Source organism: Acipenser ruthenus, chromosome 5 (genome assembly GCF_902713425.1).
Source record: "Acipenser ruthenus chromosome 5, fAciRut3.2 maternal haplotype, whole genome shotgun sequence".
Classification (NCBI taxonomy): domain Eukaryota; kingdom Metazoa; phylum Chordata; class Actinopteri; order Acipenseriformes; family Acipenseridae; genus Acipenser; species Acipenser ruthenus.
The window spans coordinates 71,277,236-71,522,667 of NC_081193.1; the positions used below are offsets into that span (position 1 = coordinate 71,277,236).

The window sequence follows — 245,432 nt, forward strand, 5'->3', positions numbered from 1 at the left end:
TAATTGGAAGAAGAGAGAAATAATATACCGTGCTGTTGGGAGACATGAGCACGCGTTTAAAGAATAGCAGGTATAAAAAATGAAAACTGGACAAAAAGACTATGATAAGAAGCACAATGGCATTTTAAAACTGCATTCTTATTAAGTTTATCTTTCACGTGCTTGTTCATGTTTAAGAAAAGTAATGCTGTTGCATATCCGTTAGGTGTCGCCCAATGACAACCCGTTTTAGCGAATGACCACATTTTCTGCTCCAGTTCAATATGCTTGACTGTAGATATCTTTTTTACGTTTTTCAAAGAGACGGTGATGAGGGTGCAAATGAGCTTTAACCTTCTCATTACCACAACAGTGTGTGATAGTTGCATGCCATAGATACATGTAACTTATGCTTGGTTAGCCAAAGTGCCTTTGTACAAAAGAGCCAGCACCATGACTTAGGATCATTTTTTATTTTTTTCTATGGCTAGCAATAGGTGTCTGTGCGCGATGGGTATTTTTGTACAGGTACAGTGCATGGTTTTGTTTAGCTGTGGTTTCAACGACCTGTGAGGTGGAGACACACACACACACACACACACACACACACACACACACACACACACACACACACACACACACACACACACACACACACACACACACACACACACACACACACACACACACACACACACACACACACACACACACACGAGAAAATAACACTCCATATATATGAGGCTGTGTGGTCCAGTGGTTAAAGAAACAGGCTTATAACCAGGAGGTCCCCAGTTCAAATCCCACCTCAGCCACTGACTCATTGTGTGACCTTGAGCAAGTCACTTAATCTCCTTGTGCTCTGTCTTTCAGGTGAGATGTAGTTGTACGTGACTCTGTAGCTGATGCATAGTTCACACACCCTAGTCTCTGTAAGTCGCCTTGGATAAAGGCGTCTGCTAAATAAACTAATAATAAAAATTGCATAGCACTTTTCACCCATTCCTAGCAACAATTACATGTGTTGAACTAATTCAGTTATCAGCAAGAAATAGTTAGTCAATTAAATTATTATTAAAAGTATATTACAAATACAAACATTGTTAAAAGTACCAGATGTTACAGACCATATTGTGGTTTATGACTGATGAAAAAGGTGCTTCAGATTGGAAGTGATCCATCCTTTTACTTTTTTTAAGTACAGTGTTTTATTCTTGCACTTTTATTTATTGTGGACAGCTGCTTAAATGTGGATAAATATTTTAAAGGTTATCAGTGATATTTGTCTTGTATGGATTAATGGCTCCTTGTGCTGTGCAGTCTGTATTGATTTGTCAAAGGTGTTTAGCATGGTCAATTACAGTCTTCCTTTTGGTCAAGTGGCTAATACAGGTCTGACGATAATGTGTTTAAAAGGTTGGTCTCCTATCTCCTCAGCCACATGCAATTTGCTGTTACAGGCTTCCTGACCTCTATTCATCCTGGTGACAGCAGACTGTGGGATTGCTGACTTAGCTTTTTTTCTTTTTTTTTCTCTTATTGAAACAAATACCATGTTATCCTTGTATAAACCTAACCCAAAGAAACTGTATTAAAATTAATTGTGATTTGTGTAATGTGCACCACCATCTGCTTGCTGCAAAACCCCTGAGGAGGTTTCCAGTACCCAATGTTACCAGTCTCAGATTACTTAAATCTACAAAACATCAATAACATACATGAAATCACTTAACCTGCCCCAAGAATGCTTTACTAACCATTCTCGCTGAGATGTAGGAGAGGGCCATCATTGGAAGAGTGTGCTCATTGAGAATAGGGTTCAGAACAGAGTTTGTAGAAGTGGTGTGTGTTTCATCCTATATTGACAAATGCTGTTTAAATGTTTAGAAAATTAAAATGTGTTACATGGTGTTATGTTTCTATTTTATATGATTGCTGTCCGTTGTCTGTGTTTTTTCTTTAACTCATTGCAAAGGCAAGCTTGTGGAAAGTTACTTATTTGGGTGTGATATGTGGAAGTTGTCGGTGTCATGTACTCTTCTGTACCAATATCTGTGTCTTTTGTAGCAATATATCTTATTAGCAGGGTGTGTGTGTCAATTGCAATTATGGTTAAAGTATGTAATATATCTTATTAGCAGGGTGTGTGTGTGTGTGTGGGAGGGTAGTGGGTGGAGCTTTAGGGAAGTACCAGAAATGACAGCACACAGGAGCCGGAAGTGTCGTTTAGTCCTTGGAGCCCTGTACCATCAATGGTAACAGGCAGGATTTTATTTTAACAAACAAAAAATAGAACAGTCCAGCATTGCAGAAAAGAAACAAGAAAACCACCTGGAATACCAGCAATGGTAAACTCAGGTTTCAAATAAAAAGAATAAACAAAAACGTCCCGTTACAAAACAATAAAGGAAGCACTGGGTTTCTCCGTGCTACTGCAGTGGGTTTCCTCTCACCGCCTCTTGGCTCCCTTCCACGGATTACTGGCTTGTCCTGGGTTTCCTCCACTGCGGCAATCCACCAAAGTTTCAAGCTTCTGCGAATTACAGCAGTTTGATAAAAACAAAACAACAACAAAGCACAGCGTGTGTTTTCAGTTCAGGACAGGGGACCCAAATGGCAAAACCATACTGCTTAAATACTGCCAAGTCCCACCCCTGCAATCAGCACGCTGCCTCACGTCAGCCAATCGATGAGAACAGCACAGCTGATTGCAATGATGGGACCTGACGGCCACATGGTTCCACCTTGGTCCAAGATGGCCACCTGACCCGGAACTTCCTGTATGGTCAGAGTTCAGCCTCCTGACCCAATCACGGTCAACCCTACACAGCGCTGCCGGTGGTCGGGAGGGCAAATTACAACAGGGACTCCTTTCAATCCTGTCACAGTGTGTCAATTGCAATTATGGTTAAAGTATGTTTACCTTGTGTGATGAATTGAAAGTGCTGACAGCATTTGGCGGATATGTTTTATGTTTTAGTTGGCAACGTTCCTGGCGTGGGCTTGAGAGTTAATACTGAAACACATGGGCCCAGATATCTGAAGCGATGCGCAATCCCTTCGCAAAATTTGTGCCTCGCAAAAGTTTGTGCTTTTGCACAAAAATTGATATTTTCCAACACGGCACAAAACAGTTAGAAAATAGCAGTTTTTTGCTCATGTGTTTGTGCCTTGCAAAACCACCTGCGCATTCATTACCAATCTAGCAGACATGCACAAGAGCTACATGTGAATGCGCAGAATTGGAATACTACACAACAATGGACTGTTAGCTGGCATTTTGAGTAGCTCCGACCTGTGCTCCTTACACTATACATAAACATATTTACAGAAGTGTGGACTGTAAAACAAACCCACAATGCTGAAAACACTACTCTGTTCGGAAGCCCCGAAGATGGAAATCTCAGCATGCCATATCCATCTCCTGTATCCATTGAGACACAGTGGCCTACCCCACACTAAAAGTGTCCTTATCGGTAGGACCGATAAAACATCACCTGGTAGTAGGGGTGGCGGAAAAGTTACCACACCCAGTTATTCTAGGCCGAGACTGGCCAAAATTGAAAGAATTAATGCAAATAATGGCAGTCTCAGCCACACACATAAAAGTGGCAGAAAAAAGGAACAAATTGGTGATGTGTTCCCTTTTCAAGCTGAAATGTTTTCTCCTGTCTTCCATCCTAGAAAAACCTCGGAGCTGACAAGACAAGGGACACCCTGGACCCCTGCCTCTCTTATTCCCAGCACATCTCCACTCTGGCACGCACTTGCCGATTCTTCCTGAGCAACATCCGAAGAATCCGACCCTTCCTCACCAACTATGCTACCCAGCTCCTGGTCCAGGCCCTGGTACTCTCCCGCCTAGACTACTGCAACTCCCTCCTGGCTGGCCTCCCTGCGTCCGCCACCCGTCTGCTCCAGCTCATCCAGAACTCTGCTGCCCGCCTGGTGTTCTCTCTGCCTTGCTTCGCCCACGCTACTCCACTACTCTGCTCGCTCCACTGGCTCCCGATCACCGCTCGCATCCAGTTCAAGACTCTTGTACTAGCCTACAGATGCCTTGACCAGACTGCACCCAGCTACCTCCAGACCCTCATCTCTCCCTACATCCCCACTCGACCTCTCCGCTCCGCCTGCACTAGAAGACTAGCTCTACCTCCGCTACGCTCCCCTGCCTCCAGAGCCCGCTCCTTCTCCACCCTTGCTCCGCAGTGGTGGAATGACCTTCCTACAGATGTCAGGACTGCCCAGTCCCTGACCACATTCCGGCGCCTCCTTAAGACTCACCTCTTCAAACAGCACCTGTAGAACTCCTCTGTTTGTATCCTGGGACACTATCACCCTTCATGTAAATGTGCTTTATTTTGCTCTTATCTGCCCCCTATTTTACTGCATTTAATCCTGTACTTCAGAATACTGTAATCTGCCAAGTGTTTAACCTGTAGTACTTTGTATTTAATCATATCCTGATGTAACTATCACTATTTAATCATATCCTGATGTAACTATCACTATTATCTGCTGTATTATTGAATTGTGGTTTGTCACACTTGTACTTTGCTTGAACAAAAGTTATTGTATTTCTTGCTCTTATTGTATTACTTGTATTGTAACACTTGAAATGTATTTGCTTACGATTGTAAGTCGCCCTGGATAAGGGCGTCTGCTAAGAAATAAATAATAATAATAATAATAATAAGTTGCCCTGGATAAGGGCGTCTGCTAAGAAAAAAAAATATATATTTATATAACTTTTGAATACTAATAAATTATGTTCCTGTGGTTAAAACAGATGTTGGTCCTTGTTTGAAAGCAGGTGATTGAGGTAATGTTAAGTTCAAGAAATGAAAAACTCATTGATATTGTTTATTTTTTCACATACATACATAAATACAAATGTCCTAATATGTCTACGTTAATTTCAGTGGAGCCTACTTAGAGGAGACAAGGGAGGCAGAAATAATAATAATATATATATATATATATATATATCATTCGTCGTGTTTCTGCCCGTCACATATCCGCCCTAACCGTTTATCCACCATGGTCAAGCGCTTCAGCAAAGTCATCCACGCGTACAGCGCTAATGCAAAATAGCTACAGGAAAGCGATAGTGAGTTGTGCTTACAATTTAATTTATTTTTTCTTTCTAAACCTACGCATTTTGCTACTGTGTAAATGACCCGATACTAATGTAAGTGTATACAGCACTGTGGCAGGGAAAGAGCCTTGTGCATGAAAAGGGGTTTTTGTGTAAATGTGTACTGTAAATAGTGTGTATTTATTGTAATTAATGAAGGACCTGACACTCCTGGGAGAGCCGGCCTGCTGTGTGTGACCAGGTGTGGAATCTAATCAGCAGGTAGGTGTGTTCCAGCGGGGCGTCATTGTATTCACCTCCACTGCTACAAAACCAAAGCCACCTGGGCAAAACAAGCTGAAATTTGCCTGTGTGTGTGTGTGTGTGTGTGTGTGTGTGTGCCACAGCTACGGTTCCATAGCAAACAGTGAGTAAGCAAGTCCAAACTGCTGACATCCGGGCGAGTAGCCAGAGTTTGTTTATTACTGAACAGAGAACTTAAGTTCACAAACCGTAGATCCCACCAAATTTTTCTGTGTTGTATATACTCTGTATATACATTGCTGGTAGTGTCACGTCAGCTTTTCACTGTGTTCACATATAAATAAAACCTGTCACTCAGCAGCCAATGCCCACACCCACACGGCATACGGCTAACCTGACACAAGCATTAATACTCTCTATCTTTCTAAACAAGGGATTTAGGGGAGCTCCCTAATAAAAGCTGAATCTCCAAACAATAATAGTGTGATTATAGTAATTGTTAGATGGTGTATTATTCTATTTAAAACAAGATTAATTTATCCCACTTTCTACATATCCTCCCTTTGGTTCCATCGCAGTCGGATACTGTGACGGACTAATGTGTGTGTGTGTGTGTGTGTGTGTGTGTGTGTGTGTGTGTGTGTGTGTGTATATATATATAAATATATATTAGGTTCTGTCAAGCGATTAAAAAAATTAATCGTGATAAAAAAAAAAGTTAGTTAATCTCGTTTTAATCGCATATTAAATTGATACAATTATTACAGCCATCAAATTTAAATTTGTTTTATTACTGATGCTATTATTATTATTATCCTTAACTGTAAATAAAATTCACCAACATTTACTGGGGGCAATAATAGAAATTACAAATACAACCAACACAATAAAACGTGCGGTTCAAGCATGATCAGCAGCACACAGAGATCAGAAAACAGATTAAATAGGATATCTATTTTTAAATGTGAAATAAATTCGTTTTTTTTTTTAATAAAATGATAAATATGTAGTTACAGTATACTTCTAGGAAATGAACTGTTAATTGTGAAGAGAACATTAAAAAAAACAAAACAAAAAAAAACTTTTGTCATCATATCCAAAAACTGCAAACTAGCAAGACAAATTGGTAGGCTTTACATACTATGCAGGAAAAAAAGCAGCAACGTAGCCTACTCTTTAAAAAAAAAAAAGTCTTATGTTATTGAACTTAGCTTGATTCGTGGGCTGCAGTGATCCTGAATTTCTGTCGAAACTGGTGGGTTTAATTTGTTGTTGTAGTGTTATTGTCTGTAGCAGAAGAGCTGCTAGTGTATTTGAGAAGTGAAGACGTGACTAGATCATAATTTAGGGTGGTCACATGGATTTTTAGATTTCAACAACAAACAAAAAAATAGGTTATTATTAACAGTTTTTACTTAAACATATCTAAAATTAAAATAGAAAATGTTTTTATAAAACGTGTAAAAATGCTTTTTTACGCACCTGTCCAGTGAGCCATCAGAACATAAAAAATAAAATAAAAATAAACTCACATTTATTTTTAGTGCGTTGCTCCATTATGCAGTTCAATGACTAACTTTCTATTTAAACAATAACTGCACTCAGACACTCAATACATTGTTGCAGCGGCTGGGATTGAAGTACGGTGTGCCGAAAGGATCAAGACACAGCAATTTGATTAACGTGTGAAAAAAATGAATTTCCAACAAAATTAACACGTTAATCGCAGAAGTTAACTTAATTGACGTCCCTAATATATATATATATATATATATATATATATATATATATATATATATATATATATATATATATGTATGAGAGTCAGTGCTCGCGAAAAACTATTGCCCTAACATCCTTACACCACCGGGCAATAGTCTCCCTATAGACATATGATTGGTTCACATCATTGTCAGTCCTCCCCCTTTTCAAAGGAACACCCTCCACCTCCACTCCTAAAAACAAGAGAAAATGGCTGAATGAAAAAAACAGTGATTCTGTGACTTAACAGAAAACGAATTACAAGGTGTTTAAACTTTATCAGACAAACCAGTTGCATTCCTGCAGGCAGATGTCAGACTGCTTAACAACTCTGCTGCTGATGCTGGCTCACACTTTAATGTTATCTGTGTAACCTGACATGTGGCCTGCGTGAATGAGAAAACACAACAGACAGTACAACAAATATGATAAACTGATCATAAATGTTTGTGTTTTTTAAGTTCTGGTCTATCATTATGCTTTTCAGATAATGTCTTACTTAAAAAAAAAAAACTGTATTTTTACGGTAAATTGACCTTAATATTGACATGGTTTTTTCAGGTTTTTTTTTAAATTACAGTAAAAGTTGTTCAATATAAGTGTAAAATACAAAAAATTACACTAGAATTAATCTAAAAATGCAGTTTTATTAAGTCAATAAAGGTGCATTTACTGTAGAAATACGGCATTCCCCACCACAGCTGTAAATACAGAATTAAGAGCAATTAGAATCATGAAAAAGTTCACCATATGTCCACGTAAAACGTAACTGTGACATACATACGTGCCGACAGGTTTTGCCATATATATAGCCTGTACACTGTATTTATTGGCACTAATCCAGTTCTGATATCAATCTTTGTTTTCTTCCATTTCATTTAGCTGTTCCTCATCTACTGTTATGTGTCTCTATTTTATTTATTTTTTTCAGGTGGGCTGCTGTCTTCACTCAGAAAGTTGGTGTTGCACCAGTTATGTGGAGTTTCATCTCCAAATATATTAAAGGAAATAGGTGAACTGTCACTCATTTTTGGCTGTGGTTTTGTAACTAATAACAAATAAAATGGCAGTTTGTCATGGAATTTAGAATGTAGTGGTGCGTAGTGATTTATTCAGTGAGAAGCGGCTCATTAGTATGCAAGCCGTGCTATACGCTCTATATACGCATGGGCATGTGATGCTGTTTAACCAATCAGAGGTTGTTATTTTTCCAAGCCGTGTTATAACCTTAGTTAAAGAATGTCCTAACCAAGTGTATAAACAAGTATAATTATTTTAATTTTATGAACTTGTAAGAGAACATTTAAAACAATCATTTGAGATTGTTGAAATTAGTTTTTAAAACCCCATGTTTTAACCCCATTTCTGATGTTGCTCCCTGCCAGTGTTAATTTTCCAGTTATACTAATAAAGTATATGAGCCACTAACTCACTTTCTTCCCCAGTATTAAATCAGACATAAAAAGGACAGCTGCTCCAGACTGTCTCAAGCAGCACAGATAAATTGCTGGAGCCCTGCCATCAAGTTTTATGAATAAATGGCCAGAGATAACAAAAATGGATTACACTGCATGCACTACTTATATTACATTTGCAACTCTAGCGTGCCCGCAATTAGGCATTTAAGACATGACTGTAAATTCACGGCTATGATTTTTTCAAGTAAAGGCAAGAAATTACCTATTACCATAGATACTGGGAATTGAGGTTTCATAATTCCTACAAAGACATTTCTTAGGAGAAACGTTTACATATGCATGCAGTAACTGAGGCTGTGTTCACACTGAGGGCATTTAGAGAGTTTGGTCCGGTACATTGGTGTGAAGTGTGAACAACAAAGTCCGCTTGGGAAACTAACTGTACCGAGACCACCTCTTTAGGTGCAGTAGCGCAGTGCAGCGAGTGCATGTGTGAATATGTGATTACCCTGTGACTTGTGTAAATTGCCGTGGTTTCTCAGGCTGCTCTTGCAAAGGGAGTTGGCATGTCTACATCGCAGGTGCCTCGCCTTGTGATAAGATGTGATTTCATTCTTTTTTATTACATGTAGAAATAAAAAAAACAATTGACTCATTTTAAATTATGTATTTATCATTTAATCATAATGTGATGTGATTTCATTTTCTTTTAGAAACAAAAAAGCATGACTAAGGTAGTCTCAAATGGCTCTAGTTTTTCAGGATTTTTTCACTTCTCCCAAGGTGTACCAATAAAGCGTCGCTGACTGTACAGTGGTTATAGAGAAGAGTTTATAATGGAGGCTTCTCTCCTCTGATGAAAAACAAAACAAAAACTCCTTCAATTAAAACCTATACGCAGATTGCTAGTACTCTGGTTAACAGGAGATAGAAGTTTATAAATGGAGACTTGCCTCCTCTGAGCCAGTACTGCTGTTAATATAGGAATGTTGAATCTAGGGGTTTTTCAATGGCAATGTCTTTTCTTTTTCTTTTTTTTTTTAAAGCATACAAGGTCGATTTCACCCATTCTCTGCTTAAATTGAATAAAGATTGAAAAAAAAAAACAAAACAGTAAATTCTTTGTAAAATAAATGTCACTATTAATTGTCGATTTGGCAAAAATCGAATAGTAGCAAGCACATTTGGGGTGAACATCCTCTTCTTACTGCAGGAAATATTAATGACCGAATGTATCAACATAACTCTAGACACCCTCCACCACCTTGTTGAATTTATGCCATGTTGTGTCAAGGCAAATAGAGGACCAACCCTATATTAGTTACAAGTCCTAAAAAAGTGGCCATTTTAAAACAGCAATAAAGAAATACTCAAATCAGAGAACAAAACTTTTAAATTCACTTTATTAAGAGATACTTTATTCCAATGATCAATACCCAAACTAAAAAACTCTTTGTGCATCAGTTACACATATAAGAGTATGACATTAGGACATTCAGCTTGTTTGTGACAGAACAGATTGCTCTTAAGAACCAATTACTCCCCATGATATGCTCAGTATAGTCCAGATTATTTGTGGACAGAACGCTTTTGTAAAATACATACAGGTTCCTGGGGAATATGGAATAGACAGAGGGGGAAATACAGTACATATTGACAATATCGTACAGTGTGCTTTATGATACAGGTGACAAAGCCACCCATGTACGTTATTATAATACAGTTAAAATAAGCAAAAGTACAGATACTATTGTTACACTAAAATAAATGGCTGCAAACTAGGTTTTCAACATACTTTTTAAAATGGTCCCTTGTGGCATGTGTCAGCTCTGTTATCCTTAAACATAATAAATAGGCTGCCACTTAAAATACCACATGTTTGGAGAACCTTTACTTTTAGTCTTCAAACATCAACACCTTATCTAAATCATGTTGTACACAAAGACATCTTACACTGAACATGGGCATTTCTCTATGACTATTTTCCTGATGCTGGCAAGCACAGCAACTGGTAAACAAGTAGTAACCTTAAAAAAAAAAAAAACACACACACACCACACACTGCCTGGAAACAAGCACTATGGAGTTCCAACTTTTTAGCTTAAGCATTTGGTTGAGTTTTAGGTTGCTTAATACTTTATCTGCCGATTAACACAAAGGGGCACACAGTACAACTACAGAATTTACACTTTAAAGACCAAAAGTAGTCTACTGTATATTTTGACCATAGCTTTGTTTAAGAAGTGAGCAAAGCAGCCGGAAGTACAGACGTTTTAGATTACACAGCATTCCTTAATTGAGACAAATAACTTTCTTCTTTTATAATTACAGTAATCCGTCACATATCTGCCATGATCAACCTCTTCAGCAACGTTAGTTTATTATTGAACACAGAAAATTAGTTCAGTATTGTAGATGCTACCAAAGTTTTCATACACTGTGTTGTATGTGCTCCGTGCGCTGCCATTGCTAGTAGTGTCATGTGAGCTGTTCAGTGTGTTGACTTGATATGTAAATAAGTCCTGTCCGCCTGTGGGGCGTATCAACTTCAACCTCCGTCTCGATCTCGATCAGTGAATGCATTCACCCACGTGGCAGAATTGTCATTACATAGTAATTGTTACAGCTGTGTATAATGGTATTTAAAACAGGACTATTACATATTTGCCCTTACTCTAGCCCTACCGCAGTTGGAGATGTGACAGAGTAATGTATATATTTTTAACCATTCTGCTCTTGCAGGTTCATCAGAATGGTAAAAAAACTGTAAAACCTGTCAATTTGTCACTTGCCTCTGCTTCATACAGTACCAACACAAGTCATACGCAGCTTTCCAATGACATAGGCAACGTCATTATCATACAAGTGTTTACATGATTTTTTTGGTACAACGGTAAAGCATAAAAGACACCTAAGACAGTGATAATGAATGCAAATAATGCTCTTCATACTGTGTTACACACTAGTTGGAATTGCTGTGATGTGGTCTCCACAGATATTTAGCATATATTAACTGATGTTTTAATTAATTAAACGTTTATTTTCCTCCAAACTTTGACTGGCAATTTTATCCATTTGGAACGGTACAATTTAAAATACAAAATCCTTTAGTAAATACCGGTAATAAGAAAAGTTGTGTGTTTATGAAACTGGGGACATCTGCTTTATTTGGGAAAAAAAAACAACAAAAAAACCAACAGCACCACACACAAAAAAAGGAAAATGTATTCTAAAATATTAGGACCCTTCATATCTTCTTTCAGACTCTTCAAGACTGCTTTTGGATCACAGTAAATCATGACTTTGCATTGCAATTACAAAGAAAACCTTGGTCAACAGGGACCAGGATATCAATACAATACTTCGCCACACCACAGGTATTTAAATTAAGGCCCAAACTGAAGTGCAAAATGAGCTGCCTACTTTTTTTCAAACACATAAACCTTAGCCCTGGTTAAGACCTTACTGACAGGTCACCTCTGGATTATTCAACCAGGACCATATTTTGATCATCTCTTGTGGAGTTCTGCTATGTACCAGTATTAGGCTTTTGTAAGCACAGGGATTGCTTCTATATTTTTCTTCAATATCAAAAGTCCTGAATCCTTTGTGCTTTTCAGGAACAAGGCCAAGCTTTTTAAGGCACATACCTGTGTAGACATCGTCGATTGGATACAGCGATACTTGATGAGATACATTGTATAGTCTTAACGCCAGGTTTCCCGAGTAAAGAAAGCCACCTCCACCTGCATAAGGAGGGTACTGCCCTATGAATATGCTCTCTGGAATAAAGTACTTCAACTTTTTGTCTCTGTGAGGTCCCGCATTTGTGATGACGTCCCCAATAAACAAATCTTTGGCTTTAGCTTCACCTAAGCTCGTCAAGTATTCCAGGATCCTATATGTATTGACAAAAACATCATCGTCTCCTTTAAAAATGAATTTCACGTCAGAGCAGGACTTGGTGACCCACTCCAGGAACAGCACTTCTTTTATCGTCAAGTTGAAAAAGGAGTCTCTATAGTCCCAGAGCAGGATGTCATTATGCATGTTGCTCTCGTATCGCAGCATTTCAGAAAGGTCAGGAAAATTATCCATGCCGGTCGCATTTCCCAACAAAAACACAGTGACCACCGTATAGTTGCCTATCTTAGTCTTCTTTCCCCAAGACTCGCGTATGGCTTGCCTCCTATCAAAGTGCGGGGTGAGTGACTTTATAGCGAGCAAAAGGAAAGGCTGGTCAATGCATTTGCCTGGCTGGTTGACTACCAGGGGATAAGTCCTACACTTCATATACAAGAGAAAATCCTTGAAGCGTTCTGGTAGGGAGTTATAGTCCTTCACCAGGGTCTTGACTCCAAGGTCAGGATCACAAGGATTCAGTTGACTAACATTCAGACTTGCCTCCACAGTACTGCTAGTGCTGTTTAATGTAGTTAGAATAGGGTTGTACAAGAGGTCCAACTCATGCTGTTCTTTGTTCCAGTAAGCTTCACTTGGAACAATTTTTTTCCAAAACTTCTTGTCTGGGACTCTGACTTTACTGTTTTTGTCCTGGTTACCACTCCTGGAGACTTCCACCGCTATGTAAATGAAGAAATTGAACATCATCAAGATACCCAGGATCTTCACTTTTCTGCTCCCAGCACTCATTTTTCATACCTGTCAACACAAGAACAACAATTTTGTCTCCATTCTAAAGAATCCATATAATTAAAGATTAGGATTGCATTTGTAAATACATAGAAATACACATATATATATTATATATATATATATATATATATATATATATATATACATATATATATACACACACACACACACACACACACACACACAGAGTGCCTTGCAAAAGTATTCAGACCCCTGACCAATTCTCTCATATTACTGAATTACAAATGGTACATTGAAATTTCATTCTGTTTGATATTTTATTTTAAAACACTGAAACTCAAAATCAATTATTGTAAGGTGACATTGGTTTTATGTTGGGAAATATTTTTAAGAAATAAAAAACTGAAATATCTTGCTTGCATAAGTATTCAACCCCTGTGTTGTGGAAGCTCCCAGTTTACACTGATGAAAGAAATTGCCCTAACGAGGACACAATTACCTTACCATTGGCCTCCACCTGTGAACCATTAAAGTTGCTGTCACATTTTCTGGATTAAAACCCCACTGTTGAAGGATCATTGGTCAGGCTGTGAATCTGAAGGAAAATGAAGACCAAAGAGCATTCTACAGAAGTTAAAGATAAAGTAATACAAATGCATAGATTAGGGAAAGGGTACAAAATAATATCCAATTGTTTGGATATGCCAGTGAGCACAGTTAGATCAATAAATCGGGAAGTGGAAGCTGCATCACACCACCCAGGCACTGGCAACAAAAGGCTGTCCCTCAAAACTCAGCGCTCAAACAAGGAGACTTGTGAGAGAAGCCACAGAGATGCCAATAATCACTTTGAAGGAGCTACAGAGTTCAGTGGCTGGGAGTGCAGTAATGGTGCACCAGTCAACCATATCAAGAGCTCTGCATAACACTGGCCTGTAAGGGAGGGTGGCAAGAAAGAAGCCGTTACTCAAAAAGTACCATCTGAAAGCACGGCTGGAGTTTGCCAGAAAGCATGAGAGTGACCCAGCTGCGATTTGGGAAAAGGTTTTGTGGTCAGATGAGACCAAGATAGAGCTTTTTGGCCAAAACTCAAAGTGCTATGTGTGGCGCAAACCTAACACTGCCCATGCCTCAAGACACACCATCCCTACAATGAAGTATGGTGTGGGGATGCTTCTCATCAGCAGGGACTGGGTATCTTGTTAAAATTGAAGGAAGAATGGAAAGAGCAAAATACAGGGAAATACTGCAAGAGAACCTGCTTCAGTCCGCTAAAAAACTGAAGCTTGGGAGGAAATTCACCTTTCAGCAGGACAATGATCCCAAGCACAAGGCCAAAGCAACATTGGAGTGGCTCAAGAACAAAAAGGTGAATGTCCTACAGTGGCCCAGTCAAAGTCTTGATCTCAATCCCATTGAGAATCTGTGGCACTATTTGAAAATTGCGGTCCACAAGCGTCGTCCAACCAACCTGAACAACCTGGAGCAAATCTGCCAAGAAGAATGGGCCAAAATCACTTCGACACTGTGTGCAAAGCTGGTACATACTTACCCCAAAAGACTTAAAGCTGTTACTGCAGTGAAAGGTGGCTCTACCAAATATTAATGTGTGGGAGTTGAATACTTATGCAAGCAAGATATTTCAGTTTTTTATTTTTCTTAAAAATATTTCCCAACATAAAACCAATGTCACCTTACAGTAATTGATTTTGAGTTTCAGCGTTTTAAAATAAAATATCAAAACAGAACGAAATTTCAATGTATCATTTGTAATTCAGTAATATGAGAGAATTGGTCAGGGGTCTGAATACTTTTGCAAGGCACTGTATATATATATATATATATATATATATATATATATATATATATATATATATATATATATATACACACAGACACACACTTTTTTGGGTGGGGGATTGATAGTAGTGAACAGCAGCGTTTGGGGAAAAAAATGAATATGCCTGTTATTCAAGTCAAAAGTACTTGTGTTAGTTAATGTGCATCATGTGCATCATTCAGCTTTCTAAAGACACCAAATTATTGGTCAAAAGCGGACTACTAATTATATCTTACTCTTGACACAATCTGTCTTCAGGCAAAAAAGGATAGAAAGTAAAAAGTAAGAGGAATACATTCTCTGGGAGTCACAGAAAGAACATATTTAATAATTTAAAACGTTTTTCCTCATCACAGCTGTTTGGTCTGAATTGCTTAATGACTCAAAAGGGGTAAACAAACAGCCCATATATTGTGGCAGGATTGGAACACCTCTTATAGGTGGTTTCTGTTCACATTCTAAAGACAGCACAAGGATAAGGTATACCCAAGATTCACATCAAATCAACCAAAGGGCTCATGAGCAGTTGTTGTTTAACCCTTTGCAGTCCATTTATTAAGTGCGTGTCAGGCGCATCAGGTCCAATTTATTTTCACACGCACAGTTAATTTTAGACGTGTTGTTTAAAAGTATTTTTTTTCCCCACAGTCAAACGGGTTTAAAAGGCCCTGCATATTAACAAAGCACTCACTAGGCCTCTCCAGCCCCGCCCCACCCTTTTGTTCGCTATCGCTTTCACATATGCTAAGAAATAAATAATAATAATAATAATAATAATAATAATAATAAATAATAATAATAGTCGTACATACCGATCAATCAATCAATCATCTCCTGATCACTCATTTTATCACCAAACTACTCAATAATGCGATCCAAGTCATTATTTTATTACTATTACATCTAAAAAAAGCTCTGCAAATGTCCGTGATATTCTCTGTGTGATGATTCAGTAACAGCAATTTTCAGAATTCTGCATTAAGCGGTTTCCGATACATAGGCGTTTTAACAAATTCCGCAAAATTCAATATGGCTGCCGAACCATGTGACTTGCGCAATAGGATTCTTACAATAGGATCTCGGTTTTACGTCTCATCCAAAGGACGTAATACATATGCTTAAATATGTTACAGAATCTATCAAATGCAGATTCCAATACATTGTTATATTAACTGTACTTTTTAGGGATCGGTGCTACAAACAGGAAATCAATTTTTAAAAATAAAACAAACATTCTCCCCTTCCGTTGATAAAATTACATAAAGGAAATGTTTTATTATTTTTAAACAAATGATTTGTGTAAAAGTGTAGTGTACTGGTAAATTAAAGCCTATACATAATTTATTTACAAATCCTGTTATACGTATTCACAGGGATGCAAGTGTCAGTCAGCATCTAGAGCTTTCTGTTTATTAATTACGTACTTTGTCGTAATAGGATGACCAATTCAAATGGTTAAAGTAACGTGGGATGACTGCAAACTACTCACACTCCCCTTGTACGAAAAACTTTGCTTGCAAATGACAGAACCCCCTTTCTTTTCCAATGACTTTTCCTTCGAGTCTAATTTATACCTAAAACTAGATTAGTTTTCTCTTTTTACAGTTCGTAACCCTCCATTTTCTGTTCTCTCCAACTATCTCCACATGATATCGTTTGTGACGACTTGCGTAATTTCCCACGTGTTAGTAACTTTGGATTTTAACCATATAATGGCCAGATAGGAGAAAAAAAAAAAGAGTCTGATTCCGCACGATTAAATTGTAAAAAAAATAATTAATTAATCTACGATCAACTGTTTAGTCAATTAATCTGTTAGTCGGAACGCGCCTATTAAAAATACATAAAAACAAGGGCAGCTCACGCAGAGGTCCATAACACTACAGTCTAACATAATTGTACTGACCATATATAAGCAAATGCGCTTAGAACTTGAAAGTGCCCGCCCCTGTGTGTATTTTGTGTGTTATGTGTTGTATGTATGGTGCGTATGTTAATGTTGGTGTATAGATTGGTACACGGGATATAAACGGGTCTGTGTTTCACGTGTATTTAAAAAGTGTAGATTTGTATTTAGGCACGAGGAGGGCACAAATCACTTCACGTGCTGGTTAAATGTAATATGTGAGCACGGGGTTGCACGTAATGAATTCACGTGCTGGGATTCAAGTGAATAATTAATTAGTAATTGAATCCCAGCACAAACAGTATAAATAGGCAAATTTTTAGTCACTCGGGGGTTAGGTGTTCGGAAGAGAACAGGTGAGAGAGAGAGGAGAGTTAAAATCATTAAAAGTAAAGTGTTTTGTTTGTACTCACCGTGTTTGTTCGTCTGTCCTGCACCGTCTGTTTAGTGTTTAGTCGTTTTGTATGTCTGTTTATTTTGGCGCAAGTGCCGTGTCCTGTTTTGTTTCAAACCTTTTATTTTCTGTTCTGTTTATTAAATGCTGAGCGCAATCACGCGCTCAGCCTCACCAAAACCCCAAGTCTCTGTTGTTTATTTCCTGGCCCCGGTCTGACGCCACCCACTCTGGCCGTCTTTGTGACAGAACTACACACATACTGGTACAACTACATGCAGGCGAGATGGCTTGTGTTATGGTTAGCTGTTTTGAGTTGACTTACATCTGGGGCAGACACTGTTTAAGTTTGTTATGTTTATAGCAGCCATAATGTGCTGTGTACTTAGTTACTAGGATACAGACTGCTAGAAGATAAGGCAGGCTGTATCAGAGAGAGAGCAAAATAAAGCTGTGTTGATTTTTAAGTTAACTCTTTGTGTTGTAACGTTTTCAGCACATATCATACGCGTGTCACAGTGCAGTTACACAGACCTTGGACACTGAGAAAGATGGCTCGCAGAGGAGGGAAAGGTTGAGAACCACTGCTATAGAGCATTCATTCAGCATTGTGTCACTGTGATGTTAACATTCAATGACAATTAACCATGTCATATCAGTTTTTTTAAACTGCATAACTGTGTTCCCCATGGCTTGTTCTTTGCCAGTACCCTACATCAATGCCAGCCCTGTACACTACAGAACAACTGAACACAGGACAAATGTTATATTTGCATATTCAGGCAGCAGAGCCCTTTATACTCTCATCATTATTTAACAAAAGGACAATTTATAGGTCAGTCAAGTAACTTTTCTACTGAACAGATTTATCTTTCGTAAACCGGAGATTCTGTGTAACCTATAAAATACCTTGTGCATAAATTGCTGAATTTACTGAAATGTAACCAAATTTCCATCTACTCAATATATGGACAGATTGCTCTAAACACTGTATCCAAGATCCAAATTCGGAGAAAAGTCTTAAGAAAGCCTAAATGACATGCACACAAGTAGATAAAAATTCTGATTCAAGACTTGCTCGTTACTTGATTGATGAAGCATGTATATAATAAAAGACTGTACAGGATAACGTTTCCAACTGTTTCCGTTCACAAACTGCTACAGCACAAAAAACACCAGATGCAGCCGACAGTCCTAGCAGCAGTTTTTTTAAAGCCACCTGTAAACATCAAAGCGAGTAAAACCACACATCCTTATCATATCAAGGCGTTTACTTAAATACCAAGTGGTGTATCTTTTGCTGCTAGATAAGTACTTCAGCAGGAAAATTACTAAAACTGAAAAAGCAGTGGCATTCCAAGGGAAAACCCAGAGCATGCATTTTACTGCACAGCCACACTTCTGTCTCTGCATGCTCCATTATTGATATTTGCTGTAAAAGAAATTCTATACCATTTGTTTTAAACTGAACACTAAGGGCCATATTTTGAAAGTGTTAACGTCAGTCTTTAATTGGCTCCTATTTTTAAATAGATGAAAATTCAACAGCAATGTACACAACCAAGAAACAAACAACTTTAAAAGGCTGAAGAAACCTCCAAATACATTACTTTGTTTCATACTAGTTTAAAAAAATAAAAAAAAGAATTAAGAGTGAAAATATGCCCCTAAATATCTTAATCAGCTTGATAATATGACTCCAATCATTTTATGTTCTTAAAAGTAGAAAAAAAAAAAAAAGAAAATGGTTTTGGGATTAATGTTATGTATTCAGGAAGTGGTCTCTGCTCTGCATTACAAAGTGTAATTAGGGGTTGCCACCAACCACATAGTTCCAAATTAAGGCTGTAAATCTAAAGTAAAATTAAGTGTTTGAACCTTTAAGGCAAAGCTATATAAACACTGCAACAAATACACAACTGCAATATTAATACTATCTCATGAAAACTAAATCATAAAAAGGTTCTGTGTCTTTTGTTGTTGGTTTTTTTTTTTGTTTCTTTTTTTTGTAAGATCAGTGAATAAATCGTCAGTGTCAAACTACAAATTTTATCCTGTGTCCAGAGCCAACCTTAGGCTGTGCGGGGGCCTAGGTGGTGATGATTAAGTGTGGGTCCAGAACAAATTAATGCTACAGTAGCAGCCGTATCTTAAAGTTAGTACAGTAATCTGTTGCATATGCGCCCGTCGCATAACAGCCCTAGCCGTTTATCCACCATGATCAACCTCTTCAGCAACATTAGTTTATTATTGAACAGCGAAGATTAGTTCAGATATTGTAGATCCTACCAAAGTTTTCGTACATTGTTGTATGTGCTCCGTGCATTGCCATTGCTGGTAGTTCACGTGAGCTTTTCAGTGTGTTGATATGTAAATAAATCCTGTTCATCTGCGGAGCGTATCAGCTTCAGCCTCCGTCTCAATCTCCAGTTTGTCACTCAGCAGCGAATGCATGCACCCACACGGCAGACGGCTACTCTGTCACAAGCATTAATACACTGCATCTTTCTAAACATGGGATTTAGGGGAGCTCCCTAATAAAAGCTGAATCTCAAAACAATAATTGTGAATATAGTAATTGTTACAGCTATGTATAATGGTATTTAAAACAGGATTAATTTATCTGCTTTTCTACATATCCGCCCTTACTTTGGTCCTACCGCAGTCAGATATGCGATGGATTACTGTATATAGGTGCATCATGTAATCATATGCACCTACATAAACTAACGTTAAGATACAGTAAACAATAATATTAAAATGTTAATCAATACTCGTTTCAGTTTGTTTGTTACACTATCATTTTATATAGGCTAATTCACAGCTTAAAGCATTCCAGCCTACTTAAATATCACGTATTAACTTTTTCTAAAATGACCATGCCCCAGTAGGCGTATAGAAAAATACGGTAATGCCTGACTAAGTGAGTTCTGACAGGCAGGCGGTGAGAATAACCAGGCAGAAATAAATAAAATAAATTAATTAATTAAATAAATAAATCAACAAAAATATCTCTGACACGACACTGTGTGCAATGGCACTTTTTTACAAATTAACCCCTGGGCATTATCAAATACTTTTTTTCATTTTACGTTCCAAATGCAATAACATAAATTACACGCTTTAGTGGCAGCAAAGTGCTTATCAAATCTGAGCATTCTAAATTCTTGCCAACTTTCACTCTCATTTAACAGTATGGCCAAATTTGACAATCTTTTTTGAGCCATTGTTGAGCGCAAATACGTCTGGATCAATTTCAGGCTGGAAATGCTGCGCTCGCCAGAAGCAGCCGTCACTGGAATGATCTGTCGGCTCATCTGTTTTCATGCATGTACTGCAGCATTTTCATAGGACTCATTTTAGAATGATTTTTAGATTTAAGTAAACAGTTAGCCATTCGGGTCAATCCAACAGGTTACACCCTACCATCCTCGATTTATACCAAATTTGGTTCTTGGGGTTGTTTCAGGCAAACAAGCTCAAATTTAAATTTTTTGACTGATCAGGTAAAGAGGTCAAAAGTTAGAGGTCAAAATTGGTTGATGGGTATCCCCCTTTAAGGTAAACCAACATTTTACTCAAACATACATATAGCTGAGTGACACATGCTATATTAGTAGAGAAGTTATCAGTTTTACCTTTGTGAAGCTAGTCCCAAATCCAGCTTGGGTCACAAAGCTGGAAGCAGGAACACAAATGAACTGATTCTGAGAGAATGCAATGGGGAAAAGTTGAAGTAATCTGGAGTCTTGATACCTGGAGAAAAAGGGGGTTTAGGCAGACCTTAGTTACTGCTGTACTGCTCTCCAACCGTCTTAATCGTGGTCCCTGATTTATAATGTCAATGACACATACTACAGAAAACAGATTGACACGGAGACCCTTTCATATGCATAGTCAGGCTCTACAACAAGGTTAATGATTACATTTGTAACTACTCCCAACAGTTTTGATCCCAAGGCTTATGGTCTGCTGATCTTACACACAAGACTAAAACCTGTAAAACCGATAACTGTTTAGGTAAATACTTAGGTACCATTTAAACCAACACTGCCTGTACTGTATCACCGTTTATGCATACATTAATAATAAACAGCGTAACAAATGAAACCAGCAAATTTATCAAAAGACGCTATGCAGCTCATGAACACTATTCCAGCAACACAGGCATTGCAGTATGTTGCTTAACTCATATTATTATTTGTTTATTTAGCAGACGCCTTTATCCAAGGCGACTTACAGAGACTAGGGTGTGTGAACTATGCATCAGCTGCAGAGTCACTTACAACTACGTCTCACCCGAAAGACGGAGCACAAGGAGGTTAAGTGACCTGCTCAGGGTCACACAATGAGTCAGTGGCTGAGGTGGGATTTGAACCGGGGACCTTCTGTTGTGCAGAGGTCAGACAGACTCATTTAGATCACAAAATTTTTGATTTGTTACTATCAGCCAGAATGCGCAAATTCTTTTATGACTTAGTTTAAACAAATCTATTTTTAGGCTAATTTTTTCCTATGCTCATGGGGCAATGAATAAATAACTGTAAAAATAAATACAACTTTTTTTTTTTTTTTTTTTTTTTTTTTAAAACAAATATGTGAGTAACACACAAATGTCATACTGACCTACATCAAAAATTTTAATTTTAAGTCAAGAGGTTGGGGTCTCCCGAGTGGCAAATCCGGTAAAGGCGCTCCGCGTGGAGTGCAGGATGCGCCCTATAGCCTGGAGGTAACCGGTTCAGGTCCAGGCTATTACACTGCCGACTGTGGACGAGAGTTCCCAAAGGGTGTCGCACAACTGGACGAGCGTCCCCCAGGTGGGGAGGGCTTAGGTCAGCCAGGGTGTCCTCGGCTCACCGTGCACCAGCGACCCCTGTAGACTGGGGGCTTGCCTGTAAGCTGCCCAGAGCTGTGTTGTCCTCCGACACTGTATGTAGCTGCATGGCCGGCCTGCAGAGTGAAAAGAAGCAGTCGGCTGACGGCACACGCTCCGGAGGACAGTGTGTGTTCGTATTCGCCGCTCCCGAGTCAGTGCGGGGGTGGTAGCAGTGAGCTGAGCCTAAAATAATACAATTGGCTATTTCAAATTGGGAGAAAAATAAATTTAAAATAAATAAATAAATAAAAGTCAAGGCCTCATTGGTCAGTTGTCTGTACTACGAAACAGGCTACAGTATATTAGTCACCATACCCTGAATCCCTTCTTTTATTCAAATTTCTTTCCCAAACTTTATCCATGCATTGGTTGGTTCAATGCCATTTTAAAGTTGCAAAAATCTACACAAACATTTTTTGTGGCATAACATTTTCAAGGGATTCCTGATATACTTGAAAGCATTTATACCCATGATCACTGTTTTAATAAAATTATTTTTAAAGAATTAGACAACCTGTACAGAAGGTAACATTTGGTGTCTCTGAAAAAGTTACTTCGGTTTATAATATAATCTCCAATTTAGACACCATGTGAGAAATGTTTTTTGGGGCAAGTAAAAGGCAGCATTACCTTGTAGTCATGAGTGCTTAATAAAAATACATATGGCTTCCTTATTTTCCACATGAAAAAAAATCAAATCTTTTTCACAGCCATTCCTTAATAATAATAATAATAATAATAATAATAATAATAATAATAATAATAATAATAATGTCTATGAAATTGCTACTCTCTATGTAGTTATCTACCTCATTCACAGCGTCTCAAGAGTTTTTAGTTATTTTCCGTAAATTCTCCTTACTTTGCTCTTCCTTTCCAAGTTGACAGACATGCACCCAAAAAAAATGTAAAAACCGAAAAAGAAAATGTCTGAAAATATTTTTAAAACACTGTATTGATACTGCACAAATGTAAACAAAGAAATTATAACATTGTATTCCTTACTGAATAAAAAGCATCCAGATTCTCTCCAAGCATATAATATTGTATTTATTATATAGATTTACCTTCCAAAAATGTGGGTGACAGAAGTAAATTGGTAGGTTAGATTGAGGGGGATTAAGGCACCACCGAGAAATCCTATGGCTGAAGAAACCAATTGCTTGTTCACCAGTCACAAATAAGCATTGCAAGAGAGTGAATTCAACCATACATTAAAAAAAATAATAATAATGTTTTATTGAAAACCTAGTGAATTTTTATAACCCTGGTTCTGGGGAGCATCCCTCTGAAAAACGCTTAAAGAGTTAAACGGGCTCCTCCTCATAGAAGCTCAGGGGTTAAACGGGCGTCCCCTTACAAAAACCCAGGGGTCACAAGAGGGTTAAACAGGCGCCCCTTTCAGAAAACCCAGGACCACCTCAGCCGAAAGAAAGGCTAGGGGACCATTGTTTAATATTTGCTGCTTACTTTACTTTTGTCAAGTCTAAACTGACAATTTGGCTGTAGGAATAAATTACAGGTAGACATGACCAGTCGTGAAAAACTACAGGCCCTAACTAGAACACAGTGCCACACATTAAGAGATCATACCACAGAAAAACAAGAAAAAATGTAAACTGTCACATGCAGCCATATAAAGTCAGATGTCAATGTCAAGGTCACTATCACATTTAGAATGGAGTGGTTTTACAACCATGCAAATACCACCACAAAAGTAAACCGCAAGTCACCACCACAAAAGGCTTTAACAATGTGGCAACTCCAGATTTGTAAACATTTTATGTATGTTGATAGTTACTGCAACAGATTGTAATATCCACATGCCAAACTACGGAAAGCAAACACCCCAAATGATCTAACTGCATCAACAAATATATCTCAGGTAATCTTAAACCCCTTTCACACTGGCATGCCTGCCCGGGTCTGGACCCGGGTTCTGGCTATCCTGGTCACAATCCCACGTAGTGTGAAACCATATACCTGGGTCGTACCCGGGCTGAGCGAGACCAAATGCCGTTCGTGAGCCAACGCAATAACAAACAGCCACGCCTGTGTGAAGGTTTCACTTCCGCAAGGAACATTTCTCATTATTCTATTTAGCCATAGTTTTGTTGGTTGAGACACAGCTTGAGCCAGACTGCAGCAGGGATGTAGAAACATTTAATCTAATGAACATTTGGCCCAATGGTTCAATCCAGAGAAACCTGGATGGAAGCGTCAGTAACAAGCTGCTTTGATACATGTATTGTGCACTTGCGTCTGTCACCCAGGTCAACCCTGCTTTATCAAATTACACCACATTACACTGGGTCCTGACCCGGGTAGGTTCTGACCTGGGTATAGTATGCCAATGTGAAAGGGGCTATAGTGGCTCCTAAAGACTAGCTTTACTATGCCAACACTGTTTCATCATGGCATTTCTCTCAAAGCCTTGCTGTAATGGTACAGCGTTTTGAAAAAGGCATACAAATAACAAGCCTATGTTGAGTTTTGTCTTTTTAAACACTTATAATGTCCCTGTGAGAAACACTGTATTTATTTTATATCATGAAGGGGCTATCACACACTCTTACTACCATTTTGATGGTAAGAGAGTAAGATGATACTGTAGCCTATTTGTGCCTTTTACCGCCATGAGGCAATACACTTCCATACAACCAGGACCATAAAACAAGTAAGAGTCCAGCATCTGGAAATTACAATTAAGAAGGGAGTTGGAGACCAGCTAGCCTCATCTCTATGACAACAAGAGAGAAAGAAGCGGTTGGCTGAAGTCACACGCTTTGGAGGACAATGTGTGTTCGTCTTCACCGCTCCCAAGGGGTGGTAGCAGTGAGCTGAGCCCAAAAATAACTGGCTATTCTAAATTGGGAGAAAATGATAAAACAAATAATTGGCGACTACTATGGATCTAAACATCCATGCAGAACTTGTGCGTCTATATAGTGTATTTCTGCCTATACCAGCGAAGGCCCTATTTTACTTAATTTATTTAACCAACAGGCCATTAGATCTGTTCAACCATTTTTATGTTGACGGCAATATTTACGTTAAATAATTGTTTCCAGTACCACTTCACAGGTACAGCAGAATTAGGGCTGTTTTTTTGTTTTGTTTTTGTACATCAGGCAACTTAATTAAAAAATAAGGCCCATTTTGTAACCTACTTGTAGTGTAGACAAAAGTAGTTTTTTTGTCTACAAAGACAAGATTATGTGAACCCTTTGACTACACTAATAGATAATATTCAACTATTGCTGTTGATGCCTTTATTCTTGCTGGGTTACCATAACACACCTGTTCTTACCGACTTCTTATTTACCTATTGCTGCGGACATCTGGGACTGGTAAAAATAAACCGGTAGGTCTTTCACCTACGCCTTACACAATAATTGCTGCGTATGGACCTGACAACTGGATTATCCTGTGCCAGCGCAAATTGGAAACATGCAACCACAGTTGTAGGCAGACTGTTCCACAGGCAAACAAAATCAAGCAGAAATCTACTTTTTTCTAATAAAAAAAAGGCCTATATAGGAAAATTTCACCCAACCCTGGTCCGTGTCCTGTTTACTTTGAGTACTGAAGTACTGTAACAGACAATGTGGCTTATTTTATTTATTTATAAGTGTGTTACATCGAAGGTAAGTCTTTATATAACGTTGAATGGCTGTACACATGTCGTTTTTATCAACACTGGTCTAACATGTGGTTTATTTAAAGTTAGAAAATAAACAATTATTGACATATAACTGATAATTGTATTTCTTTATGGTTTATTGCATGACTAATAATTAAAAACGTAACGCTTTAAAGGTGTGTTGTACTTTGTACAGTGTATGGACACACTGCAGCCACCTACCACAAGCGAATTGTAACATTAGACCATATAAACTTCGAGAAGCAATTTTACTTTGTACAATAAAATACAGGGGGATACCAAAATGCTGATAGAATGTAACAAAATATACTAATAAATAAATAAACAAATAGTTTACATTTTGTGGAACGTGTGTTCCAACAGGCCCCTAGTGTGCGGGGTATTTATGTGGAGACAGTGTTCACTCACCTGGCTGTTCTTCAGATTCTACCAAACGCGTTAATGTAATTCACTTGCCTCACAAAGACAAAATAAATAAATAAAATAAAACCATCCACGAGGGTGAACGCAACAGGTCCTCAATTGAAACCTTTGGAATTCTCCGTCATTGTCTTCATACCAAATAAAAACGTTAGCATAAAGCAATCAGCTCGTGCGGACTATAACCGGTGTGTGAAAATGTTTCTAAACTGGCCTCTCTATATTCTGCTTTTCTTTTAAGATTACATTCCCGCTTCCAATGTAGCGAAGAAGTTAATTGAACCTTTCGTTTCGACCGTTCTGTAATTTCGGACGCGTCACCTTTCTCCTTATCAGATCACAATCCCACGAAGCAGCACACGCAAGAAGTCTATCTTGTTCACTTCTCCGCCAGGAACTGCTAGTAGTATTTATTAACAAAATGCCAGTTCAAAGAAAACATTTTCAAGATCTGATGTTGTGTGGTAACCCACTGTCTCCATAGACCCACGTATCAACAGCCAACCAAGGCTCACTCTTCCCTGGTTTTTAAAAAAAAAGGTTAGAAAAAGAATCCCCTCCTGCCTCTCTGGCCAAATTTACAGCACCTACATACTCTTATGGTGACTGGCTCTTTGTAATACTAATTGAAGACTCACCCTTACTTCTGTCAGTTTGTGACGCGCTGAAAGGGCGGAGATCTCGGTTAAAAAAAATAAACCGGTTTTCTTTCTGAGTATATTCTGAAGGGGGTGGAATGATGGAGAAGAATGACTGCTTCTCACGAGTTTCACTGGTCGAGATAAAGCACTGAAATGTAACCACGTCATTACAGTAGGTAGCCAAAAAGAAAGTAATCGACTAAAGGTACACAGTAGGAAGCTACATAGAATCGTACCTCAGAAGTCAATCGATCATCAATAAAATGCTACCATATGTGAACAGTTCACTTTTATTAGACAAATTACTAAAAACACAAACAAGAGCTTCTTTATAGATAAACATGACACACAAAGAACCATAGCTTACATTTACAATACTTATATACATATCGAAGTGTTGTACGACTTCCTACAAAATATATATTAAACACTGTATATTATCAGTCATGGTCAAAGATGCCAACTCAGCAGCACAAGAAAAAAACAACAACTTTACAGTAAAACAAAAAAAAATGTTATTACAAAGCAAACAGGGTTTTCAAGATGCATATCAATTTGACTTCCGATAATAGTTAACATTGCACCTTGGTTTCAGTAATGTGTGCATAAATTGTAGTTCCAAAAAACCCCAACACGATTCAGCTCAGTTCTGACATCAATATTTGCTTCTTAAAATAATCATAGGATAGACCGGCGACCACACACTTACAAACAAACACGAGGAAACGCAGATATATCATATAGCCCTGGGCCTGACAATTTAATGAGTATTGACAAAAATAATGCCGTTGTTCTCAGGATAATCCAATCATAACGATTGCTCATGAAGTGGCTTCCAGCTTACATAAAGTACTATAATAGCTTTATATAATTGAATTGGTTTTTGTTTTTGTTGTTGTTGATGGAGTTGGCAGGAGTTCAAACAAACTTGACAGAACTGAGTAGACTGGATTTATAGCCCATAATACAACACAGATCACAGGATACAGCTAAAGAATTGCCAGTAAGCAGAAGTTACACAAAGACTCCAGTGGGAACTTACAGCTAGCGTGTCTAGAACACGATTCATAGTACCAGGATTGATAGGAACAGCTAGGACCTTTTGTTGGACAGATGGTCTGAAGGTCTGAATGATCTAGAACTGAAAACTCACCTAAAATCCTGATAACCTTTGCTGATGGTGTGCAGAGGCAAAATGACCTATTTGTTTTCTGGAATAATAATACTTGGTGTTTATTCCACACATAAAAGTTTATTTTAAATAAAATCAATTTGTGATTCTGTTCATTGGTCATTCTGGCTGTGTGACCGTTTGCACTGCACTGCAGGTGCTAGGCTGGTTTCAACAGTGAGGTGGATGCTTCGCCTTTCATTCACATACCCCATCTCAGTTTTCACAGACCCTTGTCCTATTCCAGTTTGTTTACAATCCTTAAAACGTAGATAGGGGCTTATTTTGAAAACGTACAGTAAAACGTATAAGCACTACAAATGTGCTTTGCTGTAGTATTTTCACCTCTGATTGTTTTGCTCAGTTAGACACTGTTTAAGTAAATACACATAAACCTTGTATTGTTTTTTTATTTTATTTTATTTTTTAGTTCCAGAAATGTATTAACAGATATTTACTCAACACAAGATTTTAACATAATGACCATAACTTTATAAGAGTTTACCAAAGTATTTTTGCCCATCGACCATGCTTTCCCCATGGTTATCCTATGCATTTATCATAGTTTACCCTGGTTTGCCATGCTTTTTAAAATGCTTTACCATATCTCTCTGTGCTTTACAATGTTTACCTATGGTTTACCATGCTTTCACTGTGCTTTCTTACACTTTGCTATGCTTTTAATATGGTACACTTTTATAAGGGTAGGCTTCTTGACTGTGAGCTACATGCTCCTGCAACGACCACCAGCAGCAAGATGTAAATGTAACTCGCCAACTCCACTGTAGCTTGTAAAAGTCAACCGAAACAGCTCAGTTATAACGTCGCCAAGCTAAATTTGTGAAATAGAAAAAAATATATATCTTATTTTAAAACTCAGTCATATTTAATGCAAGTGCTGACACAGAGCTGTTACAATGTCAAATGAAGGTTCTTCTTCAGTACTGGCCTGGTTACAACAACAACAACAACAAGGCATGTGTTTTTTTATCTGGGTAGTTAATCCCTGTAGACTTTGCCCCCAGTGCCACATTATCTTCAGCAATCTCTACATAATAATGATGCCACCTGGGGACTGGATCAAGGTGTGGATTTGTTTTTCACTGGTTTCACTTGAAGGACAGTTTATGTTGTGCTAAAAAGAGGAAGGAAATTGACTTTAAAGCCTTGATTAATAAACTGGGTACAGTACTTGCAAGGCCACACTCACTTCAGCTTCTCTACAATGCTGTTAAATAAAGCAACAACAATCTAGCACATCTTTTATGACTAGTATACCAAATGTAAATGAATTACTGAACTGTACTAATTGCAAATTCAATCTTAAAACGGCTTGCCATAAAAACAAGGCTTAAATCTGTGATGGAAACAATTGCATAAGCATTTTCGATTTCTAGACCAGCAAGTCATTGCTTGATGTTTACTTGTAAACTGACTCCACACATCATTTAGGTCAAGACAGTTACAATGATAACGCTGTTAAAAGAACACTGGGTCAGATTCACCAAGGTCTTCACATCAAAATCAAATTTAAACATTTTAGTAAAAGGAAAATCTAAATGTCAGTGCTCCATAACTAGGAACTAATAACATAGGCACACCTTTGAGTGCTTAAATCAGTCATGGTTGTTTGTTTCTTGTTTTATAAAATTGTGTTTTATTTTACTTTCGTAAAAAAAAAAAAAAAAAAAAAACAGTGCAAAATGTACTTTGGTTTGAAGACTACTGTGTCTGCTGTGTTCTCCCAAGATGTAGAACACAAATGCTATCTCATGGCCATTAGTTCCTTTTTCTATTTTTAGCTTAAAAAGGCCACCCAGCCAACCAACATTTTCCAACGCACTTGATGAAGCAATACAGCAAACTGTAACCCTCAATAGCATGTCCATTTTAAAACTAAAAGCATGACAAAAAAGAAAAAAAAGTACTGTAAAGTTTGTTGCAATCACCTAAAATAGTCTATTGAATGGCTGTGAAGTTCTTAATTATAATTATGTTCTTAATATTTTAATTAATGAGAATATGACGTACAGTAAAATGCCAAAAATATAAGTTATCTTTATCACAGTTGTGACAGTTGTAAAGTCTTTGGCTTCCTAACGACATATATTAACCGCGGCCAAGCTATCAGCCAGTTTTGAAAGCCATAAGCCAGTTTTGAAATGCCGGTCAAGTTATTAGACACTTCTCTCGCAATCAGACGCTTATCTTGTATAGATAGTTTCCCTGTTTCAAGCAGTGAAATTCTTCACTCCGAGAGATTTAGAACTGCACTGGAATAAAACGAGCGATGAAATACACTTTCACACATTTTTAAAAAGAATGAAAAACATAATAATTTAATAATAATTTGCAACACAAAGGATGATTCTATATTGTTTAAATGATTGAGAGCATACATTTTTGCTGCTTACTGTTAAAATGTATTTGACCAAATATATATATATAAATAACCTTCCATTGGACCTCACTCATTTCACTGCATTTGTGTTGTAGCCTCTCTCATATATCAATGTATGATATCATTTTACTGTAGCTTTTTTTTTTACTTACAGTAAGCCCGATATCAGCCTGTGACAAAAAGACAAGGATTCTTGGTGGTAAATCTCCCTCTCGCCCTGTGAGGGTGCTAAGTAACGGGAACAGAGTATTCTGGACTACGTGGCCTGACACTTCGTTCCGAGGGTTAAAAGGAAGTCGGTCACGTAGAAAAGAGACGGAGCTTCGGTACACTAACTCATTGACCCAGAGGGGAAATGATGAGGCAGCTGCAGATCATAAAAAGCAGCTGCAATCGTTTACCAAGGGGTCATGAGTGACGGTATAAATAAGGGTTGAAGCAACGTTATCTGTTCCTTCGTTTTGGTTATTTAATAAGTGACCCGGAAGGACTTGTGTTTGGTGAAATAATCATGAGTGTTTGTTTTGTTCTGTCAATTTGTTTGTTTGTATTCACTAGACAGCTAACACGTTCCAGAGCTGTCGCCAGAGGCCAGAAAACACCCGGAACAGCACTGCACTCGTATCACAAACTGTATTTGCACCACTAGCACTAATTCACACACTAATGGACTTATGTATGTGTTTTGTGTTTTGTGTGGGTGTACAATAAAAACAGGACTATTATTTGCGGGGCAAACCCGGGAATTATAAATGAAGTAATACACGCTGCTGTATTACTTACCTTCATTATTGTTTACTGTTTGTTTCGCCGTCAGGCACTGGACAAAAACAAATAAAACAAACCTTTTCACCTGGGATTACAATTGTCTGTCTGTTCTTTAATCACCAGCACCTGCACACTATTAACAACTTTGCCACACAGCCCTATAGTCATTATATACTATTTATGCAGATTGGCACCTACAGTATTAAAAAAAAACTTCCATTGGACCTCACTAATTTCACTGCAGATGTGTTGTACACATGCCCCTCTCTACCTCATATAAATAATTTAAATACACAATTAAAAAAAGCATACTACCTTATCATGAATTTCAGACTTAACAAATAATTTACAAATATTTACAATTATTATTTAATTTGTTTACAGATATTTAGAATTATTTAAGAATTGTATTGTTGTTATTCATTCATTTAATCTATTAAACCCTTTTGCTAAAAAATTGTATTCATGGGATTTGTATAAATCATATACAGTCATGACCGAAACTGACTTCTTTCCCTTTTCTTTGTCTTGCACACTGAATTTCAATGTTCAACAAAGTTACTAATTTGTATTTAATATGTAGTCAGGCAAGTTCCAAGAAAATATAAACACATTTTCTCCTGAAATAATATTTTTAAACAAACATTTTAATTGCTCACTTTTCTGTTTTTGCCTGAAGAGCTTAACTGTCCAGCACATCTGGCAAATAATATTTGTTTAAAAAGTTAAAAACAAATACATAAATAAATAAATGCATAAATAAATAAAAAGGAGAAAAGGTGTTATTTTTTTCTTTATCATCTGCTTGAATATATAGTAAATACAAATGACTGCTTTTTCTTGGCAACATTTAGATTCAATATGAAAGATTACAAAAAACTGCCTGAATAATTGTTGTAGACACTGTTCAAAGGAAGCACCCCAATGCCAGTTAATGAAAATACTTTTAAAAATAACCTTTCTGCAGCTTTAAAAGTTATACTAAAGATGACAACATTAAAGGAACTGACTAAGTGCTTTAACTGCCCCCATGTACTGTACGTTTCTGTGTCCCAATTAAGGGAAGTAATGGTATCCAAGTTGTGTATGTATAAGCTAAATAATATTATAGACTTGTGGCAACATTGAGGTCCTTGCCTGAGTCAGGTCTTGTAAAAAGTGGTTAATCCCCATGTTAGAATGAGGCCATTCCCTAAATTGGACAATTGTATTCTAGTTAGAGAGCGGCCACGTGTATAATGAGGAAGCCAGACCCTGTGTGTGTGGGGGAGAGGTGAGGGGGGAGGGTGAGGGGGGAGGGTGAGGGTGAGGGGGGAGGGGGGAGGGGTGAGGGGGTGGGGGGGGTTGGGGGTGTTGGAGGTAATCGGTGTGTCGTTTTGTTGTTATTTTTGTTTGTTACTAGTACATAAATGTGCGCTTTCAGCTGGCCGGGTAGTGAGTCATTCACAAGAATAGAATGTGTTTTGTGATTGTTTATTTCCTTACCTCTTGGATCTAATCAGTGACTCATAGACACATAACATATTCAGCCCTTTTACAAAAGGTTTCAAATCGTGTTCCTCCAAGGACCACTCCAAATTCATACATTACCTATAATAATAACAGAAAAACACATGCGTAAATAAAAGGTTGTAAAAAAACAATAAAAATTAAAAAAAAAAAAAAATCCAAAGCAGAGATGGTGAAAAAACAAACTAGAATTTATAAACCCAGAACCTATGCTGATAGATAACACAGTTAAAAAAAAATACATTTGATTTACAATAAATATTTACTTAAGTAAAATAAATAAATGTCACAAAATTAGCTTTTGTATATAAATCATCAAAATACCTGTACTTGAATTGGATTAAAGCAAATCACAAAATCACAATTTACAATCCCCTACCACGAGACATTCACAACCACAAATGTAATTTTTATTTAATTTTAGTCATCAGTAATATTGACTGTTTGATGAAACTGACGAAGGAAACAAATCAGAAGAATGCATCACACTCCCAAATGATAAGTACTACATTTTAGAAAAATAAATACAAAACAACATTTAAGAAACAATGCAGTTAGTGATCCCTGGAGCCAGCATTACACTTCAGCCATTAACACCAGACAGAAGGATATCTACATCATCATATGGAAGGAAACGTAAATGGATGGAGACGCATATGGATCACATTAGTTTACTGTAAAGCTACGTCTTAGTTGGTGCTTATCTTGGCGAGAGCCGAGTTCAAATCAGCATGAAGTTTTAACATCTACTCTCGTGTAATGGAAATCAGTGAACTGTATAAAATCTATCACTGCAAGTGAATTGTACTATGCCCTCTATAACTTTACAATATGCGAGTAAATAAACAAATACTTACACAGTTTCCCCATTCAAAGCAAGGGTAAAGTTCAACAACTGGTTTAATTCTTCTGGCTGGAAGAGTCGTCAGCCACAATCAATTACTACAAAATGTTTCTTTTAGACAAATTTCAATCTAGGGTATTGATTCCTCAATACAGTGTGATGTGTATAAATCACTTGCTCCATTAATGCAACAGTCATTTTATCTGCACAAGGACTTATACATAGCAGTTACTTGTAGTAAACGCAGAAAGTTTAGGCATTTCTGGTTGCCATTGTCAATATGAGGCCCAATAATAAATGGCATTATCAAGCAAAGTGTCAGTGTAGAAGCTTCAGTCTGATGCAATGGACTTTCTCTTAAAATATGGCTCTTTTCCAAAGGCTGTGGCTTGGTTTTAGATACGAGTATGCAAATGATACAATGTCAGAGTTAAGAGAATTCAAAGTTATTATCCCCTCAACATACATGAACTCAAACAGCATAAGCTGGAGTTCATATGGCAGTAATCCTTCAAGTAGCACATGCATTGGGTCCTGTACAAGACTTTGACAGTGAGGGAAATTTAAAATGTCCAATAAGCAACTCTCTGTCTTTATTCCCCAGTTTGCTCTAATAAGTGTAACTCTGCTTGGTTAAAACAATTGTAATTGTGTGTTAATCTGATTATTTTTATTGATAATAATAATTTCTTGTAAGCAGTAATGTTATTGCCTTTCCAATTTGTAATCTGATCTTTAATTACAAATAATTATAGCTCATTTGTATTTAGTTTATATGGAAAAGCCCTAGAGCAATGTGAGAAGAAACTCACCTGTAAAGCTCAAACTAAGTCGAAATTTCAAACTTTTAATTTTTTCTCACATGGGCCTAGGGCGCTTCTGTAAGTTTACTAAATGTTGTACAAAATAAGAATTTAACAAGAAAGAAAAATATCTATAGTGAAATGATAGTAATTATTACCTTAAGATCTTTGCTGCTTCCACAAACCACTCCTGATGCAAAGTGGGAACTAAGGAAACAATATTATAAAATATTACACAATATAGTGAATGGAAATGTTATAGGTTTCAGAGAAGGTTGAACTGCAGTGTACAAAAATAAAGTTTGATAAGATTAATATAGACACATAGAAATGTAATTTTTTTTTTTTTTGGTAATGGGTTTTTTTGTAACATGATAAAAATATCGTAATTACCTTAACGTGGGAACTACCCTTACAAAAAAGCACCATGAAAAAAGTGGTACGTCTCGTTCCCATGACAACACGGCTTCTGCTTCTAAACAAAGCCAATTCTAACCTACCTACCGTATCTATTGATCTCTGCTTAAAATTACATTCAGCTGCTATTTATAAATTAGATTGAATATTCACGATGGTAGTGTTTTGCCCCAGACTGCAACTGCAACTTGTGAATTATTTTGTTTCCCGAAGGATTATTATGAGATTATGGTGGTATAATTGTGTATTTTCACTTTCACATCATTATTATTTATTTATTTCTTAGCAGACGCCTCATATTATTATGTACATCTATACACATTTTAATTTGTTGTTGGAGTACAAACTTTAATAACGTTAGATCAGTTAACAATTTAAAAGCACGGAATATGGTCGGGCATTATGGCAGCATTCAGCACATTTATATGTTCTGATTTTTTTGTTTTGTTTTGTTTTAAGAACATAAGAAGAACATAAGAAAGTTTACAAACGAGAGGAGGCCATTCGGCCCATCTTGCTCGTTTGGTTGTTAGTAGCTTATTGATCCCAGAATCTCATCAAGCAGCTTCTTGAAGGATCCCAGGATGTCAGCTTCAACAACATTACTGGGGAGCTGGTTCCAGACCCTCACAATTCTCTGTGTAAAAACGTGCCTCCTATTTTCTGTTCTGAATGCCCCTTTATCTAATCTCCATTTCTGACCCCTGGTCCTTGTTTCTTTTTTCAGGTCGAAAAGTCCCCTGGGTCAATATTGTCAATACCTATTAGAATTTTGAATGCTTGAATCAGATCATCGCTTAGTCTTCTTTGTTCAAGACTGAACAGATTCAATTCTTTGAGCCTGTCTGCATACGACATGCCTTTTAAACCCAGGGTAATTCTGGTCGCTTTTTTGTTTTGTCCGATTTTCATACCGCTTAATCTTTGAAAAATAAAAAAATTCCAAAAAATTACCTGGAAAAGATACTACTAATAAAAAAACGAAAATGCAGAATGCTACAAGCCTAATATCCTACACTGTCTACTGACATTTACGGAGTACACTCATGCTAGCCTGCACACTACCAAACAAAATACAGTTGAAAAACATATCACCTGACCGGAATTTATTGACAATTCACCATGTTTTATTAACTTATTTATCGCTAATGAGAACTGTAATTTAATGCTGGTGAGGCCATATTGTTTGTTTGTTTGTTTAGGCTTGCGGTCATTGAGTCAGTTGCTTAGAAAATGATGCAATCACTTTTCTAGTGAAGGGGACTGATGTCAGGCTCAGTAGAAAAAAACAGTGGTTCGCTATGTATTGTTAAGTAATAAACCGCTTCGTCTGAGATCCTGTAACTTTGATGTGTGACCACTTTCATTTTCATTTTTATCAAGGAACTGCATTTTGTGTTAAGACCCATTCACTATGATGAACATATTATAATGCTTTTAGAAACCCTCACTAACTTTTCCATTCCAGGTATACTACTAGCACGTTAGGGATTAGGCTACTGAATTGTTTACTATAGTTTTGTATCTGTCTATCATTAAGCAGATAACGGTTTAAAAAAAACAAACTGTAATTTTAATAAAATATCTGAATTGCAGCAATTAGTTCATCTGTGGAACATTCACAGAATTCGACCTAGCAGAAATGCAGTTGCACCTGCTGGATGTCCAGTCCTCATGCACAACCTTCCACATCTGTCGGAGCCAGATATTACTTAAATGACATCAATCAGCAACAGCTTCTTGCCTGCAGAGAGGAGTGAGAGTGGGTGAGAATAAATTGGACTCACCCACAAATCCTGACGAAGCTGTTGTTTGTTTTTGAGAAATGATATCCGTACACAACTGTAACAGCCCTGTACCACAGCAAACTAACTTAACTGTGGCCTATGCCTGGTCCTGGAGAGCCAGTGTGTCTTCTGGGTTTCATTTCAGCTCAGCCCTCAATGACTTAATCAGACCCCTAATTGAACTCATAATTTGCTTAATTATACCTTTTTAATTGCTTTCAGGTCTTAAACAGTTAGAAATATTTTGGTTAAGGATTCAATTATGTAACAGAGCTCAGCTAGAACAAAAACCAGAAGACACAGTGAGCCATATTTTTAAAGCATGACCTCCAGTCTTTAATTAACTCCCATTATTTTAAAGGAAAAAATAATAATATAAAATGAGAAACAAACACTGTAAGAGTGCATACGATAACCCAGATTATGTTACTTTGTTGTTCGGTTTTAGTTTTGTACAATTAGTAGACATTTTACCTCTTTCCAAAAATTGGAGTTAATTAAAGATTAGACGTAATGCTTTGAAAATATGGCCCAGTGGGTCTCCAGGACCAGGATTGAGTACCCCTGGCCTATGCTATAGTATAATGCAGGGGTAGGCAACCTTGGCACTTCCATTGCAGGACTCTGATCCAACTAGTACTTTAATACTTAAATAATCCCTAATTACTTAATTGACCCTGCTGCTGAAGATCACTTCAATAATTAAGGCTAAGTTGAAACAAAGACTTGAAATTAAATGGAATGGAAGTGCCAAGGTTGCCTACCCCTGGTATAGGGCATAAAATAAGTTTTGCAGAACATTGTTGATTTTGAAGTAATCCTTGGGGTTCACTTTGTCAATACCATTTTGGGTTTTAAAAGCCTGAGTAATGTCCCCATGTAACAGTGGTGGGCAACCCTGGTCCTGGTGGACTGCAGTCCTGTAGGTTTTGTAGGCATCACCACCTGCTTAAAACCTGGAAACAACACTTAATTTGTTCAAATAATTGGTTAATTTAAGTAATTAAGACCTAAGGTGGAATGAAAACCAGAAGACACTGCGGCCCTCCAGGACCAGGGTTGCCCACCACTGCCATATAATGTCCTATGAGTTTTATTTATTTATTTATTTTTATCTGGCTGGGTATGACGTTCTTTTAGACCACAAATTAATCCGGTCACTCTTCTTTGAACTTTTCTTTGTTTATCTTTATTTATTCATCAAATAATGCTGGGCTACTGTTTTCTAGACTTTGATTTATTGATATTTGGAATGCATTTGCTATGAACTTTTGGCAAAATCTTTCTGAAATGTAAACTTTCATTCTCTAACATTGCCATGTTTAAATGGTCATGAAAATCTGACTATCCAATCACACTTTACATACAGTAACAAAACGTTGCAACACTGCACTTGCACCAATCAACTAATCTCAGAAATAACTACTTAATATGATACACTGTTTGATCGCCATTAATAATAAAATATTAAGCCAGGACCAGGGATCACTGTAATACTATTAAAACAGCATGTTATTCTTTTTAATTTTATTAAAACTAGAAAATGTTCTGACAATTACTGCGCTGCAAGCATTCAAGTTAACTAACGAAAGCACTTATGTTGTATAAGCATCTTACTAAGCGCCTGATTAAAAGTGTAGCATGGTGTCTAAATATGCATGTTCTAGCTCCAATGTGTTTAAATGTAAATGAAAAGTTTCTAAATTAAATACATGGCGTGACAGTAAACAGAGGGGGAAATAAACTTCAGTGCATATCCATCATTCCATCTTTGGGAGACATGCTGCAGGTGCATTTCTTACTGTTGCCAAACAGGTTTTTTTAAGCCCAAATAAAAAATCTTTGACAGGCTCGGTTTCTTCAGCAATTTCCTGTGACTGAACACTTACTGATGGCCACATTGCTAATTTTCCTAATCCTAAAATAATATTCAACTATAATAACAATTCAACTAATTATTGTCTTACTGGAACCAATTTAAACTACACTTCCCAGTTCTGAGAGTGTTATTGATTTAAAGAGCTGAAAAACCTGCCGGAGTGCGGCCCTCCAGGACCAGGACCGGGGATCCTGGAAAACCTGCCGGAGTGCGGCCCTCCAGGACCAGGACCAGGGATCCTGGAAAACCTGCCGGAGTGCGGCCCTCCAGGACCAGGACCAGGGATCCTGGAAAACCTGCCGGAGTGCGGCCCTCCAGGACCAGGACCGGGGATCCTGGAAAACCTGCCGGAGTGCGGCCCTCCAGGACCAGGACCGGGGATCCTGGAAAACCTGCCGGAGTGCGGCCCTCCAGGACCAGGACCGGGGATCCTGGAAAACCTGCCGGAGTGCGGCCCTCCAGGACCAGGACCAGGGATCCTGGAAAACCTGCCGGAGTGCGGCCCTCCAGGACCAGGACCAGGGATCCTGGAAAACCTGCCGGAGTGCGGCCCTCCAGGACCAGGACCGGGGATCCTGGAAAACCTGCCGGAGTGCGGCCCTCCAGGACCAGGACCGGGGATCCCAGTTTTAAAAAATTAAGAAAGTAATTGGTCAAAATTAAAGCTTGTTTGGAAAAAAAAGACCATAAAGACCATGAGGTTATTAAGACCTGGTTTGGAACCCCCTACTGTATATTTTATGTTTTTATTATTGTTGTTATAGTACCCATAATAGTATTGTAGGCATTGAAAATACCAAATGTGTATTACACTCATGGATGCTTTAAAAAAAAAAAAAAAAACACAACACAGATATACAAAACACAATGTAATCTATTGTTTAGAATGTGTTTTAATGACACAATTAAGAAATTAACTTTTGAAGACTGGATGAAGTATAACTCCCATTTAAAATAACAAGACAGTTTTCAATATATAACTACAAAATAATTTTCATTGTAGTTGTCCAGGAATAACGTATTGGGTGTCACAAAAAGTAATTGGCAGCCTTATATGGTAATGCATCAGGATTTAATGAAGGATAAACAAAATAATGTTGCTCAAAAAAAAGTTAGCTTTCCAGTGTTGTCTTGTAAATTTAAATAGTGTACTTACATCAAAACCATGAATAACAGTTTGAGAATCCACAGTGCTCTAAGAAAGTTAACATAACTCTGACCCAGTACATAACATTTTAAACCAGAGGACCCCAATCCAGTGTACTACAATCTAACACTCAGAACTGGGCAGTTAAATTGGTACTATTAAGATAATAATTAGTTGAATTAGTTCACTGCTCAAATGAAACGAAAACCTGCAGACACTGCAGTTCCTCCAGTACCAGGATTGGGGACCTCAGCTTTACACCATTTATAATGACACTTGTTATTGTCATTAATCACAGTATTATTGGCCTCCTCTCGTTTGTAAACTTTCTTATGTTCTTCTTCTTATGTTCTTAATTGAACAAAGAAACAGCGTTATGGTTACCACCCATTCTACACAAGGCTGACAGTGGCCTATAGGCAGTACATTTCAGAACTTCTATGGTGACTCATTTAAATCATATGAAGTATTCCCTTTTTTGTAAAATGAACCTGCTTTTTTAGTAATGTATGTTAATGTATTACTAGGTGTAGTTCCCTTTCAAGTACGAAATGTAACCATTACCTCATGGGTATTAATCCTTTGATACCGTCTAACCTGATAGATATTCCAAAGCTGCAGGTAGTGCCAGAGACTGCTGACACTGAAAACGTCATCATTTTTCCTTTCACCGCCTGAGAGAGAGAGAGAGAGATCTACTAACAGATAAGTGACACATGGTGTTATATAGGAACATAAGAAGAACATAAGAAAGTTTACAAACGAGAGGAGGCCATTCAGCCCATCTTGCTCGTTTGGTTGTTAGTAGCTTATTGATCCCAGAATCTCATCAAGCAGCTTCTTGAAGGATCCCAGGATGTCAGCTTCAACAACATTACTGGGGAGCTGGTTCCAGACCCTCACAATTCTCTGTGTAAAAAAGTGCCTCCTATTTTCTGTTCTGAATGCCCCTTTATCTAATCTCCATTTCTGACCCCTGGTCCTTGTTTCTTTTTTCAGGTCAAAAAAATCCCCTGGGTCGACATTGTCTATACCTTTTAGGATTTTCAAGACTGAATAGATTCACTTCTTTTAGCCTGTCTGCATACGACATGCCTTTTAAACCCGGGATAATTCTGGTTGCTCTTCTTTGCACTCTTTCTAGAGCAGCAATATCCTTTTTGTAACGAGGTGACCAGAACTGAACACAATATTCTAGGCGAGGTCTTACAAATGCATTGTAAAGTTTTAACATTATTTCCCTTGATTTAAATTCAACACTTCTCACAATATATCCGAGCATCTTGTTGGCATTTTTTATAGCTTCCCCAATTCAGTTTCATTGTTCATGTTTAACAGGTTAAGGTGGGGTGAATAGACCACAATATGTCATTCCTAGTAAATAGTATAATTTTGGGGTAACAGTAGGAACTGGAGTGCAGGGTGCGCCTTTCAAGGGTGGTTTGAATCTCACTTGTGGCAAGTATGCTACTATTGGGATGAGATCCACAGGAAGTGCTGCATTGTTTTTTGCACTCCCACAGGGTTTTGGAGAAGGGTAGACTGGGGCTGGTTTGCCTGAGTGATGACAGTGAACCTTACTGGCAGTCCAGGCAGAAACTCGTTGGGTGTTGCCTGTTTATTAATATTATTATTATTATTTATTTCTTAGCAGACGCCCTTATCCAGGGCGACTTACAATTGTTACAAGATATCACATTATTTTTACATACAATTACCCATTTATACAGTTGGGTTTTTACTGGAGCAATTTAGGTAAAGTACCTTGCTCAAGGGTACAGCAGCAGTGTCCCATACCAGGGATTGAACCCACAACCCTCCGGTCAAGAGTCCAGAGCCCTAACCACTACGCCACACTGCTGCCCTAATCAGTACTGATCAGTAAGTGGGTTTAAACATTGAGGTGACACAGTACGTTATATTAGCTAATAGGTGATTAGCCAATAGGTTGACATCTAAGGGCTTGTTTTGGGGGTTTATGATTTCTGTATAACTTTTAAACAGTTCAGAATTGCAATATGAAAGCTGTATCAACCAGATCCTCAAACACAGAAATTATATTTAGATAATTAAAGCATTGTGGAAATCGAAGCACACTTGATGTGCTTAAGTTGTATTTTTGTGTACAACACTGTAGACAGGAATGTAAGTCTACATTTATTACAGTACATTTTTATAAAATAAAGAAATCCTGTCATCAAATTTAAACCAGTTTCTTAATGATTTTTTTAACTTACTAAATTAACGTTCCCTTGTATTAGTATACATTGAGCTCTTTGGTAATGAAAAGGTTAGTGAATTTTAAAAACTCAACATTTTATAACGTTATTACAGATTTAAATTAAACCAGATACTCTCACTAGAATAGGCTGACAATCAGTGTGTAAACATTAGATAACACTTGAGTTGACGAATGAGTATGTGTAGATACAGACTGCTTGTCTCTCCAGCTTCGTTAGTGCCAGAAGCATCACCTAGCAACTAGACAATGCCCTCAAGTAAACACAAGTAAATAGTTTCAGGTTTGTCTTATTAATGCATTGATGTTTTAGCCCAGTTTGGACCTACAGTCAGTAGAGCTCATTGTTGTATGGTCACCTTCAATTATTAAGCACAGTTGAGTCTCCAAAGTCAAATCTAACATACCAATGTGGGTCAGATTCATTTAGAATTTCCAAACACTTTGCACTGTAGTAAATACTTTGGCCCACTGTGACCAGATGTTAGCACTTGTTCTATCCATATGCACCTCTTAACAGGTACACGTGACCCTATCTCAAACAGTTCTGCATTAAACATACCTGCTGTTTATCTGCATTTGTTATTTTATACCATGGGACACGATGTTTGGGTCTAGTCAAACTGGCAGGAAGGAATTCAGCTGGCATACTTAAAGGCCTAAAACTTAAAAACTTAAGACTTAAAGGCATGCATCAAGAGGTGCCAAATTCATAAGCACTCAAGCTTAATATCAACTCACAGTTGGAAGAGACAGAGGAAAGGTGTATATTCCCTTGCTGCCAAGAAATTGCCATCTCTGTGCTGTATCACATTTCACAGTGTATTTCAGCTACTAAATCTACTACAAACACCCCTACAAGGTCTCATCTGGATCTCAGAATCCCAAAGGAATAAAACAAGTATGTTTGTAACCAGCGTTCCCTCTAAGCTGTTTAAGATACTGAGAAACTTGCCTTTTTGACTGAGAAAGGTTAAATTATCAGCGAGAAACCTTCGGCCACACATTAATCCTTTTAATATATTATTTTTGTTGCATTATACAATTTTGAAACAACAATTTTACAATTGACTAAATTTAAACAAGACATATATTGTGGCTACCTCTTATTCTGAATCATCCTCTAATTATATATATATATATATATATATATATATATATATATATATATATATATATATAGCATTTTTATGAAGTGTATATTATTCATATATACACTTATGAAGCCTGTCTGAGATCCTATCATAAAAGCAGCCCTGTCAGTTGTTATCATAGATATAGACTTCATGCTTAACTGGTGGCCTGCAGAAAATTGCTGTATTTTATGCAGTATTTTTCACAATTACTAAAAGTATATTTTCAAAATGTACAAAGCTTTTTTTTTTTAGTGTTTCAAAATACTGAAAGGAACCCCCATTGCTGTAGAGGAAGTTTCTATCATTGTTTTCAAAATAGATATAGAGGGAGAGCTCATAACTTTTGTGTGCCACACTCAAACGCAATCCTTTTAATCTTTTGAAAATCATTTAAATGCTAATTGCTATAAGCATTAGAATATGTGTACTGAACTGAACTGCTACACAGTATCAGAGCTTTTATTGCATGAAGAACCTTGGTCATGTATTTGGAAGAAAATGCCAGCATTTTATCTCATTGCCAATATCAATGCATATATCAAACATAGGACTTACTTGTTGAATCTAATGTGTTTTCATGTCTGTGAATTATTTCCAATAGTGTCGAATACCTGCATTTCTTCAAAATCCTTGAAACCTAGCAACCAAACCCTGTTAAAAACACCAAGATCCTGTTATTCAGGTTTTAGGACCGACCTTATTGGATGAAAATATTGAATATATAATGGCCTGCGCAATACATTTTTTGGCATATGGTGTATTTTAGAAGCATTTTCACCTATACAGGGATTCCAAGATATTCAGCAAGTACCTAAGGCGTAAGAAATATGCTGTAGTTGAAATCAAACTTTTTTTTTTTGTCTATATATATTCATGCCTAACATGTTAAGGATACTTATTTCCTTACTTCACACTGGATGCCAGATTCTTTTTTTTTTTTAAACACATGTTAAACAAATGGGTGGCGATTTCCAGGTTTGGAAAGTGTGTTTAATTTATAAGGGATCTGGAGCAGCTAATATAAACAGGTGAACTAAAGTACACACACACACTCAGCCTCCTTCAGGCAACACCTTCCAACTCTGTTTTGTTAACTAGTTCTGAACATTTGCAGATTTCACTAGAGGCCTATGAATGCAGATGAAAAAATAAATTAGCTGTTGTGTGTTATGGCACTGATGCACTCCTCAATCTCAGACATCTTCTTCAAACATGGTTCACCTTGGCTTTGTCAAACTCCCAGCAGACAAACTGTGATTCCTTTAAAAAAAAAAAAAAAAAGAGACAGAAAAAGCTCAATAAATCAGAAGTCATTGTTGAGGCTACGATTTTGGCATGGTAATCTTTTAGTACATTTTACGGGCTAGATGCGGCACAAAAACAAGAATTCACAGAAAGGTCACCAAATAATGTAGTTTTAGCTTCATCAATACACACAAGAGCTTTTAAATAGTACACCAAAAACAATAATATAAAAATGATGTCTTTTGACAACTTAAAAGATGAAATGCTACTTTAGGAGTACAAAACTTGCAGTACATACTGGTCGGAATCAAGGGTCTCACGACGCTGTGCGACAAGGTGGAATGACATCATCTACAATCTTGCGACATGGGTTTTTTTTGGAAAGGTGTACAGCCTTAACAGATCGTCAACCCTTTCACCTGTCATTCTAAAATGCCTAAAATATCTCTCACCGTCACATACCTGGCATCTCTCTAATTAATGTTTGAAATTCTCCCTTTCGGGTTCTCTGTTGGTTGAGAGTACAGATGTACCAATGACGTCGCTTTTTATTTTTTTAAACATCTTGTATATGGAGGTACAAACTCAGCACATCTACTTAAATTTATCCAATTTTGCGAATGCATTCTGTATTTAAAGTATGAACAACATCTGCGACAGAAATATGAACCAGGCTTTAGTTTCCCACGATTCTGAAACAAGGTGTTGTAAAGAAAGCCTCTGTAAGTTGGTAAGCCTCTATTCTCTGATGCATTTGTTCTTCTGCCTTTACAGAAAACAGTTCTCACATTCTTTTTGTATTTTAGCCATCACCCATTTACATGCTTGCTCGCTCAGCTATCTCATTCACTGACCTACATTAGATACACATAAATGCTGTGTTCATACGCAACCAAACAATTTACAGATACTCGCAGATTTGTATTTTCAGTGCTTGACTGCATTTTTTAAAGGAAATAAAGGTAGCGCCTAATCAAACGTGCACGTGTACGTCCGCAACTAAAAATACAGCTTTAAGACATCTTTGTCGTAAATAGTTTCAAATGTGTGACATTAAACAAAACTAATGTGGTGAGTGTATGAAAGAGAAGTGACTTTTTTTTTTTTTTTTTTTTTTTACGAACTACAGTACAATGTTATAACCCAAGAAAGAATCAAGCAAAGAAAAAAAAAATAAGTATAAAGCAAGATCGGTAAAGTATGTTTATAAAAACATGAATGAAACAATTGGAACGGTATAAAACCAATTAGTTGATTACGAGATAATTATCAGTTAAATAAGCCATTGCACACACTTAAAAATAAGACCTGTTGAGATTAATTAAAATGAAATGCACTTTAGTATAGTATCTCCTCCTTCACATCAATTGTGTTTTACCCAAATTCAGCTGTGTAATGGTACTGTACACAGCTAATGCAGCTAAAACCACCCAGCTTGTTCTTATTATTTGTTGTTAGCAACAATCTTCAAAACACACCAAGGAAAGTCAATATACTGGATGGGTTTAGGTACATCATAACTGGGCTGGGGTTCTGATGCCAGTGTGGAGTAGCAGAGAACAGTGCTTTATTATATATAAAGAGCAGAAGCCTGAAGTAAGCAGGGCAAGTGTAACTGTATTTAAGACAGAACCACAGAACAGGCCAACAATATGGTGGAGAGAGGTTTTCCTGCACATAGGGACAGTGCTAGGGCAGCCTGTCTGTGTTGAAAATGAGTGTCTCCTTGCTTGGGGGATGGTTGCACTGTATCTGCATGCACTGTGTATTTCAGGTTATGGGTGATAAAGTCACACTTATCTGTCCTCCCTCCCTTTCCCCCCTCCCTTTCCCCCTTTGAACTTCTCTGCACTGCAGGGGCCTGGAAACCATTTAGTGTCCTACAGATGGTTTCACACAGGATGTTCAGCAATAGCAGGTTGCTAGCTTTCCTCTACTTCACAAAACAGTATTTCAAGACAGATCGGTTTAGTTTTGCAGGAATCATCAGCTCAGCTAGTCTAATTTGCAAATTTGTATTTTGTGAAACTAGCCCCTGGTAAATGCACGAGTTAAAAGATGGAGTCAGATTTGTGCATGTCTTAAGCCCATTTCACACTGGCATGACCTATCCGGGTCAGAACCTACCCAGACAGGACCCGGTGTCATGCGGGTCGGGTACGCGATTTCACACTGCTTTTGATAAAGTAGGGTTGACCTGGGTGACAGTAAGTAAACAATACCCGTATCAATGCCCCAGAAGCAGCTTGTTACTGACACTTCCATCCAAGCTTCTCTGAATTAAACCATTGGCCCAAACGTTGATAAGAGCAAATGTTTCTTCATCCCAGCTGCAATCTGGCTCATGGTGTGCCTCAAGCAACACAAATATGGCTAAACAGAACAAACAGAAATGTTCCTTGCGGAAGTGAAACCTTCACGCATGCGTAGCTGTTTGTTATTGCATCGGCTCATGAACGGCCGCCAAGCATTTTGTCTCGCTCAACCCAGGTCAAAGTGTGTCAACCCACATCCTGAGGTGGGTCACTGGGACCCGGGTCTGACCCAGGTACGTGGTTTCACACTACGCGGGATTGTGACCCCGGTTATCCAGGACCATGGTCCAGACCCAGGTAGGAGTGCCAGTGTGAAAGGGGCTTTACTTATGGAAACAGCCTAGTAGGAAATGTGTTCATCTGTCCTAAATACAGACAGTCCATATTCTTAAGTTTCAACCCTCTCTCCTTTTTAGAATTATACAAACTACTTGTAACTAACTAAAAAAAAGGTCACTTAACCGACTTACAGAGGCTTTCTTTACAACACAGTGTTACAGAATCGTGGAAGACTCAAATATACATGTGTACATTCGCAACTTAAAATAAAAACTACAAAGGCTTGAAGCCTTTTGTAGCAAAGCTTTTGTAGGAACACTTGTAAGGACAAGTCAGGGCAATGTGTCTGCATTCAGACTGTTTACAGTAAATGCTTAAGCTATATATATATATATAACATAGCAAGTACATCATTAGTTACACTGCTAAAAAACTGCTTACCATTTAAATTTTATTTTTAGATTTTTAATGTTAAGTAAGGCTTGACTGCGAACACAGTGCCAGATTTAACAAGGCTCCAAAAATGTAAAGTAAACCTTTTGTAAAACAGGTGTGTCAGTAACATGCATCCACAGCTGTAAAAGTGCGTCAGTAACATGCATCCACAGCTGTAAAATTCAAAATTAGAGCTGGAAGTATGACGGAAAAGTTGATGACCATGGCATATACCAACAGTAAGTACAGAATAATATAGAATGAGAATTAGAGTTTCACGACAATTTGATAAGCGATTATCCAAATACAATGTGAGGTGAGAAACCTGGGGGTTATTTTTGACTCTGAACTTTGCTTTGAATCACATGTTAAACGTATTACTAGAGTCTCTTTCTGTCATTTGAGGAATATTGCTAAAGTTAGATCATTTCTATCCTTGGATGATGCTGAGAAATGAGCACATGCTTTTATTCTTTCTAGATTACATTATTGTAACGCTTTATTTTCTGGACTTTCATGCCATGCTTTATCACACCTGCAGCTTGTGCAAAATGCAGCTACAGAATGCTAACGAGAACAAAAAAAAAAGGGCTCACATTACTCTTATGTTGGCACCATTGCATTGGCTTCCTGTGCATTATAGGATTGATTTCAAAGTTGTATTACTAGTATTTAAAGCATTGAATGGATGAGCTCCAGACTACTTGAATGACATGCTAATTCCATATTAGCCGGTAAGCATTCTTAGATTTAACAAAGGTGGAGGCCACATAACTTGGTATGTGATTTTGAAGGCGATTGGTTACACCTGGGCTAATTAAGGATTGCTATTACAAGGGGGGTGGACACTTATCCAACCAAGCTATTTCAGTTTTTATTTTTAATTAATTTTCTACAAATTTCTAGAATAATTTTTTCACTTGGAAGTTGTGGGGTAGGATGTGTAGATAAATGAAAAAAAATAAATAATAAAAAAAAAATATATATATATATATATATATATATATATATATATATATATATATATATATATATATATATATATATATATATTAATGCATTTTAATTTCAGGCTATAAGGCAACAAAAGGTGAACATTTTGAAAGGGGGTGTAGACTTCAAAAGTATACAAAGGCTTTACAGACATGTAAATGACTCATGTCTCAGGACACTGTTTAACAAGTAGATTGTATGGCATTAAAAATTGAATGAGGCAAGTACAATGGAAATAAGATACACTGTGAAATTACTTATTGTTGCTCATTTTCTTTTGTAAGCGTTACCATGGGTATTGTTTATGGTGCTGCTTGAACTTGAACACTGTACCCAGCGTTTTATAAATGTATTTATCCCCAGGTGGTGACAAGAATCTCCAATCTATTGAGAACTACAGGGCTCTGTTTGGGTCGAACATCCATTGAAAATACAAGAATACTTCTACCTGAAAAGTTACTGGTGGTAAACCCACTTAGTATCAAACTGTAAAAAAAAGCAAATGCCTTAAATCAAATGGACAAAATGCAATTTAGTTAGTTACTGTACAGTACATATATTTTGTACAATATATAAAGAGTTCATGGTCTACATAGATCAAATCGATAAACAGAGGATGAACGGAAAACAAATGTCAGTAACAAACAACCCCTGCTACGGTTAGCATTAAAAATCAATTAGAACATCAGCTTCAATATTTAATTTGTTTCTGTTTCACAGTGCATACTGTTAGAAGATTTGGGAGGAATATTAGATGTTCCCAGCCTGCCACATCGACCCCGTTTTTAAATTTTAAATCTTTCTTAAAACCTGTCTTGGTAAGTCAGTATTTTTTAGGACTTACACATTTTAGAAGTAGTGCATTTTAACCAAAGCTAGCAAGTCTTACTTGCCAATTTACCAAAGTAACAGCCTGCATGGCTTCTTGACGGGATTTAGGACTTAAGATAAGCGGTGTTTAAATACCATCAGTGTAGGGGCACACAGACACTGTGCGCTTGAACAGTTGTAAGAAACAGGCTATCACTTTCCTACAAAGACTGAGCTCCTCTGCCTTGCAAAACCTGCAGGCGCGCTGGAGGATTATTTCTAATTAATAGGGACCCTGAACAGCGTGAGATGCTAATCTGCTACTTGAGCCTTAAAAACTAATTTCATTTGAATACATAACCAGGGCTGAGTGTTCTTCTCTGGAATACTGTAGGTCTTTGTGAGCAAGTGGATAATTAAAATTGCAACCTGATTGTGAAGGAAAGGCCTTTGCTGTGAACCTTTGGTGGCTAAACAGGGTACTTAAGTGTTTTGTGACGAATGGAATTAATACAGAGCGCTCTCAGAGAATACAGGTACACAAATACCAGTACATTCACACAGGCTCCTTAAGTTTCCAGAATTTGAATTCTCTAGCTTCCAGGGCCTTAGGCATACAGTTTAAACCACACAGAACTTTGAAAGTGGGGAATATTTTCTTTGCCACAGAGGTTTCCCTGTTCACAGTCCTCAAATTCAGCCTAAGATGTAATGTGCTTACTGTAAAATACTAACAGTATAATTTACTGGTGACGTCACCATAGCTACTTGTTTATATTTGATTGAAAATCCTATTATTTTACGGTTAATCCATATAAATGGAATAAAATATTTCACATATAGTTTAAAAATATGTTATATAGAACAGTAATCATGTTTTTATAATTTAAATAAAAATAAAAATATACGTTTGTTTACATGTAACTGAAGATGCTTGCGATACATACAGTAAGCTTGCATTGCACAACTGCAGCGGACTGAGGCAAAACAAAGCCTTATAACAGTCACCGTTCCAAGCAGGTTATCAGTCACATTTTATACTACTAAAAATATTAATAACAACAACAACAACAACAACAACAACAACATGAACTCTACACTTGTCAAGTGACCCCAGAGATTGGTTATACCTCCATGATACGAGTCGCTTGCAGTCAACTTTTTTTTTGGTCATCTGGGCATTTAACCAAAAAAATCAGAAACAGAAGGGTTTTGAGACATTTCTTTCAGTATAGCTTATGCTATACAACACTTTGCTGTCGAGATGGAGAATGAAGAAATTAAAGGTTTGCTTCTGGGTAAAACGTGCTGGAGGGGGGAGGGACAGACGGTGCTCAGTTTTCAAAATTAAAATTTGTGTTATCGTATATTTTGTATGTTTCAAACATATTCTACCATAGCACTTCTCTTAGACGGTCTTGTACAGTAGATATTCAGTACATATTTTACTAAAGCACTACAACCGTACCGCCCCAGTGCTTTGGATACTATACCCTGCTCCATACATGGCAGCGGCACCATGATAGAGTTGCTACGTATAATGATTTGATAGTGGATTTTAATACAACAACTTTTACGTAATATGCATTATACAAATCAAAACATCGAATTTTGCATGTGAGTGACATTTAATGTGTGATTTATAGTATTCACACATTGTCAAACAGTTTCTGTTAACAGAAAAGAAAAAAAAAAAAAAAAGACTCAGACGTCTGACGAACCTTCGAAGGTTCAAAACAATCTTTGAATCCCTGGATAGGGAATGAACCCTCGAACACAGCCCTATAATATATATATATATATATATATATATATATATATATATATATATATATATATATATATATATATATACACACACACACACACACACACTGCTCCCTCGCTATAACGCGGGTCTCAGGGTGACGACAATGTGAGCGTTATAAAACAGGGGATGGGGGGAGCCGCGGGACACAAAACACATCTGACTAAAATACAAAATAAAATACCTCCCTCTCTATAATGCACATATAGTGAAGCAAAAATGTTAACTTTCTGCGAATTAACCATGCACGAAGCACCATGTAATCAACGCTATATTATTTAAAAAAAAAAAAAAAAGGTAACATTCCCACTTGTGGATCATTTTAAATTAGCAGTTTTTAAACGGCGGTCAGGAGTTCAGTTCGAAGCAACAGACAAGCAAACCAAGTGTGAGAAGGACAGCGGGTCGGGAGAGAGGAAGAAGAGGAAATGGGCTCGCCTCAGGTTCGGCTGCCGGAGCAGGGCTGAAGCGATCCAAGGCGCGTTATAACAGAGAGCAGTTTCATGAAAGATCGTAATAATGTACTGTGACAGACAGCAAATGAATCCAAATCAACAATCTTCCTCTTGACCTGTGAGGGCACGGTATAACAGGAACAGTGTGCCAAGGACTGGATGGTTTGACAGTTCATTCCAGGGTCAGTTGGAAGTCGGCCATCCAAAAAGGGGAAGAAGCCACAATACTAGAAGTCAGCGCCTTATTGCGGTAGGCGATGTGTCAGTCATGGATTGGAGGAAACGTGATTGCACTCACTACCAAAGGGGGGCGTGGCTGAAGGGATCTCGGGGTGTGTGATCGAGCGATCTGTTCCTCTGTTATGGTTACGGAAACGACTGGGAGGAGTAAAAAAGGAAACCGTTAATGTTTTGCATTGTATCTGTCTGTCTAATCATTGTCACCTTTATAATTAATAGAAGACAGAAATCTGAGAGCTGTCACTAATCAGCCAGCATCTAACCCGGACTACACTACACTACTGTTTCAATGTTGCTATATAATTCACCACTTGCACCAACGAGCACTCACTATTGTAATTATGATTGTGTGTGTGTGTTTAAAAGTGTGTGTGTCGATTATTATTATTATTATTATTATTATTATTATTATTATTATTATTATTATTATTATTACTATTACTATTATTATTATTATTATTATTATTATTTCGGGACTGAACCCTGTGGTTTTACTGACTTTACACATAGTTGTGTATAGTCAGTGTTATTATTTTAAAGCAATTAATAAAGCTTTGTTTTCACCACTTGAACTGTTGTTGGACTGTTGTTTCTAATCACTGCTTCACCTCTAAACCTGTGCACTACAGACCACTTTGCCACATGTATGTGTTAAAAAACTCTAATACAGGTAATTATGTACGTGTTCACTCATATACTGCAGCGTAAGGTGTCAGAAATGCTACTGCATTAAAAAAACTAGTAGCAAATTAAGAGTACTGGGTAGCAAAATGCTACCAAATATACGCTAACTTCGAGCCTTGATGTGCAATCTATATAAAAATCACTACACAACATTTTCAGGAAGTTGGGTATTGTTTAAGCGAGGCATTTCAGAATGGCATGCTTGCCTTTTTTCTGCCACATGACATTCTGGCTCATTCTAAAAATAGAACACCACATTTTTGTCCCTGTGGCAAAGTGGTTTGCAGTGCGCAGGTGAAGAGATGAACAATTTTAATCCGTGAACAATAGTGCAGTGTTGTCCGGGTTTGTGCTGACCTTTAGCGACAGCTCAGGATTGTGTTAGCCATCTAATAATAACTAACAGTACAAATAGACTCGACAAAACAAACAAAACTCTCATGGTTATATTTCGCCCATCCTTTAGCGTTCTCTTAACCCTTAGCGGTACATTTATTCAGCGCGTCTCAGGCGCGTCGGGTCCAATTTAATTTTACACACGCAGTTTATTTTAGACGCACTGTTTAAAACTATTTTTTCACAGTAAAACAGGTTTAAAAGGCACTGCATATCAACAGGACACTCTGTACTGCATCTCCAGCCCCGCCCCACCCCTTGTTCGCTGTTCCCTTTACAGGTCAGGAGGGAGATTTATCACCAAGAATCATTCTGTCTCTGTCACATATCCCAACACTCAGAGTGAAGCTGAAGGAACACTTGGCCGAATCCACTTTTCCCATTACTCCTCCCTCCCGGGAAAAATAATCTGCATTTTGTTGGACTTTCCCTGCACTGTGAATCATATGATACCTGAAGGGCTGCAATGCCAGATACCACCGAGTTATCCGGGCATTGCTGTCCTTCATTGTGCTTAACCACTTGAGTGGGGCGTGGTCTGTGACGAGATTAAATTAATGTCCAAGCAGGTAGTATCCCTTTTTGACTACGGAGTAGTCGCGCTCCTGAGGGAGCATGTTTTTACTGAGGTACATGATGGGGTATTCTACTCCATTTACCGTTTGGGACAAAACCGCACCCAGACCAACATCCGAAGCATCGGTGTGGAGGATGACTCTCTTGGTGAAATCTGATGTGATGAGAGTGGGGGCCTGGCAAAGTCTCTGCTCAATAGCATCAAATGCCCTGTGACATTCTCCTGACCACTTAATCAAATTTGGTGCGCTCTTTTTGGTGAGGTCAACTAAGGTATTGACCACTGTGGCACACTCAAGGATGAATCTTGGTTTATTTTGTTTGTTTTATTAGCAGTGGTTTCCCTACCGCACTAGAAAAATAAAACCAACACCGGTTTTAAACTGTAAATCAAGACTCCAGCCTGATCATTTACACTGCCCTCGGCCACGTCACATTACAATTAGCAAAAGGACCTCCGCGTGTCAGCAGTTTAAATACAGTATACAAATGTCAATGGTGTTCAATCACTGAGGACAATACATCAAATATATATTAGCATGATTATGTTTACTCAAGGCTGCAGAATCCTATTTTACTTCAGTATACTTAAGAAGCAATAGTCACGTAAGGGTACCTACCACTGCATTTAAGCATTGTGGCTTACTTATTTTCTGTTGCGATACAAATCTCATAGTTTTTCATTAAGCAGAGATGCACAGCTCCGCAATCCCCCCCGTCCTCACTGCGCCGCAATCCCACTCCCTCTACATGCATATCACACAATAAACACTGCTGTACTCCGTATGTATTCAGTGAATGTGTATTCACTTTATTGAAACAAATGTTCACTAATGGAGAACACAAAAACATATCTGCACAATGCAGTGGCACAGTCACCGTTTGATTACAAACAATGCAGTGTTTCCTGCATCACTGCACGATCCACACTGCGTATGTGCCTAATCATGCGAGATGTGATCAAATTCAAAAACAGCTTTACTGGCTATACACGTCATTGCACTTGATCAAGTACCGTATTACATTTAGTCAGTTTGCCCCCAAATTATTCTTAGAAGCGGATTGCTTGATTCTTACAAGCAGATTATTTTACATAGAATAGTATAGGAATGATTTTGTACAAGTGGTTTTGATCACTATATGTGGTTGATTCTTATATCAGTGATTTTTTATAAATGAAGTACATTTGTATTAGCATTCAGCAACAAATATAAGTCTAAAAATGTTTGCTGAATGGCAAGAAAACTCTGTTGCAGTACTTTGGTTACCAAAGACATACAAGTAAACTGCAGAATACAAAACTGTATCATCTGCTTAGAGGTGAATTGAGGAGTTACCAGCTGCCAAAGTAATATTAAAATAAATGGAAAATAAAAGTGGGCCAAGAATGGATCCTTGTGAAACACCTTTTGTAATAGAATCAAAAAGAGAGGCAAAGCCAACAAATTTGACACACTGTTTGGGTTGACGAAGAGAACTCTGAAACCAAGCCAATGAATTTGACCTGACCCCAATCTCTTGAAGTCTACTTATTACAATAACGTGATCCACTGTATTAAAGGCTTTTGATATACTGTGGCAGACACAATGATTCTTGGTGATAAATCTCCCTCCCGATCTGTGAGGACACAGTGTAAAGGGAACAGAGAGCCCTGGACTGGATGGCCTGACAATTCATTCCCAGGGTTAAGTGGAAGTCGGCCATCTAGAAAGGGGGCTCAGCTGCGGTACATTAAAGTCATCACCCCAGAGGGAAAGAAATGTGGCAGCCACGGATTGGAGGAGAAAACGGCTGCACTCGCTAACCAAGAGGGCATGACTGAAGGGACAAAAAGGGGACGTAGCTAGGTGATCTGTTCCTTTCTTTATGGTTAAGAGAAATGCTGAAGGACGAAAGTAAAATAACTGTGTGTTTAATGTTTGATTGTTTTGTCAAGTTTAATTGTTCTGTTGTTATTTATTAGACGGCTAACACCATCCGGAGCTGTCACTACAGGCCAGCACAAACACCGGACAACATTTCGCCACTGTGCACGAGTAAATTGTATTTCACCACAAGCACTACAGCACTCACTCTGGACTTGTGAGCGTGTTTGTGTTCTGTGTGTGTTTAAATACCGTGTTTATTATTTCGGGACTGAACCCCGTTTTATTTAACTGTGCATTACACATCGTTGTGTATTGCTAGTCCTCCATTATTATTTACTGTTGCCATCAGACTTTGGATTACAATTAAACCACCATTTCACCATTTCAGTTGCTGCTCCTCTCTGCTGCTTCAGATAAGCTCTTCACTATGCGTCGCAACTCTTAACCACTGAATCCGATGTCTGTGAGAAACCGGGTTGTGGAGAGTGCCGCAAATCCTCGACAACCCACCTCCACTGGGTAAACCTGGACTCTCCATCCTCGCTGTTCCGCTTCAGCAGCTAGTTGAGCATACTGAAGTTTCTTCCTTTCATACGCCTCATCCACAGCATATTCATAAAAGAGGCTGGTAACTTCCAGCCAGCAAGAATCGTGATTTATAAAACTACAGGCTGGTTATTTTACCAGCCGGTAATGGTTTTAGATGTGATTTTCCGTCATGGATAGTTACTAAGGGATTTTATCTAACAATTGTCAGAGGTATACAAATGAGCCGTGTCCCCTGCTTAAGACGTCAATGACATACACGGTCTGATTACACCGTCACGTTATGGCTACGGAACATGTCTGGAGACAGACAGGTTGTCCGAAATATCGAGATATCAGTTTTAAAAGTAATAGATGCACACACACAGGTACTGGGCGCGAGTGAGAGGTTAGGGTAGGTGAGGTATACGCTTTCATTAAAAAAATATATAATTGTTTAATATAGCTTACATGCACATGCCTTCCTGAAAAAGCACTGTAACCACCAGAAATGTAATGTGATGTCACAGTTCATGATATTTCAATTTCGGTTGACAAAAAAAAGATCATCTAATGTTAAAGGACTGGTCTCACGGGCAACTATGGTCGATGGCAACAAGGGAACAACAGATGTTGCCGGCTTGTCGCCTCGTATGACCACAATGATCAACACCCTGGCGACGTGTCTCCCACTTAGGATGATGTTCTAGTTTTCAGGCGACACGAGAGCAACGTTTTCAATAGCAGCCAATCATATTTGAAAGCAGTGTCACATGTTAATAAGGATATAGACCATAAAGTCAGACAAACAGCGTATATTGTACATTACGATGCTTGCATTTCATCCAATTAATTATATGTAGTCTATAGATATGCAATAGAGTGTGTATGTGGATAAGCGAATGTTAAATGTCCACGATTACAATAACATATTTATGAATAAATGTATCTTCCAATAATAAAATACATGTGTAACATTTTTTTTTTAAAGGTTTTATTTTTAAATTAATTTGCCATGTATGCAGTATGCCTGTCATTCCTGCATTAACCCCCATTCATAACATCTTTCATTTTAACAGTAAACAAAGTGAAATTCAAAGATCTCAGGTCTGTCATCTTGCTCTCTAAAGCCTAGAATTAAAACTACAGTATTGAAAACAGGATAGGATAATGAATACCAATATATTTATTATGTTTGGCATATTAAATATGTAGACCCACTAACTAAATAATTCTCTCTTTGCATGATTCACAAGGCCCAACCGTTGAAGGTGGCCGGTGACAAGTTCTGCCTGTGCTGGAGACTGAGCGCAAATGAGCCAACCGTCCAGGTAATTTAGCACTCTGATGCCTTTGTGTTTCAAAGGAGCCAGGATAGCTTCCATGCACTTCGAGAAGGCACAGGGAGCTAGGGAGAGGCCAAATGGCAAGACATGGAACTCATACGCTGTTCAGTTAGCAGGTTAAGGTGTAGGTAGGCTTTTGCTATAGGTATATATGGTGACAGTTACTACAGTACCTCCAACTGTCATTTTAAAATCAATGCTGCAATTGGTAAACTTCAAAAGAGAAACTAGACACACTAGCTATTATCTGTTGTCACTTTTAAAAGGGTATACATTATAAACAATATTAGGTGCACTTTTCATCTTTCTTGATGTTCCAATGCACAGTGAGCACATGTACTGTATGGGGTTGGGTTAAGATTTTACGATTTCAAACAGTCCTTAATTTCTGCAATCTTTATGTAGAACAAACTAAGGACTTTTGTCTCATGGAAACTGAATTTTTTTTTTTTTTATCTACTGTATAACAAAAAGGCCCAACACAAAATATTAAAAAATCCATTTGTCAAAACATTTTTCGATTCAATATGTTTTTTTATATTTTACTAAAAACAAAATACATGCCGAATGATCACAGAAGGGAAGCGCAAAATGCCAGGCAGGCACTGATAAGATGTGAAGAACCTTAGCAGTGTTGTGGATAGATATGCAATCATTCTTTAATGGGTTGTCTCCATTGTACTGGGGGAGGACATCTGCAGCAAAGCAGAAGCATAATCGAGTGCCTCCTATGAACCCATTATCAAAGTGTACCATTTAGCAATTCAAAAAAGGAAAACTGAATTGACAAAGCATAAACAGTGTAAGTGTATCAGACCATGGCAGCTCTTGATTCTGCTTGACATTTTGCCTGGGCAGTGCATTTTATACATGCAGCTGAGTGAAGCCTGTTAACAGTTTTAAACTGATTAAGTCTTCTGATACTTTCCCACGGACATCAGAAGATTCTGTGCACTTTGACCTGGTCACATTCCATTATATCTATTCCAAGCATCAGCTGGGCACTTGGGAATCCATAAAAAGGGACGTGCACTTCCGCTTTCCTCAATACAAGAGGGACATTTTTTTCAGCTTCAAAACATAGAGGAAGAGCCATGGGGAGATGCTTTCAGTTGGAAGATTTTAAACTCATATTCAGGTCTACCCCACCTGGAAAAAGCCAGGATTGTACTGTAAAATTCTCCGATAAAAATCAGCCCTTCATTTTGTTGTTTTAACTCAATGTTCATGGCTAGCAGGCATCAATGGCTTTTCCAAAACTCTTTCCATTCTCTAGTTCAAGTTGTTATAGTATTATACAGTATACATAGTACAGTTAGGGCTTTCGATTGTCTGTGTTTACTGGCGAGCGCTTGCTTGTATTTTATACTTCAATTTGGAATATGCAGATGGACAATGTGATCGATGAAAAGTTGTTGTTGTTTCCTGGCAACTAATCATCTTATTCCAGTTGTCACATACAGCAAAGGTACTAGGATGCAGAAATTTGAACTGGAGCTTAGGTTTTGAAATATTTGCATATTGAACATTTGCATATAGCTGCCTGCAATAAACTTTTTTTTTTTTTTTTTATTCCCTGAATGGTTCTACATGTTCCAACCTCTACTATCAAGAACCTTTATTGTTGCGTTTGTCAATTGCAGTCATGATTCCTTATTCGCAGCTCAGATTTCACTTGAAATGTATACATGGGTAAAGGCAAGCTACCCTATTAATCACAAAGCTACAGACATCTCAATACATTTCTTTCATTCACCCATGACATGTTACAATGTTGAACTCTGTCATGTTGACATCGATACAGGAAAGAAGCTGTAATGTGTCCCATGCTATGCTTTTGCTGTGTCACTATGAATGGCCAATTAACTAAGTGCGAAACCAATACAGAGCACAGTATATACTGTCCATAGGCCCTGCATCATTCAGTGCTTTGAATAGGGGACAGATTATTATTAGGATGGTCTCTGCATTTAAATGTTCCAAAACAAATATAATTGTGTTATTTAAAATTACACAATACTGACTGTAGGGTCATTCAATGAAAATGTAATTCGCTGGTTTGAGGTGAGCCAAGGACCCCCCAGTCGACCTAACCCCTACCCTGCCCCATCCTGCACCCCGGGTGGAGTGCCTTTACTGGATGCGCCACTCGAGAGCCCCAATCCTTGTCTTTTATATTTGTCAAGATCAAGCCAATTCATTCAGAAGCTAAAAGCCTCTAAAAAGGTTTTTAAACCTTTAAGTGTTTCCGATTGTTAGACATTATGGAAGGATTAGGGTGCACACTCCTAACAATATACATCATTACCTGGGGTACAAAAGGCTTTTGAATCCACCAGTTAAAGTATAAGCTCTCTGTTATACTTTTTTCAATTGAGTTATAACAGCCCTTGAGAGATACCTGTTTTTTTCATATTTGCACATGTAGTCTACCAACACAGACACTTCACCTTTTAAAAAAAGCTAAAAATCAGTTACCTGTCAAACTAGTATGTCAGTAACACACAACTCCCACCACAGCTGTACCTATATAAAAAATGTTAAATATGAAGCAATAGTTGATGACCATGAGGTATTTCAACATCATAGAGTATATAGTAGTAAATGGCACTGCAGTTTCCTGAACAGTGATTCCCCAGGAAGTCTGACTTAGACGTATAACAGCAAATTTTGGCTGGTATTAAATTCAGTGGATTTGCTACCTTGGTAGATTTTGATGGTTTTTGAATTGGTGTTTTTCACTTAGCGTGTTCACAAAGAAATGCCACAGTTTTGTACTTCTACTTTTAATTAAAAACCATTCAAATACATGTTTACTTAATAAAATCTGTCTTCTAAACAGTATCTCATTTACAGTAACTCGTTATAGCATCTACAATGTCACTGCAGCAACCTGAAGAACAAAGAACTAGTTACAGCATTATCGTTATATTGCCCTTAATTTTAAGATACCAGTAATTGGAAAGGATTAGTAGCTGCAGTACACTTCAACGATAGGCATTTGTTAACTCTCAGTTTTAAAACGTAGCTCTGGATCACTAACAAACACACTGGAATGATCACAATATAATTTAGTAATTGTAGGACAGTATTGCCACGTGTGAAAACTTTAACAATAAAGCTGAAACAAAAATGATTTAAATTTAAAACTAGTTAAAAGACTAGCAAGCACTGGTAAAATCAACTCATTTTTATATGGTGCAGAAAAAAATTATTTTAACATATTGTTTAGGGACATTGCAATACCTGCATGGTGGATGTCTTAACAGTAGTATCTACAACAAATCGACAATAACAAATCAAAGCAAATTTGCTTTTGTTACAGACTTTCTAACAAGTCTGGAATAAACTATTTTGGCTGTTATAGTTCTTAATTAACCCCTTGTAAAAAAAAAACAAAAACATAAAACTGCTTCACATAAAAAGAACAGTCCTACAGGTAGCACAGTAGCAGGCGCAGTTTACACTGCCTCGGAGTTCCTGATCGCATTATAAATTCCAGATTTTCTGAATCCTTTGATGGAAATGTCCGGTCTGCTTTTAATTTTTTCAAGCAAACTGGCTTCATCACTCACTGCCATTCTCATATTCACTTTGACATCTGACACATTCTTTCCCTTGCCCAGCGCTTCTTTAACCTTTGCTGCATACCAGTCTGTCAGAGGCCGGGATCACTCGCTGTATGCCACAATCTGATTGGTGAAAGAATTATTGGCGATCCAATCAAAACCGCCAATAAAGCCAAAATAAAATTCCCTGCCAAAATGTCCAGGTATAGAGTATATGATGTACAGCTATGGCCAAAAGTTTCCATTACCCTATAGAGCAGTGGTACTCAACTCTGAGATTTAATCCAGTCCAGGTTTTTACTCCAAGCAGGTTCTAATGTAGTTAATTGAAGCTGTTAAGAGGCAATTCACTAATTTAGGGCCTGGTTGGAATAAAGACCAGGACTGGAATAAATCTTGAGGGCCAGAGTTGAGTACCACTGCTATAGATTGAACTAATTTTTGCTTCATAGTCAAATGAAACCTGCTGAATAATGTTACATTAACATATTGAATTACATTCTGCTTTGTAGTTTTCCATATACGGTACTTAACGGAAAATGTGACATTTCCAAATTTAACATAAAATACTGTTCTACGATTACTGCTTCCGGTAGACTTTTGCGATAGGATTTTGTAGTTTCTTTGATTAGGCGATCTAAATTATGTTCATATAAAGCCTTCAATTCTGGGTGATACAAAACTTTTCCATAGCTGTACATGCACCTTCATATGTTACTCAATGTGGCAGGGCAGAAGCCTGCCGTGTAAATAGTGGGTCTACAGGACTAGGTTTAAATAATGAATTTAAGTTTGGCAAGAATGGGTTTAATTCCATCCCTGCCAAATCCATGTGCGGAATGTGGCTGGGGTCTTGATTGAATAACTGAGGGTCAATCAAGCCCCAGCCAAATGGTATATAAAAGGGAGCTCTTTGTCCAGTGAAGGCTCTGGACAATTTAATATTTAAACCAATTACTGTAGTAGAACAAATGCTTATGCTTTGTACAATTTAAGTTCATGCCAGGGTTTACAATCACTTTGTAAGGGTAACCACAGGCTGGAGAAAACTCAAATCAATGACGTCCAAGCTAAACTAATAAACAAAGAAAACAGGGTTTTCTTTAAAGCAATGAACTTTACAGAGTGAGCTGTTGTCTACTCACTACTCTAACCTGCCAACCCTCTCAAGTTTCATTCCTGTCACAGTAGGGACGAAACATTGCTGCTTCCCTGTAACAAGCATAAATAACTTTCAAAATCCTTTCAGGTGTCCACAATTGAGAAACTCGCAGAACTAAGCCTGCCATGGAGTAATTCTTCTGTAAGACGGGTTGTTTTGTGAAATATCTCAAAGTCACAGCACGTTCTGCAGTACTGGCAGTACAAGAACAAATGAAAATGATCCCCACGACCTTGATAATTGGATATGACTCAAAGCTTCCTTAGCAGCCACTCTGGATACCACAGCTAAAAGTTAATCTAATAGTGAAGGGAGATATGAGAGGCACATACAGTAAGTGTTAGCTGGGCTTGAAAGCACTAAGGATACTGTAACATAGACTTAGTACCTCAGTATGACGCACTGTCTCTCAGCCTGTGTCGATAAGGACTGCTCTGCGTGACTCTGTTCAAAACAAAACATCAGTTCATCAGTTCAAAACAAAACATTCCTGAAGCTTAAGGGCCATTCACATGCTGCTTTTTAAAACGCAGCCATCTTTTAATCAAATATATCAGTTTGAATTGTTAGTGAAGCAGGATCAGAAATGATTATTACGTTAGTGGTATTATAATAAGATAACCCTGGACCACAGACTCATTATGCAGGGAGTTTTTAATATTTGTTTATTTTACAGATTATGCGGACTAAGGTGGTATTCACCCAATTACATAGCGTAGCTGTGGTTTACATACAGAAGGGGATAAGAAATCCTTAAAATGGCTATATATTATATATATATATATATATATATATATATATATATATATATATATATATATATATATATATATATATATATATATATAGTGAATAATTCCATGAATCTTACCTGTCAATCACTATGTGCTTCTCACATGTGCAGTTTTGAAAGAAACAAATTCTATATCAAATATGTATTTTCATGACATAAAAACCCCTCTTATCTTAGCATACTAGGTTAAAGAATGCTCTCAATTTGCATGCCTTACTTCCAGGCAGTCTGTTACTGTTGCAATATAGGCAAGATCAGCCAGAATTCCTTTCTTATGATATAAAAAGTGTCTTCTTGTGAGCACTTTGAATGGAACCTGTCACTCCAAACCAAAGCATCATTCTTGTACCATAAGAGACCGGGTCAACTGTACATGGTTACTTATTATAAAATCAAGTTTTAATAATAAAAAATACAGTCAATGCCATTAATCACATCTTTAGAATTTGTCAGTTGGTAGTCTACCGTGCACAAGACGACAATTTAAAACTGGAATGTTCTGAAATCTGGAGTTTTGATTGGCATTGTCATTAATCTATTGTTAAAAATAAAGTTTTGTAACAGTAACCTTCAAAAGATATGACTCTTTCTGGTCACATGGGTTTCCATTGTGCTCTCTTTGGGATGACCTTGGGAGACACTGCAGCATACCACGTTAAACAGACTCATCTGAGGAAGATTTCTCAGCCATAAATCCTTATATAAATGTATTAAACATATTTTAGAATTAATCTTTCATATAATTTGTGGTATGTACTTGTAAGTGACAATTTCACATTCGCTTCTACATGTTTCTCTGTTCAACAATCTCTATTTTATCATAAGCGTTTTTCTCCTATATCAAGAAGATATTGATGTATGGTTGTAGAATGCTTAAACACAAATTTTAATACTGTAGTTGTGAAGTTGCTATTTTTACCTTGGACTGATACTAAGGCAACATTACCCTGTGCTTGTCCGTTCTCGTTTTGACAAGTTTGTTCTGCAGCCTCTGTTTACAACGTATGTGTCTTGTGACTGCTTAAATTCATTTGTATCCCATCTACTGAATGCAAACAAATCCTTTGTGAAAACACAAATGGATGCACAGAACAGGCGTACATCCAGAGTCATCTGCCTCTGTTTAGTTTCATTCTTTTTACTGTACTGTTAAATTGGAATGCAAGAACAACAGGCTAATTGTTTGACTTGGGGTGCGGAATACCTCCACTTTACTGTGAGACTCAATTGAATAAATATATAAAGAATGTGGCTGATCATCAGCCATGATCATCAGCCAAGATCATCAGCGGCATGCTCCTGAACCACAGAACTGCTGTGAAGTGGGAGGGGAGAAGAAAGAGATGCCAACAAAGCAGGCTTCTGTCTTTGTGCCCTAGTACAGTGGCTCTTGAAGAGGTTTTGGTATCTTGTTTCCACCCTTGTTGTTACAGCCCCCTCACTGTCATTTTGAAGTTTATTTTATTCCTACAAAGATACTTGAATCTCACCTACTGTGTTAACTATCCCCCTTATACAGTACCCCCTCAGAAAAAAAAGACATAAAACAGAATAAAATAGGCTTACACAACCAGTGTAGCTATCTGTAGTACTAACGGATAACATGACAGGTTTTTAAAAAGGACTATGTGGTTCAGGAGTTCAATGCACTAGGCTTCAATTGATAATTATTCACGTTACAAACCAGCTGCATGATTCAGTGCAAAACAGCTGGGCACTTTTGCAGGCAGTCGAAGAAAAAGGTCAGGAATTAGATGGGCATGGAGACTAAAATGTTCCCAAGTAATAAAGCAGACCTGAGGCATGCTTGCATGGGAATGTTGCCACTTCTTGTGCTATCCCAGCTGGATAAATAAGATAAGACTTCAGTATCTGATGCTGCTAACCCAACCATTTGCATGGGCATGAAAAGTCATAACAAACATTTGAAATGCTGGTTACAGCAGTTTCAATCACAGCTCACAGTGTGTAACCCTGGGCAAGTCACTTGTCTGTATTATATCAAATTGTTTTCTGCTAACAATTAACAGAAAATAAATAAATGTACATTTATTAGCTGTCTGTAAACAGTTAATAAAAAAATTAAATTAAAAAACCATGTGACCAGTAAAATAAATAACATATATAATCAAATTAAGATGTGAAATATTAAAAGTGGAAGACAGACAGGTGTTTTGGTAATTGCATTCATCATTTTACTTTTTTATTTAGTATTTACTTTATGAAATTCAATTTTAAACTTTATTAATTAGCTAACACGACATGTAATTGGTTAAAGCTAACACCATGTGATTAACTGATTGATCTTTTAATCTATTAAAAACCTTTCTTTAGATCAACCTGACAGGCTATTTGGACTGTTACGTTTAAAATTGCCTCATACGGGGCTATAACATTTAATGAACTATAAATGTACAGCAGTGATGTCTTGACAGCTATGTCTTGGCATCCTTAAACAGTAATATAGGGAAATGACATGCATGTTCTTGTTCATATTTGAAATCTAGAATTTAGGAAGCAAAAATATTCCCATTTGCATACTTTTCTGTGTTGAGTTCAATTTGCATAAGTTTACCCTGTTGAATATTTTTAATATTTAGAGTTTTATCGTCTGCTGCAGACCTGCCAAATGTCTTTTTGCAAAGAAAGTGAAATGTAAATTAGCAGAGTTCAGCAGATCAGTCCATTATTTGAGTCACTGCGTGATTCACTGAATGTGTCCCACGGGCAAAGGTAGTGACAGAAAAGTAATATTAATTATTTAGGTTCAATTGCTGGATCTCATCATGTGCAGTATCTATAAAATGATTAATTTATTCGTCCCATCACCAAGAGAAAGAGCTGCCTCCTCACTGGGACAATATATGTACAATTATGTTTTCCGGCTAAACTCAGCAGACCTATTTCTAAGACATTATCAAAGACCAAGTGAATCATAAAATGTTTACTTGGGGGGGTGGGAGGGATAGCTACATTACCCAGTAAACATTGTGGATCATACTCACAGGACATTCACTCCATTGCTAGGTTTGTTTGTAAAAATGCTATTGTTACAGAATTAGCACAAAAAGGAGGTTTTATATTGACTTATTTACTGAAGCTTTTTAACACCAGATTTTTTAATGGTGTAATCCTTGCACTGTGTAAAATACTTTATGAATAAGGCATGGGCATATCCCTTGTTCAGAAAACCTCTAGTGCTAATCGCAAGTGTTAACATTCCTGCTTAAGCAGCTTACAACTAAATAATAGGCATTTTAATAATTGGGAGAGAAAATAAATAGGACTGAAAAGTTTCTTGAACTGGATAAAAAATAAAAATAAAAAACATTGAAAATGTAGGCAAGAAATATCCCTTGAAACACACTAATGAGTGACCCAGATTGCTTTTTTTCATGTGGTTTAATAGACAATCACCTTCTGTCCATAGAACATTATCATACAAGAACAGTTTCCAAGATATAGCCTTAACCTCCATGGGCTCCACCAAGAATTCCCTGTTGTTCTGCTCATGACAAGAGTTGTTCTGCTCATGACAAGAATAAACAGATACTCACAATACCACTTGCATGCTGGTTTCTTAACCATATGCAAGGAACACAAAGCGATTCCAAAGTTCTTTCTGCATATGAGATTTTAGATTTCAATAAGAATTAAACAAATGGACAGCATGACAGAACATTACAAAACGTTGTTGGAAGTGACTCAGCAGCTGATGCATAGTTCACACACCCTAGTCTCTGTAAGTCACCTTGGATAAAGGTGTCTGCTAAATAAACAAATAATAAAAACAATAATAATAATAAGCCATAGCAGTTGAAGTAGCGTCAGAATGATACATATGCATAATAATTTCCATACATCACTGAAACAGTCTATTGGGCATATTTAATAAAGTCACCAACATAATTTAACTCTGGGACAGGGGCAAGCCTGAGCATGAAGAATAAAGACAGTGAAAAAATAAACATTAGGAGTCATTTTTATTTCCTTCCTGGAATGGGATATCTCTGGCTGTGTCACTCCAATGAGATGACAATTGTACACTTGACCAGAAAAATATGACAATGCTGTTTCCAAGAGATGGCAGCCTCAATGTAAACACCGCCGCTCATCTCTGAGTTGATCACAGTAACACAAAGCTATCACAAATTACCGCAATATCGCGATTTTTACAATATTCTTAAATAATAAAAATACATTTCATAATTATTTGTATTTCATACAAAAAATATGTATAACATTAATGAAACTGTACAGCTCCGCTGTGTGCCTGCATGTACTATTCACCATGCACAGTGGTGTGCAGTGATTGTCATGTGACTATATGCAATCTATATGATATTAAAATACTACACACTGTAAACAAGAAAATGGATGTCTCTAAAGGCCAAAGATGTGTCTGCAGCAGATCACGTAAAGCAGTGTCCAGCAGGAGTTTTACACAGCGGTAGAGGTAAGCTCTTCTGTAGGTCCTGCAACATTACTGTAAATCACTACCGAGAATAGGCTGTTGACAGGCATTTAGATTCAAGTATTCACCGAAAAAGAAAGGCGGATATCCAGAGCAGTACTGTGACTACTTTACTTGCAAAGAAACTAAAAAAAAGACGGTGAATTTCATGTTCCAAAAGTCCACTGAAAACCATGAAGCATGAAAGTTTTACCTGACAGAGGCATTTGTTTGCGCAAATATTCCTCTTGAAAAATTGGACAGCCAAAAGTTACGTACATTTTCAGACTGAGTGTAGCAAATGGTGGAGTGATTCCTTCATCAGCCCAGCTGAGACATGAATACTTAGCTAAAGTTGCATCACAAGCAGGAGATTATGTAATTGGTAAAACACAGTCTGGTTGCTTGTCAGTGGTCACTGACGAGTCGACTGATGCACAAGATCAGTATGGGTTACACATTGTATTTGTTTTGCAAGACCTAAATGGTGAACATGTACTAGAACTGAAAGCTGTCCTTGCAGATACACTTTACCTACAGGCTGTTAATTACAACACCGTTTCACAAGCTATTGTAAAGTGCTTGAATAACTTTGACGTTGATTTTGATCATGTCAGTGCATTTCTCTCTATTTGATGTTTAAAAAAATAATAATCTGTACACAATTTATAAAATAGTTCCATGCACATTCCGCAAAATACGATACTTTACCTGTGACACTGCCGCGATTTTCACAGGGCCTTAAACATGTCATATGGCAGTCTAATCAAAACCTTGCGTATTAAATTATCTACATTCTGGTGTACCAGTTGTACTAGAGACAATAGGCCTGAACTGTATTTGAAATATTGTGAAACCAATGAGTTTTTAAAAGCCACCAGGTGTATCTAAACATGAAGAAGAATACATTAGTTAAGATAACTCCTATTACATAGCCACTGCATTAAGCTGCTCTATATACAACCACAGATGTTGACCTTTGTTAAAAAAAAAAATAATAATAATAACAAAAAAAAATCTTTGCATTGTAACAATCTGCCCTAAAAGAGCCTACTGTATAATAGCTTTCTTTATATACTATGCTGGACACAGTATTTACAGGAAGGCATTGAAGATTACAGAGAAAAATATCATACAGTAATTAGCAATTTGTATAATAAAACAGGCCAGTGGGTGATTTATAAACCAAAATGGACTTACTATACCTCTTCAGTTAAAAAAACAAAACAAAAAAAACACATTGTACCATAACAATAGTTTAATTTGATGCATGACATAAGCCAGTATTATTATGTACCTAACTAATGATAATATCAACAGGACTTTAATTAAAGATGCTCCGTCTCTAAGCAACTACATTGCTTTTGCTGATTCACCAGAGTTACAATGCACACACAGCAGTAAGACAGAGGAGTATAAAAATACTGCCTTTGGTTTTGATTAGACAAAATCTCAGACCAATAAATAGGACCGTTACAAATAATACAGTATATATTGTCTGTAAATACATTGTAGTACTAAATGCAGAAACAAAATTCCAAAAATGAGAAATTGCAACTAAGAGGATTTACTGATTTACCTTCAAATAAATAGGGTGTTTGTGTTATAGGCCAAAACTCTGGAGTCAGACTATTCAATGGAATCACAGTTTTTTTTTTTTCTTTTAGAGAAATAGGAGATCAAAGGAGTGTTGTATAGGTATCTGAAATGTTGTGAGTAATATGCAGGTGAAAAAAAAGAATTATGAAATTTGAACAGTAAGCCTCCACAGTCAACAACCCTTGTAGGTGGAGCTTGTGTGATTTCCAGTCGTTCGTATTTGCTTTGATTTATCCAATTCTTCTCTTGTGTGAAGTATCATGTGAAAGGAAATTCTTTCATTTAGAAGGTATATTTTTCCCCATTACAGGAGACACATAACTACCCTTTTACTCAAAACTACAAGAGAAAACAGAAGGATACCTTTCCAGTCTTCCCAGGCTCCAGTTCCACCACATGACGGAGGCGTTGACCTGGTCGGCGTGGCGACTCTGTGTTTTCAGGTCCACTCTCCAGCTCACGTTGCGCAGGCTGTTGTCCCAGCAGCGGCTCTGGCTGATGAGGCTCTCCTGGATCTTGCTCTTGTGGTTCTTCCAGAACTTGGAGAGGACAGCCGTCTGCTCAGCGCTCACCCCTCCCTGCTTCTTGGTCTGGGCTATCAGGAAAGCTTCTAACTGATTGAAATTCATGTCCGCTGAAGCGATGGACTGAAAAACAAGGCCACAGGCAGTGAATAAGCCCATACGTTCATGCCACTTAGAAGAGAGAAGGGAAATTTGGAGGCTATTGTTTTGTTTATTTAACTGTGGGGACAATTGTATTGACTGATCCAAACTTAATTAAAACACACATGTTGGGATGTATTTTCAAAGCTTTTTACTGCAAAATGTCAATAGCTATCTTCAAATAAAATTACTTAGCTAGAGATAAACAACTCAGATATTTATAGTAAAACATTGTTTTCTAAGTAGTTATAAGTGGTTTGTTATTAGTTATATAAATTGCAATTGTGTTTTTTTTTGACAATTTTAAGTAAAAAACACTGAAAATCTAGCCAATGTTTATTTTAATCCAGAGTGCCATGTCTACACACGAGAGGAAATTGTATGCTTAAAAGTCACATGACCGCAAAAGGCTGGGGGTCAAGATCAACAGCAAATTTTGCTTAAGTTTATAAAACCTGGTACTTATAATTTGTATGGGGTCTATTTCATTCATATAAAACAGTGGATTGTCTATATATTGATTTTTGGGTAAAACGGCATTACAAATCTCTGTAAAAAATAAGTGTAACTGCAGGACCATTCCTATTTTGATTTAAAGTAGGTCAGTTTTAGATATGCTCCCATTTTAAATGAATTGATCTACTGAATCTATTTAATGCTGTCTGAGATACGAGGTATCATAGTGTTGCAGCAGCTTTAGCAAAACATTGTTAATTTCTTAAGGGACATGGCACTGATCTTTTGGAAAGCAGGAACAGTCGCTGGTATAAAACTCTTTTTATCACCCAGAGAATCTGTAAGTGATGACTGCAAGTGATTTAGATGTTCAAAATAGAAAGTGTACTTCTGCTTTACTCCATCTATGGTGAAAAAAACAGACCATGTTGTGATAAAAAATGTAGTGCTCACTTTTGTGTAAATTGATATGTGTTATGCAAATACCATCCGCCTGTGGCAAGCCACTTTCAAGAACAATGGCAACACTTATGGGTAATGCTGACCATTTCTGGCCTGTGTCTGAAATGCAATACGATTTACTCAAAAATGACATTAATTCGGAAATGGCCCAGCCGCTGTTTTCTGGATCACATAATTACCCATACATTTAAGAGCTTTTCCTGCCGGTACTACAGCCTTATAAAAATCTGAAATTAGTCAAATGAAACAAGGATTAAATTAGTATGTTGCCTATATATTACACAGTACATCTAGCCAAGGTAACTAGTACAGGACCATGCCCTTCACTTCTCTGTACTGAACAGCTATTACTTATTCCTAACAAGCTTGTCAACGTGACACTGTAGGCTGAAAAAACAACATATAATGTGATATCTGTATAATGTGATATGTTGTAACAATTGTAAGTCGCCCTGGATAAGGACGTCTGCTAAGAAATAAATAATAATAATAATAATATTTTCACCTGCAAGTTATTAAGACTTGAACTGCTACAGCCAAATATAGACTCATTTGGCTTTTTTGGTTACAAGTCAAATATGTTCCCCAACACCTATAATTACATGACACAAGACTTAATTTTGTTGAGTAAGTGTCGCTCAAGCTCACCTTACACCTAAACATTGACAGTACTTGCATGCACACAGCACCACAGACCACTACACCTCTAAGTGCTCAACACTGCAAACCGATAAGGACAGCCTGTTTCCTCCTGAGTTATGACACAATGTCCTGAACATTTTCCACTCGGCTCCAAATGCTCTCTCCACCACACTGGGACATAGTTTTTCATTAATAGCAGAAGCACCCTCAGCAGCAGCCGCTAATCATCATCCAGATGTCAGTGTGGAAACCACACCACTTCATCTTCCCTGACATCTCAAATGTCATTTATGGTGTCAGCGTGCACTGAAACTAATCCGGCGAGCTAGTGCAGTTACCTTGCACATCGTATTTTTAGCTCAATGTATTTCAGTTTCAATGCATTTTACTTATATATCACCTTTCAACTCACCTCCATTAATCCCAGTTGGTTGGAGGGGGTCTTATACTGAGGTCGTCTCTATTTTTGTTACTGTGCAAAGGCTGCCCTATGTCAAGTGTGCCAGTCTAAGATGCATTTTCTTCTACAGTACTGTGCAAAAGTTTTAGGCAGGTGTGAAAAAATGCTGTAAAGTAAGAATGCTTTCAAAAATAGACATGTTAATAGATTATATTTATCAATTAACTAAATGCAAAGTGAGTGAACAGAAGAAAAATCTAAATCAAATCCATATTTGGTGTGACCACCCTTTGCCTTCAAAACAGCATCAATTCTTCTAGGTACACTTGCACAAAGTCAGGGATTTTGTAGGCATATAGTCTGGTGTATGATTAAACAAATTATACCAAACAGGTGCTAATGATCATCAATTCAATATGTAGGTTGAAACACAATCATTAACTGAAACAGAAACAGCTGTGTAGGAGGAATAAAACTGGGTGAGGAACAGCCAAACTCAGCTAACAAGGTGAGGTTGCTGAAGACAGTTTACTGTCAAAAGTCATACACCATGGCAAGACTGAGCACAGCAACAAGACACAAGGTAGTTATACTGCATCAGCAAGGTCTCTCCCAGGCAGAAATTTCAAGGCAGGCAGGGGTTTCCAGATGTGCTGTCCAAGCTCTTTTGAAGAAGCACAAAGAAACGGGCAATGTTGAGGACCGTAGACGCAGTGGTCGGCCAAGGAAACTTACTGCAGCAGATGAAAGACACATTATGCTTACTTCCCTTCGCAATCGGAAGATGTCCAGCAGTGCCATCAGCTCAGAATTGGCAGAAAACAGTGGGACCCTGGTACGCCCATCTACTGTCCGGAGAAGTCTGGTCAGAAGTGGCCTTCATGGAAGACTTGCGGCCAAAAAGCCATACCTCCGACGTGGAAACAAGGCCAAGCGACTCAACTATGCACGAAAACACAGGAACTGGGGTGCAGAAAAATGGCAGCAGGTGCTCTGGACTGATGAGTCAAAATTTGAAATATTTGGCTGTAGCAGAAGGCAGTTTGTTCACCGAAGGGCTGGAGAGCAGTACACGAATAAGTGTCTGCAGGCAACAGTGAAGCATGGTGGAGGTTCCTTGCAAGTTTGGGGCTGCATTTCTGCAAATGGAGTTGGGGATTTGGTCAGAATTAATGGTCTCCTCAATGCTGAGAAGTACAGGCAGATACTTATCCATCATGCAATACCATCAGGGAGGCATCTGATTGGCCCCAAATTTATTCTGCAGCATGACAACGACCCCAAACATACAGCGAGTGTCATTAAGAACTATCTTCAGCGTAAAGAAGAACAATGGAAGTGTTGGTATGGCCCCCACAGAGCCCTGATCTCAACATCATCGAGTCTGTCTGGGATTACATGAAGAGAGAGAAACAACTGAGGCTGCCTAAATCCACAGAAGAACTGTGGTTAGTTCTCCAAGATGTTTGGGCCAACCTACCTGCCGAGTTCCTTCAAAAACTGTGTGCAAGTGTGCCTAGAAGAATTGATGCTGTTTTGAAGGCAAAGGGTGGTCGCACCAAATATTGATTTGATTTAGATTTTTCTTCTGTTCACTCACTTTGCATTTTGTTAATTGATAAATATAAACTATTAACATGTCTATTTTTGAAAGCATTCTTACTTTACAGCATTTTTTCACACCTGGTTAAAACTTTTGCACAGTACTGTATGTACTACAGTTTAACGCATTTAACTTTTGAAAAGAAGGAGGAACAATGGAATAGAATAGTACAAAGGCATAGTAGGCTTCAGCAGTAAAATGGCATTAAAGTAATTTTGGCAATAGGACATCTAATCTCCTTACAAAATTGAATTTACGCTCCGTTGTTCTTAATGTGTTATTTTCTTTGTGATTTCTGATCCACAGCATGTTACAAATACAGTATATATCCTGCAGATTAATTCTATCTGGGAATTTTATTTCCATTCCGGTTATATATTTTCAAGAAGCAATGTTAACAAATAATAATAATTAAAAAAAAAAAACATTTTAATGGGTTTATAGTGTTTACTTTTCTGAACTCTATCTATATTTAGGTTGTTTACACCTCAATGACATCTACTCTCGTGTAATGGAAATCATCAGCAGTGTTTTTTTTGTTGTTTTTTTTTGTTTAACGAAACACTTATTGAGTGTTGAAATGAAACAGCATGAAGCACAGCAAGGATAAAAAATGACTTGGTAAAATATTAACACAAGACATCATCATAAATGCATTACCAACGTTTGACAGTATTCAAATGTTGGTAATTCATAGTTCCCATGTTGAAGCAACTGCAAAGACTAAAGGTACATTTTCAAAGAGAAACACTTACTTACAGTGCATAAAACCAAATTAAAATGATCAAAAAACAAATTAGAACAAATATTGAAGGGCTCCTTCCTGCACTGTTTCTTGCTAGTTTTATAGTATTACATGTTTTATACCTCTCAGGTTGCCTTTGTCATAACACAGTAGGACTCCTGATGTCAAACTGACGCACTCACTGAATTAATCAGTTTGATTGTTGGGGTGCCAAATCACTCAGAATTTGAAACTCACATTAGTTTTACCCTCAATTTAGGAGCAATCTGGTCGCTGCTAAATACATTGTTGTCCCTCTGTAGCTGCAAGAACTAACAGTGAACTTACAGACTCAGCTGAGATTTACATCCTGTTCACACTTTGTAAATAATGCACGATACAATTAACACTCATTGAAATGACTTCACTTTACTTCATAAGCCATTCACTTCATTCACAATCATGCTTTCAAAATGTGATGGTCACATATATGTGATAACAGTTTGTCAGTATGTGAAATTTATTGCCCATAGGTCCACAGGAGGTTCTCATTTACCTACATTGAATGCCTCTCTAGAAGTACATTAGGCAGACTGCACCTGTGCTTCAGTGATGTCCTGACGTTAACAAACTTTATTTCCATACTCAGCGACTCAAGCTATTGGAACATTTCAATTAAAAGCTGTTAACTTACAATAAGCTAATCCTTTTCCTGTTTCATTCATATAAAAGCTCTGCATACAACTGTAGTGCATGCCCCAGTCAAATCTGGAAGCTTTAACAGAAACATTGCAGCAAACGATAAACCTAGGCAGACATCCACAATAAAGAGCATCCAACCATGTTGTAGAGAAGTCTGCGTCTTCTGACTGTCTTTGTTAAACACGCAAAGAGGGAGTATTTGGTCAATGATCTTTAAAAATGCATGGCAAACCAAGCTCTGGATCTCCTTAAACAAGCCCAAGGAATATAAACGCAATGAGTCCGTGTTCTTGGAAAGCATGCTGACTGTATATCTTCCCCTAGCCTGTCATGTCATATTTACAATATAGATAAATGAGCTTTTCTAAAAGGAGTACCTTACAGAGCTATCTCTCATTGGGAAAACAACACTTTCTCAAGTCCCTTCGGTTGTTTTTCTTTACAGTGATTCATTTTCCAGAATTTCACTTTGACTGAAGCCCATTTATCCTGTAAAAAAAGTTTTACAAAACACATCTGCAGCTGATATTTGAACCCCACCCAAGCATCACATTCTATGCAGCACATACAATAAGTTTAGGTAGGAAGTGAATACATACATAGAACAGTCTTTCCATGAAAGCTACACGACCCCATTATGAAGAAACGCGGTAAACCGCAAGCATAAGGGCAAAGGGCTTTACGTTGGTGCTGGATTGTGCCGTTCCTTTCACGTTGCGATTTTGAAGGAAATCTGAGCTATGCGCTGGCGGAATCCCGTTCACCCTAAACCAATGAAGAAAGAGTGGGAGTCAGAAGTTGCTAGCAAATCAGAAGCAACTGACATTCCCTTTATGTAAACGATAGCCCTAGCGATTGCAGAGGTGTAGTGGCAAAACAAAATACTAGAGCTGTACTAAAAATCAGCAATGGTACATTGTAAAGAATTAACCTTTTATTTTTAATTAAATACCACCAGAGTCAAAATGCAAATATTCACTAATGTTTAATAACTCAGGTGGCAGTTACATCCGTTGCTTGAATTCTAGGTAGGGAAATAAATCTGACAAATGATTTTTATCAAAAATACTTTATATGTATAAAAGAAAATAATGTTAATACAATCGTATAAACATTAGATACAAGCAAGCAAAGACGCGTAGGTCGCAGCATGCCCTAATGTATACGTTTGTATCAGAACACAGACGTCTGTGGAGTCAAATCAAATAATTGACTGACGATTCAAACAAAAACATTACATTAAATACCTAGCCTTTCCACCCCCATTTCTTATACTCTCTTCCAATCAGTATGGATCTACCCTGCTATCACACACCTTCAACACATCTCCTGGTAAGGGGGGGAACTCGTCCAAATCTATAACACTCTATAGTGCGTCACATTTAAGCATTTTAACCTAATCTGTCAGAAGTTGTTTCAAAATAGTCCTTTGTTTGTGGGGTTCTGTTTTCACACTGTGTCTCCACTCCTCCACCCATCTTGATTAGACACCTGGTAACTTTGGCGCTCGGCCCAGACGCCAAGATACGAGAGACTGCAAATGTCTTGCTTAGCTAGTTACACATGCTTTAAGCTGTATCAAAATACGAAAATAAAACTTTAACATAGAAGTAAAAAAATATATAATCAAATACGTAATTAATACTTTATGCAGAATGTCATCTCCTACATGTAATAATACATTTACTGTCATTTTGCATCTCACTTTCCAAAGGTTATAATACAATGTGCAGCCAAAAGCAAACAGTAGCCTCTTTTTTAAATCTTCTGCCTGGTGTAAAATACAAATGTCCTCATTGTAAGTAGACAATACAGTGTTTTTTCTTTTTTTTTCAATGTATATTCACTAAAGTGCTTTACGTACACCTGGGTTTGTGTCAGTGTTAACAGTACTGTACATACAATGAAGCAATCCCATCAGCTGTGAGGATACAGTATAACTATGAAGATGAAAACTGAAAGATGAAACACTTCATATTGTTGGATAATAAAAACAAGAGTGTGTTATGAATTTCATTGCCTTTGGGCATTTCTATGTACTGTATATAACAAATAAAATAAACCTTCGCTGCTAGCAAGTGCGGAGTTAACTGAGGCATATGCACAATGAGTTGTATGATAAGAAAAACAGAAGTATAGTCAATTCACCCTTGACGAATGTGAGTTGTGACCAGGATACATAAAGTGTATGTATTAATAAAATACAAGTACCAAAATAAAATTGACTTTAGGTAGTAAATAAGTGGTGGAGCAGTGCTCAACACCCAAAAATGTAGCCTGTGTCATTACAGCAGAGCAGTGTCTACTGTATGTCCATGTGGCAAAGTGGTTAACTGTGTGCAGGTGAAGGTAATGCAGCAGTGATTAATAAACAGACAGACAACGATAATCCAGGTGCAATGTTGTTTAATGTTTTTTTTTTTTTTTTTTTCCCAATGGCATGATGGCAAAACAACAACAAATAATAACAATGGTAATGAAGCAATACAGCGGCGTGTATTGCTTATTTGTATTTCTAGTGCTCGTGGTGAATACAGTTCTTTAGTGCAAACAAAGTGCAGTGTTGTTGATCCGGGTTTAGTGCTGGCCTTTGGCGACAGCTCCGGATCGTGTTAGCCGTCTAAATAACAACAAACAGTATTTAAGAACGACAAAACAAAACAAACACTCACGATTATCACAGCACAGTTCTCCTTTTAGTTACCAGTTTTAACCATTCACAAAGGAACAGATCACATCACTACGTCCCCTTAAATACTGTCAACTATGACCCCTTGGTTAACGAGTGCATCCGCTCCTCCAATCCGTGGATGCCATGCCATTTCCCGTCCAGGTCATTGATTTAGTGTACCGTAGCTCCGTCCCCTTTCTAGATGGCCGACTTCCGCCTAACCCTAGGAATGAACTGTCGGGCCATCCAGTCCAGGGTACTCTGTTCCCTTTACACAGCGCCCTCGCAGGTTGGGAGGGGGATCTAACATCAAGAATCATTCGATCTCTGTCACTCACAGAACCAGTCATTTACACTCGCTTTTACTTATAACACTATTTTTGACATAGCATGCTGGTTTGCAAGTTAAGTCATACAATAGTTGATCAAATGCACAGAGATCTGAGGAAATTAATACAATTGCATACATTTGTTTACTGCATACATCATTATAAATTCGGTTTATGTGCAAATCCAATACATCATCCGAAAGGGTTAAGTTTTTAAATTTCAAAAACGTGGATATTTTTTTTTGTATGCGAAAGTTTTACAAAAAGCCAGTAACATCTAACCAGGGTCTCCAAATTTACCAATTAATGCTGTCTGTGTGTTCAGGAGGCTGCTCTGAAATGTTGTGGGAATAAAAAAAAAAAGTATTCCAGATTAAGTATTTTTTGAGTATTTTTTTTCTTGAGTGCGCTTCTTTTAGCGGGAGATTAGCGCGTTGCTAGGATACACACTTTAGGCCTCTACATTTGCATTGGACAAGCCAAATCAGAAGTAGGCATATTGTATTCAAGTTTTCTTGATTTAAAAATTAAGGCAAAACTTTTTTTTTTTTTTTTTTTTTTTAATCTATTAACTCTACCCATTTAGCTTTTCTTTCAAAGCATGTTGTGTTTGGATTAAATGTCAATATTACATAAAAAGAAGCTGAATTTAGTACCATAGTTAAATTAGTCAGGATCTGTGAGATTTATTAATTCAGTCATTTTGAACCTAAAGCTAGTGCTTACACATTATAAACAACATTACTTGATCATTGCACCAGGACAGTTAGCAAAAAGTATGTTATGTGGTAATTCTCAGAAAAACATCACCAGACCACAATAGGTCGTTATGTTGCAATTCCAAGAAACATCTTGGTTTTACGTAACAGAAGCTTCGTTATTGTGTCTTTTTTTTAGCAAAGCCTCACCAGATCATTTCACATAGTTAAAATGTGGTAATTCAAGAAAAAGCTGTTATTTGGAGGAAACGCAGGGCTCTCCAAGTCAAGCTGGACCATCTTCTTCTGTCTTCTCCGACTGAGATCCCTACCTTGTTCATTCAGCCATGACAAAAGTCTTGCTTCGGATCCCTTCTCCTCCAAGAAGGGTAGCAGAACTGACTCTGGCATCCAGTATTTATGCCAAACCAATTCTGGCTGACCCCTGCAATGTACTGAAACTTCCTCTGTGTGCTCCCTACATTTGATACATTCTGGGATTTCAACTGCTGCTGATTCTGCGTGATTTTTGCACTGAAGACGCTCACTATTTATTTTTCCATTAGGAATATGGATTGATTTTCCTGAGTTAATTCTAGCATAGGCATGTTCCCATCTAGGAATACAGGCTTTACAATTTCTCGGAGGGGCCCTCATCTTCCTGGAATATATTATCCTTAGCCCAAACCTATCTGAATCTCCCACAAAACAGTTAAGTCATGTACTTGTCCATTTCCATTTGTTCAATATCAAAAATACCAGAAGTGGGTCAGATGAGGCAGCGCATGCATAGCGCTGCAAATACTGCTGCACTGAGGTACATGTTCGCGCTGACAATAAAAGAACGTACTGAAAAATAAGTGGCACATTAAACTAAAACAGTAAAGCAAACTGAGACACAAGCAATCCATTTATGTGGCTTTTACACATGCTTTAATAAAAAGAAAGCACAGAATGACTGTGTTAATGAGTTTGTCAGAGCGCTGTGCTTTGCTGGACAGCTACTGTGCAGAGGTATTGGTGACTTTGTGCGACAGTGTCTGTCCATCAGTTAAACACTGCCTAAGCCGACAATCTTAAATCGTAAATATTTGACAGAAAATGGTGATGCTTTAGTTGGTAAATTTATGCATTGATGGAAATGTCCAGTGTGATTTTTTAACCGTCTCCCAATGCACCACCCAATTCTGTCAATTTTCTTTTTATGATTTCAAGGCAAATAAACTGGGCTTGTTTTGTGCGGATGTCATGTTCATACCATCTGTAGATACTATTTCCGTCAGCAGAGACTGCCCAAACGTCCGCAAAAGTACCAGATAACTTGCACAGATTCTGCTTTATCATACATGCCAGGGACATTATTACCAGTAATCAGAAACCAGAACTGCTCCTCATCATAGTCCACATATAAAGTGTTTTTTAAAGATAAAAACCGAAAACGCGGAACACTAAGCATAGGGTACAGTTGCGTCTTGTTTATTTGGTTGATTCTGAATAGAATTTGTATGAGAATGTAAGGACCCTCATGATGTCCCTTTTTTTAAATGCTGACCTTACATCTGGCAGAAATCCTTTCGTTTTGGGGGATGATGTCAACACAGATGAGAAACTTGTTGTTTATCACCATCTTCTTCAGCATATGACACATTTGCTGCCGTATAAGCAAAAATATCCAATGGAGTGCAGTCGGTAGGTGGCCTGCGTGACAAACTCATACAGCTCGGTTTGCTTTCTCGCAACGCATAACTTACACATTTCTAAGGTATTTTTTTTTTCTTTTGTTTCCTGGCTCTTATTGTTGGTACAGTATCAGGGAAATGAAAGGATCTAGTCATCTCTGATGCGTTGAAGCAGTTGTTCTCAAAGTGTGGCCATTTGCTTGGCTTCGACCAGACTTGCGGAAGTTGAACAAATTTTGTCCAAACCCTGGCAACTTTTGGATTCTTTGACCACTTACGCAGGTTAAAACCATCTTGGTTTGTATTGCTGCATCCACCTAAAACACATCGACGTGGCATTATGGAAAAAAACCGAACTACAAGTTAAAAGTAAATCACAGACTGTATCGTTGTCTTCAATGTGAATAGTAGCATAATGTCGGATTCGTTCACGTTGTGACGTCACGGTAAGAGATCGCAGAAGTAAAAGAAGGTTCAAGAAAATCCAGTTGAATCGCTAAATTACCTATTTTTTAAATTGGAAATTGAAAATCGACACATCATATCGTATTTCTATGATATCAAAGGATAGTTTAGTGTGAACATAGGTATGGGTGTTTGGGTTCCCCTTTAATGGGTGTAGTTGTTTGTAATTTAACAAAATATAATTGTAATTTCAACTAACAATGCTGCTGTAATTATAATGATAATTATAATTGATCGCAGGTCTGTCTTTATAGCTTCTGAAAGCTTCTTGTGCTGTCCTCATTGAAAAATGTCTAAATGAAATCAGCAGTAATTTGTATATTTTAGCATTTATTTGTTTGTCATGACTGACCAGTACAGTAAATGTACTGTTTTTTGCTGTGATTTTGATTTTAAAATGCAAGTGCAATTGTGACAATACGCTGGCTGCATCTAAACACCCATACCGTAGATCATTAATTGATAAATTGCGGCTTACATGATCAATTCACTAGTAACCGATAATAATTGATTCTCCTAATCTGCTAGCATTCCCAGCCCCGATATAGGCTGACAGAAAGGAGAATGAAACCAGACAGCGGTCAGCGCTTGCGTGAAGTCAGACTAGACTAGACCTAGGCAACTGTGTATTTTGTTGAAGCTGCTTCTTTACTGTTGCCTGCCTGACGACAGCCTTCTCTTTGGTTAATCAGTGTTTCTGTTTATCCTTTTTGAAGGTTAGATGCTTATTTCCATCTCCTGGGTTCCTTTCTACACCATCTTGACCGTCCTAGCCTATGAACATCAAAACAGCAGCAAAAGGTCTGCTTTTATTACAACACAGTTAAAACCATTGTTCATAAAAGCACTCCCTGGACACACCTTGTTGAAATGAGAAGAGTCTGCTTACTGTAAATGCAAAAAACAGACAGCCAGGTGTTACCTTTCATCCAAATGCTGGCCTTCTGTCCTGTTACAATATAACTTTGAACATAGATATTCACCTGCTGCTGGTGTGGCTACAGTACTAACATTTCAAAGGTTTTCTTTTCTTCCCATCAGAGCCCTGGATTAAAACAATGTTTAAATCAGTGTGTGTTTTTATTGAGCTGTTCTAAACTGTCCTCTCTCCATAAATCAAAAAGTCACAGTCGGATATTTATTTATTTATCTTATACAAGAGTTATGGTACATATGATGCCAAAAGATCAACCCCATCAAAAGAGTGACATCCCATTAGAGAAATGAATGTGTCACTGTAACAGGGCGAGGAGCCCTGTACATTTATTTGTTTATTTATTTTTGGAACGGGGTCTCCCCCTCCGCTCCTGTGCAGGTTATTGTTTTGTATTTGTTTGTTTTATGACTTATTGTATTTAGATATGATGGAGAAGCGCTGTGTGTTTTGTTTTTATTTATTTAAATATGTTCTGGCAGAGGCGAGGTTGGCAGCTCGTCCTCTGCCAGTAATTAAAAACCTCGTGCAAAAGGTGACCATCTCCCGTTTTTAATTAGTTGTGTAATTGTTGCTAATCGGGAGATGGTCACCTGTTTAAAAAGCCTGCAGCTCTCCATGTTCGGGGTGGAAGTGTACAGAGGAGAGTACGGGAGAGTGAGAGGAGAGTAACAAAACTAAAAATAGTTACTAGGATCAGTGAAGGCGATTGCTCAGCCTGACCGAGGTATTGTTTAGTGTTTGGGATTTGTTTTGTTTACACATTTTATTTTGTGCTCTGTGAGCAAGTGTTTTTTTTGTTCAAATATTTTATTTTTATTTTATTATTTGAAAATAAAACGGCGCCGAAGCCTTTTTTTTCTTTTTACATCTGACGTCACCACAACGCCATTGAATGGTAGGTCTAGCAACACGCAAACAAATTCTAAAACGGAAATAACTTTGAAAACGGAAATGGAGCAGTTAAGTGGGCATTTTTTTCTGTTTTTATAGTTATTTCGGTTTCGGAATTTGTTTGTATGTTGCAATCTTTTTATTTGCTTGTGTTTTGCACTTCAGAGCCACCGTATCTAATAGTTAGGGTTTCTGATCTTCGGCTTTAACCGATAAATCCCAAAAAACAACCCCGATACAACAAAAAGAAAAATCGGTGGATAGCCAATAAACACCGGAAAACACTGGAAAAACTGTGGAAATGGTTAATCAATTCAGGTTGACTTTACCCTTTTTCCATTAAAAAATAAAACCTACTACAAAAATAATAATAAATACATTTCCCAGTGCTGCTGGGCATTTGCCCGCCTTCCTAACTTGCATCTATCATTGATTCGTTCTGAATACTTTAAACCCGCCCCAACTACTGAGTGACAGCACATTCCTACATTTCTATTGGAGACTCCGCTTGCGAGATTTAAAACAAGATTACAATCAGGATGGAGGCTTGTTAGCGGGATTTAAAGCTGTATTACAGCTAAAATACTGAGGATTTGAAACAGAATTGTGGCAAAATGTACAAAAATGCCTACACACAAAACCCCCCAGAAGAATGTGCCCGTGACCATAGGGATTTTGTTGTGGAAGACAGCAAAGGAAAGAAGGTACAACTTAAGTGTGCAAGTACTGTCGAGTTACTACTACACATTTTGACAGAAAAAAAAGGCTCAAGCATTTTGGAAAGTAACCAAAAACACTAATTTCATACAGTATATCAAAAAGGAAAGCCCCGAAAAAAAACGATTTACTTAAAACTCAAAAATAGCTAAAAATAAGCACCGAAAAATACAATAAATAAAACACACAAAAAAACAGAAGCCCTACTAATAGTTCAGCATGTTTCACATTTATTTGGCTTTCCTGAATTTCAAGTGAATAAAAATATTTACTGTACAAGTTTTTTGCTTCCCCCCACCGAAAGTGGACAAGTGCAGTGCAAACCCACAGCTGAAACAAGGGATAGCAATCCTAATCTGTAATCTGCGTTTCACTGCCATTATTATTATTATTATTATTATTATTATTATTATTAATAATAATAATAATAATAATAATAATAATAATAATAATAATAATAATAATAATAATAATAATAATAATACCTGCCCTTGAAAACTGCTTCAAATCTGTGATGTTATACTTCACTTCAACAGGGGGGTCAGAGTTTTCATCTCCAATCCACACTTGCCATTCTGTTGTGGATGTGGCGGCTCGCGGTAGAAAGTGCAATCTTATTTCTAACTACTGCTGGGACAAATATCCGAATACTCAAACGAATATTTTTTGACATGTATCTGGATACAAAAAAATCAGATGTTAATATTCGCTACAAATGACGAAAATACCTTGCGCTTATTTACCGTCTCACAAGAATTTGAGCGACAAAAAATGGCAAATGAAAAAAAGAGGTCTGTGTGACATGCAAGATGAATAAAAATAAATAAATAAATAAATAAGACAGGATCAACACAGCAGCGCTGGGGCTCCCGAGTGGTGCATCCAGTAAAGGCGCTCCACGTGGAGTGCAGGATGCGCCCTATAGCCTGGAGAGCGCAGGTTCGAATCCAGGCTATGTCATTGCTGACCGTGAACAGGGGTTCCTAGGGGGCGGCACACAATTGGCCGAGTGCCACCCGGGTAGGGAGGGCTTAGGTCGACAGGGCAATCCACGGTCCACCGCGCACAACATGTCAGGTTTTATTAATTTACCAGTGTTTTGCTCAATTCACTTCTGGTCTACTTATTTCCTAATCACTCCGTCCCAGCCTTTAACACAGGAAACAGATCAGTGTAACATTAAAACAGTAACTGGCCTTACAATCCCTCAGGCACTCAACATATTGCTCTTCATAGGGGGTATCAACAGAGTGCAACAGTATCCACTTCAGAAGACACTGTAGCTCTGAATAATTCATCTGTATTGACAGGGGGTATGGACAGTACACATTATCTTCATATTTAAACCTAATTTCCTTCCTTTTCAATTCACCATCATCATGTTCTTTAAAACCGTCAGGAAACACAAAACAATGCATCAGTGCCACCTGCTGGACTGAAAACAAAACTGCACACATTTTTTTGTTTCTCTCTGTCCAGCCTGATAACATGACATTAAATACTGTGCAAAAAACTGGCAGATTGAATTAAATTTACTGCAACTGAGACAAGTTGCAAAGATGCACATTGACGATCCTTTGAGAGGAGTGCATAAATTAAAATGTGCATTCCTTGTGACCCAGCATTCTCCTTATACGGGCCAGACAGAATTGATGACATTCTCATGAACGTTCCACCTCTATTAGGGGCTGACTGCACATAACCTCAGGGCATTGGAACTTGAGGAAAGTACTGTTATATTACACAGTCAGGACCTGTGGGACAGTAAGATGACCCCATTTTATGTCTTTGGTATGTACATCCAAAAATACATGATATACTATATTTTTCTGTGTAGCTAAGTGGTACAGTACTCAGTTATGGCTCTTTCGGCCCATTCAAAACCAGAACCTTGGTAAATCTAGGTCTGTAACTATTAAAATGATTTGATAATTAGGGACATGGTTGTAATGGATTGAAGTGAGAATCGCTGCTGTTACAATGTTGGTTATAATTCAACATCCTGTTTTTGAGGTGTTGACTTCAAATTTGCTAAATGTGGTGGTGACCATGACATTGATTTAAGTGTCTGCTGTTTCAGTGGACATTAACCAATGCACTGCCACATTGTTCTGGGCATATCAATGATAGTTCTTACTTCACACAGGCCTATCCATTTTACTTCATAGTTACAAAACATGTAATTTGGTACAATAAATAGTATTTGAATTGGCTATACCACCTAGCCCCCAAAAATGTGCATTTTAAACATAAAACTATACATTTCAAGTATGTAATATGTATACAGGAAAAATTAGCACAAAATCAAATGACAGCAATATTGGAAATATCATTATTAAAACTACAGTACATTGTGGTAACAGAATGAGAAACAATGGCCAAGTCTGAAACACAACTGAAGATGCAAAATGCCAACAGCACTGTAGACTGGTATTGCTTGTTATTGCAAACACGACAATGAAGTGGTGCTTGAGTGAAGCAAGTCTAAACCCACACAGGTTAAGTGCTGCTAGTGGTGAGTAGCTGTTAGCCTAGATGCTGGGGGAGCATTCAGTAAACTATTCATTTTGACAGTGCTGTCACCCACCAGTTAAGCAATATATTGAAGCTCCTAATAACTTAAACTCATAAATGGCTTAGAGTACATGTAAATTTGTACAATTCACTGCGTAAACCTATGGATATACAAGTTCCATTTTTGTATTATATGTGTGTGTGTGTGTGTGTGTATGTGTGTCTGTTTTATTTTCACACCAAGTATTGCAGAGTGTGATGTCACCTTTTGTGTAGGTACACTGAATAAACTTAAGTTTGGTTCATTAGCAATATCCAAAATGTGACGCTCAGAGCGGTTAGATGGGCGACAGCAAGACGCATGCCGACCTGGGCCCTCATTTCTGACAGAGAGGACCTCTAATCTTACCATGACAAATATATATGCAAAGGGTTGTATGAATTTTGTGAACTGGTATCGTTGTATGTAGCATTCAACACAAACACAACTTACAAAAGGACAACAAACAATATGGTTTACTATCTGATAAACTGCATTCCTCTCCTCGTTGTTTTCATTTCACTTGTTGTTTGTTAAGAAGTATTAATGTATTTCAATAAAAACAAACTGCAAGAATTCAATAAGTTACTGAAAGCACACACAACAGAAGCAAAAATATTACTTTAGTTTGAGCACTAGTACAATTTACCTTCAAAACCCCCCTTCTCAAGCAGAGCGATATATCGGGATATAGTTCATTTTTCAGCAATTCCTCTGTCATTTCGGGGTTGTTATAATATGTGTTCTGTGTAATTCCATTCAATAAACCACTGAAATATTTTGAGCTATCCAATTCCGCCATGTCTGCATCTGTCACATAACTGAGGTCAGGTGACACTATAGAGGTCTGTGGGAGCGCTACCTTCCGGTGTGTTTCGATATAAACGAGAACGAGTAAAAAAATAAATAAATAAACACCCAGAAGATGGTAGCAAAGTACAGTAATTGGCTCAAAGTCAGTGACTTGTTAGAAATTCAGTGTAAGTGGTGTAACATGTAGTGAGAAGCATTTTGTTCACAAATCATTTTACAAATATGACATGTTGTAGGTAGGTCTATTTAGCGTTAGTGTGATGAGGGGGCTGGTGTTTTGAGAACATTTTTGGTTTGTCAGACTCCAATAAAGCACATATGGGCCCCAAGTTACAAAATATGTATCATTCCATTGTGAAAAGAAAACGGGCAATTTTACAGATGACTACTAAAACCTAATTTCAAGGATGCTCCAAATAAGTTGATTTTGTAAAGATGGTCCTTGATCCAAAACCTTGACTTTTTAATGGGTGAATAACGTAGGTTATTATTATTATTATTATTATTATTATTATTATTATTATTATTATTATTATTATTAGTTTATTTAACAGATGCCTTTATCCAAGTCGACTTACAGAGACTAGGGTATATGAACTATGCATCAGCTGCAGAGTCACTTACAACTACGTCTCACCCGAAAGACAGAGCACAAGGAGGTTAAGTGACTTACTCAGGGTCAGTGGCTGAGGTGAGATAGGAACCGGGGACCTCCTAGTTACAAGCCCTTTTCTTTAACCACTAGACCACACAGCCTCCTATACAATTGATTAATGCTTGTGAAAACGTGGACTATATTACATATTTGATATTACTTATATATATATATATATATATATATATATATATATATATATATATATATATATATATATAGCTTAGATTTTCATATTTTATTTTATTGCAATGTCTTGAAATTGTCATTTAAAAATAGAGATACATTTCAAGACAATAAATGTAATATAAATTGTTTGTATTTCCTGTGAAAAAGAACATTTCAAATATCTGTGTCGCAGACAGCACCACACCCCCATGAAAACTTATGCTGCAGCAACCGCCTTTTATGGGTATGAAAACGCATAAACGCATGGCAACTATTTTATAATTAACACTTTACAAGAACCTTTCGCACTAGTAAACAAACTCCCAATCGCGTAAACGTTTCACGACCAATGTGTTATTAAACAATACACAAAAAAGAAACAGCACACAATACAATATTAAAAGGGCATTTTTATAAGCACCATTCTGACGTCATCCTTTTGCACCACAGGGTCCTTTTTCTTCTTCTTCAGGCAGGGAGTGTTTCTGGAAGGTTCGTTGCTGGGAGACTGAAATCTTGCAGATCTGAGGGAGCACAGAATCTGTATCCATCCGACACCAGGCATCGACATCAGGGTCCGGAGGCATAGCCATCTCTTTCTATCTGTTTTAAGCATAACTAGTAAAAAACTATATCATGTCCGCAGTCGCCGCTCCCCGAGGTTCTTCTGGTGGTATGAACAAAGGAGGTGCATATGTGGACCGGGATAAACCGGCCCAGATTCGGTTCAGTAACATCTCTGCCGCCAAAGGTACGTTTTAATTATTATTATTATTATTTAGGAAAAAAACAACAACATTGTATCAAGGTGATGTATCTGATAAAGAACACCAGACTATCGTTTAACAGGCTTGGAAATGCGACACAATACATGGCCCCAGAAGATATTAAATATTAGTGCTCCTAGCTGAGGCGTATTAATACTGTATTACTGTACTAGCTTTCTGGTGCCAGATAACAAACTTGTTTATGTTTGTGATGGTACCCATTGTCTAATAAAGTATATGTCTGTTGTAATAATGTGCAACGGCAAACGGAGGTTATGTTCCAGACCAAGCATGAGCCAGCAGTTATCAATGTTATCAATTAGAAATGTCACCCCGGCATTGATTGAACCCCCATTCGTTCTTGGCACAATTATCAGGTTGCTAGCAATTTATATGGTCAGTTATGTTGTTCGTTTAATTTAAATTCGTTTGAAAAAATGCAGAATTGCATAAGTGTCAAATGTGTGAAAATAGTGGACGTGCCAGTTTAGACAGTCTCATGCTTTATTTATTACATACAGTATGCGAATGTTTTTATTTTTTATTTATTATTATTTTTATTTTTTTAAATCTTGTCTGCGAGTTTGCATTTCTTTTGATGCCTTTTATCTGTCCCATAGCTGGGGCGTGTACGTTCTGTGTCACTGTGCAGTCATTTTATTTTTTAGCATTCAGTTACGTTGAACAAAACTAGTCAAAAGCATGTATTATCTTAGGCATAAAATGATAATGCCTTCATGCTTGTTTGCAGATGATATTAATGTGTACATCAAGTTGCCATGACATTAGAAATATACAGACCCCACGATATTAGTCTACTGTACTGAAATTGTTTCAGAAATATTTGTAATAACCTCTTCATTTGTTGGTACCTGAGACAGTCTGCACTGATGAAATACACAAATATTTTTTTAAAAAAATGCGTAGGCTACAATAACATATTTTTCATTACTTCAGCTGTTGCAGATGCCATCAGAACAAGTCTTGGCCCCAAGGGCATGGATAAAATGGTAATTATTTTTTTTTTTCTAAATGGAAAATATAACCTCCAGTTTCATCAACGCCTATTGTGTTAACTTTTTGTGTTTTTGTAGATTCAGGATGGAAAGGGAGATGTGACGATTACCAATGATGGGGCGACCATTCTGAAACAGATGCAGGTTCTTCACCCTGCTGCTAAAATGGTAGGTTTCTTGGAAGCCTGGCTAAATGGGAAGTCCTATAGTCATGAGAGAATTTTTTTGTCCAACAGTGTACTGCAAATTTACATTTATCCTGAACCATAGCAAGGTAGTCAACTCTCATGAATATACCAATTTCAAGGGACTGGCAATAAAATGTGTTAGTAATTCTTACCATCAGGGCTGGAGTTCTACAACAGGACGTAAGTCGAAGACTTAAATCGGTCATAAACCCTAAGTCAGTTAATACGTCTGGTGCACCAACACACAATTAGCTCAGACGTAACTACGCCCAACATTAATGTGTTAAGTCTGGCATTTGTAATGCGCGTTTATGCGAGTACAGTGTGTATATTTAAATAAATCGGCTAGTTGTATTTTAAATAAATAATATTTTATTACAGTATGTGTAGTTTTAATTTATTAGATTACTCTTGCATAAATTTCCTTGAAAAATATCACTGAATATTTTAACCTAGTTGCTAAGCACTCAGAAACAACTTTTTACACTGGCGGGCCTTAAATTGTAAATTATTAAAAAAAAAAAAGGATATTCCAAGCACAGAAAAGAGAAACAAATTTTACCAACACAAATTAGAAAATTGATAGAAATGTATCGAATATAAATATATTCTTGCTGCCAAGCAAAACTAAAGTCACAAAGAAGAAAAAGCAAGAAATTCAATGTGGCGATGAATACAGAAGTGTTGAAGTAAGGAAAACATTTAGCTATTAGATAAATCCACATGGAACTTAAATCTTTATTTTGCACTTGGCATCCAACATATAGCTAACAGATATATCCGAAATACATTATCTTTTTGCATCTTTGTCATTGGCAATTAAATCAGAAAAAATAAATCAGTTTTTTGCTCAATAAATATTTATTTTGCAAGCTAAATCTAAAGGTAACATGCAAAGGTGTCCCCACCATTTAAACGGGAGGGGGCTGTGCGTGTGGGAGTTTATACTGGCCAATGCTTACTGCGGGTGAATCCCGTTAACACAAGTGGTGGCGACTGTATATCCACAGTTTTTTTTTTTATTTTATTTGCGTGACCAATTATTTATTTTCCACCAATTTGGTTTGTCTGACGTAGCTAAAAGTCAGGTGTATGTCCTGTTGGTGCACTCCAGCCCAGGAGTCTAAGTCAAATGCATACTGTCAGTTGTTGTTGAAGTTACAGCAACACTGAAATCAAATTTCAATTAGAGTATGATAAAGTATTATAGATGCTGTACTGTGCATTTTATTAAATACAGTTGTAAGTGAAGTTTTAAAAAGTATACATTTGCAACTTGAAGAGTCTGCATTTCCCACTCTGATCAAATTCGTGCAAACAGACTATTTGTGTAAAGTGAATTTGTATTAAGTAATTTACAATAAGCTGCTATAAATAAAATATACAATATAAATAAATAACATATATTATGTATCAGGGCATTTGTTTAATCAGAGTTAATGAATTTACTTTTTTAGACTTGCATTCATTTTCAGTAGGTTGTACTGATGTTTACTACCTTTTTCTGTTTTCATTCTAGTTGGTAGAGCTATCCAAAGCTCAAGACATTGAAGCTGGTGATGGGACCACATCTGTTGTAGTCATTGCTGGGGCCTTGTTGGATTCCTGTGCTAAACTGCTTCAGAAAGGTAGGTTCAAGAATGATTGCAAGAAAGAACCTGACAGTTTTGTTTTCTGTTTTTTCCTTTGTATACATGATTTAATAATGGTCATCTCCCCTTCCTGTCATTTGTTGTAGGAATCCACCCTACCATAATTTCAGAATCTTTCCAGAAAGCCTTGGATAAAGGAGTTGAGGTTCTGACAGCTATGGCCCAGCCTGTGGAACTAAGCGACAGAGAATCCCTCTTGAACAGTGCCACAACTTCACTGAGCTCCAAGGTAGAGAGCAACCAAAGAAGTTAACACCTATATTCTTTTTAAAAAAATGCACTAACTGTATATTTTAATTATATCCAGTTCCAAGTTACCGTGTCAATGATGTTGCTTGTTAAATTAACTTAATTCTGAAAAATGACCAAATTATTTATTAGCGGGTATGTTGTAGTAAGTCCTCCACTTCCATTTCAACTGCTAATGTCTCATCATTTCAGATGGGAATGTCACACAAACATTTCAGTTCACTGTTGGGCATAGGTCTGTATTGTTAGACAAAATTGTATCTCAGCAAGACATGCTGTGTCTTTCATCCTCAGGTTGTTTCCCAGTACTCCAGCCTGCTTGCTCCAATGAGTGTTGACGCGGTGATGAATGTCATTGACCCGGCCACAGCCACAAGTGTTGACCTCAGGGACATTAAAATTGTAAAAAAATTGGGGTAAGCTTTGTTTATTTTATATTATATATTTTTTCCCAAATTCAATAAAATAAACAAGGAATGAGGTCTGCCTGCCCATATATGTAAAAAAAAATTAAAAAAATAAGAAAATAAACTGTACATAATTCAACCTAGCTGCTGCCAATCAAGAACAAAAAAAAGAAAAAAATAACAAGTAAGCGCATATAAAAGATACTAAAATATTGAAGGAGTGGCACATCTGCTAAAGGCACTCCGCCCAGAATGTAGGATGCACCCTGTAGTTTGGAGATCGCCGCTTCGAATCCAAGCTACGCCACTGCCGACCATGGACGGGAGTTCCCAGGGGGAAGCGCACAATTGGACAAGTGCTGCCCCGGCAGGGTCGAGGGTAGGTCGGCTGGGGGAGTCCTTGGCTGACCACCCACCAGCGACACCTGTGGCTGCCTGTATGCAATTCAGAACTGCATGGTCCTCCGACACTAAGATCTGAATATGGCTGCACGGTGCAAAAAAAAAGCAGACGGCTGGCGGCACTCGTTTTGGAGGACAAGAGTGCTTGTCTTCGTCTCTCCCAAGTTAGTTCGGGGGTTGCAGCGGTGAGCCAGGTTGAATAATAATTTGTCACTCCAAAATTGGGATGAAAAATTGGAAAACTTATAAAAAAAATTGTTTAAAAAATAAAATTAATCATAATAATAATGTTGAAGGCTAGACCACTATTCTGAGGACCTAGTCTTGGCACTTAACTAACTTTCAGTTATATATATATTTCCAGTGGGACCATTGATGACTGTGAAATGGTTGACGGACTTGTACTGACACAGAAAGTGGCAAACTCTGGAATTTCTCGGGTAGAAAAAGCAAAGATTGGTCTGATTCAGTTTTGTTTATCTGCTCCAAAGACAGATGTAAGTAAGCCGTATATTACTGTTTCTAAATGCTTTAAGCTGTAGCGTATTTGTAGACTACCTTTTTGTTGACATGTCCACCTGTATGTTGATGGTTTTTCTGTTTTTATTCCTTTTTGATAGATGGATAACCAGATTGTGGTTTCTGACTATGCTCAAATGGACAGAGTATTGCGTGAGGAAAGAGCATACATCTTGAACCTAATCAAGCAAATTAAGAAGGCTGGATGCAATGTTTTGCTTATACAAAAATCCATTCTGAGGTAAAGTGGAACACTAAATATGTGCTAGATGAAAACATGTTTGGACACTGAGGAGTAAGTTATAATTGTATTAAACTGGAATCTAAAGTGATATCAGTGATACGACTTTTGTTAATTTTTCCTAATTGGATGTAGCATGTAAATTGTTGGTGTTTTCACAATACAGGAATTTAAGTAAATTATCTAGTTAAAATATATTTTTTCAGGGATGCACTGAGTGATCTGGCACTGCACTTCCTAAATAAGATGAAGATAATGGTTATCAAGGATATAGAGAGAGAAGATATTGAATTTATATGTAAGGTAAGGTGATTTTTTTCATACATTCAGGGTGTGCTTACTGTATATTGATGCAAATTACTTCATTTAGCACAGTAATTGACGTGATTAATACCGTATTCCTTCGAATTTAAGATTCACTTTTTCAACAATTTTTTGCTTGTCAAAAGTAGCCTGCATCTTAAATTAGAGTACAGTATAGTGATGCGTGTATTAAAAGCGCCAACAAAAGACGTGACTACCCGAATACACAAGCAGCAACGTGACTTACTGCTGAGAAAAGAGAAACCAAAATGTTACTGCCCAATCTCGAGTCATCCATGACATACAGGCAGCCATATTCAAAAAAGTAATTCGCTTCCTGAGGAATTCCAAGATAAGCTTTTACAATTTCAGCATTTCTAACAAACCGTACCAACTTGGACAGATCAGAAATGCTGATCAGACCCGTATTTTTCTAAATGCCAACAATGTCACAGTTCACAAATTGGGAGTAAAACATATGCGTCTGTTGTATTCTGTTAGTTCGTATTGTGCATACCGTTAATCTGCAACACTGTTTGTTTCGTGTCAGTTTTGTACGATACAACATCGTAATTGAGGTTGCATCTTTGTAAATGCATATTTATTTTATTTGTTTTTTCCTCAAATTGAGGGTGGTAAATTTGGGCTGTGTCTTAAATTCAAAGGAATACAGTATATTCAATTGCAACACAATAACTATCCATACTACTGATCTTCATGGTCCCGAGTGAAAACTTAATTTGTTTTTTAACCCAGACTATTGGAACCAAACCAGTTGCCCACATTGACCAGTTTACAGCAGACATGCTGGGATCTGCAGAGCTGGCAGAAGAAGTAAGCTTGGATGGATCTGGAAAACTAGTCAAGGTAATCCTAAACTTTTGTAAGTCTATATGAGGTAACTTATTTCTGTTCTTCAAATGTAAAGGTGACATTTGATTTTTCTTGCAGATTACTAGCTGTGCTAACCCAGGAAAAACAGTCAGTATTGTAGTGCGAGGATCCAACAAACTGGTCATTGACGAAGCAGAACGCTCCATCCATGATGCCCTCTGTGTAATCCGCTGCCTGGTGAAGAAGAGGTAAACGTCTTAAAGCCTCAGTATATTTAAGGTTTCTCAGCTAAAGCTAAAATTACTACATTGATTACATCAAAGGAATGCCATATCTCCATATCGGTTTTCAGTCAGGACCAGGTCTCATTTGACTTGATTAGGACATTCTATAGCGTATGTGTTTGAGAGCATCAGAATCTGTAGGTATTAGGATCTGTGTGTCTTGTCTCTAGACACATTTGCATTTTTACATGTACAAACTATGCATGCAAGTCATGCTGGTCTTCATGACCGGGTGTATGTTACCAACATGATTGATCTATTGTGCACAGTGGGTAACATACACCTACACTAAATGCCTGTAACTGCAGTAAAAAAAATAAAATAAAAATCAGTGGGTAGCTGTGTGGTGGTGGTGCTGGTTGTTGTTTTTTTTTTGTGTGTTTTTTTTTTTTTTTTAAAGTGATATCTTAAACAATACCAGTAACGTTCAGGTTCCACCTTTGCAAAGCACTAACACTTCTCTCCCTCTATTAGGGCTCTGATTGCTGGAGGTGGTGCTCCTGAGATTGAGCTTGCTCTGCGCTTGGCTGAATACGCACGCACTCTGAGTGGCATGGAGGCTTACTGCGTCCGTGCTTTTGCAGATGCACTTGAGGTCATCCCTTCCACACTAGCAGAGAATGCAGGTCTCAACCCGATCTCTACTGTCACAGAGCTGAGAAACAGACATGCCCAGGGAGAGAAGACAGCTGGCATTAATGTCAGGAAGGTAAGTTTCCATTTGTCAAACTATTTGTACTCTGGGTCGTTTTCTCAGTTGTAAAATCTAGGTAGAAACAGTGAAAATTACATACTGCATTTGTCACTAAAACTGGAAACTTGATTTAAGGAGAATAAGTTGGTAACTGTTCAGTTCAGTGCTGTCTTGCGTTTTTAAACTTTATACTGCCCCAACAGGGATTTTGAAATGGTTTCATTTTGTGTTGTGATCATGTGGCTGCACATATTTTAATGGTTGTGTATATTGTAATAAACAGCATTATTTACTGAATGTTTTCCATGTTGGCATACATTATCTTTCTGATATAATAAATAAGATGAGTGGTCATGTTGTAGTCAGTCATGTACTCTACAGTTATTATTTTAACCTTTATTCGCAGGGCGGTATTTCCAACATCTTGGAGGAGCTGGTGGTGCAGCCTCTGCTGGTGTCTATCAGTGCCCTGACTCTGGCTACAGAAACTGTCCGCAGTATTCTCAAGATTGATGATGTGGTAAGTCTTTAGGCATACCTTTGTATGAGTGGGTTATTGCAGGTGTGCAGATTTTACATAAACATTGTCCAAATATTCACTTCTACTTGGAGATCTTTTACAGGGGTTATACAGTACCACTGTATGTGTAATATGTTGATGACCTTGACATTGACCTGTGAGCCAGTATGGCTGCCTTATATAGGTGACCTTTTTAGGTTTTGCTTCATAGACCACACAATTTGAGATATTGCCTTTTTAAATTTGGTACACCGCTCTATTCTATAATTTGAGCTGTGAACCAATGTTCAGTAAAAGTTAGTTTTACTGTCACGTTGTCTTAACCTCCAGCCGTATCAATTAAGTCGACCACATACTTCGAAATGGGGTCTTAACATTTTGTATGCAGCTTTCTAACATCTTTATTTATTACATCACTGGAATTTAGTCTGTGTTAAGATTATTTGTGTAAAGGTTCTGAAGTACCTGTCAGATGTTTTAAACCTGTTTTTGTTGTAACATAATTTATTAGTAATAGACCTTAATCTCATATTAGATTCAGGGCAATAGGTCGTTTAACTTTTGTACGTTTTTGTACAGTAGTTAAAAGTAAAATTAGTTAAACTGTAAGGTTGTAGTTAATGCATACCCCATAAATTAGTATTAACCCTTTGCGGTCCTATGTCGGACCTGGTCCGACATCGCAATTTTCCCTTTCCGATGTACAACATCATCAAAAAGCAGAAAACAGGTCTCTAGTCGTTTTTTTTTCTCCGGGAAAAAGCCGAGAATGATAGGAGCCGAGAGAAGGTGGGGGGGCGTATCATGAATACTGATAGACCCGACACCACATAGATAACACGGACATAAACAAACAAGATAGCTGCTTCCACATCCATCGCTCAGAGAATATCACAGACATTTGCAGAGTTTTTTGAGATGTTATAGTAATAAAATAATGACTTGGATCGCATTATTGAGGAGTTTGGTGATTAAAACGAGTGATCAAGAGATGATTTATCGGTATGTACTATTGCGAGTTATTTGAAAAATATAGCGAACAAGGGGTGGGGCGGTGCTGGGGATGCAGCACTGAGTGTCCTGTTGATATGCAGTGCCTTTTAAACCTGTTTTACTGTGAAAAAAACTTTTAAAATAAACTGTTTATGTAAAAATAAATTGGACCTAAACCATTTTTTTTATTTTTTTCCCCCCTCAGGTAAACACTCGGTAAAATACAGGCATGCATATAAAATTGAGAAGCATCTGTGAATATGCTGGCCCATCCAGGGCTACAGATCGGAAGAACATTTGAAGAAAATGTCAAGCCTTCAACCCTCTTCACTTACAGTTTATGTACCTGTTTTCATGGCATAAGTTAATAAATAGTTTGAGACTGAAATATTTCTTGTTTCATTTTCTGCATGATTTATGAAAGTTGTCTGTCTACGTTCTTTTACATTTTACAATTTGTTTGCCAGGTTTGGAGAGTCTTTAGTTCATGCAACAATTTTTAATGCTGCTCATGAATGTTTGAAAATCCTTGAAACCATATCTTAAATGACGCCTGAATAAAGGATGGTGAAAAATACTGAATTTCTTGGCCCCAGACATTATATATTCAGTATGCCTCTGAACAGGTGTGGAGATACTAACATCGCATAAAATAAAGGATTTTAAAACCGGTTATAGATGTAGAGAAATGTTTTTCTGTCTTTAAAAGGTGTGTGTGTGTGTGTTGTTTGTTTTGGTCCTTATATCTAAAAGCCAGTTGGTAAGACTGGTAAATATGAATCTAAACAGAAACAGCAATTATATAAAACAATCATAACTGGATGTGTTTTTGTTTTTTTAAATCGCTATCACCGCAAATTAGTCTGTCTTAATTATTGCGAGTATGGAATGGAGTCACGACAAGCTAGGATGTGAAGTGTTGTATCTCGGATGTGAATGAGTGTTTCTTTGTATAAAATAGTGGTATTGATTGAATTAGAAGCATTAGTGGTGATGTCTAAAAATTGTTTTTAGAGATGTTCCATGTATACTCGAGTTGGATGGAACTGGTTAATAAAAATATTATTTGTGTTTTGCACTGCATTAAAATGGCATTCCAAAAAAATCTGGTTGATGATAATGACAATTGAAAAGGGGTAGTTTGGCTGACATAGCCATAGGATACATTACAGGGTGATGTAATCACTTTGACCCTAAATTAAGAAGAAAAGAGACTTGCACTGTGTGAACTGGGGACCAGGAGTAGTTTGTAAATCGGTACTGTATTGTTTGGATTACCAGATTATTACTGTCAAATTGGTAGTATAACATTCCCAGTGTAGAACCACATAATGAATTGCTCCAAGAACAACCATTGTACATTTGCATATAATGTAAAACGCAGTACTGTAAAATGAGAGGTGAAGGGTTGGCTTGCATTTCTCTATTGTAGGTGGGAAGATGATCATTAAACGCAAAACAGGTTAGCAGGGAGCTGTTCAGATTACAGAGACGTGTGATAATGATAAACCTGTACTGTAATGCAAATGGATAAAATACATCAAGTTGTAGATTTGTAGGTGTTTCATGTTTTCAAAAACAAATTAGAAAAAAAAACTAACTGACACTGCAGCTTTAAACTGCTGTAAAATCTTGTTCATAATTCTGAAATACTACAATACGTTTTCCAAACGTTTTGGTGACATTACACTTAATTTATATAAGAGAAAACCTGTACTGCATTTTGGAGAACTCCGTACTAGCAACCGGATTTATGAGGTTTGTCCTTAATGATGTCCCGTAACACAAACAAGACTCTTGTAACCAGGGCAGCAGCGCCGTTGGTCTCTCCGCAAACATGAGAGAGGAGTCTTAACAGGAGCAAGCTATGTAAGAAAGAAAGCAGAAAATCATGGAGAACTCACACTGGGCCAACGTCTTGGTCAACTCCTGTCAAAAAACACCCGTCAACCCATATACAAAAAGTCCAGCTGCCCAGTATGAGAGGGGAAAAGCGACCAGGGCGTCTCGGCAAAGCGAGACAAATTCATGCCGGCGATACTACGAGAAGGAGGTAAAACAAACCAAAAATCTTTTACGAGTTACATTACACAGCTTTTGCATTGTATAACTTTACAGTAGAAAAATACAGAGAACCCCTCCTCCAGGAATGTATTTGATGTTCTGCCAAATCTGAAACCTGTCACTCAAGCTTTTGCAACAATTTTGACATGTAAAGAAGATTCCGATCTCTTGTTTACCTGGATTAGAGATAGTATAACCACCGTCCGTAATCTCTTCTGCGTTGAATTGCATCTGAACGTTATGTATTATAAATACAATACTGTGTTACACAGTGATAAAATTAATAGAGCGAATAGCATTTTTGAAGGTTTCATTTCTGCCGTTCTAGGAGAAAGTTCACATCTTTATCCAAGGTGCTACATCAGTTCAAATGTAGCTATTTTACTTTGCTTACTCTGCGATAACTCGCATCTCAGCCTTAGAAATATAGGTTTACCACAGTTGCCTCTTATATTTTAGCGGACTTCCATACAATTCTGTAGTGTAATACACAACATCTAAAGAGACTATCCTTGTGATGCCATTAAATGTTTGCATTCCAAGGTTGTAGATATTGACTAGACAACAAACACCCTTTGTTATCTATAATAGAGGCCTACATTTCTTTTTTTGGTGTACACATTGACACTATTTCTTTCTAAACACCCTGGACACCATATGGTATCTGACCAGTTATAACCATTGCTAATGAGATCTGCAATGTTATTAAGGGGATCAAAAGGAAAACAATCCTTCCAGTTTCTTTGGCCTTCATATGGAGGATTGCTCATTTTGCTGTAATCTCTACATTTATGCGCACACATTATTAAAAATGTTTTTTTTTTTTGTTTTTTTTTAATTAATTAATTTAAACAGGAAGAAAAAGAGTGCCAACAATCTGAAAATTCAAATTCTATCATTGAAATGTAGGACCTGTTCCCAGGAGTGATAACCAATGCTTAAAGCTTTACTTGATTGTTTCATACTAGATTCAAGGTTTTTGTTTTTGCACTATGGTCAAAATCATTTCTTGTGTTGCAGTTAAATTTTTCCACAGTAGTCTGCAAGCAGAAAATGGATTTGTGGGGCTCCCGAGTGGCACATCCGGTAAAGGCACTCCGCGTGGAGTGCAGGATGCGCCCTATAGCCTGGACGTCGCCAGTTCGAGTCCATGCTATTCCATTGCCGACCTTGGACGGGAGTTCCCAGGGAGTGGTGCACAATTGGCTGAGCGGTGTCCAGGGGAGGGGGAGGGTTTAGGTCGGCCAGAGTGTCCTCGGCTCACCGCACACCAGCGACCCCTGTAGTCTGGCCGGGTGCCTGCGGGCTTGCCTGTAAGCTGCCCGGAGCTGCGTTGTCCTCCGACGCTGTAGCTCTGAGGTGGCTGCATGGTGAGTCTGCAGTGTGAAAAGAAGCGGTCAGCTGATGGCACACACTTCAGAGGACAGCGTGTGTTCGTCTTTGCCGCTCCCGAGTCTGCGCAGGGGTGGTAGCAGTGAGCCGAGCTTAAATAATAATTGGATATTCTAAATTGGGAGAAAATAATAAAAAAGAATTGGTGACTACTAAATTTAAAAAAGAAAATGGATTTGAAGGGAATGGTATCACTCCTTTTAAAGTGTATTTTAGCTCAATTAAAACGGCTGTATTCCATTTTAAACCTTTACAAAGAGACTGCTAAGCAATTTACTAATGCTTCAGTGTGATAGCTGTTTTGGTATTGCTGTATACAGAAATCTGATTGCAATAATAAAATACATTCGCTATCATTACTTCCAGAATGAATCTGAATGTGATTCTTACACTGAGGAAAATAAGAGGTCCATTTTGTTAAAGGACTACAGAGCACCTGGGACTCAGCCAGACTTCACCAATGAGGAGTATTACAGGAAGCTAGAGGAGCTGAAGAATGCTCACCTGGACACCATGGCCCAGCTTGAAAAGATGTATCAAAATAAGTTGAAACTAAAAGGAGTAGTGGCTCCTGACAATGAATATGACAAGACAGAATTACACGGCAGGTACATCAAACAGTTCCGCTGTTATACGTATTTACCTTTTCATCCAAATATCGTGGGCATTGACCTCTTTGGCAATGATGATTGCAAGGATCACATCGCGTTATCTTATTGTACCGTTTTCACTTTCCCTAGCTAAATGTTGACTAGCTAAAGCTAAATATAGTCCACATAGTGCTTTAATTTAAATCAGTGGTGTATTTTTTAAATATAATTAATGTATCCTGCACCCCATTAAAAACCACCAGCCTTATCCATCACATTCCTGATATGGCATCAGGATGTTATACATATTACAAGGTTTACACTTCAATTTCAGGAGTACTTTTGACTATTAAATTAATCTTTTCACGATAAATTTGTAACTTCAAATGTGCAAAAAAAATTTGAGACACCGTATTAAATTTTGAATGCTTCCTGCATGATAATTAGCATTACTGCAGAAAGGCAGAAAAACATGTGTTAACAAATTACTATGGTGACCGTAACATTTTTACAAGTTGCAAATATTGTGATCTCCCTGCAAAGATTAATGAAAAAATGATGGTCCGATTTAAATCAGAAAATACCCATAAATCCGTGTAACCATTAAAAAAGAGACATCACAATCATCACAGCAAAACACAAGTAAAAGTAATACATTTAAAAATCTACACTTGTTGGCTGTGACATCAGATTTACAATAATGTTATTGCAGTTAATAGATTCTCCTGATTTGGTCAACTGAAACAGGCACCCTGGATAGCTGTGCCCCATTGTTATAAATTAGTCATTTAGCAGACACTTTTATCCAAAGTAACACACAGAGACTAGGGGATGAACTATGCATCAACAACTGCAGCTGCAGGGTTACTTACAATAGGACCTCAGTTTTACATCTCATCTGAAGGACAGAGCACAAGTAGGTTAAGTGACTTGCTCCGGGTCACACACGCTGAGTCAGTGGCTGAGCCAGGAAGCCTCCAGTGGTTAAAGAAAAGAGCTTGTTACTGTTACTTTTCAGGTTGCATATTTTTGGTCCATTTAAAATAGTAAACTATTTTATATAAATACATTTTTTTATATTTATTAGATCCCAATGGAAGAAGACTCCAAACACACCAACGGCCTTTTCAGCAAGCGAGCTGAACTATAATGTTTGCTGTAGTTTGTCAGATGCATCAGATGAATTTATAGTAGATAATGAGACAGAGAATCAGGAAACAGGAATTGTTTTGTCTCCAAGGGAACACATAAAAAGTATGTGGGATGGGTTTTCCATAGGGGACTATGACTCCAGTGAGAAATGTCAGTTGCTACGTACTCCAAGAATCCAGAAGACTAAAAGAAAATCAAAAGACTGGAGCCCAAAGATCACAGTACCTGAGCCCTTCCACATGACTGTTCGAGAAGCAGAGAAAAAAAAGAAAAACTTCAAGTCCAGATCGGATATAGAAATGGAGACCTGCCTGCTGAAGAAGCAGCTGGAGGAGCTGATGGAATCTCAGAAGAAGTTCAGAGCCAACCCAGTGCCTTCCCACGTATACCTCCCCCTTTATGAGGAAATTGTCGAGAGGAATGAGGAGAGGAGGCAGTTTGTGAAAGAGAGGACCAAGGAGCTTGTGTTGGCTTCTCAGAAACCTTTCAGCTTCACCGAGAGGGAGGAAAAAAGGAAAGAAAGAAAAAAAGCTCACGTCAAGGATCTCGCACCAAAAAGGAAAAAGACCACCTTTAAAGCAAAACCTGTGCCTAAATACCTTAATGACCCGACAATCAGTGATCGACTCAAGGAAGAGGAACTTTATCGCAAGATTAAGATGCAGATGAGGTCACAAGAACTACTGTACAGTTCCTCCTTGCCTAGAAGCATGCTGACCTGCAGTGCCTCTGGGAAAAGGAAGGAAAATTCAACAGGTATTGACAAAGAGACAGATTCACGACCACAGATCAACACTGAAACTCCCGACTTTGAGGCAAAGTATAGAAGGTTTCACAAGCAACTCATGAAAAAGAGGGATACCAAACCAATGACGGTTTGTGAACCCTTCGTCCTCCGAACTTTACAGATCCCAACTCACAGGAACAAGATCCTGGCAGACATACAATCAGATGAAAGCAGACTTATGGAGAGCAGCTGGCCTTGTATTTCACCCGACAGCCAGTCAAAACCAAGATGTTTGAGTACCAGGTCTTCTCTGCCTGGAAGTCAGGAATTGTGTCCTACTAAAATCACTGAATCGGTTAAAAGACGACAAGAAGCTGTAAGGTAATTATTATTATTATTTGTATTATTATTTATTTCTTATTACACACCCTTTTCCAGGGCGACTTACAGTTGTTTCAAAATATCACAATACAAAGTATCACATTACAAAATATCATATTACAGATAAGAGCAGTTATAAGATACAATAAAGTCAGTAGCAAATAGGAGCGAATTCAAATAAGAAAATAAGAAAATACAACATATATTGTTTTTGATAAATCAAATTTAGTTAATTCAATTTATGGTACACGAAAGTCTCAGGAACTGAATTGTTAAAGGGATGACCCAAATTAAAACATGCAAGGGTTTAGCACATCAGACAGATCCAAAACATTGACACTTGTTTTTGTTTTTGTTTTTTTCTTTAATATTTAGCAAAATGTTTTGATAACTATAGTCTTTATTTAGTGTTCTAATATACTTTGTCTTCTAGATAAAGGCTTATAACTTGAGTGCCACTAGCTCAAAGTTTTTGAACATTAATTATGTACCACTAACAGCGTGGCACCTGCAGTTTATAATGTGGTTACCATAGTACTCCACTTGCCTGGGGGTCCTTGTAAAGCATGGCTGTTTGGTTACATTCTGGGGTGTTTATGTTTGGATGTCCTCTCTATGTACTGTACAGGCAATGTATATTTTTTATTTGATGCATTGTTGATATATGTCAAACATAAAGGTTCAGGTTGTTTTATATAGCAGTTTTGTAAAGAAAATAGTTAGCTCCCTCTCCCATACCATCCCGGGCCCCAGAAACCCCTCCTTCCCCCTGCTCCATCCAGCCCTTCCTCTGGTGTTCCCCTAAAGTCCCCTGCTTCAGTAGATCCTCTGAGGACCAGGCTTGTGTTTCCAATCAGGAAGTCACTTGAGCAAAAGAAAAGTATGGAGGAAGAAGAAAAAAAGAAGAGGGAAAAACAGAAACAGAGAGAGACGCACCAGAGAATTGTTGCAAAGCATGCCCAGGCCAGCGAACCCCATCAGACCCTATATATGTCTAAACTAAGACAGTTGAAGTCCTGGAGAGAATAAAGAATGGTTGTGTCTTGTATTTATTATTAAAAACTGCCCAATAGTTGTAATGGGCTGATCTCTCTATTGATTAGCAACTGTCTCAAGTTGATGGAATGACTGTAATTTGTGTTGGGTTAGGAAACTAGAGAAACAGAGGAAGAAGGAATACCTGGAGGAGATGCAGGAGAGAGTAAGTGAAAGGCCATTACTGTTGGAACAAGTAACTCAGGTAGGTTTTTGAAGTAACAAAACCTGACAGATCATATACCATTTTTGTTACGGAATGTACATGAGTTAAAAGTTAGCTACAACCAAGGACTGATCTTAAGCCAACCCATCTGCATGTTTTCAGGCCATTGACATATAATAACATGTATTTACAAAGTTGCTAATTACTGATTGGTTTTTCTACCTCATCTATATGTAAAATGTGTTGTAATGAACTGCAGCTTGTTAATGATCACCAATTGTATTTTATCAAATTAAAATAAGGTACTTATTTTGGGTCAGTTATTTAAATGTCACTCTTTGATTTTTTCTTTTTAAACTTGTCTGTCCCTGTTTTACATATATATAGAGAATCACTTATCCAGTTGTGATGAAACTTGCTAAGGGGCTTCTTTAGCACCAGTTATTCAATATGTCATAATCTCGAGACCCTCTTGTCTGCCTATCTGTGTATTACATTTATATTTTTTACATTTACTGATGCTTCTTTTTAATTTACAGTTGTTACGCAGGATGAATGCTTGTTAAATTTGTAATTTATTTGACGTGCCATCGGAAACTTAGAAATTACTACATTCAGATGGTATTCATTCTATAATTCAGTGGATCAAAATGCAGAAAAAGGAAGAAAAAAGTGCACACCGGGTTTTTGGAATAAGAAAAAATGAAAAATCAGGCCTATTTTGTGTTATTCTGTAAAATTAATATCCATTTGACATCTGCATTAAACCCTCAGATTAACTGTTTACTTTTCTCTTTACAGAAAAATGCCAAAAAGGCAGCAGAGAAACATTTTGCTGACACACTGAAAAAGTATGGATTAAGTGAAGATTTTATTGACATTAAAGTTCGGACAGCTCAGAAGCTTTTTGATGAGTCTGTCAACGGAGTGTACTTAACGAATGAGGATCAAGAAAGGTACCTTCAACCTAATAAGAAACCCACTTACAAGGGAACATATTACATCACTGTGTCAATAAGGGCCTTTTAATGTACATCAAACCACCAATGTGTTCCTCATTTAGATTTTACTCCTTGATGTTTAAATTTCTAGCATTATGTGCGCCTAGTAAATCTTGATCAAGACTGCTGTCTTAATGCATGGTGCATTAAAATATGGATAGACTAATCCTGCCACCGCAGTCTTATAGTTTGACAGCTTCCAAAGCCCCTCACCTTTAATGCCTTTATAATTCCAGTGAGTGTGCAGCTGAAACAGTTAGGGACATATTTATATATCTTAATGTGGGTTTGTATTTTTTATAAATAGAAATATTTGGTACATCTTTAAGATGCTGCTTTCTTTCCACTAAAGAATGCATAGATTATAATAATCCCTGTTTTAAGTGTTATTAAAGTATCACATTTTAGACACTTTCTTATAACTCTGCAACTTCGATAACAAGCAATTTACTAAAGTTTTATTGGAGAGGTTGTTTAACAGCATAGAAAGCTGCTTAAATCATATTCTGCAAAAGAAAAAGAAAAAAAAGTTGTCAAAACCGTAGCTGATTTTAGGCCAGGTGCTCAGTAAGCTCAGAGGCGGATACCTGCAGGGCTGGCCTTTGTCCTCCAGAGGCTGTTAGCTCACTGACATCTGCTGTTTAGTTCCTGGGTGAAAAAGGAAGCTGGCTTAGTCATGGAATCAGAGGACGCCCACTGAACCTTCGGGTCTCCTGAGCATTCCAAATTAGGAGAAAATCGGGGGTAAAATAATAATTGGACACACTAAAGTAAAACAACGTATTTATAAAAACCTGTTGCTGAGTTTTAAGAATATGGCCCGGATAGTATTCCTAATGCAGAAAATTTGCTGTGTTATTTTACAAAAAGCATTTGTTATTAATGTATTCTGTATTTTTTTTACTCAGTCTAAAAGTGGATCCAGTTGAGCAAGCGGAATCTCCTGCAGACCGAGAAGAGTATCAAGATGATTATGAAGATGTAGATGAAAGTGAAAGTGTTGAAAAATATGACAGGGAACGAGAAGTAGAAGATGCTAATGCAGGAGAGCAATACAGTGAAGACAAGGAAAGTGATAGTGAAGATCAGGAATCCCTTTGTGACACATAACTTAGGCTCACATCTGTTGTAGAAATTGTTTAGTAGTTATACAGCAATTAATGCAGAATGAAAGAATCAAAAATTTTTATGACAGAGAAAAAAACATTACAGTATTTTTAAATCAGTGACCCAGTTCTGAAGAGACAGATCATTTCATCTAATAAGCAAAAGATTTGTGTTTTTGTTTGTGTTATGTCATGAGTTTTGATCTTGTTCAAACAGTAATTGATCATTGTAGCATATCATGTGTTTTATTTTGGACATCTATCTCATGCTAGAGGCTGCAGAGTATCTTAAGGTATGGTGAGAACAACAGTAAAATCCAACTACAGTTAGCTAAAGAGCCCCTTAAAAAGCCAGTTACTCTGGAAACAGGTACTGTAGAGATGTAACAAAAATGACATTATTTCAGTCAGATGGATTTGCAACAGCAACCATTTAATCCCTGTGGCTATCTATTAAATAAACAATATCTTCTGTTGACAAAATATCCATATATCAAGAAAATGTAATTCATTTTTAACGCTTATGAGTTCTCTGAAATAATAAAAACATACTTTTAAAATCCTGTTATACGTATTCACAGATGTAAGGGTTAAATAAATGTCAGTAGCCATCTACAGCATTCTGTTTATTAATCTGCCAATATGTACTGTGTAGTAATGGGATGAGCAATTCAAATGGTCAAAGTAAGGTAATGAAATGAGGCTATATTGACATTTTGGGGCTGTACGACTAAATTACAGGTTAAAAAAACAAGCAAAAAAACGTAGGGCCCTTCTTGTATAAGTCAAGAAATGTAAGATTTTTTTTTAAATTACAAAAAGGACTTATCCAGAATTGGCTACATAAATTTAGGTAAAGAAACTTCAACAAGACATAAAAGATTCCAATCCTTTATTTTGTGATTTATACTCAGAAGGTTAAATGGTCTTGTGAGTTGTCCAGGATAGCAAAGTCAAAGCACCTTTGGGTACCCGCTTTTCTCCTGCAGACAGCATACTACGTGTAACGGTACAAGAAATTGTACTCATTATGTACTCATCCCGACAATGCAGTGGTACAGGCTGGTAAGGGTTGTGTCAACCCAGGGTGGACTCTTCACAAAGAAAAACCCACAGATATACACACATCAATAATGCTGGAGGGAGGACATTGATTATTGCCTTTGTGCCAGTTCCTCTTAACCCCTTAAGGTACACAAGGAATTGAGCGGTTGTTCAAAGGGTTTCTTCTTAAAATACATTGAGACTGATTCAAGTATCACAAGGAAACTGACAATTTGGATGATCAGATCCAACCTGTCAGTGAATGTTAAACCATGTTTCGTGCGCCTCATTGGAAAAATAAGAATGTTGGCATCCTTTTATTTGTGGGACACATATGTCCCTTGTACCTTAAAGGGGTTACCAGCCAAGAAACACCTGGTAGAATCAAATCTTAAATCCATTTGGATTGTAATTAGAAAACTACTGTCTGACCCTGGACTTAACATATACATATAAGTTTATACCTCACCTGAAACATGTTTAATCATGCTTACTTGGTATTTACTATTTTTTGGTAATCTATTTTCCCTTCCCTTTACATGCCTTTCAGACAACGAGTCAATGTTCTTAGTTTATTATATAACAAAAACTATTATTACTCTCCGTAACAGGGCGAGGTGCCCTGTACATTGTTTTGTTTATTTATTTTTAGATCGGGGTCTCCCCCTCCGCCCCTGTGCAGTGTGTTTTTGTATTTGTTATTGTTTTGTTTATGTATTTGTGACGGCGAGGCGCCGCAGGTTTTGTTACTGTTTTTGTATTTATTATTATTATATATAGATGACAGCATAGCCGTTTGTTTGTTATTAATTAGTAGCGTGGATGGGAAGCCCCATCCACATGGTATTTTAGAAAACTCGTGCAGATTGTGGCCGAGGGGTAATAGAATAATTAATTGCAAGCTAGTTAAACCCCTCAGCCACGATATAAAAAGGCTGCAGCTCTCCAGTTCGGGGGGTGTGTTGAGAGAAACAAGACAGAACGAAACAAATTTAAAAAAAGATTCCAGGAACAGTGACAGCAACTGCCCAGCCTGACCTGGGATCATATTATTTTGTGTTCGTGATTATTTTTGTTTACCCTTTTATTTTGCTCTGTGAGCACAGTTTCTTTTTGTTTAAACTTTTGATTTATTTTTGCTGAATAAAAACGGCACAGCCTTTAACTGCAGTACTTGCCTGGAGTATGTTTACCTTCCTGCTTCTGGCCTGACGTCAGACCACTCGTTCAGCCTGTCACACTCTCACATGAATACTGTACAATAAGCAATGGAGTGTAACATTTCAATATCATGGTTATTAGTTGTGATTATTGTACGGAATACTCTTGGCCTGGTAAAAAAGCAATCTTTAAATATCAAGTAATCAAATGTGTCCTGGATAATAAGAGTTTGAAGTTGATGTGCTTTGAACTGCAGTCTACCAGAATACATTCAAATGACTGTAAGAGAGTAAGGGAATAAAAAATACTTTTTAAGTGTTGAAAGAACAGCTCTTTTTTTCAAACTTCAGTCATGAAAGCCTAAATGGCTTTTTGGTTTTCTTTCATCACCCACTAATTTTCAATGTCAAATCTGCAGTTTATTGGGGAGAAGGGGGGGAGATAGTATGTGGCTTTGGTCTACAGTATGTGGCACAGACACACGTGGGAAAATTATGACTAACAATATGCAAATGACTGTGCAGTGCCTCAGACCAGTGGTTCTCAATCCTGGTCCTGGGGGACCACTGCCCTGCAGGTTTTTGTTCCAACCAAGCTCTCAATTACTTAATTGAACCCTTAATTTAATTAATAATTAGCTTAAAATTTGACTTTTTAAATAGTGTAGCTTATAAAAAGTTGGAGAATTTAAGTTCTTATACAATGTTATACCTAAATTGAAATCTCCATCTGTTTAAAATAATTAAAAAGCTCAGATTAGGCAAATTATTAGTTCAGGTTAATAAGGGTTAAATTATGTAACTGAGCACTTGGTTGGAACAAAAACCAGCAGGGCAGTGGTCCCCCAGGACCAGGATTGAGAACCACTGCCTCAGACAGCAGCTACTTGTTATTAGCAGCTATTATTATTTATTTCTTAGCAGACACCCTTATCCAGGGCGACTTACAAGACATCACATTATTTTTTACATACAATTACCCATTTTAAACAGTTGGGTTTTTACGGGAGCAATCTAGGTAAAGTACCTTGCTCAAGGGTACAGCAGCGTCCCCCATCTGGGATTGAACCCACGACCCTTCGGTCAAGAGTCCAGACCTCTAACCACTACTCCACACTACTGCCCACACTGTTGTCAAAAGGAAACAGGCTCTTCAGCTTTCAACTGCCAAAACCAGCTGTGCAAAAGATTTGCAACAATGATGAAGAGGCCTTGTTTTTCTCTATGGCCCAGCCATTTTTTTTTTTTACTGTTTTTTTCTTTTCTTTTCCTTTGAAGGCAGAGTAAAGATAAAGCCTTAAGAATTGATATTTACCTTTTTTATTTTACTGTGGTGAATAGTTGATTAGAACATCTGTAGCCATTATGGGCCAGGAAACTGGGTCTACTCTACTGCTGCCACAGAGGATTGTTTTACTCAGACAGTGCTAGATGCGGTATATACTCTACACAGCATTCGAATGAACAGCGTTAATTGTAGACATTCCGATTACAAACGACTGGGAATTTAGCACTGTACAGATACCTTTTTTCCTAAAAAGAAAACAAAATGTTGATGGTAAAAATGTTTATGTTAAGCTTCAAATAAATAACTCTGTAGGTTAGTTTAAGTTCTTACATGTACCTTAGTTTTTCCTTAGTTAGTAAAATGTACAGTTTGTCAAGCATTTTAAAAGGCCAGCAAGGTATGGTAATGCATAATAACAAACATGGCAAACCAGGGCAAACTGGTAAATGCATTGTATAACCATGGGTAAAAACATGGCAAAACTGCAAAATACTGTGAAAAATACTGTGTAGCAAGTTAGCTTGGTGGTCCAGGAAGGTAGGTGTTAGGAATAGCATATTGCAGAAACCATAGATTTGGAAAAATACTGTTAAGTGCTGGGCAACCCTTTTATTTTCAAAATAAACAAAATACCAAAAAAAAAGGTACGTCTTACATTAGGCTTGAGGTGATAATGTTTTTACATGTTTAAAACCTTTTTAGTTAACATAAAAAATAAAGTTTTGCCCCTCTTTAAGACTCTGGGAGCACTGACAATAGCGGATAGAGTAATTTTTTGGTGAAATGCAAGTGAAATACAAGACAGTAATACATGTTTATCATTTTAATATTGCTCAAAAGAAGCAAACGATTAACAGAAAATGTAAACGCATAACTTGATGCCCCACAGCCTCTGCATTAATCTCTTTGGCAAGTTGACAACTTCATCTAACAATGTATAATGAATGAAAGGCAAACACTGTGAGAAAAAAAAAACACAAAAAGAAAACAAAAAAACACTTGTAAGCATTGTCAAAAGAGAAATGAGTGTGACTGGAAGCAATACAAGGGAGACAATGTATGCATTCTCTGATGAAATTATGTCAGTCACAAAATCACACAGACGCATTGTTAACTCTAAGCTTTCAGAGAAATGAATTGCGCTGACAATAACTGGTATAAGTATCCTGTATTTATTTGTTCTTTGATTTTAAAGGGACTTTGTCTTACGCCTTCTCAAATTAAACGGTTTATTAAAATGTGAAACAGATGTTTTAAAATCCCAAATAAGAAGGAACTGTGTTTATCAGTTCAGTTATTGATTAAAAAAACTAAATATATATAATTGGGGGCAATAAAAAAGCCCCCCAGTCACATGGTATAAAAGGGAACCAGAGCCTGTTTGTGGGTGACTTTAAAAGTTCAGTGAAGGAGGCTGCCCAGTCTGAACAATAAAGAGTGTTTGTTTAGATGATTTATTTGTGTTTAAACCTTTTATTTGAACCTTTCTTTTGTTCCTGTGTTTTCTTTGCTTCTGTGTTTGTTTTGTTAATAAAAGTGTACAACAGCGCTAAAACTGCAGCTTTCTGCCCCTGGGTCTCCTTCCTGCCGATAAACAGCCTTGGCCGTGACGCTATCCTGTCACACTAGCAACATAATTCCATAAATCTAAGCCATTTTGCACTTTCTCAAATGTTCATTTTTCTTGTACTGCTTTACTTCCTGGGTTATTTCACAGCTGAAATAGCAGCTGATTGGTTATTGACTGTAAATAAGCCAGTGAAGGGGTTTGGACAATTCCATCCTCCCGGCTGAAATGACCTAGGAAGTGCAAGACAGTCTAAAAGCATAGTCTGCAAACAGAGATTAACCTAGAGGACTACCAGATGCCATGTATTAAAATGAAAATACATGTTAGCTAAAATATACGTTTCTTTCAAAACTGCACATTTTAGACCTATATACAGTAATGAATAGATGTGCATGGCAGAGAAAAATCATGGAACTATTTTGTTAGCTACAATTACTTTGAAGTGTGGCTGTTTACCTTTAATTCTGATTATGTTTTTTTAATTGAATATCAACATTTTTCTGGAAAGGCTAAATTAAAATGCATGATGAAGAAAAAAAAAATACAGGGCCTGCTTTTATCCCATGCAAGTACAGTCACACCTGTTTATAAAGATCACTCAAGTTTAAAAACTGGTAAAAATGTAAAAGTAGTCTTCATATACAGCGGATTTAACATTAGTAATGCATTTTTATAAACCCCAGAACTGCAGTTGCCAAATGAACTATGCAATATGAGGTAAATTATCGCACCCTAAAGTCCAATAAGGAATATGCAACTGACAGCTTGCAATCTCTAAGTACAGCTGGTACCCCAGAGTGTAACCATTAACTTGTGCCTCTGCTTTCTGTAGGGTGTTATAGGCTACACCATAGCATTTTATTATATGGTATTGTATGTTGCTTCTTTGGTAGACACACTTTGTATTTTCTACACATATTGTTTTTACTGGACATAAAACAGACAGCTTCCCTGCTAGGAAAATCCATCAGTCTGACAGCCTCAGCCCTTCTAGTTAATTGCACCATTACCAAGATAGGAGTTTTAGCAACATTAAAAAAAATGTGGATGCCCTTTGCAAGTCACTTAGACGTGTCTTAATGCGGTTTCATGCACACAAAACTTAAATGGCTCCTTTCCAACTGTCAGGAAAACAAATGCTTGTGGCAGACACAGGAGATGCAAGTAAGTAAGCGGGAGCCCACTTTTATTTTCAAAAAAACAAAACTATTAAGCAAAAGTCGCCTCGAACAGGCTTTACGAAACAAAAATGCAAAACCAAGCAATATTAATATAATGAGAAAACAAGAATGTTGAGTCCTCAGTTGAACTCAGGAGCTGTCTCACGGCTCTTCCTGTATTATAGATGTTGTCAAGCTAAATAAGCTTGACCACACTCTCACTTGTTTCCTGTCCCCTCCAATTAGCTCTGGCCTCCCATTCAAGCACACACATATTCACGTTTGATTTCGACTGCCCAATTAGAGGGGAAGTACACAATAATGTTCAAATGTGCTGGGCATTCAACTGAGGTGACAGTAGACACATATGTTTTCATTAAATAATAACCGCACGCACACAACCACATTCCATTTTTCATAACGTATTAAACCATTTCATTTGAAAAGGCATAAGCCCCTTTAAAATCAAAGAATAAATAAAAACAGGAAGATGGTTCTGGTAAGTCAGAGCAGGAGAGATTTTACTGACCCCTTACTGTTTGTCTATATAGAAACCATACCAAAGACATTACTCCAAAAAAATGAAAGGTGTTTCAAATACATTACTAATAGCCTTAAATGATGATGTATAAATGAATCAGTGAGGAAGGGATGTGTAAACAAATTGCCATCTAATCAGATTTTTCCTACAAAAGGCAAACATTAAGAAAATGCTGTGCAGCAATAATTATATCAATTTTGCTAACAAAACAATCTGGCCCATTGAAATACAAAGGTTTCCATAGCAAATTGTAATAAAGTATAATGAAAACGGGTTAAGGGACAGTAAGCATTGTACATCCCAGAGCGGCATGATAAAGCATATTTCTAAACAAGGCAAACCAGGAAACTATGGAAAAAACATACTATGTTAAAACAGCAACAATACAGTGCTAAATACTGTAAACTTTTATAAGGGTGTATACAGGATATGTTTTTTTTTTTTTTTTTAATGTTATTAATGGAGTGGAAATTTCTGCTGAAGGTCAAATGCCCGCACACTGAGTCAAACCTAACCACTTCCAATAATTGTCCTTACATGCAAATAAGCATTACAGGGGAGAGGATTACTTATTGCACAACTAGGACTAGTCTCTTTAATAAGCATATATATATATATATATATATATATATATATATATATATATATATATATATATATAAACTTCAATAATATAGTTAAAGTTAAAATTCCTTAAAAATTTTCATTTATTTTCAAATGCAAAAATAAGGACCTGGCGACCAGATATCTGTCATTTGAACTCAGTACAAACTAAAAATCAAAAGCAAGAATATCTGATACATTTTTAAAAAGTAATATTATTATTTGTTATCAAATACATACTTAAGATACTATTCAAGCCTACTCTATTGTGGACTTGATGTACATTTTGTTACTGTGATATTTTTCGCCATAACTCTAGATTCAGATATGGAAACAGCATGCTGCCTTTGACAGGTTGAGTTAGTGCATTAGCACTGTCACATAGCACATAAACACACCACTAGATGGCACAAATCATTGTTGTAGCAAAACGTGCTGCAGCTTCAAATCTCACAAATCCTGTTTTACTGCCTAGATGCCAGGCTGTGTAATTCTAGGAATAAATACTGAGTTTATTTCCAGGTATTCATACATTTTAAATAATACTGTGTAAACAGCCGCAGATATTTAAGGAAGTCTTAAATAAAACATCAAGGTACACTGACTGCCCTTTGTTTGGTGATCTAGATAGATCCACTCAGAGCCGGTTTAGACCAGCAGAAATCAATTCTGGCAGTCCCTGGTGTGTGCAGTGTCCTAAAGCAGTCCGCATGCCATCCCAGTTCAATGACAGCAATGAGTTTACACTTCAATACAATATCTTTATTATGCATGGAAGGGCATTTTACAACTTCCACTCAAACAGTAGGTTTATTTTCTTGGAAAAAGAGCTAAGCAGTAAGTTGCTGGACAATCATTTGTATAAACCATGTGAATAAAACACCTGCTTAGAGCGCAACATAATAACATTTGTGGATTGTAAAAGGAAAGTGTTGAACTTGGACTAGAATCAAATAGCTACCAGGCCTTTTACTCAATCAGCAAAAACACTAAAATACAAGAAACAAGTTAGTCAAGCTGAGGCATGTCTGTCATAAGGCACATTAAGTCTTGAGTGTACAAACTATATAAAACAAATATAAAAAAAGTATTGCAGTATGTTTTGGGTAAAGGGAAACTTAACCAGAAGACCACAATGTTGACACCAGTCCTTTCTGACAGTGCACTTTGTTTACATACTGTACTTCAAATGTAGATTTAGCTGTTGTTTAGGATTCCAAGTGTATGCCAGGCTGACATAAAGGCTAGGGCAGATAGTTCAGTGGATCTACTGTTTGAATGTATTATGTAAGGCAGTGCTGAAATTGATGTCAAAAATCCTCTTACCCTATAATCTATTACATTGCTAATACTATTAAACAAATCATACATTTCATTTTGTCTTGCTATTTATGGAGTCTACTATAAGCAGAAGCAGGTGGATGTTCAAACAGGGCAAAACAAAATTTCCCCTGTGCTAGCTGCAAATAGTCTTGTCTTTTATTATTCAACCTCACCTGTGTTTACACCATTCCTATAAACTGTAACTTCTCTGCTTAACTTCTCTCCACCTATGCTGCTAGCTACACAACTGTTGTCTACCACTGCTGGGGTAGTCCAGTCGCATTTATTTACTTTCAAATTATTTTACCTGGATAAAACCCCTTAGGGTGCAATGTCTCTTTTACATGGGTATCCAGGAGAAAGCAGGATGTTTCAAGTTGTCCATCATTCCTTGTTGAAAATGAGTGAAGGGCCACACTATTGGTTTGTAACTACAGCTTTCCCACAGGGCGATACTATACAAACATTCAAAATGACAGCTTTCTCACACTCCTGTTAACAACGAGCATTGACACTATAACCCCTCCTTAAGCAGTCAGCTCACAGACAGTTAAGAGGCTGCTGCTCTTGAAAACTGGGGGATTTGCAAACAAGAGATAACAAAAATTGTATAGTTTACTCAGAGATAGTGTCGGCAGGAGTAGCAGGCCATATTATGAGGAGGACTGTCATTAAAATTAGAATTTTCTGTACAGTACAGTGTTGCTCTGATAGTCCTGTTAGTCTGTTGTTAAGTGACATTAAGTCATCTTGACTGTATATTAACAAATCTACCTTTTTATACAATAACTCAAAAACTGTGTTCATGTGTTTTCACCTGAGTTCAGGTGCTCTATAGTTATAGTTGCCTGCCATTATGTAACATAGGCTAGTGCCAGTGCCATCTATTGATCTATTGATTAATATTAATATCAATAGCAATGTTAATATTAATATCAACAAATGTCTATTAGTGAAATCTATTGATCTATTGGTTGCCATCTATTGATTCCAGAACAGCTCCTGAACAGCTCCTTAAACGTACCTGTAACGTGCACATTAAGTAGTGAGCCTAACGTGCACCCTAAATCTAAATTTACTGTCCCATTTACTAACAGAGAATGCATTCATTTACATGCACACTATTTGGATAATTTACATACTATAGCGTGCAGTGCCTTGCATACTACATGTATTGTGAGCGATAATTTAATGTGAACGATAATGGTCAGTGGCTTATTGTGAAAGGTGGAGGTGGTTTACATTGACTGAAAATGAGTGATCAACAAACACAACCCTCCGCAGGGGACAGGCAGAGGCAACGCAAACTAAAACTGCACGCAGAGGAGTTCGAAATTCTAGTGGAGAAGGTTTATTTAAATTATAATACCTTGTTTGGTCCAGTGCTTTATTTAACCACTCTATTATTTGTACCACCTGTAATGAACTATAAAATAAAATCTAAGAAATGATAATATTCATTCACGTTTATTCATTTAGTAATATAACCTGTTATTCACAGGTAAGTTTCACTGCTCTATATGAAAACCTGAATGCAAGTAATGCCTCCATGATCCCAGATAGATTTCAGCCTAGCCCATTTGACGCTTGTTATCCTTGATATTTCATGTTTTTTTCAAAAGGGGAGTGTTGTCTGTTAAATCATTAAACCAAAAATATTCACTGTAGTTGATTATGCTGCCTCTGACAGGATTCCTGTGCTAAAAAGTAAAGGGCAATATGCATAGTGTGAGGCTGTAAACCAGGTCACAATATTCTACATGCCATTCCAATCTCTCAGAGGGTCGTTACAAACAGCCTCTGATACACTTTATGAACGTTTCCAAAACACATTGCAGCACTGCTGCAACCTCCCCTCTGTCACCACTCTCATTAAAATGAATTACAAGCTGTTACACTCTCTTCTTAGTTGTTTTTATTTGAATTCTTATTTTCTTAAAGATACTGAACAATCTGATCAAGAACAGGAAATCTACAGACTTAAAGGTGCAATGTCCTATATGGTTTATTTATTTATTTTTTTAAATATGTTTTGGGGTTGTTTGTTATTTATAATCCCATGTTGATGTCAGGTGTGTCTTGTAAAACGTTATAAATACTAAAAAAAAAAAAAAAAAAAAAGTTTGGTTTGCTCTTCATGAGTTATACTAGTCTAAACAGCCACAACTGTTCAGTTTAATGTGTTTCAGACCTGCAATGTACCTGTATGAAATGTGTGTATATATATATTGTAACACAGCAGGGAGGGGGTTAATATCCTCCCTGCAGAAAACATGTGCGTATGCACATTTTGGTTAATTTGCTTATTGTTTAATTGTTATTCTGTTAATTGTTTTATTGTTAATTATCCCCTGCACCTGGTGATCATTGTAAATTAGAGCCAGGTGCAGGGTATTTAAAGAGAGCAGTCAGTCTGCTCTAGGCTGCTGAGTAGAAGGAGGCAGAAGAGGTGCTCTGTCTCCGAGTAGCCAGAGTTAAAAAGTAAGTGCGGTGTTAAACCTTGTGTTTTGTGTAAGTACGGGGAAACAGCTTAGCTGTCCCGTGGTAGTCAGGGTGTACCTGTGTGTTAGTTAGTGCTCGGAAAAGAGCTAAGCTGTTTCCCCGTACTTACACAAAACACAAGGTTTAACACCGCACTTACTTTTTAACTCTGGCTACTCGGAGACAGAGCACCTCTTCTGCCTCCTTCTACTCAGCAGCCTAGAGCAGACTGACTGCTCTCTTTAAATACCCTGCACCTGGCTCTAATTTACAATGATCACCAGGTGCAGGGGATAATTAACAATAAAACAATTAACAGAATAACAATTAAACAATAAGCAAATTAACCAAAATGTGCATACGCACATGTTTTCTGCAGGGAGGATATTAACCCCCTCCCTGCTGTGTTACACAATATATATATATATATATATATATATATATATGGTAATATAAATACACTTCACTGTTAAATATATTTAAGATTTAATATTCAAATATGTAATAAAGGTTATTTATGTGTCTCTTACTAGTTGAAAAAAATCTTGCTAGGCTCCCAAATAAGTTTACTTTTTTATAATATTTAGGTCAGTGTTCCTGTGCAGCATGTATCTGGCGCTTCACAGTTATTTTACTCTCCACGGTGGGGTGAGGTAGGTGGGGCCCCAATACCTGCTGCACAGGAAGTGAATGAATAGGGTGTGGTGAAATAAAATATGCAAAAATGATCAATTGACATAAACATAACAGGACAGTTATTATGTCAATGCAGATGAGGAAATGTGTTTGGTTTCAGTATTATCCTGTAATCAAGAGGTGTTTGTAGGTGAAGTAAGCACAATATAATAGGCTGCCTACTTTTTTTTGACAAGTGTGCCAAAGGAATTCTAATTTCTTTCTAAGTAAATGTGATTATAGACTTATGAATACCACACATGCTGCAGGGAATTATCATGTGGAGTTTATACCTGAGAGTCCCAATGAACTCATATTATTAGAACATAAAATCAAGAGCTGGCATCATGTGAGTACAAGTTAGCACCCCACAGGAAGACACATGCCGAGGTTAAAAAGGTCCACTGCTGCACAGTCATTCAGCAAGATTATAGGAAGGTACAGTACAGTGCAGTGCACTGTCTGCAGAAATAGTTTTAAAAACGGAACAAGGGTGGGGGGGGGGGGCTAAGTGTGCATGCCCTCTTTTGCTTACTGTTTTGCTTTTTCAAAGAGGATACGAATTAAAAAGAACAACAATATGTACCTAATTTAAGGCTGCATATTGCTCCTAATCTATCACAGAAATCAAAATACGGGTTTATATGTTACGTTACATTAGAAACATAAAAACACACAGGCTTCCAGGCCTCCCTTGACTTTTCTTTTGTTTGCTTTTCGTTGACCAAATTTGACTCTCAGTTTTATTGCTCTTATTGTCTCTTTTCTGTTTCCATTTTCCTTTCTTTTCATAAATCTTAGTCAATGATTGTTTTGTTGTTGGGCGCTTTTGCTTATGTTGTCTTGTTTATCTAATGGTTTTGAAGGAATTGGAAAAAAAAATCAGATAAAAAAGAAAATATGCATGCACACTATGACTACAGTAGAACATCCTTACCAGGTTACACCACAGTTGAAGGTGATCTCTGAATATACTTCATAAAAACATGCATGCCTACCTCCATTATATCCCAATCAACCACAATGTGCATAATCTGCAGGGGATAATAATAGTAATACAAATAATAATGATACAATTCAGTTTCCTGAAGCCCTAATACATTTTGAAAATACATTAGGAAAAAAACACAATTAAAACATGGCTTATTCTGTTTCTCTCTGTGGCTTTTCTCTGTTCTAATCTTTTTCATGTGTGCTTTATTTCTTGACAACACCTCCTCTTTAAAACCTGTTAACCTTCTATGTTCGCAATCTTTCCTAGCGGGTCTGAGTCAGGGGTGCCATCTGTATGAAATGTTTGGTTGAAATGAAGGGCTACACTCTCAGCACCCCACCAGCACCTTTGGTTTGAGTTATTTAGCACCAATATTGAGCGTCATTTATTTGTTTTCCCTCCCATATAGTAGCTGGCATTCATCTACACTATTTTAAATACAGGCTGTTCCAGTAAAATAAATCTTAAATAAACAACAAAAAAGGTTCTGTGAAAGCAAAGTTTGGCCATTTAGTGTTAAGAAATTAGGAATGCCTGTCCTTTATTTCCTTATTGAAATAACAGATCCACCTGGTTGATCTGGTATTTTATATTTATTTTACTAATTATATGTAACCCTGGGCCTCTATTTATGCCAAAACACAGGGGATGTTGTTGGAGATGTTTGAACAGTACCAGTGTCTTTTACTTTACTTTTTAATGTTAATTGACAACAGAACTGGCCAACGGCACAGGTGTCGTTGTCCATCCATCAACAGTCCAAAGCACCTTTGACCATTGTTCCATAGTCCCATTTCTGTGTTCTTGTGCATATTTTAGCCTTTTAGTCTTGTTCCTCTTTCTTAACAGAGGTATTCTTACTGCAACACATCCTTTAAGTCCTGGTGACCTTCGTACTGTTGATTTGATGGACAATGACACCTGGGCCTTCTGCCAGTTCTGTTGTCTTCTTTTTATCCCTTAAGGATATTATCTTCAAGTGTTGCTCATCCTTGTTAGAAAAGCTTTTTGGGTCTTCCAGTCCTGGGTTTGTCAATTACAGATGATGTTTCTCTGTACTTGTTGATTATGCTTCAGATACCACACCTTGAAAATCGAGAGATGCGAGCTACTTCACTCAATGTGTTTCCTTCTTTATGCAAGTCAAGGTTGTTATAATAGTAGAAAACACTAGTGGAGGCTTTGAGTAAATTGTTGATGCTCATAATGCATCAGAGTAGAACAATGGAACATGTCTAAGACTTTTGCACAGAAGTGTATGTGTTTATCTATTATAAACTGGATTCTGAATTTGCCCAAAATTTCTTCAGGCTAAAAGTACCTGTTGAAATAACAGCAGTTGGAGGGTTTGCCCCAATTTTGTATACAGTAACTTAGCCCCTTCGTAGGTATCACATCCTTATATGCCTGATCAATTTAGTTTAACTTGCTGTTTTTGTACATGAAATGTTTTTTACAGATACTTTTTTTTTAATTCACTGTGATGATAAAGTGTATGATATAATGTACCACCTATTCTGTTTTTCTGCTAGGGAGATTCTCCACATCTAGTAGTCACATCGAAACCTAAATTGACCCTGGTCACAAAATCAAAAGAGAGACTTTAAGGACAAATTTTCAGTTATAGGAAGTATTCCATAATACATTTTAATCTGGAACCTTATTGTGCGTGAAATTTTAAAAGCAATTGTAATTCTGTGAGGTCTTTATTGCTCAGTCTTGTGCCCAGACAACTGAACTGCAGTTTAAAGTTCAGTTGGTGGGTGAATTGAAAAGAAAAAGATATGAGACTAAGCACTTTGAAATACTTTTCATTTTGCTCATCATCATGCTCTGTGCTATCACTAGGATCCTCAACTCAGAGCATAACATATTGTGATTTTGAAATACTTTTTTTTACATTTATACTTTAATGAAGATATTTTGATAGCACTACAACTATCATCAATGTAAATGTCATTGTGCATGACTGTTGAATTCATATTAATTTCATATCACACCCCCAGGGTCTGACTGCCCATCCACAACTGTGGCCCTTGGACTGGAAGTGGGAGTGAGATATGAGAAAGTAAAAATCATTACTTCAAATTGAGAGGAACGATAGTTCCTCGCGCCAAGTTATCAGCGATTGAGAGGAATGGTAGTTCCTTGCGGCAAGTTATCAGTGAAGCGTGAGAACTGCCAGACTCTCTTTACAGCAAGGATAGTTTATGTGTTTTCAGGGTATTGGTGCAGCAAAAGTAAATCAGCCAAAAGCACCATTTCACTTTTAATTTGTAGTTCCCAACACTCTTAGGTGAAATGTAGAGAAAAAGTGAATACCTGTCATACAGTAAGGGACAAGCACTTGGCTTGTGTTTTTCAGGCACAATAAAAAGATTGAACTTGCATCAAAAACACAAGCCAAGTTAGTACAAATAATTGAGGCCACCTTGACCCCCAACGCTTTTACAGTTCTGCCTATTTGCTTGGTGCTGGGCAAGGTTGTCCCAATGTTTTCTTGAAACTTGGCTCGTGTTTTTGATATCCACTTTAAATGGCTGGGCACTTTTGATAACTTGACGTTTTTTCACATTTCCAATGTATTTTTGTTTCAGATATTACAAACAGCACAAGCCTCGCAGTGCTAGCATTTACACATTACTCTTCAGATGGCAACACTCCTCCATGAGCTTTGTGCAAATGTGTTAAATGAATGCTATGATAAGGCTTCACTATAGTGACATTTTTGGGCCCGGTGTTATGCCAAATAGAAAAGTGTCTCATTGTTGTCTGGCCGCATGCAAATTCATTTGCGCATGCCTAGTTTATTTTTTCCGCCGTCTTTGAATCTTGCCTGGCAAAAGTGTCTCCTTTCAATGGTTTTGTTCTGACGGTATACAGTAGATCCTTAATTCTTGTATAAGAACCTGCTGCTGAGTATCTCAACCTTCATATATCTTAACTGTAGGTCTATTATAATTTTTGTTTTAATGTATTTCTAAAAAAGTGTCAGTGAGAACTATTTTTGCATCCTCAGCACACGATTACATACATTAAAAGGTGAACGGCGACAGTATTCTGCTCCGCTACAGTTGTAAATGCATTAGCAGTACAGTACAATGTTCTCTGATCTTCAAAAACAAAGAATGTTAAACAATTAAAATATCAAATCAATACGGTTATACAATATATTGCACAAAATGATTACTTTATTGTAACAATTGTGCTAGGCGACACTATTTGACACAACACCGGGACAAGTTTTTAAGTCAGGAAATTATTTTAATATTAAAATGCTGTTTTAAATGTGATGTTAGGCTGAATGGCTGTACAGAAACATTTACGAATGGAATTACCTGGACAACAATTACAATACAGTGTACTTGTAAGTGACATCTTAGAATAGAAGTGTCTTCTGTGCACAAATAAAATAACAATTAAAACGTTGGCATTTGTCCTACTGTGCATACGTCAGTTAATGAACACACCAATACTTTACATACGGTGCAGTACTATACTCTTACTACAGCATTATACAGTAATACTGCTGTGTTGCGCGGTGCCTCTCTGGCTACATTCCAATTACTGTATTCAAATAAAACACTGTTCTGCAGCTTTATTTTACACTACTGCGTTTGATTTGTTGCCTTTTTTCTGTTTCAAATTGAAATACACGTATGAGCAGTATTGAGACCGTGCTCATCTTAAAATGAAAGCAAACTTCCTTGGCTTATGTGGGAAATCAAAAAGTATGCATTACAAAATCCGTAGGCACAGCCAGAAAAAAAAAAAAAATCTAATCCTCTACGAAAATGCCCTTTCTTTGTGTTCATATATTCAACAGTCCTAGAAGTGCGCGCACCGTGCACCGTTAGTATAAACCCCTCCCCAGTGGCAGTGGAAAATTACCAGGTTGCAAACCGCTCAGGGAACAGAGGTAACTTCCAAAATTAAACAGTGGGTTAAGTTTCGTCCCCCCAGCCCTTCGCGTCCCTCGTTACATATATTAATTAAATGAAGCCCCTGAACCCAGCCTGCCAAAATCATTTAATTGAGATAACCATGTCTAGTAAACTGCACCCCGTGGGCTTTCAAGGCGGTAGGAAGTGTTTACGTCCCAAAATGGTGTTCAACCCTGTAGTTTACCATTCATATTGACCACCATTGCTGTTTTACTAACAATCCCTGACCTGAATCTGTTTTGACATTCAACAGTAGCCCAAGGTCTCAGGGTTGAAGTTGACGATAGTGTGACAAGCAGTGTACTGCATTTGATGAACTTCTGTTACATGTTATAAGTGAAACAACGTCATCTTAATTACTGAGCCTCTACTTGATACACACTTAAAATACAACCCACGCTAGTATTTTAGTCTACTGCACTTTATTTGTGTCCTTTCTTTATTTCAGATTTAAAACGTGTGCGTGAGCAGTATTGAGATCATGGTCATGTTAAAATGAAAGCGAACTTCCCTGGTTTATGTGTGATGTCCAAAAAAATACGCATTACAAAACATGCGGGCACTGCCAGAAATATTTTCTTTCCTAATCCAATGCTAAAATGCTCTTTCCATTGTGCTCATAATCAACATTCGTGGAGGTGCGCGCATCATGCCCCGTTATAAACCCCGCCCCTCGCAGTGGAAAATTACCAGGTTGCAAGCTACTTAGGAGCAAAGATAACTTCCAAAATGAATCAGTGGATTAAGTTTCTCCTTGCATTTCCCATTCTTTTGCGTGCCGCAGCATAAACATTGACTAAATAAACCCCTGAAGTACCTTCTTTGAGAGAAACATAGCTAGAGACAGTGACTTGTATTTATTATAATTCGCATCGTGCCTGGAAACAGATTTGCAAACGCCAATCATGTTTGTTGAACCAATCAGTGCCGGACTGGAGCTGGTAGTACATTGGATACATTGTAATAAAAGGCACACACGACCAGTTCGTGATCGACAGTTGATTTAGTCCAATCACAATTTAGATGGAATTCATTTCGCCTCCTGTACTCCAGCCTTCTTTTTCGAACCCTGGGCGGAGCAACTAGTGTGGGCGCCTGCAAGAATTGAAAATGATTGACAGCCGAGGTACCCCATAGAAAAGCACCCCAGCTGTCAGTAACCGCACCTAAGCCAATCGAATCGCGAAATGGGCGTGACGTTAGTCCAAACTTTTCCGCGGCGCCATCGGCTGAAAACTAAACCGAGATGGAATCTCCCAGTCTGAACCGGTTTCAACCGGTTACGAGTTTGTTGCTTGAGCGAAGAAGAAGCGCAGGCTTACAGTCACTTAAACCGCCCCGCTGCATTAAATATTTCAGAAAGAGAAATAAAACAGTAAATCAAGGATTATTTTGTTTCATAAAATGAGCCGGAATAACATGTTACATAGCGTGCCGTAATTATTGTAGGAAAACATAGTTGTGTTTCTTACTGGCAATTCTCATTCTGGGAAATACAGTACAGAAATTCTAACACGGTATTTCATCTTTTCTAAATTATCTGGCTAGAAAGCCACATTGCTTTAATTTTAAAACTGATTTGGCATTTTTTGTAGCAGATATTTGTGGTTTGTGTACCACCCATTGAAACCAGTAAGTTCACGTTGCAGACTTAAAAACTATTTTTACTGTTTCTCATCCAGAAATAAAACCAAAAGGAGAGGCAGTTGTTTAAAACATAGGTAAGTGAACAATGCATAAATACTGCTTTTCAGGAACTATGCAGAGGGGTGTGTGTGTTGTTAAAACTCATAGAGGGTTGTGTGTAATAATGTGAAAGGGAAGGCCTTATGAGAAATTGAATGAAGTCGATCCACCAGTCAGAACGTCCGTGTGGGGACGCAGTAGAGATGACGCTTTACTACAAGTGTGGTTGCTAGTATTAAATCGGAACAAAATATAAATTCACCAAAAGACAATACAACTAAAGTGATTTTTTGTGATTGTGTGTTAAAAATGTGTAGAAGTTTCTGGAAATGTTTTCGACAGCATTGAGATGTCCATGTGGATCACGTGCTCCCTGTTCCAGAGGGAGGGGTTGGTGTTAATCCGTGAAAAAATATATAAACAGAATTATTAATGAATCTTAACATTTTGTGTATTTTTTCTGATGACGGTCTTTTTTTATGTGGAGCCACGGGAGCGTATAATGTGTTCTCTCTTCCCCCCCCCCCCCGTGTTCAGATTGCTGGGTTTATGCCACAGAGTATGGTTTTCGTCTCTGAATTGTATTCAGGTTTTTAAAAAGCAAGACACATGATCAATTTATGTTACACTTTGGTAATTTGATTTTAAGGTAATAAATTATGCGGTTTATTGTAAGGCATCTTATCTGACAAAACGTGCAGTTGTATTGCATTACCGATAAAGGCCGTAACCCACTCCCCTAATAGTAAATATAAGTAAGTTGTTGTGCATGAGGATATTTAAAATGAGTGTTACTGTATTAAGTTTGATTTTACCTATTTCTCAGGGTCACGGGAGTTTTTGATGCATGGCACTGACAAAAAACAAAATTGCATTAGTTGAAACCACCTGCACACACGTGTAAAGTTTTTGTTTTCTGCTTTTGTTAAATATTTTTTTCCTGTTGTCGATTAGATATTAAAACAAGTAACTACTGCTTTGTGTTTGGTGGTTGCTATGTTTATTATTCAACTGAACAGCAGAATGTACTGCTGCTTTAAGTACCATTTTGTAATAATAAAAAAGGGCGGGTGAATGTGTATGGCAATAGGTTTCTCCCAACTGAGATCAGTTTCGTTTATTAACAGTAGAACGTGATGTGCCCAGAAAATGATACCACATTTGGCTGACACTACTTACTATGGCAGAACAAATTAAAAAAACAAAAACAAACACAAATGCAAAAAAACTGAAAGTGTGTGTCTAACAAACAGTAGTTTTTAACCGCTATTACTGTACACAAACTAATTTATGGTAAATATGATACCGTTGCGATACCAATTATAACCACCGCCAAACAACTTGTAACACTAGTGTACTACTCGTTCAAATAAACTAATGATTTTGATTGAGTTTTTTTAAGAACGTTGTTGTCGCTGTTTGCGTCCCGGTACACCTCTGTACAAATTAAGCACTGCTGATTTTCATACCTTTAAATGAAATGACAGATTTGCAGGATGAAATACATTTTAAGCACGACAATTGTTTAAAATAATAATAATAAATAATACAAAAGGGTTTAAAACGTAAAAAAGGCCTTGAACAAAAAGGTGGTTTAACAGGTGTTGCTATAGCAACGTAAGATGTAATAGTCTACTTGATGCATTTTGTAATGCAGAATTCACAAAATGCAATACTAGACCGAGCTTATACTTGCATAAAGTTCAGTTAATGGCTGCTTTTACAACAGAAAAAAACAATGCCTTTGTCTCGTTGCCAAACCTTTATTTTCCCTTTAATACAATAGATAACATTACTATGATGGAAAAACAAACTACCAATTTCAAAAAATGCAGTATTTCTATGGATAAATGAATGCAATATAACAACTACGTCAAATATTGAAGCAGGTTATATATTTATAGTCTACTGGTTATTTAAATTTTGCAAAATGAGCTTTATCTGAATGTTGAGCAGTGAGTCATATCCCACAAACATCTTTACTTAAACAAACAAAAACAAAAATATATAGCTTTACATTGCAGAATTTATTGATAAATAATATTAAACAGCTGTCTGAAAAGTATATGTTTAGCTTTAATAGCCTACCTAAAGGCTATTTAAGTTCTATATTTATTTACTACTTCGAAAACAAATTATATGAAATGGTTAAAAATATATTTCAAGTCTTCTATAGTATTACAAGATGATGAATGTAGAAACATTTGCTATCACACCCAAAGTCGGCCTCTGTGCACTCATTCTTTACTATAATTTTTCCAGCATTCTGTCTTTATGTATGCTTATTAAAGCCACTGCATTTAAAGTTTAGTGTTTTTGCTTTTGCTGTGGAGAGTCATTTAATGTTTACTAGTTTTATTTAATTTTTTGGTGGCGGTGAAATTAAGATCCTTACAGCAAAATTGAAAGGTTCTGTACGCTGAAAGGCTGTCTATCTGCCACTGAACTGGGAGATGTATCCCTGTCCCGCAGTCTTATTACAGTCATGATCTGACACATTTTGAAACCTGAAGAAACATTATTTTTTGTCTCTAGATGTTGTAGCACCAGTAACACCGGTTGTTCCAGCACCTATGACTACAACTAAACTCTGTGCTATATTACAAGCACCCCTTTTCTCCACTGTGCACATGTTTCTTTTGTCAAAAAGTAAGAGTGAGGGGGCATGGCTTACCATTGCGATACCAATTATAGCAGTGACAGAAATATACCACAAGCCAACTAAGTTACTAAAGACCCAACTTGAGCTTTCTAAACAGCTTTAACTTCTCCAGAAACAGGTGGAGACTGTGCTGGGGTATCTGGGGGAGTGGCCTCCATCGTGATGTATTTCTGTTGTGAAATTACTTCTGTTGTGTTGTGGGCTTTTTGTATTTGTGTTTCCTGCTTTTGTGTGTTCTGGTTTGGTTTTTGCTTTCTAATTTGTATTTGTATTTCAATTTGCATTTTTTTTAAATTTGTTTTTGTTTTGCACTTCAGGGCCACCGTACATCCTAAATTTTTTAATGTCTTAAATGAGTTTAACATTAAAGTGCATACCCTATGTAACATTTGAAATGACAGTACTGGGCATTTGATATTCAGGAGAGTCTCTAGGTGGGAGTTATAATTCAGCAGGGAGAAATGCTTTTGATTAATTAGTTTGACTGTGGTATCCTAGTAGCATTATTTACTTGGTGTTTGTCCTCAAATCACTGGACTGTATTTGTCAAGAGATGACAATATAAATTGAATATTACTGTTGAAATGTTTTATGTGCTGCAAAGTTTCATGTCCTGAAAGACCTGTGGACTAACAGCTGTTTGGAATTGTATGCCCTAATCGCTGTTTAATTCACATGACTTTGCTTGTTGGATTTGTTTCTTACAGTAATCTATGCCAGCAATTATGACAATGTTAGCAGACCATGCAGCTCGTCAGCTGCTGGACTTCAGCCAGAAACTGGATATCAACCTACTGGACAGTGTGGTGAACTGTTTGTACCATGGTGAAGGTCCACAGGTAAATATATATTGAAATATATGCATGTTTATATTGGGTTCATAACTGGTATTCATCTTTACAACAAAAATAATGACATGTTCTTTTAATATGCTGAAGGCAGTTTTAATATTGCGCAACATGAGAACTTGGTTTCAAAATATTGTGCTTGATTTTGAGCCACTGCTTGTTTTTAAAAGAGCAAAACAATTTGAATCAAAGCAAATAAAATCCCTTTTTAAAGTAGTGTTTTTTTTTTATCAGGTCATTATGGTTTTAATGGAAATAATTCATACAGGTGCCCTTTTAATGGAGCAAATATACTATTAATAGCATGACTCCATCTAGTGTTCTGCAAAAAACTGTTGGGGGGGGGGGGGGGCTTTTTCAGTTAATGTTATAAGTTACTAATCAATTTCATTTTAATAACTCCAATTCACTTAGTAAGCATAGTCTGTCAATCTTAATAGTCGTAACCACCTGCTACATTTTTTTTAGGTTGAGGGAGCAGTTCAGTCTCCATGTCTGTCCAATACTTTACCTATTTTTTTTTTCTTTCAAGACTGCCTCAGTGCCTACCAAAGGTACCCAGCGCCAATTGCCAATCTAAATAGAAACCAGCAAGTCCCTTTTAGCTGAGGTGAAAGTCTAGTGCATTATTCCACAGCACTCTACAATATTAAGCTTTGTTTTTGTTTTATAGCAAAGAATGGCACAGGAGGTGTTGACCCATTTGAAAGAACATCCAGATGCTTGGACAAGAGTTGACACCATTTTGGAGTTTTCCCAGAATATGAACACCAAAGTAAGCAAACCTGTGGTTGGGAATAATTCTTTATAGTATTTGAATTCCATACTTCGAGGAAGTCATAAAGTAACCGTAATATGGTTTAATACTGGTCCTATAAAAACTAAATAGTTTTACCCTGGTTTGAAAGGGGGTGTTTGCTTGTTATCTGGGTCATGTTATGTTTTCATATTTGTGTCCATCACCAGTAGTGCTTTCTATCAGCCTGGGTTAAGATCTTTTCTCTCAAGCCTTTCTTCTTTTTCTTTTTCTGAAATAACTTTGATTTAAAGTCAACACACTAACTCTTCATAATCTTGCTTAGCGCTTGTTGAATTGTTGGATCCAGTTAATAGTCGGTGACCTTGCATTTCAAGTGTTGGTTAATAAAATCCTGGATTTCAAATTTACACGTACATTATGGGACTGAACGCGGTACCCTGTAATACATATAGCAAAACCTTGTTATTGGATTTATGTCTGTAGTTCACAGGACATTGCAAAAGTAAGCTTCCAGTATTGTTACAAATGATTATAAATCGGTGATTTTGTATATAAAAAAAAGAAGAAATCTTGCATAAAGTTTTGAAAACTGTAAATAAGTTTAAACAAAACCATTCTGAAAATACATAGTAGGCTACTCTGCTGCTGTCGCTGGTCTCTGGTTTTAAAAAAAAAAAAAAAGTGAAAAAATATGGAGTCATTAAAACTTGTCATCTGTGTCGCTGACTTATCCTCCAAAGCCAAGATCAAAATAGTTCAAAATACTGTATTGCGTTTAGTAGAGCTATGAATAAGACAATCACATGTTTTATTACTGTAGCTTATTAGGCAGCATTATAATAAAACCATAATAAAGTTTGCTGACGTTTTAAATATAAATAATGGTGTGTAGCTTACAGTGAAGGCAATAACCGTAACATAAGTTATGCTACTAAACTTGTGCATCGTTCCCTAAGTTTTCTTCTGCGCTTTAGTGTTTTTTGCAATTTTTTGCGTTTTTTATTGTTTTGTTTTAGCTACGAGAATCTAGCTGTGAACAAAACTGTCCTTAGTTTTTATTGGTTATGTGGGAGAAATGATGAATATTCTCATGACGTAAAATAAGACAGCCGGGAACAGCACTACTCTGGGGTACTGCAAGGTTTATATATATATATATATATATATATATATATATATATATATATATATATATATATATATATATATATATATATATAGTGCTGGGACAAATATCTGAACATTCAAACAAATATTTTTTTACATGTATTCGGATACAAAAATCAGACATTCGTATTCACTACAAGTGACAAAAATACCTTGCACTTATTTACCGCCTAACTGGAAATTTAATAAAATGAACCCAGTGAATAAAACCATTTTGCTACCTACTTTCCAGGCAGGTGGTAAACCTTTCTGTGAAGTAAACTTCTTGCCCTGATATTATATATTTTTTTGTTGCGACTTCCAAGTTATGTGTAATGTAAACCTGGGGACACGCTGCCCGATAAGATCGTTGCATCTCTCTGGCAGAGGCAATGGGTCAAATCAATTACAGTAGGCAAAACACAAGGCTAAGACACTATTGTATACGATTTTGGCTAGATGGCGGCATGATTGAAAACTACATAGGACTGGAGACATGCATATCTCTATCAATACACATACATACATACATACACAAGGTATTCCATTGTTTTTTATGACTGGTTGGACAACTTTTGAAAACAAGCCCTGACAGCCCCATAACATTGTACTTTTTAACTATGAAATATTTACACAATACTTTTTAAATTATAACTAATCACGTTTTTATTTACAATGTAGGGAACATACTGTGTTGAACAAATGCTTATAATGAATATATGTATTGTGGATTGGGTCTTAATTGTAAATAAAAATGGTATTTGGTATAATTTAATTGAAATGCTATTAATAATAAATAAATCATGGTTATAGCAGTAGTTTAAGTACTGTATTCTGTAAACATTTAGTCTAATAGTTAACATCAGAGTATCAATATATGAAGAAGAAAGTTTTTGTCTTTCTTCTGTCTGTTCCTTTATGCATTCGGACCACACAGGAGCCAGTACAACCAAACTTTGCATGGCCTGCTCTTTCATCCACGGGAAGGTCGAAGGCTATTTTTGGATGCAAAATCTTGACCCCTGGGGTACTTTATTTAGTAACCCCATTGCTGGATCACTACAGTGGCCATGTATGTCAAGTTAAACCCACAAAACCAAAACAAAAATAATAAAAAGAACAAAAATTTAAATGGCAAAAACCAAAAAGTAAAGTTAAAAAAAGGGAAAGGGGTCCGAGCACATTGTGTGACACCCAAGATCGGTAACTTATAGGAAACCATAAGGCTACCGTTCCCCAGTTTGTCATGCATGAAATACTGAATTTCCCCAGGTACTTCAGCTAGTACATCATATACAAACCAATGGAATACCTTGTGTGTGTGTGTGTGTGTGTGTGTGTGTGTGTGTGTTTATTAACAGAGAGAAAATACATGTGTGTCTGTCTCCAGTCATGTGACTGAACGCGGTGAACTCATTGGTTGCTGTCTTTGAGACTTGGAAGTGGGGCATCGCAAAATATTAAACATGTTTAAACTTTGCAAGCCGATTGAAATCAATCGGCCAATCCTGTAAAATCGCATCGCAAAGCATAACACACTGCCCGATGCGAATGAAAAATCGCGTCGCTATTGATTGCATCGGGCAGTGTGTCCCCAGCTTAATAAATGAGAAGCAAAGTGGTGTTTTTTTCACCTTCATTTTACAACACCATTTCCACATTTGTTTTATTGAAGTGTTAGTTAAATTTCAGTTTTCATTTGCTTGTTAATCTACAAAAAGGCACAAGTAAACCTTGTGTGATTAGTTGATGAAAACGTGTCTATGGCCACTGTTTACTGTGAAGAAACTGCAATGGCAAGGAATGAAAAAAAAAAAAAACATGGGGTGTGTTATGTACTATATTTCGGGAATAAACAAAACAGCGTTTAACTTGAACTGCTATTTGGCATCCTTTTGTTTTGTAGTTAATTCACTGGGGTAAAGTAAGTCCTACACAACTTATTCTTTACTCCTGGGATGTTTTTCTGTTTTAACTTGTTACATATTGTAAGGTGTTGCTGTAAAATCAAGGCACACACACAGGGGCCACGGCCCCGCCCACTGCCCCTGCTGCTATGCTGTCTCTGCCTGCGTTCATAGCAATATAATGGCATTTATTACTTTTTGAAAAACTAACGAATACCTGAATGAATATTTAAATTGAGCTATTATCTGAACATGAAAATCCTGTGTTTGTCCCAGCACTATCTATATATAATATATATATATAATATATAATATAGTTTGCAAGTATATTCAATACTGTAGTTTTAATTTGATTACCCAAGTCTTTATACCATTATCTAAAGCTTTTGTGAATCTTCATGTTTGTTTGTTTATTTATATATATACACACACGTGTGTGTGCGTTAAAAAATATTTAGGTGAAACGGCTAGAAGAATTCATATACATTTGTTTTTAGACTTTCTCAAAGTAGTGGCAAATGGCAGTGTTTGCTTTTTTTGCTTGCCTGTAAATGTTGCACTTTCTACTGACAGACATTACTAATGTTTGAGTTGATTTGTCAACAGTATTTTAAAACACAAATTTGTATCTTGTGAAAATTGAGATGATTAGAGGAACAGAAAGAAAACAAAAGGTAAACATTTCTTAAATTATCTAAATTTAATTTTCTATAGTGCATCAATTTAGCACTGACATTGGGCTTTTAATGAAATAATTCATTTTTTTTATTCAATCTGTTTACTATTTGATATTAATATTAATGTTCCATTATGTTGATTGCTTGTAATAGGAAGAAACGGGGTGTCTTCCTGTGCAACTGACACAGCTAGGCTTTGACGGCAGGCCTCCACAAGGTCTACCCTTTTGATTCCCTTTAACTGAATTCTGTTCATCAATTGTATTGTTTCATGGGCAGAGGGAGGGGGTAGGTTTGGGTAGCCTTCATAACACCTAGAATGCTGCAGGCATTTCTTCCGTAGGGATCAATTTATACTTCTCCTTTATTGTTTCATTTTTGTATTTGCATTGATTTCTTTTACAAAATAAATACAAATAACTTTGCCTTCTCGGCATTACCACACTAATTTTAATGATTTAAGGTTTTATTTTTCTAAATGGAGTTAAAGGTGTAGTAGAAAGTTTTACTCCTAACGTTTATCTTTAGAAGTTGATTTCAACAAAATTCTCCTTGCACACTAATCTTGAACATAATTAAAGTTATATATTGATAAAATGCACTTATTAATGCCATTCCTTGACCATTGTCAGTAGGTTTGAAATGTTTCTGCTTTGCAAACTGAACAGCTGTAACTTTTTTAGTAGTTTTTCTTTCTTCTATGTTAAATCAATTGATCCCTAAGGTCGAAATTCCAGTTATCCTAATTTCAATTTTAAAAACTAACATTTTAAAAAATGTATGTTGAATTTTAATTTGATAGAAATAAAAAGGGGGGTGGGGGATGGAGCTGAACTCATAAGTAAACCTGTGGGTTGTCTTGCTGTTCCTTAAGAGAAACACCAGGTCAAGGTGAAAACCAGTTTTATTTACTTTGCTAAGGGGTCTACAGCCCTTTCTGTATATTCACCTGACCAGGTCGTCAGGAAGACTAGTAACTGGATCCTTCAGTACTGTCTGGTTTGCTAAGTTTTGAAGTCTGGTTGCTTGCCAGAAATTAACTTGTGGTGTGTGTATATATATATATATATATATATATATATATATATATATATATATATATATATATATAATGTATATATATATGTATATAGTTTCTCTGGCTTCCAGACTTGCTAGGTATGTAGCCAATCTGGCTGTTGGATTTTTTCTTTTTTTTTTTTTTCTCTTCCTGAGTTTCACCTTGTGGTGTGAACCTGGATAAACAGCAGGACTTCTTCATGGTTTGATGTAAAAGTAGGTGCTTGTAGGAAAATCATGAAATCTGCATGATTTGTTGTAAAAAGGGTAATGTTATTATTTTTATAGAAATGTAACTTTCATAAATGTTTGCACATGTAAAAATCCATATGGTATTTCAGGCAGACATAATTAAAAGCAAATATGTGTTTTTAAAAGTACAATGCTTATGTTTTATGAGTTTGGAGTTATAATCCCCTAACTTTATATTTTTGTTATATTACAGTACTATGCACTGCAAATCTTGGAAACAGTTATAAAAACAAGATGGAAGATTCTTCCCAGAAATCAGTGTGAAGGTAATAAAATTAATTTGGGGGAATCTTATGACAGGTTATTTAGGGTTACATTATAGTGACAGTCTGCTATGAAACCCCAGATTATTATTATACACTCGAGTGATTATGTTTCTCCTGGATGATGGGGGGAATGAACTGGTATTTAAGATATCAACACCAAAAGATCCCAGAGACTGTTTGTTTATTTCTTATTGTGTTCAATAAAACCCATTTGTGGTGCAGATCACTGTTTAATTTACAGTAGAGGTACAGCACACACTTATTTCAATCTGTGTTATTTGATTTGATCATTTCTCCTTAACTTCCGAGCAGTTTTCGGGATCTTCAAATCTTAGAACCCAAAAATGTAATCACCCATGTTTCCTTTTTAAGAGAAAGTTTGAGTCAATACCTGACTTGGTTTATTTCAGCCAATGCCATCTGGCTCAATTCAATAATCACTCAACCTTTATGAAACCATGTTTTCGTTATTACTATTTAATTACCCAGTTTATTAAAAAGAGAAACAGGAAATGGGTGCTATTTGTATACTAGGGGTCAGTATAACTAACATAATAAAATGCACATAATGTTTTACAATTTCTCTTGTAACTACATGTCATGTAGCAGAATTCTGTATTCAGATTCAATGCTTTGGCTTTAAGGGTAGTGATATAGTGTATGTAGAGCCAGATGTCATTTTCAGCTGCTTTTTCAATATTTTGCGCTTCTTGTTAGAAAGGTGTAATTGAAACGGGGCACAAGGCATGGTTTTCTCTGGTGCACATGATGAGAGGAGGAACAACTTGCCTTGGGCTGTGTTAACAATTCACAGCAAAAATGTATTGTTTTTCCCCAAAAGACCCTGTTTTGAGAAATATTAATTATATTTCATGAGCTGGAAATACAGGTTGATTCAACCAATTAATTCCTGGGACATATGTGTGTGTGGAGGGTTACATTCTAAAAGAGAATGTGAAACAACTTTAATGACCTTTAGCAAGCAGTAGTCCATCACCTGTTAGAATTTTAATGGGACTTAACTGTATGTCCTTCATTTGATTATGTACTTGTTTGTTTAATTAAGGGGTTTCTACTGCAATTTAACAACTGGGGTTGATGCTGTATACTGTATAACAATACACTTTGCTTTAGGGATGCAATGGTTATGATTTTTCCAAAATCGAAACTGATATTTGCATACAATTCCAAATCAAAGAAAGAGAGAACCAAACCGAAACCACATTTTTTTCTGTGTGTTCTGGAGCTCATCGCATACTTTGCTGCATATTAACATGCCTTAATTTTGATATGGTTACATAAATCAAAAGTTTTGACAAGACTTATCTGATTGATTCTGACGGCGCTAAGTACAGAGAACCACAGCTTCACATTTAGGCTCTGTTCAGATTCTAGGGCTGTTTTTATACACAAACTCATCCTGCATACCCTAACTTAAACCTTTTGTTAAAACAATGAAACTTAAAAGTGAAAAACTGAAGTTGGAAGTCTTATGTCTGTTAAGACCTAATAAAAAAACAAAAATGAAGTAACACTGCTAAACTGACAAACAGTCAAATGCTAAAGTATTGAAAGAAAATAAAGTGTTTGAGGTTACGAACCATTTTGAAACTGGAATAAACAGTAAACCGGGCAAAGTTACAAAATGAAAGTGATGCTGCAGACAAATATCTGGAAGCTGTTTTAAATTAAATGCTTCTGCGAGCAGGTCAGTTTATTTTTATTAAGGTAGCTTAACATGTACTGTGCATGTATTGAAATTAGTTTAGTTTGTCTGTTTATGTTGCTGTATCCTAGCGGCATATAGACTGATTTCAAGTGTAAGGGCCTATCCAAAGTCATGTGTATAAATATTGCGTAAGCTGCAGTTCTACTCGGATATGATTTGCATGTGATTTGCCATTTGCAACCAACTGCGGTGACAAGGGAGAGGGGAAGGGTAATTGGAAAATATAGTTTAACTATTAATGTTTTATTCTTTCGACATTGTCTAATTGTATAATATATTGGTATGAGTGATGCAGTAACCCTGTATTGAGCTGTATTTGTCATAGTTTAAAAAAAAATAATAATAAAGTGTGTAATAATGGTATGTCCCATTCCCTTGGCTACACAAATGCAGTTCAGTTGTTCAGTTTTAAACTTTTATTTTGGGTTTACTGAAAACAGACTGGGCATGAAAAAGGGCATGGAAAAAAAACTGAACCCATCATAACTGACATATAACTTGTAAACATTTTCAGTGCTGATTTTACAAAGTTGATTGAATGAAAATACTGTCCCAACGGTATAATGTGTGAATTGTTTTGGATAAACCCTGTACCTTTTCACCATGACATGATAAATATCGAACAAAGCAGCACATTTTGTCTTTCACCTTGGATGTTTCTTTTCTTTTAGGAATAAAAAAATACGTTGTTGGTTTGATTATCAAGACTTCATCTGATGCAACAAATGTAGAGGTAAGAAGCTTAACCTTTTGTACAAAATATACAAGCTCTTAAATCTTCGTGATTGTTCAGGGGTCAGTTCTGTTTCTAAAATGAATGCCAACATAACTGAAATATAGCTACTAGTTTCAGGCACAGGGATTGTTTGAATTGGCTCTGAGCAGCAAGGCATGAAGAAGTAGTCATTTGGGCTGATTGAGCACTGCCCGGTTACCAGATTTTCCCCATTCCTGTTGCTACCTCTGAATAATTTAACGTCTATTGGACATTAGTCTGCCTTAAATAAATATTCATTTATTTAAATGTGTTTTCCCAGTTATTTACCTATTGAATTATTCACTTACAGCAACCAATGAGTGTGTTAGTAACATGCATTCCCTGTCGTAGCATAAAGCAAGCCATGTATTTCACCATGATCTACATCTGTGACACAAACACTTTTTCTAATATCTTCAACCATGTTTTATCACAATGGGAAATAGTCTTGTAGGTATTTTTGAATAACTGATGACTAAAGTAAAGAATGAACTTAACAAATACAGTATGCAACATATGTAAACAAACTTTCCAAATGTTAAAGTCACTTAGCATTTAACCCCTTTGCAGCATCTATCGGCTATGTTTGATTCTCCTAGTGGTCTTTGGGTAGCCGCCATTGGCCATGTTCAATTTTGTGCTACGAGTCCCTTCTTAGATATGTAACTACAGCATCCCGTCCTTAAACTGCACCACTGTACCATCAAGCCTTTTACGAACCTGCCAGACTTGTCTCCATTTACTTGTGCTGCATTCACACTGGGTCCGTTTTAAAAACTGACACAGACTGGTTTGTTTAGTTTGAAACTACAGTGCTCCCCTTTATAAGGAGGCCCTTTTTATACTGCGCCACAGTTATAAGGCAGTACGCTCCCATTTGCCCCATAATGCCATTACGCTAGTATTCTCGTTAAGGCGGAACACAAACAGCACAGTCTCTTGACTATGGCTCCTGACTACAGCGGTATAAAGGGGGAGCACTGTATATCAATTTGCTTTCTGTTCACACTTCTCTGCAAGCAAAGGGACAGAGTTTGTTTGGATGCAAACAGAAGTAGTGTTCTTCCACTGGAGACATTAAACGGTCATTTGAGAAAACACTGAATATATCTGCCCGGTTCGGATTGGATTTTGGTGTCTGACCCAGTTTCTGTCAGCGCTTCAGTTTCTTACACTGTCCATGCAGTTTAGGGTTACCAGATTTCAAGAGTGAAACTGCTGGAATGTTTTTTTTCTTTTCTTCAATTCACTGATGTCTTAGCAACTCATGTCAGATTTGTAATGGATGCCACCATTGCATAAACTCCACTCTCAATGTAACATTAAAAAAAAAAAAAATCCATTTCTAATCTGCAAGCGCAACAGCTTTCAGTTTAAAAGCTAAGTTGCAGGACGACTTCGCCATCCTGATCAAGTTGTATCTGCAGAAATTAACTTCAATATACGCCTCCCTCAAATACCTTAAACGCAATAAAAAAAAAACGATGCCTTTCGAAAACCATAGTACTTTTAATTACCGCCGTCCTTTAAGTGCTGCCCTTGAATAAACACTGCAGCTGTTTTTAACAATTAAAAAATAAATTCTGCAAGCGTTAATTTAAAGTAATATGGTACTTAAATGTATTAGATGTTTTTGTTGTCCTTTTGAAATAAATACAAATACAATGTTTTTGTAAGGCGCTTTGGGAATGTGGGTCTTGAGAGAGTGATAGCTGCAACACCAATCAAAGCCACATTCTGCAAAGTGAGCAGCCTGGCAATCAAGCTGTGTAACGGACAAGTCTGGCAGGTTTGCAAAAGGTTTGACTGTCTCTGTATGAAGTTTCTGGCAGTTTAATGACGGAATGCTGTAGTTACAAATATAAACACGGTTGTATTGCCTTTTTTTGTTTTTATTCTTTTAGAAAGAGAAGGTTTACATTGGGAAACTGAACATGATTCTGGTTCAGGTATGTGTCAAGATTTCTATTTAATGAAATTCATCTTTAAACTCCTGCCACCCAAATAAACAGCAACACCAAAAAACACTTTGCAGTATTTACACCAACCTTTTGTTTGCAGATACTGAAACAGGAGTGGCCCAAACACTGGCCAACGTTTATAAGTGACATTGTGGGAGCCAGTAGGACCAGTGAAAGCCTCTGCCAGAACAACATGATCATTCTCAAGCTGTTGAGTGAGGAGGTGTTCGATTTTTCCAGTGGACAGATGACCCAGGTGAAAGCAAAGCATTTGAAAGACAGGTATGAGGAGTATGAATTTGGTTTGGTGCTTGTTACGCACAAATAATACTGAACGTACATAATATAATGTTTCTCTCTTCTGTTCTCCCCCCCCCCCCCAACCCCATCTAGCATGTGCAATGAGTTTTCACAGATTTTCCAGCTCTGTCAGTTTGTCATGGTAGGTTAAATGATATTTAAGCTAAATCTGTTTTTTTTTTAATCAAAAGATAGTTTCCGTTATTTTATGAACCTTACTTCTTTTGATAGGAAAACTCTCAGAATGCTCCTCTTGTCCATGCAACCCTGGAGACGTTACTCAGATTCCTAAACTGGATTCCGCTTGGATATATTTTTGAGACAAAACTGATCAGCACACTTGTATACAAGGTATTTGATTAATATTTAACTGCATAATATTGCATTTATTTTTTTATACAGAAAACTAAGCTATATCTTGATGAACCAAAAACTAAAACTGAATTTGGGGAAGTCTATTAGTTACTGTCATAAAACAATAAAATGATGGACTTCTGATTTGAAACATTTGTCTACAATAATTGCTAACTTAATTTTAATACATATACAGAATCTAAAGAAACAAGGTGTGATTTTGAGTGCACTTGAGACCACAGTGGAATGTTGTAGACAGATAATTTTATAAAATAAGCTTGTTGGAGACATTTAAAGATAGGAGAATGTTAACGTGTACAAAAATTTGTTTCAGTTTTTAAACGTTCCAATGTTTCGAAATGTGACGCTTAAGTGCCTGACGGAGATTGCTGGTGTGAGTGTCAGTCAATATGAGGAGCAGTTTGTTACTCTCTTCACACTGACAATGATGCAGTTGAAACAGGTAACCATCTTTCACAAGTTTTAACTAATAACCTGCTTCAGGGTTAGTGTATTGTTTTAATCTGTAAATATCAGAAGCAAGTTGTTAATCATTTCTGTGTAATTCTTTTGAAATATCTAGATATCTGACCTCTATGAAAAATGAAGTATTTTTGGTCTAGAGTTTGGTAAAGCAACTGTTCTGTTTTTAAACCTTTTTTTTTTTCTTTGTGTAGATGCTTCCTTTAAACACCAATATCAGATTGGCTTATTCAAATGGAAAAGATGATGAGCAGAATTTTATTCAGAACCTTAGCTTGTTTCTCTGTACGTTTTTAAAAGAACATGGGCAACTCGTAGAAAAGAGGCTCAACCTAAGGGAAACTCTGATGGAGGTAAGTTATAGTTAAACAACTTTTAAATTTATACAGTATTTGAACAGTTCTGTGTGATTCATTGTAGGGGGAAGCGTATTTGGTGAGTAACTTAAGCATACATTCTGGCCTCTGGTAATGGCTTGGCTGAAGTTTTAAAGACTACAGATATATCTTGGGAATGCATTCTGTTTTTTATAGCATTTATGAGCTGTTGAACAAGCTGTGGTTGTAGGTCATTGTGTCCCAGCTTAATACTGACAACTGATTGGCCATGGTTGTGTTTTTTATTAGATTTTTTGGGGTGTGTTTTGGTTTTGTTTTCTATGAACCTATGCTTGGGCATTTATCTGGTTGTATTCTACATGTTTTGGCAGTTGGGCATTGTGGTTATCACTGGCAGAGGATATGTAAAATATCTTGTTTTTATTTCAGGCTCTTCATTACATGTTGTTGGTATCAGAAGTTGAAGAAACAGAGATTTTTAAGATTTGTCTTGAGTACTGGAATCATTTGGCAGCTGAACTCTATCGGGAAAGTCCATTTTCAACATCGACATCTCCATTATTGTCAGGAAGTCAACACTTTGATGTCCCTCCTCGAAGGCAGCTGTATTTACCAGTGTTGTCAAAAGTGAGTAATGTACTAATGGTGGTTGATCTTTACTAATGCTTTGACTCTGGCAGGGCTGCCATTTCTGATGCACATGACTGATTACATAGCAGAACTTCATTTTTTTTATACTTCTCATAAGCCAATATTTCCAAACTTTTATATCTATATTCTTGAATGTTAGTGTTCACTTAAGTGTGCCAAGTTAACAGTGGTTCATACAAAAAAAATACAATTTTAAAATACCAATGTGAGGACTAACAGTCCGAAAATGAAAATTAGGCTTTTGTACATTTATTTAGGGCTAAAATGTTTACATTTACATTTTATCAAGGGTCGTCTGCTTATGGTCAGTCGAATGGCTAAACCAGAAGAAGTGCTGGTTGTGGAAAATGACCAAGGAGAAGTTGTAAGAGAATTTATGAAGGACACCGATTCCATCAACTTGTATAAAAACATGAGGGAGACGCTTGGTAAGTTTAAATGACCTTCAGTATATTCTATCTTGAGTGTTTGTGTGGCTCTTGAATACATTTAAATACATGCTGTTTTCCTCCCCAGTGTACCTTACACATTTAGACTATGCAGACACAGAACGTATTATGACAGAGAAACTTCACAATCAAGTAAATGGTACAGAGTGGTCTTGGAAAAACCTGAATACACTTTGCTGGGCTATTGGTTCAATCAGTGGAGCGATGCATGAAGAAGATGAAAAGAGATTCTTGGTAACAGTTATTAAGGTATGTCAAAAATGGCCATCAAATGAGAATGAAGCCGGAAGTGCCCTTTTCATTCAGAATTTGTCTACTGATCACATCCTTGGTCAAAATAATATTTATTTTGTGTTTGTTGGATTTATTGTAGGAGCCTAGATATTTCTCATTACAAGTGCACTATTTACTTGTGTTCACCTCAGATATGGCATGTCGGGGATTCCCAACCACGAGATCCCATTCAATAAATAGAGCAGGCAATTGGGTAAAGAAATGGGTTATCCTTACAAATTGGTAATTTTAAAAACATACTTTTCTAATATATTTTAAAATTGGTATTTCTGCAAGGTGGGAGAAAAATCACTGCCAACTGCCTCTGCAGTAAATGGGGTTTCTTCTATGTCCGTATTTGCAGAGTGTTGCAAAGTCCAGGCTGCATTAGTTTGCATGTGGATTTTCATTGTGTAATGTTTTGAAACGTAGGTATTTTTTATTCGTAACCATAGACAGGTAGTGCAAGGGCATATTTGCTTGAGTAAATAGTGGAATCGTTTGGTTAAAATTAGTGCTGGTGAACAGGTGTTTTGTAAAAGAAGTGTGAAGATTAAGTGTAATTGGAAATGTGCTTAATGTTGAATTCCAATACAGACCAGATAATTGGCTACTAGAATATATTCATCTATAAATTTGCTACATTGTTGAATTCAATTGCAGCATCAGCCTTTTCTGGTTTTATTGGGTTCAAATATGGTAGTACAGTTGGCACTGCTTTATCGGGATGACTCGGGAGATGTAAAAATATCCAGAATAAGCGGCTGTCTCGATTAGAGAGGCCTTTGAGATGAGTTTGGTTACTTATGTTCATAATGTACGACCTGCATGAGGAGAGGTATTTTTTTTACTGTATTTGTAAATGAAGAGAATTAATGAAATCACATCACATTATAAGTAAATGTTAAATGGATCATTTGAAATCAGAATTGTTTTTTTTCCCTAAACAAACTCGTTGGTTTCTCAACTCGCAAATGACAGGTGAGGCATGAACCACTGGTTTACGCAAGTCAGAGTAATCCCTGCACTGTGCTACGCGAACCTGTCTTGTCTGAAACGCGATCCCCATTCATCATTTGAAAAGACTGTATCCCAATTAGATGAAGTGATGTAAAAAAAAAGACCTTTCATATATCTCATTTGTAGCAGATTGAAGACCTGAAAGTTTAGTTAAACTTTTACACTATTTAATATCTTCAATGTTGTTGGCTTTCAGGGCTATGGTCTGACACATTTTGAGCAAATGAAAATGAGCAAATTCTACCATGGGTTACAGTCGCAGACCAAATTATTCGCACCCTACGCTTATACCATAATTTACGGTAACAGATTGTGGACAAGCATTTAGTAAACGTCTCGTGAATTAACAAATAGTCTATCAAAAAATAAACATTTCATTTGAAGTAGGGGTTTTAATCAATTCCTGACTCATCGCACCTGTGGGCTGTAAATGATCAATTAATCTTGTGGTATCAAAAAACGGTATGAAATCTTGAAAAATGGCAGAGGGGACTTCTAAAGACCTTGGTAACAGGGCAAGTGGAAGGTATATGCAATATTTCACAATCTCGGAATGAAGAAAAAGACTACAATTTGCAACATTTGCTCACCTGTGCTTTCGTTTCATGGCAGTACTACAAGTTTATCATATAATTGCAAGAATTTTTAAAGATTTCATAACAGCTATATCATACTTTCTTTAGCTAACTAAAATAAAATAACACTCAAATTAAATTTCTCTTCTGCTAACCCAAGTAAAGTAATACTCAGTAAGTTTAGCATTGTTAATCTGAAACTTGAAAGTTTACAGCACCAAAAATGGTAATTAAACTAAGTTAACATTTTTAAACAACTCACTTTGGCTAACTTCAATTACATGTGAGGAAATATTTTCAAACTGTCAAATTACATTCAAGCAAATATATGTATATTAAACATTAGCTAGCATTCTGAAACGTTTGCGATTAAACCGCAGAATGTTGATACTTTATTAGTTGGAATTGTCTCTTCTATACAATACATCTTGGCTTCATTCATTTGATCTTCCAGTCCCTTGACTGCTAGAACACCCCCATGTCATGATTGAACCACCTCCATGTCTGACAGTAGGTACAAGGTTTTCTTCAATGAAGGCGGAAGAAGTTCTATTTTAGTCTCATTGGACTAGATAATTTTGTTGAATGTTGATGTTTCTTGACTTAATTCATAAAACAAACAGTCTTAAATTTCATTAAGTTGCTTACAGCGAGGTCTACGTGCATACAGCTCCTCTTCTGAGTTCTGTGTCGTTTTGTGCAGTTATTTCATGCACTACTATTATGCCTGATGGTTCAACATCTTTCTTCAAGTCACTGGCTTTTTAATTTTTGTAGCTGCTTGGACGAATTTAATCTTGATATATTGCTCTGATTGTGGATTTTTGTATTCCGTATTTATTTTGATACTGTAGCCATTTCCTTTGTACTTTGCGAAGAGTGCTTTTCTCAAACATTAATCCAACGCCATCTAAAGTTCAACAGATTTTGGAAATAATTGTCTCTTTTCCTGGCTATTATAATGCAGCTTAGTTACTGTGTAATGGTTTTCCATCTATCTATATATAGATATATATATATATATATATATATATATATATATATATATATATATATATAATATAATAATATATATATATATATATATATATATATATATATAATCTATCTATATATATAATATATCTATCTATCTATCTATCTATATATATATATATATATATATATATATATATATATATATATATATATATATACACAATTTGTAATTAGTTCTATAACATGTACAGTCTTAATGTAAAGGTGCCAGTACTATTTGGAATTTCAGTGTGGCATTAAGTGCTTTTAAAAAAAAAAAAAAAAAAAAAAAAAATGTAAAGATTATTTGTTAAACTGCCAGAAATGGTATATTGTGCTCTTTGCATAATTGGCAGCTAATGTTCACTAAATGCTTGTATTTAACATGTTTTCTTGAATTCTCTTGTCTGGAAATGTGGCTTAGTCTCATTTGGATCAGTGGTCAAATACATTAACCTTGTAAACCACTGTGAAAAATCACTGGTTTTTAATGCTGCCATTTCATAGAAAGGCTAATTTGTTCCTCTTTTTCAGGACCTCCTTGGACTATGTGAACAAAAGAGGGGAAAGGACAACAAAGCTATTATTGCATCAAATATAATGTACATTGTGGGGCAGTATCCCAGATTTCTCAGAGCCCACTGGAAGTTCTTGAAAACTGTGGTCAACAAGCTGTTTGAATTCATGCATGGTACATTTCTTTATTTTTTGTATTCTACTTATTTTGTATTAAATGTAATCTAATTGTAGGGGCTCCCAAGTGGCGCATCCGGTAAAGGCGCTCCACGTGGAGTGCAGGATGCGCTCTATAGTCTGGACGTCGCCGGTTCGAGTCCAGGCTATTCCACAGCCGACCGTGGACAGGAGCTCCCAGGGGGCGGCGCACAATTGGCCGAGCGTCTCCTGGGGGGGAGGGAGGGTTAGGTCGGCCAAGGTGTCCTCGGCTCACCGCACACCAGCGACCCCTGTAGTCTGGACGGGCGCCTGCTGGCTTGCCTGTAAGCTGCCCGAGAGCTGTGTTATCCTCTGACGCTGTAGCTCTTGAGTGGCTGCATGGTGAGTCCGCAGTGTGAAAAAAAAACGGTCGGCTGACGGTACACGCTTCGGAGGACAGTGTGTGTTCGTCTTCGCCCTCCCGAGTCAGCGCAGGGGTGGTAGCGGTGAGCTGAGCTTAAAAAAAATAATAATAATAATAATTGGCCATTCTAAATTGGGAGAAAATAATAAAAATAATTGGCAACGACTAAATTTATTAAAAACAAAAATGTAATCTAATTGTGTAGCCCAAGTTATGGTGTGTATCCTATTCTGGGGATGTATAGAGGATGTCTGTCCATCTAACTTTCTGTATCAGAAATGTAACTTCTGAAAATCCCTTGATTTTCTAAAGTGTTTCATAATATGGAGCAGGGAAGGAAATGAAGACTCCCACTGCATAGCAGTTTGATCCGATCCTGGTTTTACTATGAGTTTAGTAAGGCACAACTGTGCTTGTTACCTATACACACTGTGGCTAATCAAGCTCTTTGTAAAACCAGAAATAAGCGAAACTGCTATGCAATGGGAGTCTTACCTCCATCCCTGTGGTGGTATAAGGAGAAGTGTGTATTCAATTGGAATACACTTCTAAAGAATTTCCTTTTTAAAGTTTCAAATGGGGGAGGGGATTAACTTTGCTCTAGACATGCTTTAACACAGTATGGATATTTCAAAACGCACAAGCTTCCACTATAAATTCATACTGATGCAATACAAATATAAATAAATAAAATAAAGTATTGCTTCTGGCTTGCAGCTGTATTATTGGGTTATACCATTTTTTTTTTCCTTCAGAAACTCATGATGGTGTACAAGATATGGCATGTGACACATTTATTAAAATAGCCCAGAAATGCCGTAGGCACTTTGTTCAGGTGCAGGTAGGAGAAGTGATGCCATTTATAGATGAAATTCTGAACAACATTAACACAATAATCTGCGACCTTCAGCCACAACAGGTAAGGAGCATTTAATGTTATGCTGGATCTTGATATTCATGTTTTATTTGAAAGCACTGGAATGTGTTCAGGTGGTTGTAGTGCGGTGTTGGTTTGTTTCCATCATGTGTGTTTTAATAGATTTCTCTCTTAAAGGTTCATACGTTCTATGAAGCTGTCGGCTACATGATTGGGGCACAGACAGACCAAACAGTGCAGGAGCACTTAATAGAAAAATACATGCTCCTGCCTAACCAAGTGTGGGATAGCATCATTCAGCAGGCAACCAAAGTAAGTAATAAACATGGATTTCTTTTTTTTCATTTTGGGAACACTTTCTGTTCTATAGTTTTCTTAGGATGAGTTTAAAAAAAAAAAAAAAAAATGGAAACTTGATTTGAACATTCTTTAGCACAAGTTGAGAGTATCCAAATGTGTAATGCTTGCATTGTTACATGTACACAAAGTGGTTGACTACCTTTTTCGTTATACAGATGGCTTTTTATTTGTATTTAAATGTGGCAAGGGAGTTATGTTGCTAACAATGTTTGTTTGTTTTGTTTGTTCTATTTTAATAGAATGTAGACATTCTGAAGGATCCAGAAACAGTGAAGCAACTTGGCAGCATCCTGAAAACGAATGTAAGAGCATGTAAAGCTGTTGGTCATCCTTTCGTAATTCAGCTTGGCAGAATCTACCTGGATATGCTGAATGTGTACAAGTGCCTCAGTGAAAATATTTCTGCAGCAATTCAAACAAATGGTAAATTGACTTGTTGTTTTCTTTGGTTCCTTTCTTGCATACAAGTTCAATTTGTTATTTTTACAGACTGAAAGATGAGTGCTATACTGCATAACCCTTGCAAGTTTTTTTGTTGTAGATTAAGGCATCTGGTGGCTTTTTAATTTTAATGTGATGTGTTTACCACTTTTTGAAGCTGTAGCAACAATTTTTTTTTTTCTTTCCCCACCCCAATAGGAGAAATGGTGACAAAACAACCTTTGATAAGAAGTATGCGAACAGTGAAAAGGGAAACCTTGAAACTGATTTCAGGTTGGGTGAGCCGGTCCAATGATTCTCAGATGGCAAGTATTCTAATAGATTGCATATTTCTTACAAATTGAAATAACTGTCACAGGGATAGTAGCCAAATCTTGGGAATGATTTTTACATCTTAGTGGACCTCTTTTGCATGATGGTGTATTTAGACTTTTTTTTTATTTAATATTTACAGGTAGCGGAGAACTTTGTGCCCCCCCTCTTGGATGCAGTTCTTATTGATTATCAGAGGAATGTCCCTGCAGCCAGGGAGCCTGAAGTACTGAGTACCATGGCTACCATTGTGAATAAATTGGGTGGTCACATCACAGCTGAAATTCCACAGATATTTGATGCTGTCTTTGAATGTACTTTAAATATGATTAACAAAGTAAGTACATTGTGGGGAATCTTTTTGTTTTGATAGTGTTTTATTAAACAGACTTATTAACCCTTTCGTCCCCAAGTTGAAGGTCTAAAAGCAATCTATTGTTCTGATTTAACATATAGGTAGTGGGCTCTCGGGTCAGCTTGGAAGTCCATTTACCAACAAAATAATGTGGTGAAGCAGTCTGTTTGAACGCACTTTTATTCTTCAAACAATAATGCAAACAAAAGCCTAGCTCCTCTTATAGCCCTTACTTGAATAACAAAAATAAATTATTCAACTAAAATGGAGACGGCAAAGCCTTTTACTCCACTGACAAAAGTACAATTATGCAAATTTTAAAGAGTCCAATCAAAAGATACAAATCAAGACAGACAATTTATTGCACTTTTCTTCTCTTTTTCTAAATGCGCAGCTTTCTTCCTGCTGTCCCAACTCTTGTGTACCACTTCGGTGAGCTTTATATAGTCCAGCCCCGACAATTTAATTACCTGCAGGTGTTTCTCATTGTTTGGAAACTGCTGCCGCCTTGGCTCAAACACAGTAGTTAGTGTTGCACCAAGATGACTGCCGTTTTCAAGATTCCTCCCAGGGTCCGAAAGACACCATTTCCATTCAGGAATATATATACTCCTTCACAGGCAGCTCTTAACACAATTGACTGACTACATTTCTATTCTATTTTGTTTTTTTAAGGACTTTGAGGAATATCCTGAGCATCGAACAAATTTCTTCTTGCTGCTGCAGGCTGTAAATTTACATTGCTTCCCAGCATTCCTGGCCATTCCTCCTGCACAGTTCAAGTTGGTGTTGGATTCAATTATCTGGGCTTTTAAACACACAATGAGAAATGTTGCTGACACAGGTAGGCTACACAAGCTTTTTTTTGGCTAGTGTGAAAATTATTATTATTGTTACAAGGGTATGTTTTTTAAACTGATTTTTTGTTTAAAAATAATAATAGTGTGACGGAATGGGAGTAAATACAGTGACACTTAATTTAGCCTAAACTATAATTAATGTTGAAGCTGATGGCTTGGCCTCTTAGTTTTTCATAGGTGACATTTACATTTGTCTTGTATTTTTAGGTCTGCAGATACTGTATACCCTACTACAAAATGTTGCTCAGGAAGAGGCAGCTGCTCAAAGTTTCTACCAGACGTATTTCTGTGAAATTTTGCAACATATCTTCTCTGTAGTAACGGATACTTCTCATACTGCTGGTAAGTTTGTATTGTGAGTTTTTAAATAAAGGTCATTTTTAAAGTTTTTTGTAAAGATGATTTGAAGTGCACAAACTGATCTTAAATAACTAAAACACTTCTTTGTCTTGCAGGTTTAACAATGCATGCATCAATTCTTACATACATGTTTAATTTGGTGGAGGAAGGCAAGATAAATGCAGCATTGAATCCAGCAACTCCAGTCAACAACCAAATGTTTATTCAAGAGTATGTGGCCAATCTTCTCAAGTCAGCCTTCCCACACTTACAAGAGTAAGTAATTGTATGCTTGTTTCATTAAGCATCTGTGTGAGGGGACTTGGTATGAATTTACAAATCCACATCTATAGCTTCACATTTTCAGTGATATTGAAGCAACTTTGTATTTATTTTTCATTTACAGTGCCCAAGTAAAAGTATTTGTAACTGGGTTGTTCAGCTTGAATCAAGATATTCCTGCCTTCAAAGAACATCTAAGGGACTTTCTGGTACAAATTAAGGTAATGCATTTATTTCTCCTAAAAGCCCTTCTGTGAAACGGTGTACAGCTATGGCCAAAATTGCTTCATAGTCAAATGAAAGCAGCTGAGTGTTACATTAACATCTTGAATACAGCTTTGTAGCTTTCCATGTAGTTCACGAACAAATTACATTGAAAAATGTGACCTTTTTAGAAATGTAACATTAAATACTGTACTACTATTATGACTTCTGTTAGACTTTTGCTATATCATTTTTGTAGTTTCTTTGATTACATGATAAATAAAAGATCTACATGTTTTGTTTTTTATTCTCAATCCTAACGTTGTAGGTGATGCAAAACTTTGGGCCATAGCTGTAGTAGGCATGGCTTGCTGCAGCGTATGTATGCTGTTGCCCCCAATTTTTCCCTTTTCTCCTAGAAGAAAATCAGCATGCTAGGTCTTGGTTTCAGAAAGCTACACAGCCTATAATGTCCTGAAATTCAATGGGAAACAGAGATTTGTTGATGTGGCTGACAGAGTACTCCTTGCAAAGGCTGTAAATCAGCACTATAGTTCACTGCTATTGTGAACCAAACTGAGAGGGACTGTATTATATAACCATTTAAATTAGTAGGCTAACACTACCAGTAAGATAGCATGTGTTTAATTTTGACCCATTTTCTCTTTTGGTTTGTTTTTTCTACAAAAGGAGTTTGCTGGTGAAGATACAACAGACCTGTTCTTGGAAGAAAGAGAATCGTCTCTTCGACAAGCCCAGGAGGAGAAACACAAATTACAAATGTCTGTCCCTGGAATCCTAAATCCACATGAAATTCCAGAAGAAATGTGTGATTGAAGTTTGTTTAAGCCAAGTTTTGCATAGTTCCTTCTGAGCGGGTGTTGGCTGTCATATGGGAGCGAACTGCACTTGGGTATTTGTTGACCAAAACAATGCCAATATGTAAATTGCACCATTGTCATCTAGTGGCCCTTTTTACTTAGTATGCATTTTATAAGGAAACTTTCATGTGTAATATCTTTCCATTGTTAAAGCTTATGTTTGGTCATCTCCATTTAGATCTGCATGAGATTGTAAGAATTAAGGCATTTTAAAAAATAATAATAATAATAATAAAATTCCCATTGTCCAAGGCAGAAGAAACAATTTGTGTAAACGCCACTGCAAAATGGCTTCTAGAACTATTCTGTAGCTTATTACCATTTCGGTGGGATGTTACAGTAATGTACTCTGCAGCCTAGGAGAAACGTTGCAAGATCGAGGATTACAGTTAAGATTAAAGATGCTGCTTTTGTCAACAATGTAGGGTAAGGGTTAGCTCAATTGGATGTGCACAATCTAAACTATCGGAATTTGTTGCTAGACAGACTGCAGCAATATCATGTGCATATCATCCCAATGTAAAGCATCTTCAGTAACACGGGAACAGAGAACAGTTGGTTATTTTTACAGAATTTTGTGTATGTGTGCTGTCGCTTTCACGACAACAGCTTTTTGTTTTCCTCAATGAGGAGTGTTGCTCATTTGTGAGCTTTCATTAATTAGAAGTGAAAGTGGTTAAAATATTTATGGGTTAGCATTGGCTGCATCTTTATAACAACTCATGTTAATTCGGATGACTTGTTCTAATTTAAGTTGTTTACCATGCTGTAGTGCTTCAAGAACACTACTTAAGAGCAGAATAAAATTGGTTTACATTTCATTTTGTATTTTTTTTGCATCTTTCATTTTTATCTTAATTCTATCAATAATATTCAAGAGGCTTTTATTCAGAGAATTCATATTTGCCAACAGTATAATTAGGAGGAGAATGTATAAACCCAAATACTGATGTTTAATGCCTAGATGAAGAGAAAAAAAAACTCTCCCTAAGTGTTACATTTGTTGTGAAACTTTTTGAAACTCATTAAAGTTGAGAGAATTTTATAATCCATGGTCTTGGTGAGAATTTATTTTTATATTGGTGTTAAACATTTGAATCTAATTTTGTGTGTGACTGAATTCCTTAGGTAGTTATAAGATTACATTAGATGTAACAAGGGGGGGGGGCGGGAGATGGCTTTATATTAAGTGTCCTTGTGAGGTGATCTATGGTCAGTCTAAAATCTGATGATAACCTTCACTTTGACCTGTGGGGTCATGTGACTTTCTGGTTTATCACAATTGGCTTTCTAATTGGTACACATCCTATTTTATTCTCTGTCAAGTTCAATTGTGAGTATTCTACAATATTTCTATAAAGCTGCTGCCACACTGTCAAAGCCTCTTTCCTCCAACTATTTGAATTGGTTCATATTTGCAGGGCTGTGAACACTGCATTTATAAATGTTTTGGTGACTGACAATATGGCAGCCATATTAATCAGATACAACAGGTTCCACTGTATCAAAAAAGACACAGTTCACAACTGAGCAACTTTGACAACCTTTCAACAGTAGCAAGGTACTGAAAGTATGTAACAGTTAAACTTGTCGGTTAAATTATACATGTGCCTAAAACCACACCTTATACACCCACATCAACTGACTACATGCATAGCCAACTTAAACTGAAACTTGGACTTTGAGAGATTCTAAATCATTGCAGCTATCGTTGGCCAGCTTCACAGCATACCAGCACTGAATTCTCACACCAGGCACAGTTGTGTTCACTAATGAGTACAATATATCTGTGCTCCTAATTTGCTGCAAAGGTTGGACAAGTAATTATAAATCCATGCAATACGCATCACAAACTTGTAGGCTGCCCTGCACAATTGTTTAATTTGTTATGCAAATTGAATCAACATATATTCTTCACTTGGCAAATTACATACCACTTTGTAGTTTTCCATATACTTGTGAAATGCGACATGAAATACTGTACTACTATTATGGCTTCCAGTAGAGACTTTTGTGAAATAATTTTGTAGTTTCTTTGATTACATGATGTAGACAAAAAATCTAAATTGTGTTCACACATATAGATAGATAGATAGATAGATTAGTTGTCTCAATCCTTAAATTCTAGGTGCTGCAAAACTTAGCTGTAGCAGCAGCAACACTCTGCACTGGTCCTAAAGGTTAACATAAACTTACATACATTAAAAAATATGTATAAAACAGTATAGTAGTCCTACTTTATGAGTGAACATACAAGTGTGCAGTGCCATCTAGTGGAAAACACATAAGATTGACAAAGGGATTGTGTGTTTTTTTTACTTTTAACCCTTTGCTGCCGACGCGATGTACTGTATTTTATTATTAGTTTACTTCGTGTGTGTGTGTAAAGAACATTATTATCAGTTTACTTTTTTGCTGTGTGTGAAAAATGATGGAAAATCTTTATTATTATTAATTGGTATTTAGCAGTTGTATTATGAGATACCAAATAATACAGCCATATTATTATTTGGTATCTCCTGTGTTTCTCACTGTAAATACACCCAATATCAATCAAACCCTTTCTGTGTGAAAATGGGGCATAGGTAGACACTGGAAGTTTGACATTTCTAGGAGTCCCACTGGGGGATACCAAATAATACCGCCATAGGCTAAGATATTGTTAGCTGTCTAATTTGGTATCCCGTGTTTCACAATACCAATCTTGTGTGAGCGTACTGTATATAAAATAAATATATAAACAAATACGGTATCTGTAAACAATAACGTTATATGTAATACATTATGTATTTTTTAATATCATTTACACGACTCGTGTTTATTCCAGACAGAACAGCACAAGCCACAGAGCAACAACATTCGTGAAAAATTTCGTGATCATTTACTATTTACTTTCAACTTTCAAGTTTTGAAAAAACACACACACACACACACACACACACATATATATATAGTCAATTGGAAAGAGGTTGAAATTGGCAATTTTATTATTTATTATATTTATTATTTTTCATATTTCGATATTTTTGGGAGGTGTAGCTCATATGAAAGAAAGAAAAAAAATCATCCCACAACAAAATTACATCTCTGGAAAGATCTGCTTAATGCCTTTCTGTAGGTGTATTGGGTTTTAATTTCTGATTTAAGGTTCCAAAACTACAAGCGTTTAAACACAACGTGTTAATATTTATAACCAAATATGTTCATTCCCCGTAGGAGCATAGGGTTACGTGGTCCCTACTGAAAACCATTCAATTCTAACTATATACTGTAATTAAATCTTTTATTAGCACACGGGAACAAGAAAAGTTAATTTATTCCCGGCACCAAGGCCCTTTTTTACAACATAATTTCCCCATGATGTCATTGGAACCAGCTACCGGAGAACTTCAGGACTGACTTGCCTGCCCTAAGCACCATGTTCCGGACCCTCACCTAAATGCACTATCCTTGCACTACTATTATGTTTCATATATATATATATATATATATATATATATATATATATATATATATATATATATATATATATATTAGAAAGAATAAATATTAATCATTCCTAGTCTACTCTAAATACATACAGCACCCACTCGATATATCGCGGGTGTCGGGGTCCAATACAAATCCGCTGAATATCGAGGGCGTGATATAGCGAGAGACCCATAGAAAAACAAATAGGCTAACAAATACTGTACAACCACTCCCTCGTTTTATCGGGGCGTCAGGGTCCAGTATAAATCCTCTACGCAACCCGCTTTTTCTCATTTTTCGTCTAAAAAGCAGCACCGCTTTAATTCATACTGCGGAGGGTAATTGCTTCTCATCAACTTCAGTCTCCAACTAATTTCATGAGTCTCTCCATTCTCAAACCCGCTACATTGAAAGAATCCATTGCCAACATAGGAGGCTTGTTGCTAGGGCGCTGACGTCACTGTCCTGTGACTTTTGCTAGTGCATTGCTACCACACGTGAACACCTCGTTGGCTAAAATAAAAACCGCTTCAGCAAGTAGATATTTAATTTGCTTTGTGTTATTGTGCAATGCGTGTGTATATGATAACAGTACGATATTAGTGCTTTGTTTTTAATTGTTTTGTATATTTTTGTTTGTGATGTGCAGTACAAAATAAAACGAACAGTAATTAATGAAATTGTCTATATGTATATTGCAGCTAAGGCATGCGCAGTTAGACTGTGAAAATGGGGAGCCAACTCCAGGACCGCGAAATTTTCGAATCTGCAGTATAGCGAGGGGCGATATAACGAGGGGTGTGTGTATTAAGCTTGTATTGTAACCCTGTACTGCTCTGGAAGTTGCCTTGGATAAAGGCATCTGCTAAATAAACAAATAATAATAACAATAATAATAATTCTAACAGGTGGTGACCTGAGAGCGAAGCTTATGAAACATTTCCATAAATCTTACCTGTTATTATTATTTATTTCTTAGCAGACGCCCTTATCCAGGGCAACTTACAATTATTACAAGATATCACATTATTTCACATTATACAGATATCACATTATTATTTTTTACATACAATTACCCATTTATACAGTTGGGTTTTTACTGGAGCAATCTAGGTAAAGTACCTTGCTCAAGGGTACAACAGCAGTGTCCCCCACTGGGGATTGAACCCACAACCCTCCGGTCAAGAGTCCAGAGCCCTAACCACTACTCCACACTGCTGCCCACTTCCACTGTTGTTCACTTCCATTCACTGTGTAAATCTCCCATGTGAAATTTAGAAAAAATAGCAACTGTATTTGTATCTTATCTAACTGGTAGTACTACACTTGGTTAAATACATTTCTCAGTTTGCTTGACTTTATGTTAGGAAGTCTTTACGTTTCACTTTTATTTTAAAACAGAAACGAAGCTTGAGAGTGCTTAAAATACCTTAAATTATATAATTGTTTTGTAATAAAAATACCAGGCCCGGTTCTGCAAATGTTGAGAGAGCAGTTTCCCCATAATGAAAAATATAGGCCCAGTGTTTTTTTTGTTTTTTTAAAAGAGTTTATTAAAGACTGGAGTCAGCGCTCTAGATAAGGTTTTGGGTCATTGAGTACTGTTCTCTCCAATTTAGAAACTGTGAGTAAAATATATTTTGGGTGAGTAAAATGCAACATTACTTTGAAGTCATGAGTACTTTCAATAAATACTGTAAATACTTTAATGCTAACTTATGGGGTATGCATTAACTACAACCTTACATGCAATGTTATTTTAAACTACTGTACCAAAACTCGGTCTTACAATAAAAAAACAAAACAACAATTATTCTTATTTGCTTTATTGACCACAAACAATATCACTGCAGATAGAATATATTTAACAAAAGAAATGATAGACCTTGCTATAACACAGAATATTGTATTTGTTCTATAGATTTACCTTTCAGAAATTTGGTTGACAGATAGGTAAATTGGTGGGTTAGATTGAGGGGGGACTAAGACATTGGCAAGAAATCTAGAATCCACAATCAATAATCTAGTCGCTTATTCACCATCACAAGCATGCATTGCAAGTGAGTGGATTCAACCATACGTTTTTATTTTATTTTATTTAAAAAATTGTCTGATTGGTCATGTGTTTCTGGCAATTCCCAGGCAGGCCGCAATTAGTTGTCCTGGCATTTTTATAATCCATTCTCTAGCTACCGCATGCAGTATATTATCAATTGACTATTGAGATGCTGGGAACCAACAAAGTATAAGACGCTGGATAACATGCAAACTCAAGCTGTACAGCAAAATTGCTATGCATATTCATTACGCATTAATTTTAAATATCATACATAATTCATATTTTATCAGTGCGTAAAACATCCATTACTCAGCTTATCTGGAGCACTGACTGCAGTAAAAGTGTTTGAATGTCAAGGCTTTACATAGGACCTTCAAGCTTTAAATGTGTTTAGCTAACCTGTACAAACAGATACAAGTTCTACAATCTTACTAAACGTGCCACTGAGAAGTTACCATTTAATGAACAGAACAGAATTTAATGACTAAAAAACTACGGAGACAATCTCACATGTTTAAGTGATTTATCTCCCATATTACACTTAAAAAAGAGCAATTTACCTCTGTTTCGACTAGACCCCAATTAGCACTAATGTTGCACTTTTAGGTAAAGTAGACCAGGATTAGTGTTAATCAAGGTCCCGTGATCTTTACTACACCGATGCCATTCTCATTGTCCATTTGAACCATTCATATTTCATACCAAAATTCTAAAGTATAGTACTAGGATATGATGATATTCTGTAGTGACCCTATTTGCTGAACACTGTTATATTGTTGGTACACAGATTTGTGCTCATTCTTTTACAAAATCAGTCAATAATTCGGTCTATCTAAAGGCCACACTATGCACTATGCAATTTCGGTGCAATCCGATCGCATGCAATCTGAATGCGATCAGATTGCATTGAAATTGCATAGAAATTGCGCCGTGCAATCGGGCGCCAAGCTATCGACCCCGGGCTCTATTTTCATGCAATCGGATGCAATCGCCCTCGTCAAGTATCTAATCAGTGAGCAAGTACGAGTCACATGACAACCTCGACGGCGACATCAGGAAGGAACTTGAGGAGAAAAAAAAATCAAGTTCCCGCTGCGTCTGTACTCAGTTATACACATGAAACTGGTAAATTAATAAAAAGCTATAAAGCTACATTTAGAAGTATTTTGTCAACACATTCGGATTGCATGCGATCGGATTGTACCGGAATTGCATAGTGTATCGTGGCCTTAAGATGTCACAATAACCCTCAATTGGATTGAGATCCAGGGGACTTGTCTGAAATAGGTGTTTTTGTTTCTCTGCTGTTCCACATGCATGTTCTAGGTGGAGAAAGTAATAGTACTTTCTGATGCTTCCATGCATTTCATAAAATAGTGAATTAAAATCACACAAATAAATATATATATATATATATATATATATATATATATATATATATATATATATACATATATGTGTGTGTGTGTGTTCCTGAAGCTGTAACTTTAACATAACCTTTACACTATACCATACAGGGATGGAAATAAGCTTCAGATTATATAGCAGTTTGATCCATTCCTTGTTTTACTATGAGTTTAATAAGACATGCCTGAGTTTGCTACCTATATACTGTGGCTAATCAAGCTCATAGTAAAACCTGGAATGGATGAAACTGTTATGCAATAGGAGTCTTATTTCCATCCTATTATTCCATCTCACAGTTCACTAATTAATGAACTAATTAACTCCAATACATATATAACATTTAAATAAATAAATAAATAAATAAACAAAATTCATTCAAAAGTTGTGCATGCTGATGCACTGGGGAGGCCAAATCAAGGCTGATGCTCAGAGCCAGCATTGCATGATAATATAAATATAAGTTTATAATAAGTTTATAAGAACATCTGACGTGGCGGCAGAAAGAGTGGTGGAGTGTTTTATTCACTGATGAATGCTGTTTTGCCCTTAACAGACCTGATGGAAGACAACGTGTGTGGAGACGTCGTGGTGAGCGTTATGCTGACTGTTGTGTTGTTCAAGCCAACCGGTGGGGCGATGGAAGTGTGATGATGTGGAGAGGAATCTCCTTTAACACAAGAACACCTTTGGTGCAGATTGAGGGCAACCTTACTGCTCAGCGATACATTGACAAAGTCCTTGAGGCAACAGTTTTTCCATTCCTGCAAGCCAATCTGGAAGTGTCGATTTTCCAGCAGGACAATGCCAGACCACACTGTGCTAGGATTACAATTGCACGACTTCAAGAAAACAATGTCAAGGTCTTGCCGTGGCCAGCTTTTTCTCCTGACCTATCCAATAGAACATCTGTGGGACCAAATTGCCAGTGCCATCCACAGGAGACAACCGCGACCAGCCAACCTTCACCAGCTGGCTGCAGCTGCACAGGAAGCGTGGCGGAACATCCCACAGTAGTCTATCCAGAGGCTGATCACATCTAGTCAACGTTGCCAGGATTGTGTTAATGCTCAGAGAGGTCATATCCGATACTAATTTTGCAATGCATTCATTTTGACAGTGTGTCACGTTTCAGACTGAAAACTCATCATGATTCTTTGATCTGTATTTTTTCACATTTTCTGTGATTGTGTTTGATATCTATGTTTAAAATATTTGATTAAATCCATTAGACCTGAGTGTTGCATTTCTTTTGTGCATTACTATATATATATATATATATATATATATATATATATATATATATATATATATATATATATATATATACTGTATATATGTGTGTGTGCGTGTGTGTGTGTTTTGCTAAAAACACATTTCAGTACATATTCAAATACAAGCCATTTGTTAAAGAATTAAAAAAATAACATTGAACGGTACAATCGATCTCCTGAAGATAAACTTTACACCTTTACAATTTTTAAAAAAGATTTGAATCGCCAATTATTTTTCTTATTGTCTCCACAATTTGGTAAGCCCAATTATTGTTTATTTCAACCCGGCTCACCGCTGCCACCCCCACGTTGACTCGGGTGGGATGAAGACGGACACATACTTGTATGTCCTCCAGAGCATGTGCCGTCAGCCATCCGCTTCTTTTCACTCTGCAGACCTGCCATGTAGCCACCTCAGAGCTACAGCATCGGAGGACCACGCAGCTCTGGGCAACTGACAGGCAGGCCTGCAGGTGCCCGACCAGTTTACAGGGGTCGCTGGTGCGTGGTGAGCCGAGGACACCCTGGCCGACCAAAGCCCTCCATGGTACATCGTAAGAATGTGGTGCACGTACCAAAACATGATCCGTGTAAGGTCAAAAAATGGTACGCTGTCAAAAAGATGTACGTTTGTATTTCAAGTCTTTTAATGCATATGCATATGTACCTGTTCTTTTTTTTTTTCATTTTTCAATATATACACTGATAGCGGTATAGCCTACAGTACAATGTGAAGCAAGACTATTGAATAGGCTACTGATGTATGCCTGCTTTAAATATATACATTTCAGAACCAAGTTCATAAGTTGCTACAGACCTTAATATTGTATTAAAACAATATGCAGATTTAATATTTTCACATTTTTACATGTGATTGTGTTCCCTCAATTAAACAGATGGATAGAATATATAATAATTGTATTAAATGAGATGTATGTGCATGCTGCCTGTGTGTACTGTATACCAAGGACTCAACATTGGATATGTTATGTTGGCTACAGGTAGATAATACAGTGTGGAGATAAAACAGTGTTTGCAGTATACCTATTCACTCTATACAGGATTGTTACCATGTAAATGTAAGCTATGTTAATATGTACAGTTGACCCTGGCTCTAATGGTATCAGAGTGTCATTTAGTGCGACGATGTGCCATTCGTTTTTCATCAGGGAAGTCCAGTGGGTATATTTCCTGACTCCCCTCACATAGAGATTATGACATAAATGTGACTGAGGCAAGTCATGGAAATTTGACACCAAATTAAATTCCCCTCATTCTTGACCTTTTCAGGATCCTTCACTTTATGAAGCCTAATCAACATGTTGACCGTCCGTTAAACTTCACTGCAGTCCAAAAAAATACCGAAACACTTTGAAAGCACCTATACAATATCTCCATTACACTCACTCATAATATACATAAAGCCAAAGACAGTATCAGTTGTGAGCATTCTTGTAATTATTCAAGATTATAGTGCAAATATTGATGCATGAAATGCGTAACAAAAGAGTATACAGAATATATATGTTTGCACAACTACAGTATACTGTACTGCATCCCTATGATAAAAACAAACACACAAACAAAACCCGTGTGGACTCCACTTGGAGAATTGCTGGGAACCAGGCTACTACAAGCAGCTTTGGGAGTCTCCACATCGGAATAAAAACAAGTGGGGTGGTTTTATATAGGCCAAATGCAGGACTATCCCTTTAAGGCACTGAATGAGAAGGTCTTCGGCAGAGCGCGAAATTTATCAATGGAGAGAGGTGACACGTTACGAAGCACCAGTGGTACAGATTTACTGGAACCCTGAAAAAGCTAATTAGCGGGAGGGTGTGTATATGTTCACATAATGTGGAAATGTCTGTTATTGTTAGTTAAGGGAAATACTGTGTTTATTTATATTAAACATGTATATTGTATTGTTGCAAATATATAATGTAACACATGTGAGGCGGCAGGCCCCTGGTGATAATGTGTACCTGAAACCGCCACCATTCTCTGTAAAAGATTATTCAACCATCATTATACAGGATTTCTGTCTTTTACCTGCTGTATACCTCTCTCCAATACTGCTCAGTTTTTGTTGTGATCTTAGTATAGCCCCATAACTTTAATGCCTATTGCACTTTAAAATACACATGATAATAATTTTAAAAAGTTATAATGACGCCTTTTAAAATGAGCTCTCCAGCGTTTTTTAAACGGACACCTCATTATTTATTTCGGACAACCGTCAGTCTCCAGTTTTACCCAACAATACCATGTGTCGCGGCTGAGCCTCCTATAAATTTGGTAACCTTAGTTAACTGGTATTTCTTGTCTATTTATTAAATATACTCCCACCAATTTATTGGTATACTGATAAAACCCACATATTTCAAGGTATTTTATTTTATTTTAAGATACCAGTTTTGTACATTTGTAAATGTAATTAGCATAACTGCAACTACAAACCGCGAACTCACGCATAGCTCAGTATCCGGATAAAACAAGCGATTGGCTGTTTTTTCTTTGCCATTACTTTCAGGTTGCTAGGCAGCCATCTTGCCACCTCTTTGCCTTCCTTCCGCCTGAGAGTGACTCAGTCCCTTTTCTCCAACGGAGATGGGAGTCCGAAAAGATCCGAAAGGGCGGAGGGAGGAGGGAGATTGAGGCGGAAAGAGACGATGTTCAACAATTCCCCCCCTCTTCAAAATGGCTGCCGTGTCTGCTGCCAGTGCTACTCAGCTTGGAGAGTGACTCCGATTCACCCTTCCTTATTCCTTCTCACTTCCAACGCAGCCTCCGATACTTTGAAAATAAATCTCATTTGCATTTATTCACCTCCCCCATCTCCTCCTCCTCCTCCTCCTCCTCCTACCTTCATCGTCCATCGGGTTTTTTTTTTCAAAACAACCAGCTTCCAACACTCCTCTAATCAATCAACAATTTCCAATGGTTTGAATACACTTTTTAATGAACAATGTGTGAAAACTGCGCCGAGCTGGTGGAGGTTTTAAATGAAAGTAAGTAAACCATTAACATTTTAACGTTTTCAAACCATATTTTTGTGCTGTTTCGTTTTTAATTTATTTTTTTAAATGTTCACTTTTTTGCAGTTTCTGTCTTTACCACTAGTACTGTGACTACTAGGCCTAAAAAGGAGGAATTTATAAATATTCCATGTACCGTATCACGAGAGGCCTGGATTTCATTTAGGACAAACAGCTGGGAGATAAATTATTGACTGTTCTGAAATCACCAATTTATGTTTTAGCGGAGCATTTTACGCCACTGACAAAAAGTTACATGGGAACGCCAATATCAGCTTGCCATAAATTAAAAGTTTGTTATTTTCTGTTTTCATTTTAATGGCTTTAGTATTATTCAAACTATATGCAATGGTTTATGAAATGCATGTTTTTTTTTATCGATTTAATTAAAGTCTGCAAAAACACAAAAGTGCAGATTTGTTGTTATTAAGTCAAATGTAAGTAACGTAAATAACTGTCCATTCAGGTGCACATGCAGTCAGTCGACTAGGCATCAGTCTGCAACATTTTCTGTTGTTATTTTATTAATAAACCGCAGTGCTTACAGTGCTACTTAAAATATGTTTTAATAACTTGAACTAGTGCAAGAAGCACCACTGGTGCAATATACAGTACTACTAGTATGTTTTTTTTTCCTTCGTTCAAGGCCCATTTTTGTCATTTGCATTAAATATTTTTCTTTCGGAATTACAGAAAGCTACATTACTTCTTAAATGTATTTTTTGTCCAGAAACACACATTTCGGTTGAACTAGTCAGTTGTTTCTTTTCTGGTCCGATCAATTCTGACAGCAGGCCCTGGCCTGGCTGAGTGTATGCAACATGTCAAACTGAAGTGGGGAGACCAAGCTAGCTGTTTTTGACCTTAGCTGCACAAGCAGGTTTAGTGTTTTTTGGTTAGATTATTCGGGGTGGATTGTTCAGTAATTTGACTTGACAGCGTTTTCAGACACATCTATATATTATGTACAGTATCGAGAGTCCAAATGTTAAGTTTACCGTGAGATACAGGCTATGTGGATACAATATTGTGAACAATGATCTTTGAATAATATGTTTTTAAAGCAGTCTGACTTGGGTGAGAGAAGGGGCAGCCATCTTACTGTTATTTATTACATGACGAGTTACAATACAAAGATCACTCACTTACTACATGTAATTATTGTTTTTTAGATATTATAACATGACAAACATATACAATCTGTGTGGATATTAACAGCAAACTTGTATTTTTTTAAATGATACATAAACATTGTAAATTGAATTTTATAACAGAATTGCTGCTATTTATGATTGTTCAAAGTTTATAACTTTTACCTTTTTCAAACCTCACTTTTTTTTTTTTTTTTAGCATTTAGTTTTTTAAATAAAATATATTGCTTTAAACTGGTAATAACCAGGTGAGTAAAATGTTCAACCATTTGACTGAATTTTTTCTAAAATGGCTACTAAGGTTATTTTTAGATTATACTAGATGGAAACATCTTTTATCTTTAAAAACTGTGATTCATGGCTGATTGTTTTTATTTTGTATTTCTATGGGACAGATAGCCACTGGGTTTCTGTTGTGATTTAGTACTGTATGTTGCTATTTCTAGCACTGGAGGAAGACTTCCTGTACTACAATAGTTAAAATTAAGGTAGTTCATCATCAGGCGCAAAACAAGTTTACCTCCAGTACACATGGGGTCAAGTAGGGTCTTATTTACAGAGAAGCCACATGGCTAGTCGCTTGTGGCAAATGGGGGTGAAATAAATTCATGAAAGTTTGAACCAAGAGTATAGTTTGTAGTTGTCCTTAAGAGCCTAAACCTGAAGTTGTTACTAATGGCATAGCATCAATTTAGGAAGTGCAGGTTTGATTGATACACTTTGACTATTGTAGAACCTTTTAAAAACAGAACCTCTGCTTTGCAACATAATAAGTATTATCAATATACAGAATGTCCTTTGATGATTTGATGATCCTCGATGTGATGATCATTGATCAGTTACACTTTCTAATTGAAACAAAATGTTAACTTTTTGTTAACATAAATGTTTGGTATTATCAATTAGTTTTGAAGTATGTGGCACTTACAAGGTAGTAGGGGGCACCAATGTCATCAAGGTGCATTCAATCAATTTTCTTTATATAGCGCCTTGCATAGTGGACCACCATCACAAAGTGCTTTACAAGATGCAGTAACAAGAAGAAAATCCATAATACTTTAAATACAGATAAATGCATAATACATGATATACAGTAAAAAAAACCCAAAAAAACAATGCATAATACATGAAATAGTAGCAGCAACACAGCAGTTAATAGCAGATATCAGAGCATGGAAAGCAAGAGAGAACAGGTGGGTCTTGTGGAGAGGGGGTGTGTGGGCTCGGGGTGTCCACCCTCCCACTGGAAAATTTAGAACAATTGATAAAAATGGTGCATTCTGACACATTTTTGCATGGTTTAAGCATGTGCTAGAGTAGTAGTGGTCTGCTTGTAGTGTCTGACAAAGTACTGCATTAGTGCAATGAAGGAGCTTTATTTCAGCACTGCTCACAGCAAGTCAAGATCAACAAGAAGAAAAATGGACTTTATGATCTTTAAGTCCACTGCAATACAAGCCTGGCTGAAAAAAATAATGATTTGCTAAGAAAAATCGATTAAATACTGCAAAATATTCTCTTTCACTCAATTTAAATATACCCCTTACTGCTTTAAATAACACAGAGTAGTGTGCAAAACTTTGGGACCACCCCACTAAAAATTACCTTTGGAAGCTATAAACAAACTGGAATGTAAGCAAAGTTTGCATTCTAAAGAAGTTAAGTGCACAGATAGCTGAACTATGGAAGAATGCAGTAAACATCCATATATAATTATTATTATTATTATTATTATTATTATTATTATTATTTGTTTATTTAGCGGACACCTTTATCCAAGGAGACTTAGAGGCAGGGTGTGTGAACTATGGAGGTTAAGTGACTTGCTCAGGGTCACACAATGAGTCAGTGGCTGAGATGGGATTTGAACCGGGAACCTCGTGGTTACAAGCCCTTTTCTTTAACCACTAAAATATCACATTGTTTCTACATACAATTACATTATTTTTTTACACATTATTTTTACATACAATTACCCATTTATACAGTTGGGTTTTTACTGGAGCAATCTAGGTAAAGTACCTTGCTCAAGGGTACAGCAGCAGTGTCCTCCACCTGGGATTGAACCCACGACCCTCCGGTCAAGAGTCCCTAACCGCTACGCCACACTCCTGCCATAATTGTAGCAGGACGGGGGTGTGATGACGTACCCAAACCAGGAAGTTGACTGACACAGGACTGCGAGTTGAAGCGCTGGTGCATGTTTTTATTATAAATAAAAGGTTTGAACAAAAACAGTCATGCACCACAAATAATCAAGACAAAGTCCCTCACCCAAGTCTTGCACCGTCAAGTTTTTAACTGAGTTTTTAAATCTATACAGAGGAGTGTTTGTGTGTCTCTCCATGTGCCCCCCCTCCATTGTCCATCTTCTCCCATCCTTGACGGAGGGTTGGTCCATAGTCCGGCGCCTTCAAGTCAGGACCGAGACCTAGCGACAGGGGACCCAGGCACAGTGGATGGGGTGTCAGGAGCGCAGATAGGCGATCAGTCGGCTGCAGCCCCAGGCAGAGGTGCCCAGGTTGAGGGATCCAGCTGCCAGTCAGCGGGCTGTGGGGGATGTGGTCTCCTGACCTTACCCCCCCCCCCCCTTCTCTATAGCCATCAGCTCTGTTTTCTTGGGCTCCGGCAACAGGTAATCCTGCAGCAAAACTGCCACTTGTAGAAACAAGTAAATAATCGCACCACAAATAACAAACAATCAAGACAAAATCCCTCACCCCAGTTTTGCACTGTCACAGTGAGTTTTTAAATCTAAACAGAGGAGCGTTTGTATCTCTCCATGTGGCACCAACCCCCCCCTCCCCTCCTCCAAATTGAGCTTTTAGGTCCCCTTTTATCTCATGTGGCTGTTCCCACTTATCTAATTTGGGAACAGCCACATTCTGGCATATATTTGGCAGGGATAGGAATTAACCCCATCCCTGTCAACCATCACCACCAACATACAAACAGAGCATTTACAAGCAGGGCTCTCTTCTGCCCTGCCACAATAATCAACAGTGTAAATAGTGTCTTTCAGAGATTATCCTTTCTATTGCCTTTCTTCTTAAAGAAGACAGCTTCTATATATGACATAACTCCCCCAATATCTCATAACAAAATAATGTTGTTTTTTTTTTGGGGGGGGGGGGGGGGGGGGTACAATAATACCTGAAAATAATCGTAATATTTTGAAATAAAAGTAGCTGATCCAAATATTGTTTTAGATGGTGGATCGCGCTGGTCACCGGCTTATTTTGAAAACCCAGAATGCAGTTAAATTTTAATCCTCAATAAAATGATCAGGCTTTCCCCATTGGATCTTACACTTCTTCAAATTGCCTTGTATCTAAGGTACTTTAGGGCTTGGTACTCTGGTTCAAAGGACTAACATTGGCTTTCCATTTGAATGATGTTAAATTAGTTCAAAGAAATTACACACACATGGGAAATAAATTGCATAACTTTGTTTTGAAAGTTTGATAATCTTTCCTTCTTTGGCTTTAAAAAAAACAAAACTATCTGGGAATAATTTAAAATCCCGTGCAAGTGTTGGTTACCAGCGTTTGTTAATGCTGTGTTGCTACAGTATTATAAAATATTAAACAAACGAAATTGAAAATATGTGAGGATATTCTTAATGTTGTAATAGCTTTAAGACTCTATTTTTGAAAAAAACAGATCAAAGAGAAATGTTTTTAGGTTATGAGGTCTCATGACAAATATTTTGCTATCAGAATGCAGCAAATGGAATTAGTTTTGCCATTGACTCTCATCAGGACTCGAAATCTGTAAGTCTTGTGACGTACCGGACTCTGCCTTCTCTTGATACAGACCACAGCGTAAAGGCTCCCACTGAAAACCTTGAGCAAAGCAGCCTGTCACCTAATGAGTGATTTAGGTTGAAGTCAGACTCGAAGAATAAATAAATAAAATTAAAATCCAGGGCTTTAAAAAAAAAAGTAAAAGACCAAATCTCACCTAGTCCTGTGTAAAATCCTCAACTCTGTCATGGATTTTGTCCACACTGGTATTTTCTTATTCACTTGTTGCTCTCTGTCGTTGATTGTACCTACTGCGTATGAAGTACAGTATGTAATCCGATGTTGATATAAACAGGCATTTCTTCATTCTCGTAGGGATTGGTTGGTGTGATTCTTCAAGGCCTTCTGTACACATTACTAGAAAATGGCACCCATGGTTTGTACAGCACTGAAATTGAGTTACTATGTCAGTAAGCCTTTTCACTGCTAATTCTTTTAAAAAATATTGGCTAAACAGGAAAGCATTGTTTTAATGCTTTGTTCCCAATACTCCACCAAGATGACTACATATGGATAGGGCTGTGTCAAACAAATGATACTCATCGAATATTCGTTTAGAAATGTAATTGAAGGCTGTTAAGAATATTCAGTATGCCCTTATTTACATCTCATCTCATTGTCATTCAGGGAACCCCCCCATAAAAAACGCATAATGTTTGTTTTGTTGTAAGACTAGAAACAGCTTAATAGGGTAAAGCCCTCTTATGAGGGTTCTAGTCCTATAAAAATTCACAAAAATCTTTTTTTTTTTTACAGTAGCTTCTTAGAAATGGTGCGCTTTTTTCAGAACACTCTGGGGAACATTATAAAGTACTCCAGAAATCATTAAAAACTTATTGCTTTTTTTTTTTCAACACTATATACAGTGCCTTGCAAAAGTATTCAGACCCCTGACAAATTCTCTCATATTACTGAATTACAAATGGTACATTGAAATTTCGTTCTGTTTGATATTTTATTTTAAAACACTGAAACTCAAAATCGATTATTGTAAGGTTGACATTGGTTTTATGTTGGGGAATATTTTTAAGAAAAATAAAAAACTGAAATATCTTGCTTGCATAAGTATTCAACCCCCACACATTAATATTTGGTAGAGCCACCTTTCGCTGCAATAACAGCTTTAAGTCTTTTGGGGTAAGTATGTACCAGCTTTGCACACAGTGTCGGAGTGATTTTGGCCCATTCTTCTTGGCAGATTTGCTCCAGGTTGTTCAGGTTGGTTGGACGACGCTTGTGGACCGCAATTTTCAAATAGTGCAGATTCAGATTCTCAATGGGATTGAGATCAGGACTTTGATTGGGCCGCTGTAGGACATTCACCTTTTTGTTCTTGAGCCACTCCAATGTTGCTTTGGCCTTGTGCTTGGGATCATTGTCCTGCTGAATTTCCTCCCAAGCTTCAGTTTCTTAGCGGACTGAAGCAGGTTCTCTTGCAGTATTTCCCTGTATTTTGCTCCATCCATTCTTCCTTCAGTTTTAACAAGATGCCCAGTCCCTGCTGATGAGAAGCATCCCCACAGCTTGATGCTGCCACCACCATACTTCACTGTAGGGATGGTGTGTCTTGAGGCATGGGCAATGTTAGGTTTGCGCCACACATAGCGCTTTGAGTTTTGGCCAAAAAGCTCTATCTTGGTCTCATCTGACCACAAAACCTTTTCCCACATCGCAGCTGGGTCACTATCATGCTTTCTGGCAAACTCCAGACGTGCTTTCAGATGGTACTTTTTGAGTAACGGCTTCTTTCTTGCCACCCTCCCATACAGGCCAGTGTTATGCAGAGCTCTTGATATGGTTGACTGGTGCATCATTACTCCACTCCACTCTGTAGCTCCTTCAAAGTGATTGTTGGCCTCTCAGTGGCTTCTCTCACAAGTCTCCTTCTTGTTTGAGCGCTGAGTTTTGAGGGACGGCCTTTTCTTGGCTGTGCCTGGGTGGTGTGATGCAGCTTCCACTTCCTGATTATTGATTCAACTGTGCTCACTGGGATATCCAAACACTTGGATATTATTTTGTACCCTTTCCCTAATCCTATGCATTTGTATTATTTTATCTCTAACTTCTGTAGAATGCTCTTTGGTCTTCATTTTCCTTCAGATTCACAGCCTGACCAATGATCCTTCAACAGTGGGGTTTTAATCCAGAAAATGTGACAGCAACTTTAATGGTTCACAGGTGGAGGCCAGTGGTAAGGTAATTGTGTCCTCGTTAGGGCAATTTCTTTCATCGGTGTAAACTGGGAGCTTCCACAGCACAGGGGTTGAATACTTATGCAAGCAAGATATTTCAGTTTTTTATTTTTCTTAAAAATATTTCCCAACATAAAACCAATGTCACCCCTTACAATAATTGATTTTGAGTTTCAGCGTTTCAAAATAAAATAGCAAACAATGAAATTTCAATGTACCATTTGTAATTCAGTAATATGAGAGAATTGGTCAGGGGTCTGAATACTTTTGCAAGGCACTGTATATATATATATATATATATATATATATATATATATATATATATATATATATATATATATATAATATATTGGTGCCTTGCAAAAGTGTGTGTGTGTGTATGTGTGTATATATAATATATATATATATATATATAATATATATATATATATATATATATATATATATATATATATATATATATATATATATATATATAATATATTTTTAAATAAAGTATTTTTTATTATGTATTCTGCTTAGACATACATGTATAAAAACGTGTTATTCTATGACCTGAGGGACCTTGCAACACTTCCTGAAAGTTTTGTTGAAAAATATTGATGTTTGGGCAGATTACAAGACATTGTTTCACCTGAGTGATTGCAATGACATAATACACGTTTATTCTCGGGGTATTTATAAACAATAATGGACACTACTCTCGATTTTATTTTCGATTTTATGAATAAATAATAGTTATTCACTCCTTTATTATCAATAAGGAAAAAAAAAACATATCTTATAAATTCAGTTCATGAAATATTATCTGCTTCTATCCACTCATTTCTTGATATTTATAAATGTTATAAAATATTAAAACACATGAGACATAATAAATGTTCTAATATAGCTATGTCTGATACATCGGATTTACAATATTTCTCTGTGTCTTTCTTACCTCTAAACAAGTTTCTCTGAAGCAGGGTGTCTCTCCATGCTGCCAAAACTGTCTCTGCCCTTTAGACACTAAATGCCCCTCTCAGTGATGTTGCATGAAAAAACAAAACTATCAGGAAGTAAAATGTAATCCCTCCCCTATCCAATGATAAGTGTTTCAAGCCTGTACTGCAAAGTATGGTGGCCCTGCAAGTCATCAAAACAAAGTGCGTTTTTTCTCGTTTTACGCGATCGCGGTCCTGGAAGCCCACTTCAGTATGATCATGTTAACACAATCCCGGTCCTTAACTCTTTACACTCAGCCCTATTTCCGCCTGTTTTTCACTGTTTTCATTTATGTGTTTAACTACTGGATAGTTTGTACTGTATGCATGTAACTTGTATCAAATGAAAGGCCACAAAATTTCCTTTTATATTATGCAAGTTGCAATTGGATCAGGCATACTACAGTGCCGTGAAAAAGTATTTGCCCCCTGTCTGCATTTTTGCATATTTGACACTGAATGTTATCAGATCTTCAACCAAAACCTAATATTAGATAAAAGGGACCCTGAGTGAACAAATATTTGATACATATTTCATTTATTTATTAAAGAAAGTTATGCAACACCCAATGCCCCATGTGAAAAAGTAATCGCCCCCTTTAGCAGCAATAACTGCAACCAAATGATTCCTGTAGTTATTGATTAGTCTCTCACAGCGCCGTAGAGGAATTTTGGCTCACTCCTCCATGCAGAACTGCTTCAACTCAGTGACATTTGTGGGTTTTCGAGCATGAACTGCTCATTTCAGGTCCTGCCACAACATCTCAATGGGGTTTAGGTCTGGACTTTGACTAGGCCATTCCAAAACTTTAAATTTATTGTTCTTGTTCTTCAACCATTCTGATGTAGACTTGCTTTTGTGTTCCGGATCATTGTCTTGCTGCATGACCCAGCTGCGCTTCAGCTTCAGCTCACAGACGGATGGCCTGACATTCTCCTGTAGAATTCTCTGATACAGAGCAGAATTCATGGTTCCTTCAATGATGGCAAGGCGTCCAGGTCCTGATGCAGCAAAGCATCCCCAAACCAGGACACTACCACCACCATGCTTGACCGTTGGTATGAGGTTCTTGCTGTGGAATGCAGTGTTTGGTTTTCGCCAGACATAACGGCCCATGTCGGCCAAAATGTTCCACTTTTGACTCATCTGTCCATAGAACATTGTTCCAGAACTCTTGTGGATCATCCAGGTGCTTTTTGGCAAACTTGAGACGAGCATTCATGTTCTTCTTAGTGAGCAATGGTTTCCGCCTTGCTACTCTGCCATGAATCCCATTTTTGCCCAGTGTCTTTCTGATGGTGGAGTCATGAACACTGACCTTAGCCGAGGCGAGAGAGGCCTCCAGATCCTAGGATGTTGTTCTAGGGTTCTTTGTGACTTCCTGGACGATTTTACGCCTTGCTCTTGGAGAGATTTTGGCAGGACGGCCACACATGGGAAGATTCACTACTGTCCCAAACTCTCTCCATTTGGATAATATGGCTCTGACTGGTTCGGTGGAGCCCCAGAGTCTTCGAAATGGCTTTGTAACCCTTTCCAGACTGATAGGCATCAACAACTTTTTTTCCCGGATGTCTTCAGGAATTTCTTTTGTTCGTGGCATGATGTTCCTCTAGAACCTGTGTGCTGACAACTTCACACTGATGGTAAGGGCCAAAGTTAGTCAGATTTATATTGGGCAGGGCTGGCCCAAATCAGGCCTGGTTGTTAACCAAAGTACTCAAACAGCTGACCCTAATTATCCCTTTAATTGGGCTGAGTTAACTGGGGGGGGGGGCAGTAACTTTTTCACACCTGAAGATTGCATGTTTGATTACCTTGTACACCAAACAAATGAAAGAAGCACCAAACTTTGGTGTCATTTTTTCTCTTACTCCCTCTATATACTACTACAACCCACAAAAATATCTGACCAAATACAATGTGAAAAATGTGCAAAAATGCAGAAAATCAGAAAGGGGGCAAATACTGTTTCACGGCACTGTATATGTGGTAGAGATGAGAATATTAAAAAAAAAAAAAAAAAAAAAGTGCTAACTGCCCAGGATTTTGCCAGGTTTTACACTGATCCAGGATCAGTGATCTATATCCCAGTCCTGAAAAACCACGTCATCCGCATCAAGGAGGTGATTGACATGATGACTGTTCGTATTACAGGTTTTAGGTAATGTATCCGTGAATACCTTGTTCGTCCTGTTTGACTCAACATTTGCCTCCACATTTGCCTCCTGCCATACTGTAGGACAAGTTCCTTAGAAACAAGTTAACATTTGTTCTGTAGTGTAATTCTGATGCATTCTGTGGCCTTGGTACAATAGCACACGTGATCATTTTAGAGAGACATAAAAACATGCCATATACCGGCAATGAAGTGTTGAAATGTCAAATATCTTATTTTCTATGGTCTAGCCTTTGGATACTGTGTAAATTATAGAGACCACATTTTTACAGTTAATTTTAACAGTATGACTGTGTCTGCAAGCACAAGCCATAAAAAATAGCCTATATCCTAATTTAACAACATAGCTAATCCATGGATTCATGCAGGGCTTCCAATTCAAAAGTCCCCCCTGCGAACATGGTAGCTTATGAAGCTGAACTGAACCTCTGCCATGTGGTTTTTCAGGGCTATTCTTGTGATTTGCAGACATACTTGCACACAGACATTGGCAGGTGCCTTTTAAGCTATTGATTATTATAGGATGATAGAACATTTGTTAAGCAAGCATATTGACGATTGTCATCTCAGTGTTTTAATTGTGTAACTATTAGTTTGTCAAAGAAACAAATTAAAATCCAAAGGATGGATCAGGCAGAAACAGTTTCATTTTGGAAAAGTACTGTTACAGCTTTTAGTCTCATTCGCAGGCATGTGAGTAAACACTGAATTTCAGCAGAATATAGTCCTGCTGGATTTTTATGTTCTGTGGCTTTGAATTGCTTCTTGCAGTTTTGATTTGATAAACAACCCTTACAGGTATTGTTTTTCACTATTACATGTATTGCATTCAGATATGTTCATCACATTTCATTTATTTTCCTTCTAAAAATGTTGGTGAAGCTTGTAGAAATGAGTAATCCTCCAACTTTCATTGCCACTTTGGGTGTTTGTTCATTTTTGAAATTCTTTTTTGCAGTATCAGATGCAGATAGCAGTGATGGCTTGCAGCTAAAAAAGGATCATGCTCTTAGGATATTTAGTTACATTAATTCTTGGACCCAAAGGTACGTTTTATCATTTTACTATTCTGAAGTTTATTTGTATCGCTGGCATATTTTTTTTTTTTTACCACTGCACATATCTTTAATTCAGACACATGCTATAAGTATCAAGACTGTAATATTGTCGTCATTTAAATCCTTAAAATAGGGCCATTCCTGGTGGTTTGTATAATTTTCTGTTTGTTTAGTTTTCATAAATTTGGTTACAGTTTAAACAGTGACTGTTTTAAATCATTTGTTAGTCCCATTACTGGTCTTCAGGGATCAAAATAAGACTCACCCATTCCAGGTTTTACTACAAGCTTGATTAGCCACAGTGGGTAACAGGCTCAGGTGTGTTCTATTAAACTCTCCATGGAGACAAGTGGAATTTCTGGTATGTGAGGCTCTGCTTAATTACACAGTACAGTAGAATTATGTATAGCAAATGTAGCTTAGTTCAGGTAAATTGTAATTATTCACGCTTTTGTTGTATTGGTACATGCTATCTACAATTTCCTTTTAGATGTAACAATTTACACATAATGCTGTAATTCAAGTCCAAGAACATCATTTTTTTTTTTTTTTTTACTTTGTTTTCTTGCTCTAGTTTCTAAATACATGTGATTTTGTCTACAGGCAGTGTCTGTGTTGCTTCAAGGAATACAAGCATCTAGAAGTCTTTAACCAGGTGGTTTATGCACTCATAAACTTGGTAGTCGCTCAGGTTCAAGCGCTTCAGGACCAGCTTTATAAGTCTTGCACTAATGATACTGATTCCGATTGGGCAGACGTGACTCAGCAGAGTGATGAACCTGTTAATGTGGAAAGAGATTCCAATGAAGAAGATGGGGAGACTGAAGGACAAAAGACAACAGAGAGCAAGCCGGACAGCTCAAAGGCTTGTGGGAGAACGGGGGATGTTTCAAAGAGCCCTGATCCCTTTAGCGCTTGGAATACAGAGGAGAAAGAAAAGCTGCTGTTATGTGTGGCAAAGATCTTTCAGATCCAGTTTCCTTTATATACTGCGTACAAACATAACACTCATCCTACAATAGAGGTAGGCTGTACTGCACTTCACATTGAACATGCTTGCTTCAAATAGCATTCTTTTAATGCAAGTTATTTATTTATTTATTTATTTATTTTAAGTGTAATTAACATAATTTTGTTGCTCCGTGTGCTATGAATGGTGGATAAACGTGGCTGGTGATTGACTAACCTTTTGTCCTCTTCAGGAAGTGCTTTGTAATTATTCAAGTAAACAGTACATTTGTTAGGATTTTTTTTTTTAAATTGCCATTTTATTCTGTTGTGACTTCATGTTTTTAATATAGCTTAGCTAATGAGAGAGAGAGAGAGAGATAATTTGTGTTTTTTTCAAGCAGTGACTTAAAATATTCAACCACCTTGCTAGTTTGTGATGCTAGGAGGTGGGAGGCTGGTTGCCCGTTTTATGGTGACTGCCAAGACTTGGGCAACATTCAGGGGTAGGAAGGTAAAATAACACTGGGGGGTTTGCACCGCTGATGTTTTGCTTAATTAAATATTTTTGAAGAGAGGATAATTCAGGGATTTATGGGCACTAAATATCACGGATAACATTTTGGGGATTCCACTACTCTTGAGTTGACTTGCTCATTTAAATAATTTGCATAAATTTGATGGGACAATGGTCTATACAAGGATATCAAGTATTTAGTAAGCAAGGCGTAACTGGGGAAACTAATGTCCCACCCCCAATGTTTTACACACAGTTTTATCTAATTGGCTCGATGGGAACCTCCTTAGACAATTCACTGTCTCCAAGGCTTTTTGGCTTACTGGTTTGTTTGCTACAGTAAAACCTGTCTAATCCAGCCCCTCTACATACCAGCATTTTGTGTAATTCAGTGTAATTTTTGGGTCCCAAACAAATCCCTATTGAAATTAATGGTGTGATAAGTCGCCTTGGATAAAGGCGTCTGCTAAATAAACAAATAATAATAATAATAATAATACAATCCGGAAACTGTCTATTCTGGAATTCGGTATGATTTAAGTCTGTTCTGCTTAAAAATAAAATTGTAAATCTGACTGGCACCTGGTCATGTGATTAAAAGCACGTATAACAAAACAAAAGCAAGACGATGCATATATGCTGTATTCACACGTCCGCACAACAAGGTATCTCTTGAAAGCAAATGTGTGCTTATCAAACATATAGTGAATCCAAATTTTAGAGGGTCACACATGGTTTTATCGCTTACCTGTAAAAAATATTCCAGAATGTCAATAGTGGATTTGTCATTCTAGTATTCCAAAATAAACCTGTAAGCAATAAAAAATGCAGTTTTGCAGGAGTATAGCTTAAAGTACATGTAACTAATAAATAGGGCTGTGTTCGAAGGTTCATTCCCTATCCAGGGGTTCGAAGATTGTTTAACCCTTTGAAGGTTCGTCGGACGTTTTTTTTTTTCTTTTCTGTTAACAGAAACTCTTTGACAATGTGTGAATACTATAAATCACACATTAAATGTCACTCGCATGCAAAATTCGATCTTTTGATTTGTATAATGCATATTACGTAAACAAAAGTTGTTGTATTAAAATCCGCTACAAAATCGTTATACGTAGCAACTCTATGGTGCCGCTGCCGTGTATGGAGCAGGGTATAGTATCCAAAGCACTGGGGCGGTACGGTTGTAGTGCTTTAGTAAAATATGTACTGAATATCTAGTGTACAAGACAGTGTAAGAAAAGTGCTATGGTAGAATATGTTTGAAACATACAAAATAAAAAATAAAACGAATAATTTTAATTTCGAAAACTGCACCGTCGGTTCCTCCCCCCTCCAGCTAGTGTTATTCATTCTCCACCTCACATGCAAAACGTTGTATAGCGTAAGCTATATTGAAAGAAATGTCTCGAAACCCTTCTGTTTCTGATTTTTTTTGTTAAATGCCCAGACGAACAAAAAAAAAGTTGAGTGCAAACTGTGCAAGTGACTTGTATAATGGAGGTATAACCAATCTCTGGGGTCATTTGACAAGTGTAAGTTCATATTATTATTATTATTATTATTATTATTATTATTATTATTAATATTTTTAGTAGTATAAAATGTGACTGATAACCTGCTTGAAACGGTGACTGTTAAATAAAGCTTTGTTTTGCCGCTGCAGTTGTGCAGTGCAAGCTTACTGTGTTTATCACAAACATCTTCAATTACATGTATTTTTATTTAAATTATAAAAACATGATTACTGTTTTATATAACGTATTTTTAAACTACATGTGAATGTTTTATTCCATTTATGTGGATTACACGTAAAATAGGATTTTCAGTCAAATATAAACAAGTAGCTGCGGTGACGTCACCAGTAAATTATGCAAATGAGTACCATTGAAGGTTCGAACCTTCTTTCGGTAATGTGTTGCACTGAAACATTCTAAATGTTTGCAATCTATTATCTTTAAAAGAACAAACTCCCAGAATCTTAAACATTGTCTCAAATTTGAGGACGAATCACTGCTTTTCCTATGACCAGAAGTAGTAGAGCACTGAAATATCTGCAATGACTGTTTGGTAAATTATTATTCTCTAACAGCTTCAAATAAATTACCATTAAAAAAAAAATCAAAATTACTTTTACCATAATACAGTAACACATAGGAAAATCAGAAATCAATTAAATTATAGCAATATATATTAGATATGATTTACTGGAATTAATTTAGCAGCATGTACTTTAATTCAACACTGATTCACGACTCATTCAAATGGTTGTTTATCGTTAGAGAAAATGTGTAAGAAATCTACAATTTTTACAAATTGCATAATTTAAGGAAGCAGTGTGGTCCAGTGGTTAAAGTCCAGGGCTTGTAACCAGAAGGTCACCGGTTCAAATCCCACCACTGCCACTGACTGACTCACTGTGTGACCCTAAGCAAGTCACTTAACCTCCTTGTGCTCCATCCTGCGGAAGAGATGTTAAATCAATGTCCTATTGTAAGTGACTGCAAATAATGCACAGTTCACAGCCTACCTCTGTAAAGCGCTTTGTGATGGTGGTCCACTATGAAAGGTGCTATATAAAAATAAATGTATTATTATTATTATTAATACTGAAGACCAAAGGATACAATTCTATAACTATTTTATGCTTTTAAATGTAAAGACACCTTTTTTTAATCAACATATGACAAATAGGCAAATTAAATGAATACCCAGTTTCTAGTTAGTAGTGCAGATCCATTAATAAACCTGTATGAGGTCATGTGATAAATGCATAGTTTGCATGATGTATCTGTATTAGTCTTCAAACATTTGGATTGTGTATGTCCTGTTCATATCATTTGAATTGTGAAAGGGGCAAAGTAATTGCTTAATGTCATGGCACCCTTTTCTGAAGCAAATGTAATAGCATGTTTTCAGAGAGAAGTGGTTTAGAACTAGTACTCAAACCAATAATTTAACAGCTCTTTCCTGCAAGTTGTTTAGGGTTTGCCTAAAAGTGTAAAAATGTCAAATTATTTTACAGAAATGCATCTAAAACCAAGTGGTATTATTTTTTATTTCAGGATATTTCAGCTCAAGAAAGCAATATACTAGGATCATTTTGTGACATGAATGTAAGTACATTTTATTGTATATGTAGGTCACATTGCTGATCCAATAGTAATAATTATGGTGTATAGTAACAGTACGTGGTGATCTAGAAATGTACACTGATTACACCTCCATTACTCTCTGTTTACTTGACTTGAACTGTATATTTATATTATATATTACCTTTTTTAAGTGAATATATTCTAATGCAGGGGTGCCCAATCCTGGTCCTGGAGGGCCGGTGTCCTCCTGGCTTTTGTTCCAACTGTCCCCTAAATTACTTAATTGGACCAATCAAGCACTTATTAGAAGCTTAATTGGTCCAATTAAGCAATTCAGTGTTCAGTTGGAACAAAAACCAGAAGGGCATCGGCCCTCCAGGACCAGGATTGGGCACCCCTGTTCTAATGTATTCATTCCAGTTTTGACTGTTTTCTAAGTTGGTTCAAACTGCTAAAGATGGGGAATCTTTTTTTTGTCTTTTTTTTTTTTTTTTTTTTTTTACTGTTTTGAATAATAAATATTTGCATTGATATAAAACTCTTTCTCCTCTTATTTTACCAGGATGTAGAAGTACCTTTGCACTTGCTTCGTTATGTTTGCCTCTTTTGTGGCAAGCATGGCCTTTCACTCATGAAGGATTGCTTTGAATCGGGAACCCCTGAAACTCTGCCATTTCCAATAGCACATGCTTTTATAACAGTTGTATCAAATGTGAGTAACTTCATCTTCATTTTATAGTTCTGTGTTGAAAATCTACTCCATTCAGAAGATTATCAAAACAATACACTACAGTGTTCTACAAACACTTAATGAACTGGTTTGGTGTGTTTTCTTTAACAGATCAGAATATGGTTGCATATACCTGCTGTTATGCAGCATATAATACCCTTCCGGACCTATGTAATAAGGTAAGATGTCTACAAGTAATTAATGGTGGGTGATATTTGTGTATGATACAGTATATTGGTATTAATATTTGTGTGTGATGTTGTATGAAGAACAATGTACAGGGAATTAGTTAACTTGGATGTGTATTCATTTTAAGCATTTGTTTTTTTTTTAACCCAATTATGGTGTTTTGATTCCTACTACCTGAAATTATGCTCTTCTGTGCAGTAAAAGAAAATGACATGGGAGCAGACAAGGGCAAATTGCTTTAGTTGTTCCAACAACTGAGGGAGGCCCTCTAGTACAGCACCTTTGGGCTTCACAGCGGAGAGGAGAACTATGTGCTTTGACAGATATTATATTCTTGTTCCAGGTATTTATGTAAACTGTCGGATCAGGAATTAAGGCAGAGTGCGGCTCGCAACATGGCAGATTTAATGTGGAGTACAGTTAAGGAGCCCTTGGACACCGCTTTGTGTTTTGACAAAGAGAGCCTGGATCTTGCTTTCAAATACTTCATGTCTCCCACTCTAACAATGCGGTTGGCTGGTCTGAGCCAAATAACTGTAAGTATTTTCTAAATGAATTTAATTTGTAGGAAAGAAATTATAATAAAGTACAGTGAAAAAATTTCCATATTTTAAAGCACAGGTTTTTTCTTACAAGCTTTTTAATTGTTTTTTTTGGTGACGGTTGAAACTATGAAGTTTAGTAGTACTAAACGGAAACAAAGTTTTATAAAATTAGATTGATGTATTTCATGTGAAAGGACTAGGACAGAGGAGACACCACTGTCTGCTTTTAGAAACATTGGTGCACACTCAGTATTTTACTAATACCTGAGACAAGATCGGAAGCAGGTTTAGTAAAGTTTGAAATTAGAATTATTGTCCATCTAATCTTTGATTGTAAAAGAGGAAATCCTAGCTTGAAGTCAGAAGATTCATGAGTTTGAATTCTTTCTCAGTAAGACAGTAAATCACTGCATTGTAAATCGCTGTACTTCAATATGAAAATCAATATGAAATGTCTTTGATTAAATACGAAATAGTCAGCTTTGTAATGCTGCCTTAACATACTTGTTGTTGTTGTTATTTATTTAGCAGGCACGTTTATCCAAAGCAACTTGCAGGAATTAAACAAAATATAAAAATAATAAATTACATTTTTTTAAAAATATTTCCAATAAGAAGGAAAAAGAAAAAGGAAAAAATAAGGATACAGAGAGAAATGACATATGAAAAGATAGCAGACATATAAAAGCAAATGAAGAATTATAAACAATTAAAATACACAACTAACTAATAAAACAACAACACAGAACAGCTCCAAAACAGCCAGTGTCCTTTCCCGAAGTCCTTACACGCTGCTGCTCACACCGGTAGAGAAGATGAATCCGTAGCAATCCTTAATCGGAGGCAGCAGAAACAGGGTTGTGATGGACGCAGATAAAAACAACAAAGTCCAGTGATGCGCTGTGACGCTCAGAGAACACTTGCAATGGTGGTGTTCTTGTTTGAATGAGAATTGAAACTAAACAAAACCAATTTTTTATGTAGACCACATTTTCACAGTTCAGGGAAACATCTTTATTGGAGAGTTAAGGCTACCTTATTTAATTAATACACATAACTTCAATTTCTTGTGTAATATAGCTATATTTCTTTTCTTTACAATACTTTTCATATTTCTTTCAGAATCAACTACACACCTTCAATGATGTATGTAATAATGAATCGCTAGTGTCGGACACAGAAACGTAAGTTTTATTATAACAGAAATGAATTGTTAGGGTGCTATTGTAAAATAATTCAATGAGTGATTTATTGGAGAACTACTGTTTCTCAGATATATTTTAGAACATTTTATAGTAAACTGTTCCAAGGAATATTTCTTAAAGCAATTAATATTCTTCCTTTGGGAAAAGCAATTTGAATTTAACTGCATAAATTGATTTTTTTTTTGTAGAAAAGTGTTCATACTATACATTTGTATTTATTGCAAACTGATTTACATTATAGATCAATTGCAAAGGAGCTTGCAGATTGGCTAATCAATAACAATGTTGTTGAGCATATCTTTGGACCAAATTTGCACATTGAGGTAAGTGTCCACATATTGGCATTTTTCAATTAAAATGAACTATTCTGTGGCCACAATTGTTTTTACCTCCACTTATTTCAGAAACTGTTAATGATACAGTGCATGCTTCATACAGTGTATACCACTTTGCAATTGCAACTTGTGTTAAAAAAAAAATGCTGTTCTTTCAGATCATTAAACAATGCCAAGTTATCCTGAATTTTCTCGCTGCTGAAGGGAGGCTTAGCACTCAACACGTAGACTGCATTTGGGCAGCAGCTCAGGTAATTATCAAACTGAAACTAAATACTGTAATATATGAAATGTATTTTTGTAGAGTACAGTTGGTGCAGCTCAAAGGTGCAGAGCTTTTTGGAAGTTAAAAATAGTAGAAATGACTGTCCACTATGAACTCAAATGCAAAAATAAGATATTCTTGTAGAGATTGAACAATTGTTGAGAAAAAAACTTATTTGTATATGCAACTAAAGTTTGCAAAGTTTCTATAACTGTTGTTTTTCCAGTTGAAACACTGTAGTCGATACATCCACGATTTATTTCCGTCGTTGATCAAGAACTTGGACCCTGTGCCACTTCGTCACCTCCTTAATCTTGTGTCAGCACTTCACCCTAGTGCACATACTGAGCAGGTATGTACTTGTACATTTGGAAGTGGTGCAGAGAGTCAAAATAAGTAATCTTATCTTACAATTAATAATTAACATTTTCTGACAAAGAAAATGTGGGATATGATCAATCATTTGGTTTGGACAAAATGATTGATCATATCCCACATGAATCAGTCTTAATAAACATGTTCTGTTTTCTTTATTAATAATAAAAATAAGTTTGTATTCATAATCTTTGGCAAGACTCTTGTATTTGGAGCAACGGCTCCATTCATTTGTATCCTACTTGGTTAAGACAGTAGTGCAATGCTTCCAAAGTACTGCCACTGGCAGTTTAGTGATCTTGGTATCACCTAACTTGATTTAATGCAGATCTTTTCAGAGATAATTTCATGTTGCTGTGTTCACAGACCTTGTATTTGGCTTCAATGCTTATTAAAGCCCTTTGGAACAATGCACTGGCTGCCAAGGCTCAGCTGTCCAAGCAGAGCTCTTTTGCTTCTCTGCTGAATACAAACCTCCCCATGGGAAATAAAAAAGGTTAGTATAATTCCAAGTGTGCGTCAGAAATTTAAGTTTGCTGTTTCTAAATGTGTATTCCATTCACTGTGTAAGTTTAGACGATCACCCAGAGAGAGTTGTAAATTCCTTTGTCTTTCCATTTTGCGATCACATGATGGCATCATTGGCAGTTGGAAAGCATTATTAAAAAGTAGCTTTAGGCATGGGATATTTAACCAGTTTTAACTTGGTTCTGAAAAGTAATTCTTTCAAAAATGAAGTCATTATAACCAGGGATCCTAGGAATCGGTTTGCTGCGGAATAACGTGGAAAAACACAGATTGTTTTGGTTGTTTATAACCAAATCAATACACTTAACATATATATCATCAACACAGGCAATTTTGCTTTAAATTTAGCAAACGTACTTGTTTACTAAAACCGCATGAACGATACACACTCACGTCACATTCATGCTGAAACGTAGCTGCAGTTTACTTCAGTGCGTTTTTACTACTCAAGATGCCAAACGATAAAAATCACCCCTAAAGATTGGGTCAATGAGTTTGGCAATAACTATCCAGGTGACAAAGACTAACTCGAGATAAACTAATATAAATACTGTTTTTTTGGTTTTTATTAGTACACAGACGTGTTAGTAATAAAATGATACGTTTGTTTAGATTATTGATTGATGGCACTCTGGTGAGCTTGTAACTTCTTTTGAATTTGAAAGTGTACCAGTAAATACTTCCTGTAAAAACTAGCCTTTTATTTGAATTGCAGAGTAACGTAGATCGGAGAATTTTGTTTTTTCTTATTGCGGAAAACTGGGATCCCTGATTATAACTTGAGACTCAGAGTGCAGAGCGAGTCATGGAAGTGTGGTTTGAATCCGGCTTGCACCAGTTTGCTAGCCTTGGCTGGGGGCCCACAGGGGTTGCTGCATTGGCCTTTGTGCTCCAGCAGGGTTTGAGGGGATTATCAGCTGGGGGACAGTTTATTTTACCCCACTTCGGTAACTACTACTTTTTAGGATAAAGAAACGATAGTCGGTCCCTCTTGATTGGTTACTGGGTTGCAGCTTTGAGATGAAATTTAAATTGTGTAGAAAAACAGGGTTTAAATTTTAAAATGCAGCTAGTGCCTCTGTTCCCAGTATTTTAATTTGTAAAGAATATATCCACTTTTACTTCTGCTACTCCAGAATAGCTCTGAAATAAAAAAAATAAAAAAATAAATGACTTGCGCATGTTTTTCTGCTGGTGCAAGCAGTCTGGAATTAGCATCTGGCTCTGTTTCTCACTTTCTCTGCCTTCATTTAGGCTCCCCTGCTGCTAGCCCTGAGAGTAGTGATAACAGTGACACCCATCACAGCGGCGGCAGTGACATTGAAATGGATGAGCAGATCATGAACCGAGCGAAACGTGTGCAGCAGAGGCTTTCTGACACAGAGGTATGATGCTGGTATTCAAAGTAATGCTCAAATGGCTTAATAAGCCAGTATAGAAATTCTTTGTTTCTCTATGTACCCGTATTAACATTATGAAAGCCAGAACATTTGTGTGTATTCTTGAAACTAAAGTGTTGTAAATGTGTGCTTGACACAGACTTCTAGAAACCCTAGGTTGTAAGGCAGTGGTGGAAAACTTGTGTAAAAACAGTTCCAGGAAGTGTGGAGTGTAAAAATGCTTACTTTACAGTTATTTTGGCCTAGTTACAGACATGTTGTAAATATCTTAGCCCCAGCTGGTTGAATTTATTGTGTGCTGTTAGAATATCAATTGACAAAAAAGGATGGCAGTCTATGATGCAGTCTTTTTGTAAAAATGTTTATAAACCATTTCATCTGCTATGACATACCCATTGGATTATACTACTAGGTATGCTTTGTTTTTGTTCACTAAAACATTTCTAGTTTAGTTTTTCTTTGCTTTTCAGGTTTTACCATAAGCAAGCTAACTTTTGGAAAACATTTAAATTAATGTATAGACATTTACTGAATCAATACACTTTGTTTACATATTGGTATTTCTTTTATTTTCATCATGTTTGTAGTATAAATTAGATTTCTAATGACACGTCACAATCTGTATCCTGTGACCTGTATCTATATATACTACACTTTTTTTTTCTTTCTCTCCAGGAATCCATGCAGGGCAGCTCGGACGAGACTGCTAACAGTGGGGAAGATGCCAGTAGTGGTCCAGGTAGCAGCAGCGGGCGTAGCGATGGCTCCAGCAACGAAGTGAATTCGAGCCACGCCAGCCAATCAGCCGGCAGCCCAGGGAGTGAGGTCCACTCCGAGGACATGGCCGACAGTGAGGCCCTGAAAGAAGAAGAGGAGGAGGAGGAAGAGGAAGAGATAGAGGTAGAGAGGGGACGTAGCCCTCAGAAAGAGTCCAGGAACCCTGAGCTCAGGAAGAGGAAATTGGAATCCCACGCAATCCCAATTTGTCTTGGGGAGCCTCAGGGTGCCACAGACAGGTCAGGGACTAACAGTGGTACAGGCAAGGACCTTCCATTTAATCCTGAGGCTGTGTCCTCAGTGGACAGTAGGATGCGACTGCTGGATGCCAGCTCGCACCCAGAAGACCCCGACCATGATATGGCTGAGGAAATTAGCTCGACTCAGTTATCACAAGGCTCCCAAGACCCTTGCATTTCACGGCCTGGTGACTTCCTGGGCGAGGCGATTGGCAACGAATTGTTTAACTGCAGGCGTTTTATTGGTCCACAGCATCACCACCACCACCCTCACCACCATCATCCTCACCACCATGCGCACGAGGGGTATGTGTCTGCTGTAGTTCTGCATCTAAACTGCAAGGTTTTATGTAAGCTCTTGTTTTGCACAAATTAGTTCAGCTGGAGTGTCTTCAGGCTAGTTTATTCTATTAGAGCAGAAGAAAAGAATAGATAACTACATAAGAGATCCTGTCTTCAAATCACAATTCTCCCAGCTTGTTTGTCTGTGACCCTGCTTGACAGTTAATTTAACAAGGTTGTAGGCAGTCCAAAGGGAATATGTGAATCCTTTTTCTTTTTTAAATGTACCGGTATGTATTCAATTAAAGGTGGGATATTTGATGCCTTTTAATATGAACTGAGAAAAGGACAGTGAGGGAGGAATTCATTATTGATTTTTAAATGCATGAAAATCCATTTCATTGCAGACACATTGACGACATGCTGAGTGCTGATGATGTGAGTTGCAGTAGCTCCCAAGTCAGTGCAAAGTCTGAGAAGAACATGGCTGATTTTGATGGGGAGGAGTCGGGCTGTGAGGAGGAACTGGTACAAATCAATTCCCACGCAGAGCTGACATCTCACCTCCAACACCTGCCTAATTTAGCATCAATCTACCATGAGCACCTTAGTCAAGGTAAGATAAAAAGCTAATTGTTACTGTGGCAGGGCAGCTACCTCTAGGGGTGCTGGCAGGGCATCTGTCTCTAGGGGCAAATAACAGGTTTAAACAAAACACTAATCACTTGACTGGGCATTTACCTTCACCTTAAAACAGATATCACAATACAGGTCAAAAACACTTGCCAAACTCCCCACCCAAACAAAGATTTCTCCTCCCTTGTATACAGGTGGTCATTCTCCAATTAGCACTCAATTACCTAATTGGAGAATGGCCACACCTGTGATTGTTGGCAGGGACAGATTTAACCCCATCCCTGCCAATGGGATTTTTATGCATCCCTGGAATGCGAGCTTGCCCTTAAGTTCATGTCTATTTGAGATAGTCTTCATATTACCAGCATATGGTTAAAATTCCAAACCGAACAATACCGGCAAAAGATAAAACCGAAACAAAAACTAAACTGATTTTTTTTTTTTTGTACAATGAAAAAGCATTGGCAGTCTCGGCACTAAACCTGCAGCATTTTCTAGAGCTCATCGCACACTTTGCTGCATGTAGACGGTTCTTATTAACATCCGTTTATTATTTCAATATGGCAACATAAATCAGAAGTTATGACAAGACTTACCTGATTGATTTTGACTGCCATCAATAGGGATAACCATGGCTTCATATTTGTTCTGGGTGTTCAGGTTTGTAGATGAAAGTTGCTGGTGCTAGTACTAGCAGGCATATGCAAAAAATTGTCACGTCTGTTAAATTTACTGTTTGTTTAGACCTAATAAATTAATTATTATTAAAGAAAGTATTGAAAGAAAATAAAATGTTAGTTGAGCAGGTAAATTTATTTAAGGTAGCTTAATTTACTGTGCATGTATTGAAATTAGTTTAATTTGTCTGATTACTGCATTATATAGTGAATTCAAGTAACATTATAGTAACAGGCTATAGTAAACCAGCATACTAAACGAAAACTCTGGGGGACTGACACTGGGCCTAAGTTCTAGTGCTAGTTTTATGCTGACATAAATCTAGATGGCATCTTAAATTTAGAAGTGTTTCTGCATCAGAAACTGTTTTAAAGTGCTGGCAAACATGTAAGACCCCATTCACACTTGAGATTTAAGGCAGCCGATGGCACATAAACAGACTTAGGGCAGCCTTTTTGTATCAACACAAGACCAATTTGGTTATGTAGCTCAGTAGACCCTCCCATGTGTGCGAAAGGTAAATAGAAAGGTGAATGCTCAGCTAGCCAAGACGGAAGTGGATCAATATTGAATGCTAATTAATTATTTATATAAATTTTAATATAAAAATATTAAATTAAAAAAAATTCTAGCGGGTTAATGTTCAGGTTGTTTCTTTCACATATGAGTTGCAGTGCATTCATAATTAAGCTAAAGTAAAAGCTTTCCTTTGCTGATAAATTAATCCTGTTTTACAAACCATTATATACAGCTGTAATAATTACTATTTTCACACAATTATTGTTTTGAGATTCAGCTTTTATTACGGAGCTCCCCTAAATTAGAAAGATGCAGTGTATTAATGCTTGTGACAGAGTAGCCATCTGCCGTGTGGATGCGTGCATTCACTGCTGAGTGACAGGCAGGAGAGCGAGACGGAGGTTGAAGTTGATACGCTTTGCAGATGAACAGGATTTATTTACTTCTCAACACGCCGAACAGCTCACGTGACACTACCAGCAATGGCATCGCACGGAGCACATACAACAGTGTTTGAAAACATTGGTAGGATCTACAGTCTCTGAACAAATCTTTGTTCACTAATAAACTAACGTTGCTGAGAATGATCATGGCGGATAAATGGTTAGGTGGATATGCGACGGGCGGATACGCAACGGATTACTGTACTGTAAATAGGATTACTCTCACGTGACATTACTGGACTGTTACTAAAACAGTTTAATATTTGTTATTGTAATGCCAGCAATAAGATAATGAGACTGAACTACAGTGTTAGTGGAAGGCTGTAAATATGATTCTCTCAACAGTGCTGGACATTTGGTTTCTGGACTGCTGTAATATAATTAAGTTTTCCTGCTTATTTTAATGCCAGCAATGATGCCAAGTGATGTTTATAAACGTTATGACATGTTTGAAGCGTCTTCAGGTGCTTTACTTACTATTACAGCAAAGAGAGTCTGATTTGAAATTTTAATACTAATATATATATATATATATATATATATATATATATATATATATATATATATATATATATATATAAGGCATTATATTTTGCAAAAGTTGCTTTGCAGTTGAGTTCATATCTGTATGTATGATTTGATTTTCTGTCAGCTTTAATTGTGCTAGTCATCCAGGTTTAAGGAGAGAAGTTTGTTTTCGAGGGATGTTTATTTCAAATCTGGACATACACGATATTGACTTATTTTGTACATGGCTGTGTTCTATTTTCTGGTATCCTAATAGTAATTAATGTTATATGTACTTCCACTTTACAACAAGTGATCATTTTTCCACATGTCAATTTTGCTTCATGTTTGCAAACCATTCTATCAGAGATGCCATTCCCCTTAGCCCATGGTTGTTCACAAAAACACCCATGTGTATTAAAATCAGAGTTTTGGCAAAAACTGTTTCCTTGATTTTCCTGAAAGCAGTCTGGAGCAAAAAAAGTTCTGGCACATGTTACAAAGACATTTTTAGCATTGGGCATGGTCATACAAGTTCATACCACCTTTCTTTATAATAGAATTAAAAAGGGAAGGGGAAGAAAAGGAACTGATATTGTGAATGTTTCTGTCTTTTCAATGGTTCGTAATGTTTTCATTTTCCACAGGACCAGCAGTTCATAAACACCAGTATACTGGCAATGCAATCACTGACATCAACTTGGATAATGTCTGTAAAAAAGGGAACACTCTCCTTTGGGACTTGGTTCAGGATGAAGATGCGGTAAGTTTATTTACACAATTTATAGAAAGTGGTTTAAACTATAGTGTGTGTGTGTGGTTCTGGGTGTAATATGTGTGTTTAAATCAAATGAAAAGGCTTTTTTTTTTGTAAACCTGTAAGCTACCTGCAGTAACTGAATGACAGTGTGAACGAAATGAATGACTAAACAGTTTGTCACAAAATGTAAATGTAAAGTTATAGTGGGGCTTTCATTGTGTGTGTGTGTGTGTCTGTCTCCTATCCATCTGTCTATCTGTCTATATTAGTGCTGGGACAAACACAGGATTTTCGTGTTCGGATATTCAGTCATAATTTAAATATTCTTTCAGATATTCGTTCATTTTCAAAAAGTAATAAAAGCCATATTGCTCAGAACGCAGGCAGGGGGGCATGGCCCCTGTGTGTGTGCCTTAATTTTACAATATGTAACATGTTAAAGTAGAAAAATATCCCATGAATAAAGAATATGTTGTGTAGGGCTTAGGACTTACTTTACCCCAGTGAATTAACTACAAAACAGGATGCCAAATAACAGTTAAAGTTCTACACAAATCACTACACAATTTTATATATATATATATATATATATATATATATATATATATATATATATATATATAATGTGTGTGTGTAATTCTTATTTTTGTTCTTATTTTGATTTCTATTTTTAAATGCCACCATAGATTTAAAAGAATGTCATAATGAGACTTTTTTTTTTAATTTGTATCGAATAGATCCATTTATCGGAAGGCTTGATCAACGAAGCTGAAAAGCTGCTATGTTCCCTGGTCTGCTGGTTCACTGACAGACAGATTCGAATGAGATTCATTGAAGGCTGCTTAGAAAACTTATCTAACCATCGGTAAGCTGGCGTAACAACTTGGCAAGCTCAGTAAAAGTTTAAATTGTAGCCCCTGGCATTAATGCGAGTACAGTCATTCAGGGTGATTGCTTAAAACAGTACTTGTATTTGGCTCTCAATTCTAATTCTTCTCAGAATAATAGTATTTTGGGGCTCCCGAGTGGCACATCCAGTAAAGGCGCTCCGCGTGGAGTGCAGGATGCGCTCTATAGTCTGGACGTCGCGAATTCGAGTCCAGGCTATTCCACAGCCGGCCGTGGACGGGAGCTCCCAGGGGGCGGCGCACAATTGGCCGAGCATCGCCCGGGGGGAGGGAGGGTTAGGTCGGCCAGGGTGTCCTCAGCTCACCGCGCACCAGTGACCCCTGTAGTCTGGCCGGGTGCCTGCGGGCTTGCCTGTAAGCTGCCCGAGAGCTGCATTGTCCTCTGATGCTGTAGCTCTTGAGTGGCTGCATGGTGAGTCCGCAGTGTGAAAAAAAGTTGCTGGCTGATGGCACATGCTTCGGAGGACAGTGTGTGTTCGTCTTCGCCCCCCCGAATCAGCGCAGGGGTGGTAGCGGTGAGCTGAGCTTAAAAAATAATTGGCCATTCTAAATTGGGAGAAAATAATAATTGGCAACGACTAAATTTATTTAAAAAATAGTATTTTATTTTCAAGTCGCAATTCCTGTACTGAAGTTTGAGTTTTGAAGTCGTTATTGTTTCAACGGCCTCCAATAAGTAACTGTGTGTGCCTTGGTGTACAGTCTCCTGTTGCTGTTGAAATGTTCTCCCTGGAATAGTTTATTTATTTGGTGACCTTTTATGATTCACATGTTATAGAAAAAAATGCTTTTTTTTTCAGGTCAGTGGTGGTTTCTCTCCGTCTCCTTCCTAAGCTATTTGGTACATTTCAACAATTTGGAAGCAGTTACGACACACACTGGATAACAATGTAAGTTGTTTCTTCAGTTTCCTGAAATAAGTACCTGAATGTAAGCATTTGTACATGCCAATAGTAACTATTTGCTTGCCTTATTTTCCTCTCAATTCTACAGGTGGGCTGAGAAGGAGTTACACATGATGAAACTTTTTTTTGAAAACCTTCTACACTACATTCAAGAAGTAAAGGAGGAGCTACACAAATTTGCACTGTAAGTTTGCATGCATTTATTTCTTTCTTCATAATCTGAATAAAACCCACCAGGATACATGGATTGTATTTTTATTCTGATTTTTTTTTTTGCATTAATTATTTCTATGTGATGTTTTGATAGGTTTCAGCATAAGGTCACTATTTATTTATTTTATTTATTTTTAAATATTTTTTTCTTCTGTTGAATAATTGAGATAATCATCAGATTATTGCCACAGCACTGTCATGTAACCTTCACAAATCACCCAAAGAAGCTCATCAGATCATTTTAATGCAGTTAGCATTTCCAAGAAAGTGGGTAACTTGCTTATACTGCAGTCATGAGGTGAATAACATGTTTAAAATGAAGTGTAAAATGTTTAAATTAAGTGTTAATCTCTAGATTATAGTTGAGGTAAATTTAACATATCAATTTGTAATTGCACTTTAAATGATCTGTACAAGCCATAACATTCTACTGAGATTAGCTTGGACTATAATCCTGGTTTTCGATGCACTAGTTATAATATACAGTTTTGATGTTAAATTAGCATGGGGTTTTGTACTGTGAAACATGCATACATTTTTTTTTTTTTACTTCAAACAGTTTCATTAGAGTTACCATTCCACTTATATTATGACCTGGATTTTATTATTACTTTATTACTGTACATTTTGAAATGCAAAGAAATTCAAGTTCATATGCATTGTTTTTATATACCTTGAATGTTCATTGCTACTAAACCAAATGTTTCTGTTTTTCCCTTCCCTGCATATAGGTATGGTCACAGTGCAGAAGTACAGGTGCGCTTGCAGTTCCTGACCTGTGTTTTTTCCACACTTGGCTCGCCAGACCACTTCAGTGAGTTTTATACATTTGTTCTTTTAATACTTGTTTTAAATGACCATGCAAAAAACCCATAGCTTTGTATTGGTTTGCACAGTGCACCAAAATGTGAGTAGGTGTTCCAGCAGGTTCAGGCATCTAATTGGGTGCCCAACTAATGTCCTGATGGTTCTTGATCAAAACAGCCTGGGTCCAGAACCATTTTTTTTTTTCTCTGCTTCATTCTGAAGGCCCTGCTAGTAGATTTTTATTTGTGTCATATTTGTGCATACAAAATTAGAAAAATGGGCTGTTGTGAAATAAAGAATAGAAAATGGATCACAGATTTCCTTTAATCAGACTGGTCATGGGGTCCCTAATCTCCAGGAAAGGACCTTTGAATATTATCTTTCAAGCTGTTTCATCTGTGTTCCAAATCAATCCACCAGAAAATATGTAAATACAGTATTAAAGTATGTAATTAACTTTTTTTCTGCTTGATGAAAGAACAAGTTACTGAACAAACAGCACAATCAACATTAACACATGTCGGCTACTGGATGTTTTTAATTACTAAAACTTGTACTTTTACTTTCGCGCATATATTTTGGGACCCAATGGTAACTTATTAAAATACGCAAACCTGCACTAAACTGATTTATTTTTTTTAAATGTTTTTTTTAAGTTATTATTTAAGCGATTGATAATACCCACAGTGCAACATCGTCCACTGATGGTAATTTTAAAGCTTGGTACAGCACACAACCCAGAGAATAACAAACTCGAGAAAATAATGAGGCTCCAGACTGACTAAACGTTGTTGCATATGCGACCAACTTTCTTTTGGCAGCTGTCTTTAGATTTAGTCGCCAGAGGCACCTGTAATCCCAAAACTACTGACTCGCCCTTTAAAAACGGTGTCAGTATTTATGAGTACACTAGGACGTCGGTATTAAATAAAAATACATACATACAAAAAAAAAGCCTGCTTATCACATGTTTAAAACTGAGGTGCGAGAAGGACGGTAACAATGTGATCGACTACAAATGACTGGATGCCCAGAGGTGTTGTATTAACACCAACAGGAAATTTAAATATGACAGGAGTGACGGTGATCAAGCGTGTCTGAGTACTGTCGTGTAAAAATGTACCTTTAAAATGAACAGTTGCTTTCAAGAAATGTAGAATAAGAACAACGAAAAAGAGCTTAATTGCCACGGCAGTGGGATACAGCTTTTAGTCTGTTTTAATGAAATGAGACTGTAACCTAACAAGCTGATGATGTTAATTTAAGACTACTAGAAAAGGTATGTTCACTGCATAAATCATTGCACAATAACAAAACATTTGTTTTTCAGATGCTATTTCTATGCAATCGTCTGAACTTCATATTAATTTGTGACCATTATGTTAAAAGCTGAGGTCCTTTTTCATTTCTGCACTTGAATTGTGTTTATTACCCTTTTTGCAGGGCTCAGTTTGGAACAGGTGGATATTTTGTGGCACTGTTTAGTGGAAGATTCCGAGTGCTATGATGATGCTTTACATTGGTTTCTGAACCAAGTCCGCAGTAAGGACCAGCATGCAATGGGAATGGAAACATACAAGCATCTTTTCTTGGAAAAGGTAAGATCTCAATATTGAAGTGGGGAGGGGAAGCAGTTGCATATAAACAGATTTGAAACTTTTTTTTAATTTAATTTTTTTAAATTTTTTTATTCTTTACTCCCTTTAGATGCCTCAACTGAAACCTGAAATCATCAGCATGACTGGCCTAAACCTGTTCCAGCATTTATGTAACTTAGCCCGTCTGGCTACTAGTGCTTATGACAGTGGCTCGAACTGTGAGGTAAGGATTGAGGTTATCCAGTTTTGTGTTTTGCGCATATTTTCTTTTGCGTAGATCACAATGCATAAATGAAAAGATACGTGTTTCGTATCATGTTTGCTGTAAACGTTTATTGTGATTCACTGTAATTGTTATAAGAAATTGCAGTGAATGATTTTAATTTAGATGTTAGCTTGCTCAGCTTGTGAACGGAACAGCTCCTTTACCTTGTGCTTATTTGTTATAGTATACAAAATATTGTGTTTTTTCCCCATCCAATAGCTGTGTGGTATGGACCAACTCTGGGGCATTGCTTTGAGAGCTCAGTCAGCTGATGTCAGTCGAGCGGCCATTCAGTATATCAACTCCTATTATATAAATGGTAAGCATTACTTACCACTAGCTCTTATCAAGCAGTGGTGTTGATTGTGGCCATATTCTTTATATGCAAACTGATCTTGTGGGATTATTATCAAAGAATCCTGCTTTTATCGATCTGATCTTGCAGGTTTATTTGTTGTTATAATGTGTTAACTTGTAATTTTTATTGCATAATAACAGCCTACACAATTAACAATCTAGGGTCCAGTTTTCAAAGACGAGGTATATTTTAGTTTTTTTTGGTTTTGTTTTTGTCTTTTTTGTTTTTTGGTTGCAGTTGGCTTGACCTGTAAATCCACCAAGATGAGTAGGTGACTTTCTTTACAGTTAAAAATATGTATATTTGTTAAAAGACAGGTTTATCAGTTTAGAAAAGTCTGTGGTCCCTGAAAATATGGAAACATTATGTTACAAGCTGTAATTGTCTGGTCTTAACTATTTTCAGGGAAAACTGGTCTTGAGAAGGAACAAGAATTTATCAGCAAGTGTATGGAGAGTCTGATGATGGCATCGGGAAATCTTGAAAAGGACCCTCATTCCAGCCTAACAATCATTGAGAGGGGACTCTTAATGCTAAAAACTCATTTGGAAGCATTCAGGAGGCGGTAAGATGTTCTTCATACAAAGTGTCCTAGTGTCTGTTGAGGTATACAAGACACTTGCTGTACCAAACAGCGTTTATCAAAATATTAAATCTAATAACAAAAACAAAAAAAAAATCCAATTTTGGGGGTGGGGTGGGGTATATATATCGTGGAAAACTGTAAAATGATTTTGTACGTACGTAATTTTTTTTCCCCTTCTGTTGAACTGTAACTTGATTGAGACCATAGGCGCCTAACCCATAGGGCACTGGGGAGGCAAACCTATATATTTTGCCCCTCTACTTCTTTTTATCTCTGTGTATACATGCTATTATTCTGACATTGATAAAACATATAAAAAATTAAAATGAAATAAATAAATAAATAAAACGCTTCCTACACAAACATTGGTTTGACCCATAGTCGGCACTGCAATATTTACAGCAGCTAACATTAGCAGTGGTGTGCTAACGATGCTGGGCAGTTTGTGGAGATTACAAAAATGATTATATAATTAAATATAGGCTAGGTAGTTGTTAGTTTTAGTTTGTTGTTGTTGTCTTTCAATTAAATCATATGCATTACAAAAAAGAACCAGACGTTAGCAGGTTCATGTTGCTGCGGGACCATGAACGGGTTTAAGTTCAACACCAACTTTTAAATAAAATTGTTATTAAGCACTAGTAATAATTTGAAGCAGTGGTATTTCAAAATTTAAAAAGGTGTCATTGTTCTTTTATTGAAATACATTTTCAGCTTTCATATTGAAGCTTTTTGTGTACTACTCATTCAATCAAACCAAGTAGGAATTTGCTTGCCTTGTTTAAGATGTTTTTCAGGTCAAGTACGCGCTTATTTGTGTATTATAAAAACGACAAAGTTGCAGTCTTTTTACAGCCAGTGTTATCTTACCTTAAAGGCACGTACCTGAAATTGTAAGGTAATTAAAATATTTGTGCTTATATTACTCTCCCCATCATTCTGCACACTGTCAGCCATTGTTAAAGATATAAAATAATGTACCCAATCTGAAGAAAGTGCAAAACATGTGTTAATATTTAAAGTAAAAAATATAAATATTTTAAAACTAGCAAGAAATGACTTGGTTACAGTAGTTACATTATTGTTTTAAGTTATTTTATTATGGCCAAACTTTGCCCTGTAACTCAGTGGACCTTATTTAGAAGCAAGCACAAAGGCAAAGATGCAGTTTCTTAGAGGATTTCTTAGACCATTTTAGTGGTATAAAACAAGAAACAACTCCTTGACTGGTCCTTAATAGTAAACCAGTGCTTCTGACATGGCAAATATTTTGAACTGCCTAACTTAGGGAATACTTGCCTCAAAAGAAGAGTACTTGCTTATCATTGTTTGTTTAACACTTTCCTTTAATAAACTGTGTGTGGGAATTCTAGGTGTAGCACTGTTCAGAGATGCCTTTGGTATTGGTTGTGCTATTTGGTGTTGCTTACATATATTTGTAATTAATGCATGAGCAGAAAGTATATATTGAACAGTTTATGCTGAAACACCTGCCCAATTTTGTTGCTTTGCAATTACTTAAGCTGTACTCACAACAGCAAGGTTTGCTTGGTTTCTTAGTGTCTTTTAATTGTAAAAAGAAAAAAATATATATATTTGCCTGTCTATGCTCCGCAGTTAGTCCTTCAGTTTCCACCCTACTTTAATAAAGTTAGGCGCCTATGATTGAGACACACACAATTCTTGGACTTGCTTCTGCTGACATAGATTAGATTAAAACACTGAATTGTTGTACTGCTTTTAGAATGAAACACTCACCTACAGGTACCAAAACTGACTCTGTTACTGAATAAGGAAGTTTACTGGTCCAGAGTTTATATATACACGGTGTCCTTAAAGTCCTTGAAATTTGTATCTGAAAAACTGTATGAACCCTGTATTTACTATATCTGATTGAGTTAAGCAGAGATTGTATATGATTTTTGCAGCTGAGGTTTTATAAAATGTATATTATGTGAATTGGGCATGCATGTAAAAGATTTGAGTAACATTTCAAAAACTATGTTTGTTAACTAGCCTCATGTGTGATTTATCAGGTTGATCCATCTGGTAAAATTACAAGTTGTAAAGAAGTAATTTATTTTTCTACAAAGTCAAGTTCAAATTTGGTTCTGGAAGTGGTCCAAAATGGCTCAGAATGCATCTGTGAGCATATACAACCCTAGAGCTCCGAGGAGCCTATGCGGCCCCCAGACCCCCGGCCAAAAGATTTCTTTCAAAGAAATCCTTCAGTCAAAATGATCATTGGCCACTTTCACCCATGAAAATATAATTCCTCAAAATGGAGTTGAATAGCTGAGCCCACTAAGAATCTGTTGTGACACACATCTCCCCAACTTAGGCAAGACAGAACGATGAATGAGAAATATCCCGTATTTGTTTGTTCACAGATTTATAATACAGTCAGCACTCGGATATCCGTTACCCAGATACATGTCAGTTGCATTTTACCACCCTTGTATTGAGAATAAAATCAATCCCCATTATTATTTATTTATTTATCTATTTATTTATTTATTTATTTATATATCACACAGTCTAACCACTATAACGAACCCCATTTTTTAATGATCCAAGCAACAATGGAAGTTAGCCCTATTAGAAAGATCACTTTTACAAAATCTACCTGGATAAAACGATCTCGGTAGTGACTGACACTGAACGTTCTCCAGTGTGAGTGTGTTATTCTCTCAGTGAAAACAAAGACCTTGGTAGGCTAATTTTTCATTTCTTTACTGTTTTCTTTTAAATATACAGTTTAAATGTTGATCAATGTGAAGTTGTCTTGAAAGAACTTTTCATACCGGAAATTGCCAGACCCTATTATAGTGAACACCCTGATATAACAAACATTTCTCCAGGTCCCAGGGGGGTTCGTTATAATGAAGTTAGCCTGTATATATATTGTAACAGAGCCGCACTCACTCACGTTAGTTTGCTCTTTAAAAATGATACCCAGCACACCGAAATAGAGGTTTTAAGCGCTGATGCGCACTTTTAATAACACACAAATAAACAAAAGCCTAACTTCTTACATAAAAACAAGAACCTCACTAAATACAGGACAGCTAAGCTGTTTACCTGCCAAAACAACCACACACAAGCAAACTAAACTTTGCAGTACAGCGTTGCAAGGGACACAGTGTACTTACTTTTGTGACTGCTCGGAAACAGAGCACGTAGCTTTCTGCTTCCTTCTGCTTGGCAGTCTTGAGCAGACTGACTGCTGTCTTTTTATACAGGAATAGGCAGCTGGCACCGATTTGCAATAAGTGCCAATTGCCAGACAGTTTTTGTGCATTTTCATTTGCAAGTGAACTGACATTAGGGCTTTATCGAGCACTATATTCTGCAATTTTGAATACTGACTTTGGATACTGTTATAATTCTGGAAACTGGTCTTGCTTTTTTAATCTTTTGCTAAATTGCATTGCCTTTTCTGCGTTTTACGCAGTTCTGTGCATTGGTAACATTTTGATTTAATTTTGCTGTTAGGTTGTTAATGGGGAATTTTACATACTGCTACAATACATACTGGATATAAAAGTATGTACTGTATTAGTCCACATGTCCACAGTCTTCTCTTTTGGCAAGTGATATTTTCAGAATCCTATCGTTTTGAACTAAAATACTACTTGTGTTGAAAATCTAGTACTGTACCAACAAAATAAACTACACTACAGTCTAAATGGAAGCCTAATTATTTTAAAAATGTAATTTCAGCTATGTATTTTTGACATTTGTATCTTTTTTGTGTTCCCTGAAAAAAAGAATAAGGGTTGGAACAGGCAAAAATGAAATAATCAGATATGCAGCACGCTCATTTAACTGTCAGTGAAGTCAACATTTTTATAGGAACGGATATGTGAGTGCTGACTGTAATATATACTGGTTTTTTTTTGTGTGTGTGTAATGGCTAACCTAATAATTTGTTTCAACTGGACTTTTTCATTACGTTATACCCTTACTGAAACAGAAGAGGCAGCTTTAAAGAAATACATAAATACATTGTTGGTTGGAAGGCATGTCATGTCCACATTTGTATACTATTTATTTATTTATTTATTTATTTTTTATTTCCAGGTTTGCTTATCATCTGAGACAGTGGCAGATTGACGGAAAAGGAATCAGCAGCCACCTGAAGGCTCTCAGTGACAAGCAGTCTTTACCCCTGAGGATTGTGTGCCAACCAGCTGGTCTCCCTGACAAAGTAACTAACTACAGTAAAATCCTAATACCTGTCATTTATCTACATTTTTATATAAAGCATTGCTCGTGTATTTGGGGGTTTTATTCATGCAACCATTTCAATAGTCCCCAGGGCAAAGGAGATGTCTGTGTTTCACACTACAGTTTTACAATTTGAGGGATGAAAAAAGGTATCTGTACATTGACAACATCTTTCCCAGCTGTTTATTCTTTAACAACTGGAAAATATTATTCTTTGACAAGTTATTGACGTATGTGATCCAATGAAACATTGCAGGTTGTACAAAAGTTTGCCACCAGTAGAATGCAAAATCTTGTGTAAATATTATTGTACACGATCCGCTGCAGTAATTATTGTAGATTTTTTTTTTTTTTTTTTTTTTTTTAATTCATTTTGGACACTTGCAAAATGTTCACTCGCTTACCAATATTAGTTGATCTCCTAGGATACTAAACCCGCCCCGGATGCCCAGATCTACCAATCAGTGAGGAGAGCCCAGAGTGGTTATTGGCGGCTGTTAATGCAAATCTAAGTGGTTATGCAAAGTCATATAAAGTTTTGATTTAAAATATGACAGCAAAAAGTGAAATGCATCTCCTGCAGCCGTGGCACACTGGAAGGGACTGCTGCTTTCGCTAGCAGAAGCTGGGCCACGTAATTCATAAGTTGTAACCAACAGCAAATTTAAAAAACAAAACAACAAAAAAAAAGATAGAATTATTTCCATGTGAATAGGCCATAATGTTAATGTAGTTTTTAAACCTTGTTTTTTTTTATCCTTTGGACAGTGGGGTTGATTTTCTTTTTCTTTTTTTTTTATTACTTTACCGTTATGTTTTACACTGGAAATTTGTCAGATTTTACACAAAACGAGGCAAAGGCTAGTGACGGCAGGACTATGAAAATTGCAGAGTGCTATATTTAAATGACAATGTATTTATCAAACATGTCTTAAAACATCGGAATTTGTTTGAATGAGTTTTTTATACCGTGCTCTATAAAAAGAGGACTTAATGTTACTTTTAACTCTAATGATCAACTCCCCGGTAATGTTGTTGAAGCTGACACCCTGGGATCCTTCAAGAAGCTGCTTGATGAGATTCTGGGATCAATAAGCTACTAACAACTAAACGAGCAAGATGGGCTGAATGGCCTCCTCTCGTTTGTAAACTTTCTTATGTTCTTATGATCGATAATCGTCATTAGAATTTGCACGATAATCGATGTCAACGTCAGGGTTCAATTTACAACACTAATATACATATGATAGAGTTTTATGATGCTGACATCTCTAATCCCCAATGTTTGACTTGTGTGTTTTTATGTTTTGTTTTTTCTTCTACAAAAGAAAATATCTAGAAAATAAACACTTCCTTTTTAATTTGCAGATGACTATAGAGATGTATCCAAGTGATCAGGTGGCGGACCTGAGAGCCGAAGTTACCCATTGGTATGAGAACTTGCAAAAGGAGCAAATGAACCAGCAAGCCCAACTTCAGGAGTTTGGGCAAAGTAGCCGCCAAGGAGACTTTCCTGGTGCGTTTAACCTTAAGAAATGAGTCTGAATTCTCTATCTATGGCAGTATTCTATTAATCAATCCAAGGGAAAAAACAGCAACTTTTTTTTCATTGTTTCAGGTGGCCTGATGGGACCTGTGAGAATGATTTCCTCTGGACATGAGCTGACCACTGATTATGATGAAAAAACACTGCATGAACTGGGATTTAAAGATATGCAGGTGACTATTTTAGTAACCTGAAAGCATTTTTTTACTTTGATTTTTATTATAACCCTTTATTCGTATAATTTTGCAGATGGTCTTTGTTTCCTTGGGTGCACCAAGAAGGGAGCGGAAAGGAGAGGGGGTTCAGCTGCCAGCCTCCTGCCTGCCTCCTCCTCAGAAAGATAACATTCCAATGCTGTTACTGCTACAAGAACCCCACCTCACCACACTGTTTGACCTGCTGGAGATGCTTGCCTCCTTTAAACCCCCTTTTGGAGAGAGATCTGTGGAGGACACTGAGGTATGACACATTTTGAGGTTTTTACGCTGGCTTATATTGTCTAATGCTTTGTACGTGAGATGTGGATCACCCCCTAATTTTTATATATATATATATATATATATATATATATATATATATATATATATATATATATAAATGCAAATGTAGCTGACATTTTGGTCCGCAATAAACATAAATCGATCATAGGCACATTTAAGGACATTAAAACCTATTGTATATTTTGCCGAAAACATAACAAAATAAAATATGTAGGAGACAGCATTATATAAAGGAATACTGAATCACCTATCAAACATAAATAAAAGAACCAATACTTCAACACTTTACAAAAAAGTAATATAATGTGAATGACTGACCTACTATTTGTAGTTTTGGAAGAAATAAAATTAGACAATGTACATTTACAGAAGAATAAAGGAAAATAAATGGATAAATAAATTCAAGAACATGGTGCCTGGAGGCTTAAATAAAAAGGAATAGTAGATTGTTACATTAACTATGTAGTAAATGACATCACAAACACATTAATAGATTTAAATAGAAATGTGAGTGTGTTTACCATGGCATCAAAAGCCTACAAGTACCTCCGCTGTTTGTTTTCAAACACACTTTCCCTTGACAAAGGTATGTTAAACATACCGAAACGTGTATATATACAGTAGAACCTCGGTGTCACGAACACCACCGTGGGAATGGAGGTTGTTCAGAAGTCTGAAATGTCCATAACTCTCTTAATGCGTTTGCAGTGGTTAATAAATGTGGACACCTGCTATCTACACCCTCAATCTGGCAAATACAAGGATACAGCACAGTAATGCAATATTCATATTGTTGTGGTTCTAAAGTCTTTAAAACAGTACTATAAAATGGAAACAGACAATTTTAAGTTACCACTGAAATTGTAACTCTAGTAAAAACACAGATTTAAACATCCAGGAAAACATGGGTTAACGTAGTGCTGCTTGTTTTATTTTAAACAAAATGCATTCATGCAGCTTGCTCAGTCATTCAGCCTCATTTTGGCATGGAAAACAAACTGCTTTGTTTAGAACTAACATGTTCCTAGTAAAATTGTCTGTACTTGCTTTGAAATCTGCCTTTCTGGATGCATTTGTTGGTACAGTAATTTTGCTTTCTCCATGACCAGCACGGCGCTTGGAGAATTGCCTAGCTGCTTGCATTGCATGCATGGTTGAGTGATTTGCATACTTCCGGTTGAGTGGGGTGTTTGGTCAGTTCGTGACTCTGGGGTTCTACTTTTATATATAATAGTCTTCCCCCCTCATGTACTGCTTCAACAAATTCAGCAGTACATGAAAGGTACTGCTAAGGTTGTAAAATCTATTTTCTAACCCTTAATTAGATTCAGTACACCTTCTCCTTATCATTTTAGTTTTAAATTTGCATTTTAAGATTCAACACTATAAGGCTCTCCTCCGTGTTGGTCTGCAATATCTGAAGTGTCATCCAGAATACTAAGATGGTTAAGCATAGGGAAATGGCTTTTTAATAACTTTTCGGTAAAGCTTTTATTAAAGACTGAATGGTTATAACTTTTCTAAATACAATAGAGGTAAGTCAGTGTTTTACAGCCTTGCAGTAGTTGATGTTAATCATGTGTTTTCAGTGTCAGTGTGCTATTGCATTCTTTAATTGATACCTTCATTGATTTGTGTTTATCCACAGAGTGCTCGATGTGAGGAGTTGCACCTCAATGCTGAAAACCTGTCCAGGCGTGTCTGGGAGTTGCTGATGTTGCTTCCTACATGTCCCAACATGTTACAGGCTTTTCAAAATATCTCTGAGGAGGTTAGTCAGTTTTTTTTTTTATTTAAATTTTTAGAAATGTTCTCATGCTCAGTTACACATTTTAAAACATCTTCAGTTTAACATGTAGCAAAAAAAAAAAAAAAGATTTTATTTTAACCTAACCACACCATTATACAATAGTGACAACGGCTGAAAGAATCATAGGGGGTCAGTTTTAATGATAATACTGCTGCTCTAAAATGTATAAATCTGTTTTTTTTTATCTGGAATTTTACTGTATTCTTTAATGTAGTAAATTGTAATAAGTGCGTCCAAGTCACCCCAGGGGGAAAAGACCAGCCGGATTACACCAATACGGAGTTAAGAGCAGTGATCTATATCTGCCAGTGATGAGATCATTAAAATAAACCTCTTAGGATTGGAGTAGTAGCTCGTTTTCACTACTTCCCACCTAATTGGACAACCACCCTGTCTTTCTCAGAAAAGTTTGAGATGTAGTCAGTGTGCGAGCTGGAAAACAGTTGCATTTCCTGAATAGCTGGCATCCCAGCCAAGGCTTGAACTCTCAGCACTGGAATGCAGAGTAAAAACACTGACGAACCAGTCAGCTATAAACTATTAGTAAATATAGAACCTGACATCACCCCAGTTAGAATTCATTATGCCTTGACTAGAAAGTTTGGTACTTTTGTCTGTTGCCTGTTTTTCTGTGGTGTATGTATTTCATTATTTTAGTTTTAAAGAAGCACACAAAATAGGTAATCGGTTGTATTTTGGGGTAATGTTGTAATGTGACTGGGTTTTTTCATTGAAGCATTGTGAAACCTGGGCATTGTATAACTTGTCACCTTTCAATTTATTGTTTCTGATCACCTGGGGCCCGTTTCATCAAGGTCCTGCGATTGCGTTGTGGTTGTGATGAGGTTGCAAGGACACAGAGGTCGGCGCTGCTTGCGTTTTCATAAAGCTCTTCAAGTGCCGTCGCTTGCAATCACTGCTTTGCGATCTGCGCGCAAAAAAATCAGTAACTTTTTAATCCACTTTAAAGCCCAGTGACCGATTTTAGGTTAATTGCACAATGGCAGGGGTGCAAAGGAAAACCTTTTTTTTTTTTCAAAGAAGAAATTGATACAATTCTAGAAATGGTTGACCAACACAAATCTGTTCTATTTGGCAAGTTGTCTGGAAGTTTAATTAACGAAGACAAGAAAAAAAAAAAAGTGGCACATAATCACGGATGCAGTAAATGTTCCAGGGGTGGAGCAGAGAACGGTACCTCAAATAAGAAAAAAATGGATAGATCTAGTAAGTAGAACACAATTAAAAGGGAGATGAAAAAGACCTGAAATGAGGTGGAAAAAATTGTCTAAATGTAATTGGTTAAGTAGCTGTTGCTGGTACTGAGAGCAAAAAAAGAAAAGCCGATAGAAGCTGCCTTTAACCCAACGTAAAGTAAACACGTCTTTTGTTATCCATCAAGTAAGCAATAATGAAAATAGATAGTTAGAAGTTACACAACTTGTTAATAAAATGTATCATCATCATCATCATCATCATCATCATCATCATCATCAGCATCATCAGCATCATCAGCATCATCATCATCATCAGCATCATCATCAGCATCAGCAGCATCATCAGCATCATCAGCATCATCAGCATCATCGACAGCATCCAACACAGACATTTTTGCATATGAGATGACTTGAATGTTAACAGAATTAAAATATTTCCTGCATATACAGGTGCTCATTCACAGCAAGGGACAATATATATATATATATATATATATATATATAATCCCGATTTTAGATGTATCTGAAATGGAATTCTTAGATACCTTAGATAATACATTATTATTAATGTTGTTGTTATTATTATTATTATTATTATTATTATTATTATAATAATAATACTATTGAAACTCAATATTCAGCGTGCACAGTAAATCCAAGAAGGACTTCAGAGTTAACAATGAGCTGATTTCTGCGCATTAAAAGGTTTTTAATGGTTTAAATTATTTTTTTTGTTTTAAATATCTCTGTTAGGTTCAAACTGATTAATAAAAAATCAGTTTAGATTTGATATTAATTCTGAGTTTGTATGTGCATCAAGAGGATTAGTTTTGGCTAGTAGTATGAGCGCCATTGTATGTTCTATTCGGGTCTGTGATGAAAATTGCTACTTGCGGCTGCTGTCTGGCTGTCGCAGGTTTCTGGTGAAAATCGGTGCTTACGATTGCGAATTGTCGCAAGTGGCTATTGTGAAACGGGCCCCTGTTTTACTACAGTGATTTGAGTGGAACAGAGATTCTGGTATCCAAAAACTAGTACTGTCTTGTTTGATCAATGATGTCAATATTTCAGTTTGAATACTTCTCTCCTTTTGATTTATTATTCTTAAAGGGAAATGATGGACCTTGCTGGAAAGATCTGCTAAGAATAAAGAGCCCACATAAACTCCTGTATGCACTTGAAATAATTGAAGCTTTGGGCAAACCTAATAGGCGGATACGAAGAGAGTCCACGGTAATTAGCTTCTCGCAATGTATATATAGTTTTCCTTGAAGTGTTGACTTTATTAAATCATTGTTTGCTGAACCTTTTTCAAATTTTGTTCAGCTGTTTTGATCTAAACAAACAAATTCAATGACAAACATTTAGACTAAAATTATTTTTGAGTCTTCAAATATTTTATTGAAGTTTAGTATCTCCTTTGTTCAACACTAAGTGTGTAGTAGTTACAGATGATTTTTGTTTTAGGGAAGTTATAGTGACTTGTACCCTGACTCTGATGACTCAAGTGAAGATCAGATTGAAAACAGCAAAAACTCCTGGAGCTGTAAGGTGAGATGTTGTGGTGTTGTTGTGTTTTTTTTTTTTTTTTTTTTTTTTTTTTTTTTTTAACATGAAAGTCTTACGACTCACTTCATGGATTTGCTAAACTTCCTGGGGGACATATTAAAACTTAAGGAACATTACTGTTCAGGACATTGTTTTTAATTTCCCACCTGCTAACTTTTAATTGGATTGTCATTGTATTATATGCTAGCATATGATTGAATGTAAAGAATGTTAATGATAAAATAATTATATAGTAGTGGAAGGAAATTAACATATGCAATGACTAGGGCCCTGTGAAATTCACTGGAGAATTAGAACGACATGACTAACCTGCAGTTGAGTGCAAAACCTCAAGATGTCCGTGTAGCCACTCCAGCTAAACTGATCAAAAGAATAATTAGGTAATCAACCCATTAAATTCTGGCTAATTAGAAAACACCCCTTAATTACGAGGGACAGTTATTGCCATTCTAGAAACGGATGCGTTTAAAGAAAGCTTACCTTGAGACTTGCTGTTTTTGAACAAATAGATGCACCAACAAATTCAAAAAGCATTTCTTTCAGAGATTGCACGCAGCAATATCCACCTGGTGTGTATGACTTATCTTGAAAGCCGTAACATTAGAATTCATCAAACGTATATTAAAGTTGCAGAATTAATAAATAGATACAGAGCACTGGCATAAGAGTTGCACAGTACAGATGCCAGAATAAACAAACAGTGTGTTGTTAAAACTTTCCACAAAGTTTCTGAAGAATTGGCGAGTTACCACAACCCTGATTAATGCAGAATAAAAGCATGTTTTATTTAACCAGCTCACAAGTTTCTGAAGGCAGTAAGGATTCTAGACCCACAACATGTTTGTAGTTTGGATAAAGAACCCCTCCCGTTAGATTGTATTCCAGGGTTTAATGCTGACTGTAAATCAGAAATGGAGGGATATGAACTATATGCAAAAGAAAACGGCAGTGGAATTTCTTCGACTGAATTTGAGAAATACAGAACTATTTCCCAATTTAGCAAGAAAGGCTAAAATATATCTATCAATTGTTACCAATTCCATGGATGCTGAAAGAAGTGTTTCTTCATATGGACACATTTTCACAGAGCAACGTCAATCCATGAAAGAAGACCGTGTTAACCAACTGGCGATGCTTAAGTTGAATAGCAAAATATAATGCACAAGAACTGAGAATGGATTTTTTTTTTTTTGTCTTTCATTCAAACATAAGTAACACCTATGGACGACTTGTCAACAACCTTTTTTGTTACATTATATTTAAATAACAAAACCAATAAAAACAAATAAATAAATAAACACAGCTTACATATGTTACAGAATCTAGCAAATGCCCAAATTCCAATAAATGATTATAATATCTATACTGTTTAGGGATCGGTGCCAGAAATGGGAAATCTATTAAAAAAACATATCTTCTCTTCTATTGACAAAATATGTATTTGTGTCCAACGAGATCCAGATATCAAGAAAATGTACTTCATTTTTTACCGAATTTATTTCCGTAAAAGTGTACTGGTAAATTTAAAACCTATAAATAATGTATTTTACACTTATGAATTATCTGAAATATTGAAAAAAAAGTCATTTTTAAAATCCTATTATATGTATTCACAGGGATGTAATGGTTAAATAAATGTCAGTAGCCATCTACAGCGTTCTGTTTATTAATCTGCCAATACGTACTTTGTAGTAATGGGATGAGCAATTCAAATGTTTAAAGTAATGCAATGGGATGATTGTTTAATGATTTGTCATTACGTGGATTACTGTGGAGGCTATATCGACATCTTGGGGCTGTAGGACTTAATTTCAGGTTAAAAGACAAGTCGTGTAAAACATAAGGCCCTAGCAGAGAGAGAGAGAGAGAGAGGTGCTCAAATTTGTTGGTACCCCTCCACAAAAAACGAAGAATGCACAATATTCTCTGAAATAACTTCAAACTGACAAAAGTAATTGGCATCCACCATTGTTTATTCCATATTTAATAGAAATCAGACTTTGCTTATCATTTTTTATTCAACATAATATTGTAAATAATAAAACAAATGAAAATGGCATGGACAAAAACGATGGGACCGCTAACCTAATATTTTGTTGCACAACCTTTAGAGGCAATCGCTGCAATCAAACATTTTCTGTAGCTCTCAATGAGACTTCTGCACCTGTTAACAGGTCTTTCCATAGATGTTCGATAGGATTCAGATCAGGACTCATAGAAGGCCACTTGAGAATAGTCCAATGTTTTGTTCTTATCCATTCTTGGGTGCTTTTAGCTGTGTGTTTTGGGTCATTATCCTGTTGGAGGACCCATGACCTGCGACTGAGACAGAGCTTTCTGACACTGTTCTTTTCTTTGAAAGCTTCATTTTTTCATCTGTGAACATAGAGCTGATGTGACTTGCCAAAAAGCTCCAGTTTTGACTCATCTGTCCAAAGGACATTCTCCCAGAAGGATTGTGGCTTGTCAATATGCATTTTAGCAAATTCCAGTCTGGCTTTTTTATGTTTTTCTTTCAAAAGTGGAGTCCTCCTGGGTCTTCTTCCATGGAGCCCACTTTCGCTCAAAAAGCGACGGATGGTGCGATCAGAAACTGACGTACCTTCACCTTGGAGTTCAGCTTGTATCTCTTTGGCAGTTATCCTTGGTTCTTTTTCTACCATTCGCACTATCCTTCTGTTCAATCTGGGGTCGATTTTCCTCTTGCGGCCGCGCCCAGGGAGGTTGGCTACAGTTCCATGGACCTTAAACTTCTTAATAATATTTGCAACTGTTGTCACAGGAACATCAAGCTGCTTGGAGATGGTCTTGTAGCCTTTACCTTTACCATGCTTGTCTATTATTTTCTTTCTGATCTCCTCAGACAACTCTCTCCTTTTGCTTTCTCTGGTCCATGTCAAGTGTGGTGCACACAATGATACCAAACAGCACAGTGACTACTTTTCTCCATTTAAATAGGCTGAATGACTGATTACAAGATTGGAGACACGTGTGATACTAATTGAAGAAACTAATTAGTTTGAAATATCACTATAATCCAGTTATTTATTACCTTTTCTAAGGGGTACCAACAAATGTGCCCAGGCCATTTTAGAATATCTTTGTAGAATAAGCAATAATTCATCTCTTTTCACAGCTTCTTTGCTTTATTCTATGACATACCAAAGGCATGCAAGTATACATGATAAAATAGCTTTTAATTTCATCAGCATTATTGAAGCATTATTTCAATGAGCTGTAAGGGTACCAACAAATTTGAGCACGTCTGTATATATATAGATAGATAGATAGATACAGTGCCTTGCATACGTATTCACCCCCCTTGGACTTTTCCACATTTTGTAGTATTACAACCTGGAATTAAAATGCATTTAATTGGGATTTTTACCATTTGATTTACACAACATACTTAACACTTTGAAGGTGCAAAATATTTTTTATTGTGACAAGTTAATTAAACAAAAAAAAAAGACATTTGTTGGTTGCATAAGTATTCACCCCCCTGAGTCAATACTTGGCAGAAGCACCTTTGGCAGCAATTACAGCTGTGAGTCTTTTGGGGTAAGTCTCTACCAACTTTGCACATCTGGATCCTGCAATTTTTGCCCATTCTTCTTGGCAAAGTTGCTCAAGCTCTGTCAAGTTGGATGGGGACTGTTGGTGAACAGCAGTTTTCAAGTCTTGCCACAAATTCTCAATCGGATTGAGGTCTGGGCTTTGACTGGGCCATTCTAAGACATTCAGGTTCTTGTTTTTAAACCACTCCAGTGTAGCTTTGGCTGTGTGTTTAGGGTCATTGTCCTGCTGGAAGGTGAACCTCCGCCCCAGTCCCATGTCTTGCAGACTGAAACAGGTTTTCCTCTAGAATTTCCCTGTATTTGGCTCCATCCATCTTGCCCTCAATCCTGACCAGTTTCCCAGTCCCTGCCGATGAAAAGCATCCCCATAACATGATGCTGCCACCACCATGCTTCACCGTGGGGATGGTGTTCTCAGGATGATGAGCAGTGTTGGCTTTGCGCCACACATAGAGTTTTGCGCTAAGGCCAAAAAGTTCAATTTTGGTCTCATCAGACCAGATAACCTTTTTCCACATGTTTGCTGTGTCTCCCACATGCCTTTTGGCAAAATCCAAACGGGATTTGATATGGGTTTTTTTCAACAATGGCTTTCTTCTCGCCACTCGTCCATAAAGTCCAGCTTTGTGGAGTGTCCGGGTTATAGTTGTCCCATGGACGGTTTCTCCCATCTCAGCTGTGGATCTCTCTAGCTCCTTCAGAGTTACCGTTGGTCTCTTGGTTGCTTCTCTGACTAATGCCCTCCTTACCTGTTCACTGAGTTTTGGTGGACGGCCTTCTCTAGGCAGAGTCACGGTTGTGCCATATTCTTTCCATTTTTAAAAATGGATTTAACGGTGCTCCGGGGGATGTTCAAAGTTTGGGATATTTTTTTATAACCCAACCCTGATTGGTGCTTCTCCAGAACTTTATCCCGGACTTGTTTTGATAGCTCCTTGGTCTTCATGATGCTGTTTGTTTAGATATGCTCTCTAACAAACTCTGGGGCCTTCCAGAAACAGGTGTATTTAATCTGAGATCATGTGACACTTTAATTGCACACAGGTGGACTCCATTCAACTAATTATGTGACTTCTGAAGGCAATTGGTTGCACCAGAGCTTATTTAGGGGTGTCACAGCAAAGAGGGTGAATACTTATGCAATCAAGACTTTTCAGTTTTTTATTTGTAAATAATTTTGAAAAATATGTAGATTTTATTTTCCCCACTTCGACATTATGGACTATTTTGTGTAGATCAGTGACACAAAATCCTAATTAAATCCATTTTAATTCCAGTTTGTAACACTACAAAATGTGGAAACGTCCAAGGGGGGTGAATACTTATGCAAGTCACTGTGTGTATATATATATATATATATATATATATATATATATATATATATAAAAAAATTTATTATTATTTTTTTTGTAGTTTGTTTCTTCTGGGGGGCTTCAGCTGTTGTTGGAAATTTTCAATTCTGCCATTCTGGAGCCTAAAGATCAGGAATCCTGGACAGTGGTATGTATGGATGCTGTAAAACCCATGTACTGGAATACTTTTCCATTTGCCATACATCATTAAAAGTTTTGGTTTGTTACGCCCCGCCCCCAGACAGACTGGTTAAGTTAGTCCTAATTGTGTCTTATTTAAATGGCCCATTTTAAAAAGACATTTTATATTGAGCTCTTTTACTTATAGCCGTCTAAGATCTGCCCAAAGTTTCCTCCTTTGTCATTAAGCAACTGCATGTCCCACGTTGTAGCATTCAATAAAACACAACTTATTTTTTAGTGGCTGTTGGACTGCCTTGCCTGCCTTTTGAAGCTCATCTGCCAGTTTGCAGTGGACCCAGCAGATCTAGATTTAGCCTATCATGATGTCTTTGCCTGGTCGGGTGTAACAGAAAATCACCGAAAACGGGCTTGGCCAGGAAAGTCACGCAAAGGAGCAGGAGACCACGTTAAGGGACTTCATATACCTCGTCTCACAGAGGTAACGCAGATCAAAAGTTTTGTTCTGCAACATACCTTTTGTGTTTATCTTGCTTTTACTGAGTGACAAATATTTATTTGTTTTTCTTTTAGGTATTTCTTAGTCTTGTCCAAGGAACCAACTTGATCCATCGGTTAATTAGTGTTGCCTATACATATGACAACCTTGCTCACAGGTGAGTTGCTATTTGGAATAATCGGGAGGAGTCTTTTAAAATTAGTATAACCATGTTGTAAAAACTCTTTAAGAGTAACCGCTTAACAGCTTTATTCTGTGCTTTTGTCGGGATAATTGATTATTGGATATACACCATTAAACTGTGAGCCTCTCATATCTCAAATACCTTGAGATACAGACTTCATACAGAGGTCGCGTTAACGGGAAATTTTACATCCTATATCCAAAATTGTGCATCCTAGACACAAAATAAATCTATGCATATTTGTGGCAATATATTACACTGCAGCAATGACCGTAAAATAATTGCTTGTTTTAAAAAAAAAAAAAAAAACTTCTGCAATGTAACAGCATTGATTAAGGTACACTCCAGTCCTGTAGGTGGCAGCAATAAGCCTCATATTTGGCTTTTCCAGGAATATTAAGGATATTTACTTTTAGGCCCTGTCCACACTACATAACCGATCTCGAGAACCGTACTCAAACGTTTTAATTAATCCAGCTCAAACTTTAACCTCCTCTCAAGTACCGTTTCATGTTTAGTCAGGCGTAATGCGTACACACACTAATGCTATTAGAATAGTTCGGTTACAGTTCCTAGCAGCGCAGTGAACACTGGAAATTAATACGATAGTATCCCACCATGCACTGTATTTTATTTTAAAATAATGTGTTCTGCCCCATATTAACAGAGGTCCGTATTGCTAAGAAATGCAACAAGTATTTTGGAATAAGTAAATGCGAACACACTCACAAGTAGGGCTTTAAGTTTTCAGGTTTTATTTTCAGGTGACAAATTTAGCTGATTCTGTTTCATAATTAAACTCAGAAAAAGCTATTAATTGCAAAACAATCTTTGCTTTTACCTTCATATCTTGCCTGAGCCTAATTCTGGTCCCTTTTTAATTTTATTTCAAACAGAGCTGACAAATTGTAAGAATTGTTCATCCCCGATCCTACTTTTAACTTGCATTTAATTTTTGCAGTCGCCTAATTTAACATTATGCTTTTGTTATTTTCCACACTAGTTTAACAGGGATGCCCTTACAGATTTTTTTAAGCATAAAAATGAATACCTAGTGCAGAGTGTACATTGACAGCAAGTCAGTTGTCAATCCGAAGTTTTTTTTTTGCTAAGCAGTCAGCATCTTCAGGGGATTCTCATGAAGAAGATTGCTCATCTGCATCTCAGCCATCTGCTTCTGACTACAAGTACTACAGTGACCGAAACAGTTGCAAGCAGTATAATGCACCAAAACACAAATGTAAAATACGTTCTTATAATTTTGAATGGAAGATGAAGTATCCGTGGCTTGTTTATCAAGACGGCAAGATGTACTGTGTGTGTGAGAGCTGCTGGGCAAAAAAAACATACATATACGCACGGATGTACAGTTTTTCAAGAATCTTTGCTTAAAAGACACGGCGATGCTGTTGCTGTTATTGGAATGCAGAAAAATATTAAAACCCATGTAGATGAAGGCAAAAAACAGTGCTTAGAATCCTGTCTCGTCATGCGAACGGTTTAGTGTTCGTATATATATAACAAAGAAAAAAGTGCACATCCCTGGAGTTTCTTAGCCTTTGTGTTAAAATGTGTATTTGTTTATAAGTTAGTTATCTTTTCTTAACCACTATCCAAATGGCCATCTGTCATTATAACATTATTGGTGTGACCAAACTATACCTCCGTTTGGTTGGAAAAGAAATTATGCTTGCTAAGATATCAGTAACTTAAAGGTCAATGGATCTTTTTCCATTAAAATCGTGCTATATAAAGGACCATATATGCAAGTCATATTGCTTTATATTGTAAGGCATTGATAATGTTCAATAATATTAAGTACTGTATGTTAGAAGAATAAAGCATGCAATTTCTTTTTAGGGTACTGAAAGCCCAATCTGATCACAGATCACGCCATGAGGGTAAGTGTGCTTGCATTTAGACTTTGGAATTGTAATGGCAGTCTTATACACAAAATAAAGTGGTTCATATCCCCAAATTCCCTGTGCTATTGGTTATTGTAGGCAACTTACCTGCAATGTGATCTATGTTAGTTCTTACATGTGTTTTTTTATTAGTTTAATGTTTTTGTTACTGTTTAGTATTTTTCCATGCATTGTTAACAGAACAATAATGTAAGTGGTTGTATGATGTCTGTTTTCATTTTGTAGTTACGCATTACTCCATGTGGCTCCTAGTTAGTTGGGCACACTGCTGTTCAGTGGTAAAAACCAGCCTGGCAGACAGTGAGCATCTACATGACTGGCTGAAGAAGCTCACTCTTCTTGTCCCTGAAGTAAGTGGAATAAGACCAGTATATTTAACAAACAAGTGCATTTGAAGTATTTTGTATGTTGAAAAATCACTCATGGATAATAGTTCATTGTTGGCACTTAAAGTATTAAAGAAGAAACTTCAAGAGAGCTTTCTTCCAATATTCTTCTTTTATGCATCATGTATTTTGTGGTTACATAAAATTTTTATCTGAGTGTTCACAAGCATTTTAGATGAAACATTTGGTTTACTCTGAGTGTCTAGCTACTGTAGTAGATACTATTGAAAAGTGAATTATTTTTGCCTTCTGAGGGCAACCTGTACATTTTGTTTTTTTTGGTTTGGTTTTTAGACTGCTGTGCGACATGAAGCCTGCAATGGACTGTATAAGCTGTCTCTGTCTGGCCTGGAAGGGGGTGAATCTATTCATCGATCATTTTTGCTTCTGGCTTCTTCAACACTGCTAAAGTTCCTCCCTGATGCTCAAGCTCTGAAACCTGTCAGGGTAGGCTTTGAAAGACTTCAACTTTCAAACAACTGCAGTTTTATTGAGGCCGATTAACTTTGTTATATTCAAAATGCTCCTTCGGATCCTTTAAGTTTTGATAGGAGATGGAGATTGCACCTAAAATAGACCTTGATATAAGAACGAATTCATCCTTTGATCGCTGTGTTCTATTTTTCAACAGGTAGAGGATTACGAGGATGAGCCAGTGCTTCGAACTGGATGCAAAGAGTATTTCTGGTTGCTGTGCAAACTGATAGACAATATTCATGTAAAGGATGCTAGTCAGGTATTTGTTTTCTATAGTAAATCAGTAATATGCCGTTAAATACAAATCCAGTGGCACTTTCTTACCGTTTTATTTTGTTTAGACAACATTGCTGGATTTGGATGCCTTGGCAAGACACCTTGCTGACTGCATACGAAGGTTAGTCTTATGACCTTACTATTCATTTACTGTTGCTGTATGGATTAGGGCTGTAATATGTAAAAGGTGAAACTGCATATTTTCACAGTCTTTGATCTTTACCTCAGCAGGGAGATTCTTGATCAGCAGGATGGTAATTTAGAGGATGATGGGCTGACAGGTCTGCTAAGGCTTGCTACTAGTGTTGTTAAGCACAAACCCCCATTTAAATTTTCTCAGGAAGGACAAGTAAGTATGGCATTGAGGACTGCCACACTCACTGAAGCTTATACTATGGTATTCACACATGTAATGATTCCTTGATGGTGGATATGCACATTACTTACCATTCATGCATTGTTTTTTTCAGGATTTCCTGAAGGATGTATTTAATTTGTTGTTTCTGCTGCCAAGCCTTAAAGATAGACATCAGCCCAAATGCAAGTCACATTCAGCAAGAGCAGCAGCTTATGATCTGCTTGTTGAAATGGTGAAGGGCTCGGTCGAGAACTACAGGCTCCTACATAACTCGGTTATGGCACAGCACATGCAATGTAAGAACTGTAGCATTGCATTTTTATACAAGGCACTTTTTCAAAATGTACTGCATAAAAACGATTTTTACACACAGTTAAGGTCATTTAGAATACTGTGTTTAAATTCAGTTGCAGATAAATCTGTTTTAATTAATGGTATATATTCTTATTTATTCTTCTCTGAACATCCACAAATCTTTATTTTATAGCATCTCACGCACCTTATAAATGGGATTACTGGCCCCATGATGATGTCAGAGCAGAATGCAGGTTTGTGGGATTGACAAATCTGGGAGCAACCTGTTATCTTGCTTCTACCATCCAGCAGCTTTATATGATCCCGGAGGCCAGGCAGGCCATTTTTACAGCGAAGGTAAGGCTTTTTGACTAAGTGTCTTAAATCCTAGTTTCAGAAGCCTTAGCTTATCAAACAAAATATACTATAGACAAGTCTCTTTTATCCAGTACTTCTAGGTCAGGCTAAGCCTAAAGCATGTACTATTAAGAAGTTACCTAATACTATGTTTATAGAATCTTCTTATGTATTTCTCCTTCAGACAGGGAACCTCCAGTTCATCACGAATAGGAATGCCCTTTCACAGAATTTATTATACCAAAGCTCTTCTGGGCCCGTCCAGAATCAGCCCATCAAATGGTCACATACTTTCACATTTCATGCCACACCAGAAGTTCCTAAGGTTCGCCTTCGAAGGAGCAGTATACCAGTTTACAGCTCTCCCTTTCGGCCTGTCCCTATCCCCACACACTTTCTCCAAGTGCATGGACAAGATCCTCGCACTGCTGCAGGGTTCTCGATCTCCCCCATCTGGATGAGTGGCTCATTGCAGCCAGCTCAGAGCAGCAAGCACTAGATAGAGGCAATGTGACCTAGTTCTCGACCACTTAAAAATGCTAGCTCTTGAGATAAATGTGGGGAAATGCCCCAAAGCTGAGGATGGAGTTCTTGGGAATAACTTTGGACTGAGACCCCTTCAGAAATGGTTTCTAAGACATGTGCCCAGACCAGAAGTGCAACCAGACATGCAGGTCATGTAGATGAGCGCATGCCTGTGAGATTTGACATGGTGGAAAGACGAACACCACCTACTCCTCCTCCCTACCCCCTACAGGGCTCTGCCCAGCAGGGAGGTTCTGACAACAGATGCCTCCCTAACCAGCCGGGGACACTCAAGCAATCGGTGCAAAGCAGTCTCGGTGACAGACACAAGCACAAAAACTTCTTGGCACTGAAAGTGTGCTTCGCTATAGCACACTTCCGGAGGGAGCTCTGTTCCAAACACATTCTCCTCAGGTCAGACAATACAACAGAGGTGGCATTCTCTGCAAACAGGGCGTGAAGATATTGCACTGGGTCCACAAGCATGGCGACACGATAAGAACCATGCATATACCAGGGATCTTCAACATCTCTGCCGACCGTCTCGAGACTGGTTTGAAATCTGGACTGGCCATCTGGGAGAAGTTTGGCACCCTGACCAGTTGATCTTTTCGCCACAAAGGATTGCACTGGATCTCTACTGGACCAGCAGGAGATTCTTGGTCTCGATACACTAATGTGTCCACGGCTACTAACACTGCTCTACGCATTTTCCCCTGATCGTGCTCTTGCCAGAATGTCGTCAGTGTTCACACGAAGTTTGGCGGTTTCGTGGTTGACCCTGCCCCCCTATGCACCCGCTTTATGACGAGAGTTAGGAAATTGCCCCCACCATTGAAGGACCCCCATCTGCTTGACCTGGTTCTGGAAGCGCTGATATGAGGTTCATCACCGGGAAGACCATTGTTCCTCCTGGCCATTACATTAGCAAGAAGAGTGATCGACCTCCCAGCTCTGTCGGCGTCCAAGAGGTGTCTCTTCTTTTGTCAAGCACAAGGCATGAGTGTCGCTAAAGACGAACCTGGCATTTGTTCTGAAATGTGTCTCAGATTTCCACTGCAACCAGACCATCGAGCTGGAGGCTTTCTGCCCCCACCGTTGAAGGACTGTGAGCACAGAGGCTTAATTCCCTGTGCCCTGCATTTTATGTCCATCGTACAAAGAACTGGAAATTGACAGAACAGCTTTTTATCTACTTTAGATCTAGCCAAAGGGAAGACAGACTATAAACAGAGACTCTCTTGATGGCTGGTAGAGGCAGTTAAGACACTGTCTGCCGGTGTCCCACACGTGACTATAAAGGAGATCTGCTATTATTATTTGTTTATTTAGCAAACACCTTTATCCAAGGCAACTTACAGAGACTAGGGTGTGTGAACTATGCATCGGCTGCAGAGTCACTTACAACTACGTCTCGCCCGAAAGACGGAGCACAAGGAGGTTAAGTGACTTGCTCAGGGTCACACAATGAGTCAGTGGCTGAGGTGGGATTTGAACCGGGGACCTCCTGGTTACAAGCCCTTTTCTTTATTTAACCACTGGACCACACAGCCTCCTATGCAATGTCATTGACCCACACGTTTGCAAGATTTTATAGACTGGACATGACCATACTGACATCTCTATGCTAAGTGGACCCCCTGGGAGCCTATGCCAGTTTGCTCCAGCTTTGGTATAGTGTCATTCCCATTTGTGATGAATGTAAGGTTTCCTGTCTGAAGGTTCCCTTTGGAGAACCTAGGTTATGTGAGTAACTACAGATATCTTTTTTTTTTTTTTTTTTTTTTGACAGTATGCTGAAGAGATAAAGCACAAGACAACCCTCCTGGAGCTCCAGAAGATGTTTACATATCTCATGGTAAGTTCCCTTTCAAGTACAAAATGTAATCGTTACCTAATAGGTGTTTACCTCCTAGAGCCACGAAACCTGAATATTATATTCCAAAGCTGCTCGGCCGACATGGTACAAAAGGACTGCGCACACAGATCTCCTATTTCAGGGAACCAGGGTTATGAACTTTCTTCGCTTGAAAGGTGTTTGTTCATTCAGTGTTGCTCATGTTGTGTTTTCATTAACCAAAAAGGCTTTTCTTTTTAGGAGAGTGAACGAAAGGCATACAACCCCAGACCTTTTTGCAAAACTTACACCATGGATAAACAGCCCCTTAACACTGGAGAGCAGAAGGACATGACGGAATTCTTCACTGATCTCATTACAAAAATTGAGGAAATGTCACCAGACCTAGTATGTGTTGTGTGTTTTTTTTTTGTTTTTTTTTGTTTTTTTTTATAATTCTTTTCTCCAAATTATTGCCTTTAGCATAGTAACTTTAGATTCTGATATTCTTCTTTCAGAAGATAAACATGGTTGGGCCTGATCAGTTATACAGAGTTTTGCGTGATGTGGTGATAGTGGTTTACTATGATGTTGAGTAGGGGTGTGCCAGAACTCGTATTTTCTAAGTAATTAACTAAGAAATTTGATGTTGGTGTTAATTAAATAAAATGTGTTAATTACTCAACACAAAACAATGTGGTCCCTCAGTTTCCCTTGTTTGCACAATCAATAACAATCTAACTGTTATTTAATATAAAACCTGGCATGATCATACTAAATAAAACTAATTTTAGATTTTATAAGCAGTTTATCTTGCCTTGTTTTATCCTTTTGATACTAAATATTTGTTTTCACTATCCTTAGAAATGCATGATCTCTGCAGTGAATTGTGTGATTTGTAGCCCTGGGCAAGGTGTTATCTCCGATTTAAACTTGACAAAGAAATACAGATCCCATTTTCCACAACAGTACCTTAAGTTTATGTGACGATTCAGTTGCATTTGCTAGTTTTGCAACATTTTTATCGTCAGTCAGTTTACGGCCTCAGTATGGCTGTACAATATCAGCTTTTAAAGCACTGAATGCGGAAGTTAATTACCATTGATTGGTACTCAAATGTAAAGGTGAGGGAAGGGCAGCAATGTTGTCATACCTACTTCAGGAAGAAGAGGGATTTACAGAGTTTTATCCTGTCTTTATTTATTTATTTTTTTTGTTCCCCTAAGTCTGTTCATTTCTTTCAGAAAAACACAGTGAAAAGTTTGTTTGGAGGGGTTATCACCAACAATGTAGTGTCACTGGTACGTCTACAAAAGTTTCATGTGATCAAATTGATTGTCAAGTACATGCATGTAGATGTGTTTGTTTGTGTTTTTTCATTTTTTGTAGCGCTTATTTTTTTATTGATAAAAACATGCTTTCTTACAGGACTGTGAACATGTAAGCCAGACTGCTGAAGAGTTCTACACTGTTAGGTGCCAAGTTGCTGATATGAAGAACATCTATGTGAGTTGTACCACAGTCTTGGGAAATGTGGGGAAACTTTTTTTTTCAGAAACCATGATGCAACGTTGGCTTCAATAAGTAAAAGATTTGATTTGATCATTATTTATTTCAGGTTACTTAATAAATGCATCTACTGCATTTGAAAGCCAAAATACAGATCTAGAAGATGTCCACTGCTAAAACCATGGTTCATTTAGCTCCAACACTTTGTGAACAAGAACAATTTGGTTAACAGTAACATGATAGGGATGAAATACTGTTGCAATAAATGACCGACTCAAAACAGTTGGCATCTCCTGTTTTCACAGGAGTCGCTGGATGAAGTTACTATCAAAGACACCTTGGAAGGGGACAACATGTACACATGCTCTCAGTGTGGGAAGAAAGTGCGAGCAGAGAAGAGGTGAGGATTTAAACACTTGTCTGCAACTTGTGGGTATTGTCCAATAAAATTAATGGTTTTGTTTTTATTATATGTGCTGAACTTCTAATAAGCACAGCTAAATAAAAACATTGGCCAAAAAGCAGCCTATTGTGCCTGCCATATTACAATCAAGTTATTTAAAAAAAAAAAAAAGATAATTTGGCTTGGTTATTTTTCATTTGAGGTGGATTTTATGCCAGACCATACACATTTCTATAAACTTTTTTTTGTCTTTTTTTTTTTGTGCAGGGCGTGTTTTAAAAAACTCCCTCGGATCTTGAGTTTTAACACTATGAGGTACACGTTCAACATGGTGACAATGATGAAGGAGAAAGTGAATACTCACTTTTCTTTCCCCCTGCGCCTTGACATGACTTCCTACACTGAGGACTTTCTCATGGGCAAGTGTGACAGGAAAGATGGTATGTCATTGAGTGTTTAACTAAATCACATTTATTCATTGTCTAAGAACCATTTGGTGGGCTACAAATAGCTATGCAGTGCTTTTGGTCAAGTATCCTGATGATTCACACAAAATAAATAGTTTCACCCCTATATCCCTCTTTTTGTTTTTATTGTATGTAGTGTGTTTTTCTTTTGTTAGCTAAATTATTTATTTATTTATTTATTTATTTATTTATTTATTTAGGTTTCAGGGACGAGGGAGAAGCTAAGCCAGCAGAGAGTTATGAGTATGATCTGATTGGAGTAACGGTTCACACAGGGACTGCTGATGGAGGCCATTACTACAGCTTTATCAGAGATATAGTCAATCCGCATGCTTACAAAAATAATAAATGGTAAGTTACCATAGATTCCTATTATGTGTAATGAAACTACTGTTTTTTTTTTTTTAAATCAATAAATGTATGTATTATGTAAAATGTGTTTCCGAATATATCTATTTTTTTTTTTTTATTAAAACATTTTTTAATTGGATATTTTGTCATTGGTTGCGTATAATAAACTGATTTCCATGTATTTTCATTTAGTCAATTTTATTCTCAGCATTTTTGGAAATCACATTATGAAATATATACTGTGCATTGAATCTTGTAAACTTGTTTCTAATAGGTATCTTTTCAATGATGCAGAAGTTAAGACATTTGACTCGGCTCAGCTTGCCTCTGAATGTTTTGGAGGTGAAATGACGGTAAGTTGTCAATCCTTTCACGTTTTTGTCAGTCTAGTTTTTTGTGTAACAAACCGCTTGAATGCTTCTCTTGCAAAAAACTCCATGGTATACTGTAGAATAATATAACTGATGTATACCACACGCCTCTTGTAATGCATAAAACATATACTGTATAATACTGAAATTCTCAGAAAATGTGTATTAGTTAACGTTTTATTACTCGAACGTTTTATGAGAACACGAAACAAGTTGTGTTGCAGTCATACATTAAAATCTTTTTTTCAGTTACATTATGGATTGCATAGATTTGCAAGGGAGCACAGTGATGCCCTTAATAGAGTTTGTTATATCAGGCATAATTACGTGCCCTTTCTCTTGATAAACATATCCAGCATAGATTGCTTCATATTGTTCGTGCTTTTCTCGATGCATGCTGTTTCAATCTTGTTACCTCCTCATGCCTGTTGCCATCGTTGCAGTTTGTGGCTATGGTTGCATACATCACACATGATTCGCACTACAATAGGTTATCTATGCATCAGCCTTATCTGCGAATTAGCCTACTAAGGTCTTTGTTTTCAATTAAGTTTTAATTGTAAAACTCAGCAACATTGTTAGACACAAAAAAGGAAACCCTGTATTTTGATGTTTTTTAATTATAATATTGCAGGATTCAAGCTCTTATTTAATTTGTATCTTTACAGACCAAGACCTATGATTCTGTCACTGATAAATTCATGGACTTCTCCTTTGAGAAGGTAACGTATGTTTCTTGATGTTATAAGTTCATATATAAAGATTTTAGGAGCTATAATCCTATGCTCACATACATGTATTGCATGCTTAGACCCACAGTGCCTACATGCTGTTTTATAAGCGGGTGGAAATGGAGGAGGAGAATGGAAAAGAGTGTAAATTTGATGTTTCTTCAGATTTACTTGAGGTATGTTACATTTTTGTTGGAATAACAGAATACAAAGTACAGTGTAAGTAATGCCACTAGAAAACGAAACTTATAATAGTTAGGTCTTTTAAATGTTGTAGAATATGTTCTTTTTAACTGGAAACAGGCATTTTTTATGACCAACCTTTTAAATCTATAACAACTCAATATTTTGTTTTGATTGCAGTGGATCTGGCATGACAACATGCAGTTTCTTCAAGACAAGAACATATTTGAGCACACTTATTTTGGGTGAGTTTCATAATATTAACACAGTGTGTTATTAATATCTTTGGCGCAGGTTAGGCATGAAGATAAGACGCGTGACCAGAAGCCATGTTTGTTCATAATTTGACCACTAATATACCAAATAATTGAGTTTGATTTTGGATGACATTTCATAAAAGATGGCGGAATAGTCTTTTATTTTTGGGAAATATGTTGTTTATTCCAAAGTGTTTTACATTTAAATATGCACATAATCATTTGCAGTGTAGAGTCTAGGAATTTGCGTATGTTTCAAACTCTACACAAGAAGAAAACATTAAAAAAACAAGTTATGATGATGGGCTTGTTGTTGTTGTTTTTCTTAGCAGACACCCTACTTTTACATACAATTACATTATTTTTACATACAATTACATTATTTTTTACACATTATTTTTATATACAATTACCCATTTATACAGTTGGGTTTTTACTTTAGTAATCTAGGTAAAGTACCTTGCTCAAGGGTACAGCAGCAGTGTCCCCCACCTAGGATTGAACCCACGACCCTCCGGTCAAGAGTCCAAAGCCCTAACCACTACTCCACACTACTGTTGGCAAGTGGGGGGGACCTGGGTTAGATGTTACTGTTGTTTTGTAAAACTATTGTATACAAATAATAGCCACGTTTTTAAAATCTAAAGGCTCCAGCCTTTTGAATGATGTATTGGATCAGCAAATAATTGCATTTATAACGGTGTACAGTACATAAAATGACACATTATTAATTCCCCCCATCTCTGCACTTGATCAACTGTTGTATGACCTAACTTACAGTCCAGCATGCTATTTAAATAACAATGTTATAAGTACATCAAGATGAGTGTACATGACAGATTGGGCTCATTCTGTATAGCATATACAGTAGACACGGCTCTGCTGTACAACACAAGCTCCCAGTGATGTAGTGGGGTAGGACAGGACTGGACCGGAGCATCTGCCCTTTTTTGGGAGGGTTGGGTCCTGCACCACCACTTACTTATTCCCTGAAGTGGACATTTTATTAATAGACACTTTTCATGGACGCTGGCTGTAACTCACATTCATCATTGATGAATTGCCTATTGACCACTGTCACTCTTAACCATAAGCTCATAGCGCCTGCACCTCAGAGCACTGGCTGGTGGGTATGTTTAAAAAATATATATATATTTCTATAACCTGTATAGAAATGTTTCAAGACTGGTGTAATATGACTTAATTCATGACACCCCCTTTTAAAATATGACAAAGAAGTAAAGAGGCTACCATTTTAAGTTTTGGATTTCTTATGAGGAAATGGTTAAGTGCAAAAAAACTAACCAGCGTTTAGTAATTTATTCCAGAGCGTAGTATTTTTAAATGCACCTTTTTCGTTGTCAGGTTTGAAACATATACACAGATATGCGGAAGACCAACAGCAAAATAAGTGCATATTCAAATTTAAAACCCGTTGGACTAAATTACTTACAGAAATTATGAAGTGTGAGGTGTAGGCCTAATGTTGTTGTTGTTGTTGTTGTTGTTGTTGTTGTGTTTTTTTTTTTTTTAAATGTCTCATAAATCTTCTTTTTTTTTTTTTTTTTTTTTTTTTAATTTAGTCGTCGCCAATTATTTTACCCCAGTTTTCACCCCAATTTAGCATGCCCAATTATTATCTGTATCCTCGGCTCACAACTCGCAACCCCCCCGCCAACTCGGGAAACGGAGGCTGGAACACGCGTCCTCCGAAACGTGCTCCTGCCAAGCCGTCATTTTTCGCACTGCAGATCCACAGCAATGCTACCAGACCTATAGTGCCGGAGGACAACACAGATCTGGTGGCTCCACTGCAGAGCCACAGGCGCCCTATCGGCTACAGGGGTCACTGATGCACGGTGAGCCGTGGATTCCCCTGCAGACCTAAGCCCTCCCTATCCGGGCAGTGCTCAGCCAATTGTGCGCCGCCCCCTAGAAACTCCCGGTCACGGTTGGCTGTGACATAGCCTGGATTCGAACCTGCGATCTCCAGGCTATAGGGCACATCGTGCACTTCGCGCGGAGCACCTTTACTGGATGCGCCACTCGGGAGCCCTCATATATATCTTTATTTGTCACAGCAGCATTAAAGTTAATGCAGCCACGTTCCAAATCACAGTTATCATATACATCTTAAGTAAGCTCTGTATTGCAAAGGCTGAAAATATAAAAATAAGTATTGTTTATGAATATAATGAAGCTCTGTAGTCAGATGTGCCAAAATTAAATATTTCTAAATACTTCATTAACAAATGGTACTAAGGCAATAAAGAACAGCTTTTTGTTAATCAGAATCTCAGCAAAGGCAATCGCTAGGGCTATCATTTTTCTTAAAGGTAATGGACGTTGTGTGTTTTATTGCGTTTTCTCAAAATTCGGCATAGCGTGTTGATTCCCAATCAGATGCCAGAGACAAACTTTTATTTTAGATTTTCTTCACACAATAATGGAGTGCATTCATTTTAATGTCACTCTGTCTGATTTTTAGGTTTATGTGGCAATTGTGTAGCAGCATTCCTAGCACGTTACCAGATCCAAAAGCAATATCTCTGATGACTGCAAAGGTAAGCTTCTGTGTAAAAGAATAACTTTTTTTAGTACTTCATTTTAAATTTACTTAGTGAAAATGTCATTAAATGTGCAAGGTACTGTCTCACAAAAATACATTTTTATTATATAGTGCTTAATATCTGTGTAAAACACCTGATCTTACATAACATTTTTGTTTTCACTTACAGCTCAGTACATCTTTTGTCCTGGAGACATTTATACATTCAAAAGAAAAGGCAAGTTACAGTACATTTTTCTTTCCATTTAAAAGTATTTGAACAATTGTGAAACGGTGTGTATTTTCAGATTGTAGTTTTTGATTGTTAGCTTTTCAATGTGCATTTTCATTAAAAAAAAATATATATGGTTAATATCTTTGCAGCTATCAATGATGTCTGTTCATTATTGTTCACACATTTCAATGGATTAATTATTATTTTACTTTGTAGCCCACCATGCTGCAGTGGATTGAACTGTTAACAAAACAGTTTAACAACAGCCAGGCAGCTTGTGAGGTAACTATCGTCTTCCTGTCTTATCTTCAGAGTTTTGGGGTTCATGTTCAAGCTTAATCTCAAATGCTCTGCTCATAAAAATGTGTCTAGAGTGGTGTTTTCAGTGCTCAATATGCACACCTTTTGAATACACCTTAATTGATTAGAGCAGTGTACTTCAATTTCAAACAAGTTGAGGAGGCATAAAACATTCTAGTTGATTGATTCACAGTAAAGTATGATGCTGCAATTCATCTTTTCGTTATTTTTCAGTGGTTTTTGGACCGTATGGCTGATGATGACTGGTGGCCCATGCAGATATTAATCAAGTGCCCAAATCAGATTGTACGGCAGGTAAAAAAAAAATAAATAAAAAAAAATCACATGAATCTCTCTTGACTCAACTGCAGTTTTTGCATTTACTTTGGCATTGCTGTTGAATCCACAGACAAGTATCAGATATGAATATATTTCAAATATGTAAGCATCCTCCATAATGAATATTTCCAGTGCACACAGGAGTGACGTTTAAATTGCAGAATGGTGTGGGGGGATTCATTATGTATTCACAAAAATACTAATCTTGTTTGATTTCACTGTACTGAACTATTTATATAATAACATTGTATGTTACCCATTTCAGATGTTCCAGCGTCTTTGTATTCATGTGATTCAGAGATTGAGACCGGTACATGCACATCTCTTTTTAAAGCCAGGAATGGAAGATGGGTATGTTCAGGATTTGTGAGAAACTTATGTGCACCTACATTTTAATAAGCCCTTGAAAATATGGAGGTATAAATATATATAAAGCACAGTTTCCCCACTTCGTCATAAATGCCTTTTTTACAGCAACATTTGGGAGTTAGTATAATAATGTCCTACAACTTGAATTATTTTAACCATTCTACAGAGAATGCTACCTTTCCTGCTGTGCCACAGTTAAAATTGAAACTTAGAACCAATAAAATCTGTGTTCATTTTTACCACCACTTAACTTTAGAATATAGAAGCTTCAATGCAGTGATAAAATAACTAAGATTGGATATTACAGACCTATAGCAGCTGGAGAATTTGACTGTCATCAGTGTCACTCTTTTTGTTTTACAATTAAGATTTTTTAGATCGAATTAAACAGAAACTAATCCCTGTCGCTTTGTTTACAGTTCTGATGACATGGATGGCCCGGTAGAAGATATTGGTAGTCGCTCTTGTGTGACTCGCTTTGTAAAGACTCTGCTGTCTATTATGGAGCATGGAGTGAAACCTCACAGCAAACATCTCACTGAGTACTTTGCCTTCCTGTACGAATTTGCCAAGATGGGAGAGGAGGAAGTAAGTAGAATTGTAAGACCCCTCATTAAGTTTAAAAAAAAAAAAAAAAAGAAATTGTATGTTTACGTCTGATAGCAAATTGCTGATACTTTTATTTCTTCCTTCTTCACAACAGAGCCAGTTTCTTCTGTCATTGCAGGCCATTTCAATAATGGTGCATTTCTACATGGGGACAAAAGGACCTGAAAATGTAAGTACATCAAAATAAAAAAAATCTTGGCATTTATTATTTTCATTTTTCGGTGCTTATTTTTAGTAGTGCTGGGACAAATATTCAAACAAATATTTTTTTACATGAATTTGGATACAAAAATCAGATGTTTGTATTTTCTACAAATGACAAAAATACCTTGCATTTATTTCCCGTCTCGCCAGAATTTGCGCGACAGTTTTCAAAAAATGGCAAATGAAAGAGAGTTCCATGTGATATGTGAGATTTAATATAGTGCGTGGCTAAGTATGTGAACTTGCCTCGCACAGGGCTCCCCTGGGTCCTAAACCCTGCCAAGTACAGACACCGGCCATGAATTTTGCAGACATTAAAGGTTTGCTGACATGAGGAGGTTTAACAGTAGAGTTTTGAGCAAAATACAGGAGAAAAACTGTCCCGGGAGATGTCCGTGAGAAGGGTCCAAAATGCGGGAGATTCCCGATGATTACGGGAGAGTTGACAGGTCTGAAATACCCAACATCCTGAAAATGTGTAGTGATTTTTATATAGATTGTATATCAAGGCTCGAAGTTAACATATATTTGGTAGCATTTTGCTGCCCAAAACTCTTAATTTGCTACTATTTTTTTTTTATTTTTTTTTTTTTATGCAGAAGCATTTCTGGTACCTTTACACTGCAATATATGACCGACCCCTGAGAACACTTGCATACAGTGCCTATAGAAAGTCTACACTCCCTTGAACTTTTTTCACATTTTGTTGTGTCAGTGCCTCAGAGTTTCATGCATTTAAATGAGGATTTTTTTCCACTTATCTACACACCATACTCCACACTGTTAAGGGGAAAAAAGTTATATATTAAATACAAAACTCAAAGATCATAATTGGATAAGTCTCCACCCCCCTGAATTAATACTTGGTGGAAGCACCTTTGGCAGCAATTACAGCTGTGAGTCTGTTGGGATAGGTCTGTACCAAATTTGTACACCTAGATTTGGTAATATTTGACCATTCTTCTTTAAAAAACTGTTCAAGCTCTGTCAAGTTCCTTGGGGAGCGTTGATGGACAGCAGTCTTCATGCCACAAATTTGATTGGATTTAGGTCGGGGCTCTGACTGGGCCACTCAGACATTTACCTTTTTGTTCCTTAGCCACTCCAGTGTAGCTTTGGCTGTGTGCTTTGGGTCGTTGTCATGCTGAAAGGTGAACTTCCGTCCCAGTTTTAGATTTCTTGCAGAGGGCAGCAGGTTTTCCTCAAGGACTTCTCTGTACTTTGCTCCATTCATTTTCCCTTCTATCCTGACAACTGCCCCAGTCCCTGCCGATGAGAAACATCCCCAATGCCTGCGTACAGAGCAGTATAATAGTTTTTATTACTTCTTGAAAAACCAACAAATATTTTTTATTATGAGCGAATATCCGAATGTGAAAATCCCGTATTCGTCCCAGCACTAATTTTTAGCTATTTTCGAGTTGTATGTAAATCATTTCTTTCGTGGGTTTTGCTTTTTATATACTGTTAAAACTGAAAATCAAAAGCCCTTGTTGTAGTACAGTATAATGAGCAGTCAGTGATGGTTGTAAACACACTAATACTAAGTTTTATATTTCTATCTTCAGGGTTGAAAGAATGCTTATCAACATGTTATATAGTTGATCCCATGGTTAGTCTGAATGCACAGTGTTTGATTTACTGTGCTGATGTCCTTAGCCTCAGGTGGAAGTGTTGTCTGAAGAGGAAGGGGAGGAGGAGGAAGAGGAAGAGGACATTCTGTCTTTAGCAGAAGAGAAATACCGACCCGCAGCACTTGAAAAGATGATTGCTCTGATAGCACTTCTTGTTGAGCAGTCACGGTCTGAAAGGTGAGTCTTCGCCAGCATGCAATAGCTTGACTCTTAACCCTTTTTAAGGACCACGCATTTTTCAGTGGGATGGGGTTTTTTGGCCGTAGCGGACTCTCTTCCTATAAAAAACTCACTAAAAATATATTTTTTACAGTAGCACTCTGGGGAACATTATAAAGGTACTTCAGAAACCATACAAACTTTTTGCTTTCACCCCCCCAGAGTGTAGTATAAAATAGACAGATTTGTTATAGTATAAAGATGTTTTGAGAGGTAAATTAAAAAAATAATTTAAGAGCAACTTAAATTGCTTATGTTAGGTTTGGACTAAACAACAACTTTTTTTTTTTTTTAACTTTTTTAGACATCTTACATTATCTCAGAATGACATGGCTGCTTTGACTGGAGGAAAGGTAGGAAAAATGAGCTGATGGAAAACTTATTTCTATTTTCATTTAACTTTTTTTTTATTATTATTATTTATGCATTTTATTTCTCTTGTAGGGCTTTCCGTTCTTGTTTCAACACATACGAGATGGAATTAACATCAGGCAAACATGCAATCTAATCTTTAGCCTCTGTCGGTACAACAATCGTCTTGCAGAACATGTGTGTATTTCTATTTTTAAAGACCAGCATTCTGAATTTCTTTTATTTTACTGTATCTGAACTCTTCAACACAAGATTAATACATACTTATTTTACCCTTTTTTTTCTTAGATTGTTTCCATGCTTTTTACATCAATTGCAAAGCTGACTCCTGAGGTAAGTCATAAATCAAATTTGAATATTAATTTATTGTGGGGGAGGGGCATGGAGTTTGTTTTATAGGGGTTAATCCTATTATAAATATATAGTTGTGTTGTCAAACTATATCCATGCATACATGTATGAAGGTAACATTCAAGGGGGGGTTTTTATTTGTAGTGTAGAATATTAATTAGTTGGTAATGTGGTTTTCTAATCTCACTAAAATATCACGTACTGTTTTTCCAGAGCATTCGAATGGGAAAGGGTAATAATTGGTTGCCAACTAAGAGGTGCCTGATTAAGTTGATGATGTGGTTATGTTTTATCACCTTTTGAATGTGCTAATTTCCAAGTTGACAACCTTTGGACTAAAAAAAATAAATAATTGTACCTCAGGCAGCCAATCCCTTCTTCAAGTTGCTGACCATGCTGATGGAGTTTGCCGGGGGCCCTCCTGGAATGCCTTCGTTTGCCTCTTGCATTCTGCAGAGGATCTGGGAGGTATGCTACATTTATAAGAATGTTAACTGGATATGTTTTATTGGAGACAAGGCTGTTTTTATTTGTCTGTCTTATGATTTTTTTAATGTCAGTGCTCTTTTGGTGTGAAGGTTGAGGCTCCTTGTGTTTCTTATTTCAGGTCATAGAGTACAATCCTTCTCAATGTTTGGACTGGTTAGCAGTGCAGACCCCTCGCAACAAGCTGTCCCATAGCTGGGTGCTGCAAAACATGGAGAACTGGGTAGAACGGTTTCTGCTTGCACATAACTATCCCAGAGTCCGAACTTGTAAGTAATCATCTCAGCTTGATGTATTTTATGACCTTGTCAGGCTTCAAACTACAGAAAGCATTAGATGGCAGAGCACAGCTTTTGTCACTGATCCAGACAAGACTTAGCAAATTATACAATTTATTTCTTAAATTTTTCCATAATATCCAAATTATATATTTTTTTTCATCGTCATTCATGACAGAATTTCTGAGACCCCACAGTAAATATCAATTGGGCCTAAAAATATTTCTTTCATATCTTAACTGATTTTTTTCTTCTTCTTTTATCTTGACAGCTGCCGCCTATCTTCTTGTATCTCTGATTCCAAGCAACTCCTTCCGACAAATGTTCCGGTCAACCCGCTCTTTACACATTCCCACCCGGGACCTTCCTCTTAGTCCAGACACCACTGTGGTCTTGCACCAGGTTTATAATGTCCTCCTCGGGCTTCTGTCGAGAGCTAAGCTGTATGTTGACGCTGTAGTCCACGGCACCACAAAACTAGTGCAGTACTTCAGTTTCATGACGTACTGCTTGATTTCCAAAACGGAGAAGCTCATGTTCTCCAGCTACTTCATGGATTTGTGGAACCTTTTCCAGCCCAAACTCTCGGAGCCCGCAATAGCCACCAACCACAACAAGCAGGCTCTGCTCTCCTTCTGGTACAACGTGTGCGTAGATTGCCCAGAGAACGTGCGGCTCATTGTGCAGAACCCTGTCGTTACCAAGAACATTGCGTTCAATTACATCCTGGCAGACCACGATGACCAGGATGTGGTACTGTTTAACCGGGGGATGCTACCTGCTTACTATGGCATCTTGCGCATGTGCTGTGAACAGTCACCGGCCTTCACCAGGCAGCTGGCCTCCCACCAGAACATTCAGTGGGCATTCAAAAATCTCACCCCCCACGCGAGTCAGTATCCAGGGGTACGTAAGCAATGACACTTAGTTTGAGGATCTTAAAGTATATGTGCATTTATTATGTTTTTTGAATACATGAAATAAACATATTAATATAAAAAGAATATTCATATAATAGTATATGATACAGTAATAAGATACCATATTTTATTTTATGTCAACCAAAACATTTTTTGAGGTTCTCGGCACTCATTATTTTCAGCCTTTGTAACTGTTTGGGTTAGATGATTTTATTGTATTTTGTTATGTTTGTAACATTTAAAAGTGTACTCTAAAATTAGTGAGTTTTTTTTTTTTTGCTTGTAGGCAGTGGAAGAGCTTTTCAATCTCATGCAGCTGTTTGTCGCTCAGCGTTCAGACATGCGAGAGGAGGAGTTGGAGGATATAAAGCAGTTCAAGAAAACAACAATCAGTTGTTATCTGCGCTGCTTAGATGGGCGTTCCTGCTGGACTACCCTTATCAGGTAATATTCTCATGAGGATCCACCATAACAAGGGGGCCCACCAATAATCAATATCCAGTTATAATTTAAAAGACTAAAAGGCTTATTTTAATGCATTATTTGACATTGCACTAGTTTTAAACCACATAACAGCTTATTCTTTTATTAGGAGTGATTTAAGCAGTCAATCAATATCACAAAACTACTGACTACTGTAAAATCTGAAAAGGGCAACTACTGTTTACAAAAGAACCAACTTAGATTTAGGTATAATAAATAGTTATTCAAAAAGTTGGATATGATTCTGAAATTCACAGCCTTCGTTAAATGCTGGTGATAATACATTCAGCTTTGGTTGTAGTGATATTTCTTCTATTTTATTTTTTTATATTTTCCCGTGCTGTTAATTTGGGAAACGTACCACCTGTTGATTTTGACTGATGGAACTGCTGTTGAAAAGAAAGTATGTCTAGTTAAACATCATTATCATTACTTCATGTAGATAAAGTCTCTTTTGTTCTGCAGTGCCTTTCGAATCTTGCTAGAAACTGATGAGGACAGATTGCTTGTTGTATTTAATAGAGGATTGATCCTGATGACAGAGGTAACTATTGTTGATTTACCTATTCAGTTGCCATGTTTTGATTTCATTTTTAAAGTTACAAACTCTTAGTTTGGGTTTCAATGGATTGTTCATAGCTTTATAGAGAAATACATAATTCACTAAATATGCTAAACTTCATTCTTGGAACATATGACCCTTTATTAAGAAGTAATAGGTGTTTTTAAAGTAAGCTTAATGTTTTGTATGTTTCTTTGTTTTTAATTCAGCACCAGTATTTTTCCAAATAGCTAGTTTCACACTTTACCAAGTGGAGGAGTGTCGGTGTTGAGATTTTTCAAGAAACCAAATATTCAGATAATGGTGCAGAGAAATCTACTCTTTTTATTTATTTATTTTTCTTTTATCCTGTTCAGTCTTTCAACACGTTGCATATGATGTACCATGAGGCAACTGCGTGTCATGTGACTGGTGACCTGGTAGAACTTCTGTCAATCTTCCTCTCTGTTCTGAAAGCCACTCGGCCCTATCTGCAGAGAAAAGGTGTGGTTTGTAGAATTTGTTCTCTTTTGACTGACTGTATTAAGGAGCCCTTTTGGGTTTATGCAAAAGTAAAATAAGCACCCTTGGTAGTAAAAGATAACTAAATATCAGTAAAAGGAATGTGGCATGGGGGGGCAGACAGTTGTGGTTTCTTTAATGAACGGGCACGTTAATGAAAGATGTAATCTAAACTTATTAAGAACTGCTATTTTGATATTCTGTAATTAGGATTAATAAGGACAAGATGAATGTAACTGAAAATTCTATGTCTTTAAGCTCAATAATTGATATTTTCTTTTCTTTTTTTATAGATGTGAAACAAGCTCTGATTCAGTGGCAGGAGAGAATTGAATTTGCACACAAGCTTCTTACCTTGTTGAATTCCTACAGCCCTCCAGAGCTCAGAAACGCTTGCATAGGTAATGTCAATATCTGACTTGCCTACCAAACGTATATAATAAATCATACATACAAACTGCATGTTTTATTTGCTTTTGTGAACTTTCTATAAACTAAAAATACTTAGCAGCCATGATTTATCTTGGTTAAAAGATCAGCCAAGAAGTATTCAGTTTTGTGGTGAAATGTCCTTTTCTCTTCCAGATGTTTTAAAAGAACTTGTTCTTTTGAGTCCTCATGATTTTCTGCACACTCTCGTACCATTCCTACAACATAACCATTGCACTTACCATCACAGTAACATCCCAAGTAAGTGTGACGATATGCATGTATTTAAATGAATTGCATTCAAGTCATTGAGATTCTGCTGTATATTTATTGAAATTTGATTTTTACTCTGTAGTGTCTTTCGGGCCATACTTTCCTTGCCGGGAGAACATAAAGTTGATGGGAGGGAAAAACAACATTCGCCCTCCTCGACCAGAGCTTAATATGTGTCTTCTGCCTTCCATGGTGGAAACGAGCCAGGTTTGTTCTGAAATCTTTTTTCTTAGAATACCATTTCTTGTTGTATTGACTCAAGAGTTTCTTTTGTTGACTCAAAAGTATGTTGTATGGAAATCATGTATGTGTGGTACATTCTATTGTTGATGATAACAAATGTGCATGTTCTTTTCTTTAGGGAAAGGATGAAGTTTATGACCGTATGCTGCTGGATTACTTCCTGTCCTATCACCAGTTTATCCATCTGTTGTGCCGAGTAGCTATCAACTGCGAAAAGTTTACTGAAACCTTAATTAAGCTAAGTAAGTAATCAGTATAGTAGTAAAGCCTTTTATGCCACAAGGAAGTCTGCAGTTCTGTCTATCTATGTGACATGGATAGGATACTGGTGCTGTGATATGAACCACACAGAAATACTGTTGTAAATAGATGCATGTACCATGGTAGGTTCTGTACTGAAATACATCTGCTGCGCACTCTTGTACTTTGATTGATTGTTTGCTATTACGTGTTTCTTTCAATACTGCTCACATGAGACTTGTATAGCAAATGGGCAGCAGTGTGGAGTAGTGGTTAGGGCTCTGGACTCTTGACTGCAGGGTTGTGGGTTCAATCCCCAGTGGGGACACTGCTGCTGTACCCTTGAGCAAGGTACTTTACCTAGATTGCTCCAGTAAAGACCCAACTGTATAAATGGGCAATTGTATGTAAAAATAATGTGATATCTTGTAACAATTGTAAGTCGCCCTGGATAAGGGCGTCAGCTAAGAAATAAATAATAATAATAATAATAATAATAATAATAATAATAATAATAATAATAATAATAATAATAATAATAATAATAAAATGACATGCATGATCTGCAAGATTTATGAAATAATTTTATTAGCTATAACCCCTTAATGAATGCTGAACTTATTATCTTTGTATAAAGAAATGCATTATACAGTATTTATATATAAAGAATATTGACAGATTGCATCCATTTTTTTTGCAGGTGTCCTAATTGCATATGAAGGTTTACCTTTGCACCTGGCCTTGTTTCCCAAGCTTTGGACTGAGCTTTGCCAGTCACAGGTACAATAGACCATTTTTTTTTTCTTTCTATAAATATTTTAATTATATTTTGATAATACAGTAAAAATCTAATTTGTGGTCACTTGTTTATATATATAAAAAGTGGCCTACTGTTTTCTCTCTCAGATGGATAAAATACTTTTAAGTTCATTTGATCATTCAAGTTTCCTTTTTATATATATTTTATGTTAACAGTCTGAGTCTGGTCAATCTTACGTTTTGCCGGGAAATAACATTTACCAAAGCGCATTGCTAAATGTCTGAAATTATGAAGAAATGTAGGAGGCTGTGTGGTCCAGTGGTTAAAGAAAAGGGCTTGTAATCAGAATGTCTCCGGTTCAGATCCCACCTCAGCCACTGACTCATTGTGTGACCCTGAGCAAGTCACGTAACCTCCTTGTGCTCCGTCTTTCGGGTGAGACGTAGTTGTAAGTGGCTCTGCAGCTGATGCATAGTTCACACACCCTAGTCTCTGTAAGTCGCCTTGGATAAAGGCGTCTGCTAAATAAACTAATAATTGCTTTTCAGGCATTTACCAGTTACCGATATTTGATTATCTTCCTATAAAAATTCAATAAAAATCAATTCTCCTTAAAGGGTTATGATTTACCAAAGCTTAAAGAATATATGTATTTCTGCATACAAAACTTCCATTAACAAAAAACATTAATGTCAAACAATTTTTATTTCTGCATACATGTTTTCCGTTGACAAAATAATAATTAACAAGCTTGCAGTAATGCATAATTGAGCAATTCAGCAAGGTGCTGAACAGTATTGTGATCCACTTATGCAGAACAACCAACATTCTGGTACATTTCCGTATAAAACAATTCATAATGGTGTTGAAGCATATCGTACTCCAAATACGTAGTAGCTGGATGAAAAATAATCTTCTGTTAAATGCAAATTAAATCATTTAGGACCTTTTTTGTTTTTTTCAACAGAAAATCACACTTTGGTTATGACACAAAATGCATCAAATACAGGCACTGAATATATATATATATATATATATATATATATATATATATATATATATATATATATATATATATATATATATATATAATATAATATATTTACTTACTTATTGCAGCATGGTAGACTGTTGTGATGCTTGGAGTTACACAGGACTCCTGAAGCCCTTACAATGTGCGAAAGTGAGACATTGGGTCATTAGCCAAAGGCATTTGGTGGTTATTGAGATTTACCGGTAAATGTCAGAAGTAAAGCGTTATCATGTTTGTTTCCGACATTTACCGTTTTTGCTTGGTTAATGGCGACATTTAACAGTAAATCTTAATATTTGCCAGTAGTCTGACTTTTACTGTAACCTATACATTATTTAATAATTTTAATGACAGTTAACTCCTGAGACCATATCTCCCTGTACAATAACCAGACATGCATTCTCTTATTCAGTCTCCTATGGCAAAGAACTGTGTGACGCTCCTGTGTGAGGATCCAGCCTTTGCTGAGTACATTAAGTGTATTCTAATGGATGAGAGGACCTTTCTGAACAACAATGTAGTGTACACCTTCTTGACCTGTTTCCTTCTCAAGGTAGGCATCTGTACACAGGGCTTTGAGGATGTTCATAAACAATTCCATTTAGGGTGATCTTGGTAATAACTATTTAATAAACTATCCTCCTTTTTTCAGGTTCAAAGTCAAGTGTTGTCTGGTTCCAGTTGTGCTAATTTGATCAACATTCTTGTTACAAATCTTATTAATGAATATCATAATCTCGAATCAGAACTTACAAGCCAAAGAGTTGAGGTCTGCAAAACAAGTATTATTCTAAACGCGGTAAGTTTGTTTTGTTAATTAATTATGCAAACAGTCTCTCCCTTGAAAGTATTTCTGTTATACTACATTTCGTCTATATAATACATACATTGTACTTTTGAAAATACAGTCGGCGCTGCTTAATTGGGCTGCTGATAATCAGGATTTCTGCTTAAATGGGACACAACTCTGGGAGTCGGTTCTTCCCAATGCTATTTGTCATTTAATTGGGACGTCACTTCATTTAATTGGGATACAGTATTTTCAAATGATGAACGGAGATCGCTTTTCAGAGCAAGACAGGTCGTGTAGCGCAGTGCAGTTGAACTCTTGAAGGAGGAGAGTCTCCTGTGGTTTGTCAGGCTGCTGTTGCAAAGAAAATTGGCGTGTCAACTTCACAGGTGCCTTGCTTGTGATAAGATGGGATTTCATATTTTTTCATTTCCTGTAGGAATAAAAAAAAAACATTGACCTGATATTTTAAATTATGTGTTTAACGTTTAATCCTAATGTGATGTTATTTTATTATTTTTCTTTTCATTAAGAAACAAAAGTGTGATTAAGGTCGTCTCATCTGCCTCTCATTTAATTGGGACAGCTGCTTATTCAGGATATTTTTCCTTCTCCTGAGGCTCCCTGTTAAAGCGGTGCAGACTGTAATATTGTATTGCAAATGCATTAGGATTCGGTAGGGTTGTGGTATAATACCTGCCTAAAACTAAGCACAATCTTGATGTAACCCAATACTTTTGTATTGCTATTAAATATATTTATTAATGTTTCCATTTAAAGAAATTAATAAAATGCAGTTATTAAAAGTTCACATAAAGTAAACTATAATGGTACATGATATTGTTAATAACACACTTATTTTACAGGATCTACGGGCATTCATCTTAATGCTTTCAGTACATACCCCGAAACAGCTTGATCCTGCCCTTATCCCCACTTTGCAAGATTTACTAAACAAATGTAGAACTTGTCTACAGCAAAGAAATGCCCAGGAACGAGAAGCTAAAGAGAGAAAGTCAAAAGGTACCAGTATACTTTTTCTAATTGTATGCCTTTCTGATTGTCATGTAAAATTGCATTAGTCAATTGCAGACCATTTGATTACTGAACTCTCTTTTCCTAAGGGCAACCCAAATTGTCATGGAAAATTATTACACTTTAAAATACCATAGTTATGTTTAATCTTTTTTATATCAAAAGCAAACACTTGTTTACTAGTTGTAATAGTAATAATGTGCAGACTAATTCAACACTCAAGCAAGTGGTACTTTAATGCTGAGATAGATGGATCTACTTTTGTTTGTTTGGATTTGCAGAGGATGAAGGTGCTACTCCAGTTAAAAGGCGAAGAGTTAGCAGCGATGAAGATCATCCCTTAGAAAGTTGCTCCGGCGATCTAAAATCTGAACCAAGGGAGGCACTGACCCCGGCTAGCACTTCAGACACTGAGACGAGGGACTCTTCAGTTATAGACCCAGGGACTGAGCAAGACCCCCCCACTCCTGAAAATGTTTCAGTTAAGGAGGACAAAATGGAGTCGATATCTTTGGTTTCAGAAAATGCAGTGTTTTGTAGCAGGCCCTCAGAGGAGCAGGGGGAAGGAGAGAGTAAAATAGAGGAATGTAAAGATGTGAAGGAAGAAATGCAGGGCATAAAGACTTCCAGTGTGGCTGAGGAGGACTCCGAGTTTCCCTCCACATCCGTCTTCGCAAGTCTGTCTGACATGGTGGACTTGAGAGGTTGTGAGAATCAAACTTTGCTTTTACAGGATCCAGAGACAAGTTTAACAGCCAGTTGTGCCCATTCCAGAGGACTCTTTAATTTCATGCAGCAGCATGACATTTTAGACACTTTGTGTAGGACCATTGAGTCTACAATTAGTGTGGTCACAAAACTACCTGGGAAAGGAAACCGAGCTGCGTCTTGACAGTACTTCTAGCATGTCTGCTTTTTAAGTATTTTTAAAATGCTGTTTGTACACTTTTTTTTTTTTTTTTTTTTTTTTTTTTAACTTCTGGCTGTTTGAACAGTTGCTCTGTGCTTAGGTTTGTCAAGTGATCTTTCATCTGCTTGAATGGCAATAGATTAATTTGCTTGAAGATTCCTGGGGAAAAAATGCAAAACCCCAGATCTATTTAAAGGGCAAGACCATTTTTCATTTTTATTTTATTCAGAGTTCTGTTGAAGTGATTATTTGTTCAATATTGCTTTAAGGGGAGAAGGTTTACAGAATTTTAGTCTTCTCTGTATGGAATTTAAATTTATTGCATTTTTACTGTGTATAATATGGTGTCCTCTGTGCCAGTTTTGTACTTTACTAAAGAGGCAAATTGCCTCATATTTCTGTGGTTCTTATTATCCAAACTAAGTTTACTTGTAAATTAAACAACCATAAGAAACGTGATTCTGTTAAGAATCCTTTCTAAATGTGGCCTGGCTATCTTATATATATATATATATATATATATATATATATATATATATATATATATATATATATATATATATATATATATATATATATAATAATAATAATTAGTGCTTTATTTAACAGGATACCTGTGAAAGAAATAAAGCACACTTGATGTAACTATCTGAGATTTATTTGATTTGTTTAAATGCATTCCTTTGTGTTTTTAAATTAATGTAGAAATTCCCCGTTGAGAATATATAAAGAAGATATAAATGGAAAACATTTCCTGCTTGAAGGGTTACCTGTATATATTTAATACATTCTGCTTTAAAAAAAAAAAAAAAAAAAAGTATAACAGACCTTAAGACCTTCAAGGGAATGAAACATGAGCAATCTCTAATGTAAACATTTTTTTCTAACAGATTCAATGTAGTATAGCTTCTGTTTCAAGTTTTTTCCAGAACTTCTATGAAAACAATCATCCCAACAAAGACCAAACATCCCTGAAGTGATAATATGTATATATTGTGTTTTAAATTGCACTGAGTCCAGCTCCCATTGCATTTTCCTTGTCAATAAAGCAAATCTATGTGGAACACTTGCAAGACATCAGCAAAGCTACATTGTAAATCTTTTGGGGAAACCATTAGCAAATTAAAACATTTGTGCAGTATGTTTAAAATAAGTTTTATAATAAAGAAAAAAAAACCTTGTATTTACAGTTTTAGACAGAGTAGCAACCAAGTTACATAAACCATTATTTTCTTTCCTTCAGTGAACCAATTTAATTCATGGAGCAGGTATAATTTCCTGATCTCTCTCTCTCAAACTACAGTCCCCTTTCAATTACGAAATGTAACCATTAGCGAATGGGTATTAACCTCTTAAAGACCCGATTCCTGAAATTGTATACCAAAGCTGTTCACAGATCCTGGGGTGTAGTCGTGGCCTGCCCCAAGGACACAAAATGACTGCGCTCGCAGATCGACTGACCTGATCAGAGCGCCTTGTTCAGATAAGTACTTGTTGCTTCTATCTCTATATAGGTACATTTATTGTGATATTAAACTAATTGCTGTAATAGTTTTGACTAATTATGCGTATTGTGCGCACTACAGCCTGTTGTTTGTTACGTCCCACTGTGGCATTGTGCCCTGCGTGAAGCCAGCGGCTCAAGTCGCACCTTCCCAGGCATGCAACAACATACGTTGGCTGACTTTGTGCTCTCCCCCCAGGCTGCATAACTCTGTCTGGAGCGTATTTTATTTCTCGTTTTAGCACCATACAAGAAGTTTTATATTATTATGTAATTGTTTAATTACATGTTTTTTTTGGTTTTTTGGGGTTTTTTTTTTTTTGTTCAGAAAGTATTTTCTAGGGGGCTCCCGAGTGGCGCATGCGTCCTATAGCCTGGAGGTCGTCGGTTCGAGTCCAGGCTATTCCACTGCCGACCGTGGATGGGAGCTCCCAGGTGGCGGCGAACAATTGGCCTAGCGCCACCCGGGTGGGGGAGGGCTTAGTTCGGCCAGGCTGTCCATGACTCCTGTGGACTGGCCGGGCGCCTGCGGGCCTGCCTGTAAGTTGCCCCAGAGCTGTGTGGTCCTCTGACGCTGTAGCCTGCAGAGTGAAAAGAAGCGGACGGCGCACGTTTCGGAGGATGCGTGTGTCCGTCTTTGTCTCTCCAAAGTCAGCGCGGGGGTGGCAGTGGTGGGTCGCTTTGAAATAAACAATTGGGCATTTCAAATTGGGGAGAAAATAAGAAAAAAGAATTGGTGATTCCAAATTATAAAAAGAAAAAAAAAAGGATTTTCTGTTGTGTGTACATGCAGGCCTGTCTGCAACGCGCTCAGCCCACGTGCAGCAAGAGCAACTGCTGGGCTCAGCAGCACTGCGCAGGACTGAGATACTCGCTTTCGTTGTTGTTGCTTAAGCAATTTCAACCACAGTATCTTGATTTTGGTGACCAGCTTTTTAGCATCACCATTGCAAAGGCTGTTAGTCCATTCTAACAAGCAGGCTTCCCTCAGCCTTGTGTGTGGTACTGACTGAGTGGTTTTGCCAGTGGCTTTTATAAGTGGACATCCCTGTACGTTGCCACCGGTGCAGAGGTCATCGACCTGACCCAGTCGGCAAGTGCAGAGTGGCCACAGGAGGACATGCTGCCCATCGCTGCCTCCTGAGGAGGTGGCCAAACAGGAGCTGGCATTCCCGTCTGAGGATGTAGGGTCCGACAGCATGTTTCCTGTGGTTAAGCTCTCCATGTCAGCAGAGCTTATACTGCTAATCAAGGGCCACTGCAATCTTGCAAGTGCCCTGGCCTACAGCAGGGAAACAAGGCAGTTGATTTTTGACGATGAGACTACCGCCTCTCCCATATCCACCCTAGTTAACCTAGATTTTCTCTTTTGAGTGACAGTCTTCCTGGGACCATCCGGCAACTGCTCCTGCTGTTTTGCCGGTTATTGGATACCCTATATAGGGTGCATGATGCAGAGAAGCTGGGCCTGGCCCGTTTTCCGCTAGTTGGTAGGTGCCTGATTTAGGACTCCTATCCAAGAATGCTCATGATAGTAACATTCCGGAAACTTCTGGGCCTGATGGCAGCAGCTTACCAGACCTTTCCATTGGGTCTCCTGCGCATGTGCCCTCTACAGGCCTGGTTCAACAGCAGGGTTTTTCAGCCCATGTTGAACCATGATCGTCTATTGACAGTGTCTCACCACTATCTGAAGGCACTCTCTTGGTGGAAACAGCCAGCCCATCCATGCCTCATGTAGCGCTGGTCAGTGTCACCAGAATGGAGGTCATCACCACGGACGCGTCCAGTCTGGGCTGGGCCACTGTGTGGAATGTCCGGGGTGCGCAAGGGGTGTGGAACCTCCCTTGGCAGGGTCTCCATATCAATGTTTTAGAGCTGCAGGCAGTTTACCTGGCCTTGCAGAATTTTTTGCAGGTTCGAGGGAGACATGCATGTCTGTACAGACAACACAATAGTGGTGACTTGCATCAACCACCAGTCTCCATTGTGTGGCTGAGATGGTGAGCCTCATCTGGGAGGTTTGGGAGAGCAGAGATAGACCTCTTTGCCTCCCAGGAATCAACCCACTGTCCCCTGTGGTTCAACTGTTATAAACCTTCCCATCGCTCACCCTGCTCCCACTGTCTGAAGAAAATCAGGCAGGACCTGGCCAATGTGCTCCTAGTAGCCCCATATTTGCCCAGGAGAATCTGGTTTTCAATCCTAATGCAGCTCCTGAGCGGCCAGCCGTGGAAACTGCCGAGTTAGGCGCAGGGGACCTTATGGCATCCCGACCCATCGAGGCTGTAGCTCTGGGTCTGGCCCCCTGAACGGCTGCATTTGAGCCGTTTGGGGCTTTCCAATAGGGTCATTGACAGCCTGCAGAATGCCACAGTAGCATCCATGCATTCCCAGTACGGGAATAAGCAGGGTGTCTTCCAGACGTGGTGTCTGCCTCATGGGTTTGACCCCACAACCTGACCTATGGCAGTTGTACTGTATTTTTGCGACCATTTTGACGAGGGGAAATCACCCTCTACCTTAATGGTCTGTCTGGCAGCTATTTCCGCTTGCCATGTCAAAACTGACTCGGTCTCCTAGCGGGTCAATTTTTCAAAGGGGCTTGGCGGCTTCAGCTGCCTATGAAGGACATTGTCCCTCGCTGGAGGCTAAACGTGGTGCTTAATGCACTCATGAAGCCACCATTTGAGCCCCTGCGTTCAGATGAGCTGAATTTATCATTCAAAGTGGCTTTCTTTCGCGCTATCACCTCTGCAAAGCGGGTGAGTGAGATGCAAACATTCTTGATAGCAAAAAAAAGCCTGCTTAATTTTTTACAGAGATTAGGACAAAGGTCACACTCTGTACCAATCCTGCCTTTTTGCCAAAGGCTATCTCTGCATTCCATGTCAACCAGTCTGTGGAATTGGAGGCTTTCCTTCCAGCTCCTTTCCAGTTTGACAGAGCGTCAGCTCTATGCACTCTGCCCAATTTGGGCCCTGGCATAGTCGTAGATTCTGGTCTTTTAGGAGGTCAATACCCATTCGGTAATGGTTACATTTATGTTTCAGAGAACCAGGCTTATGATAATAACCTAATGTTTTCAGTGCTTGGAGGTAAATTTAAGAGTTTCGTACCTCAATGTCATCGATCTCATTCTCTTCTGAGAGTTTAGGGATTTCAAAATCTCTGTTATTGACAAATCCTTTAAGAGAGCATGCAATAAACAAATTGCGATGTATTTAAATTAAAAATTAAAAAAATCAAGATTTGGCAGAGTGCTTAGAACAAACACGGGCTCTGGTCCTGGGAGGCTACACAGTACTGGATATAATTCAATTGCAATTGAGTATATGGCTGCAGAATTGCATCCCTATGCAGACTGGAGCTAATAAATAATTTATTTTATTAAGCATACATATTTGTTATGGACATTCGTGGGGTACCCTTGATTTTCACCTGTGGCCTATTATGGCTGCTGTGGCATAGTGGTCATGTGACTCTGGTTTCTGAATGATGTCTTTGTGAGTGAGCTAATTCTATTCAGAGACCTCACCCTCAATTCTGAGAACATGTGACACATTCCATAGAAGGTTTGGAAATAATCGGCCTACATGTAAGAGAATATGGTCATTTTAACTAAGTAAGTTAAGGCCCTACAGACTGTCAAATGCGTTTTTTTGAAAAATTACATTTAAGGCTAGTGATCATTAAACTAGTTTTTAGAAAAATTGCAGCCATTCTTTAATGATTTGAAGTTGCATAATAACCTAATCAAATGGTTATCCAATACCTGTTAAACTGTATTTGATGATAACTTTGAGATTGTATGCAGATTTTTCTAAGTGACATCTCTGAATACAGGCCTATATTAGGTAATTATTAGTCAGTAAGAAAGTCACAGTAAATTGTTTATATTACATAGCTCTCCCATGAAGATGTGACATGTTAGTTTTGTGTACAATTTCAATGAGGTTCACTAGCACACACTCCACCCACGTTGTGTGACTTTGAAATAGAATCACGCCTGTTGCTGAATGAACACACCCTCTCTCTACAGATGGTATTTTGGACAGTGGGTATGGGCCATTTATTCATTGTTGATGAATGATGCAAGCACAGGTTTACAGCCCTTTGTTAGACCAGAGGAAGAAGTCTGCTATATTCTGTTGTCTCCCTGAAATTGTTAATTATGCCCTTTTCATATTGCAAGCTATTCTGTAAATCTCATAAAGTATTGTTATATTAATCATTCTTAATTAATCCACAAAATAGCACTCATGCCAGTGAGCCAGTTAAATATGCTGATTCAACTCTGATTCAAAAAGTTACCTTCTGTTTTTATATCACTTAGATGTACTCCAAACTAAACCATGTAATCTAATAGTAATATGAAATACCTAGATCAGCCTTTTAAAGAAATGCAGGGATGTACTGATACCTCATGTTGACGTTCTGCTATAATAAAAAAATGCAAAGACAACCATTAAGATCCTCAGAAAAATGGCATGGCTATGAATAGAGGCTAAATTATTATTTGTTTATTTAGCAGATGCCTTTATCCAAGGTGACTTACAGAGACTAGGGTGTGTGAACTATGCATCAGCTGCTGAGTCACTTACAACTGTGTCTCACCCGAAAGACGGAGCACAAGGAGGTTAAGTGACTTGCTCAGGGTCACAGAGTGAGTCAGTGGCTGAGGTGGGATTTGAACCAGGGACCTCCTGGTTACAAGCCCATTTCTTTAACCAGTGGACCACAAATCTTCTGTTTGTTTTATCTGCACTCATGGACAAAATCATTTACAACTGTTCTCATTGCAGGTCTGCCCATCCAGTCGTTGGTACAGGGCATTTGCCCAGTAAGCATATATTACTTGATTTACTATAAAGGGAATCGTATTTATTACATGTAATCCTGAAGAAGTACATTATCTAGTCATGTCACATGCATATTAAGATTGGAGTACTTACATCCAGCTTTCTTTTGTGGTTTGGCTATTAAATGATAGGTAAGGATTAGAAATGCTCAGGGTTCTTGTATCATGATCTCCACATGTTCTAGCTGGTTATTTCTGAAAATGAATAGATGCAGCACAAGGTAATTTGTATTTTAACATGACTCCTACATACACTGACTGACTACAAATAAATAGAGAACGGCCTTGATAGTGGGTAAGATGATGTAGCTCCTAGCACGCTGTTTGTCTTGTCCAGCGTCGCAAGTTTCTGTTTCTCCAGAGACTTGCTTAAGAGGGTCAGATCAGTCACGACCCACTTGTATAACCTCTAGTGCTGCCTAAAGGACTGTTTTGATTGACATGCTGGTCAACGAAGCCACTATAATGAGGGACACAAGAAGTATTTGAGATCATTCTGCCATGATTGTTGCTGAATAGTTGTACTCACATCAGCTTGCATGGCACACATGACATATGCATACATTGCTGACTAGAGGGTCTTCTAATTACATTCTCCAGTTTATTTTGTCAGTTGGTGTATTACTAAAGAAGGCATGGTGGGGTACTGTTGATTAGGAAACTGATTTGGGGTGTGTGGGGTTGAATATACTTTTATATATTTATTTTCTACAAGAACCATGCGCACCAGCTAATTCACATTGAAGTTTTCCAAAGAGCTAATACAAGTCTTTACATGTGCTCCAAGACGTATGTACCAATCTGCATGTGTCTGGGAGTGTCCAGTAGAAGCTTATCTCTTCTCTATTAGACCGCTGGAAAAACAGCTACAAAAAAAGTGCATCATGACTGTCCTGGAGTTGTTTCAGTTCTTCTGACCGAGACCGTGTCCTACTGGAAGAATCTGATGGAAGGATTAATAAGTCTTAAAAGATAAATTTATACCCTCTGTATTTGTGTGTGTGTGTGTGTATAATATATATATATATATTTTTTTTACAGTATCAGTTTATTATCCCAGGATAGGTGGTGTTCATCATAATTTACTACTGTTTCTGCACATGGATATCTGGCATGTTTATTAAAGTCACCATTATATTTTACCTTTGGCACTGTGTCTGAGCAAGTTTCAGAAATAGTATCATGGGGAACTAGTATCATGGGATAAAGAACAGCTAAAACATTGGGTGTGTTCACGGAGATCATTCTGCGCAGATTCTGTGCAGAATCTGACCAATTTAGCCAATGGGTGTGAGGCTGACAGCGGCAAGGCTGACGGCTGCACGGCTGGCAGCTGTAATGCTCTCCTTAGCACGGGACACTCCAGCAATGGTAGCGGTGCTGTGTACTCTGGCAGTGAAATGGTTACGGGTGGAGGTGGTCTTTTCACCCCCCCTCCCTTCTCTGTAGCCGGTGGAGGCGGCAGCAACTCTGAGCAATAGGTATTCTCTCTATAGCGGTGGAGGCTGGAGCAGCAGGTAGTCTCCCTCTAGCGGTGGAGGCGGGAGCAGCAGGTAGTCTCCCTCGGTCGCTGGAGACTGGTGCTTAAACAATCCACACCATCCTGTTGAACTATCACCTGGGCAGTTCTTCCAGTGGTGGCTGGGATCACCACAATACTCACAGTAGAGCCAGTGAGTAGGCGCTGGTAGCAGGTTAGGGTGGTGGGACAGCCAGTCTTCTCAGGCTTCCAAGCTTGCGATCAAGCCATGACTGTGCGGTTACCTGAACTTGGCCTGCTTGTGGAGTGGCAGACTGTAAAACTGCAACAAGCACTTGTGGCAGTGTGCCCCACCCCTGTGTGTATTTTATGTTTATGTTGCGTGTGGTGTATTAATGTTGGTGTATATGTCTTGGTATACGGGATATAATGTGGGGTTGTGTAGCATGAGTGTTTTAAAATGTATATTTGTATTTAGACACGAGGATGGCACAATCACTTCACATGCAGATTGAAATGTGAATTGTATGTGAGCACGGGATTGCCCAAATTAGTTAACATGCTGAGATTCAAGTGAATGATTAATTAGTAATTGAATCTCGGCACAGCTGTATATATAGAGGCACGAAGCACTCACTCGGGGTTGTGTGTTGGAGAGTGGAGAATGGGAAAGAGAAAGTAGGGAGTAAACTTTAAAGTACAATAACAATTGCTATTTCGTGCTGGAAGCACCAGAATGGTACTTGTTTGTTCATCCACTGTTTGGTTTCGTTTAGTCTGTTTTGTTCTATTTATTTTGGCCAACGCGCCGTTTGTTTTGTGTTCAAACCTTTTATTTTTTTCATTTTATTATTTGCAATAATAAAAGCGCAAGCAGCGCATTCATTACCCCAGTCTGCTGTGGATTTCCCTTCCTTTCACTCACTGTATCACCTTGCAGTGTTGTGTTTCTTCCAGGTCCGACGTCACCGTACAGGCCAGCTTGCTACAGCACCCCAGCTCCTTGGGCGCAAGTAGTCCACAATGGCAACAGTCAGTTTCCATTTTTCTTCTTGGAATTATTATTTTCCCCTGGATATTTATGATGTTGGAAGTTAAAGCAGCTGCGCCACAACTTTGGGTGACTTCACTGCCATGCTACACAGACGGGTGCTGTGTTTACATCGAGGAGGAGAGCGTCTGCTCCGTGGAGAGAACTATTACACAAAACCCTTCCACTCCAAGACGGTGCACGTGAAGGCATTGTCCAGCCAAGGCCGTTTGAAAAGGCAGAAGTAGGTCAGTTTACGGGATCAAAATGATCCAAAACAGTGTAGAGAAATTTCCATAGAGTAGTAGGTTCCTGGAGCGGGACGTTCCGTTTAGTGGGACTAGTACTCGCAATTTGTGTGACAAACTTTTATTTTTAGCTTTGTTTTGTTTTCTTTATTAAATCTGACACTCGTGACAGTCTGTGTATTGTTAATAAATCTGCACGCCTACGTGGCATGTCAACACCCAATGCTCTGTGTCTGCCTCAATGACGACCCACACA

The 245,432-nt window shown here is 37.2% G+C and overlaps 6 protein-coding genes across 13 annotated transcripts; 4 read left to right on the plus strand and 2 right to left on the minus strand.

Annotated features, from left to right (window-relative positions):
- Positions 1–9,887: 9,887 nt before the first annotated feature.
- On the minus strand, positions 9,888–13,155 carry LOC117402572 (N-acetyllactosaminide beta-1,3-N-acetylglucosaminyltransferase 2-like). Its single transcript, XM_059024446.1, has one exon. It carries the CDS (start codon positions 13,153–13,155, stop codon positions 11,965–11,967), a length of 1,191 nt encoding a protein of 396 aa, XP_058880429.1. The 3' UTR covers positions 9,888–11,964.
- Positions 13,156–32,690: 19,535 nt separating this feature from the next.
- Positions 32,691–85,961, minus strand: LOC117402573 (COMM domain-containing protein 1-like). Of its 4 annotated transcripts, none has more exons than XM_059024447.1 (5): positions 85,760–85,961; positions 68,879–69,162; positions 44,186–44,224; positions 34,518–34,566; positions 32,691–32,793 (listed from the first exon to the last, which is right to left on the minus strand). In XM_059024447.1, the coding sequence occupies exons 1-5, from the start codon at positions 85,910–85,912 to the stop codon at positions 32,710–32,712; spliced, it is 609 nt and encodes a 202-aa protein (XP_058880430.1). In that variant the 5' UTR covers positions 85,913–85,961; the 3' UTR covers positions 32,691–32,709. The 4 variants fall into 4 exon arrangements, with proteins under 4 accessions (XP_058880430.1, XP_058880431.1, XP_058880433.1 ...); XM_059024450.1 differs by lacking the exons at positions 32,691–32,793; positions 34,518–34,566 and adding exons at positions 37,228–40,263; positions 43,520–43,615; XM_059024448.1 differs by lacking the exon at positions 44,186–44,224.
- A 1,232-nt stretch (positions 85,962–87,193) lies between these two features.
- Positions 87,194–96,203, plus strand: LOC117402413 (T-complex protein 1 subunit delta). The gene is made up of 14 exons (XM_034003523.2): positions 87,194–87,497; positions 88,471–88,523; positions 88,608–88,697; positions 90,237–90,345; positions 90,456–90,598; positions 90,913–91,034; positions 91,792–91,924; positions 92,048–92,187; positions 92,394–92,490; positions 93,247–93,357; positions 93,442–93,572; positions 94,083–94,317; positions 94,709–94,822; positions 96,021–96,203. The coding sequence occupies exons 1-14, from the start codon at positions 87,383–87,385 to the stop codon at positions 96,033–96,035; spliced, it is 1,608 nt and encodes a 535-aa protein (XP_033859414.1). The 5' UTR covers positions 87,194–87,382; the 3' UTR covers positions 96,036–96,203.
- Positions 96,204–97,575: 1,372 nt separating this feature from the next.
- Positions 97,576–107,643, plus strand: LOC117402553 (protein FAM161A-like). 2 transcript variants are annotated; one of them, XM_034003813.3, is made up of 6 exons: positions 97,576–97,868; positions 99,638–99,879; positions 100,949–102,121; positions 103,271–103,361; positions 104,124–104,278; positions 105,232–107,643. In XM_034003813.3, exons 1-6 carry the CDS (start codon positions 97,707–97,709, stop codon positions 105,431–105,433), a joined length of 2,025 nt encoding a protein of 674 aa, XP_033859704.3. In that variant the 5' UTR covers positions 97,576–97,706; the 3' UTR covers positions 105,434–107,643. The 2 variants fall into 2 exon arrangements, with proteins under 2 accessions (XP_033859704.3, XP_058880435.1); XM_059024452.1 differs by lacking the exon at positions 99,638–99,879.
- Positions 107,644–123,452: 15,809 nt separating this feature from the next.
- LOC117402968 (exportin-1-like) lies at positions 123,453–150,419 on the plus strand. The gene is made up of 25 exons (XM_059024453.1): positions 123,453–123,933; positions 127,268–127,399; positions 128,082–128,183; positions 133,403–133,475; positions 135,876–135,937; positions 137,866–137,910; positions 138,023–138,204; positions 138,316–138,364; positions 138,454–138,573; positions 138,911–139,039; positions 139,254–139,412; positions 139,827–140,024; positions 140,338–140,476; positions 140,565–140,746; positions 143,917–144,073; positions 145,216–145,379; positions 145,515–145,649; positions 145,937–146,120; positions 146,337–146,447; positions 146,597–146,787; positions 147,481–147,649; positions 147,873–148,007; positions 148,121–148,280; positions 148,411–148,507; positions 149,181–150,419. Exons 2-25 carry the CDS (start codon positions 127,274–127,276, stop codon positions 149,325–149,327), a joined length of 3,216 nt encoding a protein of 1,071 aa, XP_058880436.1. The 5' UTR covers positions 123,453–123,933; positions 127,268–127,273; the 3' UTR covers positions 149,328–150,419.
- A 9,783-nt stretch (positions 150,420–160,202) lies between these two features.
- Positions 160,203–236,546, plus strand: LOC117402889 (ubiquitin carboxyl-terminal hydrolase 34). 4 transcript variants are annotated; one of them, XM_059024454.1, is made up of 79 exons: positions 160,203–160,590; positions 171,888–171,975; positions 172,591–173,011; positions 176,515–176,565; positions 177,107–177,256; positions 177,386–177,453; positions 177,807–177,999; positions 179,131–179,192; positions 179,455–179,536; positions 179,707–179,799; positions 180,040–180,165; positions 180,555–180,684; positions 181,971–182,101; positions 182,792–183,438; positions 183,822–184,030; positions 186,845–186,960; positions 187,695–187,822; positions 188,666–188,755; positions 188,859–188,954; positions 189,715–189,797; positions 191,234–191,388; positions 191,498–191,611; positions 191,873–191,972; positions 192,417–192,576; positions 196,681–196,807; positions 198,196–198,343; positions 198,446–198,546; positions 198,623–198,832; positions 200,522–200,644; positions 203,011–203,133; positions 203,368–203,451; positions 208,461–208,547; positions 208,821–209,021; positions 209,114–209,196; positions 211,084–211,124; positions 211,374–211,498; positions 211,829–211,981; positions 212,166–212,270; positions 212,353–212,408; positions 212,516–212,636; positions 212,758–212,941; positions 213,133–213,296; positions 215,614–215,679; positions 215,920–216,066; positions 216,903–216,959; positions 217,087–217,164; positions 217,473–217,567; positions 217,838–218,010; positions 218,238–218,388; positions 218,663–218,741; positions 219,428–219,481; positions 219,571–219,666; positions 219,854–219,918; positions 222,419–222,494; positions 222,669–222,716; positions 222,930–222,995; positions 223,248–223,328; positions 223,618–223,703; positions 224,141–224,321; positions 224,425–224,499; positions 226,194–226,345; positions 226,692–226,740; positions 226,832–226,936; positions 227,048–227,092; positions 227,474–227,578; positions 227,718–227,865; positions 228,146–228,780; positions 229,081–229,238; positions 229,743–229,821; positions 230,196–230,322; positions 230,634–230,741; positions 230,926–231,030; positions 231,125–231,249; positions 231,404–231,527; positions 232,226–232,305; positions 233,731–233,871; positions 233,971–234,117; positions 234,975–235,131; positions 235,425–236,546. In XM_059024454.1, the coding sequence occupies exons 1-79, from the start codon at positions 160,548–160,550 to the stop codon at positions 236,033–236,035; spliced, it is 10,647 nt and encodes a 3,548-aa protein (XP_058880437.1). In that variant the 5' UTR covers positions 160,203–160,547; the 3' UTR covers positions 236,036–236,546. The 4 variants fall into 4 exon arrangements, with proteins under 4 accessions (XP_058880437.1, XP_058880438.1, XP_033860381.3 ...); XM_059024455.1 differs by having other exon boundaries at positions 212,519–212,636; XM_034004490.3 differs by having other exon boundaries at positions 160,204–160,590; positions 224,141–224,309.
- The last annotated feature ends 8,886 nt before the right edge of the window (positions 236,547–245,432 follow it).

Bases quoted from the DNA above. Each gene is read 5' to 3' on its own strand.
- LOC117402572 (XM_059024446.1), bottom strand. From the start codon at position 13,155: ATGAGTGCTGGGAGCAGAAAAGTGAAGATCCTGGGTATCTTGATGATG.
- LOC117402573 (XM_059024447.1), bottom strand. From the start codon at position 85,912: ATGGCGGAATTGGATAGCTCAAAATATTTCAGTGGTTTATTGAATGGA. The intron at 69,163-85,759 runs GTAAATTGTACT...CTTGTTTTTCAG, and splicing joins TGAGAAGGGGGGTTTTGAAG to TCCATCGCTTCAGCGGACAT. The intron at 32,794-34,517 runs GTAATAATTACT...TTATTATTATAG, and splicing joins GAAGCAGCAAAGATCTTAAG to GTAATGTATGAATTTGGAGT.
- LOC117402413 (XM_034003523.2), top strand. From the start codon at position 87,383: ATGTCCGCAGTCGCCGCTCCCCGAGGTTCTTCTGGTGGTATGAACAAA. The intron at 90,599-90,912 runs GTAGAGAGCAAC...TTTCATCCTCAG, and splicing joins CAACTTCACTGAGCTCCAAG to GTTGTTTCCCAGTACTCCAG. The intron at 94,318-94,708 runs GTAAGTTTCCAT...CTTTATTCGCAG, and splicing joins CTGGCATTAATGTCAGGAAG to GGCGGTATTTCCAACATCTT.
- LOC117402553 (XM_034003813.3), top strand. From the start codon at position 97,707: ATGGAGAACTCACACTGGGCCAACGTCTTGGTCAACTCCTGTCAAAAA. The intron at 102,122-103,270 runs GTAATTATTATT...GTGTTGGGTTAG, and splicing joins AGACGACAAGAAGCTGTAAG to GAAACTAGAGAAACAGAGGA. The intron at 104,279-105,231 runs GTACCTTCAACC...TTTTTTACTCAG, and splicing joins ACGAATGAGGATCAAGAAAG to TCTAAAAGTGGATCCAGTTG.
- LOC117402968 (XM_059024453.1), top strand. From the start codon at position 127,274: ATGCCAGCAATTATGACAATGTTAGCAGACCATGCAGCTCGTCAGCTG. The intron at 127,400-128,081 runs GTAAATATATAT...TTTGTTTTATAG, and splicing joins ACCATGGTGAAGGTCCACAG to CAAAGAATGGCACAGGAGGT. The intron at 146,788-147,480 runs GTAAGTACATTG...TGTTTTTTTAAG, and splicing joins CTTTAAATATGATTAACAAA to GACTTTGAGGAATATCCTGA.
- LOC117402889 (XM_059024454.1), top strand. From the start codon at position 160,548: ATGTGTGAAAACTGCGCCGAGCTGGTGGAGGTTTTAAATGAAA. The intron at 198,547-198,622 runs GTGACTATTTTA...ATAATTTTGCAG, and splicing joins TGGGATTTAAAGATATGCAG to ATGGTCTTTGTTTCCTTGGG. The intron at 218,389-218,662 runs GTAAGTTACCAT...TGTTTCTAATAG, and splicing joins GCTTACAAAAATAATAAATG to GTATCTTTTCAATGATGCAG.